The sequence below is a fragment of the Stegostoma tigrinum genome, chromosome 37 (assembly GCF_030684315.1).
Source record: "Stegostoma tigrinum isolate sSteTig4 chromosome 37, sSteTig4.hap1, whole genome shotgun sequence".
NCBI lineage: Eukaryota > Metazoa > Chordata > Chondrichthyes > Orectolobiformes > Stegostomatidae > Stegostoma > Stegostoma tigrinum.
Window position 1 is genome coordinate 12,627,769 of NC_081390.1, and position 264,679 is coordinate 12,892,447.

Consider the following 264,679-nt stretch of genomic DNA (forward strand, 5'->3'; position numbering starts at 1 on the left):
GAGGGTGAAAGATACTCAATTTGGCTCTGAAACTTTTCATCAGATTACCAACCACAGTTTTTACGTGAAACACAATTGCGAAGAATTACAAAAGAACTTTCTCCACATCCTTCTCTTTCACTGTCAATGTTATGGAATTAATTTTATTTAATTCACTCAGTACTTTATGGTGGATATGCTTGAAGTAGAGTCAGTACAGTGAAGAATAATTAGATTGATGCCTGGGCGGCAAGGGTTGTGCTATGAGCGACTGAGTAAATTGAGCGGCCATCCTCTAGAGTTTACATGAATCAGCACAGAATTCATTGAAATGTACAAGATTTTGAAGGGGCTTTGCAGGATAAACACAGAGAGGTTATTTTCCATGGGAATCTCAAACATTGAGACACAGCCTCAGGATGAAAAGACACTCATTTAGGACTCAACCCTCAATGGGTTGTGAATCTTTACCCAAATGGGTTGTGGGTTCTCCATTGTTGAATCAATTTAAGGTTCGAATAGGCAGATGTTTGCTCTCTTGGGGAATCCAGGTATATGAACAGGAAAATGAAGCTAAAAATCAGCCATGATTGTATTGGAAAGCAGAGAGGCTCGAGAGAGCATCTATTCCTGGACTTATTTCTTATGTTCTTGTGTGTGAGTGTGGACTTAGAAAGAAAGGCACGCACTTAAATAAGTGCTTTACACAACGCCAGGCATGGCAAATGCTTTAAATTCACAAAATTCTTCGAAAGTATGTTCAGTTTAGAGTTGTGAGTTTAATTGTATTCTCATCTTCAATGTCACTTCACCTGTATCAGTACAACAGATGTGGAAACTAACTTTTAACTTGTTTAAGGCTTCAGTTGGGACACATTTGAAGTTTATTATCATGCAATCCTACTGACTTCAGTGTAAACAGTTGGTAGAAACACAGGAAAAATTCAGCATAGATGCGTGAGGATTTTTAATTGAATTGAATTAAATGACTTATTGTTACTTGCATTTTACAGCAAAGTACATTAAAAAGCTTCAACTGTGCCACAATCTGGCGCCATTTTGAACAGTTTGAAAATAAAAAGATAACTGAACAACTACGCCTCTTCCCTCCTCCACCACCTCACTGCCACCTCTGCGGGACCCACCCTTTTTTTTCCTTTATTCATTCATGGGATGGGGGCATCACTGGCTAGGCAGCATTTATTGCCATCCCTAATTGCCCAGAGGGCAGTTCAGCATCAACCACATTGGCTGTGGGTCTGGGAGTCACATGTAGGCCAGACCAGGTGCTGATGGCAGTTTCCTTCCCTGAAGGACATTAGTGAACTAGATGAGTTTTTCCCCAAGAATGGATTCATGGTCATCATTAGACTCTTAATTCCAGCAATTTATTGAATTCAAATTCCACCATATGCCAGGATTCAAATCTGGGTCCCCAGAACATTATGTGGATTTCTGGATTAACAGTCCAGTGATAATACTACTAGGCCATCGCCTCCCCAAGGCACTATCTCTTCATCACTGGGCTCACCTCGCTGCTGCCGATGTAGGATCATGTGCTGAATTCGGACTCACCCCATAACCAGGAATCCCCGATCCACTGCCTCACTGGTAACCGAGAGCCCCCAGCTCCGAGCCCACTGCAACCAGGAGCTGCTGCCACCGCCTCATCAGTAAACAGGACTCCTTGCTCCGGGCGTACCACACTGTCGCCACCACCACATCAATGTGAGGAGTCCCCATTCTGGGCCTATTGCTGCCATGCCAGGCTGCCATCTCGTCAAGAGTCCCACTCCAGCATCCTTCCTCTAAGAAGTTGACTTGCCGTGTTGCCATCTTGAATAGTCCACTGCCTGCCGCCACGTCTGATTGCTGGAGGAGCTTCTCCGCTGCCGCTGCCACCGCCACTCCCATCCCCAAACATGGCAGGAGCCGCGTCCAGCACTGCCACCTCCAACTGCCGGGAGGCTGCCACCATTCTGCACATGGCTCGCTCTCACTGCCGTGCTGATGCCACCAACTAATCCACTAAAAATGGCTTTAAAGAAAAGAAAAATGAACAGAAAAGCTAAAGGAACAAAAGAGCATAAGAGAAAAGAAACAAAAGAGGGAAAACACTTGATCCCTGGATTCAAGAACACACTTGCAGCCCCAATATTCTGCTGCCATTTTGATATAATTGATACTATTAGAGGTGTGGGGTTTCTCTTTTAACATAGAATTCCTACAGTGTGAGAGCATGCCATTCAGCCCATCGAGTCCACACCTACCCTCTGATGAGTACCCCACCCTATCCCTGTAACTTTGCATTCCCCATGGCTAACCCACCTATCCTTCACATCTTTGGACGCAACAGGGAGAACATGCAAACTCCGCACAGAAAGTCGCTCAAGAGTGGAATCAAACCCATGTCCCTGGTGCCGAGGCAGCAGTATTGACCACCGTGCCAGATTTAATAAGAGACTTGAAAAGCTGTGATTTTCTTTTACATTAATCCCTAATCCACATTAAAGGGATGGATGTAATGCAGCTTTTAAATTTTCAAGGATCATTCAAGGACATGTAGTGGTAGATTGTTGCTACTGATTATTGAATCAGTAAGGAAAACAGAAACATTTAACATAATTAAAAACATACCAAAGGCAGGTTGGAAAATTATTCTTGATGGAAAGGGCAGCAATTTCTGTTGCAAACCATTGGTAACAGAATATGTGTAAGTTCTTTTAAAAAAAAACAAGAATGAGATAATTGCTCAACAGAAGATAAAACTTCCAAGGCCCTACCAGACCATTGGGCTGCTCTTTCATTGGAGAAGGTGACTGGTAGTTGTTTAACATGAGGTCAAGGTTGAGAAGGTGGGACCTTCATCATAATCTTGGCTGATACAGGCATTGAACCCACACTGCTGGTATTAGTCTGCAATCTAAATCACCTGGCCAGTCAACTGAGCTAATTGATTTCCAAACACCAGTAAGGATTAATGTTAGAAGGCAAGAAAACCATGCAGAGGGGTGGAATTAGACTAGTAAAGTTACTGGAAACTTTTCAGTCCCATTAACATAGTAAAATGTGTTGAGGCACTTCATTACCTGCCTGACCTGCCATTGAGACACATTAGGAGATATTAAGTCAGGTGGTTTAACCCTTGCTCACAGCTGAGTTACAAAGAGTATCTTGAAAAACTATTTGAGAAGCATTAGGGAGGGAATTCCAGAGCTTAACATCGAGATGACGTTGAAGGAATACCATCAATGGTGGAGCAGTGTGGAAATCAGCAATGTATGCGAGATTAGAAGCTGGCCATTGTTGAAAAAAGTATAAGCACGGATTTGAGCACCAAGTGGCATGTCTATGCACTTAGGTTTATTCTAGACCCTTGTAAATCATCTTATGATGATAGTAGCCTGAAGTGAAGGAACCAGAATATTTTTGTACACTGAAATTGGATTTCAGAAAACATTTTGCAGCTTTTATCGGACATGAGCTTTGAGTAATTGCTGGTGTAACTGTTCAAGTTTTTATTATTTGACAGCTTAACTGCACATCATTTAGATATTTCATGCATCTAATGTAGCAGAACTTTATGAACTTGGGAGTGCTTAATGCCTAGAGTTTCAGCAACTCGATGAAAAATACACCATGAGGCGGTATCAAAGGACACCATGCACCACTGTATAGAGTTCTTCATATGTAGACTCACAACATTATCCTATTACATTAAATGGTGTATTTAACTCTCAACATCACCTCATAGGATTTGGTTATAGGATAACTATATAGTTGGTTTTGGAATAAGACTTCATTCTTGTGATAATATACAAAACTATTCAAATCATTCATATTTTGTAGAAGTAATAAGATTAGTCCACATTTTTTTCTGAGCCTTTCTGTCATTCTTATCCATTGACTAATGCTAAGCTTAACTCAATTAGATGTTACATTATAAAACAATTGCTACAAGTGACTTACCTGGACAACTTTGCAAAGCTTCTTGCTTATTTCTTTCAGAAGTGAGATTATAGATGAGTGAAAACAGCAACTTAATCTTGTTTGCTTTGGCAGTTCTCTTAACTGTGTTAACTCCTTAACTTAACTCTTCCATTCCACCATTGTCTGTTGTAGCTCCTGCTCAAATACCTTCAAATTGCCACTGTCCTATCTTTCTTTCTTGGTTCTGCCACTTTCTCTCTGAGAGCAAACAGCTGTCTTTTAAGAACTGTTGGCAGCAGATTTCCATTCTGCAGTTGACTTTCCTCACATCGGGTCTGTGATGCATTACCAATTAATAATGTGGTATTGTCACTGAACAAGTAATCCAGAGATCCAAGTGATGTTTCCGAAACCTGGGATAGATTCTCAACAGAGCATATAGTAGAATTAGAATTTTAAAGTATCTGGAATTCAAAGTCTAATGATGATCATGAAACCATTGTTGCTTGTCATAAAAACTCACCAGATTTATTCATGCCCTTAAGGTATCTTACCTAATGCTATCTTACTTAATAAGATATGAGGCTATGGTGTTCCTTTCTTTATTCATTCATGGGACGAGGGCATCACTGACTAGGCAGCATTTATTTCCCATCCCTAATTGCCCAGATGGCAGTCAAGAGTCAACCACATTGCTGTGAGTCTGGAGTCACATATAGGCCAGACCAGATAACGATGGCAGTTTCCTTCCCTAAAGGACATTGGTGAACCAGATGGCTTTTTCTGACAATTGACAATGGATTCATGGTCATCATTAGACTGTTAATTCAAGGTGTTTATTGAATTCAAATTCCCCTTTCTGCTGTGGCAGGATTCAAACCCTGGTCCCTAGAACATTATCTGGGTCTCTGGATTAATAGTCCAGCGAGAATACCAATTGGCCATCGTAGTATATTAGCAGATATAGATAATTGGCTGATAATTGGAGCCAGAGTGTTAGGATATCAGAAAAATTTTCAGGATGGCAACCTACAGCTAATGGAGTGCCACAGACATCAGTCCTGGGGCCATAATTGTTTATAAATTATATTAATGTTTTGGATGAGGAAAGCAAATGTACTTTAGCTATGTTTGCAGCTGACACAAAAATAGATGGGAAAATAAGTGACAATGATCACAGAATCCATAGAGGGATGTAGACGAGTTAATCGAATGAGCAAAACTAGGCATATGAAATATAAAGCAGGAAAATGTGAGGTGATGTACTTTAGCAGGAGGAACAGAGAAGATGAATATTATTTAAAGGAAGAAAGACCACGGAAACACGCAGCATGAATCACAAAAATCTAGTATCCAAGTTCAGCAGGTAATAGGCACAGAAAATGGAATGTTGGCCTTGATTACAAAGAGGATGGTATATAAAATAGCCAGGTTTTATTAAAATTATACAAGGCACTACTCAGACCACAGATTAAAAACCATGAGTTTTTTTGAGCTCACAGTTTTGAGCTCTTTATCCAACAAAAAATATACTGGTATAGGAAGCAGTCCAGAGAAGGTTTTCTAATTTCATCCTAGGTATAGAGGGACTGCCTTGTGAAGAGCTGGTGTGTAGGTTGGGCCTGTACTTGTTGGAGTTTAAATGAATGAGAGGCAACTTTTTTGAATCATATAAGATTCTTGACAGGAGAGATGCAGAAAGATTATTTGCCTCTGTGGGACAGTCTAGAACCAAAGGGCATCATCTCAGAGTGAGGGGTTGCCCATAAAAGACAGAGGATTTTTTTCTCTCTCAGGGGGTAGTGAATCTGTGGAATTCTTTAGACTCTATTGAATCTGGGTTAAGTATATGAGATTTTTGATCAGTAAGGGAATCAAGGGTTACGGGGAAAAGACAGGATTAGAAATGGGAGTTGAGTGTTATTGGTTCAGTCATGATCTCATTGAATAGCAGAAGAGACTCAATGGGCTGAACGGCCTATTTCTACTCCTGCGTCTTATGGTCTTAAGGTCCTCATTGGATCTGTCCTCACTGGGTTTTAGTCTTAACTACCCTTTGGAATGGCGTAGCAAGCCGTTCAGTTGTATCAATGTGCTAGAATGTGTTTTAGAAAAGAAAATTAAACCAGACAGACCAAGATAACAACTAGAATGGGGGGGTAGGGAGCGTGGGGCAGTTGGAGAGACTCAGCTTACATCTGCTGGAGATGAGAAAAGTAACAAGTGATGATTGAAGTACATAAAATCCTCAAGTGCCTTACAGGATAAATGTCAGGATGATGCTTCCTCTTTTTGGAGATCTCGGATTTGGGGTGACTGTTTCAAAATCAGAGATTGCCCATCCAAGACAGAGATTGGGCGAATTTGTTTTTCTCTGCGCCCTATGTTTAAAATTCAGTTACAGTGTTCAGTAGGGAAGATGTGGTCAATATTGTGTAATGTCTCTAGCCTAGTAAACCAGAGGTCTGGGCTGATACTCCGGGCGTATGGGTTCAAATGATCCACCTTTGCAACTGGTGCAATTTAAATGCAATTGATAATTCTAGAATATAAATGACGACAAGGAAGCTGCCATTGATTGTCATAAATACCCATCTAGTTCACTAATGCCCTTTAGGGAAGGAAATCTGCCATCCATACCTGGTCTGGCCTACATGTGACTCCAGTCCCACAGCAATGTGGATGACTCTTTACCTTCTAAAATGGGCAGTTGAGCTGCTCAGTTCATGGGTAATCTAATTTTAAACTCAATTCCAGTCTAATATTTCGCTTTGCCTTGCTTGGCATTATTTGAGCCAGAAAAGTATTCACTGACTCTGCTGCCACCATCTTTTCAGCAAGAGAGTTCCAAGACTCACGATCCTCATATATACCTGAAACACCATTTCTTCGGAAACCAGGGATTTTTTTGGTGAGGCCTCTTCTGGAGTACTGTATGCAGTTCTGGCTGCCCGGTTATAAGAAGGATATTATTAAACTAGAGAGGGTTCAGAAAAGATTAACCAGGACATTGCCGGGAATGGAGGGCTTGAGTTATAAGGAAAGATTGGATAGGCAGGGACATCTTCACTGGAGCGTAGGAGTTTTTAAATTTAATGTTGACCTCACTCTCTATGCACCTTCTCTGCAGCTGTAACACTGTACTCCTCGCTCTGTCTTATTACCCTCATGTACTTTGTATCTGCCCTTACTGCACGCAGGACAAAACTTTTCATTGTACCTTGGTACATGTGTTAATAATAAATCAAAGCAAATCACATCAAATCAGAAAGGTTGAGGGGGGACCTTATAGAGGTTTATAAACTCATGAGGAGTGTAGATAAGGTGAATAGCAATGGTCTATTTCTTAAGGTAGGGGAGTTCAAAATTAGGGGGCATATTTTTAAGGTGAGAGGAATAAGATTTAAAAAGGACATGAGGGGCAACTTTTTAACATAGAGAGTGGTTCACGTGTGGAATGACCTGCCAGAGGAACTGGTGGATGCAGGTACAGTTACAACGTTTAAAAAACATTTGGATAAGTTCACAAACAAGAAAGGTTTGGAAAGGCCAGAAGCAGGCAAAATTTAGTTTGGGAACATGGTCGACGTGGACTGGTTGGGCCGAAGGGTCTGTTTCTATGCTGTATGACTATATCGCTCGAAGTATTGGCTGAGAAGGCAGCCTGACTCAACCCTGTTGGATCTGGCCAGTCATTTGGGCTGGGTTGCTTCCAGCTCCATATTTCTGCATGCAATGTGCTGGCAGGTCCTGACACTGCTCAGTGGGCGAGAGTGTGTAAAACCTTTAGTTGGTTAAACTTCAGCAGAATCCTGGATTAACTGGAGTACCCTGAGGCTCACTGTTTTCCAATCTGTATCAATTTGATCTGGAATGAAATGTGTGTCCCCCAATGGGAGAAGAACAAGTACCTCATGTGATGCAACCAGAAACTGTACTGACAGGGATTTCATAGCAGCTCAGTTCAGCAAAATGATGGATTTCAATGTGTGCGGGTTACCTGGACATTCAGTAGAAAGCAGAGAGAGGCAGGATCCCCTGGGAAAGTAAAAGCACATTCAATATGGGCATCATTATTAACTTACAAGAATCATAGAGTCCCGACTGTGTGGAAACACATCATCTGGCTGATTGAGTCTGCACTGACCCTCTGAAGAGCATCCCACCCTACCCTATAATTCCACATTTAATCCATCTAGCCTATACATCCCTGGACACAATGGTCATGTTAGCATGACTAATCCACCTAACCTGCATGTCTTTGGACTGTAGGAGGAAACCCATGCAGACAGAGGGATAATGGGCAAACCTCCTCACAGACAGAGGGTGGAATCGAACCCAGGTCCCTGGTGCTGTGAGGCAGCAGTGCTAACCACTGAGCCACCTTGTCACCCTTGTCTGACCATTCACGCTGAGGAAGAGGTAAATATGAATTGTGAATCACCACAAATTGCTGGATAATTGGTGTTGCTCCATCGTTAGCCTCATGCAAATTGGAGTTAATCCTTAACCATCCCACAACTTTCAAGAACCTGCTGCTATTGAACTAATAAAATAAACTAAATCTGCCAGAGGAGGTTTAAGCCAATTCTTGACACTATAAGGACCCTATTAATGGGGAGATTTATGTTGCTGCAGGCCAACAAAGATATACTGGGCCTATAACCAAGAGTTCAATGAAGCAAAAACATCCTCTATTGAGGGCTCTTGTGATGTAGTGGTACTGTCCCTGCATCTAGGCTAGTAAGTCTGTAGTCAAGTTCCACCTGGCTCAGTGTCATAACTGTATAGTCACAAATTCTTTATGTTTCTGCAATGACACTAAACCTCTTTAACCCCAAAAAGGGAACAATTAGCATTTCATTTCCGCGGTATTAATTGTGCTTGGAGATTCCGAGAGTTGAAAATGTTCACAAAAACTTACTTTATCTTTCACTTGCCTCTTTTTATTTTGTCTGATATGATTCTAAATCACCTACTTTGTACTCCACTGTTGCTTTCTCAAGCCTTAATTCCTTAAGGAATTTGACAGTTAGTCCCATCACTCACCAAGGTTGCAAGTGACCCGTTGACCTCATGCTTCCTGCAACTTGTGGCATAAACAATTCAGAGCTGAAGTCTAAATGGAAATGACAAAACAGGATGTGATATAAAATGCCCCACTCCAGTAAATGCTCAACCAGTGTTTTAGAGAGCTGTCAGCACTTAAAGAGTTAAATTATTCCTCACATTAAAAAAGGAAGAAAGAACCATGCTTATAAGCTATGAGTGTAAGGAGATTGGATTTAAAACATTCTTTTCACACATGTTGGGTCAGGGTCTCTGAAAGACCTTCCTTTTTAATTTCAGCCATTGATTACAGTCATCCATTGATCATAGAGCTTCAAAAGGCAAAGACTCTCAGCTCCCCATTTCCAGGCTCTGGTCAGTTATTACAGAAACTGTGATTTGGAATCCTGATTGTGACTCATTACCGAATCACTTTCAGTCAGTACTCTCCCTTTGGTTGCTAGCTAGGAGATGAACTGACAGAGAGAAACCAAACCAAGGCATTTTCTTTTTCACATTAAAGCTGCCACTTAGCAACCATCTCTGAGCATTTCTCCGGTGCTTACAGCCAACAACAGGCAATACCCTGACATTTACAAAACTTCCACTTCTGCATCCCACATTTAGTTTTCAGCCTTTGAAGCTATGTCTAAGCTAACAAGGCAGATCTCAGAGGCACAAAACCCATTTAATGTGATGAAATGTGCAGGGTGGTGGTACCTGACTAATTCACTGAGTCAGTGCTGTGATTCTGACTCGCATTGTCGGCGGGGGGAGGGGGGGGGTGTTGTTGGTTCACACAGGCTTCAGCCTGCCATTGCATTTAAGAGATTGACACAGTCAGCAGCTTATAACTGTATAGACAATTAAAATAACAAAACATGTGTTAGAACATTTCTCTGTTACCACAGGAATGAAACCTCAAATTGCAACTATGAAGACACTGAGCACTGAGAAGCAGACAATCTGTAAAAGGCACACTGATATTATAACTCCTGAACTTGGCTATTCAGATGTTAGTGGTGACCTCTGCAACAACGCTGATCAAAAACAATCTATATGAAGTTGTCAGATGATATGTGCTACAGGCCTGGAAGCAAAGAAACTGTCCAGAACTAATGGAGAACAAATGTAGCAACTGCAAAGTCTCTCATTTTGATAGCTGTTTCTGGGCAAGACTACAATAATATGGTATAGCTCATGACCTAGTGAGTTGTGACCTCTGGAGCCACCGAGTTATTGATCTTGCAAATGGTATGAAATTTCGTGATAATCAAAAGCCAAGCAAAAGTTGAAGATAGAAACAGATGTTACACAGATTCACAAGCCCAGTAAATGTCATGTATTGGATTACAAGACATCTTCGGCACCTTTAGAAATTTCCATTTTAACTAGTGAGAATAATAAACCATGGGTGTTGATGAATTAGAGATGAGGATAAGAGAAGGGACCTTTGATGTTTAATAGAAGTTGAGCATCTTCCAGACAAAAAACAGAAGAATCTCAAGTGTGGAAAAGAGCAGGCATTTGTCAATTGATATACTCAAGAAAGAGAATTAGTTCTGAAAAATAGTGTAGGAATTTCCTTCACCAGCCCATAACCACATCAGATAGTGTATTGGATGACTAACTCACAATGCACTTGTTTTAGAGACGTGGAAGGTAATGATTGCTTTGCTCAGTGTTTAAGTATTTGAAAGGTTGAAATAACATAAACAACAGCAAATTGTTTTATACTTGGCCAAGTTAGAAGCAGTCGGAAAATGTTTGATGAAGATACTACAGATGCAACTGATATTGATGCCGCTTAATGTTCTTGACTTGATGCCATTAGTCTAAGGCCTAGTGTTGGTTGAGTTTTACCACAAAATGATTTCTTACCACTCTTCACACCATGTTGTCAGACATTTTCACTCGTCCTTGAGTTAAACCACAGACAAGCACCATTGGGTGAAATACCCAATGGGCTGAAGGGCCTCATGTGTGCTGTATGACGCTATGACTCTCTGGGAAAATGCCATCTGGCACAATCAGGGAACTGGCCTAGAAAGATTATAAACTCGCCTTTCCATCATTAAGTGAACTGAAAGAAAAATTAGATGGATTCTGTTGCTGCATGTGATCACTTCAATAGGTTTCCTTCCAGGATCCACTGAAATGATTAAGATGGAAGGCCAGTATCTTCCATTCCTCGGCTCCCAGGAAGGGTGCATGAGTGATGATGACAGACTTTTCCTCTAAGTTCACTTTCTTCCAACTGAGGATGTGCTCTCAGTTTCATTGTGTGTTTTCTGACTGAGATGGAAACATCGCCATTTATACTTTTATGCATCTACACAGAGGTGACAAAGGAGCAAAGGAGAACAGGTAGCTGAATAACAGCATTAAAAACACCATTCCTCAACATCTTTCAATTCTGAACTAGAGTCATACCAAATTCAAAACGTTAACTGTGTTTCTCTCTCCACTGATATTGCCAGGCCTGCTGAATTTCTTCAGATTTCTCTGTGTTTGTTTCACATTTCCAACAATAGCAGTATTTCGCTTTTATTGGAGAGCTTTTCCACATGTCACACTTTACCTAACAAAACACTAAATTAACCTCTCAATTCATTGCAATAAACAAAGACTCGTAGTTGGACTGGAGGGCATCACACAGGTCTATTGGCCATCAGTTGACTTATTAGCCATACAAACCAAACTTCAAACATTGGTAAGGACCACACATCATGTCAAACAGTTCAGCACAAAACCATCACTTCTTACTTCCTGATTCACACAATGAGCTTTTCATTAACAGACTTAGAAAAATGCTTTGGGATCATATCACATCAAACAGGCAATGGGAGCAGACAGATGAACGAGCAGTTTGTAATAGAGAACAATATCAGATAACATTAGACATCCAGCAGTAACCACAAGCCCATATACCAACATTAGAAAGAGTATAATACTGTTCTTTTGTATTGACCAGAACATGCAGGGAGTAAAATCTTTCAAGTTTGAAATAAAACAGGAATTGCTGAAAATATACAGATGATGAAATTCATAGATTAGAATTTTGAGAAATGACTGTTCAGTTGTGCAGAACACTTACAATTTACAAAGCATTAATCTTCCTCTTTCAGATGCTGTTGAATCAAACCCACATATCCAGCAATGGAATAGTCACGGGACAATATTTTATCAGAAGTTATGTTGGCATGAACATGATTTAGTTTTAATAAAATTAATGATTAAAAACCCAGAAGTTATGTTGAGAAAGATTTTCCAGCAGTAATTACCAGAATGCAGTTTTATTAATGACTTCATTTCCACCCCTTTGTTGAAGCAAGTAACACCTTTGTTAAAAATTGAAGAATGACAAGTTTAATGACAGCATCATTTCAAATTGCACAAAGATAAATGATGGATAGGATGTTTCTTGACCTCATTCTTTTCAAATTTTACAACTTTGCATCTGAATTTTGAGAAATCCTTCCTGTCTATTCCAAGAACTAAATCTGCACAGTGTCTTCAGTTACACCTCATCATTGCTCTAAGAGTATGTGGAAAGTACAATAGCAGACATACTGATGATCATAACCATGATACTTATAAGAAATTGCAGAGAAATACAGAGAAATGACACAGATAACATCATCTCTGTTTAGGTGAAAATGTGGGCTTCCTGATTATTAACAAATAGTTTAGTTTTGGAACCTAGGAACAGGAGTAGGCCACTCTGCCCCTCCACTCTAATACACCATTGCAGTAAATCTTTGCTAATCCACTTGTTGCTATCATTTTCTTGATACCTTTTACATTTCCAAGTTTCTGTTAACTTTTGGGTGCTTGCTGACTGCCCTTCTAAATTATCTGGCCCTAGCGTTGGGATTAAATTAGTTTGGTTTTGTTTCCGCCAACAAAGGGAATCTCTCTCTCTGTCAACACACTCAATGATTATAGTCACAGTCTTCATTACTCAAGGGTAAGCAAGTGAAAATTTTGTCTCAATGAATTCAAGTTCTGAAATTTAGGTTGTTCTGAAGAAAGTTCTTTCAGTTCAACCCCATTGATATTGAGGAAAACATCAATCAATCACAAACAATTTGCTGAACTCTGTAACCACAGCTAAGGAGCAGCCAAACATGTATCTGGAGTGTTAGGGCTAAGTAAATAGAAATAAAATGTAGGAGATTGTCCTGTCCAAGTCACGATAGTCTTAAAAGACCATAGGGCAGCTCTGTCATCAGAGAGAGATGAACGTGATGCTTTAATCTAAGGGTCACCATATCTCAGGTGAGGGTAAAGGTTGAGAAGGAGAATCCTTCAGGATAACCTCAGCTGGTTGTGCGGATTGACCTATGCTGTTGCTATCACAGTGCATTGCAAACCAACTGGCCAGCCCACTTAGCTAAACTGACCTCCAAGGAGTTTATAGGGGGAAATGGTCCAGCATTCAATCTTATTTTTACTCACCCTCTGAATTCTCCCTGGTGTCTGGAATACCGACTTTTGCAGATGAGCTCTATCATGATTAGTAAAAAGACAATTAAGAATTTCTTTTTCTATATTCTCTCGCCTTTCGCTTTCCACATGGCTTGAATGAAAGCTGGCTAGAGACCAAAGATGTGCAAGTTAGGTGGATTGGGCATGCTTAATTTTCCTGTGATGTCCAGGGACATGCAGGCTAGATGGATTAGTCATGGGAAATATAGGGAGAGGGTGGGATGGCCTTTGAAGGGTTAGTGCGGACTCAATGGGCCTCTATCTGTGCTGTAGGGATTCTAAGCTTCAATCATCCAAGCCATTATAAGGTGTGGCCACACAGTGGGAACATTAAGACAATGGGAAAAAAATCACACAGGATAAAAGGAGGCCATTCGCAGTATCGCCCCTCTGCTGGTTCTTTGAAGATCTAGCCAAATAGTGCCACTTTCCTTGCTCTTTTCCTATATCGCTGCAAATTTTTCCTTTTCAAGAATATGTTCGATTGCTATTGGATGGTACATGCCAGCTGTGCAATAGATGCTCAACTTCTCCCCCTGATTTTCTCGGCAATTACCTTAGCTCTGTCCTCTGGTTACTACAATTGCTGCCATAATTCATCCTTACCTACCCTTCACAATCATGAACATCTTGATTAAATCAGTTCTTCACACTCACTGATATGACAATACATGTCATTAAGAGGGATTTGTCCTGTTCTGTTTCTCTCAAAGAGGGGTTTGTAAACCTGGTGACAAGGTGCCTGCTCTATAGAAAGCAGAGCGAATAGCTTTGGGTTTTTAAAAATTAGACAAAAGAAACATGAGTAGGTGGAGTCAGGCTCACACAGACCCCAGGGTTTTGGTTTTGCTTTCAGTTATTGAAGTCGGGGTTTGGGTGTTGAAGCTGCCAGATACAGCTCTCTCTTAGTTGCTAGCTTCATTCTATCGGCATTCCTTCTCCTGGACTGGAGGAGATAACAAGTGAGGGAAATCTGTTTTGCTGAACTTGCCTTCGCCAAGGGTATGTTTATGGGATGCTGCTTTGTTGGGTAGTTGTTAATAATATATTATTTTGTTAGGTTTTTCAATAGAGTTAAGGTTATGACAATTCTTTCTTTTTTGCTGGTATTTTAAATGTGGTGTAAGAGTAAAGTGAATTTCATTTCTAAGCCTAGTAGTGTGACCAATTGAATCACCGTATGGAACGCAGTGCCTTATACTTGCCTTTAAATAAGATAAAAGTTAAGGTCAGGTCTATCTCCTTGGTCTAGTCTCTCTGGTCTAGTCCATAACACTGAATCTTGGACATCAAGTCTGGCTTCTATAATCTCTCAAAATCATCAGAAACCCTTATTGTTCCCTGACTGAAAACAGAAATCAAGGCTTCCCAAATGGGAGATCACTCCCATAGCCTCATAAATGCTAATGATTACTTGGCATGCGTTACCATTAATGTTAAAACTATTCAGATCTTATGGGGCACAATATTCTGTTCTCATTGAAGGGCAACTCAGAGGCAGGAAGGGCATTTAATTGGGTGAGGTAGCATAGTATCCAAGGCCACTGAATTCCCACCACTGGCACAATTAAGCTCTGTTGGGGAGGTCAATGGTTGATCTCCTGCCTGCTCACTGCTAATGGAGGTTCTTATATAGTTATTTACAAACAATGTAAAGGCCTGATCTCACCAGCACAGGGATTGGCCCAGCTGCAGGTGAGCCTGTTTTACCATGTGGTATGCATGACAGGTCAAACTGTAAGGGAAGCTTGTCACCATGGGGTAGGGTCCCTCAGTCAAAGGCATTCAATGGAACTGGATATTGAAAATGGGGTTTGGGTGGGGCTGGGACGCTGGGCCTGATAATTGCCAATGCCCTGCCCTTTGTGCCAAAATCCTTGCCTACCACCACCCCCACCCTGGCCCACCCCACCCCATACCATCACTTGCAGCTCCAGTGCAGGTTCTGCTAAGAGGCGCTGCTGAGCTCCAGAGCTGCTGCCATCCTCTGATTGGTTGGGGGCTCTCAATATGTGGAATTCCTGACCCCTGGTCTCAATTGCAAGGCAAAGACCCCCCTGCTGGCCTTTCCAGTGCCTGATTGACATAGGATACAGTGGGCTTTCCCAAAAGGTCTCACCATGGGTCTCCCACCGACAGGTGAGACCCCTAATTCCAGAACTAGATTCCATTGGTGATATGGTATATTTTCAAACATGGAGGCCAAGCTCTGGAATGGTGCAATTGTCCAGCATTAGACAACTGTGCTTCAGTGATCAACACTTGTCTTGAATCAGAACTCTGTGGGCTCTGGCCCTTACAGCAGAGCCGTGAGGCTGATGTTGCGGTGCAGTACTGATTTTGATTTGATTTGATTTGATTTATTGTTGTCACACGTACTTCAATACAGTGAAAAGTTTTGTTTTGTATGCAGCAAATACAGGTTATGGGATGTTTAGACAGAGCGAGGCATACAAAGTTACGGCTGCACAGGATGCACAAAGCAAGACCAACATGAGATTTGAAACTAGTGAGGTCCAATCAGAAGGCTAACAACAGCAGAGAAAAAGCCGTTCTTGAACCTGCTGGTACATGTGTTTAAGCTTCTATATCTTCTTTCTGACAGAGGAGGTTGGAAGAGAGTATTTCTGGAGTGGGAGAGGTCTTTGATCATTTTGGTTGCCTTTCTGTGGCACTGAGAAGTGTAGAAAGAGTCCAAGGATGGAACGTTGGCTTCTGTGATGGTCTGAGCTGTATACACAAGTTTCTTACAGTCCTGGGGAGTCCAGTTGTAGTACCAAACTACGATGTGCCCAGAACGAATGCATTCTATGGTTCATCTGTAAAAGTTTTTGAGGGTCCTTACGGATATGCTTGAAGAAGAGGCGTTGTTCTGCCTTTTTAACTGTTGCGTCTAGTGGGAAGTCCAGGACAGATTGTTGGTTATTGTCATTCCTAGGAACTTGACACTCTCCACCTAAGCCCCATTGATGGAGATTGGGGTGATCCCTCCTCCTTTCTTCCTAAAGTTGATGATTAGTGCTTTAGTTTTGCTGACATTGAGGGAGAGATTATTATCTTTGCACCACGACATCAAGCATTCTATCTGCTTCCTGTATTCTGACTTGTCAGTGTTTGATATCCGGCCTACAATGGTGATGTTATCAGCGAACTTGTAGATGACATTTGGATGAAATTTGGTCACGTAGTCATGAGTGTACAGGAAGTACAGTGGGGTGGGGAGGGGGGAGGGGCTGAGTATGCATCCTTGCAGGGCTGAGGATTATTGTGGAAGAGGTGCTGTTGCCCAACCTCACTGATCGCAATATATGGTTCAGGAAGCTGAGGATCCAGTTGCAGAGGACAGACCTGAGACATGGGTCTCAGAGTTTGGAGATTAATTTGGTTGGGATTATAGTGTTGAAGGCAGATCTGTAGTCGAAAAGTAGAATGATTCAGTAGATGTATGTTCCAGGGATGAGTGTAGGGCCAGAAAGATGATGTCAGCTGTGGTGCTGTTGTGCTGATAGGCAATTTGCAGGAGATTGAGGCAGGCTGGGAGGCTAGAATTGATGTGACCAACCTCTCGAAGCACTTCATGATTATGGAGGTCAAAGCCATTGGGCGGTGGTCATTAAGGTACGTTGTGTGTGTTTTCTTTGCTACTGGGATGATGGTGGTCTTCCTGAAGCAGAGGGAGAACTGCACTTTTGAGGACGCTGTCATCAGGTGAGATATTAAACTGAGACCCTATCTGCTCTTTCATATAAATGATCCCATGGAAACACAAAGGAAGAACAGAAAAGCTATCCTCAGCAACCTGACCTACATTTATCCCTCAAGTATCATGTGTATTCGCTGAATCAACTATCACTCAGCCAGCTGCATCCTCACATTCGGAATTCCAAGATTGTGGCTGCAAGACTCCACACCGGACATTTGAGCACTAAAATTCTAACGGACTTCCTAGCACTGTGTTAAAAAGGGAATATGGATATAATGATAGAGTTATCGTGATATACGGTGTGGAAACAAACCCTTCAGTCCAACTTATCCACGCCAACCAGATAGTCCCATTTGTCAGCATTTGGCCCACATTCCTTTAAACTTTTCCTATTCATATACCCATCCAGATGGCTTTTAGATGTTATAACTGAACCAGCCTCCAGCACTTCCTCCGGCAGCTCATTCCAAATGTGTACTACCCTCTGTATGAAAAAGTTGCCCCTTATGTCCCTATTAAATCTTCCCCCCCCCCCCACCACCACCTTAAACCCATGCCCCTCTAGTTTTGGATCCCCTTACCCTGGGGAAAAGACCTTGGCTAACCACCTTATCCATGCCCCTCATGATTTTATTCTATAAGGTCACCCCTCAGCCTCTGACGCTCCAGGGAAAATAGTTTTTAAAAAAAGTACGTGCTTAAACTATTTAAATCATCTTGGTTGATCAGTGTATTTACCAAAAAAAAGCCAATACATTTTTTTCAACTCTGTGTTTAAATTGGCAGATCTACAGGAAAAAACTAAGGCAATATCTCACATAATATCGTGAAACATTACTAATGTTCTTTCACAAAAAAGATCACTTTTCTGATGCAGTTTTTTGTCGTCTGTTTTCAACATTAATTTCAACATATTAATGATAAGACCAACACTTATAAATTAGCTATTTAATTTTTTTACTGTTCTACATCCCTAGTGCTAAGGGAGCACTGCATTGTGGGAAATACCATCTTCTGGACAAGGCATAACATCGAGGGCCAGTCTTGCGCCTCCAAGGTGAACTTAAAAGATCAGGCTTCAAAGAAGACTAGGGTAGCTCTCCCTAGCATGCTGGCCAATAATTACCTCTCAAACAACATCACTGAAGCACATTATCTGGTCATTGCAGAATATCTGGTCAGCATGGATGAGTTGGTTGAGGGGTCTGTTTCCCTGTTGTGGACCTCTATGACTCTATCATTATACAATATCTTACACTAATTGTGGGAGCTTCCTGTGCATAAATTGGCTGTCTGTTTCCCACATCACAACAGTGGCTACTCCTAAAAAAAATGTCACTGGCTTCCAAGCACTTCAGGATGCCCTTGGGTTGTCATGTAAATGTAAGATTTTATAGTCTGAATGTGTAGCTGCAGTAGCACTAACAGTGCCTGAAAGAAGCCATCCTATTGTGTTCATGATGTAGTTCTGTTCTAATCCACCACAGAAAAATCAGACGTGAGAGAAAGAGCTCTAAAAGTGGAACACATTTACGAGATATGAAGTGATAAAGCTTCGCAGATGGGAATTGGCTGGTGTGGCAATCATTAGCAGTAACTGTGACAATAAGTAGTTACTCACCATTGGGGTGTCAAACATGTACTGACAGTGTTCACCACACTGATAGCGTCTGTAAAAGTGTGACTGAGCAAAACTAAAATCAGGCCCAGGCACACAGTGGGAACAGAGCTCTCAATCCCAGCACCATTCAAGAAATTCCCAGGAGAACCACGATCAAACTCTGTTCCTGATTTTCATATTTTCTGTTTAAATTATTTGTCAACATCCAGTCTCATCATGATGTGTTGAAACATTTGCGATTTCTTCCATAACTCCTCTCTGTTCTGATGTTCAGCCATTGCCAGACCCCTCACAATGAGCTTAGTGGGTACTGTTAACTGGAGCCAGTGATTCAAGGGTCTGCGTTCAAAATCCTTGAGTTTAAATTGAAATAGAGCAGCCAAAGAACTTAAATTGTGTTCATTTAATAGTTTAGGAGCAGAAATCTGGTATTAGTGAAAGATCCAGTTCCTTGTAACAAAGCCATATGGTTCACTCATGTCGTTGAGGGAGTGAAAACTGCTGTCCCTAGTCTGCCAGTTGTGTGACTGCAGACCCATACAATGTGGTTGGCCTTTAGCTATCTTCTGGAATAGACTAGCATGTCACTCAGTTGGAATAAACCTCAAAGAGAAAGTGAATTCAGTACAAAACCAAATATATGCATTGGCATCGGAATCAGACTAGCAAAGTCACCTCACAGCTTGCTCAAAGACTTCCTCATGAACATCTGGAGACCAGTGGACATTTTAGGAGAGATGTTCCATGGATTAGTCACTGATATAATCATCTCACTTAATCCTACCTACAATCCAATGGTCCAAACCTTCCCTCCCTCAGTTGGATATGTCTTGCCTGATTGGAATGAATTGCCATCAATGTGCTTCTTGGCTTGCCATGGTTATGTGATTTCTCCCATGAGGCTTTCATTGTGACATGGCCAGTTCTAACAGGCAGAGACTGCGTGTCGCTGAGTACAGTGGCGGTATTGTGGCTTTATCAGATGTGTTTTGTCCTGGTATCTTTTAGAGAGCAAATGGGGGACAGGTGCACATCAATCTGTGAGAACATAAACAACTTGCGAAGCCCTTTTATAAGTTGGAACAATAGAAACAGCTTGTGGTGTGTGGTTGGGTGCGGTTGAACTCCCACAGATCCAGGAATTTTAGTTTAGCTTTCAACAGTTGTTATTGGGGTCTGAATGAAGTGGAAGACTTTTTTACCCCTCTCTCAGTTACAGCCAAAAGCTGGGTGTTCTGTGCCTGCTACAAGAGTCACATGTGAGACAATCTGTTTTCTGAATTTGCCTTTTTGCCAATGGTGCATTTATGGGATGTTACTATTATTAAACAGTTACTGTTTAGTAGTAAAATAGTCAGTTACTCCGTTAAAGTTTTCCAATAGAGTCGTTATTCCAAGTTCCTCTTCCTTTTGTTGTATTTTAACGACAGTGTTTGAATACATTGTGCTTTGCTAAATGTTGAGTAGTTTGACCAATCGAATTGAATTTGGAACCCAGCATCTCACATTTCCCTTTAAATTAAGAAAAAGCTTGGGCCTAGACTATCTTCTGAATATTTTGAGGGGATCTGGTCTGGTCCATAGCAGAACCCATTGAACATATAAGACTGCACAGTACCAGAAAAGGGTCTGGTGCAGAACTGCACAGTGGTTACATTTGGGTGGGAGTGGCACCTGACAATCGATAGGCATCAACTGTATTCCCTCTAATCTTCACTCTGGTTGTGCAAGCCTTCAATATCTATGCATGGCAGCGACTTCCAGAGCTGGAAATAAAGGTGCTGAAGCTAAGTTGGAACACCTGAGCGGTTGTGCAAGTACATTAGGTGTTAGGTTAAACCCAGACAAGAAATTGTCCTATTGATGACCACAAAGCAGGCTCATTTAGTTGCTGAGTCAGTGATTGCTCATTGTGAACTGAGTATAACAAGGGTGTGGCATTTTCCCGAATAGCTACTGCTGACATCTTGTGGTATTTGCCACCTGTACCAGTATGTGGTCCCAGGTAAGCCTTGTTTATGATAGTTCACTGCTATTAATCCTCCTTTGTCTTTGCTTTGTCTTAGTCCCATATAGTGATTGCAGTCCAATGATACAACACCACAGAGTATCTGAGGAAAAGCACTGCAGTTAGGTAACAATGAGGTTCACTGCATGACTTGGTACAATTTACATCAGTGACTGAGGTGAGAGAAGTTAAAGCAAGGTGGTTACTATCACAGATGACACAGAGACAGGTGGGGAAGTATTTTGTGAAGGAGAACTAGCAGACTGATATAGATATTTTGAGTGAAGAGACCAAAGAAAAGGTAGATGGAGTATAATGTGAAAAATGTGAAATTGTTCACCTTGGCAAGAAAAATATAAAAGCTATGTGCTCCCTGAACAGAAAAAGACAAAAGAATTCTAAGGTACAAAGAGCATAGGTGTCCTGGTGCATGAGTCATGACAGGTCATTTGACAGAATTATAGAATCCCTACAGTGTGAAAACAGGCCCTTTGGCCCAACAAGTCCATACCAATCATCAGAACATCCCACCCAAACTGATCCCCCTGTAACCCACCTAATCTACACGTCCCTGAACATTATGGTCAATTTAGCATGGCCGAACCACCTGACCTGCATGTCTTTGGACTGTGGGAGGAAACCCACGCAGACACAGGGAGAACGTACAAACTCCACACTGACAATCGCCTAAGGGTGGAATTGAACCTGGGTTCCCGGCACTGTGAGGCAGCAGTGCTAACCACTGAGCCACCGTGCCTGCACTGACAGGTGTAGTAAGTAATTAAGAAGGATAATGGAATGCTGTCCTTTATAATAAGAAGAATTGAACATAACAGTAAGGATGCTATCCTTCAGTCACACAGATACCAAATAGCATCATTACAGTGTGGGAGCAGGCCATGTGGCCCATTGAGTCCATACCAACCCTCAGAGCATCCCATCCCATCCCTGTATCTCTGCATTTCCCATGGATGACCCACCCAGCCTGCACATCCCGAGGCACTACAGCACAGCCAATTCACCTAGCCTGTACATCCCCAGATACTCTGGACAATTTAGTATGGCCAATCCACCTGGCCTGCACATCTTTGGACTGTGGGAGGAAAGCAGAGCACCCAGAGGCACAGGGAGAATGTGCAAACTCCACATGGACAGTCACCTGAGCCTGGATTTGAACCTGGGTCCCTGGCACCATGAGGCCACAGTGCAAACACAGTGTGCAGTTTTGGTCTCCTTACCTGAGGAAGGATATAAGTGCTTTGAAAGGCGTTCAGAAAAGGTTAATTAGATGAATACCATGGAATGAGTGAGTTGTCTAACAAAGATACAGTCTGGGTCTGCTCTCACTGAAGTGCAGAAAAGCAACTGGATTGAAGTGATCGAGACCCTAAAAGGTCTTAACAAGGTGAATGTGGAAATGATGTTTCCTCTTGTGGCAGCATCTAGGACAAGGGAGGCATGTTTAAAAATTATAAGCGCCCTTTTAGGTCAGAGGTGAGGAGAACAATTTTCTCTCAGTGGATTTTATGACTTTGGAACTCTATACAGTGGAGGCTGGATCATTAAATTCTTTTAAGGTGGAGGTAGATGGATTTTTGTTAAGCAATGGAATCGAAGGTTAGCAGGAGTCATAGAGTCTCAGTGTAATACAGCATGGAAACAGGCTCTTTGGCCCAAACTGGTCCATGCTGACCATGGTGCCCCCTCAGCTAGTTCCAACTGTCCACATTTGGTCCATTTCCCTCTAGCCCTTCCCATCCTCCTATCCAGGAGTGGGAAGGAATTCAAAACACAGCATCCGCCATGACCTTATTGAATGGTGGTGTAGGCTTGAGGGGCTGAATGGTCTTTTTTTGCTCCTAATTCATATGTCTGTATGATAGCAATAAGTAAAACAACATTTGATTCGGTATAATTACTGTCAATTTAGTGAGCTGGTTCAGATACATCTACTTCCGCTGAAAGCTCAAGTCAAATTCCTCACCTCGACCCAGAAATCTGTGTGTATGACACTAGGAGAATGAATGGACCCATGAATGTTAACCCCTTCAGAACAGTTATCTTACACAACAAAGGATATAAAATGCTCACCTCTTTGGGGTTTCATTACGCGTTGACATTACTTGCCAAACTGTCCAGGTCAATAATGACGTATCTGTCTGACTGGGCCCGTATCATGAAGAAAATGTCTGTTGGCCTTACATCCTCAGAAAACACCTTCCAAACCCACAACCACTTCCATCTAGAAGAACAAGGAAAGCAGATACTTGGGAACCTCCAAGTTCCCCTCCAAGCCTCTCTCCATTCTGACCTGGAAAATATCACCGTTCCTTCATGGTTGCTGGGTCAAAATCCTGGAATTCCCTTCCTAACGGCATGGTACGTCAACACACAGCAGGTGGACTGCAGAAGTTCAAGAAGGCAGCTCACCACCTTCTCAAAGGCAACTAAGAATGGGCAATAAATGCTGGCCAACCATTGATACCCACATCCCACAAATAAATAAATTTAGAACAAATCACTCACTAATCTACTGGTATCAGAACAGATAAGAGTGACAACTACAGGGCCCTGAGAAGATGAAGTCCCACCCTCATGATGATGCCACCTTCATCATGTGATATGATACTTCAAGCGAGCTACATTGCTCAGATGTAGGATTTCAAAAGCTAAGCATTTATGAGACACCATTGGACATTGATGGCAGTAGAATTGTATTCTCCCACAGTCTAGGTGCAGAACTTCAAAGACTGAATTCCTACATCTCTAACAATACCATCAAACCACAAAAGAAAGCCCAGTTTGATTACGAATGTAGAGAAGCCTTTAAGGTGTGCTAAGATGCCAAGCTGGTGAAGTGATTGCATTTGGCAACCAAAATGCATCATGCTACTCACAGAATTAAGCATTCGCACAACTGTTAACATCCCATTATAGACCAGATATATGATTGGTCCAAATACATAAATAGTCTGCCTTCAACAGTAGGTCAGAAACGATTCTGGAATATCAATCATCTCTCTTTTATATTTATAAATTTCTTTCAAAGAGAAATATACATTTTGCTTAGCCTTTGTCAAGCTTTGTCCTTGGTATTTTCTCTTGTGAACTGGCTTTTCATTGTGGTCAGACACAGAGGACAAGATTGCATTTGTAATTCCTTATCAAAGTTAGTGCTTGAGAAGAATAGTATGCAAGATTCCAGTTCCAACTTACATCTCCCAATTATGTCTCATTTTCCAACTTAGTAGTTACCAAATGAAATGGGAGAACAGGTCACAATGGAATGGCCCGCATGTATTAAAATAAATACATTACACAAACTCTGTCAGACAGTTCCAACTAAATTATTTCCCAAGGCAATAAAAATTTCATAAAAACATTGTAACAAATCAGTACAAGTAGGTTCTTACAAGAAGTGCCAACTAATCCAAATTTCCAAATATGAGAAAATTAAGGCGGTCTGTGATTAATGGGGGATGATTGTGTTTACTGTTCTATTGGATCTGTTATTATCTGCATGCAACTTTCAATTCATGTTACTTCTTGTTTAGTGACAAATGGTTTTTGTCACAGAACAAATTTGTCAAAGCATACACATTGCTCTTAGGTTTGGCCCATGAGTTAACTTGTTCTGCTCACCCTTCAGCTCAAACGTTTTAAGCTGTAATTTGCTGGATCTTTGAGCTAATAGAAATCTTGTCACTAAAAAGCCCCTCGCATTGTTCAGTACCTGTCTTAACTTCCTGCAGTGGGTTTCACTTGTAATTGATGCACAGAGTAGCAATTTCTTGGAACTAAAAGGGCCTCCAGGGTGAGCTTCTGTTTGTTTAAGTCTAAGAGCAAAGGGAGGGAGGGAGTAATAAGTCACTGGGGTAAGTAATCCAGAGCCTAGGCCAATGTTCTGGTGGAGTGGGTTCGAATCTCACGAAGTCAATTGATGAAATTTGAACTCAATAAATTTTCAGCCTAATGGAACTATGTAACCATTGTTGATTGTCATTAAATCCCATTTTCGTTCACAAACATCCTTTAGAGAAATCTGTCCTGACCTAGTCTGCCCCACACACGACACCAGACCCACAACAAATGTGGTCGACACTTAACTGGTTTCTGGGCAATTAGAAATGGGCAATAAATGTAAACAAATTTTTAAAAAATTATCTGATGACTGATTCACTGGGTTTCTCTTCCTCCTCACAGGGTTTCTCTTCCTCTCCACATTATTTACACAGTTCTTTGCATGCCACACCTTCACAAACGCCTTGACCCTCTGCAGGATTGTGAGGAAGTACTACGAGGACTTGCAGGTTGAAAAACAGTCTGTTGAACAGTGCCACGAAAACTCGCAATCCAGTCCTGGCAGCAATGGAAACAGAAGGTGCTGGAGAAACTCAGCAGATATGGTAGCATCTATGGATAGGTGAATTGTGCTTTTATGTAGTGATTTGAGCCTGGAGTTTCTGGTCGAGAAGTAGGGATGATAGCATATCTACATACTCATAACAGATTGCAAATTGAGTTCACTATTAATTCCCAGCAAAGACCATGGACTTTTAAGCACCACTCCCATCATTCCCCCAACTTCCTGCTCCCTGTTTCCACCATCCTCCCGTCTCCATCTCCCCCTCCTCCCACCATTCCAGTTTCCAGTTGCGTCTCCCAAACTTCAATGGAAAATATCATCCCTTCAGTGTTCCCAAGTAAGCAGCAATAAAGTTCACCCCTGCGGCTTAGGAGAGCCAATGTCATTAGTAACTGAGATAAAAACTAAACCTCCATTATCTTAGCCAGCAATCAGTTAAGAAATTGGAGATCTTCAGGGTGGGGGTTATCGCCAGCTCACATCTCAAGAACAGCAACTGGTTAAATTTTATGTACAAGGTTTGAACCATTTCAGATGCAGCTGCTGCTGAGATGCAGTGACTCAGAACTTGACTCAGGGCACTTCAGACCAAAGCTGCTTAACCCTTCCTGCTATTTTTTTCCTTGTTTCAGAAGTTAATAAGTGCTTGTAAAACAGGAAATGCGAACAACTGGAACCCATCACGGGTTTATTTTTACATATCGGAAGCTTGCCAGAAATGTCAATGAGCACATCGCGTGGGGCCACAGATTGTGGGAAAGGTGGCCAGGGTCACACAAGAGGGTAGTCAGACTGTAAATTCACACTGGGGGAGCAGACGGGTAGCCAGACTGTCGCTTCACAGTGATAACTGCAAGAGAAAGAAGCAGTTTGTTGGACAGTTTTGTACAGAATAATAGACACATGGTAAGCCAGAATCTGATCATGTCATTAGTCATGAGAGTAAGGCTGACATGGAATGTGAATGTCATCTGAATCCCATGGTCAATTCTAGACATTGATATTAATCTCCCTCACTTCCCACCAGGGACAAGCAGAAGAGGGGAGAGTCAGGGCTGGGTTAAAATGGGAAACCCTCAAATCCATTGAACTTGCTCCAATCACTATTGTTTAGGTTAGATTCCCTACAGTGTGGAAACAGGCCCTTCGGCCCAACAAGCCCACACCGCCCCTTGAAGCATCCCACCCAGACCCATTCCCCTATAACCCACACACCCCTGAACACTATGGGCAATTTAGTATTGCCAATCCACCTAGCCTGCACATCTTTGGACAGTGGGAGGAAACCGGAGCACCCGGAGGAAACCCACACAGACACAGGGATAATGTGCAAACTCCACGCAGACAGTTGCCCGAGGGTGGAATCGAACCTGGGTCCCTGGTGCTGTGAGGCTGCAGTGCTAACCACTGAGCCACCGTGCCACCCCAGCAAGGTGTCAGCGGGCCTGATCGCAAGGATTGAAATATTGGAGCATCAGTGGGCCTTGAAACTAAAGTGGCTTAGTCATAGAGTCCTACAGCACAGAAACAGGCCCTTCGGTCCAATCAGTCCAGCCTGATCATGATTCCAAACTAAACTAGTCCCAATCTACTGGTTGAGAACTGGTGGTGCCCAGTCACATGGAGCGCTTATTGAAAGAATGTAATGTCTGTCTTTTTAGCTTTATTTCTTATTTTCCTAACTTGCATTTAAACTATGTATGCCTGTAATGTCATGCAACTTTTTAACTTTATTTTCTCTATTTTTACACCCAAGATTCGTACCCAAGATAGTGCCATGTGTTGGCAACATTGTACATTTTTCACTGTACTTCTGTTTCTTTTGTAATTTGAGCACTCATGACGATAAAACTAATTCTAATTCTAAATTCATTGTGAACGGGCAGAATTATGAGTAACACATTCAAATCACACTTAGACAGTGAGATTTAAACTGAGCGGGCGCGCAGGGTCATTGAAGGGTGGGGATTGAAGGCCAGGGGAGTCACCCTCCCCAACACACCACCCACTCAAAGAAACTTTTGAATTCTGCTTATCCCCAGTCGTCAGCCTTGATACATTATCACCCACCTCCCCACACAAGCTAATCTGTCCAGCTGGAAAGCTGAAAAGTATGAGAGAGCCCTGTTTTATCAGTGGAAAGCCTTTGCCTCTGGTCTAATCCTTCATGTGCAGTTTTTAGCTTCATCATCACACTCAACTTCTCATAAATCTTCAGGTTAAAGCTTTCAATCCTTGTCATCTGTGACTTCAGATCATAAACCACTGTTTTTCTTCCTTAATTTCATTTTAAAAAAACCATGAAATCAAATTGCTGTCAGTGTCTGGCTGACGTCAACTTTCTGGTATCCATGTGAGTGATAGAAAACCATGACAGGCTTGTTGGCAGTGACTTACATTCACTGTAAGAAGAAACTGACACTGTGCAGATCATCAACAACATGAGAGTCCATTTCAAGTTTGCAACGTAACCAAAGCATTCAAAGAAATGGCAATTTGAAGCTTGTGCAGCTTATAAAGATCCTTGAATTGCAGGGTTTTGAAGTTGCTTCATAATGGTCTCAGTAAATTAATTTCTCTGCAGTTTAAAATTTCACTTTTCTTGCTATGTTACAGTAATCTTTCATCAACACTGTCACGCACATTGAGAATTCTTCTCTTCTAGGGCACTTAGGTATGGCAACAAATGCATGGCTGGGTAATAAATGCTGGGCAGGGCAAGGCAATAAATATTGTACTAGGCAGAGCAACAAATGCTGGCCTTTCCAATGATGCTCACACGCTATGGAAGAATAATTAAAAGGGATGTTTTCTAAGTGTGATGTTTACTAAGCGGGCAAGGTACTGAAAGGCTATCTCATTTCCAGCTGGTTCCTACATGATCTTCTGTATGAGGAATAACAATTAGAAAGGGCGCTACTTCTTACAGGTTTATCTGTGAACAGCTGGGACTGCAGTGGGCCATCTGTCTGGAATGGAACAGGCTAGATGGAGCAATGAACCTTCTCCTTGTTCTGTGGCACTTGAATGGAAGAGTTGTGTTGGGCCAAGAACTAAAAGCTTGTTGTGTTGTCACAGGGAGAAGAAGTAAGCTCGGCACCGGAACTGCACTGTCATTTTACAGAGATAAGTCAAGATTCAGGTGAGACCAAGTTCATAGACTTATAAATGCCTATAGCATAGAAAGAGACCATTCAGACTATAGTATTATGTCTAATCCCACTTTCCAGCTCTGGACTCATATCCCTGGAGGCTACAACAATGCAAGGAAATATCTAAATATTACCAAAATGTTACAAGAGCTTCTGATTCAACCGCCCTTTCAGGCACTGATTCCATTCTCCAACCACCCTCTGAGTGACAAAATATTCTCCTCAATCTCTGTTGGTAACACTTCAGCCCACACTGATGAGGAAAAATAAAAAATTTAATAGTGCAAAGATAAGTCAGAAAGTAAGTTGTCAAGAGGGCCTTAGTCAAAGGGACAATAAAAAAAGGAGCATAATCTTAAATAAAAGACAGGCAGTTTAGTGGGAATTTGAGGAAAACCTTTTTCACCAGAGGATGGTGGGGTCTGGGAGGGTGTTGAGTTGGGTAACATAGAACATAGAACAGTACAACCTCAAAACCTTTAAAAAATACTTGGATGAGCATTTCACATGATCACAACATTCAAGGCCTAGTACAGGAAAGTGAGGCTACTGTAAGTGGAACTGTATTTTTGGTGATACAGACTTATACAGCCGAATGGTCTCTTCTGTACAGTGTGATCCTAGATTCTCTGACGTACAAAACATTCCACTGCTCTTGACTGCAGCTCATGGCAATATTAATTGTGGATATTGCACCACCTAGTGGGCCGATTGTGAAATGCTTCAAACTGGACATAGGTTAAGAAGATAACAAAGTGTGAAGCTGGATGAACACAGCAGGCCCAACAGCATCTCAGGAGCACAAAAGCTGACGTTTCGGGCCTAGACCCTTCATCAGAGAGGAGACATTTATACTGAAGACAGAATGTGCTGGAAAACTCAGCAGATCTGGACTCACTTGTGTAATTAGAAATAAAGTTAACATTTTGAGTCGAATATGACTAATTTGGAACTGAAGGGTGCTGGAAAAATTGTGCTTTGTATATGGTTTCTAATCAACCAGTTCAGACATGTTATTACACATTTCTAGAGCAGGTTAGATGTGAACCCACGTCTCCTGGCTCAGAGGTACAGCACTACCACGGGGGAGAAAGTGGAGCAGCTGATACACCATGCCCATAGCCAAAGGCAAAGGAAGTGCTAATGTTAGCATGAAATAGATATAGATGAACATTGAGCATTAATAGTTATAGGGAGGAGAGACATACATAGAACATTACAGCACAGTGCAGGCCCTTCGGCCCTCGATGTTGTGCCGACCTGTCATACCGATCTCAAACCCATCTAACCTACACTATTCCATGTACGTCCATATGCTTGTCCAATGACGACTTAAATATACCTAAAGTTGGCGAATCTACTACCGTTGCAGGCAAAGCGTTCCATTCCCTTACTACTCTCTGAGTAAAGAAACTACCTCTGACATCTGTCCTATATCTTTCACCCCTGAATTTAAAGCTATGCCCCCTCGTGCTAGCCGTCACCATCCTAGGAAAAAGGCTCTCCCTATCCACCCTATCTAACCCTCTGATTATTTTGTATGTCTCAACTAAGTCACCTCTCAACCTTCTTCTCTCTAATGAAAACAGCCTCAAGTCCTACAGCCTTTCCTCGTAAGACCTTCCCTCCATACCAGGCAACATCCTAGTAAATCTCCTCTGCACCCTTTCCAAAGCTTCCACATCCTTATAATGCGGTGACCAGAACTGTACACAATACTCCAAGTGCGGCCGCACCAGAGTTTTGTACAGCTTCACCATAACCTCTTGGTTCTGGAACTTGATCCTTCTATTAATAAAAGCTAAAACACTGTATGCCTTCTTAACAGCCCTGTCAACCTGGGTGGCAACTTTCAAGGATCTGTGTACATGGACACCGAGATCGCTCTGCTCATCTACACTACCAAGAATCTTACCATTAGCCCAGTACATTGCCTTCCGGTTACTCCTACCAAAGTGCATCACCTCACACTTGTCTGCATTAAACACCATTTGCCACCTCTCAGCCCAGCTCTGCAGTTTATCTATGTCTCTCTGCAACCTACAGCATCCTTCATCACTATCCACAGGTGAACATTGAGTGTTTATGGTTGTATAGAAATGAATGTAATGGTTAATGATAGGTGTTAAGAGTAGAAAATGGGTCAGCTATTGTAAATCCAGCAAACAAGTGAAGGGGTTGGCAGCGAGGGTACAGTGTTGTGGTTATCAAGATGGAAGATAATGTTCATGCCCTCAAGTTGTTGAACTCAGTGTTAAGTCCTAGATGCTAAATGCTTTAAAGTGTCAATGTGGAAAGTGAGGTATTGTTCCTTCAGCTTGTGTTGGGTTTCACTGAATCACTGCAGCAAAGCCAGGAATGAAATTGTTGGTATGGGAGCAAGATGGCCAGCAACTGAAGGCTGGGGCCATTGCATTAATTAACTCAAGACCACTGAACACCTCAAAGCCTTTTACAGCCAATGAAGAGTTTTTAGAATGCAGTCATTGTTGTGATGAGGTAAACACAGCAATCAACCACACACAGTAAGCTCCCACAATGGTTAATGTGATCATCAGTGGGGTTTTGTGATTTTGATTAAGGGATAACCATTCGCTAGGTCAGCAGGGGCAATTAGCCCACTTTTCTCCGAAATAGTTCCATTGGGATATTTCATATCCAAGCAAAGAGACAGTCACTATCTCTCCTCTTTTAAGATGCTCCTTAAAATCCACTTCATCTTTCCTAATACTTCCTCTCATTGTCAAACTTCCCGCTACAGGTCTTAAGATATTACACCATGATAAAGGTTTTATATCAATACAGGTTGTTGCTGTTGAAGTCCATCTCTAAGTTCTTTGCTTCACAGAGTCATGGTTGTTGAGTGCAAGCACGTGCCCTGTGCCACTCTAATGCAGTTTGTCCCAATTTCACGGCGACCCAGTAGTTTTAATCCTTGACAAACTTCAGCAGATTCTCCCATGACTTTACAGGGCTGCCAGCAGAGGGCTCCCCTAACTCCTGGATGTAAGTCCTGTAATTAATCAAGCCTTCTTATCGCAGCCCAGAGAGACAGCGAGAAGGATGTTAGGGCAAATCTAGAGGAACTGTTGATGCAGGAAAGAATAAAAAGATGTATGACTGCAGCTGACTTTAGAGTCATAGAGATATACAGCACGGAAAGAGACCCTTCAGTCCAACTCCTCCATGCCAACCAGACATTCTAAATGAATCTAGTCCTATTTCGTAGCATTTGGCCCACATCCTTCTAATCCCTTCCTATTCATGTACCCATCCAGATGCCTTTTAAATGTTGCAATTGTACCAGCCTCCACCATTTCCTCTGGCAGCTCATTCCATACACACTCCACCCTCTGCGTGAAAATTTTACTCCTTAAATCCCTTTTAAATCTTTCTCATCTCATTTCAAACCAGTTCCCTCATCCCTGAGAAAAGACCTTGACTATTTACCTTAGCCATGCCCCTCATGATTTTATAAACCTCCATAAAGCCATCCCTCAGCCCCTGACACTCCATGGAAAATAGCCCCAGTCTATTCAGCCCCTCCCTGTAGCTCAAACTCTCCAACCCTGGCAACATCTTTGTAAATCTTTATGGAACCCTTTCGAGTTTCACAACCTCCTTCCTACAGCAGGGAGACCAGAGTCGCACACAGTATTCTGGCAGTGGCCTAATAGTTGCATTTGAAGGTCCTTCAGTTCTCACAGAGCAATATAATCCAGACTCCTGTGATATCGTCCTGGCTGTGCCCTGACCCCTCTGGCAGGGATGGCAGCACTTGTCAAAAGGGTGTGTCTGTGGGAGGCTTCAACAATGATTCTGGATCGATGAAGTCTCATGGCATCAGGTCAAATGGTGGGAAAGGAAATTTCCTGCTGATTGGCACTTGCTGCCCTCCCCCAGCCAATAAGTCAGGGAACATCATTTCAAATAAGCTTTAGGGTGGGTAGAGTGTACTTTGGGTGGGGAACAGTATTGTGAGGCTGAAAGTGCCTCATGGGTTCTTTAAAGTGTGATCAAAATGATTAAGAGAAGACACATGCACTTCAATATGAATTATCATGTAATGACATTAAACATCTCAGGTGAACAAGTGAGTCTCATGCTGACTTTCTATCTGTTGGGGTTTTTGGTAATGGTAGTACACAGTGCTCTATCTCAGGGTCCACTGCACCAGCCTCCTGAACCCCAGCCTGACGATGTGAAGTCCAATGAGCAGGGCAAAGTCTCCAAAATTAATATAATTCTGAATCTAAGATTACGTGCTGAATCCCCATTTTGTCATAACTTCAGCACCTTTCCTGTGTTCACAAATAGGTAGAAAACAAAATCCGTGTGATCCCATGTAGACCATAAAAGCAGACAGCTCCCACTTACACTAAAGGTCAGGCAGTTTACCCCCCATCACCTCACTCCAGTCAAAACAGGCTGCTTTTGTACTTGGCCTGTTTTTCATATACTTTTCCACTTTATTTCAATTGCTGATTCGTGTCCGATTTACCTTAATGGTCTGATTTGAAGATGTCTTTGAGCCCAACACTACAGGGGACTCATTGTCCATTACCAAGAGTAGTTTGGCAGCACTATGGCTGACTATGTTGGTCAATTCCTGGAGAACATGTTGTCAAGAATGGGACTGTGTCAGGTGCTGGAGTCCTCATGGAGTCATACAGCACAGAACAGACCCTTCGGTCCATCAAGTCTGCACCAACTGATCCTCACTAATCCTACTTTTCAGCATTTGGCCCATAGCCTTGAATGTTACTACATTTCAAGTGCTTATCCACATACTTTGTAAAGATTACTGCCTCAACAACTTTCCCAGGCAGTGCATTCCAGACCCCCTACCACCCTCTGGGTGAATAGGGCTTCCCTCAAATCCTCCTGTTGCATGACAATTTTAGTGTGAGTAACCACTGCGCAGTCCATATGAACATGATGTTTTGACTTCACAATGAGGACACTCTCCATCAAGTCGTGGATCACTGCCATTGTACTCAAAGTGGCAGGTTCAGAAGAATTCCAGCTATTTTCAAACTTGGGCATCCATGAGGCACTGTGGGTCATACAACTACAGAACTGTCTTCCACCACAATGTGCAATACGGCATGTTCCTCATTCTGTTACTGTCTTACTGTCAAGTCAAGAGATCAACCTTGGCTCAAGGAGGAGGGCATGCCCAGAACAGAATTGGGCATGCCAAAGAAATGTAGTGCCATCCCAGTGATGTTACATCATGGGCCTCTACACATGCCAATAAGGAGAAGCAGAATGTGCTGATATGAGATCCCCACATTAGTCCTGGCCCATCTAATCATGAATGGTGGAGAACTTCTAAAGAAGTTAACTTGAAGAGAAGTTGCCAGCACCATAGTGTGAAAGGCAAGACTGCAGCAATGTTCAGCCAGATGTGCTGAGTGAATGATCCATCTCAAACTGTTCCTGAAGTAACCACTGTCACAGATGCTAGTCTCCAGCTAATTTGATTTGCTCCATTGAGTAATTACTGAGTGAACTGGATGCTGCGAAAACTTTGGACTGTGACAAAATCACAGCTGTACCTGAAGAACTGAGTTCCAATACTAGACCCCTCTCCCCCACCAGACAAGATGTCACAACAGTGACAATGACACCTACCTAAAACCATGGAAGGAAATCACACAGATGGCTTCTGTCCACAAAAAAATCAGGAGAAACCCAATTCCTAGCTGATGACCTACTCAATCATCAACAAAGTGCTGGAAGAGGTCATTGACAGAGTTATCAACTTTCTCACTGACACTTAGTTTGGGCTCTGCCAGAACCAATCCATTGTCATCCAATTCTTGCTCCAATAATGGGCAGAAAGGTGGAAATGGTGATGTTTGCTGAGTGATTGCACAATGTCCCATTCCATTTGCAAGTCCTCGGAAACTGTCCATGTCTGCAGAAAGGACATTATCCAGACAACATTCAGCTTTCAGATAATAAAGTAGCAAGTAACATTCATGATGAGAAGTAGGTGATGATCATTTTAAACAAACAAGAAGCTGACCAGCTCCCTTGACATTCATGACATTATCATTAACTAGTCCCTCACCCTCAATAGCCTGGGGCTTACTGTTGACCAGAAATCCAACTGGACCAACAACATAAATACTTGGCTACAACAGCAGGTTTGAAGCTGGAAATTCTATGGCAAGTAACTCAGCTTCTAACTCTCCAAAGTCATAAATTAGAATTGTGATGGAATACTCTCCATCTGCCTAGATGAGTGCAGCTCCAAAAACATTCAAGGATCTTGATGCCATCTAGAACAAAGCATCACACTTGATTGACACCCCATCCGCCACTTTCAATGTTCGCTCACTTCACCATTGATGTGGAGTAGCAGCAATGTTTACCATTCACAAGATGTGATGTGGTAACTAAGCAAGGCCCCTTCACCAGCATCTTCCAGAAGGACAAGGTCAACAGGCACGTGGCTTCACTACCATCTGCAAGTTTCCCTCCACGTCACACACTGTTGTAGCCTGGAACTATATTGCTGTTCCTTTCGTACCACTGGGTCAAACCTCTGGAACTTCCTGCCAGTCTGCAGTGATTCAAAAAGGCAGTTCACCTTTAGGGATGGGTAATAAATGCTGACCTTACCAGAAATGCTCAAATCCTATGATGAATAAAACATTTTAATCATTGTAATCAAATATCTATTAGATAGAAACGTAGAAAACAGGAGCAGGAGTAAACCATTCAGCCCATCGAGCTGTTCCACATTCAACAATAACCATGGCTGATCATGAATGTCAATGCCATTCTTCCACTGTCTCCCTTTACCATTTAACATTTAGGCATCTGTCTATTTTCTTCTTAACTACATTCAGTGAAGACACCACCCTCAGTCCTCTGAGGTAGGGAATTCCACAGGTTCCTCTAGATGAGGACATTTCTCTTTCTGTCAGCCTGAAATGGTCTACAGTGTATCCTATGGCTGTGATCTTTTATTCTGAACCCCTGGGCCAAAGAATACATCATCCCTGCATCCAGTGTGTCCAGCCCTGTCAGAATTTTACACATTTCAAAGAGATCCCCTCTGATTATGCTAATCTCCAGGGAATACATGCCCAGACAACCCAATCTCTGCTAATACAACCATCCTGCCATCCCAGGAATCAGTCTGGTGAACATTTGCTGTACTTTCTCTGTGGCTTGTATATCTTCTCCAAGTTCAAAACAACACCCAGTATTCCAACTGTGGTGTCCTCAAGGCCTTTTGCAACAGCAGGGTGAAGCTGGAAATTCTAAGGCAAGTCTGTGGAAGAAGGGGAGGTGATCGCCTAGTGGTATTAACGCTGGACTGTTAATCCAGAGACCCAGATAACAGTCTGGGGACCTGGGTTTGAATCCCACCGTAGCAGATGGTGGAATTTGAATTCAATGATATCTGGGATTGTGAGTGTAATGATGATTGTGAATCCATTGCTGATTGTCGGGGTAAAACCCTTTGGGGAAGGAAAGTGGTCTACATGTGACTCCAGACCCACAGCAATGTGGTTGACTCTTAACTGCCCTCTGCGCAATTATGGATGGGTAATAAATGCTGTTTGATCAGCGATGCCCTCATTCCGTGAATAAATAAAAAAAAGTAAAGACTACCTTGTTGCTGAACTGAAACCAGCGAGCAATGAAGGCCAACATCCAATTTGTTTTCTGCAATGTTTGCTCCACCTGAATGTTTTCTTTTTATTGACCTACATACAAAAATATCTAGGTCCCTCTATACATCAACTTTTCCCAGTCTATCACCATTTACATAATACTCAACCATTCTGCCTTTCCTACTGAAGCAGACAACATCACTTTTAGCCACATTTGCATCTGACCATGTATTTTTCCATTCACTCAACTTGTCTAAATCACCCTGAAGCCTCTGTATATTCTCCTCACCACTCCCACTTGACAAAAACATTCCCTCATCTTCCCCAGGTGGGGGGGGGAGTCCAAAACTAGAGGGGCATAGGTTTAAAAAGAGAGGGGAAAAGATTTAAAAGGGACCTAAGGGGCAACATTTTCACACAGAGGGTGGTGCATGTATGGAATAAGCTGCCAAAGGAAGTGATGGAGGTGGGTACAATGACGACTTTTTAAGGGCTTCAGGATGGGTACACGAATAGGAAAGGTTTAGATGGACATGGGCCAAGTGCTGGAGATGAGATTAATTTAGGATATCTGGTTGGCATCGACGAGTTGGATTGACGGGTATGTTTCCGTGCTGTACAGCTTTATGACTCTCCAAATCGTTCAGATATTTTGTGAATTGCTGGGGCCCAAGCACTGATCCCGACAGTACAGCCGAACCGCTGCCCATCCCCCATGGCACCTGTCGCACCAAAAATGTCTCATTTGTTCCTACGTGGTTTTTCCTCACAGCTAATCAATGGGTCTCAGCAAATATTACCCCCAATCAATTGCTTTGATTTCATATAACAACTGCATATGCGGGACTTCTATCAAAAGCTTTCGGAAAATCCCAGTATATCACATCCACTAGTTCTGCCTTCATCTACTCAAATGATTCTGTCCACAAAAACATCAGTAGCTTTCTCAAACGCTGCATCGTCTTTCATAAATTCACGTTGACTCTGCAGCAGCGGTAAACCTCTCCTTATATTGTGTGGAAATTGGGGTCTGTCCTGAGGCTGTGGTTGAACGTATTTATTCAGGGATTGGCGGGGGGGGGGTGTGCTTTGCTAGCTGTTGTAAATTTCTTGCTGGCTCTGGAGTTACAAAATAGATTGATAGTGGATAGATGGATTTCTGAAGAAGAGTCCAGGCCCGAAACGTCGGCTTTCCTGCTCGGCTTGCTGAGTTCGTCCAGCTCTACACATTGTTATCTCCAATAAAGCATGAAGTGAGTGCAAAGGAGAGAAATGCCTTAAGCAGACGGCAGACGGACAGTAATTGGAGTAGCTCTACCAGCAGATGTCGCTGGTCACAGTAGGAAGCTGCCCCGCGGTTCGCTCTTCGCTGGCATTTCAAAGTTCATCTCATTTGCTTGCCGCTCCGGTGAAGAGTGAGGGGGTTTTCTTCGAGAGAAAGTAGAAAGTGCTATTAGCCATGTTTGGATGGAACAGAGACGGGCTGCTGTGCGCTGCTACACTGGGAGTGACTTTCAGCGCTGGCCTTTGGCTGGGTGAGTAACGGCAGTGTTATTTACTGCAACTTTCCGCTACTGTCTCGCAACGCCCCAGCTCCGGGCTTTGAGTCTGATCCCTGCTTACTCGGAGTTGGATCTGGCAGTAGTAGGTTGCATTTACTTGCCTGTTTTATTTTGGAGCTTGAGTGAGGGCTGTGGTGCTGTTATCTTGCTCTGTGACTATGTGGGTGAAATGTGATGCACTGTCAATACTGGGGCGATAATACCTGTCTGAGAATTTGTTCCGTTGCCCGGAGGAAATAGTTCCGCGGATATAAAACCCTCCTAGATTGCTAATGTGACCGAATTTAATAAATGCCGGCCAAAAATTGAAGCCTCCCCCACAGACTTTAAACTCTCCACTTTTCTTCGTGAGATTGTGTCTGAGGCCCAGAGAGTATGGAATCTTGTTACCGTTTCACTTTTCCTTTTGTAGTTGTGTTAAGAATCTAGAACTAAAACCAAAGCCACCTGACCCACAGTTAAAGCTGTGGAAAATTTACTGAAGCAAAACAAAATTTCCTGATTTTTTTTCTACTTTTCATCTATTTGCTTGGAGAATCGGAACCTGTTGCGGCACTTGTTAAGATAACGTGGATTTAGAAAGGCAAGGACCGATTAGGGGCAGTCAGCATAGCGTTGTGAGTGGGAAATCGTGTCTCACTAATTCGGTTAAGTTTTTTGTTTTCAAGGAGTAACAGAGAATGTTGAAGGCAGAGCGGTAGCTGTTGTCCATATGGACTTGAGTAAGATGTTTGACAGGGTTCTTACGTTAAACTGGTCAGCAAGGTTAGATCACTTGAAGTCCAGGGAGAGCCAGCCATTTGGACACAAAATTGGCTTGAAGGTAGTCAGACAGGAGGTCTGTGACCAGCAGCGTGCTGCAAGGATTGGTGCTGGGTCTACTGCTTTTCACCACTTCTGTATTCACATCCAAATAACTTATGAGGTATGGTTAGTAAGTAAGTTTGCAGATGACACCAAAATTGGTGTAGTGGATGGTGAACAAAATTATGAGTATGATGGAACCTTGATCAAATGACCCAATGGGCTGAGGAGTTAATTTAGATAAATGTGAGGTGTGGCATTTTTGGAAAGGCAAATCAGGGCAGGACTTGTACACTTAATGGTAAGGTCCTGGGGAATGTTGCTGAACAAAGAGACCTTGGAGTGCAGGTTTGTAGTATCTTGAAAGTGGTGATGCAGGGAGGTAGGATAACGAAGGTGTTTGTACTTACCTTTACTGATCAGTTGATTTCTTTTGAAATACTGCATTCAATCCTGGTCTCCCAACCAAAGGAGGCATGTTGTTAAACTTGAAAGAGCAGAACATTTTTACTGGGATGTTGCCAGGCTTGAAAGGTTTGAGCTGGAGGGAGAGAATGAATAGGCTGGGACTATTTTCTATGTAGCATTGGAGAGTGAGGGGTGACCTTACAGACGTTTATAAAATCATGAGGTACATGGATAGGGTGAATAGCCAAGGTCTCTTTCCTGGGGTAGGGGAGCCCAAAACTAGAAGACATAGGTTTAAGGTGAAAAGGGAAAAGATTGAAAGGGACCTAATGGGGAACTTTTTCACGCAGAGGGTGGTGCCTGTATGGAATGAACAACCAGATGAAGCAGTGAGGGCTGGTGCACTTAGAACATTTAAAAGGTGTCTGGATGAGTACATAAATAGATACCATTTAGAGGGATATGGGCCAAATGCAGGCAAACAGGACTGATTAATTTAGGATATCTGGTCTATATGGACAAATTGGATCAAAGAGTCTGTTTCCATGCTGTACAGCTGTATGACTTGGTGAAAAGTTTGCAGCTAGTTCAGGACCTGAGTTTACATTCACCTCATAACATGGTCATTTGATTTCGATTGGCTGTTTATTATGTCTGGTAAAGATACAGTTTATGTGGCAGAATTAATGGTGATTTTAGCCAGTGTATGTGTCTGCAATATGTATTTGCCTCTGTTTAGTTGAAACACTGCTTTGAAGTTTGAGAATTTTTGTTACAATATAACTTTTTTTTTTATACAATGAAACTTTCGGCCATTCGGAGGATCTGTAAAGAGAGAACATGGATTACAGTAATTGGCAACAGAGCCAAACAGGGATTAAATGCCACGTAACAACTGCACCTTTAACAGACTGTGTCAAGCATATACAGAGCAAGATAATACGTGGAATCAATTGGCTGAAAGCTAGGGTGGAGACAGCTTCAATTGAGATGAATTTGATGAAATCTTTCAAGGGAAAATAATGCTGGGCCAATAGGAAAGAGTGGAGGAGTGGAGCCATCTAGTATGCTCTCCACACACAAGCTAGCACAGGCAGATTAGGCCAAGGGCTGCCTCCTGTGGTGCATGGTTCAATAAAGTTATTTTGGAGTTGGCTGTTTCTGTGGTGCTATCTTTCCCTTACCTGTATCCAAGATTATTTTTATTCCCCTGATATTTTATTGTCCAAATATCAACAATGTGCAAAGGAAAAATGCCCATGACACACTTTAATATTTAAGGCCACTAAGAAATAGCACCAGGAATAGGCTGTTCTGCCCCTTGAATCTGCTCCACCATTCAGTAGGATCATGACTGATTTGACATGCTTCACGTCCACTTTCCTGCCATTTCCCTGTAACCCTTAATTCCCTAATTGATTAAGAATATATCTAACTCAGCCTTAAAAATACACAAGAACTGTGCCTCCACAGCAAGGAGTGGCAAGGAGTTCCTAAGACACTGAATCCTCTGAGATGAGGAATGCCTTTTCATCTCCGTCTTAAATTGGCACCCCTGAATTCTGAGACTGTGTCCTGTGGTCCTAGACTTTCCCATAAGGGGAAACATCCTCTCAGCATTTACCCTGCCCAAGCCCATTAAGAATCCTATATGTTTCAATGAGATCGCCTCTCGTTCTTCTAAATTCCAGTGAGTAAAGTCCCAATCTGTTTAGCCTTCACTCATGAGGCATTCCTTCCATGTCAGGGATCATCCTAGTGAACCGTCAGTGAAATACATTCAATGAAATGATACCTTTTCTTAAATAAGGGGACTAAAACTGCTCCAGTTGTGTTCTGCATTTTGCACAGTTGGAGTAAAAACTTCCCTATCTTAAACTCCAACCTCCTCGAAATAAGGGCCGATGTTCTATATGCCTTCCTGATTACCTCCTGTACCTATGTGTGAGCTTTCTGTGCTTCATGCACAAGTACCACCCAAGTCCCTTGGTGGTGCAGTGTTCCGCAGTTTCTCTCTATTTAAATAATATTCTGTTCTCTTCTTCTCCGGTCCAAAATGAACAACTTCACACCTTCTTGCATTGTACTCCTTTTGCCCACTTAATTAACCTATTAATATCTGCCTGTAGACTATTTGCATCCATCTTGCACCTTGCTTTTCCACTTAGTTTGGGTCATCTGCAAATTTGGCCACGGTGCCTTCACTGCATTACTCCAAGACATGAATATGTATTGTTAACAGATGTGGTCCTGGCACTGATCCCTGTGGAATACTACAGGTTACAGGTTGCCAACCTGAAAAAGAATCCCCTTATCCCTGCTCACTGTTTCCTGCCCAGTAGACAGTTCTCTACCCATGCTGATATTGTCTAACTTCATGGGCACTTATAGATCAGAGAGAACAGAGAACAGTACAGGCCCTTCAGCCCACAATGTTGTGCCAAACGTTTAACCTAATCCTAAGGTTTACCAAACCTCCACCCCTACTTTTATACTATCACCCATATGCCTATCTAATAGCTGCTTAAATGCCCCTAATGATGCTGACTCCACGACCCCCTCTGGCAATGCATTGCATGACCCTATCACACCCTGAGTAAAGAAATCTGACGTCTCCCCTATATCTACCTCCACTCACTTTTAAGGCTATGTCCCCTCGTGATAGCTACCTCCCAACTAGGAAAAAGGTCTGTGGCTGACTACTGTCTCTATTCCTCTGATCATTTTGTACGCCTCTATCAAGTTGCCTCTCATCCTTTGTTGTTCTAAAGAGAAAAGCCCTAGCGCTCTCAAATTTTCCTCCTAAGACCTTCCCTCCATTCCAGCCAACATCCTGGTAAATCTCCTCTGCACCTTTTCCAACGATTCCACATCTTTCCTGTAATGAGGTGACCAGAACTGGACACACTACTCCAGGTTTGGCCGAACCAGGCTTTTGTATAGCTGGAGCATAACTTCATGATTCATGAACTCATCTATTAATGAAAGCTAACACATAATACGCCTTCATAACAACTCTATCCACCTGGGTGGCAGCTTTCAGGGAACTATGGACATGAACCCCAAGATCCCTCTGATCCTCTACACTGCCAAGAATCTTTCCACTAACCCTGCATTCTGCTTTCAAGTTTGTCCTTCCAAAATGAATCACCTCTCACTTTTCAAGGTTATACTCCATCTGCCACTTCTCAGCCCAGCTCTGCATCCTATCAATGTCCCTTTGTAACCTAGAACAGCCCTCCTCACTGCCCACAACGTGACCCACCTTCATATCGTCCATGAACTTACTAATCCACCCTTCCACTCCTTCATCCAAATCGTTTACAAAAATCACAAATAGAAGAGGACCCAGAACAGATCCTTGTGGTACACCACTCATAACTGAGCACCATGTTGAATATTTCCCAGCCACTGCTACCCTTTGCCTTCTAAGAGTCAGGAAATTCTGAATCCAATCTGCCACATTTACCCCTATCACATGCCTCCTTATCTTCTGAATGAGCCTACCATGGGGAACCTTATCAAACGCCATACTTAAATCCATGTACACCACATCCACTGCTCTACCTTCATCCATGTGTTTGGTCACCTCCTCTTCAAAGAATTCAGTAAGATTTGTGAGGCATGAGCTACCCCTCACAAATCCATGCTGACTATCACGAATCAAACTGTGCCTTTCCAAGTGATCATTAAATCCTATCTCTCAGAACCCTTTCCAATAATTTGCCCACCACTGACATAAGACTAACTGGCCTTAATTTCTGGGGTTATCCCTATTCCCTTTTTTTTTGAGCAAGAGAATGATGTTTGCCTCTCTCCAATCTTCTGGCACTACAGCTGTGGGCAGAGAGGATGAAAAGATCATTGCGAAAGGCCTTGCGATCTCTTCCCTTGCTTCTCATAGAATCCTTGGATAAATCCCATCAGGCCCCAGGTATTTATCTATCTTCAAGTTCCTCAAAATTCCGAGTACATCTTCCTTACTAACATCAACCTCCTCTAGCCTACCTGCCTGTTTCACACTGTCCTCCTCTATAACTACGTCCCTCTCTGTTGTGAATACCAAAGAAAAGTATTCATTAAGGACCCTCCCCTATCCCTTTAGGCTCTGTGCACAAATTCTGTTTACAATCCTTGATCAACCCTATCCTTTCTCTGGCCATTTTCTTATTCCTCACATACGTGTAAAAAGCCTCAGTTTTTCCTTGATCCTATCTGCCAAGGTTTTCCCATGTCCCCTTATAGCTCTCCTAAACTCTTTCCTCAGCTGTTTCCTGGATAACTTGTATCCCTGTAGAGCCTTTTACATTCCTTGTTTCCTAAACCTCAAATAAGCATCCTTCTTCCTCTTAACCAGTTTCTCGAGAACCAAGGTTCCCTCACTTGACCACATCTTCCCTGCCTGCTAGTTACATACATATTGAGCACATGCAGTATGCATTCCTTAAACAATCTCCACGTTTCAATAGTGCTCTTCCCTTAAAGCATCTCTTCCCATTTTATGTCACCCAGCTCTTGTCTAACAGAATTCTTCCCCCGATTATAAACCTTACCCTGCTTTATGTACCTATCCTTTTCCATGTCTGTTGTAAAAGAAAGAGTTTTTGCTACCTTATCTTATGTTTTTGTGAGTTACCTAATGAACACCCTGTAGAAATCCAAGTACACCACATCTACTGGATACCCTCTATCCTTGAAAACCTCTAACAAATCAGTCTGACACAGTTTCCCTTTCATGAAGCCATGCTGGGCTTTGCTTGATTATTTTACAATTTTCCAAATGTGCTGCTATTACTTTCTTAATCATTGATTTTTTCCAATATTTTTCCAGCAACAGATGTTGTGCTAATTGGCCTATAGATACCTGCTTTTTGCCTGCCTACCTTTTTTGGATACAGGTGTCACATTGGCAACTTTCCAGTCCTTTGGTACTTCTCCAACATCCAAGGATTTTTTGGAAATTACAACTAATGCATCCACTATCTCTGTAGCTATTTAGATGCTTTTGTGATGGATTTATATAAGAATTTGGGCAACCTGATTAGCTAACCGTTTGACTTTTTAATCATAGGGAAAAAGTTGTTCTCCCAGCGTTATTCACTTTTAAGAACCTTTAAGAGCCACGGTGATGCAAAAGGAGACCCTTTAATGGATTACGTTATACAGAATTCTCTCCGAGAGCACCCGATCCTGAAGAAACTAAGGATGGTCAGTGAGTTAATTGCCGCTAAGTGTAGAATGAAAGTTAGCCACAATTAAAAGACCAGGGAGCTGGATGTAGGCAGTAAACTTAGGTGACCAAGTGTAGGAAATGGTGGGGGTGGAGAACATAAATTCCGCTCTTCCCAGAGCTTGCTATAACTGAGCTTTGAAATGTTAATTCCATGTGCACATGAACATGAGGTAAGTATGAAGGGCATGCCAGACAGACGTCCTTCTGATATTCAGAGTCGAACAGACTGTTTATTGAAACCTATACTTCACTTGAATAACACTTAAACCGGTAAAAGCCATTCCCCTAATTCTGTAACACACACAGACACAGACACGATGATGTACAGTGTGTGGGAGGTGCAACAGGAAGAGTTACTCATGGTTCATTGAAGGAATTAAGTTGAGCAGCAGTTCTTCTGGAAACAGTTGTATGGTAGATTTCCACCTTTGTAAAAGATTACATTCGCGTTACGTGAAAACGCGTTGAGTTTTGTAAGGCGAAGTGAACGCTTGAAAGCCGATCCCCAGCATCCAAACTGCAGCAGGAAAATGTTTGTACTACTCAGTCAAGGACTGGATTGCATCAGTCTGATCATAAGTCATAATTGCATTTCAAAACACCTTTGATAATACAGATTGGTTATTTGTTACACACCCCTTTGATAAATTTTTGTAATGCTTTCAACTGGCTTAGCCGCAACGCAGCTAAGACTCTGTGTTTTTCTCGCCAGGTTTCTGTCGAAGTAGGTACCTTTTTCAATGAAAAAAGAGAATCTTATCCTGGACGTGACTGGTATTTCTGGCTGTCCCTCTTTTTCTGTCACAAAAAAGCTCGACTTATATCAGGGGAGCATACAGGAAATAGTTTCCAGTGTGAAAACCTGACTGTTGCCCTGTGAAGGGGGGAGTAACAGTCCATTTTTACAAAGTGCTTCAAACGGTTCGTTGTCGGGATCCCTTTTGATATGGGTAGTGAGTTTTGATCCTTTTCTCTGTATACTGAGTCTTGTTTCTCAGTCTTAGTTCCAGCAATATGTCTAGTCAAGAGGTTTTGTCTCCAAACACATACGAAGGCTTCATTAAGGTGTAGAGCTTGGATGAACACAGCAGGCCAAGCAGCATCAGAGGAGTAGGAAGGCTGATGTTTCAGGCCTAGACCCTTCTTCAGAAATATGAAGCCCAAAACATCAGCCTTCCTGCTCCTCTGATACTGCTCGGCCTGCTGTGTTCATCCAACTCTACGCTGTTGTCTCAGAAACTCCAGCATCTGCAGTTCCTAATATCTCTGAAGGCTTCGTTGTGAGCTACACATACCCAGCGAATTACCCAGCTGAAATTTGTAGCTCCCATGTTAGAAAGAGTTTGTGGCTGTGCCCTAAGACAATTCTCAACACGTCCGACGTTTTGTACATGTAAAAAAAAGTTTTTAAAAAAAAATCTAATCCCTGGCACAGTGACCGTGAAAACATCAGATTGTTTGTTTGGAATTCCAACGATGTTGATCAGGAGAAACTCTGGCATGTTTACCTGATCTGACCTGTTTGTGAATCTAGATCAACAGCATTGTAGATGACTTGGTAATGGTCCGGTAAGCCAGTGTTTGTAACTGGGTTACATTCTGACTATTTTCCCAGACGTGCAAAGGATGATAGATCTTGTCATCTAACTGTATGTGCTGAGAGATCATGTAAGGTTTCTTATTACCTGCCCTGTAGAGATTTAATTTTTGCTAGGAGCTTTCTAATTAATATTTTCTCATACATTCTACATCATTTTAACTGCTTTATGACTAACCAGTTGAAGGCCTTCAAAGGGGTGTGTACTAGATAACCAATCTGTTAATCAAAGGTGTTTTGTGTACACATTGAATGAATTATACAAGCATTTTCCAGCTGTAATTTGAATCTGTTTTCAATCGTTCACTTGCAAAATTAAAGCCACATTTTCATTGCCATGTATTTTTAATAATTGATAGTGAGTGGCACAGACTTGGCAACAGTCAAAGCATGAAGAAACAAAACGGACATGTACCTTGCTCCGAACCCACTGACAATGATTGGGAGGACATCAACAGTGTGGTACATCTTTGAACACCTAACCCTGACCTCACCTTAGGAAGGATCTATTGGCCTTGGAATGAAGACAATATATAGAACATAGAAAAGTACAGCACAGTACAGGCCCTTCAGCCCACGATGTTGTGCCGTGGAATATTCCTAATCCAAAACTAAAATAACCTAACCTACATTCCCCTCAATTCACTGCTGTCCATGTGCATGTCCAGCAGTCGCTTAAATGTCACTAATGACTCTGCTTCCACGACTACCACTGGCAAAGTATTCCATGCGCTCACAACTCTCTGGGTGAAGAACCTCCCTCTGACATCTCCTCTATACCTTCCTCCTAACACCTTAAAACTATGACCCTTTGTGGCAGTCATTCCTGCCCTGGAGAAAAGTCTCTGGCTATCGACTCTACCCATGCCTCTCATCATCTTGTACACCTCGATCAGGTCACCTCTCTTCCTCCTTCTCTCCAGAGAGAAAAGTCCGAGCTCAGTCAACCTCTCCTCGCAAGACAAGCCCTCCAGTCCAGGCAGCATCCTGGTAAACCTCCTTTGCACCCTCTCCAAAGCCTCCACATCTTTCCTATAATAGGGCGACCAGAACTGGACACAATATTCCAAGTGTGGTCTCACCAGGGTTTTGTAGAGCTGCAGCATAACCTCATGGCTCTTAAACTCGATCCCCCTGTTAATGATAGCCAAAACACCATATGCTTTCTTAAAACCTTATCCACCTGGGTAGCAACTTTGAGGGAGAAATATAGGTTTACTAAAAAACACTGAAATTCGGGGGTTAAGGTATGAGCACAGATTACACAAATTAGGCTTGTTCCTCAATTTTTATAATTAAAAGAGTAATCTGATGGAAGCCTTCAAGATATTAACTGGAAAAGACAGGGCAGATAAACTATTTCTAGATTCTATAACTAGGAGGCATATTCTTAAACATACTGCCAGGCTGTTCAGGACAGATTTAGGAAGTGCTCCTACACATGCAGGGTGGTAGAGGTTTGGAGCTTTCTTCCACAAATGGCTGTTAATGCTAAATCAGTTAATTTTAAATCTGAGGTTAATTTTTTGTAAGCAAAGGTATTAGGGTATATTGAGGTAGTCCACAGATCAGGCATGATCTCACTGAATGGTGGAATACACCATAAGGGCTGAATGGCCTGCTCCTGTTCGTGTTCCTAAAAAGCAATGTATTTGGAAATCACTCTTTTTTTTCTGTTTTTTTTAAATTTTCTTTGTAAAACTTCTTGGCAGCGGACTCTCCAGGATCGAATGTGTGGGATGTTGGTGGCTTGTGAACAGGCTCAATTCATGGGCAATCTGGCAAAGCTTATTAAAGCAAGGAATGTGCTTGAAATAGGTAAGTAAACTTCCAGAGGAACCCTGACTTTGCACTTCACAGGTAAACCAGCTTGTGTGGAAGTCAATGTTAATAAACAAAGAAGTATTTGTACAGAACAATGCACTATCTAAGGATCACTAATGTTCACTATGGATGACATAAACTGAAAATGCATCTTGGACTGACAGTGGGCATCCAGAGGTCAACACAAACGTAATTTTGTCCAAGCGGATTGCGATAAGTAAAGTTACGTAATACTTAGAATGTGCAATCAACAGATGTATTTAATCAAAAATTATTCCTTGCATGTGAACAGGACCTTTTGGGTTCAGGTGGTTTAGAATAATGGGAAAGTGATCCTCGTGAGCTCTACAAGAAATTGTGTAGGATAAACCTGAGGGACCTTTCTTGAGTTGATTCCCCAGAAGTCGGCTGCAATCCAGGAAGTGATTTTTTTTAACAGGAGAAATCTCCCAGTGGTTCACAGGAGCGAAATACAACTGATGCTGAAGATGTGATCAGAGATAATGGGAACTGCAGATGCTGAAGAATCCAAGATAAGTGTGGGGCTGGATGTACACAGCAGGCCAGGCAGCGTCTCAGGAGCACAAAAGCTGACGTTTTGGGCCTAGACCCTTAGGAATGTTTGATCAAGACTGGCTTTTGTGAAGGCCCTAAAAGGGTCGGGCAGTGGTGGAAAGAATTGCATTTATATAATGCCTTCATTTAGTAACTATATTTGAAGAACAATCACCATGGTAATATAGGAAATTTGACAGCCAGTTTGCACACAATAAGTTCCCACAAAGAACAATTGTTTTAGCCTGAGTGACATTGGTTCAGACACTGGGCAGGACTGTACTGCTGTTCAGAATAAGAGGCAGTTAAGCCCATTTGAGTTCAAAGGTTTACGTTGTAATGTCTTTGATCAAAGGTAGCACACACTCGGTACGTCATTGGCGTACATACCAAGAACTGAAGTAGAAGGCTTAAATAGACACTGTCTCAGAGGCAGGAATACTATCTTTGAACCATAATGGATATCTTAGTCAGGGAGGCTGAAGGGGTCGTGTGTTGAAGAGTAGGGGATTAGGAGAAGTGTCCAGGATGCTGCAGTCATGCAATAGGGAAGAGTTATAAATGTTGAGAAAAGCTTTAGAAGGCAGTGGACCAGATGATGAACACTGTGTAATTCTGACCTCGAGGGGAATGGAGTCCAAACAAGTTATTCATATGTTGCAGGCTAACTGAGATCAAAAACTGACAAATATTTATCTCTTAAACCAGCATGACTCTGCAGATTATCTGGCCATTAATCACATTTATGGGAGTACACATTGCATTTCCTGCATTGTAAGAGTTACGACTACTTTTTTTAAAAAGAAAAGTACTTAATTGCATCATCCTTAGAAATTGAAAATGTTGTATGAAGACCAATCTGTCTTTGCACATGGGGCAGCATGCAGTTGAGTGACGGGCAGTGACGGTATCTGATTCCAATCCCCCAACCTTTATAATCCAGAAACTTTTTTATCATTTACTTTTCAGCCTTAGGCTGATGACATGGCCTGATACATCCATATGTAGAGCCGCAATATTAGCTTTCACCGTCTCCCCTGTGCCTCATAGATACAGGGAGCAATAAGTTTCATCCCTGGCCCTGGCTGTTAGATGGGATCAATGTCTTGTGATTTGAGCTGGCACCTAGATTGATGAAGAAGAGAGAAGGAGATTGAGAAGCTCATACAGAGCCCCGGTGTTTGCAAATTCCGAATGTGACTGGGCCATTTTGATATCTTTTTGAGGCATTCTTGTACAGGAAGCAAAACAAATTCTACCAGCAGATCTTTAGCGAAGCTGCTGTTTCATTTTGCTGCTTGATGTACAGCTTATTTTGTTTCTTTAGGTGTCTACACTGGATATAACAGCTTAAACATGGCACTTGCAATACCAGATGATGGGAAAGTCATCGCCTGTGATATCAGCCTTGAGTATGCCAATATTGGAATACCGTACTGGAGGGAGGTGAGGAGCAGTTCCTGCATGAGCACTGCTCAGTATAACTGAGTGTCTGTGTGTGTTGCGTCATCAAACTTTATGCTGTCAAATATTCGTATGTCCATGTCCCCCAAAATGAAACTATTTATCCTTTTGGAGAAAACATCTAGGATGAGGAGCAGGCCATTCAGCCCTTCAAGTACGTTCAGCTATTCAGTGTTGATGTTTCCGGTCCGGTGACCCTTCCTTGAAACGTTAACTCTGTTTTCTCCTCCACCGATGCTGCCAGACCTGCTGAGCTTTTTCCAGCAACTTTATTTTTGTTCCTGATTTACAGCATCCGCATTCTTTCAGTTTTTATTTTGCTATTCAGTGATGAGTTTAGTATTGGTTATGGCTATTTCCAAAAACTTCCAATAGGTTTTTTCAAATAAGCAACTGCTTAGTAAGTGCATTTCTCCACCATGCTGTGTTAATTCATGCTATTACAATAATGCAGCTATGTCTTGGAGACTTTTCTCTGCATGGTTGATGGTTTGTAACTACAAACCAAAAAGCAAAAATCCTTTTTATTGAGAGCTCCCATCTCACTGAGGAAGCTTCAGGCCAATCCACTTCCAATAACCTGCCCTGGAAACCCTGCTCACATTTTGACAAGTTGCACCACCGCCGCTAAGGCAATCAATAACATTTCAGATCAATAGCATTCTAAATCAAACTCCATTCTCCTAACCTTCTGATGACTGACTGTAGTGGAGGCATTGTAAATGATCATTGAGAGAGGACTATTATTTGAATGGCAGTTGTTAATAGGATTAATTCATGTCTGAGCAATAATTAAATTGCAATTGCTCACGTGAGCCCTCCCTATGAACAAACGAATTCTTTAAAACTGCAGTTGGCACAGTGAGTCATACTAGGCCTTTATGATAACGATATCAGTCAGCTACAGAGAGTTCCATATCCAAAGGCACAGCACTGAGGGTGCTGCTTATGTAATTGAGCTATGTTGTTTGGAGGTCTGTGAGGATAGCTGCAGTTCCATAAACACACATTTGAATGCTTGAACTGCACAGCGAGTGATTGCTAATTCAATGTGTGCATAAAATTGACTGAGGGCAGCAGAGTTAAGCAGGGCTTCTCCGTCTCCTTCACAAATGAGGGGCTTTAAAAGCAAAAAGTTTACCCATTTCCGCAGGAGGCTCCAGTGATACTTAGATATGAGAGGGAGCCCAATATAGTGGCTGGTCACGAGCCAGTCACTCCATCTGCTTGGCCTTGACCCCCACCTGAATGAATCATGTGGAAACGCTCTCTCCAGTCTCTGTAAAGGGCAGTCATGCTGTTTTGGAGATAGTAGACTGATGGCCAACTGGGCTTTTAATGGAGAGAGAAAATTCTAAAATTTGAGGCTGGAAAATCACATGCGGGTCAAACCTACAAAAGAGAAAAGACTTAGTTAATGTTCAGGATGTAGACTGTTCTTCAGAACATCTCAGAAAACTGATGCACTATTAGAGAACAAAAGGAGGGAGGTAATGAAGTGGGGTCAAATGTTGGGATAACAAGATGTAGAGCTGGATGTAGAGCTTCACGTCTAGACCCTTCTTCAGAAAAATCACTGACCATTTTTTTGAAGAAGGATCTAGACCCGAAATGTCAGTTTTCCTGCTCCTCTGATGCTACTTGGCCTGATATTTTCCTCCAGCTCTCCACCTTGTTAAATCAGATTCTCCAGCATTGGCAGTTCCTACTATCTCTGGGTCATATGTTGACTGCCTTCACTAACCAGTGCCAGATTAATGCCCTAAATCATTGATAATCGTGGGTTTAATATCCTGAATAGAGCTGACAAGTCTCAATCACTATCATGAGTAACTTGTCCTGCTAATACTGAAAGTAGTTGAGGAAGATAAGTTTTTCCATGACCTGAAATGATTCCTGAAACATTGGGTATGGTTTAAATGGGAGACAGTGCTTGTGGAAGGTTTTGTGATGTCAATTCTTTTGTCACAGAGCAACCTTTTCTCTTCCATGAGCATTTATCTGAAAGCCTGCTCCTTCTTTGTTAAATATTCAGTGGCTAAAATGTGCACAGGCAGAGTTTTCTTTTCCTGTTGGACTCTGTGCCAGTACCAAATGATAATTCTTCACGACCATATCCAATCTTGACTTTGGGACGTTGACGAAGGCTCTGACTGATTCAGTCTGTAATAACAATGCTTGTTGTGATGGCCAGCATGTTCAGTAACTTTCTGAAGCTGGAAATCCCAAGAGATGAGTGAAATGGACTGCCTTTATCCCCGTTCTCCTCCTTGTGTACCCCAAAGTTTAAACACCTACTGGTGCCCAGGCCCTAAGCTTTGACATTCTCTTACTTAACTTCTCAGCTTTTCTTGCCTCTTTGAACATATTCCTTAAAACCTATGACCTTGACGAAACTTTTGACGTGAACCAGCGTCCCCTTGCCTGGCTCAGTATCTCTTTCTTCTGGTAATTGCTCCCCTGAAGCATCTTGGGACATTCTTGTGCTGATTAAAAGTGTTTTATAAAAATGCATGTGATTTATGCAGATCCTTTCAGAATCTCTAGCTGTCTGAAAGAGCACTGTAAAGCATCAGAGACAACGCAAGGAGAATCCTCATTAGGGAGTGTGTGGTTATGATTTGCAATGCATCGCCTGATGGAGTGGTTTAGATGGATTCACCAGCAGGCTTCAAAATGAGAATCGGACACATAGCTAAAGGAGGGGAAGTTGCAGGAAGATAAACGAGCAGCTCTTCTAAAGAGCCAGTGATTGTTGGGCTGATTTTCTATGCCGCATGAATATGATTCTATGAAATCCTCTTTTGTTTCAATGTACAATTATCATTATTCTTACATAGGGATCACATTCATATGACTAACATGGGTATGAATGAAGCAAAGTACTAAATTCAGAAAGAACTGAACACTTATTAAAAAAGCAACAGCACTCCAGGCCACCGCCACACATCCTAGACATCATTCACTGAGCAACAGAGACACAGATATTACACAGTTTAGCTTGAGAGTTGGGAGGAAGTGGGAATAAGAGGAATGAGGGACTAAAACAGGAGCAACTAAGCTAGATCCTTATCTCTGTCTCCAGCTGCAGAATTTAGGAAAGATCAGTATTGAGGCAACTGCTTGGGTATCTTCAGTGTCCAGTGATGAATGATGTTTTGAACCTCTGTGGCCGGAATTGTTGATGCGGGAATTTGATGAGATCAGTAGAACGAGCTTTGGCAATACCCATTGGGGAGACAGTGGCCTAGAGATATTGTCACTGGACTATTAACCCAGAGACCCAGACAATGTTCTGGGGACCCGGGTTCGAATCGCGCCATGGTAGGTGGAATTTGAATTTTAAAAACCTGGAATTAAGAGTTTAACAATGACCGTGAATCCATTGCCAATTGTTTGAAAAACCCATCTGGTTCACTGATTCCTTTTAGGGAAGGAAAATGCTGTGCTTATGTGGTCTGGCCTACATGTGACTCCAGACCCACAGCAATGTGGTTGACCCTTACTTGCCCTCAAGGCCATTAGGGATCCTGGCCTGGTCAGCCATGCCCTCATCCCAACAACGAATGAGAAAACGCAGTCTTTTTATTGAAATGACTGAGTTCCGAGTCCACTGGTGTTTATTTAATGTAGTTAATACCTAGCAGTTGGACTGTGAAAGCTCCAAGAAGCTGGTACCTATCGTTGATCTTTTTCCCCTGAGGTTGGGATGGTGTAATTAAGAGTGTGATGTGCAGTTAACGCCTGAAGTGGAGGCTGTTGGGCACCCTGCTGACTGACCGTCTGCTTTATTAAGAACCTCTGTAACCTAGATCTGCTGTATCTCGTTAGCCCCGTCCTCCTGTCACTGCCCTGCTGTGAGACCAGGTTAATACAACATCGCCCCACAGATTACGTCATGGCAGTGTCGTGGTGAAAGGAGAATGTGTAGTGCCGTATTAATGAAAGATTATCTGAGCCAGGGGACACTAGCCTTCACTCCCTGGGACCAAGTTGCTGTTCAGTGCTGATTTAAGTTGGGGTGGGGTCTTCAAGGTAGGTGAACGGGGTGCAGGATTGGAAGAGAATAAGGTGGACAGAATGGATTGATCACATTTTAAATTCAAATCCTCTATGAATGTATAACAAGATATTAACTGTCGCTGGTCGTTGGAACAAAGAATGACAACAGATGGAAGAAGGTCAATTGGCTCATTTAACTGTATAAATGTTGAACCTACAATTTCCTGTGGAACTGTACTGCCTGCATTGTTAGTAGTCAGGCAGATTGAATCTGTCTGCCACTGTTGAGCCGTTTTCAAACTCTGTGCCGTTTTCATCCTCCCTGTTTTGCTTTTTTTTCCACTTCCGTCATTCACCAATCATATTGATCCGAACCTGGTTTCCACTATTCTGAGTCCTTCAAACATATTGCGAAACACAGGAACAGAAGTAAATCTTTTAGCACCTTGAGTCTGTTCCTCACCCAGTGAGACCATCGCCAACTCGTGAATGAAAGGACACTTTGGCATCTGGTGGCAAGGGGGTTGGGTGTTGCTGCCAGGGATGGTTGGGTGAGCGGCAGCCACTGACCTTGCCACAGCTGACCAGCAGGAAAGTGCACACGTAGGTGTAACACTAGCAGAGCATGGTGACATGTAACATTGGGCAGCACGGTGGCTCAGTGGTTAGCACTGCAGCCTCACAGTGCCTGGGACTCAGGGTCGATTCCAGCCTCGGGCAACTGTCTGTGTGGAGTTTGCACATTCTCCCCATGTCTGCGTGGGTTTCCTCCCACTGTCCAAAGACGTGCAGGGTAGGTGGATTGGTCATGCTAAATTGCCCGTAGCGTTCGGGTGTGTGTGGGTTATAGGGGAATGAGTCTGGATGGGATGCCTCAAGGGGCAGTGAGGACTTGTTGGGCCAAATGGCCTGTTTTGACACTGTGTAGGGAATCTAATCATGGCCTATCTCTTTGACTGGTGACTGTTGATAACCATCTCAGACTGCCTGGCTTTGTGTCTGTGCTAAAAGACAAGGTGAGGCAGAGATGCATTGAAGTAGGTGCAAATTGTGAAAGCATTTGGAGAGCAACTGGGTGCTGCCCTTGAGGGACCAGCAGCATTGCACTGAGAGGTGCTGGTTTGCAGCCTTGAAGTGCAGCAGCGCTCTGTACGTGGATCAGAGGTGTGCCATGATGGTGCAGAGAAGATGGCACTTTGGCATCCACAATGTCTACGAATGTGGGGTGTGTGCTACCACTGCCCTGGAGCATGTCCTGAGACACTGGTGCTGGGGTGTCCAAGTGGCAAGCTGGTTTCACCTGATACCCACTCCGACTCTCATGTCAGGAGTCCTCTGTGTCCGTCATAGGTGGCACGGTGACTCAGCAGTTAGCACTGCTACTTTGCCGCGCCAGGGACGTGGGTTCGATTCCAGCCTCGTGTGACTATACAAACATCACACACGTTCTCCCTGTGTCTGAGCTGCTGAGATTTCTGGCTTACAGTAAGGTCAGACCAGACTCTGGGCGAGAATAGCATCTTTCATTGCACTTTGTGCAGTGAGAGGAGACGGAGTGTATTGACGTGCTCCACAAATGATGTATTCTGACTTATCAGTAAACCGAACTAAGGCCATAAGGTCATGTGTTTGAGATTACTTCAATTCCTGAATTTTTGGATTAGAGACCCATATTTTGAATTTAATTTTGATTAGTTCTTTCTCTGATCTGCCATGTGTTAATGAAATGTGAGCACAGTAATGTTTTCTAAAGCCTAACATTCAGCCACACACCTTGTTGAAATTCACATTATTGTTGGTCAGCTTTTGCAGTACTACCTTCTCAGGATAGATTTGTAGTGACCGGTACAGTGAGAGTGAAACAGGATTATTCCTAAACAGTGCTCAATCATTCTTCAATTACTCCAATTCAATTCTGAACATTATATAAAAACTTTACTTGGAAATAAAAATATTTGAAAATGAATGAAGGAAGGCCTTGTATAAATGTACTCCTTTATTCTCTCATCCTCTTCTCTATCTTTCTGGTGACTTGTTGCCTTTCTTTGATTAAAGGTTGTAACCAGAAATTTAGTTGAACTGGTCATGGGGGTGGTCACTGAAGCTTGGGGTAATGTGGTCAGGATTGAAGTTCATGAGTTAGGGGTAGAGAGTTGACTAGAGCTGGGCTGTTGGCAAGGCTGGATGAGTGTGGGTGTAGGTGGTGGTGAGTCAGAATTGTGGGCCTCTTGGTGTGGGACATGCTGACACTAACAACAGGCTTCTAAAAGAAATGTGACATCAAGAGCAGCTCTCCTGCATTCACCCAAGTTGTTGAGGGTAGCACAGTGGCTCCGTCATTAGCACCAGGTACCCAGGTTTGATTCCACCATTGGGCAACAGTCTGTGTGGAATTTGCTCATTCTCCCCGTGTCTGCTTGGGTTTCCTCCCATAGTCCAAAGATGTGTATGTTTGATGGATTGGCTATGCTAAATTGCCAACAGTGTCCAGGGACGTGCAGACTAGGTGAATTAACCATGGGAAATGCAGGGTTACAGAGATCGGGTAGGCAAGTGGGTCTGGTTGGGATTTCCTTTGGAGGTTGGCATGGACTCAATGGGCTGAATGGCCCGCTTTCCACGCCGTCAGGATTCTGTGTGCCTTAGTTGTGCTGTGCTTCCTTCCGAAGGCTTTGGCAGCCTCTGAGCATTGCAACACTGGAGAGGTATCCCTGAGCAGCGGTTGTTGTGCAAATACAAGTACAGCACCTAATATCTGCCTCAGGAGATGGCACTTGTTCAACCTCGCCAGATGAGGAATGTGAGCTTTGGTTTTGGGCACTGAGTGGCCCTAAGGAGGCTGCACAGCTCCTGGTAGCTGATCAGCACACACCCACACCCAGTGTGTCAGCCCATGTCTTCACTCTGGTGCTATTGGAGCTGCACCAGTTTGTTAGAGAAAAGCCTAGCCTGATGCTTATGATTGTACTAGTTTGTGCTGTCCCTATCATTGAAAGCACTGCCTGAGGAGTACATGTAAATCTGCATCTTGTTGGGGCATCCAAGTCTTTTAAAAAGGCCTGGAACTGATCACCATTTACTTAACTGCAGTTGTAATTGCCTAGAGCAGCTAAGCTAATCCTGTCAGAGATAAGTGTGGAGCTGGAGGAAGAAGGGTCCCAACCCGAAACATCAACTTTCCTGCTAAACTGATCCTGTTCCCAGTTTTCAAAAGTGCCATTGTACTTGGTGTTTACTGAGAGTGAATCTCCTTCTGCCTGCTGCTGTTGCCCAATGCATGGTGGGTTTGGAAGCTTGTTTTCCTCCATTGAATTGTTAGTAATGTGGATAGCTGCAAGCTAGTGCTGTTGATTTTTAGCCTGTCTGTGGCACCCTGTGCTGCTGGGAGGCCTCTGAATTCACTCCCAATGAATACAACTCGACATAATGCTGTTTCTTCTTTTTGCACATGGCTCCTTTTTGTTTCTATTCACTCTTGAGATGTGGACAGTAGCCATAACTGCCCTTGGGTGCAACTGAGCAACTTCCTCAGCCCATTTCAGAGGACAGTTAGAATTCAGTTTTAAGAGTCTGGAGTCACATGTAGGTAGGGACAACAGTTTCCTTCCCTAAAGGACACTGTAAACCAGATGGGTTTATTTCACTGACCGTGTATCCATTGTTGACGGTCATCGTTAGACTTTTAATTCCAAATTTCTCTATTTATTGAATTCAAATTCCACCATCTCTCGAACTTGGGTCCCCAGAACCTTTGGCTCTATACCACTGAGTGAAAACAATCTTGACATTAAATGATTGGTTCATGCTGGAGTCATGTGCAGTTTAAAAATTAAATTTCTGCTCTGATTTATTGCAGGCTGGCGTGGAGCATAAAATTGACCTTCGAATTAAACCAGCAACTGAAACACTAGGTGTGTAAAACGTTGAAGAGAAACCGCAAGCAAGTAATGATTAATTCTTTAACACTGGCAGGACTGGTATAGCCTTTGAGCTGCAGTTAATCAGTTAATCCCATTTGTCCTTTTATCTTGGTGTAAGAGGGTTAATTGAGGACAGTAACCACTCCAGTGTGTCTCCATTTTATCAAGCTGCACAATATCATTTATTTACACATCAGTGAGGAAACCTGTGGGATTCTAAAAACCCATCACTGGCATTTTAATGCCAAATCATTTTCATTTGCCCCTGTTGTTAGCTAGGCCAGCTAACCTCACCTCTGAGCCCAAAGGCAGTAAGCTGTATGTCCTCTGAGCATGTCATTCAGAGTGACACTGTAGGGCATATTCTAGAGATGTTGGAAACACTGTGGTGCCATCTTTCAGACAAGGCACTAAACCACAGTCCTGTCTGCCCCTCAGCTGGGCAGGAGAGATCCCTATGAGCTCTTTCAAAGAGGAACAGGGAGGAAGTATCAACATCCTGAGCGGTTACCATTGACCAGAAGCTGAATTGGACTGGCCATATAAATACCATGGCTACAAGAAAGAGCAGGTCCAAGACTAGAAATCCTGAAGCAAGGAACTCCTCTCCTGACTCTCTTTAAAAACCAGTTACAAAGCACAAATCAGGAGTGAAATGGAGTGCTCCCCCCACCCCCCCCACCCCTTGCATGGATGACTGCAACTCCAACAACAATTAAGAAGCTCAGTAGCAGTAAGGTGCACTGCAGAAGTTCACCAACTTTCCTCAAACAGCATCTTCCAAACCCACGACCACTTCTATCTAGAAGGTTAATCACAGATACATTGGAAATATTGCTTACAAGCTTTCTGGGCCGTGGTGAAAAGGATGATGAGTGGGATTCATTGAATTGCTCTTGCAGACAGCTGGCACAGACAAGCCAGGCTGAATAGCCATCTCCTGTGCCATGTCCTTGTGCAAGTGTCCATGTGAACAATTACATTCCTGTAGCTAGAATGGGGGATGTCAGCCCCATATCCAACATGCCATCTACACACAGTCATCTTGCCATTGTCCATGTTGGAATAGAAAATTATTTAGGAAAGAGCAAGTTAAAATATGTTCATGATGCTGTTAGGCAACGGCCATGCTTGTGACCAGGAGCTTTCCATAGGTTCTAATCTCATTGTAACTTGATCAGGGCACAGGAACTGGGGTGACAAACCATGCTTTTTCAATCTGAGATAACAAGATGTGGAGCTGGATGAACACAGCAGGGCAAGCAGCATCAGAGGAGCAGGAAGCCTGATGTTTCAGGCCTAGAACCCCCTCCTTCAGAAGGAGGGTCTAGACCCAAAACGTCAGCCTTCCTGCTCCTATGATGTTCCTTGGCCTGCTGTGTTCATCCAGCTCTACACCTTGTTATCTCGGATTCTCCAGCATCTGCAGTTCCTATTATCCCTTTTTCAATCTTGCTCTATTTGTTAAGATACGGAGTTTGATCAGTTGGATGTGAGATTGCACCCTTACTGCCTCTAGGTGGCGCCTGTGTTCTAGGGAAATAGTTCCCAGCTGATTTGATATAAAACTGTCCTATTTTCCTAAATTCTGCTTAAACATTGCAACAACATACAATCCCACCCCCACCCCAGTTTTTTTAATGGAATATTGTTATTTTGATTTGTGATTCTACCACTGTAAGGCAGATACAAAAAAAATTAACCTTTGTTTGGGTTGTGTAATAACTTGCATTTAACTGCACAAGCAGGAAAGGTAACCACGCAATACTGTAAGAAATGGGAATAGAATTAGGCCATTCAGCCCCTCAAGCTGCTCCACCATTCAATAGGATTAAGCCTGATTTATTAATCCTTCTGTCAATTATCTTCCAAATAATAATATTTCATTTTGCTAATGTGGGAATTGAACTCATTGTAACTTTTATTTTTGGAAATTCAGGTCAGTTTTGACCTGGTGATTTGGTTTCTTGGATTTTCACTCTACTCCCTGATGAAAACTGCGTCTGTACGGCCATATTTTGCTGAGGGAGTTAATGTTGAGAATCCTGGTTTGCAAATATCCATATCTTAAATATATATTATAAATAACAGTGACTCTGGCATTAATCCCTGTGGAACTCAACTAGTTAAAGATTGCCATTCTTATGCCTCTCTTATCCCATTCATCATGTCATGTCAATATTTTCTAATCAACCTGTTCAGAGGTGTTATTATACATCTCTGAAGGAGGTGGGCTTGAAACTGGGCTTCCTGGGCCGGAGAAACAGACACTACCACTACACCACAAGAGCTCCCAACATCATCATGTCACCTTGATATGAATAACTGCAGAGCCCTACTGGTCCCTTTGCTCAGAATATCAGCTGTAAGTCAATGGACACTGTCCGCTTGACATATCAAAGAAAGTAGGGAAGGGAAGTTCTCCCTGGAGTCCTGGCCCATGTTTATCTCATAATTTGATATGACTATAAGCAAGATTATCGCATTGCTGCTTGAGGGAGCTTGCTGTGTGTAAATCGGTTGCCGCTTCATTGGTTGCAAAGTGCTTTATGATGTACAGATATATGGACAGGGATAGTTCCCTCATCAAGCCATTCAATAAGATCATCTTAAGATTGTGAACTAAACACAAGTTTCTCTTTTATTAGTGTAGACCTTCATAAGCCCTTACATCCAATACAATTGGCAAAGACATGAAGCGCTAGCAGACTATTTAACAGATCCCCCACGAAAGGCTTCAATTAAATCTTTTAGCTCTCAGTGATTGCCCTTGGGAGGCCAGTGATCGTGATTGTGGGCATTGAGATTTAGTTCCCAAGTCAGATGCTGGATACAGTAGGTGGTAAACACCCTGCTGATGTTTGATTCTGATGGAGTCTGGAGTCAGTATGGAGGATGTCAGTGGCAACTCCCTCCATAGTTCACCACATCTCCAAAAGGGAGGGAGATAAAAAGCGTGTTACTATGAAGCCAGCTGGCTGAACGTCTATCATTGGGAGAATGATAGAATCTGCTGTAGCCAGGGTGTAATTAACAGAGCATTTAGAAATGTGTAATATTTGGCATGATGTCATGAAGAAAAAAATTGCCTGATTAAATTTATAAGGATTTTCTTTGAGGAAATAACAAGCAGGATTGCTAAAGGGGAACCAGTAGATGTAATATATTTCATTTCCAAAAGGCGTTTGCTATGGTACTGCACGTAGGCCACTTTAATAAGATAAAAGTCCTTGGTGTTGGGGGTAGTATATTAGCTTGGATAGAGGTTTGGCTGGCTAATACAAGATGGAATGGGATAAGAGAGGGATAAGAATGGCAATCTTTAACTAGTTGAGTTCCACAGGGATTAATGCCAGAGCCACAGTTATTTATAATATATGCTATTGACTTGGATGAGGGAAGTGACTGCACTGTTACAAATTTTGCACAATGTAGGTGGGACGGCAATTAGTGTGGATGACTCAATGATTCTGCAGAGGGAGATAGAAAGGTGAAGTGAATGGGCAAAAACATGGCATCTGGAATATAATGTGGGAAAATGTAAGGTTATGCACTTTGGCAGGAAGATTGGAGAATCTGAATAGCGTTTACACAGATCTGCAGCACAAAGGGATTTGGGGATGTAACATCTCAAAAAGCTAGCATTTCATTTCAGCAGGTCACCGGGAAGACAAATGGAATGTTGGCCTTAATTTTGAAAGGAATGGATTATAAAACCGGGAAGCCTGTAGAAAAATGATATTGCTAAAACCGTACAAAGCACTAATTGGATTTGCATCTCGAATACTGGAAAGTTTTTTGGTCCTTTTATCCAAGACAACAAATACTGATATTAGAGACAGCCCAAACAAAGTTCATTAGGTTGATCCTGGACTTGGAGACAACTTCTTAGAGGCTGAGTGGATTGAGCCAAGTCTTTGGAATTTGCAAGAAAGACGTAACACTGTTGAAACATAAAGATTCCTTGGGGGCTTAACGGGGTTTTTGCTGAGAGATTATTTCCCTTTGTAGGAAACTCCAGGACCAGACGGCATCACCCAGTTTGCTCATAGATGAGGAGAATTCCTTTTCTGAGGTAGTGAGTAGAGTCATTTTAGGTGTGTTTGAGCTCAGATAGATCAATTTTAATCTTTCAGACAATTGAAGGTTTTGAGAGCAAAGGTACAAAAGTGGATTTGAGTATTACCAAATCATCCACGATCTTAATAAATAGTGGACTAGACTGAATGGGCAGACTCACCCGTTGTCATTCCTATTTCTCATAGTGTGACTCTTAGATATTTAATCGCCTATCAGGGCTGATAACAATGTTGATGAACTAGGAAGAATTTTCAAAGTGTGTATTGTGTGAAAGCAAGGAAGGAATAATGTTGAAATGGCAGGTCATTTCAAAGCAACCATTCATTTTCAATCAGAGCCATCAGGCAGAGAAATGCTGGAAGTAGTCCAATCGCCCTTAAGAGACATGAGTTCAGAATTCTTTGTAATATTGTGGCTATATCATTGAATGTGGCTGTGCCTGCTTGTGACAACTCAAAGGAGAAATTAGTGGAGAAATGCCTGTCCCAGGCAGAGTGTCGTGCTCGGTTTTACACTGCCATTAAAAGGAAAGGGAGATTAAAGTGCATTGTTCAGTTTGCATGTCACTAAATAAAATTAACATTAAAATGAAGCTAGATATAGAACCTACTGGTTTATATTAAGTTAAGCTTAGGCAGCTAAATGCAAGAAGTACTGAATATGTCATGCAGTAAGGCTCAGGTTTAGCACAGAGCTTACAGGTATCCTTGCAATCTCAAAGAATAACAAAGTGTTTGTATTGGTCTGTTGTGTCTGTGTTGAATTGAGTATTTTGAATTATTGCCAAACTTCTGCCATGTCTCTAACCCTACACATTATTTCTATTTCAACAATCATCTCATGTCCCTTTCAAATGCCTCAATCAAACCCACCTCCACCAGCCTATTTTCAGTGAGGCATTCTATTGTAACTACTGTTTGTGTGAAAACATGTTTTCACATCTTGCACTTGCTTCTTTTGCAAAATGCTTTAATCTTGGATCGTGTTTCTTTTATAAGCAGGAACAGTTTTGCCCTTTCTGGGCCCATTGTGGTTTTGAAAAATTCTGTTAAATTTGGAAAACAGTCCCGCTTCTCTAATTTATCTTTGTAGTTTAAGTTTCTCATCCCTGGAACCATTTACATAAACCTATTTAGCACCCTTTTTGCAGTGTGTTCAAATCCTTCCTAGTGTGGCACTCAACAGTACACAGTTAGACCTCAGCTGGCAAATATATGTTCAGCAAAACCTGTTTGCTCTTGTACTCTACACCCTTATTTATGAGACCTACTATACTGTATGTTTCATGATCAGCTCTTACCTGTCCAGCCATCTGAAATAACTCATGCATAGATAGATGCAGGACTCTCTGCTCCTGTGTGCCTTTCAATAGCACTCTTTTATTGTACGTTGTCTCTCTGTTCTTTATACCAAAAGGAATCACCTCCACCTTCTCAACATTGAACTTCATACCCATTCCACCTATTTGCTAAGTCTTCTTAGACTTCTACACTATCTCAGTACTTCCAAGTTTTTTGTGCAGTTTGCAAACTTTGAGATTCTCCCCACACACCGAAATCTAGATCATTTATATACATCAGGAAAAGCAAGGATCTTGTTACTAACAACTGGAAAACGCAACTAAAGACATTCCTGCAGCTTGAAAAAAAAACCTACTAGACAATATTGTTTCCGCTTCCTCTGCCAATTTTGTGGCTACTGACCTTTTTACTCCATGACCTCTTAATTTACAAGGCTATAGTGTGCAGTATATCAAAAGCTTTGCCCTTTCTCTGAGGTCCTTCAAAAACACAATTGAACACTCTAGTCAGATTGACTTTGCTCTAACAAATCCATGCTGGCTGTTTCCCAGTAAGCTACATCTTTCCATGTGACTATTAATTCTATTCTGAATAATTATTTCTAGCAGCTTCTCCATTAAAGATAAACCCAGTAATTGCAGACCACTTATCTTTACAATCTCTTTTTGAACAAGATGTAATTGTTTGCGATTCTCCAGTTCTTGGGCATTATTGCTGAATCCAGGAAAGATTGAAAGATTAATGCCATGCTGTTGTAATTTCCGTTGCTCGGTTGCATGTCATCCAGTCTGGGTGCCTTATCAATGTTAAACTCTTCTTGTAACTGACTTTCCTCCCCCATCACCACGGCTTGGACAGTATCTGCCTTGCCATCAAGTAGAGATGTAAAATATTCATTTAACACCTCAGCCTTGCCTCCTGCCAGTTTAATTTTCATAATCACTGTTAGCTTCTCTTATTTGCTTTTACATCCAACTTCTGATCCTTCTGTTTTAACCTTTTGTTCTTAATCGTATTTACTACCTGACATTGGTCATAAATCCTCTTTCTTACCTTGCTCTCCACCCTCTTTGTCATCCAGAGAGCACTGGATTGTTTGTCCCACCTTTTGATGGAGTATACCATTTACTGTACCCGAACTACCATCTCTTTAAAGGTAGTCCATTGTATAGTTACAGTTTTTCTCACCAATCTTTGGTTTCAGTCTGTCAGGCCCAACTCCGATCTTGCCCCATTGAAATCAACTCTCCGCTAATTTGTTATTCTTATTCTGGATTGACCATTGTCATTTCCTATTCTCATCCTAAACTTCATGATATAATGATTACTGCACTCTGCATGTTGACCTACTGACATTTGATGTCATTCCTGAAAGTCTCTTTGACTTTTTCTTTTGCCTGGAGCAATTTGACAAGTGTATAGTGGCAATGGCTTTCACAAACAATATTTTTGAACCTCCATCATGTATCCCAGCCAACACCATGATATTTCAGTAAAGTTTCACACACAAAATCCAAGTGTGACGTTGGTGCTGTTTTAACTGTGTGAAAGGAGTTTAATTGGGTGATAACTGATCCATCTGGACAAATCGAAACTTTCACTTTGGCATTCTCAACTAAATTGAGAAGGAATTGTCTCTTGGTGGCCCTAATAGACTATTGCCCTGGTATTGCATAACACAATTTAGAAAGCCTATTAGATAAATAAGTCAATTAGATATTATGGCTTTCATGAACATAGGATATGATTTACAGCTAGTGCAATACTTTTGAGTGTAGCCAGTGTTGTTTAGGAAATGAATGCTCACTGTCTGCAGATCAGCCATGTGATAATTCCTAGTTAATCAGTTTTTGTGCTAATAATTAAGTATTGGCTAAATTAACTCCCTCCTTCAAAATACTCCCATGGGTTTTTTATGTCCCACTGAGAGGGCAGATGGGACTCTGGTTTAATTCCAACAGTGCAACATATCACTGCAGCAGTGACGGAGGATCAACTTTATTTTTGTGCTCAAGTTCTGAAATGGGAGTTAAACCCACAGCCTTAAGATTCAAAGGCAAACGTTGACAAAACCATTTGGCATCAGATCTTGAGTTTGAATTTTGACTGGCTGCCCATTTTTTAATGAGAATGCTTTGTGGAATTCTTAATATTGCTTCCTTTCTGAATACAAAGAAAATATTGTAAAAAAACAGAGGTCTGTGAAGTCCTCCGTCAGATTTTTTTCTGTATTAAAAGTGCTATATCAATGCAAGTGACTGCCGACAAAAATAATTGCTCCCCTGTTAGAGGTGACTCTGAAAAATGGGATTTACATGCATTTGGAGAGACAAAGATTCATTAAGGATAGTCAGCATGGTTTTGTCAAGGGAATACATGTTTCTCAAACTTGAGTTTTTTTTGAGGAATTAATCAAAAAGATTTAGGGCAGAGCGGTGGATGTTGTTTACGTGAACTTTATTAAAGCCTTTGACAAGGTTCAGCATCGTAGACAAATTAGTAAAGTTAGATTGTATGGGATTCAGGATGAGTTTGCCAATTGGATACAAAATTAGCTTGATGCTAGGAGACTAAGGATGATGGTCGAGGGTTGTTTTTCAGACTGGGGGGCCTGTGACCAGTGGCATTCTGCAGGGTAGGAACCTTGGTTAGTAAGTTTGCAGATGACACCAACATTGGTGGTATAGTGGACAGTGAAGCAGGATATCTAAGATTACAAAGAGATCTTGATCAGTTAGGTCAACAGCTGATGTGTGACAGATGGAGTTTAATTCAACTAAATGTGAGGTATTGTAGTTTGGTAAAATGAACAAGGGCAGGACTAATACAATTAATGTTAGGGTTCTGACTAATGTTGAAGAACAGACACCTAGGGGTTCAGGTGCGTAATTCTTTGAAATTTGTATCACAGGTGGGTAAGAAGACGTTTAGCATGCTTTGCTTTATTGCTTAGATCTTTTGAGTATAGGGGTTGGGATGTTGTGTTGAGATTGTACAACATGTTGTTGAGGCCTCTTCTGGAGTACTATGCACGGTTCTGGTTGCCCTGCTATAGGAATGATATTACTAAATTGGGAAGGGTTCAGAAAAGATTCACCAAAATGTGGCCTGGAATGGAGGAGTTTGAGGTATAAAAATAGGTTGGATAGCCTGGGACAACTTTCATTGAAGCATAAGAGGTTGAGGGTTGACGTTATAGAAGTTTATAAAATCGTGAGGGGCATAGATAAGGTGGATAACAAAGCTCCTTTCCCTAGGGACATTTTTTTAAGGTGAGAGAAGAAAGTTTTATAAAGGATATGAGGGACAACCTTTTTACAGAGTAGTTTGTAAGTGGAAAGAACAGCCAGAGGAAGTGGTGGATGCAGGTTGACTTACAATGTTTAAAAGACATTTGGATAAATACATGAATAGGAAAGGTTTAGAGGGCTATGGACCAAACATAGGCAAGAAGGACCTATTTAGTTTGGGAAATGGTCAGACTAATTAGACCAAAGTGTCTGTTTCCATGTTGTATGACACTAAGTCCAACATCTCTCACTCCTCACTTTTGTGTGTACAGGACATACATGTAGGTGCATTCATTTGGAGGACCCTACAATTACAGTGCTCATACAAAGGTGGTTTGTCCAAGAACAATTGTAAAAGTTCAGAAGCACTTTCCTAGCTCCTGTTTCTCTGGGGAGTTACCAGTGAACTCTTTGAGTGACTTAAACTACTCTCCTCATTTTGTAATCCATTCTCTGACAACAGTTTAACATGCAACTTCTTCCAGCCACTACCCTGATAATGGAATTAGAGTTTGGAACATACTGGCTTGACCTCATTGCTTCCCTGACTGGCAGCCAGTGCCTTGACTATATCACCTCCCTTCCTGGGTCTTTCCATCCTTTATGTAAGTTATATTATCAGCAAAGTATGACCTAGCTCATCTCTCAAACCTGACTCCAACCTCTGAGAAGGTTATAAACTGATAATCATGGTCGATGCTTTGACACAAAAGGATCCCACACAATCGAATGTCACAGCACCGCTCACTGATATATAGTGAGCATTTTGTTCAGTCTGGGATTTCAGGGAACTGGGGGTCGCACAAGGCGGGGAGGGTGAGAGGTTCCTTCCTCTTCTGAGTGAGCAAGTAAAAGCAAAGGGATCAGAAACATACCCTAGTTTGTTACGCTCCCACCAGATATGCATTAAAATGTTTGGAGTGGTTAAGCTAGTAGCGATGAAACTGCAGTGTAATTTCTTCCTAACAGATTTATCGGGTCTCCAGCAGCAAGGAGAATTAGAAATTTCCACTTATTTATTTATGATAGAAATATTAAACTGTTACCCAACAATTACTGATTTGCATGTTAATATTTTTACTGAAAATTATACAACCCTACAGGATATTTAAAACTGGGCATGCCTCATTTTCAGATCAACCCATTTGATTCCACAATGTTGAAACCTCTGCAGATTGCAGCACTAAATCAGTACATCCTTCAACCCTGCCCCCATCATCAATACACAGATAAAATTGAGGTTTATTCCCATATGCCATTTCACTCGTTTTAAGTATTGAGCGACCTTTGGGTTTTGTACAGATGGACATGAAAATGACAGACAGGACAGCACCTCACCAAAGCTCCTTAGACGGTGCCGTCCAAACTCTCAACCATTTCTATCTGGAAGAACAAGGGCAGCAGATACATGGGACCTCTACCGCCTACAAGTTGCCCAACAAGTCACTGATTGTCCTGACCTGGAAGCATAGTGCTGTTCCTTCAGTATCTCGGAGTCAAAATCCTCTTAAGCATGTGGGTGTATGTACACTGCGTGTGCTGTCATGGTTCACAAAGGCAGCTTACCTTCCCCAGGGCAGTTGAGAATGGGCACCAAATGCTTGCCTTGCCAGCGATGCCCACATCCACTGAATATTGGAAGAATTCCAACTGGTCCATCCTGTCTACCCATCACAAACTATTGTGATGCTTCTTAAGCATCATGTTGCCTAATAGTCTTGATCCACTGGCAGTAAATTAATTGCCTGACAGGCTTTTTAAAAAAATTTTAAATGCAGAATCAATTTAGTAGGAAGAAAAACCAGCTGAAGATATGAGAAAGCTCTTAAGCAATATGTTGCACATGTAATTGGGAAAATGTTTGAGCCCACTATAAAGGAGGCAATACTGGAAGATTTAAAAGTAGGTGATTAAAATCACGCGGTCAGCGTGGCTTGATGAGGGGGAAATTATGCCTGATAAATTTATTCAATTATTTTATTTTGTAACGAACAGAATAGATAAAGGGAAGCCAGTAGAAGTAATATATTTCGACTTTTAGAAGACGTTTGATAAAGTACCTCCCGTACAAAGCTACTTGGTAAGAGCTTGTGGTCTTGGGACATTGTACTAGTATACGTGGAGAATTGGCTAACAAATAGAAAACAGAGAATTGGGATTGGAGGCAGTTTCAGGATGGCTACCTGTAAACAATTAAGTGCCACAGGGATCAGTGCTGGGACTGCAATTGTATACAATGTGTGTTAATCATTCATGAAGCAAATTAATGTAGTGTTGTTGAGTTTGCAGATGACCCAAAATAGATGGGAAGGCAGATGATGAGAATGACACGGATCCTGGAGGAGGACATAGATAGGTTAAGATAAGTAGGCAAAAACATGGCAGACTGTGGAAAAATGTGAGATAATGGATGTTGGCAGGAAGAAAGGATAAAGGATGTTGGCAGCTTTCTGCAGTCTAAAGGGATTTGATGTGCTCCTGCATATAATATACAAACCTAGCATCCAAGTTTAGAAGCTGAGGGAAGACAAATGGAATGTTGGTCTTTACTTCAGAGGGAATAGAGTTTAAAAATAGGACAGCCTTGCTAAAGCTATGCAAGATATAGCTGGAATATTGTAGACGGTTTTGATTCCCTTATTAAAGGAAAGGTTATGTTGGAGGCAGTCCAAAGAAGGTTCAGTAGATTGATTCCAGGTATAGAGGGATTTTCTTATGAGAAGATGTTGAGTTGGTTGAACCTATGGTCAATGGAATTTAGAAGAATGAGAAGGCCTTATTGAAGCATCTCAGGTTCTTAGGGGATTTGAAATAGTAGATACGGAGAAGTTGTTTCCCTGTCTGAGAAAGCGGAGGACCAAAGGGCTTAATCTCAAAGTAAGGAGTCACCCATTTAAGGTAGAGGTGAGGAGGAGTTCCTTCTTTGAAGGTCACGAATCTGTTGAATATTTTACAACAGAGGGTTGCAGAAATTGGGTCATTTCAAAAATTCAAGGTTAAGAAAGATAGATTTTTTTTTTAAACAGTAAGGGAATCGGGGATTATGGGAAAAGGCAGCAAACTGGAGTTGAGTATGGTCAGATCCGTGATGATCTCATTGAATGGGAAAGCAAACTCCATGGGCTGAATGGCCTATTTCTGACCCAGTATCCAATGGATTTGAGGAGACCAGTTACCATTATTTGTATTCCTTGGGATTACTACCGAGACTTTCTGTTCTGTGAAGTCTGAAGCAATCAAACTGCCCTGTTTTCTCTTCAGTTCTTTTCTTTGTAACTAATTTCTCTCCGTTGACAATCCCATGGGACCTGACAGCCATAAAGATCCTCCTTTTTGATAGGTATAATTATAAGCAGATTAGAGCTTCCCCCGATTCCCATTCATTCCAGTTTTGCTAGGGCTCCTTGATGCCACACTCAGTCAAATGCAGCGTTGATGACAATCGCTACCACTCTCACCTCATCTCAGAAATTCATCTCTTTTCTCCTTGTTTGAACTAGGGCTGAAATGAGGTCAGGAACTGAGTGGCCCTGGCGAAGCCCAAACTGGGCATCACTGAGCAGGTGCTTGACACCTTCCATCACTTTACTGATGATTGAGAATAGACTGTTGGAGTAGTAATTGGCCGGTAATTCTGTTTTGTTTTTTCTGTATAGGACGTACCTGGGAAATTTTCCACATTGTCAAGTAGTTGCCAGTGTTGTGGTTCTACTGGAACAGCTTGGCTATGGGCAGGGCAAGTCCTGGAGCATAGGTCTTCAGTACTGTTGCTGGAGTGTTGTCAGGGCCCAAAGCCTTTTCAGTATCTAGCCTTTTCTTGATATCGTGTGGAGTGAATCGATTTGGCATCTGTGATCATCAACTTGGCACTTCTAGCTGAATTTGGTGATAACACAGTGTGGACCCGGAGGAACACAGCAGGCCAGATAGCATCAGAGGAGCAGGAATGTTGATGTTTCGGGTTGGGACCCTTCTTCAGAAAAGGGTCCTTCTAAAGAAGGGTCCAACCCGAAACATCAACTTTCCTGCTCCTCTGATGCTGCCTGGCCTGCTGTGTTCCTCCGGGTCCACACTGTGTTATCTCTGATTCCAGCATTGACAGATCTTGCTATCTGTGGCTAAGTATTGGTATGCATTTAGTCCTGTTTGGTAGCTTTACCAGGTTGACACATCATTTATAGGTATGCCTGGTGTTGCTCCTGGCATGCCCTCCTGCTGATGGCCTGCTGCTTGAGTTGGAAGCTCAATCTTGAATTGCTAGATCTGGTCACTGTCTGTCCCATTCAGCAGGTGATTGTGCCACACAAAACGTTGAAGTATATTGTTTATGAGGAGATGGAACTTTGTTTCCTTGAGGACTGTGCGTTGGTCACTCTCTCACTTGTACTGTCACAGACAGATGCATCTGCAATAGGCAGATTGGTAAGGGTTCCCTTCACCATCCGCTGCAGACAGAGTTGAACAGCTATATCCCTGAGGAGCTGATCAGCTCCATCAATAGTACTGTTGCCCAGCATCACTTGATGGTAGACATTGCAATCCCCCACCCAGAGTCTATTCTGCAGCATTGCCACTCGCGGTGCTTCTTCCAGGTTTTCTTCAACATGGAGAAGTATTGAAGTTTATTGCCATGAGACTTCATGGGCAGCATCTTCCTGTATGTGAGCCTCTGGTGGAACTTCTCATCAGGAAGGCTATCCCGTCCCCAATGAGTGGCAAAAACCATCACAGAGAGATTGACTGTGTGTTTGTTTGTTTCAGCAGTGACAGAACCACTGGAACCCTGGACAGAGGTTATATCCAGGGATTTGGCATAGAGAGGGATTGGGAACTTTATGGCTGGGTTTTAAGTAACATACAGGAAGAGGGGGAAGTACAATCTGCACAGGAGGAGCCCCTGATGGGCAAAAGACACCTTCCAATGAGAGTAATCCCACTTCCTCCCAGGAGACGGTAAGGACTGCAGATGCTGGAAAGTAGAGTCAATAAATGGGAAAAGCACAGCAGGTCAGAGAGGACCTGAGGTGACCCTCTTTCCCCCGACCCAGGAGTTTGAACACCTTAAAAGAAAACAGATTGCTCACTGCCATCTGACTGTCAATGCCAGTGTGATACGGTGTGGAGATTGTAATGCTGGTCACAATTTGATTGACCCTTAATTGTTTATCTATATGGAGGGTGGTTTTCAGATATTGGAGTCCACTTCACACTCTGTATTTTGGGAGGCTGAGTGGAAGGCCGTAGGCTAGTGATCTGGCCTGTATGGTATGTAACATATTGCCATGAATGTTAGTGGTTGTCAAACTCTGACCCTTGACCTGTCACCTTGAAACATTTGCTTGGTGCATGCTGGCATCAGTGACGAGACCAGTGCTGACGGTTCGCGCTCTCACTTCCCTTGCTGACTTTCTCTGGCTATGGAGCAGCAACTTGCAGTTTTGTTCAGGATGATGGCTGGGTGGAGGAGGGACACAGGATTGTTAGTGAGACAAAGCAACGCCCTTTGGCAGTAGGTTGGGGGAGGGGCAGAACTTGGCATGTGCCAGAGCTCACTAAAAGAAGACATAGCACCATTGCGCGGATTGCTCCCTCTTGGCCTGCCAGCAGTTTTGATGGGTTTCTCTTGTTTTTGTCTGACTGACCAACAAATAAGTACTTCACAGACATGCTTATTAACTTCTTTCAATTTAAAGAAAAGTTCTGATATGTTGCCCAAGTGCTGGGAGAAAGCTTTAAATCGGTTTTATAACCATATTATCTACTGTCTGGACAGAATGGGGCCAGTTTGAAAGATGATTATGTGCTAGCCTGCTTTGTATTGGCTACTTTTAAACCAGGAGAAGCAGTATAAGTCTGATAATATTACTGAATAAATCCCTGCTTGCATCTGGGAGCAATGTGAAAAAACTGGTAATTGAAACAAATGAGCAAAGATTCTCCTAATGAATGACAGAACAAGTAAATGAATGTTTCTGCAAGCAGAATAACGTTCATTCATTGTGCCTTAGGCCATTGACTCCAGAGGGAAAAGGTAGCCAAGCAAGTGCCAGATTTTAACTTGCTTTTGACAAAAAGCACAAAGCTGAAATGAGAATTCCTTGACGTATACACCCACTGGGGCATAGAAAACTGTCAGGTGATTGGTGAAAGGCAGGTGGGTGTTTGGGGGGAGCAGGGAGAGAGAAGGGGGTGATGCAGGGTGCAGGAGACTTAATGACTCAAAAAGAAAACGGCTACCAATTATCTCTGGTACAAAAGACGCATGCCTCTCTAATTCGCAGGCATGTAGCAATCCCATTCTGCCGGAGTGAGTGCTGCAATGCTGTTGGATGATACAGAGCTAATTCATTGTGCTGTTATGAGTGGCATGGTGACTCAGCGGTTAGCACTGCTGCCTCTCGGCACTGGCGACCTGAGTTCGATTTCGGTCTCGGGTGACTGCGTGGAATTTGCACGTTCTCCTTGTGCCTGTGCGGGTTCCCTCCCGCAGTCTGAAGGTGTGCAGGTTAGGTGGATTGGCCATGGGGAACATAGGGTGAGAGGATTAACTGTTAGTGGGATGCTCTTCAGAGGATCAGTTTGCACTCATTAGATCAAATGGCCTGCTTCCATACTGTAGGGATTCTATGATTATTGCAGTCTCAATGCCTCCCAAGTGTTTCCAACTGTTCCTGTTCATTAACAGGAAAGCAGCTGTTTGTCCTCAAACTGAATGCAGGGCCAGCCTATAATATTTATCCTTTTGTCTTGGAGTGCCCACAGGTCATAAAAGGTACCACACAGTCTCCCTCCAAAGCACCTGGGTCTGACCTAACAGAAAAAGGCAGCCAGAGTCCCTTTGCACCCCCCCCCCCGTACGTTTTAATCTAATCCAAAGAGTAGATTGTCAAGGTGGCCCTGTTAAAAGCAGAAAGAAACAATAATGTGTCCTTTCCCAATCATTCCACTAGCTTAATTAATTAACTAAATTAATTAAATCAAAATCTGAAATTAAGAAGCTAGCATGATTAATGGTGACCATGAAACTACCATGGGATTTTCATTTAAAAACTTATCTGGCTCATTGACATCTTTTAGAGAAAGGAAATCTCTCACGCTTTCATGGTCTGACCTATATATAACTCCAGAGCATTCATTACCTTCTTTAACTGCTCTCTGAAATGGCCTAGGAAACTTTCAGTTGGACACAAGAAAGTAGCTACTCGAGAGTGGCTTAATATCACTCAATGGATTTAGGGATGAGAAGTGAATGCTGCCCTGACCATGTCCTGTGAATGAATAACAAAAAGTGACATGGTCTGGGATCACAGTTTCTTTATTAGAATTGTGAAACATTTGTACATGTTGAGCACAGTTATCTGGCCATCACTCCCCAAGCTATTCCACTGGGGTCAACATGTGGCAGACCAGATTACTGGATTGTACAGCATTGCTACCTTCCTGGTGTATATTTTCACAACAACTTAGAAGCACATTTTATTTTCTTAAACATTCTTAGCCTGTTTTATCCTGGGGGCGGAGATGGGTTTGTCTTCTGTATAGAAGCCACTTTTCCAACTTTGTGAGAATGTGGAAATAGGAGACAGGCTACCATTGATCCTTCAACAGTGGAAATGTGTCATAACTTTGACTTTCTATTGGCATAGATGCCAAAAACATAGTATTTATTTATTAGCTAACCTGGAAAGAATAATTGAATATAAGTAGATCAGTTTGAGTACCATTTCAGAATGTGGAATGAGTTGCTGGGATGAGACCTAGCCTTGACATTTTATTGGCTTGTTGAGGGTTTTAAATATTTGGCTATTGATGTTGCCAGGTTCCGGGCCAGTGATGATATCAATCTCTTGCTGCAGGACGTGCAAATGGATTTCTAGATATTGCACACACTCCCTTTTGGCTCTCTGAGAGAACAGTGTCATTAAAATTGTGCCAATATTTAAAAGCACAGTTTCTTCAATATTTCCATTCGGCTCAATCTGCTGTTTGCTGGATTATAGATTTTAGATTTTCACCAGAGTATGAAAGGAAGAAATCAGCAGATAAACCAGATTTTGGACTTCCTGACTCCTTCCTTCTATACAAACTTTCTAACTTTTTGCTTTTTTTTTGACTGAGAAACATTGTCTATCTAATCCTTTGAGTCTATGAAATTTGAATGATGACAGATTGTTTAGAGGGAGTCCTTTCATTTTGGCAAAAGGCCACTTGTTACACTGACGTCAGATTTTAATGGGTAACCTCAGCTTTGCCTGATCATTGGGCCATGTGGAGTAGACAGTATACCCCTGCATAGTTTTAAGGCAGAATGTGGCTACAGCAACATGGTATCCTCTCCTTCTATGATATCCACTTCTGAGCCAGCAATAAATGGGGGAAGTAAAGCAGTGATTCTTTCCAACTGTTTGAATTGAGGTGTTGCATTGTCTTCCTTGTAGTCTAGGTTGGTTCAAGAAAGGGCTTACTATTTATTGAATGATGCATAGCTTCCATTTACATGCTCTGACTCTCCAGCAGATGCCAATGGTCAAGAGGACTGGACAGCTCAGGGTTTCAACCCAATGCAATGGGGTTTTAATCCATGACCACGTAACTCAATGACAAAATGCTATTCCCTGAATGACAGATGATTTAGAATGCAATGTCTTAGAGGCATTGAGTCATACAGCACAGACCCATTGGTCCATCCAGTCCATGCTGAATATAATTCCAAACTAAACTAGTCCCACCTGCCTGCTCTTGGTCCATGTTCTTCCAAACCTTTCCTATTCATGTACATATCCAAATATTTTTGAAGCATTGTAATTGAACCTTTCAGGTGCTAATTTTCACATAAACACAAAACATTATTTCTGCAGACTCTTGGACGAGACCATTTTGCCACATTTATTTGTTCTACCTATGCATGTTAAGTAAGGAGGCTTGAGAAAGATTCAGGCCAATTTTGTTTTTGCCTAATAGAGTTTGCTGCCTGATTTTCCAACAGATGAGCTTCTAGAAGCTGGCAAAGTGGAATCTTTTGACTTTGCCTTCATCGATGCTGACAAGCTGAATTATGGTGTTTATTATGAGAAATGTCTGCAACTTATCCGCAAAGGAGGAATAATAGCAATTGACAATGTGAGTCTGCAGAGGGTCTTTGTCTCTTCACTAATGCTGCTTGTGATTGATAATAAGATACCGATGTATTATTAAACAGATGATTCAATGCTGACAGGAAGTAATAATTACATGACCAACAAATGAAGATGTAGGTTTTTTCAGGAGTTTCACCTGATTTTGCTCCATGATAACTCAATCATGCACTGTTTTATTTTCTTTTCCTGTCCTCCCATGTAAGAATGTTTTGTGGTCTGCTGCTTCCTCAAGTGCATGCGAGCTCCTGAGATGGTAACACTTCTCTGCAGCTGGTACCAGGAAATCCGTTTGCAGACCAATCTGCTGGGAATACTACATCCACTTGTATTAAAACAAGAATTGACAACCATTGCTCAGCTCAACAATGCTCCTCTCCCTACCCCAGCGACTCGAGCACAAAGTTTAGGTTAACACGTCAGTGTAGTATTAGGAGTGTGATGCACTGTCAATTCCCATCTTTTTAATGAGACATTAGATCACCATACACAATTTTTTTTTTTTTCTTATTTCTTGGTTTTGGGTGTCGCTGGCTGGGCCAGCATTTATTGCCCATGCCTAATTGTCCATAGGGCTGTTGAGGTCCTTTGCCACAGTTCTGGAGTCACATAAAGGACAGACTTTTTTTTTAACAATGTCCCCGCGCTCTGATGAGAAGCTGGGGACTTTGCCATGGTTTCCTGACTAATCTTTAATAGGAGTGAGATTTTTGTAGTTTGGAAATTTCCTTGTTTTACTACTGACAAGCTATCCCTTTGCAACTGTCATACAGTCATAGTCTAGGACTTGTACAGCATGGAAACAAATCCTTTTGGCTCCAACTCATCCATGCTGACCAGGTTCCAAAATTAATCTAGTCCCATTTACCAGCATTTGGCTCAAATTCCTCTAAACCTTTCATATTAATGTACCCATCCAGATGCTTTTTAAATGTTGTAATTGTACCAGTCTCCACCACTTCTCTGGTAGCTCATTCCATACACACACCTCCCCGCAGCATGAAAACGATGCCCCTTGGGCCCCTTTCAACCCTTTCCCCTCTCACCTTAAACCTATGCTGTCCAGTTTTGGAGTCCCTTACCTTGTGGAAAGGGTGCTTGGCTATTTCCCTCTCATGCTATTATAAACCTGTATAAGGTCACCCCTCAGTCTCCAATGCTCCAGGGAAAATGGCCCCAGCCTGTTCAACCTCTCCATATAGCTCAAACCTTCCAATTCTGACAATGTCCTTGTAAAAAAAATTTTTTTGAACCTTTTCAAGTTTGATAACGTCTTTGCTATAGCAGGGAGTCTAGGATTGAACTTAGCATTCCAAAAGTTACCTAACCAATATCCTGTACAGCCACAACATGACATCCTAACTCCTCTACTCAATGCACTGATCAATAAAGGCAAATGTACCAATATCCTATCTACCAACAACTCCAGCTTCAAGAAACTATGAACCTGCAGCCCAAGGTTTCTTTGTTTGGCAAAACACCCCAGGACCTAACCGTTAAATGTATTAGCCCTGCCCTGATTTGCCTCACCAAAATGCAACAAGCATATTCATCTAAATTAAACTCCACCTGCCACTCCTAGGTCAGTCGGCCATCTGATCAAGGTCCCATTGAACTCTGACATAACCTTCTTCACTGTCCAATTTTGGTGTCATCTGCAAACCCACTGACCATTCCCCCTATATTCACATCCAATAATTTACATAAATGACAAAAAAAAGTGGACCCAGCACCAATCCTTGCAGCACACCACTTGCCACAGGCCCCCAGACAGAGAAACAACCCTCCACCACTAACCTCTATCTCCTCCCTTCAAGCCAATTTTGTATCCAAATGGCTAGCTCTTCCTGGATTCCATGTGATCTTCCTTGCTAATCAGTGTGCCATGTGGAACCTTATTGAGCACTTTGCTGAAGTCCACATAGTCAACGTCCATTGTTTTGCCTTCAGCCATCTTTGTCGCTTCTTCAGAAATCTCAGTCAAGTTAGTGAGACATGAGTTCCCACACACGAAGCCATGTTGACAATCCCTAATCAGTCTTAGCCTCTCCAAATATATGTAAATCCTGCCCATCAGAATCCCTTGCAACAACATACCCACCACTGATGTCAGGCTCACCAGTCTATAGTTCCCTGACGTTTGCTTACAACTTTCCTTAAGTAATGGCACTATATTAACCACTCTGGACATCTGGTACCTTACCCAAAAAAATAAAACAGTGCATGATTGACGATCGACGATTCAAATACCTCAGCAAGGGGGCCCGGCCACCACTGCCGTAGCTTCCCACAAAGTTTAGGAGTACACTGACCAGATCCTTAAAGCTCTGGAGAATCAAACAATTATTTGAAGATTTGCATGTTGCTAACCTTATAGGTTTTGACATTAAATTATGGATATAATCCTGAAATGGAACATCTGTATTCTACATATGTATACACAAATGTTAAATATATTGTATCTATAACATATACACAATAATTTCAGTTTCTTATGGAATGGGTAGTCCTGTTAGTATGTTTCAACTGATCTTAATATTTGCTGTTGATCATTCGCCTTTGCGAAAATTGTTTTAAATTTTTTGCAGATTGTAAGAAAATAAATGGATAAGTTTCAGCAATGAAGAGAGATTAGATAGGCTGAGGCTGTTGTTCTTGGGGCAGAGAAGACTGAGGGGATTATAAAGGGCATAGATAGGAATGAATTTTTCCCTTTAATGGAGGGGCCAGTAATCGGGGGACGTAGATTTAAGGTAAGGGTCAGAAGGCTTACAAGGGAATTTAAGGAAAACATTTTTTTACCCGGGGCGAGGGTATCTGGGAAAACACTGTATGAAGTGGTGGGAATGTTGATGATTTCGTCAGGTATGGATTTCCATCCACCCTCAAACTGTTTGGTTTTTTTTTCATTCCCCTGTAGGTCCTCTGGGGTGGGTCAGTGCTAAATCCAGGAAATGATGCTGACACACTGAGCATTGTCAAACTCAATGAGAAGATTTACAGAGACAGCAGAGTCAATATGAGCATGCTCACCCTTGGCGATGGAGTCACCTTAGTCTTCAAGTTGTAGGAAGGTCAACTCCAGTGACAGCACATTACAACTGTTCTGTCAGCTCTTCTTCTGCAAGTGCAGCATAAAATAATGGACTGTCTTCTCATCCATCATGACATTTATATACTTTCTCCCCTCACATTTTAAAATGCTGCAGCCTTCCAAAAAGATTTACCTGTCGTGTGCTTATTCCCCAGCCTCTTTAAGCATCCAAATCATGTCGTCAGTGTGTTCGTTACCCTTTCATTGAAAGGATCATTTCCCATTTGGCCAGGTAACATCCTCCCAGCATTCAGCCTGTTAAACTCATTATGTATTTTCTATGTTACAATTAGATCACCACCTCTTTTTGAAAATCTAGGGAATACAGGGTCTAATCTACTTAATCTTTCCTTAATCTACTTAACCTTTTCTCATCTTTCCTTAATCTACTTAATCTTTTCTCAAAGGACAAACTTGTTACAACATTCCAAGCTGAATTCTACAGTCACTAATTTTGTAAGGATGTCTTATATGCCCCTTTATTGTATCCTTTTACTTTGTGAAAAAAAGTCAAAATGCACTACATCCAATGGTTGCCCCTTAACAACCCTGTGAGTGCACTCACTCAGCCTTATTTGCACCTTCCCGATCTTTTGCAAATGCCTTACTGCTACTGCCTAACACTTAACTGCAATTCAAACAGGAAATAATTTGCTAGCTTCTATAAATGCACTTTTGTAACCAATTTGATCAGTTTGCTAATTCTTCGTGAAAGAATCTCAGCTCCGATTTACTAATGGACTAAATGAGCTCAGAAAATGGCAGCTTGGGCGATCATGTGAAGATTAAGAAGATGCAGGAAGTGAGTGAAGGTGCTAGCATGCCACTTTAACCCTTCAGTTCGGGAGCTGGCTTCCAATCCAACCAGGGATTTCCTTACAGGCACTGCTTTGGAACAAAGGCACTTGTCAGATTTGTTTAAATTAAGACATACATGAAATTGAAGAGAGAAATATTAGAATCCTCTGTTATGAACATCGAATTTGTTGCTGCAGCCATCATTGAAATCGCTCCAGCAGGTAGTGAGAAGTCGAAATAAATTTATTAGCATCTCTTTAATTTAGTCTACTTACTAGAATCAACTTCCCCTTTGCAATTAACTTTTGTCCTATTGAGATAATTGAGAAATGCAAGTGCATTAATAAACATGGAGAGTTTGCTATTCAGCATCCAACCCAGGAGGGTATGTAGATTTGGCTGCCTTTATCTGTATCTCATGAGACTTGTCTTTATGTTCACTGTAACCTCTACCAGAGCAGTAGGCATCTCCCTGAAGACTAAGGCAGGATGGAACCGTGAACCATTGCTTGAACCAGCCAGAGAATGGCAAGCACCTGCTTTGGTTTTGTGGGTGGCATTTCAACCGACAGGCTCAGGCAGCAGCCTGAGCATCAGAATGCCACCTTTGTGCAGAGGGCAAGGCTTTGTAGCTGAGAGGGACACTTTGGCCAATCTGTCTCACAGTGAGAAAGAGAAGGATTGGGTGTGGTGGGGCATAGAGGCAGGAGCAGTTTGTAAGCATACATAGCTAGACAAGATGGAGAGGAATCATAGTGTTGAAAAGGCCCTCCGGCCCACTGAGTCTGCACCAATGTGGGAGGAAACATCTGACCTTCAACCACCTCCCCAGAAAGTGGGCAGGAAGGATTGGTAGTTTGAAAGGGTGAGAATGGTGTGACTCCTCGAGTGTGTATCATGCATGTGAAGCTCAGGCGGCAGGTTATAAGCCTCTGTGAGGAGCCTGTGTGGTGGCAGTGTTCGACTGACCGACAGACACCCTTCCGAATGTGGGGTGGTACCAAAAGGATGGTGCCACCTGCCCTTGCAGAGCACCAAGCATGGTTCAGTTTCTTGTGGCACTGCTTGACATCCTTTTTGTGCTGCTCAGTGGCACCCCCAGGCTGGACAGCTCTGATGGGATGGCCTCCTGGCTCATTCTGCAGGGACAGGATGGACGTTCCCTCAGTGACGGTGTTTGGCAGCGTCTGCAAGGCAGGACCAGTAAACCTGGGAGCCATCTTGGTCTCCTGGACAGATATTTCTGGGCTTCTAAGGGCAATTACGATGGACTAAGAAGAGAGCCTTTGCTTGCAGCGAGTGAAGTCATACCCAGTTGACCAGTAAAGATGACACTAGAGCATGGAAGGTCCCACAGGGCTTTTTTTTTAAAAAAAACCCCAATTTTGGCTCACTCACCACATGCATATCAGCCTTGCATAGATGACATGCTGAGGAGCACCACTTCATGTGACATAACTGGCCCTTGGACATTAGTGCCATCGAATACACGTACAACCACACTTTAACTTTGAAATGGAAAATCTTGGCCTTGGTTACTTTGAAACTAAATTTAAAGTCCTATGAATGTCACAATTAATGGAAATCCAATTCTGATTCAAACGCCATAGGTAGGCAACTGTGAATGGCTGTAGGAAGGAGAAGTTAAGCAAATATCACAGATGTATTCCCTAGGGAACAGCAGAGAATAAAGTAACCATCACCTCCACTACCAATGTGCTAAAAATACTAACTTGCTCTCATAAATAATTCAGCTAAAACACCACAGCCCTGGCCGTCAGCTCAGAAAACCACATGCCTTATTGTGTGTGCTTTATTTCTTGTGCACGTGTTTTGCCAAGTACAGCAAGATCGTCACTGAATGAAAAGTCCACCAAGGCAGAATTCCTGCTTTAATCTCTTGAAGCAGATGACTTCCAAATCCCTTTTCCACAGATGTTCAACTTCAACAACTTAGCAATGAATCTGAATTGATATGGATGTTTTAATACACTTGGTTCAAGATTGCCATATAAATTATATGTTTATTTCTCTGTTTAAAGACTTTGGATTAATACTTTGCTAGAGGACACCTTTACGATTAATTTTTAACCTAACATTGCAAGTACAAAGCCCATGGGATCAGTTGAAGTCTAGTTTAAATTCCAATCAAAATTTGGAGATTGAAATTGGGCTGGATGTGAAACAACTATTGCACCCAAAAACAATAAACTTTCCACCCAACTGGTTAAAATTATCCAAATATTATGCAGTTGGGTAATTTTAGCTTAGTGTTGCTACATCACAAATTTATTTGGTGAAAGCACTGTGATTATTTGCTTCTGATTGTTAATCAATAATGATTTGTTCCAGACGATGTAGTGCGTAATGCTGGAGTTCAACTGAAGGTGATGTACTTTTACGTGAAAATGGTTTAAAAAGAAAATCAAATTTTAAAAAGTTTGTATTTTCTGTGGGAAAATAGGAAGTTGAAAGTATTTTCAGAAGATTTTGCCTGGTTTATGTAAATCATTGAGATGTTTAATGTACAAACATTTAATCAGCTCTGTGGACATTTAAGGTATGTTAGGATGTGCTTATTGGGTGGCAACAAACTCATTAACTTGCTTGGGAATTCAGTTTGAAGTTTATTTAGGTTATTTATGGTGCTCAGTGTTAATGTACAATAATGTACGTTGTCACCAGAGGGATTTTGCTGGAAGGATATTTAAGGGTCGTTTGCGGACATCATGTATCTTCCGTGACTGCAGTAATTATGTAGCTAAAGGGTGCTCCGGGGACGGTTGTTCACTTTGCATTTTGATGGATTCCTTGACAGTGGAATCTCACCATGACCAACTGCAAAAAAAATGATCTTTTCTTGTGCTAGGGGAGACATTCTCTTTCTACATGATGTGATGGAGCAGTGTGTTTGAGAGGCAGATTTTACGAGGCCTGTCATAGACACAGGTGGTTGTGGATTTTTGAAAGTGGCTACAGGCATGATTTATTCTGATTTAGTGTCTTACAATCCAACTGGATGCAGCAGAGTGACACGGTAGGATCATGCTGGGCTCGTAACCCAGAGATTGAAGAATCAAAATCAGGCCCAGCCATTGACATGTTGTCATTATCGCTGAAAAGATGCACTTGCTGCTACTGAGAATCTTTATTGAGGGCTCTTGTGGTGCAATGGTAGTGCCCCTACCTCTGAGCTAGGAGGCCCGGGTTCAAATCCTACCTGCTTCAGAAGTGTGCAATAACATTTCTGAACAGTTTGGATTATAGGCAGTTTCTAATCAATCAACCATATCTGTCAAACCCCTCCTTCTGTTCTCGCCACCATTTATCAGCTTGGCTCTCAGTAACGGCATTATTGTCCATATGTTAGAGTCGTGCATTCAAATGCCATTTCAGAAATTTAATAAAAGATTTAGACTGAGTGAAGAAGTTTCCTGAGGTGCTGTCATTTTGACAAGGGATGTGAGTTAAAGACTGAGCAGTATAACCAGCTCCAAGACATTATCTGAAGAATAGCTGAGGGGCTTCACAGCTAGCATTTACATTTCAACTAACAGTAACAAAAGCAGATTGTCATATCATTTATTGCATTGTAATCATTGAGATTGAATAGCGCACACACACTGGGCTGTAACATTTTCGGGATATAGTATGGATTGTGAAGTGCTTTACAATGTCTACTTCAGTAACTCTGGCTGAAGATGGTCACAAACACACAACTGCATTTTTATAGCTATTAATCAACCTGTTCGGAGATGTTCTTTCACACCTCTGGAGCATGTGGGATTGAACCTGGGCCTCCGGCCTCAGAGATAGGGACATTACAGTGGACCACAAAACCCTGTGTCTTTTACACTCATTAATGTGCTGGGCACTGCCATTTTTGAGGAGAGGTAAGTTCATTGACCAATCACAGCTGAAAGTAGCTGGACTTTGGTCTAATCTGTTGGTTGTCGGAACACTCAGCTTGGTCCACATCATGTCCTTTCCATGGGCTAATGGAACCAGGTCCTGTGTGGTAGATTCTCCGGGTTGATTTTTTTTTTGAGGATGCCTATTGGTGTGTTTGGCATATTTTTTCTTCCTCACATCCTCCCACAATTCTTGCCCAAAACCTTTAGTCCTCTAGTCCCTGTGCTATGAGTATGCAAGTTTGCATTTCTGTTGTCTAATTTAATAAATTCACTTGTTATGATGGGATTTGAAGGCATGACTCTTGTTAGCAGAGCAGAGGAAGATGCAATTATAATCATTAGACAACGTTTTTTGTAAGGAATGAACTGCCCTTTTGGCCCCCATTTGATGGTTAGTTGTACTCGTGTCTGGTACATCTCTCATTCCAAACCCTAGCAGTTTTTCTGCTAAGTGAATACAAATGTCTTTGAATGTGGCTCAAGGTTGAATTTTCAATTTTGCAACCTTCTGGTGGGGATTCAGTATTCAACACAGGGTTTGAATTGTGCTAGCAGTGACTCATCTGTGGGGTGCATGCTGTTTATTTTACCACAAGATCCATAAACCTCTTATTCTGCTGGGGAATGGAGAGTTTTACTGATGACAAGGTCATTTACTCACCCTGAGGGCAGATATAAAAAACTGCCTAATTGGTTCTCAGTTTGTTTAAAAGCAAAGGGGAAAATATCTCAGTGGTGAACAGTCGCACTGCAGTTCCCAGGGCACTTGTACTTTGTACTGAAATATTAATCACTGCAGTGTTTCAATGCAAGTTACTAAGATTGGTCATTTGTTGTAGGTTAACCAGAGCTCTGAGAATAAAAAGTAAGCTGATCTCTTATTGTCGTATAGCCACCTATTTAACTTACAAGACAATTGTCCAGCTATGTGGAGGTGCACATATTTTAGAAGAAAGGGAGACACACTGGTAACTTTATTTGACTAGCAATGCAGAACTTTGGACAAATTGCCCTGCTACAAGTTTAAATCCAGCACAGCAGCTGAGCAAATTTCAATCGATAAATTAATAGGTTAGAATAAAATGTCAGTCTCATTAATAAAGAACACAAAATCCCTTGTAAAATCTGAAAGAACTGCAGATGCTGTAAATCAGGAACAAAAACAAAGTTGCTGGAAAAGCTCAGCAGGTGTGGCAGCATCTGTGAATGAGAAAACAGTTAACGTTTCGGGTCCTGTGATCTTTCCTCAGAACTGATGGTAGCTGGGAAAATGTCAGTTTATATGCAGAAAATGGGGAGCAAATGATAGGATAGAGCCCAAAGAAAGAGAAAGACATTTGGACACTATCAGGCTGATCAGTAGCAACTCCTTTTGTGTGTCCAACTGTCTTTCTCTCTCTTTGGTCTCTAGTCTATCATTTACTCCCTACCGCACCCACCTCCCTATTTTCTGCATATAAACCTACATTTTCCCAGCCACCATCAACTCCGAGGAATGGTCACCAGACCCGAAACGTTAACTCTGTTTTCTCCTTCACAGATGCTGCCAGACCTGCTGAGGTTTTCCAGCAACTTTGTTTTTGTTCCATTGTTGTAAAAACCTGATTAGTTCACTTACTGTCCTTCAGGAGAGGAAATCTCCTGTCCTTATCTGACCTGGCCTATTTGTGCTTCCAGCGATTGTGGTTTTACAAGCTGCTCCAATTGTATCAAACCACTGCAGATCACAATACTGTGGGTGAGCCTATTGCAGGGGTTTCATGAAGATGGTTCATCAACCCTTCTCAAGGGCAATTACTGAGAAAGTAAACACTGGCTTTGTGAACATTTCACATCTCACAAGAACCAATTTTTTCTTAAAAAATTTGAAGTCCAGTTAATTTCATTGGTAACTTTTTAAATATTAACCTCATTCTGATAAACACTGAAAGAACTGCAGATGCTGTAAATCAAAAATAAAACAAGCAGTTGCTGGAAAAGCTCAACAGGCCTGGCAGCACCTGTGGAGAGGAATCAGAGATAACATTTTGGGTTGAGTTATCTTTCCTCACAGAGCTCCGAACTCTGATTTCTCTCCACAGATGCTGCCAGGCCTGCTGAGCTTTTCCAGAAATTTCTGCTTTTTGTTTGTGAGTTTCATTCTTACTCCTGTTTTTGCTGCGTTGCTGCTCCAATAGACATCTGTATTCAGGTGGTCTAAAGATTAGTGATGCTACTGATAAGTCTCCGCCTGCAGATTTATAGATAAGTGTGGAGCTGGTGGAACACGACAGGCCAGGCAGCATCAGAGGAGCAGGAAAACTGACATTTCAGGTTGGGACCCTTCATTTTCTGAAGAAGCTGTGTTCCTCCAGCTCCACGCTGTATTATCTCAGACTCCAGCATCAGCAGTTCTTACTATCTCCGCTGCAGATTTATATTCGTTTTCTAAATGCTATGAATTTATCAATGGTCTCCAAAATTCCATCGTTTGGAGTTGTGAGGGAGCTGAAATACATTCTTGTTATCTCAATGAGGGTAATATTATCTCGACAGCAATTGCCAATGGAAAGTTGTTTATATAGCTGGTATCCCACCAGTGCGTGCATTCCATCTGTACCTGAATCCAGTTGAAGGTAACCCTGTGAGATAGTCTGTTTATCCATGATGAATCATAGAGATCTATCGGACAGAAAAGGCCATTCGGCCCACTATATCCCTGCTGGTCAAACACAAGCATCTTGCTATTCAAATCCCATCTTCTTGCACTTGGCCCATAGTCTGGAATGTCTTGGCATCCAAAGTGCACTTCACAATGTTTCTTCAATTTCTGAGGGTTTCTGCCTCTACCACCTCACAGGCTCTGAGTTCCAGATTCCCATAACCCTCTCAGTGAAAAATTGCTTCCTCATATTCCTTCTGAACATCCTCCTAACCTTAAATCTATGACCCCAGTCATCGATCTCTCCTTCAAGGAAAAAGTTTTCTTCCTATTCATCTATCTCTGTCCCTCCATAATTTTATGGATCTCAATCATGTCCCAAATCAAGCCCCTCTGATCCACGGAACACAACCCCTATTTGTCCAATCTTTGTTCATAACGGAAACTTTCCAGCCTGGGCAAAGCCCTGGCAAATCTCCTCTGCACCCTGTCTAGTGCAATCACATGCCTTTTCTATAATGTGGATTCCATAACTGCATGCAATACTCCAGCTGTGACCTAACCAATGTTTTTATACAGTTCCAGCATCACCTCTCTGCTCTTAAGCTCTGTGCCACACAAAGTGAAGGCAAGTATCCCATATGCCTCCCTAACCACTTTACCCACTGCCCTGAGACTTTACAGGATCGGTGTACATGCACACCAGAATCCCTCTGATTCCTGGTGCTTCCCAGGGTCCTACCATTTATCATGTGATTCCCATGACCGGTTTGTCCTACCCAAGTGCATCACCTCACACTTATCCAGATTAAATTCCTTTGCCTCTGACCATCTTATTTATATCATCTTGTAGTCTAAGGCTAAATACAAGTTTACTGCCTCACCAAGTTTTCTTTCACCTGCAAACTTATTGATCATGTCTAACTAGAAAGATAATGAATGCTAAAATGAAAAAGAATGGTTATTCAGCTAACCAGATTGACTCCAGTGCTTTGGGTCGACATTTTAGGTACCATAACCTACAGGGCTTGGATCAGGAGCTGGAAAATAAAGTTAGACACTCTGGATCATTTATGTTCAGCCAAAACAGATAAAATAGGCTAAAATGGCCTCTTCCTCTGTTGTACATTTCTTTCATTTTTATTTGATTGAATCCATCCATCCATTCAATCTAATCACATGGGCTAGGGGTGAATTTTGGTAAAGTAATGGAGGGTCACAAGCAGATAATTCATATGAGTGATGGGCCTTTTATAATGATTTTCCCACCTTTAGTCAATTAATATACAATGTGTGTGTGTGTGCGCTGGGAGGAGGCTCAATTGACTGTGTTGTAGCCTTGCTTACCTTCTCACCACTATTCTGCATGTTCCTTATCTCTCTGCTCCATCACCTATGGGAAATCTTTCCAATGACAGGAAGATATCAGCAATCTGACATGACACAGTCGCCAGTTTCTCTGTCTCCAACCTCATAACTATGGGCCAGTAAAATGTTACTTTCTATGTCAGCTTAGCTTATGTCTAGCCTCCACTCAATGAAATATCACAAATCATTGGCATAATTAATAATAATAAAGCAGTCACATTTACCAAGTATCTATGTTCCTTGGGAAAGGTTTTGAAGTCAATAGAATGCTTGGATGTATAAATAAATAGTAGCTGTTTTGTCAAGACTATGAATAGGAAGGGCTTCAAGGGATATAAGCCAAATGCTGGCAAATGGGACTAGGCTACTTTAGGCTATTGATGGGAATGGATAAGATGGACCAAAGGGCCTGTTTCCCTGCTGTGCAGCTTACGAATTGGTTGACTATTCAATCGTTTGGAGAATGGCCCGATCTTCTTTAAATATCAAGATATTTAACATCCAGTTGATTCAACAAAGTTTATGTGAACAAATACACAGTTGATGAAACCAAGAATTTCAACTGCCCATTCACTGCTGTTGTACAGGGCTGACCCAGGCATAGTACCTAAAGGCAAAAGCCCTGAATGGAATATAAACTGTTCACCAGAGTTTATTGTTCCCATTTATTCATCTCTCTGACTGAATGCAGCTACTTGCATTGAATTACAGTGAGTATCACATGTCCCCAGATCCTGCATGTAATTTGAAAACGTTGTTTCATACAAGTAATCATTTCTCACGTGAGTTTAAATGAAGGGAGCAAACTATTCAACCATGGTGAAATCAGAGTCATTCCTGTTGTTGTCAGCCAACATCCAAGTGGAATGACTGGAATCTTAAGTGATCAGGCCCAGCTTTCCTTCCACGACATGGGCTTTGAAGCCAATCACAGTACATTTTTTGGGGTTCTTACAGCACTGAAAGGGGTCATTAGGCCCATCAGTCGATGCTAGCTCTCGGTGGAGCAATCTAATCATCCAGGCTAAGATCAACTAACTTAACACTTCCTGAGAACCACATTTGAGGGCTCCTGCCCTGTCCAACAACACCTTACAAACAGTTACAAAAATAACTTGAATGACTCAGGGGCAGGTGGTACCTTACTGCCACTGTGTTCATGTCAGAGTTTCACTCAGATGATTCAAAATGACACATTAATTTTCATACTTAAACAGAAATCATACTGCATTCCAAATTTGCGGGAACTGGTGCCAGTAGCCACAGAATACACAGTTGGTCCATTCATTTATAATGACTACAATATCTTTTACATCCATAAATGCTCCCATCAAATATTCCTGTGAGTCAGATTCTCTCGTCAGCTTCACTAATATTCAAGTTAAATATTTTTTCATAAATATTTATGGAGTAAAATCTTATCACATTCCTCCAGAGAAATGGAGTCCTACTTACCTTAAAAAGGTTTTGACACTGGTATAAAAATTAGAATAAAATATACAATGTACTTATCCATATAACATGGAAATAATGGAATTCTATTAGCTTAAGGTTTTGAATGCTCAGTCCTCAGTCATGTAATGACTTTCAATCCTATGGCCAGTTGACTATGAACATGGTGATTGACACTGAACTTGGATGGACTCTTCCTAGTCTGGTCGGCAGATGTAATTCACTAAGTGGCCTTTTCATCAATCATAAGTTATTGAACCGTCAATGCGCAAAGTACTTTTAAGATTTACAAATTAATAGATCACCAACACCAAGTGGCTAAATTTTATTTTATAACATTAAAGTCCCGCCTAAATGATAAGGCTAGAGGGGGATCTAAGTGAAGGCAATATTCGATAGCTAATGACTGCTGCTTATTTTGAATCTATTGATTAGAGTATCCTAAGTCAGGGTACCTTTCAGACATAATAGATCTTGCTGTTGTGACAGAAATCTTTGAAACTGGAATTCTAATGAATGTGCAACTTGAAAGAAAGAACAAACACAGGGTCCCGTTATTGCCTTCAAGTTGACATGAAGATAAGTGAGATCTGTTTGGATTTCTAATGCGCATTTGCAAATTGATGTTGGAATTCTCAAAGTGACTCGATATGCCAGTGGTGAATTGCTGTGCTTGCACTTTCACCATTCTGCTGCTGAAGTCCTCATCCAGGCTTAATCTTGACTATTCTAACACACTCCACCTTCCACTATCTGTATTTAGAGGACATCCAGAAATCAGATGCGAGCCTCCTAACTCGCATCAAACCTCATTCACCGTATTTTTCCTGCACCTCTGACCTACAATGGCTCCCAGTTCGGCAAAGCCTTGTTTTTAAAATTCACATCTTCATGTTCAAGTTCCTTCTTGCCTCATCCCTCACTATCTTTGTCACTTTGCCCAGACCCATGTCCCTCTGAAGTATCTGTCTTCAATTCAGTCACCTTGCACATTCCTGATTTTCGCTACTCTCCCATTGATGGTCGTGCCTTCAGCAGCCTAGGCCCTGACCTCTGGGATTTCCTACCTACGTCCCTTTGTATCATTATCTCTCTACTCCTCTAAAATCAACCTTTGTATCATCTGACATAATGCCAGCTGTCGTTCAGTTTCAAATTTTGTTCCATAATACGATTATTGCCTTAAATGTACTCTGTGAATACAAGTTGTTATTTAATAATACACTGATAAAGTTAGATGAAGTGAGGTGGGCAGTGCCTTACATGCAACACAAGCACTGCTTTAGAATTAGAATTTAGCGTTTACAATTGATTATAATGTGTACTTTCACAAAAAAGCACTGGAAAGTGTTACAAGTTGTCCTACCATGGCACCAGTATTAAAGACAGAAATCACGAGTAAATTCCTAAGTGACAATAAAAAGTACCAGTCTGTAGATTAGTTGGGCCAAATGGCCAACTTCCATGCTATACATTCTATGCTTTCCTCAAACAGAGGAAACAGAACAGCTTAGTGAGCCTTTTCCAATGTTCTGTCAATTCTGTTTTGTTAAGAAATCCATGGAGTGCAGTGTAGGGTTTTTGTCCTTCGCAACATTCCCCCCATTTCTCCAGTGACCTGCTTTGTTGATGATTATGATGACCCATCTGCCATTAACAGTTTTCGCAATGCAGAGAACCTTAAACACAATGCATTAAACTAGAAATCTGCAGCTCAAAGGCATTTCAGAAAATCACTTCAAAAGGACTGAGAAATCAAGAAATGTAGGTAACTTAGTAAATGTCTGCCTGCCTCGTGCATAAAGTACCCCAGATCATAGAATCAGTCAATGCAAAGGCAAACGATTCACCCCTCATGCCTATGCTGGTTCTTTGAAAGAACTAGCCAATTAATCCTTCACATCTGCCAGCAGACTGGAAAATGTCTGCTTTCCTTGATGCATTAAATCAATGTTTGTTTGACCCAGCACAGAGATTAATGTTTCAGTTTTACTCCAAATAATTATTCTGTTCTCATTATTTAGTACTTGCCACTCTGTGGTCTCAATGCAGTTTTTCACATTAAAGAAGCTTTGTGAAGTACTATTTTTGCTACAATTTAACAAAGCTTCCTCATTTATATTCATGAAAAATTAGTGTGAATAATTGAAGAGCCTAAGGTTTTGCTTCTATTTTCAATAAGAAAATCCCAATCAAAGATTATCAGCACAATAATTACATATTAATCAGATGACAGCCTTATTAATTTAATTACATTGAATGAAACATTTAGAATTTCCCTGTTGTTATCTGAATGAGATAGCAGTGAGGAAACAAGAATAATTCCCCAACCATGTATTTATGTACAATCTGTAATACTTTGGAGGGTCATACGATGTTCACAGTATTTCTGTGGAGTAGGGAAAAAAATCAGTTGGTGTCAGTATTCCCTTGCAATGTAATTTCAATTGGACACCACAGGTCCCAGCCATAGCCTTGAGCTGTCCCTTCCACAATGGGGCTGTTCACACATTGTGGAGTAGTATCCAAAGGGACTCAGACTGCCTCGGCGGGAGTTTCCATTTCCCGAATCTGGAGGTCATTCAGATTAGAATCACTGATTGCATTGCCCCTCAGGTTAAGGTTTGCCCCATTGACCAAGCCAACTTATGAGGCCCTGCCGCCAATCTATTTGAACGACTGGTCAAAAAGGCACGTTACTAAAGAAGTCTTGGTACCTTGCAAAGGTCATTTATTGTGCCACCATTTCCCCACAAGTTTTTCTCCTTCCCGCTCCTGAAGATTGTTAGTCACATTAGGGTTTTGATAAGGTAGGTCCTTACATCAACCAAAAGGACTTCCTCAGTATCATAGAGATAGTAGGAACTGCCGATGTTGACGTTTGAGATAACAAGGTGTAGAGCTGGATGAACACAGCAGGTCCAGCAGCATCAGAGGAGCAGGAAACCGGATGTTTTGGGTCTGGACCCTTCCTCTGATGCTGCCTGACCTGCTGTGTTCGCCCAGCTCTACACCTTGTTTCCTCAGTATCATATCTCACTTATGCTTCTTCTCAGAGAGAATCAATTGTGGTCAACTTATTGTGTCAAGTATGAATGAGCTCCTACAATCCCATTACTATTTGTCAACTTATGATTTTGTGTGGTAACCATGTTGATATGTGCATTAGATGGTAAATAAATGGGAAAGCTATATTCAGTAAAGCATTTTCTCGTAAATTGTTAGAATATGACAACACACAGATTCAAGCAATTAGCTTCAGACTAATATCAGGCAGTTCTGTTTTTCACATTTGGAAGGGGCTTGCAAATCTGTGCATTGAAGGTGGAGAAACCTGTGTATAAATAACTGCATATTGTCGTTGACAGATGGATTCTATCTGGTAGATGGGCTGAATAGCCTTTCTCACCTGCTACTGACTCAGTGACACTGGCTACAGTCATTATTCTAGCAGGGTGCTCTTTTCATGCAGACTATATTTACATAGCTTAGTTTCTAATGATAAGTACCCTTTGAAACTCATACACATTATTTATTCAATCTTGACCTACAATCATGTTTTGTCATGAACTTCTCTATATATCATTTCTTTGACTGGAAGCATAAAGTACAAATGGGTACAAATCCCTGATATAGCACAACTACAATTGAAATCAATACATGTGCCCTAATGTGAAGAATTAAAACCAATGATTTCCACTCCTTGCTCCAGCAATGCATCTTGAGTCCTTTAGTATGTTTCCTCAACAGATGACAAGGCCTTCTCCATTGTTCAGATGGCTCATTTATAATTAATTTAGCCAGTTTGGCACAATACACAACTGGATAGGCTCAGACCTTTTCTCACAGGAGCATACAAGCTTGGAAAGTGCCACGATAGATGTTTACAAAATCATGAGGGGTACATAAGGTGGAAGGCGGGTGAGTTTTCCCTCAGGTGGTGGGTTTCAGGACCTGAGGGAATATTTTTAAAGTTAGGGGAGAAAGATTTAAAAAAAGACATGAGCGGCAATTGTTTTACACAGAGAGTGGTTTGTGTGTGGAATGAACTTCCAGATGTGGGTGGAGTTACAACGTTTAAAGGACATTTCGATGAGTACGTGATTAAGAAAAGTTTGGAGGTATATTGGCCAAGTACAGAGAGGTTTGGGATATGGTCAGCATGGACTGGTTGGACCAAAGAGTCTGTTTCTGTGCTGTATGACTCTACTCTATGAGAAGTAATTTTACAATAGATTACTAAGATTTACATGGTTTTATCACACAACACGCCCTCTGGTTTCTTTGGATCTTTATACTCCCACCTCTCTTCAATCAGCCCAAACAACATAATCTTCCTTTCCTTGGGAAGGTGATGGCCTAGTGGTATTATCACTGCACTGTTAATCCAGAGACCCTGTCAGTAGGTTAGATGGGCTTCAGATTGGTATGACAGGTCAGCACAACATCGAGGGCCGAAGGGCCTGTACTGTGCTGTAATGTTCTATGTTCTAGACCCAGATAATGCCCTATGGATCTGGATTCAAATACCACCACGGCAGATGGTGGAATTTGAATTCAATAAATATCTGGAATTAAAAGTCTAATGATGATTGTGAATCTGCTGCCAATTGTTGGGGAAAATCCCATCTGGTTCACTAATGCCCGTTAGGGAAGGAAACTGCCATCTTTACCTGGTCTAGCTTACATGTGACTCCAGACCCACAACAATGTGTTTGACTCTTAACTGCCCTTTGGGCAAATAGGGATGGGCAATAAATCCTATCTAGCCAGCAACACCCTCATCCCATGAATGAATAAAGGAAAAATAAATCCTTTCTTCTTCCTTCCCCGTAACTGCATCAATTCTATTCACCTCAGTCACTCCATCTGGTTTATTCCCAAGTTGGCAATACTGCTGGAACCTCCAATAGCCTGAACAATCTCTTCAATTATAGTGGAAATGGAAATGCTGAAGTTTATTCCAGTGTAGGCCTGGGTCTCCTCCATCCACAGTCTCACAATTCACTTTCAGTAGCAGCAAGGAGATTTCTTTTTTGTGTGTGAATGCTTTGTCTGCGGGCGTTTTGACAGACAGTTGCAACTGTTAAATAACGTGTTGTAAGACGGTTGAGTAAAAGGCTGCATTGCAGTATGTTGGGAATTAATATGAAGTAGGCGAAGGTGTAATGGATGAGTGGAAGCAGTGGGACAGCTTTCCAGCTGCCATTATTCGAAAGCTTCTGTTACTAAATTGGTGAGAGAACGAACAGCCACAGAATCTGAAACATGCTGTTCTCTAGGTTGACCAGTTTTAAAATAGGGTGAAACTTAGCAGGTGTTAAACAGTCCACCTGTGGGCAAAATATTTCTACAATATTTTGACAACTGTCATCTGTTAAGAACGATTTGCCAACAGATTGGAAGTGTCACAGGCAGTGTTGATTTGCAGTGGATATGCGCTAAGTAGACCCTTAAAATGCTTGCATAAAACTGCTCAAATAGACAGGTTTAAATGGCAGTCAGAATTAACATTGACATCAAGGTCATATCTAATGCTATATTTTTGTAGTCAATTCTGACAGTTGCCCTTAAAAATGAATGATTTAGTCTCTGTATTTTGGATATGTTTGTAGTGAATAGGATAGCTGTAATGCCAGATCAAAATTTGATTTTTGTTTTTTTTTCTGAAATTAACCCTAAACTAACCGCAGCAAAGTTTGGAATAAAGGTGAAGCTAAAGTTAGGTAACTCTGAGGTGGTCAAGGACTGAAACCCACGGATCATGCCAATCAAAGCGGTCAAAGAATGTAAAATACATTTTGAAGGAATTAAAATGTAAAAATAATGCACAGGCACTTTTCTACTAAAGTTATAGGAAAGGGTCCAAGACAATTAACAGCACTTAAGATAAATCTCTACCTGTATGCCAGTTGAATGAGAACAACTGCACCTTAGCAGTTGGTATCCATTTAAAACTATGACTCAAGTACAGTATCAGCTCAGAATAAGGGATAACTATCGTGGACTGAGATGAAGGCTAATCTTTAAACTCCAGACGATAGGTCAGTCCTATGTTCAAGTCAGAAGCCAATAGATTTCTATATATTAAAGACATCAAGGGATATGGGGATAATCTGTTGAGGGAGATGATCAGCCATGACCTAATTGAATGGCAGAACAGGCTTGAGGGGCTGAATGGCCTACACCTGCTCCTATTTCCTATTTACCTTCACTTCATGGAGCAATCCTCCCTTAGTTTGTGAGATTGTCACATGAGGTTGTTACAGCCTCCACCAGGATCCGTGCTCTTGAATGTACAAGGTTAGACATAAGGTTAAACAATCATTTGCCAAACGATTATGGAAGCACTCATTAAGCTAGGGGAAGGCTGTGGCTTTGTACTGGGCTTTAAAGAGCAAGAACTCCAAGTGTCCCTATGCAAGCAGCAGTCGCAGGGCCAGCTCTATATCCATCTGTCTCCTCAACAGATCCTTCCAGCTACCTCTCGGTGTTCCACCATGTGTATGGCACCATCCAAATGTCCACTTTCCGAAAATTTGACCAATAGTATAGATCATTATAGTGATTTACAGCCTCCTTTTGAAGAAAACAAGTGTCTTCATCATAGATTGTTTCTCCAACCAAATAAGGAGTAGTTCTGAACTGCTTCCAATGCAATTTATCCTTTCTTAAATAAGGAGACCAAAACTGGACACAAGACTCAAAATGTGGCCTCACCAGTGCTATACATAACTGTAGCAAATGTCCCTACTTTTATATCCCATTTCCTTTGCAACAACATTCCAACTGCCTTCCTGAACACTTGCTGTATCTGTGTACTGACTTTATGTGATTCATGTACCGAAACACCCAGAACCCTCTCTTCCACAGAGTTCAGCAATCTTGTTCCATTTGAGCAATTTGCTGCTTTTCTATTCCTCCTGCCTAAGTGGATTCATTCATATTTTTCTGCAGTGTAAAACATTAGCCAAATTTTCACTCTCTCATTTGCTCTGTCCATTTCTATTTGCAGATGTCCTGTTCGCATCTTACTCTCTTAACTTTATTTCAACAGCAAATGTAGCTGTCATTCATTCAGTGCCTTCATCTAAGCCATTGGGACAGAATGTAAATAATTGAAAGCCCAGCACTGATCCCATGGCATGTCACTATTACAGCTGACCACTGTCCACGCAAATGATAATGTCACGCCTAATGCTTGAAATGTCATTGTCACATTTTGTCCCTCCCACAATTCACAGTCAGACTGAATAATGAACTGGGCATTGAATTTTTAGCACATAAATGCATTGTATCATCTGATGACATGGCTGTCAAATATACCCATCAGCCAGCCTTTGCCCAGTGTACAGTTTTCACTCAGTTTGCACCTGGTCTTCATCCAGTGAATAGCCAGTCTTTACCCAGTATATTGCCAGTTTTATCCCAGAATGCAGCAACTTTTCGCCTGTGTGCAGCCATTTGTGACTCAGTGTGCATTCAGCCATCCTTGAGTATTAATAACTTGTGAAATCATTGGAACTAATAAGAACAAGAAGATATGTAAGTCAATCTCAACTGCTGATGAACTTTCTACAGTGCATTAATCATACTTTTAATAAACTGCTCATTGTACTGTATGGTGTCCACGGGATTTGGTAAGGATACTTCACATAAACTTTATAGAAATTCGTTGACTGGGGTTAGAATGGTATTGGGAGGAAATGGGTTCCAAATCCAGATCACTCTCTGGCTGAAGATGTTATTCAAGAATTCCCTTTTGGGTTTTGACCTTTTTTCTTCAGTGCTGCAAACCAAAATTGATTGACAGCTTCCATCTGTGCTCAAGCCCTGGAGTGAAACGTTGAATGCAAAGGCTTAGACCAAGCTGAAACCTGCTTCAGAGAGTCTTAAGCAGGAGCATTAGTAGACCAATGTCTTATAGTAGTTGTGCTACTTGACTAGTAATCCAAACATTGACTTTAATGCTGTAAGATGTGAGTTCAAATCTCACCACTGCAACCGTTCTTACCTAGTCTGGCTTACATGCTAAATAGCCCAAAGTGTCGAGGTTGTGCAGGCTAGCCATGGAAAATGCAGGGTGAGAGGGATAGGACAGGGGGATGAGTCTGGGTTGGATATTGGTTGGAGAATTGGTGTGGACTTGTTGGGCCCAATGGCCTGTTTCCACACTGCAGAGATTCTATGGTTTATATTCTATGAAGACATGTGACTCCAGCCACAAAGCCCTGTGATTAACTCTTAACTGCCCTCTAAAATAGTCTGGCAAATCACTCAGTTGTATCAAAAGAAAAAAAGTCAGATAGGCATGAGACAATGACTGGACCTGGTTAAAAATTCCTTTCACTGCCATCTTCTCGAGGGCAATTAGGGATGGACAATAAATACGCGTCTTGCTGTTGCTCACTTCCCATGAACCAATCAAAGAACTAAACAGCATAAGATTCAAGAGATAGTAAGAACTGCCAGTGCTGGAATCAGAGATAAAACAGTGTGGAGCTAGAGAAACCTTGGATGGCCAGGTTTTAAATATTTTTAAGGCAGAAGCAGATACATTCTTTTTGAGGAAGGGGGAGTGTTGAAAAGTTATCAGGGTTGGCAGGATTATGAAGTAATCAAATCAACCAGGATCTTATTGAATGGCAGAGCAAGCTCAAGTGGCCTACTTCTGTTCCCAACTTGTGTGACAGAATTCACAGAGATCTGAGAGAGTTTAATATTGAGGAGGTTACAATAATTGGGAGGAGTAAAGGCGCAGAGAGATTTGAAAATAGTAGACCAGACTGAGGAACATATCAGGAAATTACTGCCTCACACGGCCAAGGAGAAATGGACAGATATTACAGCCGCAAGGAATGTATGGAAAAGTGCCCAATAGAGAAGTGACAGACAGGAAAATGAAATGAGAGGAGAAGGAAAATTGTACTGTGCCTGGTTATATCATAAATGACAGGAGCTGATCTGGCAGATTAAGAAGCTAATGAGACAGTTGCTGAGGATAGGAGGGACCCATTCCTTGCAAGACAGGAAGTACAGGAAATGAGAGAGTCTAAATCTAACAAGAATCTCTGCAGTGCGATTACAATCAAACTGGGGAAAGTCAGAGATAACAAAGTGTGGAGCTGGATGAACACAGCAGGCCAAGCAGCATCTCAGGAGCACAAAAGCTGACGTTTCGGGCCTAGACCCTTCATCAGAGAGGGGGATGGGGAGAGGGTTCTGGAATAAATAGGGAGAGTGGGGAGGCGGACCAAAGATGGAGAGAAAAGAAGATAGGTGGAGAGGAGAGTATAGGTGGGGAGGTAGGGAGGGGATAGGTCAGCCCAGGGAAGACGGACAGGTCAAGGAGGCAGGATGAGGTTGGTAGGTAGGAAATAGAGGTACGGCTTGAGGTGGGAGGAAGGGATGGGTGAGAGGAAGAACAGGTTAGGGAGGCGGAGACAGGCTGGGCTGGTTGTGTGATGCAGTGGGGGGAGGGGACGAACTGGGTTGGTTTTGGGATGCAGAGGGGGGAGGGGAGATTTAGAAATCAGGTGTCTGCAATTGCTATTGAATGCTAAGTTGCACTGCTGAAAATAAGAATTGGAAGGAGCCACTATCGATACTGCTGTTATTCAGCAAGATGTAATGACACAATCTCATGCTTGTCCAGCTTCCCAGGAGCCTGGTTTCTGTCCTGCACTCAATAGCATCAATATCGTGCAGGCCACCAGCGATGCTGAAGATAATGTATATGCAGCTTACATCTTCTACTTGCAGTAACTCATCGAGGTGACATATCAGTTGAATACGTTATGGAAACTAATTACTAAAAGTACACACTCCGTGATGGCAGCGTGTATAATAAAAGAGATTTTACTTTGCATAGTAACTAACTCCTGAAATAGATTTGAACCGAATTTTAAACAGTGCACCTGTGAACTAAATGTGGTAGTGTTTATACGCCATTAGCACTGAGTGTGAAATTGTTCTCTTTGTGTTACATTCTATATTGGGAATGCTTGTGTCAATTTACATTGAAAGTAGTAAAGGTGTTTTAGAGTAAGACTAACTAACTTGAAGATAGCAAGAACTGTAAATACCGGGGGCAGAGTTGATACTGTGTGGAACTGGAGGAAAACAGCAGGTAAGGGAGCATTAGAGGAGTACAAGAACCCAGGGTTCAGGCCTAGACCCTTCCCAGCACCGATAAAGGGTCTAAGCCTGATACGTTGACTCCCCTACTCCTTTGATGTTGCCTGGCCTGCTGTGTTCCTCCAGCTTCATTGTATAGGGTCGCAACCCGAAAAGTCAACATTCCTGCTCCTCTGATGCTGCCTGGCCTGCTGTGCTCCTCCAGCGCCATGCTGCGTTATCTATAACTAAGGAACTAGCTAGTCACGTCAGTCATTAGAAAGAAATTTTGTCAAAGAAAGAAACCTACAGCACAGGAACAGGCCCTGGATTGGCAGAATGTAATAAACTCATTTATAATATTACAGCTATATTTCCAACTGGTGATGATTGGGCAAGAACATGGCAGATGGAATATAATGTGAATAGTGTGAAGTTATCCACTATGGTGAAAAAACAGGAAGACAGGATATTTCATAAATGGTGTAGCTTGGGGGGCATCAGACCCAGATGTCCCTGTTCCTGAAACTAAAAATTAGTATAACGAGTATTACAAGATAATGTATGGTTTAGAAGGGGTGGATGCTGGGAAGTTGTTTCCGTTGGGCGGGGAGTCTAGGACCCGTGGGCACAGCCTCAGAATTAGAGGGAGTAAATTTAAAATGGAAATGAGGGGACATTTCTTCATCCAGAGAGTGGTGGGCTTGTGGAATTCATTGCCACGGAGTGCAGTGGAGGCCGGGACATTGGATGCCTTCAAGGCAGAGATCAACAAATTCTTGATCTCACAAGGAATCAAGGGCTACGGGGAGAATGCAGGGAAGTGGAGTTGAAATGCCCATCAGCCATGATTTAATTGGTGGAGTGGACTCAATGGGCCGAATGGCCTTACTTCCACTCCTATGTCTTATGATCTTAAGGTGCTAGCGAGTTTTCAGAAGATTTGTAGCTCAGGTTGAGGTTCTGGATATGTTTGCTCGCTGAGCTGGATCGTTTGTTCCCAGACAATCAGTCACCATTTTTTATTTGAAAAAATATACTTTATTCATAAGATGTACAAAAAATAAAACATATTTATACACCTACCCAGTCATGCAAGCCACTCTGGGTTACCCAGGGGGTACGTACACCAACTAAAAGGAAAAAAACAAACAAAGAAGAAAAAAAACACAAAGCAAAGAAAATACCCCGGCAGTTATAAGCCTGCACAGTCCCAGTTGGCCCCCTGACCCGATGGGGAAGGCGCCAGCTGGGCCCAGTTACCAGATAGGGTTCTTTTCTCTATTCTGTACGAGGGGTTTCATACCGTGGTCTTTCCCCACCGCGCCTTGGCAGCGGCTGCCCCAAGCTTTAGCACGTCCCTCAGCACATAGTCCTGGACCTTGGAGTGCGCCAGTATGCAAAACTCGGTCAGGGTCAGTTCTTTCAGCTGGCAGACCAGCAAGTTGCGGGCAGACCAAAGAACGTCTTTCACCGCATTGATGGTCCTCCAGGCGCAGATGGTGTTGGTCTTGGTGTGCGTCCCGGGAAACAGCCCGTAGAGCATGGAGTCCCGCATCGCGGAGCTGCTGGGGACGAACCTCGACAAATGCCACTGCATTCCCCCTCCAGACCTCCTGCGCATAGGCACACTCCAGAAGGAGGTGATCGACAGTCTCATCCCCCCCACAGCCACCTCGAGGGCAGCGTGCGGTGGCACAGAGATTCCGGGCGTGCATAAAGGATCTCACTGGCAGAGCTCCTCTCACTGCCAGCCAAGCAATGTCCTTGTGCTTGTTTGAAAGTTCTGGCGATGAGGCATTCTGCCAAACGACTTTGGCAGTCTGCGTGGGGAACCACACGACGGGATCCACCCTCTCCTTTTCCCGAAGGGTCTCGAGGATACTACGTGCTGACCACTGCCTGTGAAGGACAGGTGGTACGGGACGGTCCAACTACTCTGAGCGTTCCGCGGCAACGAGGCCAGGCCCATCCTTCGCAACACCAGGGACAGGTAGAACCACAGTAAGTAGTGACACTTGGTGTTTGTGTACTGAGGATCTATGCACAGCTTGATGCAGCTGCACACAAAGGTAGCCATCAGGGCGAGGGTGGCGTTCGGTACGCCCTTTCCCCCCATTTCCCAGGTCTTTGTACACGGTGTCCCTGCAGACCCGGTCCATCCTCGACCCCCAAATGAAGTGGAAGATGGCCCAGGTGACTGCAGCGGTGCAGGTCCAGGGAATAGGCCAGGCCTGCACCACATACAACAGTACCGAAAGCCCCTCGCACCTGACAACCAGGTTCTTACCCGCAATGGAGACAGACCGGAGCGTCCACCTGCCCAGCTTCTGCTTCAGTTTGGTGATACGCTCCTCCCAAGTCTTAGTGCACGCCCCAGCTCCACCGAACCAAACACCCAGCACCTTCAGGTAGTCTGTCCTGACAGTGAAGGGGATGAAGGAGCGGTCATCCCAGTTCCCGAAGAACATGACCTCGCTCTTACCCCTATTGACTTTGGCACCTGAGGCCAGTTCAAACTGGCCGCAGATGTCCAACAGCCTACTCACCAACCGACGATCGGAGCAGAAGACGGCGACGTCGTCCATGTACAGGGAAGTCTTGACCTGAAGGCCTCCACTGCCTGGGATAGTCACGCCCTTCAGGCTCACGTCCTTCCTGATGGATGCGGCGAAGGGTTCCACACAGCACACGAACAAGGCAGGAGAGAGCGGGCAGCCCTGCCTGACTCCAGATCTAACAGGAAAACTGTCCGATTCCGACCCGTTGATCGAGACTGCGCTAACGATGTTGGCGTAGAGCAGCCGGATCCAATTGCGGATGCCCTCCCCGAACCCCAATTTGGAGAGGACGTCCCTCATGTAAGCATGAGAGACCCTGTCGAAGGCCTTCTCCTGGTCCAGGCTGACGAGGCAGGTGTCCACCCGCCTGTCCTGCACGTAGGCGATCGTATCCCCGATGAGCGCGAGGCTCTCAGCGATCTCCCTGCCCGGCACAGCGCAGGTTTGGTCAGGGTGAATCACCGACTCCAGGACAGACCTGACCCGGTTGGCTATCACCTTGGACAGGATTTTGTAGTCCACGCTCAATAGTGAAACGAGACGCCAATTCTTAATTTCTTCCCTCTCCCCCTTCCTCTTGTAAATGAGGGTGATGATGCCCTTCCTCATGGACTTGCACATTTCCCCTGCCCGAAGCACACTATCGTACACCTCCAAGAGGTCCTGGCCGACCAGGTCCCACAGAGCGGAATACAGCTCGACCGGTAAGCCGTCGCTCCCGGGAGTCTTATTCCTCTCCAAGGACTTGAGGGCTCTGGTCAGCTCGTCCAGGGATATCGGCCGGTCCAACCACGCCCTTGTGCCGTCGTCTAAGACCTCCGTGATAGACGACAGGAACGACTCGGAGGCCGTGCTGTCCGTGGGCTTCGTGTCGTACAGTCCGGCATGGAAGGATCTGCTGATCCTCAAAATGTCGGGCCGAGACGACGTCACCGAGCCATCGTCCTCCTTCAACCGGCTAAGCACAGAGCTCTCTTTGTGCACCTTCTGAAAGAAGAAACACGAGCACGTCTCGTGCTGCTCCACAGAGCGGACCCTGGACCGGAAGATTATCCTGGAGGCCTCCGCAGCGAAGAGCGAGGCTTGCTGGCCCCTCACCTCACGGAGGTCCTCCGTGACATCGACCCCCATCAACTGCAGAAGGAGCAGGTTCTGCACCCTTTTCTGGAGTCGCGACAGCTTTCCCCGCCTCTCTCTCGCCTTCTGAACACCCTTGAGGACAAAGAACCTCTTGATGTTCTCCTTCACCGTCTCCCACCAGTCACCCGGAGACTCAAAGAGGGGTTTCATGGTTCTCCAACGGGCGTACTCCCTCTTAAGCTCCTCGACGTTCTCTGGGGTCAACAGAGTCGTGTTGAGCTTCCACGTCCCCTTGCCGGCCGGCTGGTCGTCCTGTAAGTGACAGTTGGCCAACAGGAGGCAGTGGTCAGAGAAGAACACCGGCTCGACACCAGTGGATCTGACCGAGAACGTCCGTGACACAAACAGGAAGTCTATCCTTGAGCGAATAGACCCGTCTGGCCGCGACCAGGTGTACCTCCACTGCGCTCCGTCTGCAGGGGTGCTGAAGACGTCGAGCAGCTTGGCGTCCTTCACCGTGCCCATCAGGAATCTGGACGCGACGATGATGCAGTCAAAGTCTCCACCTAGTGACTGGCCTGGACGTAGCCAGCAGGGTTGGAAGCCGCTGCAGTACGGCCAACTGCTCACTCCGTACCGCTGGGGCATACATGTTGATCAGCCTCAGGGGAGCGTTCCTGTAGGTGACGTCAGCCACTAGGAGGCGCCCCCCCACCACCTCCTGAACTTGAGAGATGGTGAAGTCGTGCCCCGCAGCAGAATAGCCAGGCCCGAGGAGCGACAGTCGTTACCCCCCCGACCAGATTGAAGGCCCAGAGGTCCAGGCACCAGACCATTTCCCGTACCTGCTGAGGTGTGGTATCCCGCACTCCTGTAGAAACAGGAGGTCTGCCTTGACGGTGGTCAGGTAGGCCAACGTGGACACACATCTTGCGGTGGACTGGACGCTGCGCACATTAATGCTCGCAACTCGTACCCCCATTGTGGGCAGTGACTGCAGTACCCTCCCCAAGTCCAAGGTCCAACCCATCTACCTGTCCCTTCATGCCCATTGTCCGGGCTAACTGCTGAACGCTCTCCGGGCTCAGGAAATCATCCGTGCTGCCTTCCGGGTGGCATCCCCCCGTCGAGGGTATGGAGGCAGGAGAGTCCGGCTCGGAGTCAGGCTGGGGTCAGCCTCCTTCCCGCCTGGAGGTTCCGGGGGGCCCTCCAGGGCCCCAGCAGCACGTGACTGGGTGTCGGAGGGAGCCTCAGGACGCCTCCCGTCACCTGGAAGCGTGGTGCTGCTTTCCTTCTCCCTTGAGGCCTTTAACTTCTGCTTCGGGCGGGCCCTCTCCGAATCCCCCTCGTCAGAGGAGCTCTTATAGCCCCCCTGTAGCTGCCTCTTCCCGCCTGATGGTTGCGGTTCCTGGGCCCGACGACGCACCCTCCTCCTCGCTTTCCAGACCACCGTCCACTCCCCTGGGTCGCCTGTCGCCGCCTCCATTGACTCCGGGTTGTCGGGGGAGAGCGGAGCCTGCAGGGGCGCTTTGCTGGCCTCAGGCCCATCCTGCAGGGCTGGGCCCTCCTGCACGACCTGGCCCTCCTGCACATTAGTGGGGTCCTTGCAGGGCCCTGGTGCCTTCCTCTCCTCCGTGGGGGCTGGCCCCGCATTGCCCCTGCCGGTGACCTGGGCGTAGGTGGTCCCCCGCTGCGGGCATGCCCTGTAGATGTGGCCTGCTTCCCCGCAAAGGTTGCAGCTTTTCTCTTGTAGGCAATCCTTTGCAAGGTGTCCCTCCTCCCTGCAGTTCCTGCAGATGGTGGCTTTGCAGTCGGCCGCCACGTGACCTGACCTACCACAGGCATGGCAGACTTTAGGTTGCCCTGCGTAGGTCAGGTAGCCCTTGCTCCCACCGATCGCGAAGCTGGACGGTGGGTGTACGACATTCCCATCTGCGCCCATCCTCAGCGTCACCTTGACCTGCCTCTTACTGGTCCACATGCCAAAGGGGTCCATGATGTCAGTTAGGTCCCCTTCCACCTTCACGTACCTTCCAAGGAAGGTCAGGACATCAACTGCTGGCACATGTGGGTTGTACATGTGTACAGTCGCCATACGGCTCCTCTGTGCTGGCATCACAAACAGCGGGACAGCGGTCAATACAGAGAAGGGAACCTCACCTCCTTTCTCCTTGAAAACCTCCAGGAAGCGCTCGCAAAGCTTGGCACTCCTGAAGGTCACATCGTAAAAACCTCCTCCGGGGAAATCCTGCAGGCAGTAAATGTCCGCAGCAGCGAACCCGCAACAGTCCAACAGGACCCTCTTCACGAAGAAGGTGCGGTCCACAGGTGCACCTTCATCCACCTTCTTCACGGAAACATGGATGGTGTTCCGGACCCCCTGTCCTGGGGCACGAGCACTTGCCGCAGCCATCGTTGCAGGTTGGCTGCTCCCCTGAACCAGCGTTAGGCCGAAGCCAGCATTAAGATCCACTGGTTGCAAGGGTGCACAGCCAACCCGACGTCCTCCTTTCACCTCCAACACAGTCGCGCTCTCCTCTTCTCGGTCCACAAGAGAGTGGGTCTTTATTTTGTTCCGGATGTAAGCTGGTTCACTGAGCTGGAAGGTTTGTTCCCAGATAATCAGTCACCATTCTCGGTAAAATCAACAGCGAGCCTCCAATGAAGCACTGGTGTTATATCCCACTTTCTATTTATCTGTTTAGGTTTCCTTGGGTTGGTGATGTCATTTCCTGCATTGGTGATGTCATTTCCTGTTCTTTTTCTCAGGGGATGGTAGATTGGCTCCAAATCAATGTGTTTGTTGATGGAGTTCTGGTTGGAATGCCATGCTTCATCCAGCTCTACACCTTGTAGTCTCAGATTCTTCAGCATCTGCAGGTCCTGCTACCTTTAAAAACTAGTATGCCAGTTTAGTAAACAATTAGGAAGAGACGTGGTATCTTGGCCTCATCCAGAGGGCATTTGAATATTGGTTAGCTCAGTTGACTGGATGGCTGGTTTGTGATTCCAGAGTAACTGCAACAGAATGGGTTCAATTCCCACACTAGCTGAGGTTACCATGAAGGACTGTCTTTCTAAACCTCTTCCCTTGCCTGAGGTGCAGTGACCCTCAGATTAAACCACAACCAGTCATCTCTCTCTAACCAGAGAGCCGTTCTGTGGTTTGGTAACACTCTGGTAAGCTTTACCTTTATTTGAGAATGTGCGGAGAGCTCACTTGGTGAAATTGAATAGAGATTGGTGAGACCGTACCTGAAATATTGTGTCCAGTTTTGATCTTCTTATCTAAGGAAAGATGTATTTGCCATTGATAGAGAATGAAGGACATTGGTCAACTGTTCCCTGAGAGAGTAGGATTGTCTTGTATCAAGGGATATTGGAACAGTGAGGAAAACTAACATTCAGGTAGATGACCAGTCATAACACAGTGTGGAGCTGGAGGAACACAGCAGGCAAGGCAGCATCAGAGGAGCTGGAAAGCTGACATTTTGGGTTGGAACCCTTCTTCAGAATAGGGTCCTTCTAAAGGAGGGTCCCAACCTGAAATGTCAGTTTTTCTGCTCCTCTGCTGCTGCCTGGCCTCCTGTTGTGTTCCTCCAGCTCCACACTGTGTTCACCTCTGACTCCAGCATTGGCTGTTCTTACCATCTCTGAGACAGCTAGTCATGATCTTTTTGAATGGCAAGGTAGCTTCAATAGGCCAAATGGTCCATTCCTACTTTAATAACTAGTAAAGTTGACAATAAAGTAAATTTGAACTAAAACTCCTGCACATGTATTGGGTTTGCATTTACTTCACACAATGGGTGAATAAATTAATACGCAAAGTGTCACTTTGGCAATGATCACATTATAAAATTGGCCCAGGTACAGCTGATCGTAAAGCAGGACAATTCCAACCCAAGCAATTACTGGCCTATCACTTGATCATGTGCAAAGTGATGGAAGGGATCATTGACAGTGCTATCAAGTGGCATTTGCTCAGCATTAGCCTGCTCACTGACACTCAGTTTGGGGTCTGCCAGGACTAACCTGCTCCTGATCTCATCATAGCTTTATTCCAAACTTTGTCAAAACAGCTGAATTCCAGAGGTGAGGTGTCAAGGACCATCCCTGACATCAAGGCAGCATTTGAATGACTGTGGCAGTAAAGAGCCCGAGCAGAATTGGAATCTGTAGGAATCAGGGAAAAGCTCCTTTGGTTGGTGCCACACCTTGCTCAAAGAATGATGGCTGTGATTTTTGGAAGTCAATCAGCCCAGTCACAGTAACATCACAGCAGGAGATCCTCAGTGTAACAAACTAAGCTGAACCATCTTCTACTGCTTCCTTCTTCATCAGAAGTGGGGATGTTTGCTGATTGCACAATGTTCAGCGCTATTCTCCCTTCCTGAAGTGTCTCTACACCACATGGACTACAGCGGTTCAGGATGCCCATTCACCACCACCTTCTCAAGGGCAACTAAGAGACGGTTATAAACACTGGCCCAACCATGTCCCGTGAATGAAAAATAAATCCATTCGTAAGTCCTCAGACATTGAAGCAGCTTCTGTTTATGTGCGGCAAGGCCTGGACAACATAGACACTTAAGCTAAAAAGCAGCAAGTAATTCTTGCACCACACAGGTATCAGAGAAAGCCTCATTTCCAAAAAGAAAGAAAGAATCTAACCATTGCCATTGAGGTTCAAAGGTATTACTATCACTGAATACTCCATTATCAATATCCTGGGTTTAAATATTGACCAGAACTCAACTGGGCCAACCATACAAACACTGTGATTACATGATCAGGTCAGAGGCCACAATTCCGTAGTGAACAACTCTAATCCTGTCTCCTTAAATATTGTCCACCATTGACAAAGCACAAGTCAGGAGTGTGACAGAATACTCACCACTTGCCTGGATGGGTGCAGCTCCAACAACATTCGAGGATCTTGGTATCATCCAGGATGAAGCAGCCTGCTTGATTGATACCTTTTCCACTATCTTTCGTATCTGCTCCCCGCACCAACAAAGTACAATGGCAGCAGTGTGTGCACATCTACAAGTTGCTTCATTGACAGCACATTCAATATTCACGACCTCTACCACCTGGAAGGATTTGAGGCAGCAGATAGATGGGAACACCAGCACCCTCAATTTTCTCCCCACGGCATTCACTAGCCTGACTTGGAAATATATCACTGTTCCTTCAGGGTTGCTGGATCAAAATCCTGGAACCCCCCTCCCTTACAGTTTTGTGAGTGTCTGTACACAATACAAGGACTGCACCTGTTCAAGAAATCAGATCGCAACCACCTTCTCAAGGGCGATCAGGGCTGATAACTTCACTGGCTGTACACACATCCCAGGAATAAATGATAAAAACTGAAACCAGAGGAGCAACAAAAATCAGAGAATAATTAAGTTTTATAAAGCAACAATCCAAAAATCACACTGTAGTGGAAAGAACATAGTGCTTGCCTTGATGAGAAATGTAATTTTAGAAATGTTTCAGCTCTGTGTATAGACCTTACAGAATTATATATTACAGTGAGATGTTCCATTATATATGTTATGTTTAGCCCAGTTGGGAAGGTCATTGCTACCTTGAAGTTTGATATTGGCAACTTCAATGAACAAATATATCAATCAACAATGTCCAGTTCCTTGCACAAGGTGAACTGATGTATTGTTTAAAAGACTGTGCTATTTATAACATGTTCCTACAGTAGCTGAAAACAAATACTCAGTAACAGATCTGTATCAGATTTGGTTAGTTGACTGAATATGATTGCACCTGTGAGGAGAAACAGAAAATGCTAGAGGAACTCGACCAGAGTTAAGACTTTCTGTTCTGACGAAGAGTCGCACTGGGTTTGAAACTCCGAGATAACAAGGTGGACAGGTGAATGAACCCAGCGGGCCGAGCAGCATCATGGGAGCAGGAAAGCTGATGTTTCGGACCTAGACCCTTCTTTAGAAATGGGGGAGGGGAAGGGGATTCTGAAATAAATAGGGAGGGGGGGAGGCAGATAGAAGATGGATAGGGGAGAAGATGGGGGAGAGGAGGCAGACAGGTCAAAGAAGCGGGGATGAAGCCAGTTAAGGAGAGTGTAAGTGGGGAGGTAGGGAGGAGATAGGTCAGTCCAGAGAGGACGGACAGGTCAAGGGGGCGCAGGATGAGGTTAGTAGGTAGGAGATGGGAGTAGGGCTTGAGGTGGGAGGAGGGGATAGGTGGGAGGAAGGATAGGTTAGGGAGGCGAGGACAAGCTGGGCTGGTTTTGGGATACAGTAGGGGGAGAGGAGATTTTGAAGTTTGTGAGGTTGAGGTGGGAGGAGGGGATAGGTGAGAAGAAGGACAGGTTAGGGAGGCGGGGATGAGCTGGGTTGGTTTTGGGATGCAGTGGAAGGAGGAGAGACTTTGATGCTTGTGAAATCCACATTGATACCATTGGGCTGTAGGGTTCCCAAGCGGATTTTGAGTTGCTGTTCCTGCAACCTTCGGGTAGCATCATTGTGGCATTACAGGAGGTCCAGGACACGTTGTCTGCGGCATGGGAGGGGGGGTTGAAGTGGTTTGTGTGTGGGAAGTGCAGTTGTTTAGTGTGAACCGAACGTTGCACCCCAGGCCTCTGCTTGGTTTCCCTGATGTAGTGGAGGGTACAGCGGATACAGTATACCACATTAGCAGTTGTGCAGGTGAACATCTGCTTGATGTGGAAGGTCTTCTTTGGGCCTGGGATGGGGGTGAGGGGGGAGAAAACTTCCATCGTTTTTCTCTCTCTATAAATGCTGCCAGACCTGCTGAGTTCCTCCAGCAATTTCTACTTTTATTATAGATTTCCAAAAAATGCAGTAGTTTGCTTTTATGTGGACATAAACGGTTTGAAAATTATATTTATACAAGTCCTTGATACTTGTTCAGCAATACTAATTCAAGACTTTCCCATTCGCCCTCAATTTACTTGTAATATTTGCCAGCTTTCAAGCATGATTTTAAATTTGTCACGAAATAATTTACATTTGTAAAATGTTATTAACACAGTTGTTTATTTGTCTCTACATAGCTGACAGGGCCTGGTCATTTTCCCACAGCAGGCACAGTAACAGAGTAGCAATGTTACTGGGTTTATAATGCAGAAGTGCAGACTAATACTCTGGAGGTGTGAATTTTAGTGTCATCAAGGCAGATAGAGGAGTTATTGAAGCTAAATTAAAAACAAAACTAGTCTTATTAATGATGTTCATAAACCACCATATTGTCCTAAGAACCAATCTGGTTGACTATGTTCTTCAGGAGAGGACATTTGCTGCTTTTATATGGTTGCCGGACATGTGATTTCAGGTTCCCATCACAATTTGGCTGAATCTGAATTGCTTTCTGAACTGGCCCAATAAATCATTTAGTTGTAGGTAACTAACTGCTACTACTCAGGGTAATTAAGGATGGGCATCACATACTGTCTGTTCACACCCCAAGAATAAGGCACAAAGGAATTGAACAAAATATTCAGACTGTGGCCAGACAAAAGCATTATACAATTTGAAAAGAGTTTCTTGCTGATGAAGCAGAGGGTGCTTCTTCTCCTTGGGTTCAAATTTATACCATCAATCCTCACATATCTTTCGACAGTGACATTTCCCTAGGGTAGAATTCCAGATTAAATTCTGTGGATAATTAGATGATTAAGTACTTGACTTACTTTTTAGTCATTATCTTTGTGAACCAGATATGTACTTTACACAATGACCTGGAAAATAAGTGGCATTGCAGTTTAAATTGATTTTTTCTTTGCTTATTGCAGGAGTAACTTCCCCACTCATTTGCATATTTGTAGAGTTGAATAAAGGCAATCTGTGAGTCTGAAACAAACATCTGAAGAGAATCTGGGAGAAATTCAACAGATCTGGCAGAGTCTGTGGAAAGAAGCATTTTACAACCTTGAGGCCTCAATATTGAATTAAATAACTTCAGGAACTGAGATAACAAAGTGTGAAGCTGGATGAACACAGCAGGTCAAGCTGCATCTTAGGAGCACAAAAGCTGACATTTCGGGCGTAGACCCTTCTCTAGGCCTGAAACATCAGCCTTCCTGCTCCTATGATGCTGCTTGGCCTGCTGTGTTCATCTAGCTCCACACTTTGTTATCTTGGATTCTCCAGCATCTGCAGTTCCCATTATCTCTGATCACAACTTCAACCTCCCCGACTCTCCGCAACCTGATTTTATTTGAGCCTTATTTACTTTGCTCACTAGAAAGAGCCCTTTCACATCCCAATTTACACTCATTTTACATCTCTTTTAGTCTTTTTCCATCATTAACAATTCTTTTGCACTGCGCCTCTCTCTCTGTCAAATGTGTATAAAAACACATTTTTCCCAACACCTTTTGCTTCTGAACAAGAGACATACTAGACTTGAAACATTCATTCTAACTCTCTCCATAGACGCTGCGAGATCTGCTGAGTTTCTCCAGCATTTTTATTTACTGTAGGGTTGAAGACTATGGGACTGCCCTGGTGGACCTTTCATTAGGGCACTCTCGCTTTAGCAGGGCTAAAAACAACCAAGTTAAAATTGAGTAGGCATAGCCCATTAAACTGAGAAAGTTCAATATAGATTTCCAGTTTAAAAAGCATTTTCTAACTAACCTGATCAGAGATGCTATTATACATGAATGGAGCAGGTAGGACTTGAATCCAGGCCTATGCTGAGTTAGCAGTGATCAATTGAGGAACTTAAATCACTTCGCTGCAATTCTCAATTTTTAATGCTGTGTCTCTGTGAGGCTGAGCAACAAATTATTTGATCGCCACACACTCTTGTTACTGCAATAATACTTCAGATAATTAATTTCACTACTTTATATGGAATGATAGTCAGACAAATGGATATAAGATCTACAAGATGGAGTGCTGAAATTCACCGAGCCTCCTTAGACAGCACCTTCAAAACCCATGGCCACTACCATGTAGAAGGACTCGGACAGCACTTCCATGTGATCTCCACCACTTTCAAGTTCTCCTCCAAGCCAATCATCATCCTGACTTGGGAATATATTGCTGTTTGTTCACTGTCACTGGGTCAAAATGATGGTATTCCCTCCTAAAGAGCATTGTGGGTCTACAGCACATGGGAGTGCAGTGATTCAAGAAGGCAGGTCACCGCCACCACCTCATGGGGAGCTCAGCTATGAATGAATAATAACAAAAAGGCCAGCATGAAATGATTATATGGGAGGGATTAAGACCAAACAAGAATAAAGACAAGGAGAGAAAGACCAGTGTATGTCTGTTTGCTTCTTTTTTGAATATGGACACCATATTGGTTTGACTTCAACATATTCAAATATTTTCCCGATGTCCTTGATCTCTCACACTCATTTACTATTCACGATTCATATACTCAGCCAAACCTAGCCACCTTCCATTTTAGCTACTTCCAAAGATGATTCATTATCTTCCATACCTAACATCCACTCCAATCTTTATTCCTTCAACTAAAGGTCACTACTCACATTAAATTGGTGTCTCCATCTTCAACATCTTCACCCCCCCATCCAGTCTTGGGTCCACACTCCTATTGTCACAACTGCCAGTTCTTTGGCACCACTCAATGGCAGGATACTATCTACCCAGTGTGAGGGGTTGGTTACCTCAGTTAGCTGGATGGTTGGTTGGTGATGCAGAGTGCAAGCCAATGGTTGGGACTGAATTCCTGCACTGGCTAAGTTTAATGTGAAGGACTCTCCTTCCAAGCTTCCCTCCTTGCCTGAGGTGTTAGAATCTTCAGGTTAAACAACTACCAGCTGGGTCTCTCAAATGAGAGAGCAGCCCTATGAGCTAGTAGTACTATGGTGACTTTACGTTTTTACTAGGCATATGACATAAATCTACCAGTTTTCCATTGATCTACGAAAGCCTAGATTTAAAAACATAAATATGGAATATGCTGTTAGAATTTAAGAAAAAAAACAATAGCATGAGCCCACAATTCTGCTGCAAAGAAACCAGATTAAACAGCTTAAATGTCAAAAGCTGGTTTGGGAATGCCAGGCACCTTGAATGAATAAAAGAATGAACAGTATGAAAGCAGATAATAAGCTCCCCAAGGAGAGATTGCCTTGTTCCTTAGCAGCCAACAGAAAAAAATGTGAATTCAAGGGACAAATGATTCAAATTTTATCTTGTCACATCCAAGACCACAGACGTTGAATTTCACAGCCATTCTGTAAATAGGATTGCAACTTGGGAGGATTTAATGCTGTGTGAAGATTGTCAGTAAATAATTTAACTCGAATCAAATGCATTGCTCACTCAGTAAATCTGTCACACAGTTCTTACCATGGAATATGAAAAGCAGAGGCGTCTTGTGAGAAAAACCTAGAGTCCAGATTCAGAATAAGTTTTCCAGTTTAATAACATTAAACTACATTAAAAGATTTTGACAGGTTACTTCTTAGATGACAGAATTTCTGGCTATTTTTAACAATCTGACATGATTAACTCACTGGACAGCTCCTTCTGCCTTCCCATTCACACCCACTCAAAAGTAGCACTTCTGAGAGGACTGGTAGGTTAGTCAACTACGCTTGGTATAACCATAAAGTTCCATTTTTTCACCATCTTTGATGATACAATCTTTCAAAAGGACTCTGAAAATCCGCCAAGGTCTGGCTCCTGAATGCCGTGAACCCTCACCATAGATGGATACCGGGAGGCAGTGAAGCAAGGCTCGATTCCAATGCCACCTTAAACAACAATAAGTTCTGTATCATGCCTTTAAGTAACCATAGGGACATGGCCGGAGCATTATCACACAACATTTGACACTGTGCCACAAAAAGGAAAAGTGTGGGTAGGTCTTGAGTAACGAATTAAAGAAAGAGTTGGAGAGGCGGAGAGGTTAAGGAAGAAAATTCCAGAGAGATGAGGCATGATGGCTGAAGGCACAGCCTCTACTGAAAGAGGAAACAAAGGATATGTAAGAGGCCACATCTGGAGGGTGCATCGATCTCCAGATGTTGCAGGGCTGAGGGATTTGGATAGATTGTTGTTACTTATTGTTGACAACAATGAGTGTCGTATGGTCACTTGGGCATGATAACAAAGATTGTCAGTGCTGAGATAAAATGTGAGGCTGGATGAACACAGCAGGCCAAGCAGCATCTCAGGAGCACAAAAGCTGACGTTTCGGGCCTAGACCCTTCATCATCTTGTCAGTGCTGATGCAGGGTTGAGTCAGCATAACAGAAGAGAAATTTGTAGAGGGTGGAGAGGAATGGGAAACAACCTAAAGGCAGAAGTTGCCCTGTGGGATACAATAACTGTCAGCAAATAATGTAACTTTCGCTGTTTAGAGCTGAAAAGCATCACTGAAATGATGGAATGCCTGGAGTCTATCTGGAAACCGCAAAGCCAACATTACATATAATATAAAGTCATGTACAGACAGAATTAGAGAAATTATTTTCACGCATTCTCAGTGTTCTGGCTTGTCAAAAGATCTTTATCTTCAGGAAATCTCTTGAAGTAGGAGCAAACAATTTGCACTCTCAATTCTTCTCTGGAAGTGTCTGCTCCCCTGTTCTTAACTAATGTGCCTGAGGAGAATTTGGAGCTTGCTACCAGTATCCAAAGTCGAGCGAAAACACAGTTTCCAGTAAGATTTATGAACAAAGCATCAAGGTCACTTTAACTAAGTAATGAATTGCACTGTAAAATGAATAGAAAGAGAGACACCCACCTGTGATAATAGCACAGTGTTCTTCAGTTAAATGTATGTATATCCATAAATAATCACATCTTGGTGCTAAAGGTTTACACAATTATAGCTTGCCTTTGCCTGATTGTGCAGAGAAAGTATGATAAAGGGACAGTTAAAATGAACAATCTGAGGAGCTTATGTGATAATTAGTAGTTGAGATGAATAGTTCATCATGTCTTGATCTGGATCCTTTGGGGCAGAGATCTTTGGATTTGAGTTGAACTCTCCATCACTAACTGTTGCTGTTGCAAAGGCATACAATGCACTTTCTATTCGTTTAGCTATTTTCACTGAATCATAGAAAGGTAAAACACAAAACCAGTCCATTAATTCCGAAGTCTGTCCTTTTATTTTCTCTCTTCATAAACCATCCCTCAGTTTAATCCCAGTTCCTTACTGTTGCCCCACAAATTTAAATATTCTTCTTTTTCAAGCAACAATTCTAGTTTCTTTTTAAGACATTTGAGGGACTACGATTGAACAGTTTTGGGGTAGAAGCTATTTTTTTCACATTTTTACAGCTCTCTCTTTGCTGGCCCTTCATCTCCCATGCACTCCTCATGCATCAACTTTCTGAGTTCAAATAAATCAGTATGTCACTGAATTCTCTCTTTGTCCAAAGCGGACAGGACATTTTAAAGCCAGTCATTTGGGAAAATCCTCAGAAAAGCCATTAGAACGTATCGCCAAAATAAGCCTAGGTGATTCTGGGACTTGTTAATCGAAATCTGAGGAAGGATCACTTGACCTGAAATGTTAACCCTGATTTCTCGCCACTGATGCTGTCAGAACTGCTGAGTTTTTCCAGAGATTTTTATTTTTGTCTTTGATTTACAGTATCTACAGTCGTTTCTGTTTTTATTCCAATAGAGACTAGTTGTTGGTTAGCTTAAATGGCTGGTTTGCAATATAAAGTGATACTAACAGCATGGGTCTAATTCGCATGAATGTTCCTCCTCCTTAGCCTCTTCTCGTGCCTGAGGCATGGTGATAATCAGATTAAACCATCACCAGCTGCCTCTCTGTAATGACAGAGCAGGTCCAATGGTCTCGTAGGATTGGTGGCCTTACCTTTAGAGATTTGTGTACCAAATCAATTGTTGGCAGGTTGGACCAAAGGCTCTGTTTCTGTTGCAGAGCAGGGAAGACATCCCAAGCCTCCCAGCTGGTATTTAATCCATGATCAATAATACAAAACATGTTATTTAATCATTACTCAGAGCTGTTAGTGGGATCTTACAGTGTGTGCTTAGTTGCTGTGATTCTCTGCATTGCTATGCTTCAAAAACACTTCAACGGTTATCAATTATGCTGGATAATTCTGTGATCATGAAAGGCTGTCTATGAATACAGATTTTCGTTCCATCATTCAAAGGCTGATCTGAGTTGAATGCTACACAGGTTCAGCAGGGAACTGCTCCTCAGTATATCCTTGATGAGCCATGATCATAATTAAGTGATCTTTATACAGGCTGCTCGGCTAATTTCTTTCAGGTACAGGAAAGTAATTACCTGTTTCAGACAGAATGTAGCTATTAGGTCCAAAGAATATCTTCCAAAGGGCTTTTGAGTGTTTACAGAAGCAGATAATGGAAAGAAATATTGTTGGTGATGTGACAGAATCACCAACACTAAATCCTTGCTAGTTTTGTCATTTATGTCTGTACCTCATCATTTACATGGTGAAGGTTTGTCAATTGTCTGCTGGCATTCGTGCATAGCACTGGAAATACAAAGAGAAATGGAGGAAGGAGGAATTATAGCCAGGAGATAGTCAAGTCATGTATTAATTGCCTGAGTAAAACTATTGAGCATTAATGAGAGGAGAGATGCCGGAAAATCTCAGTGTACCACGATCATCTGGAAGAACAGGGGCAGCAGATGCATGGATCACTATCACCCACAATTTCCCCTGGAAGCCACTCACCACCCTGAATTGGAAATTTATCCCCATTCCTTCAGTGTCGCTCGATCAAACCTGGAACTCCCTCCCTAAAAACATTGTGAATGTATCTGTACCAAATAAAGTGGTTCAAGGAGGCAGCTCATCACTGCCTCCTCAAGGACAACTAGAGATGGGCAGTAAATGTTGGCCTTGCTATTGATGTCCACATCCCGTGAATTCATTCATATCTAATTTACTCATATGGCCTGAGCTCTTTTGCCGTCAACAACAGTTTGGAATTATATTTGCCATTTTAATGGAGTGAAATGTGCCAAGACATTTCACAGGAATATTAATTGAAATGGAGCCCCATCTGGTGACATGTTTTTTTTCTCCTATTTATTCATGTGATGTTGGCATCACTGCCTATCTCAAATTGCCCAGTGGGCAGTTAAGAGTCAATCACATTGTTTTGGATCTGGAGTCACATGTAGGCCAGGCCAGGTAAGGATAGCAGTTTATATTCGCTAAAGGACATGAGTGAACCAGAGTCTTACAGTAATGACTATATAGTCATCATTAGACCACCTTTTAATCCCAGAACTTTTTTATTGAATTTAAAATTTCACCACCTGCCTCCGTGAGATTCAAACCCATGCCTCCATACAGTTTCCTGGAGTTCTAGATAATTAGATCAGTAACACTACCAATATACCACCACCTTTCCTTTTGATAAAAGCTTAGTAATTGAGGTAGATTTGAAGGAACATTTAAGGAAGAAGAGAGAGGTAGAAAAGGAACTCTAAAGCTTAGGGCTTAGGCAACTGAAAGCTCTAACAGCACTGGTGCAGTGATTAAAATCTAGCAAGAGACCAGAAGTGGTAGAGCACTAAGATCTTAGAAGGCTATAGGATTAGAGGAGAGTGGTATGAGGCCCTGAAGGAATCAGGGGACAAGATTGAGAATTCCAAAGCTCAGTCATGTCAGTAGCAGGAGCCAGTGTGTGTTTGCAAACCCACAGGGTGAATGGTGAACTGGACTTTAGTGTGAGTTAGGATACGGCCAGCAGTGTTTTAGATAGGGTTAGGGCTAGGGCTGATTTGCAAATCAAAATTTTCACTGGGCTAGAACGAGACTAGGTAGGAGAATATTTCAACCTACTTTTCTTTCTTTTGTGCGTGTGTGCTAACACAGAGGATTAGCTGCACAAGTGAAAATATTTTAATGAGAGCTGTAAAACAGCAGCCTCTCCTGTGATATTAATATTAATGTTGCTTCTTCTGCAAAAAAAATTCAGTTCTGAATGGTGATTACACTTAGCTGCATCATATTATCCAGTGACTTCAGCAATCTGATATTATCTGTGATATTATTCTGGCCAGACCTTCCCTGGAGTATTCTTACTGAGTGTTTTACTCATTGACAGTCAAGGTCATCTCTGCTGTTTCTTCAACACAGTGAACCTTCAGAATGAGAAGGGAAGTTTAATGGAAGTGCACTTTAGTTAGTTGATATTATTGGAGGTGGGGGTGGGGAGGAAATTAATTCCCTGAACAGCTAATGAAGTAATACTGTGTCATTGGAGAGCAAATCTATGTAATTTCACATTCATCTCTTGGCATGTTGCTTATATATAGCTTTATTCTTTTCTGCTGCCTAGGTCTTAATTCACATCAAATCTTATTCCCCTGCCGCTCCTACTGACCTACCATTTTTCCCGGTCAAACAATGTCTTCATTTTAAAATTCTCAAATGCCTCTATAGTGTCACCTTGCGCTATTTGGAGTCATAGAGGTATAAAGACGTACAGAACAGAAACAGACCCTTTGGTCCAACCTGACAATGCTGACCCAATATCCTAAATTAATATTTGCCAGCATTTGGTCCATATCCCTCTAAACCCTTCCTATTTATATACACATCTAGATGCCTTTTAAATGTTGTAATTGTACCAGCCTCCACCACTTCCTCTGGCAGCTCATTCCATACATGCACCACCCTCTGCATGAAAAAGTTGCCCCTTAGGTCCCTTTTTAATCTTTCCCCTCTTACCTTAAACCTATGCCCCTCTAGTTTTGGACTCCCCTACCCTGGGGAAAAGACCTTGTCCATTCACCCTATGCATGTCCCTCATGATTTTATAAACCTCTATAAGATCACCCCCCAGTCTCCAATGCTCCAGGAAAAATAACCCTAGGCTATTCAGCCACTCCATTTGGCTGAAACCCTCCAACCCAGGCAACATCCTTGTAAATCTATTCTGAACAATTTCAGGTTTTGCAACATCTTTCCGATAGCAGGGAGAACAGAACTGCACACAGTATTCCAAATGTGGCCGAAACAATGCCCTGTACAGGTGCAACATGACCATTCAACTCTTATACAAAATGTACTGACCAGTAAAGGCTAGCATACCCTACACCTTCTTCACGATCCTATCTACTTGCAACTCCACTTTCAAGGAACTGTGAACCTACACTCCAAGGTCTCTTTGTTCAGCAACACTCCCCAGGACTTACCTTCAAGTGTATAAGTGTATTATGTATATATTTCTACAATCTCCCCTAGCCACTCCTCACCCTATCGCTATAATTTCCCCATCACACCCCACCCTATCCCTATAATCTCCCCCATCACACCCCTCCCTATCGCTATAATCTCCCTGAGCCACTCCCCACTCTATCGCTATAATCGCTCCCATCATGCTCCACCCTATCTCTATAATCTCCCCCATCACATCCAACCCTATCCCTACAATCTCCCCCATCACACCCCACCCTATCCCTATAATCTCCCCCATCACACCCCACCCTATCCCTATAATCTCCCCCATCACACCTCTCCCTATCGCTATAATCTCCCTGAGCCACTCCCCACCCGATCCCTATAATCTCCCCTTCACACCCCACCCTATCCCTAAAATCTCCCCCTTCACTCCCCACCCTATCCCTATAATCTCCCCCATTATACCCCTCCCTATCGCTATAATCTCCCCCATCACACCCCTCCCTATCCCTATAATGTCCCCCATCACACCCTCCCTATTCCTATAATCTCCCCCATCACAGCCCTCCCTATCGCTATAATCTCCCCATCACACCCCTCCCTATCCCTATAATGTCCCCCATCACATCCCTCCCTATCCCTATAATCTCCCCCATCACACCCCTCCCTATCGCTATAATCTCTCCCATCACACCCCCCCATCCCGATAATCTCCCTGAGCCACTCCCCGCCCTATCGCTATAATCTCCCCCATCACACCCCACCTTAGCCCTATAATGTCCCAAATCACACCCCTCCCTATCGCTATAATCTCCCCCATCACACCCCACCCTGTCCCTTTAATCTCCCCCATTACACCCCTCCCTATTGCTGTAATCTCCCTGAGCCACTTCCCACTCTATCGCTATAATTGCTCCCATTACACCCCACCCTATCCCTATAATCTCCCCCATCACACCTGTCCCTATTGCTATAATCTCCCCCATCACACCCCACCCTATCCCTATAATCTCCCCCATCACACCCCTCCCTATCGCTATAATCTCCCTGAGCCACTCCCCACTCTATCGCTATAATTGCTCCCATTACACCCCACCCTATCCCTATAATCTCCCCCAACACACCCCACCCTATCCCTATAATCTCCCCCATCACACCCCTCCCTATCGCTATAATCTCCCTGAGCCACTCCCCACTCTATCGCTATAATTGCTCCCATTACACCCCACCCTATCCCTATAATCTCCCCCATCACACCCCTCCCTATCGCTATAATCTCCCTGAGCCACTCCCCACTCTATCGCTATAATCGCTCCCATCACACCCCACCCTATCCCTATAATCTCCCCCATCACACCCCTCCCTATTGCTATAATCTCCCTGAGCCACTCCCCACCCTATCCCTATAATCTCCCCCATCACACCCCTCCCTATCGCTATAATCTCCCCCATCACACCCCTCCCTATCGCTATAATCTCCCTGAGCCACTCCCCACCCTATCCCTATAATCTCCCCCATCACACCCCACTCTATCACTATAATCTCCCATCGCACCCCACATTATCGCTATAGTCTCCCCAATCACTCCCCCCTATTGCTATAATCTCCAGCAGCCACACCCCACCCTATTGGTGTAATCTTCCCCAGCCACTCCCCACTCTCACTATAACCTCCCCCAGTCACATTGCACCCTATTTGTATAATCACTCCCAGCCACACCCCATCCTATTGCTGTTAACTCCCCAAACAACACCTGACCTTATCGCTGTAATCTCCCCCAGCCACACTGCACCCTATTTGTGTAATCACACCCAGCCACACCCCACCCTTTGCTGTAAACTCCCTATATAACACCCGACCCTATCACTGTAATCTCCCCCAGCCACACCCCACCCTATTGCTGTAATCTCCCTCAGCCAAACCTCACCCTATTGCAATCCACACCCCATGCTATCGCTATAATCTCCGCAATCACATCCTATCACTGTTTCTACAATCTCTTCCAGCATCAACCCTCCCCTTCTCTCTGACCGTTTCTAGCCACACTTTATCTCTGTAATCTCTGCAACAATTTGGCCCCTCTAATTCTAGCCTTTTGAGCATCACCTCTTTGAATCACTTCACTATTTCCATCTTCAGGTGCCTAGATCCTATGGTCTGGAATACACTTGCAATGCTCTTTCTCCCATTGTGTTATTACTCTATTTTAAGACCCTCCCACTGTGGCCATCACACCCTATATCTCCTTCCTTTTATGCCATGTTTGGTTTTCTAACGCTCCTGCAAAGCACCTTGAGATATTTTATTACTCAAAAGGCATCATGTGAATGTAATTGTTGTTATTTTCAGTCACAAGTATGGAGGGTCTTGTGGCATAGTGATAGTGTCCCTCCCTCTACGCTAGGAAGCCCAGTGTGAGTCCCACTGGTCTAGAGATGTGTGATTACATTCCTGGACAGGTTGATTTTTTTTAAAAGTAGCCGTCACAAGTATGGGTTCCTTGTGTTGCAGTTGCAGTGTCCCTACCTTTGGCCCAGGAGATCAAATTCAAGTCCTACCTGCTTGAGAGGTATTGAGTCATAGAGATACACCACACAGAAACAGATCCTTCAGTCCAACTCATCCATGCCAACCAGATATTCTAAATTAATCTAGTCCCCTTTGCCAGCATTTGGCCCATATCCCTCTAAACTCTTCCTGTTCATGCACCTATCCTGATGACTTTTAAATGTTGTAATTGTACCAGCCTCCACAATCTCCTCTGGCAGTTCGTTCCATACACATACTCCCCTCTGCATTAAAAAGTTGCCCCTTATGTCCCTTTTAAATCTTTCCCCTCTCACCGTAAACCTATGCCCTCCACGTTTGGACTCTAGAGAAAAGTCCTTGACTATTCACCCTATCCATGTTGCCCATGAGTTCATAAACCTCTACGTGGTCACCCTTCAGCCGTACCATCTCTGAATCAGTTGATTAGGAAAAATATCTGAAACAGGAGATATGAGGGTTCTTGTGCAGTGGAAGTATCCCTACCTCTGAGCAAGGTGTCCTAGGTTCAATTCCCTCCTGCTCCATAGGTCTATTGCAATATTCCTGAACAGGTTGGTTAAAAATATCTATAAGAGATTCAAAAGGATTTGAATGAAGCATGTCAGAATTTCCAGCATTGTCGCTCCTTGAGCTCAATATCCGGACTCAGGACTGGGTCAAAGTGAAGCTTCAACTACTGTCAGCTTTTAAAGGAGTGTGCGATAATTCATAGTTGTTTACTTTCTCCTGCATCTGTTCCATGCTGATCGGCATTCTTTTATAGCATATTGTATTTTTCCTTATTTCCCATTTTCTTTTTTGGCCAGGACATTATGTTAGATATAACAGGGTTGCAAATCATCAAACAAGCCAGAAGACACGAGATGACTGATGGCAGTATCTGAATGTGAAGTGAAACAATTAAGTGAGAAATAAGAGAGAGAAAGACAAGCCAAAACAAAAACAAAACATGCAACAAAATGGGGTCAGGGGTTATGAATTCAATCCGTTTAGATGCTGCCGTTGACATCTCCCTCAGACCCATCGTTCATTTCTTTACTTGTCTTATTAGCTCTTCCTATGGCCTGCATTATGAACTGCTTTGTCCTTCAATCTCTCCTACCCATTGGTCTACCATAGACCTTCTATTTTCTTCTCCTTCCTACCCATCCCTTTTCTCACTTGCACAAAACATATTCCATTTCTAGCTTACTTCTGTCCTGTTGAAAGATCACTGTCTCTTTTTCTCTTTCCACTGATGCTGCCAAACCTGCTGAGCATTTCCAGCATGTTGGCTTTTATTTCAGATTTCCAGCATCAGCAGCATTTTGCTGCTTGAAATTTACCTCTCTGACCATGCTTTTGTTTGTCAATCCTGCTGTCTCTGCTATCTGATGTTGCTGTTGTGAAATGCAGTGTAGCATACTACAAAGATGCTATATAAATGCAAGTTGTTGATGCATTCTTCTTCTCAGCTCACACTGGAACTTATTGATGCCTAACCAGCCATGATATTGCAAAGAAAACATTGTGGTAAGTTCCATTAGAGATTCTTCTCCTCTGTTGCTCATTGGCAGAAACATTCATTTTATGTTTGATCTCTAGCTTGAAATGAAGTATCCTCACATCCAGATCGAATAATGGTTATAGTTATTTGACACCAGGTTATACTTCAACAGGTTTATTTAAAATCACAAGCTTTCCGAGAAGCTTGTGATTTTAAATAAACCTGTTGGACCATATCCTGGTGTCGTGTGACTTCACATTTTGTCCACCCCAGCCCAACACTGTCACCTCCACATTGCAATTATTTGCCAGCCATTCTTCAATCTTTGTAAACCCTATTAAATAATCCTTCTTTTACACATAATATAATCATTTTTAATGGCAAACTGAGACACTTTGTTTGTAATCATTCCACCAAGGTCATAATTAAATGTTTGAATAGACTTTACATCAGGATTTATGTTTTTACCATTGACCTATCTTGGATTGAGCTATCCTCATTCAAACACCGCTTTCCATTTTATTTTGTCAAGTCAATTTTAGTATTCAATTTACTGCTTTACCTCTGAATGCACAAAACTTTTGTCTTTGCTATAAATCCTTGTAAGAGACCACTCAAACATTGTTTGCAGAGATATAACAGCAAGTCCTTTCCCCTTGTCTGATAGTCCAATTGCATCTCGCAATGCCATGCTGACAGAAAGAGAAGGACCACATCATGGACAAATAAAATAAAGAACTGTGGATGCTGGAGATCTGAAATAAAAACATTTCTGGAGGAACTCAGCTGGTCTGACAGCAGTGGCAAAGAGAAAACAGGAATATTGTTATGAGTCTTGTGTCTCATCAACAGAGGAGATTGTGGAGTGATTTGAACACAAAGGATGAGAGTTTTGCAATTGAGGTATTTCTGACCTGGGAATCAGTGTTGCTCACTCCAAGAAATATGTGAGGCATAATCATCAAGTAATCAAGAAGAGTTTTGTACTTTTAATCAAATTGATCATTCTGTATTCCTGTTTTCGAAATAAACATTGACAGATTAGAACATAGAACAGTACAGCACAGTGCAGGCCCTTCGGCCCATGATGTTGTGTTGACCTATTATCCTAATCTAAGATCAAAACTAATCTGAAAATCCTACATTTTATTATCCTCCATGTGCCTATCCAATAGACACTGAAATGTCCCTAATGTATCTGTCACTACCACTGCCGGCAGCACATTCCACACGTCCACCACTCTCTGTGTGAAGAACCTACCTCTGACATCTCCCCTGTACCTTCCTCCAATCACCTCAAAATTATGCCCCCTCGTGACAGTCATTTTGGGCCTGGGAAAAAGTCTCTGGCTATCCACTCTGTCTATGTCTCTCATCATCTTGTACACCTCTATCAAGTCACCTCTCATCTTTCTTCGCTCCAATGATAAAAGCCTTGGCTCTCTCAACCTTTCCTCATAAGACCTGCCCTCCAGTCCAGGTAGCATCCTGGTAAATCTCCCTCTGTACCCTCTCTAAAGCTTCCACATCCTTCCTATAATGAGGCGACCAGAACTGAACGCAATATTCCAAATGTGGTCTCACCAGGATTTTATAGAGCTGCAGCATAACCTTAAACTCAATCACCTTGCCAATGAAAGCTAACATACCATACGCCTTTTTAACAAACCTATCAACTTGTGGAGCAACTTTGAGGGATCTATGGTCATGGATCCCAAGATCCCCTCTGTTCCTCCACACTGCTGAGAATCCTGCCATTAACCCTGTATTCTACATTCAAATTCGACCTTCCAAAATGAATCACTTCACACTTTTCTGGGTTGAATTCCATCTGCCACTTTTTTGTCCAGCTCTGCATCCTGTCAATGCCCCATGGTAACCTACAACAGCCCTCCTGCTGTCCACAACTCCACCAACCTTCATGTCATCGGCAAACTTACTAACCCACCCTTCCACTTCCTCATCCAAGTCATTTATAAAGATCACAAAGAGCAGAGGTCCCAGAACAGATCCCTGTGGAATACATCAGAGATAATGGGAACTGCAGATGCTGGAGATTCCAAGATAATAAAATGTGAGGCTGGATGAACACAGCAGGCCAAGCAGCATCTCAGGAGCACAAAAGCTGACGTTTCGGGCCTAGACCCTTCATCAGAGAGGGGGATGGGGGGAGGGAACTGGAATAAATAGGGAGAGAGGGGGAGGTGGACCGAAGATGGAGAGTAAAGAAGATAGGTGGAGAGAGTGTAGGTGGGGAGGTAGGGAGGGGATAGGTCAGTCTAGGGAAGACGGACAGGTCAAGGAGGTGGGATGAGGTTAGTAGGTAGCTGGGGGTGCGGCTTGGGGTGGGAGGAAGGGATGGGTGACAGGAAGAACCGGTTAGGGAGGCAGAGACAGGTTGGACTGGTTTTGGGATGCAGTGGGAGGGGGGGAAGAGCTGGGCTGGTTGTGTGGTGCAGTGGGGGGAGGGGACGAACTGGGCTGGTTTAGGGATGCAGTAGGGGAAGGGGAGATTTTGAAACTGGTGAAGTCCACATTGATACCATATGGCTGCAGGGTTCCCAGGCGGAATATGAGTTGCTGTTCCTGCAACCTTCGGGTGGCATCATTGTGGCAGTGCAGGAGGCCTGCTGTGTTCATCCAGCCTCACATTTTATTACCCTGTGGAATACCACTGGTCACCGAGCTCCAGGCTGAATACATTCCATCTACTACCACCCTCTGTCTTCTATTGGACAACCATTTCTGTATCCAGACAGCCAAATTTCCCTGAATCCCGTGCCTCCTTACCTTTTGAATCAGTGTTAGAGTGAGCAACACTGATTCCTAGGCCAGAAATAACTCAATTGCAAAACTCTCATCCTTTTGTGTTCAAATCACTCCACAATCTCCTCTGTTGATGAACATGGTGAACCTTATCAAATGCCTTGCTAAAATCCACATACACCAGACCCACTGCACTAACTAATCAATGTGTTTCGTCACATCCTCAAAGAATTCAATAAGGCTTGTGAGGCATGACCTGTTCCCTCACAAAGCCATGCTGTCTATTTCTAGTCAGACTGTGCTTTCCAAATAATCATAAATACTATCTCTCAGAATCTTCTCTAATAATTTAACCACAACAGAAGTAAAACTGATTGGTCTGTAATTCCCAGGTTTATCCCTATTCCCTTTGTAGAACAAAGGAATAAAATTTGCCTCCCTCTAATCATCTGGTACTACTCTAGTGGACAGTGAGGATGCAAAGATCATCGCCAAAGGATCAGCAATCTCTTCCCTCACTTCCCGTAGGAACCTTGTGTAAATCCCATCTGGCCCAGGGGATTTATCTATCCTCGTGTTTTTCCAAATTTCTAGTACATCCTCTTTCCTAACATCAACCTGCTCCAGCATATCTGCCTCCTTCATGCTGTCCTCACAACGTCCCTCTCACTGGTGAATACTGAAGCAGAGTAATCATTAAGGATCTCCCCTACCTCCTCTGACTCCAGGCACAAGTTCCCTTCACTATCCCTGATAGGCCTTACCCTCATGCTGGCCATTCTCTTGTTCCTCACATTAGTACAGAACACCTTGGAGTTTTCCTTAAACCTACCCACCAAGGATTTTTCATGCCCCCTTCTAGCTCTCCTAAGTCTATTCTTCAGTTCTTTCCTGGCTACCTTGTAGATCTCTAGAGCACTGCCTGATCCATGATTCCTCAATCTTAAGTAAGCTTCCTCCTTCCCCTTGACTAGATGTTCCACATGCGTTTTCATCCAAGGTTCCTTCACCTTACCATCGTTTCCTTGCCTCAGTGGGACAAACCTATCCAGTACTCGCAGCAACTGCTCCCTAAACAACCTCCACAACCTTCTGTTGGGCATTTCCCCAAGAACATCTGATCCCAGTTTATGCTCCGCAGTTCCCATCTAATAGCATTGCAATTCCCCGTCCACCAACTAAAACTTCCCCATACTGTCTGCTCCTATCCCTCTCCATGACTATGGTAAAGGTCAGGGAGCTGTGATCACTATCGCTGAAATGCTCTTCTATTGGCCTGGTTCATTGACAAGCACCAAGTCCAATTTGGCCTCCCCTACCATCAGCCTATCTAAATATTGAGTCAGAAATCCTTCCTGGACACACCTGACAAAATTGGCTCCATCCAAACTATTTGCACTTTGGAGGTTCCTGTCGATTTTAGGGAAGTTGAAGTCGCCCATGAGCAACAGCCCTGCTGCACCTTTTCAAAATCTGCCTCCCAATCTGTTCCTCAGTGTCTCTGTTGCTTTTGGGGGGTCGATAAAAAACTCCAATAAAGTGACTGCTCCTTTCCTGTTTCTGACTCAGTGGAGAAAGCCTCATCGACAATCTCCCTTTCTGCAGCTGTGATACCATCCCCGATTAGCAATGCCACTCCCCCACCTCTAGTACCTCCCTCCATATTTCTTTTGAAACATCTAAACCCTGGAACATCCCACAGCTGCATAAGAACCTGTTAGCCGGAGGCTGCAGAGAGATAAGACAGAGGGGAAGGTACAAGCTGCTGATGTTGCTGCCTGGGGAGACATTAGCCGGAGGCTGCAGAAAGATAACAGGAGAGAGAAGGGAACCAGCGGCCGACATCACTAACAGGAGGTATTGAATGCACAGGGGCTGGTACAAAGAAAGAAGCAGCTTGTGGACTAAAAATGACTAGGTGCTAGTTTGAGCTGAATTAAACCGGCTTGATTTAACTACGTTTCGCAAAAAGTAAGAAAGATGAGTTAAGACAAAAGCCTTATTCGGGTGAGAAATAATAAGGTAATTTCTTAAGTCGGTGGGGCCAGGGCCAATAAGGTAAAGGAATGCGATAAGTGAATTAACCTGAGCCAATGGGAAGGAAACAGCATGATTTGAGAGAGTTAAGAGAAAGAATAAAAAGAAGATCCTTGGGGCATGCAGCCAGAGGCCAGCAGGACAAACAAATCAAGAGATAATGGGAACTGTAGATGCTGGAGAATCCAAGATAACAAAGTGTGAAGCTGGATGAACACAGCAGGCCAAGCAGCGTCTCAGGAGCACAAAAGCTGACGTTTCGGGCCTAGACCCTTCATCAGAGCTCTAGGCCCGAAACATCAGCTTTTGTGCTCCTGAGACGCTGCTTGGCCTGCTGTGTTCATCCAGCTTCACACTTTGTTATCTAACAAACAAATCAAGATAATGGATTTAGCACAGGAGCAAAAGAAAGACAGGGAATTGAAAAAAAAACTAACAGAAGGAGCAGAATCAGAGACATGTAAAGCACACAAGAGGATCCATGTCCAAGACAGAGTTTTCTTATATGAAGGAAAATTTGTGTTGCTAGAGGAGGGACAAAATCAAATAATTGACTGTTACTGTGATTAATGGGGAATAAAGGGGGTTGAGAACACCCTGGAAGGGATAAAGGAAGTGCGCTGGTGGCCCAGAATGGAAGGATATAGACTGGACATGGCTAAGGCCCCAGGGGGATCCAAGTACATTCTGGTAATAGTGCACACCTTGACTAAATGGGTGGACAATTTCCTGACCACGACAAACACAACCAGGAATACTTGGATATTCATTCGTTGGGGTATATCCTGAAGGAAAAAATGTTTTATGGCCCAAGTAATGCAAAATGTAATGACCCTTCTTAGTATCAGATAGAGACTCCACACACCCAATAGACCCCAGTCTAGTAGAATTGCGGAAAGGGTGATTGGACATTGAAAAACATGATAGGCAAAATGGTGCAGAGGCATCTGACAGTCTGGCTGGTTGTTCTGCCTTATGTGTTAATGTTACTGAGGAACACCATGTCTTTGTCAACAGGCTACACTCCTTATAACAGGAAGGGACATGAGAGAAATAGAGGGGTTGGTAGGTTTGGACTTGTCTGAACCCGAGGTAGACAATATCATATCAGAAAAATGGGCACAGCAATTGGCAACAACAAAGGGGTTGAGAATACCCTGGATAAGATAAAGGAAGTCAACATAAAAGCCAGCCTGACAGAATTGAGTCCCAGATAAACAGTAATGATAAGAATACACCAACCCACCTCCTTCTTGAGTCCAGAGTTTGCCAGTCTCTGTGTGATAGTAGATAGGTCTAGTCCATCCATATACAAGGTATTAATTGTGCCAGGCAAGAGTAGCTGGCATCACATCAATCAAAGTCAGCAGGAGAGAAACAAGTTAGCCATAATTGGCATGTGATGCTTGATGCTAACAATGTTTCAAGTTCATGGTCAGAGAGAAGAAGAACAGGGCCAGGTACAGATATCCAAAGAGATAACTGGAATGTGACCTGATATTGGCCGTCCACATATAAAGAATGGCCAAGAGAAATGACAAAAGGGAAAGAAAAAAGGCAGCGGAATTGAGTGTGTCAGGTGAAACGGACGGTTAGAATCCAAAGCACATTGGGAACAGAGGATAAATGATCTGAAAGACCATAAGACCGAATGACATAGGAGCAGAAATTAGGCCATTTGGCCCATGAAGCCTGTTCTGCCATTCAATCATGGCTGATAAGTTCCTCGACTCCACTCTCCCGCTTTCTCCCCATAACCCTTGATCCCCTTGATACTCAAGAACCTAGCTATCTCAGTCTTAAATGTACTCCATGACCTGGCCTCCACAGCCTTCTGTGACAGTGAATTCCATAGATTCACCACACTCAGTCTGAAGTAGTTTCTCCTCATCTCTGTTCTAAAAGGTCATCCCTTCACTCTAAGGCTGTGCACTCGGGTCCTAGTCTCTCCTACGAATGGAAACATCTTCCCAACATCTACTCTGTCCAGGCCATTCAGTATTCTGTAAGTTTCAATTAGATCTCCCCTCAGCCTTCTAAATTCTAATGAGTATAGCCTCAGAGTCCTCAAATGTTCCTCATATGTTAGGTTTCTCATTCCTGGGACCATTCTTGTGAACCTCTTCTGAACCTGCTCCAGGGCTGTATATGCTTCCTGAGATATGGGGCCCAAAACTGCACAAAATACTCCAAATATAAGGCCTGACTGGGGCCTTATAAAGCCTCAGTAATACATTCCTGCTTTTTGTATTCAAATCCTCTCAAAATAAATGCCAACATTGCATTTGGCTTTCTGACTACTGACTCAACCTACAAGTTTACCTTCAGAGAATTCTGGACTAGAACTCCCAAGTCTCTTTGCCCTTCAGACTTCTGAATTTTCTCCCCATTTAGAAAATAGTTCATGCTTTTATTCTTCTTACCAAAGTGCATGACCTTACACTTTCCCACAATGTACTCCATCTGCCATTTCTTTGCCGACTCTCCCAACTTGTCCAAATCCTTCTGCAGCCTCCCCATCTCCTCAATACTACCTGTCCCTCCACCTATCTTTATATATTTGCAAACCTAGCCAGAATGCCCACAGTTCCTTTATCTAGATCATTAATGTATAAAGTGAAAAGTTGTAGTCCCAACACTGACCCTTCTGGAACACCACTTGTCGCAAGATGCCATCCTGAGAAAGACCTTTTATCCCCACTCCCTGCTTTCTGCCAGACAGCCAATCTTCTATCTATACTAGCACCTTGTCTCTAACAGCATGGGCCCTTATCTTACTCAGTAGCCTCCTGTGTGGCACCTTATCAAAGGCCTTCTTGAAGTCTAGGTAGATAACATCCATTGGCTTTCCTTGATCTACCCTGCTCGTTACTTCCTCAAAGAATTCTGGCAGATTTGCCAGGCATGACCTCCCCTTGATGAAACAATGCTGACTTTGCCCTATTTTACTATACACTTCCAAATATTCAGAATCTCATCCTTCACAATGGACCCCAAAATCTTACCCACATCCGAGGTTAGGCTAATCGGCCTGTAATTTTCTGTGTTATGCCTTACTCTTTTTTTAAGCAGGAATGTCATGTTAGCGATTTTCCAGTCCTCAGGGCCCCTTCCTGACTCTAGCAATCCCTGAAAGATCACCACTAATGCTTTCACTGTGTCTTCAGCCAACACCTTTAGATCGCTGGGGTGTAGTCCATCTGGTCCAGGTAATTTATCTACCTTCAGGCCATTCAGTTTTACTAGCTCCTTTTCTTTGGTGATAGCCACCATACTCAGCTCTGCCCTCTGACTGTCTTGAATTTTTGGGATATTAATCATGTCTTCCACCATGAAAACTGACACAAAGTAATTATTCAGTTTCTCAGCCATTTCCTTGTTCCCCACTACTACCTCTCCAGTGTCATTTTCCAGCATCCAATGTCCACTTTTGCCTCTCTTTTGCTTTTTATATATCTGAAGAAACTCTGGCTCAGAGTATGGAGAATCTGGCTGTATAGTAGTGATAAGAGCAGAAATTACATTTTTAATGTTACAGTTCTAACCTAGGATGAGTGAAGTAATACATGTTGTCACTATTGGACTGAACATGCTTGAAACTACCAGCTACTCTTGTCTGGTGTCATTAATACCTTGTATACAGGTAGGCTAGACCTATGTGCTTTCTCATTGGGACCAGCGAACTTTGGACTCAAGAATGACCAAAGACATCGGAGTCATCATGATAAGTGAAAGCACCTCAATCAATGTCAACGCTAGAAGAATAGCCTATGATCTAGAACCACTCTGCTATGCAGTGCAAGATAATACAAATTAATAAAGGAAACAGAGAGATCTTAAATCTGAATTATGTGGGAGTGGATGGGTTGGTATGCACAGGAAAGACATTGGATATACCTGAAGGAACAGAGGTACAATTTTCGTGCAACAGAGTTCTGGAGGTGACACTGGCAGCAATCCCAGAAGGACAAATTACTAATCAATTTATAGTTCCAGTTATTGAGCAACCATCGGGGAATGACAGTCAAGGTAAAATTATGGTTCACTGGCATCGCACCAATGTGAGTAAACACTAGGGTAGTGATGTATACAAAAGATATATTGTCTGGTGTGGCTACTCAAGGCAATTCAAGAAAATTGATTGGATCATCATTAATTGTACAAGGGATGGCATTTTACAGGTGGGGCGTAAAGAAGAAAGGGCATTGATAGATGCAAGCATTATTGGGGGAGGTTACTTAGACCAGATACGGACCAGCCAGATGGACAGGGATGCATCACAAGTGACCCTGGACACAGTTATATTTCTAAAACCATTGACAGGATACAACAAATTTAATCATTATCATATGGCCAATACATCTGAGGAGGCCCATAAGGCCACAGGTGCAGAAAAATACATAATATAGGTGTTGACTATGATCGGAACTAATTTGTTACAACTGCATGCTCACCAAGCCCCAGATTGAATGTCGGATGAGCAATTAATAAAGTGGGTTGGAGAAAAGGAACCTCAGAAATTCGACCTTAACTAATAGAGTGTTGTGACAATGATAAAGGGAAATATTATGTTGGGACAGTGTTTCATATTTCCCAACACGGAAGTATTCTGACCTACCCTTCGTGATGTGGGAAAGTACCATGAAGGTACTTGGATATCTTTAAGTAATCCACCATCTCATGCTTTTGTAATGGATGGTGATGAGAAAAGGGTAGATTTGTCAAAACGTCGCCAAGGAGGGGATCACTGGGCCTGTCCTGACGAGATAATGAGACAGAGGCTTACAGTTTGCGGTTTCAGTACATATGAAAACTGTTTGTTATCCATTCTGCCTGTTAATAGCCATCTTTTCCACAATATGCCCTTGTGGTGAAACATTTTACACAGCCATAGCAGCCATGAACTGTATCAAGGAATGGAGACAATGTCTTTCAGAAGAACACAAAGTAGCTACTAATAAGGTGGTCTCTGATTTGATGATTGGTGAACAAACGCTGACCCAGCCAATAACCAGGGTGAGGTTAAGAGAAAACCTCATGATCCAACATACAGATATAGACCAAGATATGCAGAGGTTTGTTCCCATTGGACTACCAACCATCCCACACCTGACAGCAGATTGGAAACATATAGTAGAAGAGGGAAAAGAAATAATTCGTCAATAGACCAAGCACACTAAAATAATTAGAACTCATGCTAAAAAAGCAAAGGTGTCGTTGTGGGAGCCCAAGTTGTGGGATAGGTTCTGGAATTGGAGAACCAATGTTCAAATATATCCATGGTTCAGAATTCTGTTGCATTCTGCTGTAGTAGCAATTCTATGTAAATTAGTAATTGTCATAGTCAATGTACGTCACCTTAGAAGGTGGATAAATGAAATTGTATGAAAATTGGAAGTGAAGGCCATTATGTAACAGAAGTAATGTAGTGGAAACTCTGTGTGAATTAACTTATGTTGACACTTTTCATATACGCTTTATTTCCTTTCCTATGTGCACCCTTCATATATATTTTATAATGATATAACGCTGTAGATGTGATTCACGCATTGGAGAACACTGACAATCCTAGGAATCATCCACAGAAAAGAGACAGAGAATGATCTGAAGATAAGTATCTTTGGATCAAGAGGGAGTGTATATTAGTGAGAGGCTGCAGGGAGACAGAGAGACAGAGGAAAGTACAAGCTGCGAATATCGCTGCCTGGGGAAATGTTAGCCAGAGGCTGCAGAAGAATAAGAAGAGCCACCGACATCGCTAACAGGAGGTATTGAATGCAAAGGGGCTGACACAAAGAAAGAAGCAGCTTGTGGACTAAAAATGACCTGTGCCTAGGTGCTAGTTTGAGCTGATTTAAACCGGCTTGATTTAACTAAGTTTCACAAAAAGTAAGAAAGATTATGTAATACAAAAGCCTTATTTGGATGAGAAATAATGAGGTAATGTTACCCAAGTCTGTGGGCCAGGGCCAATAAGGTAAAGGCATGCGATAAGTGAATTAGCCTGAGCCAACGGGAAGAAGACAGCACGACTTGAGAGAGATAAATTAAAGAATAAAAAGAAGATCCTTGGGGCATGCAGCCAGCGAAAACTCCAGAAATCAACTAACACAGAAGCAGACCATACATCAAGAACGTGGTGATGACATCGACTGCAGCGCCTGGCCAGTATCAGCCCCCATTAGCAGCCGCAGCAGCTATCTTGATCGGGTATTCAAAGTATCAGAGGACTCTCGTGGGTGTACATGTAGGTCCTAGTTCAGCTTGTAGGAAAATATATAAGGTCTAGTTTTGAGATTAGAACTTTTAAGCAACATGTGTCTTTTTAAATACGCTAATAGAGTAACCTGTGATGTTAAGAGAATTGATTCTGCTCCCTGTATAAGCTGATAACCGGAGTCAGCGTTCTCTGGGTTCCTGACAACAAACCAAATCAACTGAGTATGCTGGAAATCAGAAAAAAAGAACAGAAGTTACTGAATAAGCTCAGCAGGTCTGGCAGCATTTGTGGAGAGTTATGAGGAAGGGTCACTGGACCTGAAACATTAACTCTGATTTTTCTTCAACAATGGGTAGCATGTTCCATTATTAATGTCTAACTAGTCTGCAATTCCCAGATCTGCACCTTTGGTTTACCTTAAAGAATTTCTCATCTTCCAGTGTTACCTATGTTTTTAAGGAATGAGTAAACAAGTCACAGATAGCACCATTACCAATTGTCAATGCATGTTTTGGAACTTTCATCTAATCACTCAATTGAAGATTTATTAAGTCAGAAATTTTATAATTGCTTATTCATTCAAATCTTATTTCTGTTTTTGACAATTGCTCTTACAGGTATAAATCTTGAGGAATTTACTTGAAGGTTCACCCTAGCAAGATTCTGTTCTTCCTTCATGCTTTTCCATATGCAGATACCCATATTGATGTTCATTGCAGCTTTGGGTGATGATATAAATGTGTTACAATGGATTAGTCACCCGTTATATATAAACCGTTCAATTTTCATCATACAAGTGAATGGCTTGAAAAATCATACTCATTTTTCACTATCAGCCAAAGTTATAAACTGTTATATTAAATCACAGCAATTTTTCTTACACTGGGAAAATAATCCATTTGTTCTCAACTTATATTATACCTATGACTAATCTCTTAAATAATACAAGAAGTACTCTTCCTTCTTGTTTTTGATTCCTTTTTCAAGTACTTAAGACTAAGTTCAAACACCTCTCCAGTCGGCATGAATGTTTTCCATTTTTGTCAAATATTTTTCTCTTTCAGTATGTTCTGAAATTTGATCTTCCTCAGTTCATGCCTGATAATCTACGTTTGCAGAGACTGGTTTTACATTGTAACCTGGTACATTAACTTTCATCATCTTTTGCCCCTTCCTCGTTGCATTAAATTTAATGACCCTTCATCTTACAATCATTGAAATTCACACAGTCTGGTGCTCACTTCTGATAGTCTGGGAAGTATCACTGTCATTAAGGCATTTGCTGTGGTCTTTTCCTTCAATAAACTGAGGCAGGAAACAGTCTTGCATAATAATGACAATATTGTATGTTTTCTTCCTACCCGACAGCTGGCTAATTTTTGCAAATCAAAATCTAATTGATTCACATTGTACTTGTGACATAACTAATGCTCGATTTGATTCTTTCAAAATTGCATCAATCTCATGTAATCTGGGTAATATCATTTACCAAAGTTAACCCTGGCCACTAATCAACAATGCCTTCCTGCTCATGACCTTGTAAACTTTCTGTATCACAGATGCCCTCTTGTCATGGCTGTACTAATTGAATGTCTGGATTGTATCCTGAGAAACAATAGCAACAGCCACAGTGAAGTGGCATCTGCACATCTAGAGACCCCATTTTTCCTTGTGCAGGTAGCAACATCAATGATTCTAGGGCTACTGAATCAGGCTGCTATAGAACAAAGTGAGGAACCAGAAAGGACCCAAGTCTGTATCATTCGGAACGAGGAAGTGGAACCCCTTGCTGTTGATGTTATTCTGAACTATACACTGGCTGTTTAGCCATGTAAGCTAATTGATTTCACCAGAGACCCTAGAAAGACTGTTGAAAGCAGTTGTCCCTTTCATTTAGTGCCCATCTATACCAGCATAAATATTGACTAGAATGGTTTGAAATGTCTGTAGAAAGATATTGTGTCAGCTCTGTATGGGCTCAATCATCGCTTTTCTGCAACTTTCTCTAGACTGACAACTTCTTACAATACTCCGGATTAAAATGGATTTTTGGTCTCCAAAGGACTGAAATGATACGGATAAGGTAGGGAAGTGAAGTTGAGGTTAATATCACTGAATGGCAGAGCAGACTTGAGGTGCTGTATGGCCCAATTCTGCTTCATTTCTTATGTCTAATGGACTCTGCACTCTTATAATTCAGGCTTCAAAGGTTTCCTGATTTCCTTCAATCCATCAATGATGGCAATACTGTGAGATGACTTGACACCACATTCTGAAACTCTCTCTCTAAGCCTCAGCAACTCTTCACCTTTCACCCTTCCTTCAGGATGCTCCTTCAAAACTTTCCCCTTTAACCAAACTTCCAATCATCTGGCAAAGGCGCAAGTTGTTATTGAACTCAGTTGTTTTTTTTTGAATGACAATCCTCTTGAAGTTTGTTGTTTTCAAAGAATGATGATTTAGTTACATGAAGGACAGGGGAGCTGAACTCCAGTTCACTTGGTGAGAATCCTGTAAGATTCCTTTTATTTTTGGATAAAGTTTCAAAACCTCAGTAAAATTAAGTCAATGGGTGCGTAAGACATAAAAATTCATGAACAGCTCAAAATAAAGTTAATTGTACAGGTGTCATGCACGCTGAATTAACCACATGGACAAACAGAGCATGGAAAACCACAGGTCCATAGCATGATGAAAGTTCTGTCGAGTTATTGCAAAAACTCCTGCCAACTGCCCCATTCCTTAATTTACAGACAGCTCCCCACCCCCACCCCCCCAACTGTACTTATCACAAAGACTGCTGGCACTAGTTGACTTATGTAACCATTACTAATAAGAAGTACTTTGCAAAAATTCTAGGAATGGCAGTGATTCACTCTTATCTAACTATGTGGATATTACACCAAAAACCCCTTGCCCCCCCCAAGCCAGCATTTAAACCTGACAGACAAGGTGAAAGGCTATGATGGAGGTTCGATAGAAAGACAGAGAGAAGGTGGTAAACCACGTGACTGAACTCAGAGTATTTGCATCTCAGACAAGCAATCTGACCTCTGAACTTGCTAAACACCTTGAACAGATCTATGGTGTTTGCTGATGAAAGAGCTGAAGTATTTGAACGGTAGGTTTCTTCTTCTGGGCAGTCTACTTGTGATATCCTGCCAACCAGAGGCTCACAATAGCTGCTAATTAGTAGCTGACAATGGGAAGGTTGTGGTAGCAGACTATGTAATGACAAGGCCTGGTGTGTGGCACTTGCGGTAAGGACATGGGAGAAGGTGCTTAGGCCCTGAAATTATTGAACTTGATTTAGAGTACTGAAGGCTGTAGGGTCCCCAAGTGGGAAATATGATGCTGTTCCTCCGGCTTGTGCTAAGCTTTTCTGGAGCATTGGAGCACGCCTGAGATGGAAATGTTGGCCAGGGATCATGGTGGTGTGTTGAAGTGGCAGGAAACAGGAAGCTCAGGGTCACTTTCACAGACAGTGTGTAGGAGTTCCACAAAGCAGTCACCCAGTCTGCACTTCACTCCCCAATGCAGAGCGTTGTGAGCAATAATTACAGGAGACTATGTTGAGTGAAGTGAACTCATTTGGAAGGTGTGTCCGGGGCCTTGGATACTGAGGTGAGACGATGTCAATGAGCTGGTGTTACACCTTTTGCAATTGCAAGGGAATGTGCCATGGGGGTGTGGGGACATGTCGGGAATGGAGGAGGAGAGGACCAAGATGTCCCAGAGGAAATGATTTCTGCGGAAGGCTGACAAGGGAAGGGAAGAGGAATATGTGGCATCTGGCTGGAGGTAGCAGAAATGGTGGTTTGCAGTCCTTTGAATGCAGAGGCTGCTGGGCTGTTATGTGATGACTAGGGCCCCTCTCATTGTTGTGGGAGGAAAGAGAAGGAGAGAAGGCAGAAGCCCAGGCAGGATATAGGCCAGCCATGGCCTATAGAATTTGGTAGCAGGGAATTCTCAGTTGAGGAAGAAGGTGAACACTTTGGAGGACCCTTGTTGAAGCTGGCATCGTCAGAATAGATGCGACAGAGACAAAGGAACTGGGAAAATGGAATGGAGTTCTTACAATACGAAGGGTATGAGGATGTTTTGTAAGCAAACTGTGGGTGTCAGTGGATTTAATGTGGATATTGGTGGCCAGCCTATCCCTAGAAATGGAACCAGAGATGTCGAGGAAGGAAAGAGAAGAGTCAGAGTTGGACCAGGTGAAGGTGAGAACAGGGTGGAATTTGGAAGCAAAATTGATCATTTTTTCCAGTTCAGAACAAAAGAGGAAAGCAGCATTAATGATGTCAATGATGTACTGGAGAAAGAGTTGTGGGTGGGGACCGGAGTAGAACTACAACAAGGAATGTTCTATGTACCCCACAAAGAGACAGGCAAAACTGGGGCCCATGTGGCTAGCCATGGGCACACCTTTGTGGGAGGAGTTGTAGGTGAAGTTGTTCAGAGTAAGGACAAGCTTGTGGAGGGTTGTGGTGGATGGAGATGTTCAAGCCTGTTTTCCAGGAAAAAGCAGACAGGCCTGAGACTATCTTGATTATGAATGAACATGTAAAGGGATAGCACATCCATTTGTGCTGGAGCCCATGAATCAGAATTCTGAAATTGATGTAGTGTCAGAAGAATTGCAGATATAAGTGGAAAGGGACTGGACAAGGAGGGAAAAATCGAGTCAAGGTAGGAAGAAATGAGTTCTGTAGGGCAGGAGCAGGCATAAACAAATGGGTCTGCGTGGGTAGTCCTGTTTGTGCATTTTGGAAGGACATAAAAGTGGGTGAAATGGGGTCACGCGACTATCAGCTTGGAGTCAGTCGGTGGTGGAGATCACTAGATGAAATAAGATTGGTGACCATTATAGACTCAATAGCCTGGAGTCCAATGGTGGAGTCAGGGTCCAGATGGAGATAAGAGGAGGTATCTGAGAGCTGACACCCAGCTTCCACAGTGTGAAGGTCAGTTTGCCAGACAACAACAGCATCACCCTTGTCAGCAGGCCTGATTCCAAAGTCAGGGTTGGATTTGAGTGCAGTCAATTCAGAGGGAGCTAGGTTGGAATGAGTAAAGAGGGGGAGAAAAATGAAGATGACCGGTATCATGTTGACAATTCTAGATGAGCAGGTCGATTGCACGTAAAAGGCCAGAGGTAGGGCTCCAGGTGGAGGGAGGGTGATTGCACTGGGTGTAAGGGTTTGCGGGATGGGGAGAGGACTCTTGTTCAAATAAATGGGCACAGAGATGGATCGCACTCAATGCCATGTGCCACCACATGCACACTATCAACCTCTCTCTCTATCAGCATTGGCTCACACTGCCTCAGAGCCTACCTTCCCCCCACCCATTCATCCCCATCCCATCCCACATCATCCTCTGGCTCGTTTGATGTTCTAACAAGAAACATTTTCTTTTCCTTTTAGGCATTGAGAAATGTATCTGGAACCCTCCTCCTCTCCCCTTCTCTCTGACTTCATCCTCTCTCTTAACCTCACCTCCTGTCATGTATTTGCTATCCTTTCTGACCTTACATTCAACCTTCTGTACTCAGCAATATTTAATCTAGTTTTATCCCTCTGCATCCCCACCTTATTGAATTTTGGGCACAACCTGACATTGAATTCTTCTTCCGTCACTTGCACCTCCTACTGAGTGTCACCAGCAATTTCTGATTGTGTTTTAGATTTTCAGCATCCACAGTTCTTTGGTTTATTCTAAAATCTTACCAATGACCGAGGTCAGGCTGAACCAACCTACAGTTTCCTATCTTCCACTTCCCTCCCTTCTCAAACATGGGTAATGAATTAGCCATTTTCCAGTCCTATGGGACCTTCCCTCCAGTAATTCCTGAATGTCTGTGTGGAGTTTGTACATTCTCCCCATGTCTGCACGTAGGTTTCCTCCGGATGCTCTGATTTCCTCCCACAGTCCAAAGATGCGCAGGTTAGGTGGATTGACCATGCTAAATTACCCATAGTGTCCAGGGATAAGTAGGCTGGGTTGGATTAGCCATGGGAAATGCAATGTTACAGGGATAGGTTGGGGGGTGGGTCTAGGTGGGGTATTCTTCAGAGGGGCAGTATGGACTTGATGGGCTGAATGACATGCTTCTACACTGAAGGGGTTCTATGATCACCTCCTATGCCTCTACAATCTCCTCAGTTATCTCAGCAGGGGGGAAAGTCCACCTTTTCCAGGTGATTAATCCACCATCAGGGCTTTCAGCTTCCCCAGCACCTCCTCGTTAGTGATGGTCACGACAGTCACCTCTGCTCCCTGACTCTCTTGAAGTTCTGGTATGTTACTGGTGTCTTCCATCATGAAGACTGATGCAAAGTAGCTGTTTAGTTCCTCCTCCATTTCATTATTCTGCGTTACTATTTCTCCAGCCTCAATTTCCTGAAGGCCAATGTCCACGCTTGCTCCTCTCTTATAATTTATATATCTAAAACAACTCTTGCAATTTTTTTTATACTACTGGCTAGCTTACCCTTATATTTCATCTTCTCCACCCTTATTGCTTTCTTAGTTGTTATCTGTTGGTTTTTAAAGGCTTCCCAATCCTTTGGCTTCCCGCTAACCTTCACCACATTGTATGCTTTATTTTTCACTTTTATGCTCTCTGACTTCCTTTGTCAGCCATAGTGCCTCATCCTCGCCTTCTTAAGTTTCTTCTTGCCTGCCACAAATTTCTGCTATGCCCCCTCTAGAAACTCCTGCCATTGCTGCTCCACCGTCTTCCTCGCTAGGCTCCCCTTCCAATCAACTCTGGCCAGCTCTTTCATCATGTCTTTCTAGTTACCTTTACTCAGTTGTAAAACTGCTGCATCTAATTCCAGCTTCTCCCCCTCAAACTGCAGGGTCAATTCTATCAATTTATGGTCAGTACTAGCTGGAGGTTCCTTCACCTTAAGTTCATCTTAATCAAACCTGCCTCAATATCAAATACATCACCAAATCTAGAACAGCCTGTTCTTTAATGGGTTCTATCACAAGTTCCAAACAACCATCTCGTATACAATCCACGAATTCCTTTGTTTGGAATCCACTACCAATTTGATTTTCCCAGTCCACCTGCATATTGAAATCTCCTGAGGTTATTATAATTGTGCCTTTCTTGCATGCCTTTTCAATCTCCTGATTTATTTTCTGCATCACTCCTGACTCCTGCTAAGAGGCATTCTCAAGCAGTTACAATAGATTTGTAGGATAACCAAATCAAAGGAAAATTAAGCATGTGAAAACTGTTGTAATTTGATTATGAATGAGATAATTAATATGGATGTATGTGTATTATTAAGAATCTATTGTCTAGCAGTCATAAATAGGATAATCTACCTATAGCTGAATGGTGTTTACATCCTCACTGATAATAATTTCTCATTTGCTTTTAATTGTTATATCACTGCATGAATTGTCATTCAAATAGTCAGTTCATGATGACGTATTCATGAACATCATCATTCCCCAGGGATTTTTACATTGATTGTCCCATAAATCTGCAGGAGGCCTTCAGGTTATGTGATAACCTATTACATGAGGATGCAGACTTTGAGATATGATTTCATCTTGATGGCTTCAGTGATTTAATAACATACATACTGTATGCGAAAATGGTTACCAACATGCTTTATGAGCATACTGTGATTTCCATGTTAGTCTATTAAGTCATTGATCCCCTCACAAATTCTCTACTTCATGGTACTCCAGGGTTTGCATGACTACACTTGTACTCTTCAAGGTTACTCCGTTTTTACTAGACTAATGCTAGGCGATCCTTAGTCTCTACCATCTCTTAGTTCTTAACCATCCTACAGCAACTTCATGAAGGTCAGAGCGGCAAGGTGAAATACAATGGTGACCTATCACATCCGTTCCCCATCAACAACGGCGTGAAGCAGGTCTGCGTCTTGGCACCAATGCTCTTCGTCATCTTCTTCAACATGATGCTGCAAGAAGCGAAGGAGGGCATCATGAACAGCATCTACATTCGCTTCCGCCTGGACAGCAATATCTTCAATCTGCACTGTTTCCTCACTCTCACAAAGACAACACGGGAGCCCATCATGGAGCTGCTGTATGCAGACGACAGCGCCCTACTCACACACACAGAAGATGTGCTACAGACTGCAGTGACGCGCTTCTCCGAAGCTGCAAAGGCTTTCGGGCTAACGATCAGTCTGAAGAAGACGGAGATCCTGTACCAGAACCCACCACGCAGTGCATACAACCCACCTCGAATCTTGATCGACTGCCACCCCCTCAACACGGTCGAACGTTTCACGTACCTGGGAAGCATAATCTCCAACGATGCTACAGTCACAGGAGACGTCGACAATCGCCTTGCAAAAGCAAGTAGCGCCTTTGGGTGGCTCCGGAAGCGTGTGTGAGGAAACCACTTGATAAGCATGTCGACGAAAATCCAGGTTTACAAGGCCGCGGTCATCACCACACTACTCTACGGCTCCGAGGCCTGGGTTCTGTATCGGAAACAGATGTGGCTGCTGAAACGATTCCACCAACGTTGCCTGCGCTCTATATTGGGCGTCATCTGGCAAGACCACGTCTCTAACAACGAAGTGCTGGAAAAGGCCCAGCTCCCCAGCATCGAAGCGACCCTTCTCCTGAAGCAACTTTGATGGTCGGGCCATGTATCGCAGATGGACAACACCAGAATACCCAAGACAGTGTTCTTCGGGGAACTCTGCAACGGCAAAAGAAACCGCGGCGCCCCACGCAAGCGCTACAAGGACCAACTGAAGCAACAGCTGTGTCAGGCCGGCGTCGCCTCAACGGAATGGCAAAAGCTGGCCTCTGATAGGGACGCATGGCGGAAGAAAACTACGACGGCGACGGAGCAGTTTGAATGTTCGAGGAGAGCAGCTGCAGAGGACAGACGGAAACGAAGGAAGGAGCCCTCATCTCAAGCCCCGCTGTCCAGAGCATTCCCCTGCCTGCACTGCCCCAGGATCCGCAGATCCAGAATAGGGCTCTACAGCCACCAACGGATGTGCCAGCGAAATCACGGACGAATCTCTTCCCAACTGATCTTTGCAAGCGAAAAATCTGCCTGATTCCTAGAATATAGATATGGAACATAGAACAGTGCAGCATAAGAACGGGCCTCTAGGCCCACAATGCCATGCTGAGCATAATGCCAAATTAAACTAATCCCGTATGTCTGACCGTGGCCCATATCCGCCCATTCCTTGCATATTCATGTGTTTCTCTAAAAGGTCACCCCTCAGCCTCCACTGCTCCAGAGAAAACAACTCGAGTTTTTCTAGCCTTTCCTTATAGCTCATACTCTCTAATCCAAGCAGCATCCTGATAATTCTCTTCTGCACTCTCTCCAAAGCTTCCTCATCCTTTGTGCCATGTGGCGAACAGGATTGAACACAATGTTCTTTGACAGTGTTTTCCTTTATTATGCACTTCTCTCTTGACATTTTTATTTGTGGGATATATGCATCGTCAGCTAGGTCATTTATACATTTATTTCAATCCCTAATTGCCCAGAGGGCAGTTACATGTTAACAACGTTGCTGTCTGGAGTCACGTGAGCAGATTAGATAAGGATGGCAGATTCCTGTTTTGCCACAGATGAGAATTGTTCAGTTGTTGATAGGCTCTCTCTCTTTCTCAGCAAGTAGCAATATAGCCCTTAAATTAAACCTGTTAAAGAAATAACTCAGCACAGCCTTTCCTAAGAATCAGAGAAAGTTCTGGGAATCAATATTTCTGATCTCCTCATAAAATCTGAAAACTGAACTGCTTACTTAATCAGAGGATCTCTGTCTAACAAACATGCTACATGTTACCTGAACCTAAATTCTGTGGCTGCCAGCAACACCATCATGTCATCAGGAAACTGAAGGAACTGTGAAAAAGTCTACCCTTTTTAGGTTGGTTGTTTGATGAACAAGGTTTCCCTATTTTATCCACTTGCAATTGCTCCATTGAGCTGTGTGTATAGGAATATGTGTGGATTGGGATCAAGGGATTAAGATCTTGTAGTTTATTTCTGCTTAGTAGCTTAGATACTAAACTGTTTGAGATGTGCTTAAAGCATAGGTTTGTTTCAAATGAATTAGTTATTTTTGTGTTTTTTTGAAGAGACCTAGTGTAAGTCTCTTTTGTTTAGGATAACAGTAACCCATAGAGCCCTCTTGTGGTGCACTGGTAGCGTCCGTACCATTGGTCTGGGATGCCCAGGTTCAAGTCCTACCTGCCCCAGAGGTGTGAAGTAACAGATTGATTAGGAAAAGTAGGTCAAATTAAAATAAAAGAGTGAAACAAGTTGATGATTCAATTACAAATTACACTTTGGACACAGCTTGTGGAGTAATGTGGCTCAATTTCCAGTGCGCTCCTCTCATCCTGGTCAATACACTACAATGCATTCATTCTTCATAATCTATCCATTTTACATTAGCTAAGAAAGCTTATGACAATCAATATTTTATCTCAGAATATGTGCAATGTTTTTGTACTTAGTTGAATAATTCATCTGCATTCCTAATTACGTCTGTATCCAGATTCTTTATATATTAATTCAGTAATTAGATTGCAAAATATCCAACAGACTTCAATAAATTGTGATGGTTCAGAATAAGTAGTATGAAAATTTCCTCAATAAAGAAGACCTATTTTATGAATAAAAATTTAAACTGGCCAAGGCATTGTGAAATTACTTTCCTGATATGTTTATACATAATTTCTTCACAAACTCCAAGGTAACACTCCAAGGTAAGAATTTTAATCTTGTGATGTTTTGCCGTTGATACAACCTCCAGCAATGATCTGTTTAAATATTAAACTGCATTAACAAGCAAAGTCTTACCACATTCTTGTGAATTGGAGTTATACCTATACAAACAGCTATATGAGCAGCAGTAAACTGAAGAGGTAGATAGACTGGGAATGGAGAAAATCTACAGTGGATATTGTGGAGGATTGCAAATATCATCAGGTGTAAGGGTTAACCTATTGTGTGGTAGGATATGAGCATTATGGTGGGACAGATTCTTCACAGGTATGGAACACCGAGCCAAATACATCACAGTAATCTGTTTTGTATTTTAGAGAAGATGAACAATTTGAAGATAAACAACTTGCTGGAAATACATATTCAATGAGACCTTGCATTTTGAAAATCACCATTATTTATCTCCCAAAAAATTTTGATGTATCCTGTATTGGTAATTACAATAATGTCATGGCAATATAACAAATTACCATAGAAATATGGTAGAGGTGTGATACATTAACGTTTCAAAATTCCTGGAATGTTGGAGGCCGAGGGGTGACCTTATACAAGTTTATTCAATCATGAGGGACATGGATAGAGTAATCAAGGTCTTTTCCCCAGGGTGGGAGAGTCAAAAACTAGAGGGCACAAATTTAAGATGAGAGAGGAAAGATTTAAAAGGGACCTACTGGGCAACTTGTTCACGCAGAGGGTGGAGCATATATGCAATGAGCTTCATCTCCTTCGAGTGCTGGTGACAAGAGTTTGCCAATGCTCCAGTCTATTCAGCCTTCCATGTAACTCAAACCTTCCATTCCCAGCAACATCCTTGTGAATCTCCTCTCAACACCCTCCAGCTTAATAAATCCTTCCTACAACAGGGACACCAGAACTGGACACATTACTCCAGAAGAGGCCTCACCAATGTTCTATATAACCTCAACATAAAATTCCAATTCCTTTACTCAAAGGTCTGAGCAATGAAGGCAAATATGCTTAATGTCCATTTAACCATCCTATCTATACGTGACGCAAACTTCAAAGAATTATGCACCTTCAAAGTTCAAAGAAATGTTAGTCTTCTTCAAAGACAGATGAAAATGAAAGAGATACACCACCAATGAGAAGGTAGAGTACTATGACAAGAACACAACTACCAGACAGAGAGTGCAAGGCAGAAATACAGTCACAGATAACTGGACGCCAGCAAAGATTTCCAAGACATGCAATTAGCTCAGGTTGTATGAAGTCATTACTGATCATGGTGTTACATTGTGAAGGCTCAGAAGCCAGCTCAAAACAAACAACACATCAATCTTACACACAGGCAGTGAGGAAGAAAGCTTCAACAATGATGATAGTATGGTAGTTTTAATTTGCAGCTGCCAGCAGAAAGAGAACTAAGTTGTCAGCCAGGAGCAATCAAGAACATTGTGTATGCCTCTAGATGACTACAATATTACAAAATCAGGACAACTTATCAAAACTCCAAAACATTAAGAGAAAATTAAAGAGCACTCTACAAGGAGCATTTCCTTCGTGGCACCCTCCAGGTGAAGCAGCAATGTACTTGGCCTTTTTTTCAGCCTAGTCTATTGCATTTGTTGTTCGCAATGCCATCTCTTTACAGTGATGAGAGCAAGCACAGACTCAGTGACCATTTTTAGAACGCTTCCGCTCTCTCTGTAGAAATGACTCTGACCTTCCAGTTACTTTCCAATTCAATAAACCATCTTGTTCCTATGCTAATATTCTCATCCTGGAATGGCTGCAGTGATCCAATGAAACGCAAAAGAAGCTGGAGGAACATAGACAGTTGGCAGCCTTCAGGCCTCAACATTGAATCCCACAACTTCAGAGCATGAGCTTCATCACCGTCTTCCATTTTTGTTACACTGTCCCAACAGCTCCCACCACCCCCAAACCCCAGCTGCTGACTTTGCTCTCAGCAGACTGGACTCAGTTTTTTCTCTTTTCACACCCATCATTTGCCCTGTTCTACATCTGTATGTTTCCTTTACCACCATCATCACTCCCTTTGTCTTTTAAACTGGCCACCAATCTATACCACTTGCTCCTCTCCACCCACCCCCGTCCCACTCCCATCAACTGCATAAAAACCATTATTTTCAAACCCATTCCAGTTCTGATGAAGAGTCACATTGTCCCCAAAATGTTAACTCTGTTTCTCTCCACTGATGCTGCCAGACCTGCTGGGTTTTTTTATATTCGTTAATGGGATGTGTGCATCACTGGCCAGAACAGCATTTATTGTCCATCCCTAATTGCCCAGGTGGCAGTTAAGAGTAAACCACATTGTTCTGGGTTGGGAGTCATATGTAGGCCAGACCAGGGAAGCACAGCAATTTCCCTCCTTAAAGGACATTAGAGAACCAGGTGAGTGTTTCCTGACAATCAATTGTTTCATGGTCATCATTAGACTCCTAATTTCAGACATTAATTGAATTTAAATTTCACCATCTGCCTTTGGCAGGATTCGAATCCCAATCCCCAGAACATTGCCACGGTCTCTGGATTGATAGTCTAGCAATAATACCACTAGGCCCCGATCTCTAGCACTTTCCATTTTGAATCTAAAACATTACATGTGCTTTAAGTTGCTAATATTTTTAATGTTTACACCAGTTTGCATGATCATTGAATTAACAGCACAGGCCCCTATACAACTCTCATTATCTGTCTGGGATTTAGTTTTCTTTGTAAAAAGGAGAATAGTGTGTTATGTCCTGCAGCTCGTGATATCATCACTATATTGTGGCATGTTGCATCTTGGCATAAAGGTCTCAAACTCCATCTTACTGAGTCCTCTTGCATCATGGCATGCTAAGGGAGCACACCACAATTTATACATGACAGCCTTAGACTGAGCTCAAACATATAAGTGTTTGTAATTGTAAAATACATGGAAATCAATATCAGCAATAAAATACTGGATCCTTCAGTACTCAGTAACCCATCACTCATTCTTATATTTTGGAAGCTAACAAAAGTATCAGTTATAAGTGCCCTGGTTAAAAACAAGTTCATCATTACATCCACAAGGGATCATGAGGACAGAAAGATCTGGTTTAGCAACAGTGACTGTAAATGAAAAAATGAACCTCAAATCCTATACTATATATATCAACTAGCCAGAAAATTCCCTGCAAGAAGTGGTAGGAAAATTCCTGTACGATTGTCACATACATGTTGAAATGTTTGACTGGCTTTTGTTACTTATCAAAGCCAATCTCTCATCCCTTTTAATATTTTATCTCCATTCCTCACTCACACACAAAAGCACACACTAACTGGGCAATGTTTCCTCTTTGTACATAAATCGTAACAGCCTAAATCACCTCACACTATTAACTGACTGTACTTTTTTTTGTTGTAAGTGATCTGCTGGCTTCTTTTAAGTCAGATGTCTCTACCCAGTTCCTTTTGTTCAGATCTGTGTGGGTTTGGTTTAATTTCCTCCGTCCAGTTCTGATGAATCTCTTTCTTCAATTTCCTTAAGCCAAATGGAGTTTAACATCTTCCTTTTACCTCTTTCATTTCCTTTCTTCTGAAGATGAGCCCTCTTCTTTTGGTTTCTCATTCAGCTAGTCTTCTGTAACTTATATCAAGAAGCAACGCTGCTCTTTGCTGGTGTGCTTTGCACAGTGCTTGAGATTACTTTCTTAATGAGGGCAATATTTGTTGCTGTTACTGGATCCAATTTTGTGATTGAATCGTCAAATGATTTCCACCTGTCAGTGCATTAGTTGTTTTTCCTAATGCTGTTGCATCAATTTTCCCTATTTCTGCAAACAATCAACTCTGCAATAGCATCCATCACTGTTATAATTCGAATAACTGGGAGCCTTTTTTTATACGTTCGGGGATGTGGGCATCTCTGGCTGACCAGCATTTATTGCCCATCCCTAGTTGCCCTTGAGAAGTTGGTGGTGAACTGCCTTCATGAGCCGCTGCATCCACATGCTGTCAGTTGACACACAATGCCTATGGGGAGGGAATTTTGACCCAGTGGTAGTGATGGAACGTCCAAATCAGGATGGTGAGTGGCTTGCAGGGAAACTTCAGGTGGTGTTTCCATGTATCTGCTGCCCTTGTCATAGCATCATAGAAATGTACAGTGTGGAAACAGACCCTTAGATCCATTTAATCCATGCCAACCAGATATCCTGAATTAATCTAGTCCCATTTGCATCTGGTCTATACGCCTTTAAACCCTTCTTATTCATGTACCCATCCAGATGCCTTTTAAATGTTGTAATTGTACCAGCCTCCACCACTTCCTCTGGCAGCTCATTCCATACACACACCACCCTCTGCAAGAAAGAGTTGCCCCCTCCAGGTCTCTTTTAAATCTTCTCCCTCTCACCTTAAATCTATGCCCACTTGTTTTGGACTCCCTCACTGCGAATAAAACACCTTGGCAGCTCACCCTATCCACGCCCCTCACGTATTTTTAAACCACGATAAGGTCACCTCCCCCAGCCTCTGACTCTCCAGAAAATATGGCCCCAGCCTGTTTAGCCTCTCCGTATAGTTCAAACCCTCCAACTCTGACAACATCCTTACAAATCTTTTCTAAGCCCTTTCAAGTTTAACAACATCTTTCCTATTGCAGGGAGACCAGAATTGAACGCAGTATTTCAAAAGTGACCTCACCAATGTCCTGTGCAGCCACAACATGACCTCCCAACTCCAATACTCAACGCACTGGCTAATGAAAGCAAGCATACCAAGTAGGGGGAGGTGATGGCCTCGTGGTTTTATCGCTGGGCTGTTACTCCAGAGACAGAGATAACATTCCAGGGATCTGGGTTCAAATCCCATTACAGCAGATGGTGGAATTTGAATTCAATAAAATATCTGGAATTAAGAATCCAGTGATGGCTATGAATCCATTGTTGATTGTTGGGAAAACCCCATCTGGTTTGCTAATGCCCTTTAGACCATAAGACCATAAGACATAGGAGTGGAAGTAAGGCCATTTGGCCCATCAAGTCCACTCCGCCATTTAAATCATGGCTGATGGGCATTTCAACATCACTTCCCTGCACTCTCCCCATAGCCCTTGATTCCTTTTGAGATCAAGAATTTGTCAATCTCTGCCTTGAAGGCATCCAACGTCCCGGCCTCCACTGCACTCTGTGGCAATGAATTCCACAAGCCCACCACTTTCTGGCTGAAGAAACGTTGTCTCATTTCAGTTTTAAATTTACCCCCTCTAATTTTAAGTCTGTGCCCACGGGTCCTAGTCTCCCCGCCCAACGGAAACAACTTCCTAGCGTCCACCCCTTCTAAGCCATACATTATCTTGTAAGTTTCTATTAGATCTCCCCTCAACCTTCTAAACTCGAATGAGTACAATCCCAGGATCCTTAGCCGTTCATCATATGTTAAACCTACCATTCCAGGGATCATCCGTGTGAATCTCCGCTGGACACGCTTCAGGGCTTGTATGTCCTTCCTGAGGTGTGGAGCCCAAAATTGGACACAGTATTCTCAATGGGGCATAACTAGAGCCTTATAAAGCCTCAGAAGCACATCGCTGCTTTTATATTCCAACCGTCTTGAGATAAACAACAACATTACATTCGCTTTCTTAATCACGGGCTCTGCGTGCAAGTTAACCTTTAGAGAATCCTGGACCAACACTCCCAGATCCCTTTGCACTTCTGATTTGTGAATTTTCTCACTGTTTAGAAAATAGTCCATGCCTGTATTCTTTTTTCCAAAGTGCAAAACCTCACATTTGCTCACATTGAATTTCATCAGCCATTTCCTGGACCACTCTCCTAAACTGTCTAAATCTTTCTGCAGCTTCCCCACCTCCTCAGTACTACCTGCCTGTCCACCTATCTTTGTATCATCGGCAAACTTCACCAGAATGCCCCCAGTCCCTACATCCAGATCATTAATATATAAGGTGAGCAGCTGCGACCCCAAAACTGAACCCTGCGGGACACCGCTCGTCACCAGTTGCCATTCCGAAAAAGAGCCGTTTATCCCAACTGTCTGCCTTCTGTCAGACGGCCAATCCTCAATCCAAGCCAGTAGCTCACCTCGAATATCATGGGCCCTCACTTGCTCAGCAGCCTCCCGTGAGGCACTGTATCAAAGGCCTTTTGGAAGTCTAGATAGATAACATCTACTGGGTTTCCCTGGTCTAACATACTTGTTACCTCTTCAAAGAATTCTAACAGGTTTGTCAGGCACGACCTCCCCTTACTAAAGCCATGCTGACTTGTTTTAATCTGACCCTGCACTTCCAGGAATTTAGAAATCTCATCCTTGACAATGGATTCTAGAATTTTACCAACTACCGAGGTTAGGCTAATCGGCCTATAATTTTCCATCTTTTGCCTTGATCCTTTCTTAAACAAGGGAGTTATAATAGCAATTTTCCAATCATCTGGGACTTTCCCTGACTCCAGTGACTTTTGAAAGATCATGACCAAAGCCTCCGCTATTTCCTCAGCCACCTCCCTCAGAACTCTAGGATGTAGCCTATCGGGGCCAAGAGATTTATCAATTTTTAGACCTTTTAGCTTTTCTAGCACTTTCTCTTTTGTAATGCCTACCGTACTCAACTCTTCCCCCTGACTCTCCCTAATTGTTGGCATACTCCTCATGTCTTCCACTATGAAGACTGACGCAAAGTACTTAATAAGTTCTTCAGCTATTTCCTTATCTCCCATCACTAGCCTTCCAGCATCAATTTGGAGCGGCCCAATATCTACTTTTGCCTCTTGTTTGTTTCTTATGTATTGAAAGAAGCTTTTACTATCATTTCTAATATTACTAGCTAGCCTACCTTCATATTTGATCCTCTCCTTCTTTATTTCTCTCTTTGTTATCCTCGGTTTGTTTTGGTAGCCTTCCCAATCTTCTGATTTCCCAGTGCTCTTGGCCACTTTATAGGCTGTCTCTTTTTCTTTGATATATTTCCTGACTTCCTTTGTCAGCCATGGCTGTCTAATCCCACCCCGGATAATCTTTCTTTTCTTTGGGATGAACCTCTGTACTGTGTCCTCAATTACACCCAGAAACTCCTGCCATTGTTGCTGTACTGTCTTCCCTGCTAGGCTCTGCAGCTGTTGCACCTGTACTTTAGGGAAGGAAACCCCCATCCTTACCTGGTGTGGCTCCCCACAATGATATGTTTGACTCTGAACTGTCATCTGGGCAATTAGGGATGGACATTACACGCTGCCTAGCCAGTAACACCCTCACCCCATTAAGGAATTTTTTAAAAATACCAAACGTCTTCTTCACTATCCTGTGTACTTGCAATTCCCCTTTCAAGGAACTATGAACCTCCAAGGTTTCTGTTTGGCAACACTCCCCAGGACCTTACCATTAAGGGTAAACTTCCTGCCCTGATTTGCCTTTCCACAATGCAGCTCTTTACATTTATATAGATTAAACTCCATCTGCCCCTCCTTGGCCCATTGGTCCATCTGATCAAGGACCCCTTCTAGATGGAAGAGATTTGTGGTTTTGAAAGGTGCTGCTTGAGGATCTTTGGTGAATTTCTGCAGTGCATCTTGTGAAAAGTACACACTGCTGCTTCTGAGCATCGGTGGGGGAAGGAGTGGATGTTGGTGGATATAATATCAATCAAGCGGGTTTCTTTATCCTAGATGGTGTCGAGCTTATTGAGTGTTGTTGCAGCTGTACTTATCCAGACAAGTGGGATGTAAGACCTGCGAAAAATTATTCAGCAAAACTAGTACTTATACAACTAATGGTAGAGCCTTGGAGAGTGTTGCAGAACTAAGGAACCTATGGGTTCAAGTACATAATTCTTTGAAGTTTGCATCACATTTAGTAAAAGTGGTTAAAAAGACATTTAGCACACCTGTCTTCTGTGCTCAGTTAGATGTGTTGGGAAGTCATATTGAGGTCTTACTGAACATTGGTGATGCCTCTTTTGAAATACTGTGTCCCATTCTTTTCACCCTGTTATAGGAAGGATGTTATCAAGTTGGAGCGAGTTTAGAACAGATTGGCCAGGATATTGCCAGGTATGGAAGTTCTGAGTTACAAAGAAAGGCTGAAAGAAAGGGATATTTTTCACTGAAGTGTTGGAGGTTGAGGGATGACCTTATTGAGGTTTATAAAATCACGAGGGATATAAGGCTAATGGTAGGTGTTCTTTTCCTAGGATTTCAAGACTAGGGGGTATTTTTGGGGTGAGAGGAGAGAGTTTGATGGGGCAAATGTTTTACACTGCGGATGGTTTGCGTATGGAATGAACTTCCTGAGGAAGTTGTGGATGCTGGCACAATTACAACATTTAAAAGACACTTAGATAAGTACATTAATAGGAAATGTTGGAGGGAAATGAGCCAGGAGCAAACATTTGGGACTATGTTAGCTTGATATTATGTCCGGCATGGACTGGTTGGATTGAAGTGCCCGTTTCTGTGCTGAATGACTCTATGACTATTTCTTTACTTTATATCGCCCACTCAGTCCTTTGTTTTCCATTTTAATCCAAACCCAGCAACTAGGTGGTGCACACAACAATGAAGGACCATTCACCCCTCATTCAGTCAAAAATTCACAGATCATTTTATTACTGTATGCAAACACGGGCTATCATCACGCATTACACTGTGAACTCACTTACATATATTCTATTTAATTGAGCTAAAATAGTAATAATAGACCTTCTCATGACATAAATATTCATGTACTGAGTACATTATGTAAGCATTACCATTTGACTAAGCGATAGAATGGGATAACAAATTAACACCACATATTCAATCTCACTGTTATTAATTGTGCACACTTGCACCTTCCTAACTGTAATATAGTTATATTATTCAACCATGGCTTCCACATGAAAAAACTTTGAACTATTCATAAAAATAAACCCAGAAGCATTCTTCCTATGTGCCTTACTATATATGGTAATGGTGTAGCTCTCCGGTAGAGCGTAAAGCTGTTTGTTCAGCATCCTCTGTCAGATCAAGGGAAGCTAACCAACATCCACTTGCTGCTTACACTTTACTTTAATTAATAGAAGTAAAAGAACATTGAGCCTTGTCAAAATGAAGTAGTATCACACTGCTTGTTAGAGATTTCAACTGGCTGATTTTAACCCGATCATATTTCACTACACAATTTGCATAATCATAATAATTCCCAATGATACCAATGATGTAACTTTCCTGTAGCTATTTTCCTAATCAACCTGTTCAGGGGCGTCATTGCACACCTCTGGAGCAAGCAGGATTTGAACCTATGTCTACATGGCTCAAGAGGTAGGAGTGCTCCCACTGCACCTCAAAAAGCCACAGCTACAGCCCATGGTTTAAATGGATTAACAACCTCTATTCCAGCCACTGGAAAAGCACTGCTCCATCATCGCATTATTTCAGCAGGTCAGGTCAGATCAGTGACCACTATGGGGTCATCAGCCTAAAATCTTAACTCTATTTCTCTCTTCACCGGTGCTGTCTGATCTGCTAAGCATTTATATCACTTTCTGTTTTCATTTTAGATTTCAAGAATTCACAGTATTTTGCTTTTGTGAACATGTTGATGAGTTATCTACTGATCATCCACGTCTTTTATGCTGATCATCACTTTGTACACATGTTAATATTTAGAAAAATATCCTAATGAACATTACCTCATAAAAAGTTGCAGTGATAAAACAAATATTTCAAAAAGCCAGAACACAAGCGTAATTACCTGATGTACTCATATCACACAAATCAATTTTGCCCTGAGAGCCACTTCTGTAAATTGTGGTGAAGCAAAATGGTTTATAAAGGGAAGAACACAGCAGGCCAAGCAGCTGGTCAGGCTGCCTGGCCTGCTGTGTTCATCCAGCTCTACACCTTGTTATCTCAGATTCTCCAGCATCGGCAGTTCCTACAATCTTTATGAAGGGAAGACTTGCTTTTCATTACACATATCACTTTTCCTTCACAGTATTAACACGCTTGTGTCATGCATATCTCATTTACACTATCATTTTAAAATAATGGAGCATTGCGATCAGTTGACACTCATTCCAATGGTGTTGCGTGCCACTGTTGATTTCACAGCAGTCTGGTGATGCTGAAAGGATCAGAATGAAATGGTGCAAGTTCACACTGAGAATGCTGCAAACTTTTTAATTTTTAACAAGAGCTTGGCTGCTCCTCTGAATGTCAAATGGTGGGAGAGAATGGTTCAGCTGTTTTCCAACACTGGCAAAATTATTAGACCAGCAGGGCTCTGATTAGCATATATGTGCAGTTCTGATTTCTCCACCTTGAGAAACACATTACTCAAGAGATCTCCAGAGACTGCACTGCTCGCTGCAACACAACTGGGAATATCCATTTAAAATGTAACTGCCAGTCAACGAGAATGTATTCCTCCTAAGCACACTTCTTTTTTAAATTCATTGATGGGGTGAGGGCAATGCAGGCCAATATTTATTGCCCATAGGGCAGTTACGAGTCAACCACATTGCTGTGGGTTTGGAGTCATATGTAGGCCAGACCAAATAAGGATGGCAATTTCAATGCCTAAAGGACATTCATGAACCTGTTGGGTTTTTCCAACAATCAGCAATGGGTTCATGGTCATCATTAAACCCCTAATTCCAAATTCTATTTTTCTTGAATTCAAATGTAACCAGCTGCCATGGTGAGATTTGAACTGGCATCCCCAGAACATAACATGGGATTCCGGATTAGCAGTCCAGCCATTAAATCTCAAGGCCATCACCTCCCTCTGAAACGTGACAGTATCAGTGTTAAAGAGCACTTGTAGAACCATTTCTACCATGGTGTTGCTTCTACTTGCATAAAAAGCTAAGTGTTTCTTATCACTTTTACTAATGGATTAATTATTTTGCTTTTTTTTGCTGTTAGCCCCATTGCTGCCCGTTCTCTTTTATACCTGGCTCAATTATGATTGTCATTCCCAACCAATAGTTTCCAACCTTCAGATGCTGTCCCCTCCCTTGTAGGTTTACCATCTTTACCCTCCCAAAATGATCAAACCTGACCCCTCTGACCTTGGAAACTAACAGTCCAAGTCAACTTCCCTTCCCTCCGATGTCCATGAGTAAGCTTACACTTCCAAAATCCGTGTCCATACACCTCATTACTCCAAGTTTGAATCTCTGTATTCAGATTTCTGCTTCGCTCCCACAGTGAGACATCCCCTTAATCAAGGTCACAGCTTATGTGCTCGTGATTATGTCCACAATCTCTCCTCATCTTGCTGCTTTCCTCCATTCTCCAGCTGCATTCTCCAGAGACTTCTCTTCCTGCCCTCTCTAACAACTCATAGTCAGAGCGCCTCCTGAAATGACTTCATTTCTTATTCCATAAGACCATGAGACTGTGGGAATAGGAACAGGAGTAGGCCATTTCACCCCTCACACCTGCTCTACCATTCAATAGGACAATGGCTGTTCCCCACCAACATTCCACATGTTCACTTTCCTGCATTCTCCCCATCAGCTTCGATTCCCCAACTGATCAAAAATCTATCTATTTCAGCCGTAAAGACTCAAAAGGACTCTCCCCCGCAGGTCTCTGTGGCAAGGAGTTCCAAAGATTCACCACACTCCTCAACTCACTCTTAAATTGGCACCCCTATATTCCTAGGCAATGCCCTCTGGTCTTAGGCTATCCCATGAAGAGAAATATTCTCACAGTATTTACCCTGTCAAGCCCCTTAAGATTCTACATGTTGCAATGAAATCACCTCATTTTCTTCTAAGCTCCAGTGAGTAGGGCTTAGCCCTTTTTTTCATTCAGCATGAGGGCATTGCTGGCTGGGCCAGCCTTTAGTGCCAATTCCTAATTGCCCAGAAGGCATTTGATAGTCAACCACATTGTTGTGAGTCTGGAGTCATATATAGGCCAGACCAGGTAAAGATGGTAATTTTCTCCCTAAAGGACATTAGTGAACCAGAGGGTTATTTTGTTTCTCCAGAGAATTGACAATGGTCATCATTTGACTCTTAATTACAGATTTTTATTGAATCCAAATTCCCTATCTGCCATGGTGAGCTTCAAACCCGCGTCCCAAGAACATTCCCTGAGTCTCTGGATTAACAGTCCAACAAGAATACCAGTAGGCTATTGCCTCCCCTTGACAATCCCTTCATATCAGGGATCATCCAAGTAAACCTTCCTGGAAATGCCTCCGATAAAATGATATCTTTCCTTAAATAAGGGGGCTAAAACTGCTCCAAATGTGGTCTCACCAGTTGCAGTAATACTTTCCTACTGTCATATTCCAACTCCCTTGAAATAAAGGCCAACATTCCATTAATGTTCCTGATTACCTGCTGTACCTGCATGCTAGTTTTCTATGTTCTGTGCACAATTACCCCCAAGTCCTGTTATGTTGCAGCTTTCTGCAGTTTTTCTCGATTTAAATAATGTTGTTCTTTTGTCCTCCCTTCAAAAATGAACAACTGCACATTTCCTCCATCTGCCAAAATTTTTGCCCACTTACTTAGACTATCAATATCTTCCTGTAAATTGTTCAGTCCCCCCTCAAATTTGGTCACAGTGCATTCACTTCCTTCCTCCAAGTCATGAATATATATTGTAAATTGTTGCAATCCCAGCACTGATTTGCGTAGAATCCATTGGTCATGGGTCACCAATCTGAGAAAGAATTCCTTATCCCCACTCACTGTTTCCAGGAATAGGCAGAGGGCCCTGAGACCATCCTGTTGGGAGAAGGACATGTAAAGGGATTGCACGTCCAAGATAAAGAGGAGGCTCCAGCAGACCGTAAACTAGAAATTCTGCAACTGGCATAAAGCCAATGAGCCAATTCCCTATCACACCAATATACTACCTCCAATGCTGTGGGCTCTCATGACTTAAAACTTTTACGAGACACCCTGTTGAATACCTTCTGGAAGTCTAAGTACAACACCTCTACTGATTCCCCTCTATTCACACTAGTTAAGATATCCTTGAAAAACTCTTAACAAATTAGTCAGAAATGATTCATTCCATTTTAAGTACCATTAATTCTGAAGCTGTTTAATGTTCAATTCTTAGCCCTCTTCGCTTCTTCATTGACATAGTGATCCTCCACAAAATAATTTAGAAATACAACACCAGGTTTTTTTTATGCTCTACCTCACCACCATTTCTTTCAACCCCATTGGCTTTGTGTTATCGCAGTGTTTGACCCATATTGAGACCCTGGTAAGTACTCGTATTTTTCCCAACTGAAACTGAGAATACAGTTGCCATGGAGTTTGGTGCCTACCACAAACTCCTATTCCGATCCACCCTCTATGTCCACTGTCTAAGACTGGACTAGGCATTTTTATGTAGCTGAGCTTCCAATCTCCTATCATTTACATCACAAAGACTATCAACATTGGCCTCTGAAACATATCCACTTTCAGTGCTGCTCTGGCCCATGTGCTTCCAGACTCTGATGTTCAAATGGTCTCCTGGCTAACCGCCCATCTTCCACACTCTGTAAACGTGAGCTGTTTTAAAATTCTGCAGTCAGCATCCTAAACTTTAACAAATTGCACTAGCCCATTGATCTGTGTTCACGACCCACATTAGTTCCCAGTGTGATAACACCTGAATATTAAATTCTCATTCTTGTTGTCACATATCTCATCCCTCTCAGGTACTGCTACCTCATCCTGTCCTACAACCCTTCAAGTATTCTGCACTCATCTCTTGTGTATACACCATTTGCCCCATCCCAGCATTGGTGACTGTACCTTCAGCTGTGCTGCCTTTAAATTCTGGAGTAGCCTCGTTAATTTCTTCCTTTCAATTTCCTCCTTTCTAAATGCTCTTTAAAGCTAACTCTTTGTCACTTTTGTTTATCCTTCTGTCCTCCTTTGAACTGGTGTCAACTTTAATTTCCTGTGAATGGATTGAGAGGTTTTATTGTGTCAAAGGTGCTATATAAAAGCAAGGTGTTGTTTACATGAACAGCATATGGCGATGAGAGAGTTGTGCTGTTTGCATTTTGGGTCACTCCTTCTGAAGGTTAGTAATGCAGCAAGCTGGGCTGTAGGGGGCAGTCAGGTTCAGCACTAAGCTTTACACTAAGGACAAGCAACACGTTGAACTAAATGTTAACTACACAGTACACAACACACAGCAATGTGTATCAGTCTGCTGCAGCCGAACCAGTGGTAACTGCTCAACCTTAAGGCAAGCTAAAGCTCCCTTGATGTTTCCCATACTCAGAGCCCTGCCTAATCATCTGATCATTCAAAAAAACCAAGAACTGAGGATGCTGGAAATCAAACACAAACATAGAATTTGCTGGAAAAACTCAGCAGGTCTGTCAGCATCTAAGAAGCGAAAGCAGAGTTAATGTTTCAAGGTCCAGTGACCCTTCTTCAGAACTGATTGTAGCTAGAAAAAGTTTGGTATTTATGCAAAAGATGGATTGAAGGGAAGCAGGAGAGAGTAAACAATAGGTGGAGATGGAGCCCAAGAGGGAGAAAAACAGTTGGGCAGACAAAGAAATGGGTAAAGGTCAGCCTGGGAGAATGAGTAGTTGCTGATGGGGCCCATTAGTGGCTGACAATGGGTTACTTGTTGCCTGTGTGATGACAAGGCCTGATAGAGGGGGAAGTTGGGGTTAAGGCAATGGAAGAACTAGTTCAAGCCCTAAAATTGTTGAAGTCAGTATTGAGCCCAGAAGGTTGCAGTGTTCCCAAGTGGAAAACAAGGTGCTGTTCTTCCAGTTTGCACTGAGCTTCACTGGAGCACTGCAGCAAGCCTGAGATACAGATGTTGGCCAAGGAATAAGGTGGTGTATTGAAATGGCAGGCAGCAGGAAGCTCAGGGTCATTTTGTGCACAGAACGTAGGTGTTTTGCAAAGCGGTCACCCAGTGTGCTCTTCGTGTCCCCAGTCTGAGGATGTATAGTTGAGCTAACTATGGGAGTCGGTTGATTTGTAATAGGATATTGGTGGGCAGCCTATCCCCAGAAATGGAAACAGAGGTATTGAGGAAAGGAAAGGTGGAGTCAAAGATGGTCCAGGTGAAAGTGAGAGCAGCATGAAAATTGGAAGCGAAATTGATAAACTTTTCCAATTCTGGGCCAGAGAAGGGACTAACATCGATAATGTCATTGATGTATCAGAGAAAGAATTGTGGGTGGGGGCCAGAGTGAGACTGGAACAAGGAATGTTCCATGTACCCTACAAAGTGACAGGCATAATTGGGACCTATGTGGGTGCCCATGGCCACTCCCTTGACCTGAAGAAAGTGGGAGGAGTTGTTCAGAGGGAGGACAAGTTCGGCCAGGCAGTGGGTGGATGGGAACTGCTCCAGTTGTTTGTCCAGGAATAAGCGGAGGGCCCTGAGACCATCCTGATAGGGGATGGACATGTGAAAGGATGGCACATCTATGGTTAAAAGAAGGCACCTGGAGCCCGTAAACTGGAAATTCTGAAACTGACGTAAAGCGTCAGAGAAATTGCAAATGTAAGTATGAAGTGACTGGACAAGGGGAGAAAAAATCAAGTAAAGGTAGGAAGGGATGAGTCCTCTAGGGCAGGAGCAGGCAGAAACAATGGGTCTACCCGCGCAGTCCTGTTTGTGGATTTGTGAAGAAGGAGAAATGGGCTGTGTAGGGCTCAGGAATTATGAGCTTGGAGGCAGTGGCGAGGGGATGTCACCAGATGAAATGAGATGAGTGACCATTGTGGACTAATTACTCATTTGTTTACTGTTTGTGGGATCCTGCTCTGCACAGAGTGGCTGTTGATTTGGGTCTACAAACTGGCATTGCCTACACTTCTGAAGTAATCCTTCTTTTCTGAAGTGCTGCAGGCAATAGTGGAAAATGGAGAAGTGAGACACTAAAAGAACAAATCAACATGCATCCATCACTCTATCTTCAGGGAAGATCAGCTTGTCCATGACCCAGAACGTACGGAGTGTTTCATAAGGCCCTGCCTCCCTCACTTTGTTTGCAAAAAGAAACACTGTCTAACGCTAGTCGAGATGGTTGCAGTTGTCCGCAATCTGACATTTTGTGTGTAGTAATTAATCCGACTTCATCCATTCTACATTCCTCATAATGGCATTTTGTAAATATAAACTGGGCAACTGGCACTGATATTTTTCTTGGACCTCTGTTTACGATTATGGGGAGTATCCACAGTAACTGTTTCACTGGTGACCTCTAGATTCACTGTCCTCAAAACTGCTCCTGTCAATTAATTCAAGGAGCTCTTAGTCCTGACCATCTGTTTCATTGGCAGCTGAATAATAACTTTCCCATTGGAGAGGCACCTCGTACTTAGCTTGTACAATTGTACATTCGGATTTGGGTTGTCTGAATGTCAATGACAGAGTCCATGAATAAAATTAAATATTCTTTTGACCACAGCCAACTCTAAACATACAGAGGCACCAGACAATGCGAAAAGATTCACAAGCCTGATACCGGAACTGAGATAATAACATTCAGGAAAGATCGAACAGGTTGGAGATGTGAAACAGAAGGCTGAGAAGTGACCCGACAAATGGTTTTAACCTTATGAAAGGGTTCAGTAAAACAGATGTTGAAAAATATTTCCACTTCTGGAGAAACCCAACTAGAATCCATGAATATTGCTAATAATTCCAAGAGGGAATTCGGGAGAAGCTTTTTCAGGCAAGAAGAGTTAGAGTATGTGATGGCATGGTCGAAGTCAACATCATACGTATAGTTATGAAATTGTATAATTACATGAGAAGGAAGGATATAAGTCAGCGAATATTAAGTAATAGCGCAATGTCTTCTTGGTTTCCATAAATTAGACTTTAGACTGAAACTGCTGCTTCATAGAGTTTATTCATATGGTTTTCCATTTGGCTGGCAGCTGGTGTTACGAATTCACATATGTCAGGTAGAGACAGCTTGAATTGAGGGAATCACTTGACAAATATAAGGGAAGTGGAGAGAAATCAGAAGGGCAAAAAGGGGACATAAGATAGCCTTGGAAAATAGAGCTAAGGAGAATCCAAAAGGATTCTATAAGTAATGCTGGGGAAAAAGAGTAACTCGAGAGACAATAGGGCCTCTTAAAGATCAATGAGACTGTCTATGCATGGAACTGTAAGAGATGGGTGAGAAATAAGCGGATATTATGCATCAGTATTTACTGTGAGAAAGGATATGGAAGCTAGGGAACTTGGGGAAATAAATACTGATGTCTTGAAAAGAGTTCATAAAAGAGTAGTGTAACCTTTTTCTTTATTTTCTCTATGTTTTTTATCTATGGTTTGTTCCTGGGTTCCTAAGATGGCGCTGTGTGTTGGCGACATTGTGCACATTTCGCTGTACTCCTGTTTTTTTGTAACTTGAGTACACATGACAATAAACCTAATTCTAATTCCAATTCTAATTCCTAATTCTGTTACCGAAAAAGAGATGCTGGAGGTCTTAAAATGCATAAAGGTAGATAAATTCCTGGGACCTGTTCAGGTGTTTCCCTAACTTTGTGGGACCATAGGGATGAGATTGCCGGGTCCCTTGCTAAGATATTTGTATCATCGACAGCCACAAATAAGGCGGCAGAAGGAAAGGCAGGGAACTATAGAGTGGCAAGCCTTACGTCAGTGGTTGGTAATTTGTTGGATGGGATTCTGAGGGATAGTATTTACGTGCAGTTGGAAAGGCAAGGATTGATTAGGAATAGTCAGTATGGCTTTGTGCAAGGGAAACTGTATCTCACTAACTTGATTGAGTTTTTTGAAGAGATGACAAAGAAGATTGATGCAGGCAAAATGGTAGACTTGTCTTTATGAACTTCAGCAAACCATTCGACCATGATATACTGTTTCATAAAGTTAGATCCAGGGGAAGCTAGCTAATTGAATGCAAAATTGGCTTGAAGGCAGGAGACAGAGGGTGGTGGTACAGGGCTTCTCTTCAGACTGGAGACCTGTGACCAGCAGCGTGCCACCAGGATCGGTGCTGGTTCCATTGCTTTTTGTTATAAATAATTTGAATGTGAATTTAGGAGGTATGGTTAATAAGTTTGCAAGTGACACCAAAACGGGTGGTGTAGTGCACAGTGAAAATTATCTTTGAATACAACGGGACCTTGATCAGATGGGCCAATAGGCCAAGGAGTTTAATTTAGGTGTGAGGTGTTGTATTTTGGTAAGGCAAACCAGGACAGGATTTATATAGTTAACAGTAGGGTCCTGGGGAGTGTTGCCAAATACAGGGGTGCAGGTACATATTCCGTGAATGCGGAGTCGCAGGTAGACAGAGTGGTGAAGAAGGTATTTGGCACACATGCCTTCATTGTTCAGAACATTGAGTATAGGAGATGGGACATCATGTTGCAGTTGTACAGGACGTTGGTGAGGCAACTTTTAGAATGCTGTGTACAATTCTGGTCACCCATCTATCAGAATAATGTTGTGAAACTTGAGAGGGTGCAGAAAGGATTTACAAGGATGTTGCCAGGACTGAAGGGTTTGAATTAGAGGAAATACTAAATAAGCTAGGGCTTTTTTCCCTGGAACGTCAGAGGTGACCTTATAGAGATTTATAAAATCATGATGGGTATGGCTAAGGTGAATCGCCAAGTTCTTTTCCCTGGGTAGTGAAATCTAAAACTAGAGGGCATAGGCTTAAGGTGGGAGGTGAAAATTTAAAAAGTGCATGAGCAGTAACATTTTCATGCAGAGGGTGGTGCAAATATGGAACAAAATACCAGAGGATATGGTGAAGGTGGGTACAATTACAACATTTAAAAGTCATCTGAAATGGTATATGAATGTAAGACAAGCAGCATCAAAGGAGCAGGAAAGCTGACTTTTCGGGCCAAGACCCTTCTTCAGAAAAATGAAGAAAGCCTGCTGTGTTCATCCAGCTTCACACCGTTTAATCTCAGACTCTCCAGCACCGGCAGTTCCTACTATCTCTGGTATATGAGTATGAAGGGTTTAGAGGTATATAAGCCAAATGCAGGCAAATTGGACTAGATTTATTCAGGATATCTGGTTGACATGAACGAATTGGAACACGGGGTTTGGTTCCTGCTGTACATCTCTATGATTTTATGACTCTAAGTTATGGGCTTTGCTTGCACTTGTCACAAATTCCTAATAGACCTGGAACAGCATGGCTTCCAGTCTGTGAGTTGGATTGTTTCCAGTCTAGAGGCAATTATAGACCAGCTGGGTAAAGATGGCAAAGGGGACTCGTGAACCAGATGGGTACCATTAGACTAATATCTTAATTCCAGATATTGTTGGGATGGACAATTGAATTTAACTATCTGCCATGCTGGGATCGGGCCCATAACCATCAAACATTTGATTGCGACTCTGCATTCCTAGTCCACTGACAATACCACAATGTTACCACCTAGATTCACAAAACAATTTGCTCCTATTCTTTACATGTGATATGACAAATAGATTGAGAGGAAATGTATGTGGACCTTGCACACTGGCACAGAAATGATGGGCTGAATAGCCTGTGGCTACCCTGCAATTACTTGGTTAAAATCACAATAGAATGTTGTTGTGCTGAAATTAACATTATATTACATTGAATTAATTGGTTATTTAAATATATTTTCCTAGAATTAAGAATACAAATTAAGTTAAAATGACCCTGTTAACATACCTCAAAAAGTGCCTTCCTCATATAGCAAGTCATTTTACTATTGCCTGAAGAAGAAATGTACACTATGAAAGAGAGAGAGAACTTTCCACATTGTGTGTTTGACAAGACATTTCTCATATAATTACACTATATGTGCAATGGTACTTTCAGATTTTGTTTCGTAGAACAATGTTATTCAAAGTAAGGTTCTCACTGGTCCTAGATTAAAGCCAACATGCTACTTTTTATTTCATATGTCAAAGATTCTTAGAATCCAAACTCTGAGCTTAATATTTAATAGATGACCACTTAGCTTCAAGTAAAGCTCAGAAAATCATGACAAGGGTAAATAGCTATGAAGAACACAATCCTCATTTACCATACCATGTAAATATACTTTGGAAATTAACTACTTTGAGTACGTGGTTCTAATCATCAAATAGAACCTCGCCAACTCTGTAATTTACATTTATAGAACAGTAATAACTTGGTAAAACATCCCAAGCTGTTTCACAGGAGAATAATCAAGCAGGATTTGACACTGAGATGCATAAAGAGATCTTAAAGCAGATGACCAAAAATAAGTCAAAGGGGTAAACAGGTTTTAAGATTTCCTCTGGGCACTCTGGTTTCCTCCCATAACCCAAAGATGTCCTTTTTAAATTTTATCCCTCTCACCTTAAGCCTATGCCCTCTAGTTTTAGATTCCACTACCCAGGTTAAGTGTTTTGGCCATGCTGAATTGCCCTATAGCGTCCAGGGATGCGCAGGAGGTGAGCTAGCTACGGTATATGCGGAGTTACAGGGATCAAGGATGCTCTTCAGAGGGTCAGTACAGTCTCGATGGGCAGAATTTCCCCAAATTGCACTGTAGGGATTCTATGAATCTAAAATAAGAAGAGTGTAGTGGAGAGGATTAGAGATTTAGGGAGGGAATTCTAAAGATTGGGGCCAATGTTTACTCTAATTAGAAGCTCCCAAATTGGGAGTCAATACTGGAAATGGCATTGGCACACTGATTGGCACGTGTGGAAACTCTGAGCAAATGTGTGCCCATACAGCTTAGTTGGGAAGGCAGCTGAAGGCATGTCAAACATGGAACAATCAAAATTACAGCTGGTCAATTTGTCAGAAGTGGAGCTGCACCAAAGACCCTAAGGGCTTGGAGAATATTGGGAAAAATGCATGGATTTGTAAACAAGGGGAAGAATCTTAAACCCGAGTTATGGCAGGACCAGGAGCTAGTATCGGTCAGCACGCACAGGGGTGATGGGTGAGTAGGACTTGGTGTGAGTTAGTATCAGAGTTAGCTGAATGTTTTGATGAGTGTCATTAACCATACTGATAGAGGAGGAGGAACTTGGGTATTTGGGTTCATTGTTCATTCTATTGTTCATGAGCAAATCTGCAGAACTGCAGCAAAGTGAGGAGTTAAATTATAGCCTCCAATATTGATTTTCCTTGGAGTATTCCATCCGTTGGCAGCTTTACCAGTTTGCAAAGCCCTGCGGGCTATTTCAGGTGAGGAAGGAAACCACAGCCAATTAATTTTTTCCAAAGTTCAATCTGTCACTGATCCAACTGTAATGAATAGTGTAATTGGAAGCATTGTCTACAGCGGTAATTCTAAAGACGGTACACAGACTAAGCATTGTTTGAAATCTGTTTCTGGCATCATCAAGTTAGAATCGTGTCAGTGTTTTGAAATGAACTACTATTTCTTTATGCAGTGAATGATAACAAGATAGAACTCACTACCACAGGCAATGGTTGAAATCAAATAGATGTATTTCAGAGGAGGCTAAATCAGTGCATGAGTGAGAAAGGAATGGAGGATTAAGAATCAGATGAGGAGAAAAGAGAGGAGGCCTAAAGACTATGAACACCAGCATGGACTAGCTGGTCTGAATTCCTGGTTTTAGTGTTGTATCCACTATGTAAAATAGGGTGATAGTGGAGGCAAGCAATAATAGAGGAGGTACATGTACCCTCAACATATTGATGAAGCCTTCTGCTGGAGAGATGATGTACTCTGCTGAAAGTATGGCTAAAAATGGAGCATTAAATTGGGAATGCTCAAGAAGCTAGAGCTGGAGGCGCAGAGAGATATTGGAAGTGTGTACGACTGGAGGATACTCAAGAGATAAGGAATTTGAATTGAGGAAATGCCAAACTTGGAGCTAGTCATTGACCACAGCTGGTGATGGATGAACAGGACGTGGTGTGTCAGGATTCAGCAGAAAGCATTTAGATGGGCAGGAGGGAGGCTGGTGAGCACAACAGTGAAATAGTCAGGGCTGAAGCAAACAAAAGCATGGCTGAGATTTTCAGCAGCGAGCTACTATTTGGAGGTAAATCAGGCCGTGAATATATAAATTTTTATCATTTTTTTCACGGGTTGTGCTCATTGCTGGCTGGGCCAGCATTCACTACCCATCCTTGATTACCCTTGAGAAGGTGGTGGTGAGCTGCTATCTTAAATTGCTGTAGTCCATTGGTACCAGTACACCCACTATGTTGTCAAAGGAGGAGGGCTCCAGGATGTGACACTGGGGAATTGCAATATATTTCCATGTTAGTATGGTGAGTAGTTTGGAGGGAACTTGCATGTGATGGTGTTCCCATGTATCTACTGCCCTTGGCCTTCTAGATGATGGAACTTACAGGTTTGGAATGCGCTGTCTTTGTGGGTTTCCGGATTGCATCTTGTAAATGGTGTACACTGCTGCCACTGCATATCGGTAGCAGAGGGAGTGAATGCTTCAGATCTTGGATGTGGTGCCAATAAAGGAGATTGCTTTGTCCTTTATCATGTCAAACATCTTGAGAGTTGTTGGAGCTGCACTCATCCGGGCAAATGGAGAGAATTTATAAAGGTTCCTGATTTAAGGTTTGGAGATCTTGGACGAGTTTTGGGGTGAGTTTTCCACTTCAGATTCCCAGTCTCTACCCTGTTCTTCTCGCCACATTGAGAGATTCCACTGAAAGGTCTGATGGGATAGCACTTGACCATTGTCCAAAAGCCACTGCCTTTGTACATTGGTATATAAAACCTGTGAAATACAACCAGCAATGATCATGCCCTCCACAGGCCATATCCTAAGCTATGGAATTCTCCCCGTTCAAAACACATAACCTAGTTCTTTGTTCAAGCATTAGTGAGGCACAGCAGCTCAGTGGTTAGCATTTCTGCTTCACGGCTCCAGGGTCCAGTGTGATTCCACACCTGGGCCGACTCTCTGTGCAGAGTTTGCACATTGTCCCTGTCTCTGTGTGGGTTTCTTCCAGGTGCTCTGGACTCCTCCCACGCCCAAAGATGTGCAGGTTATTTGGATTGGCTGTGTTAAATTGCCCGCAGTGTCCAAGGGTGTGTAGATTGGGTGGATTAGCCATGAGGAATATAGGGTGGGTCTGGGTGGGATGCTCTTCAGATGGTTAATGTGGATTTGATGGGCTGAATGATCTGCTTCCACACTGCAGGGATTCTATGACTCAGTCACCCTTTCTAATATCTTTTTGTGGCTCAGTATCAATTTAAGTGTTTAATAATCGCTCTAGAGAAACACCATGGGCTTTTATTCCATTAAATGCTCTGCATAAATGCAAGATGCTGATGTTGAGATAATTTTGTGAAACCTTCTATCACTGCTGCAGGGATTACTGGAGAAAAAATTCCTTCACTGGTGACTGCAGCAAAACGGAGGCTCCCAGGAGATGAATGGTTGATTCTGCAAAACAGTAACAAAGGCTGCAAATAAATTTACACTGCCTTCTGCAATATTGTAGAAGAATTTGCATGCACTGTAAAACCATTAATATTGATCCCCAAAATTCAGGGAAAATTAAAGCTGAAATCCATTTTATGCAATGAATTAATCCAAAGAATGTTGCAAAGCAACAATTAAGGCAAAACAGAAAAGGCAGTGGTGATGAAAAATCCTCAAAATAATAATGGTGGTACATTTAATCTATATGTTTTGCAATCAAAGTATCTATGAAAACTCCATCCATGGTGTTCAGTCACAAACAGCACTCACAGAGGAATTGTCCACAACACATTTGTCTCTTTGGAATTTTGCTTTCTTCGGGAGATCAGGAACAAGTACTTTTTGTGTAAGGGTCTGAAAAGGTTAATGTCTGGAAGGGGCCGAGTCACATCGCCCATTGTAATAATGTCAAAAATCACCGGAGAAGGAAACAACATGCATTTGAACAGAGTCAGATGTATTACTATGAGAACAAAGTGTGGAGCTGGATGAACACAGCAGGCCAAGCAGCATCTCAGGAGCACAAAAGCTGACGTTTCGGGCCTAGACCCTTCATCAGAGAGGGGGATGGGGAGAGGGAACTGGAATAAATAGGAAGAGAGGGGGAGGCGGACTGAAGATGGATAGAGGAGAAGATAGGTGGAGAGGAGAGTATAGGTGGGGAGGAAGGGAAGGGATAGGTCAGTCCGGGAAGGACGGACAGATCAAGGAGGCGGGATGAGGCTAGTAGGTGGGAAATGGAGGTGCGGCTTGAGGTCGGAGGAGGGGATGGGGGAGAGGAAGAACAGGTTAGGGAGGCGTGGGTGAGCTGGGCTGGTTTTGGGATGCGTTGGGGGGAGGGGATGAGCTGGGCTGCTTTTGGGATGCAGTGGGGAGATTTTGAAGCTTGTGAAGTCCACATTGATACGTTTGGGCTGCAGGGTTCCCAAGCGGAATATGAGTTGCTTTTTCTTCAACCTTCGGGTGACATCATTGTGGCACTGCAGGAGGCCCCGGATGGACATGTCGTCTAAGGAATGGGAGGGGGAGTTAAAATGGTTCGTGACTGGGAGGTGCACTTGTTCATTGTGATGATGATGTGTATAGTTTATAAATATGCAACAAACTACTTTTTGTTACCATACAGAAAACTCTGAGATTGCAAGACCTTAAGAGTGAGTAGCCTCCATTAAAATCCTTACAAAAGAGGTGGGTGGGAGTGGGAAATGGGTTGCAAGAGGACAGAGAGACCGAGGCAGAGGGCAGTAGTGTTTAGTAACTGTCCACTTCTCATGGTCTGGTGGAGCAAGTTTGATGGACAGGTACTCATTTTCATAAGGCCATAGATGTAGGACAGGAGTAGGCCATTCAACCCATCATGGTTGACATCATATTCCTCGACTCCACTTTCCTGCCTTTTCCCTATAACCCTTACTGATTAAAAACCATCTCAACCTTGAGTAGACGCAACAACGCAGCCTCTCCATCCCTCTGTGCTAAAGAATTCTGCAGATTCACCACAAAATACAACATTGCATAAAACTCACAATGTACTCTGGTAATGATGATTTTTAGCCATCTCATTGCGCAGTCTCCTTTGTCTAAAGGAATAATTTGCTTTTTCTTTGGTCCATGATCCAAAAGTCAAAAAATAAAAATGAAGGCTTTAACTCAACTAGTCCCTGTGGCATCAAGCCCTACGTAGCCAATGTTCTCTGAATAAAGAAGTTTTTTGAATTCCTGTTTTTGATTTTGTGATGATTATTTGATATTGATGGTGCCTTGTTTTTTTTCCCATACATGTAAACACACTGTCTTAAGTTCTATCAAAACCTTCCATAATTTTAAAGGAAATCAATTCATAGAACCCTGATAGTGTGGAAACAGGCCCAGACTGACCCTCCAAAGAGCATCCCACCCAGACCCATCCCCCTATCCTATATTTCCCCATGGGAACACACCCAGACTGCACATCCCTGAAAACTATGGGCAACTTAGCTTGGCTATTCCACCAAACATGCACATCTTTGGGCTGTGGGAGGAAACCAGAGCACCTGGCAAACTGTCACACAGATATGTATTCCACCTGAGGTTGGAATCCCTGGTGCCGTGAGGGAGCAGTGCTAACCACTGAGCCACTGAGCTGCCCCTTAGCTTCCTTCTTTTGTCAAGAGCAAGAAATGAGGTCCCAATGTGTTCATCCTTCTCTGAAGGCTTTAATCTGGCAGTTCTGTTCTGTTCTCTTCCTTATTAATCCACTTTGCACCCTTCCCAGTGTCTTATAATCTTTACCTGTTATAGTGACAAGAACTGGACACATGACTTAAAGGGTGCAGGAACCAAGATCTGATGCAGGGTTTCCATACATTCCCTACCTCTCAGCTCTACAGTGTATCTCTACTGATAAATACTAGAGCTTAGTTGACTTTTATTAAGGCCTGGTTAACTTGTTTAACAACTTTTAATGATTTATCTATTACCACTCCTGCATCCCTTCGCTGCTCTACTCTATTTCGATTCTTATTTTCCAGTTACATGTTTTGCCTTAGTTTTCTGACCAGTTATCTATATTTTAACCTAAAAGAAAGTCACATTTTGCACTGTAGCCCATTATACCTCTGGAGAGGCCAGTAAAAACATTGGTTGTGACATTAAGATCAAATTGATGAGAAAAGGTCATCACAAAATTCAAACAGAAACCCACTGAGCCATCCTGTGCAAAACTGCGTAAAACAGACAAGATTACTGGAGAGTTACATCCACCTCCAAGTGACTATCCTTCTCATAGGTAACCCATCGCCTGTTGTTGTCATTTTATTCAGTCTGACTGCGAGCAAAAATTCTAACCATGTTTCTCAAGCATCTCTCTTGTCTGTTAGTCTTATAGCTGAGTGAATAGATTGCCTTTCTACAAAACACAATCAAATAGTTGATTAAGGGAATGTGAATCTGGAAAACCTGGCACAGACAAAGGTTAGTTCTGAGACTAGGATGTGAAAATCTGTCTACAGCCAGGTTGAAAGATCCTAAGGAGGACGACATTGTGGGGCTGAGAATGCAAGAGAGAAAGAGAAAATGAGGGAAATATTCAGCAGCGTCTGTGGAGAGCACTAGAGAGTTAGGTTTCAGGTAAATTATGCTTCAGCAGAACTAGATTATTAATGTGAAATACTAGCCCAATTTCTTTCTCTACAGATGATGTCAGATCTGCTAACCAGCCCCCGTGTTTTCTGGTTTCTCTCTCAGAAAGATTCTGAAGTCAGATATCTTTTGGGCCATTGTGTTGTGATCTGTCTTCGTGAAGGACACTGAATTGATGTGATCTCCCACTATGAGGGGTTTGGCGTGCTGAGATCTCTCGTTGTGAGGGACACAGACTGATCCAATCTCCCACTGTGAGGGACACTAACTGGTGTCATCTCCCATTGTGAGAGATATTGGCTGCTGAGGTGTCGCGCTGTGAGGGACACTGACTGGTGTCATCTCTCATTGTGAAGGACACTGACTGGTGAGATCTCTTATGTGAGGCACATTCACTGGTGTGATCACTGATAGTGAGGGACACTGACTGATCTGATCTCTCACTGTGAGAGACACTGAATGGTGTGATCTCATCACATATGCTATTACATCCTATGGACTTGGAACAATCTATGCAAAACATTCCAAATAGTTGGTGTTCAATATATTATTAATATTGGATACAAATGTCCTGAATCAAATGAAAAGTTTGATTGATCCATGAAAGTGAAAAAAAGCTAATCATAAAACATTAGATTACATTTTTACTAAAAAATTAAATCCAAAACCACAGTCTACTCTTAATTCTGTTACTCAAGTCAAAGGATGTATTAATTTAATCAATGTAGCATTAAATTTTGAGTTTTCCCTGTTAATAATTTAAATTATAGGCATTGTCTTATTAAAATACCAGTTTGTATTATCAAGATCTAACAGTCACAGCCAACTATCAACTGAAAAGCTTGTTGACATGACTAAGAAACATGATTCAAGTGAATTGCTTTTCGATGTCATCCTCCCATGTATCTTTCAGATATAAGACCTGCAAGAACCAGAAATGGAAAGTCTTCAGAATGCATCTCTTCCATTAGATACAATCTATCTGCGGAATGAAGATGTGTAAACTGTTCAGACAGATCATGCCGGCAGGACATTCCAATCACTTTCAAAGCATAAGGTAATTGTTGCCAGCTACGGATAGACTTTGCAAAGTGAATTTGGTCTTTGAAGATCAATGTTTCAACTTCATTTTTTTAAAACAAATTTTGGAATTTACATGGAATATGTTTAAAAGAGAATATCAACAAAGTACACTGACAGCTGCGAATCAGGAATAAAAACATGAAATGCTGGAAAGAGTTAGTATTGATTGCCTGATTTATTGAGTGTTTTCAACATTTTTTTCCATCTTTTAATCAAAAATATGTATTGTCTTAAATTATAAACACATTATTTTACAATTGTACACAATGCTTAAAGCATCTGTCTCACTATCAAACCTGATAGGTATTAATACAATTCTTGCACTGTTATCAATGTTCACCTCAGGAGTACAGAGACAGTAAACATGACAGTTTGTAAGGCATGACCTGCCCCTCACAAAACCATGCTGACTCCCTTCAATCACGCTATGCTTTTCCAAATAGTCATAAATCCTATCCCTCAGAATTCTTTCCAAAACCTTGCTGACCACAGACGTAAGACTGACTGGTTTGTAATTTCCAGGGATTTCCCTATTCCCTTTCTTGAAAAGAGGAACAACATTTGCCTCCCTCCAATCTTCCGGTTGAATATTTTCCATCCACTACCACACTTTGTCTTCTAAGGGTCAGCCAATTCTGAATCTAATCTGCCACATTTACCCCTATCACATGCCTCCTTACCTTCTGCATGAGCCTACCATGGGGAACCTTATCAAACGCCATACTTAAATCCAAGTATACCATATCCACTGCTCTACCATCATCCATGTGTTTGGCCACCTTTACAAAGAATTCAGTAAGGTTTGTGAGGCATCATCTCCCCCTCACAAATCCATGCTGACTATCATGAATCAAACTGTGCCTTTCCGAGTGATCATAAATCCTGTCTCGCAGAGCCCTTTCCAATAATTTGCCCACCACTAACGTAAGACTAACTGGCCTGTAATTTCCAGGGTTATCCCTGTTCCCGTTTTTGAACAAGGGAATGACGTTTGCCTCTTTCCAATCTTCCGGCGCTATATCCATGGACAGTGAGGACGATAAGATCATTGCCAAAGGCCCGGCAGTCTCCTCCCTCACTTCCCATAGAATCCTTGGATAAATCCCATCAGGCCCAGGGGAGTTATCTATCTTCAACTTGCTCAGAATTCTTAGCACATCTTCTATACTAACATCAACCTCCTCTAGCCTATCTGCCTGTTTCACACCGTCCTCCTCTACAACTAGGTCCCTCTCAATTGTGAATACTGAAGAAAAATACTCATTAAGGACCCCTCCTATCTCTTTAGGCTCTGTGCACAAATTCCCTTTACAATCCTTGATTGGCCCTACCCTTTCTCTGGTCATTCTCTTATTCCTCCCATACGTGTAAAAAGCCTTGGAGTTTTCCTTGATCCTATCTGCCAAGTTTTTCTCATGCCCCCTTATTGCTCTCCTAATCCCGTTCTTTAGCTCCTTCCTGGCTAACTTGTATCCCTCGAGAGCCTTTTCCATTCCTCTTTGCCTAAACCTTACATAAGCCTCCTTCTTCCTCTTAACTAGTTGTTCAACCTCTCTCGAGAACCATGGCTCCCTCACTCGAACGCATCTTCCCTGCCTGCTAGGGACAAACATATCGAGCACATGCAGTATGCATTCCTTAAACAGTCTCCACATTTCTGTGGTGCTCTTCCCTGACAGCATCTGTTCCCAATTTATGTTACCCAGTTCTTGCCTAACTGAATTGTAATTGCCCTTCCCCCAATTATAAACTTTACCCTGCTGTATGTACCTATTCTTATCCATGACAATCGTGAAAGAAACAGCTATGATCGCTACCGCCAAAATGCGCTCCTACCAACAGGTCTAACACTTGGTCCGGTAAATCCAAAGTGGCCTCGCCTTCTGTTGGTCTATCTACATACTGTGTAGGAACCCTTCCTGAACGCACTGGACAAAATCTGCTCCATCTAAACTATTACAACTAAAATGTTTCCAAACAATATTTGGAAAGTTGAAGTCACTCATGACTACAACCCTGTGACTTCTGCACCTTTCCAGTATCTGCCTCCCAATCCGCTCCTCTACTTCTGCAACTATTAGGGGGTCTGTACAATGAACCCCAACAAAGTGACTGCTCCTTTCTTGTTCCTGACCTCAACCCAAACTGACTTGTAGACATATCATCTCGAACTGCCTTTCAGTAACTGCTATACTCGCCCTGACTAGCAATGCCACTCCCCCACCTCTTTTTCCACCCTCCCTATTTCTTTTAAAGCACCTAAATCCCAGAACTTTCAACAATCATTCCTGTCCCTGTGTTACCCAAGTTTCTGTAACATCTGGATAACAAAGAAACCTCTGTCAGTCTCCTATTTATTGGCTTTAGCCCTGCCTTCTACACCATAGTTCCAACAAAACTCATGTCCAAACGCCTAGACCAAGGTCTCTGTTCCCACTTCTGTAACTGGTTCCTCGATGTTCTGACCTGCAGTCTGCAATCAGTAAGAATAGGCAACAACATCTCCTCCAACGTAATCCTCAACACCGGTAACCACCACCCACACCGCACCCCCCCCCCCACCCCCCCACCAAGAGGAGGAAGTGGTTGAGAGTAAGAGTAAATATCACCAACAATCTATCCTGGTCCATCCATGTTGATGCTACCGTAAAGAAAGCACGTCAATGCCGCTACTTCCTCAGAGACTAAAGAAATTCAGCATGTCTATAATGACTTTTACCAATTTTTATAGATGCTCCATAGAAAGTATCCTATTCGGATGCATCACATCTCGGTGTGGTAACTGCTCTGCTCAGGACAGTAAGAAATTACAGAGAGTTGTGAATGTAGCCCATCCATCACAAAACCCGAGCTTCCTCATTGACTCCATCTACACTTACTGCTGCCTCGCGAAAGCAGCCAATATAATCAAAGCCCCCTCCCACGCGGTTTTGCTCTCTTCCAACCTCTTCCTTCAGACAGAAGATATGGAAGTTTGAAAACATGTAGCAACTGATTCAGAAATGGTTTCTTCCCTCATGTTATCAGACTTATGCATGGACCTATCATATATTAGGTGATTCTCTGTAGCTGTAACACTATATTCTGCATTCTGTTCTATTCCCCTGATGTACTTCTGTAAGGTACGATTTGTCTTATTAATATACAAAACAATACTTTTCACTGTATCATATAACAATAATGATAAATCAAATCAAGGAGCCAGAATAGCCCAGATTTCTGCATTCTTGGAAGGCCTATAGCTAAACTCACATTTCCTTTCTGTTCTTCACGTGCACATACTGAATGAAGGGCAGATTCTGGAGTCCAGTCAGATCAAGAGAAGGCATTTGGTGATGGAAGTGCTTGTAGTCAGAAGCTCAACTCAATGTCATGTAGGATCCAAGGCTATGAACAGTTGGATTAGCCCAGGGAAGGATGGCAATCAGCAGCAAGAGGGCAGAGTTTATCATGGGTCCAATGCTTCAGTCTTCCCAATATCTAATTGAGGAAAATATTTGTTCATACAGACCTGGACATTGGACAAAACAAAGCAAAGGCTTTGGATGGATTGAGACAGGGATTGGTGAAGTAGGTGGGTGTTGTCAATGTACCAGTGGAATGTAGTTCTAGAAGACAATTGTACCCATGAATTGTACCCAGTATGATTCAATACCTTCAGGACAGGAAAGTGGAAAATTGGAGGGGCAAAATAATATTTGAATTGAATCCTGGCAGTAACCTGTGAGTGTGGTACAGTTGCATGATTCAGAGTAATAGGCTTGTCACTGGACTGCTTCTTTCAATGAAATAAATGTCTAAACTTTGGCAACATACTACAAAGGGCCTGATATCAGTTCTTTCAATTTGTGTAGATAAACATATTTTGACACCTGTTTACAAAAATTTGTGGCCAGAAGCTAGTGTTATATGTCAGTTTCTTGTTGATGGCCCCGCAACAAATGTTTTAAAAAAAATGTTTGTGTATACTGATTGGTAGAGGTTTTGCCATGGGAATGTTCCAGATAATGATGATTGTCAATTAACTGCCAAGATTTCTTTAAAATAAAATGAGGCAGGCTGACAGTGATTGGTCAGGGCATGTGGCTGTTACCTACTTTGCTGAGTTGAAACAGGTCCAGTGCATGTACATGTTTTTCTCCCCTCTCAATAAAACAAGGCTCCATATATTAATATTTATAGTTTCCAGCACACATTAGTGGACCACACTGTGAACATGACTCACAATCTGAAATTAATGATCAGCATAACTCTCCACACACTCAAGGTGATCCAGCAAACTGAGATTCCACTATACACTAAACAGCACATTCTTGTATTACAGTATTGATGGAGATTTTCCACTTAAATTAGTGCTTTTTGTGAATAGTCCTAATGAGTGCAAGATGGAATGCTTCAACAAAATATGCCTTTTGTCAGCAATACTAGGTATCAACTTAAGCACCAGAAACACTATGGCAGACCTATTACCGTTTAAAGTCTGCCTTACCAACTGGTGTCTGGTGCCAAAACTAGGAGAGCTGTCTCACCAGCTAGTCAAGGAAAGCCTGACATAGCCATATCCATGGAATCATGCCTTACGGATAATGTCACGGGAAACAAGCAACAGGGAATAACATATTTGACCTTATCCTCATTAATCTGCCTGCCACAGATGTATCTGTCTATGACCATTCGAGAAGAAGTGACCAGTGCACTGTCCTTATGGAGGCGGAGTGCTTTCTTCACTGAGCATATCCTCCATCATATTGTGTAGCTCTGTCACCATGCTGACCAGTGTAGACTTCAAATGGATCTAACTCATCAAGACTGGGCATCCATGAGGCACTGTGGGTCATCAGCAGCAACAGAATTGTTCTCCAGCACAATCTACAACCTCATTGCCCAACATATCCCTCACTCAACCATTACCATGAAGCCAGAGGACCAGCCCTGGTCCAATGAAGACTGGTGGAAGGACTGCCTGGAGCATATCAAAAAGTGAGAGGTCACCTTGGTGAATCTACATATCGGGATACAGCTAAGCTCAGTGACTCAGTGGCTAGCACTGCTGCCTCACAGCACTAGGGGCCTGGGTTCAATTCTGGCCTCCACCAAGGCCACTCAGCACCTGACATCATTACAGCCTTGGTTCAAAAGAGCTTAATTCCAGAGGTGAGGTGAGAATGATAGCCCTTGACATCAGAGTTGCATTTGATCGAGCATGGTCTCACGGAGCCATAGAAAAACTAGGGAGAATGTGAATCGGGGAAAAATCCTTCTGATAATTGGACTCATATTTGATAGAAAGGAAGATAATTGCGGTTGTTGGAGGTCGGTCATCTCAGCTCCAAGCAGCAGTTCCTCAAACCCAGCCATCCTTAGCTGCGTTCTCAATGACTTACCCTCCATCAGAAGGTGGGGATGTTTGCTGTTGATTGTACAATATTCAGACCATTTGCAACTCCTCAGATCCTGAATAGGTCCATGTGCAAATGCAGCCAAACCTGGACAATCTCTAGGTATGGGCTGACAAATGGTAAATAACATTCACACCACACATGTACCTATCAATAACCATTTTAAATAAGAGAGAAATTAACTACCATCCTTTGTTATTCAATGGCATTACCCTGGCTGACTGTCCCACTATCAATATCCTGGCCTTACTATTGACCAGAAAATGAGCTTGACTAGTCATATAACTACAATTGCCCTAAGAGCAGGTCAGAGGCTAGGAATACTGTGCTGAGTAAGTCACCATCTGCCTACCCAAAGCCTGTCCACCATCTACAAGGCATGAGTCAGGAGTGTGATATACTCCCCACTTGCCTGGATGAGTGCAGCATTGACAACACTCAAGAATCTCGACACCATCCAGGACAAGCAGCCCGCTTAATTGGCACCACGTCTAGAAATGTTCACTCCCTTCACCATCAAGGCTCAGTTGCTGTAGTGTATACTATCTACAAGATTGATTGCAGAATTCACCAAGGGTCTTTAAAGAGCACCTTCTAAACCTCTGACCACTTCCATCTGGAAGGACAAAGGCAGCGAACACATGGGAGCACCATCACCTGCAAGTTCCCTTCCAAGATACTCGCCATCCTGATTTGGAAATAGATTGCAATTCCTTCAGAGTCACTGGGTTAAAATCCTAGAATTCCTTCCCTAATGGCACTCTGGGACTACCCCCAAATTGACTGCAACAGTTCAACAAGGCAGCAAATCACAACCTTCTCCAAGATAATTAGGAACAAGCAATAATGGCTGTCACAATCAGGAATGCCAAGATCCTATAAATGAATAAAAATTTCTCAAGGGCAAAAAAGTGAAGTTGAGGTAGAAGATCAGCTTTTACCTTATTGAAGAGCAGAGCAGATTCAAGATGTGGTATGGCTTATTCCTGCTGTTATTTATCTTCTTTAAACTTACAGCAAACATATTCTAAATTCTCAGTGCATTTACTGATTGCTGTTGTCAGCAGATTCTGCTATTGTTCATTCAAGAACACTCTTTTTCAAGAACAGTCTTTTTCTCCCTGTGTGTGTTTTTTTTTGCCACATATTGTCCTGAAAATAATATGACCTAATCAAAATTAATACTGAAAGCAACTCAATACCCTTAAAAGACAATGCTTCCTCCCTTTTTAGCTCCCATTTAATATACGATGAAGGCATAATCTGAAGGCTTTTTTAAAATCTATATCCCTTGCTTCTGTCTTTGAGGGGAGAGCACAATATGAATCCAAGTTACAAGCTCCGAGCACAGAAATTGCTGTTTGATATTAGGACGACATAGGCTTCTCACCAAGCAGCCAGTTTTTATTTCCCTGGCATCTTTGACAGGTACAGCAGCTATGAAGTATTGGTTAAGTGTGTGAAGCAACATGATCGTTTACGTCAAGTCTCCTATAAGTTACAAACTATGTAATTCAACCGTTTACAAGGAATATTCCGTTCCTTTGATGAGACCATTTCCCATGAATAGAAGCTGCAATGAATTTTTGATTCTACTCAGATGTTAAGAAGGACCACTTTATCATATGGAATTATGGATCTCTGCTGATGTGCAAATTGTTAAATTAATCGACTGACATGGAACTGAACCAAATAGTAAGATATGAGATAATAAAATGTGAGGCTGGATGAACACAGCAGGCCCAGCAGCATCTCAGGAGCACAAAAGCTGACGTTTCAGGCCTAGACCCTTCTAGGCCCGAAACGTCAGCTTTTGTGCTCCTGAGATGCTGCTGGGCCTGCTGTGTTCATCCAGCCTCACATTTTATTGTCTTGGATTCTCCAGCATCTGCAGTTCCCATTATCACAGTAAGATATAAGATGTTTATTTTGATTTTTATTTTTAATACTTTTAAGAAATGTTTGGAGGTTTAAGGGTCAAGCTAAGGCAGGTGGGACTATTTAGTTTGGGATAATGGTCAGCATGAACTGATTCGACTGAAGGGTCTGTTTCCATATTGTATGATTCTATATACAAGAACAGAAATACTGTATCCCTATATCCTGTCATCAGTCTAGATATCTTCTAAAATACCTGCTAGCCTCCTTCGTTTACTGTTTAATTTTTTTCCTTTATTCACTAATTGGATGAGAACGTCACTGGCTAGGCAGCATTTATCGCCCATCCCCAATTGCCCAGAGGGCAGTTCGGAGTCAACCACATTGCTGTGGATCTGGAGTCACATGTAGTTCAGACCAGGTAAGGATGGCAGTTTCCTTCCCTAAAGGACATTAGTGAACCAGATTGTTTTTTCCTGACAATTGACAATGGATTCATGGTCATCATTAGATTCTGAATTCCAGATATTGTATTGAATTCAAACGTGTTGAACTTGAATTCATGACAAGATTCGAACCCAGGTCCCCAGAACATTATGTGGGGTCTCTGGATTAACAGTCCAGCAATAATACCACTAGGCCATTGCCATTGTATTGCAGGTTTCTTGAATATAGAAAGATTATATCACTTAGCTTGTAAGTAGAAACATTCAAACAAATTGATTACAAATTAAGGACTGAGCTTCAAGACACAAGGGCCTATTGGGAGTTCCAAGCATAAATTTGCCAACATCAAGGCTGGCTCAGCGATCTTCTAATTTGCCGCTTCTAAATTTGCTTTTGCATTAAGGACATCAGACAGGTTCTTGATATTGCAGGACCAGTCAGAGACTTCACTGCTCAGGAGCCTTAGCACTCCCTCTGAGAGAGCTGGGCACCATTAGGGTGGGTAGGAGACTGTGAGGCAGCCCTGACTTGGAACTGAATTGCAGGATTGTCAAAAGTGAAGAGCTCATAGCCCCAGCTATCAGAGCAGCACTGTGCAGGGGCGGTGTGGCTCTCAGCTGTCAACGTGGCTGGTGCATCTTATTGGGTTTATGTTGCGGGAGGAGTGAAGGAAAGTGTTGATGGCCCTGTGCCTTGTCGCGGCGAAGCTGCCTCAATATAAATAACAGACTCTGTCATTGTGGCAACATCTTGAGTTAATTTTAATTCATTCATGGGATATCGACATCATGGCTGGGCCAGTGTTTATTGTCAACTTTTAAATGTCATTCAGAGGCTGGTGGTGAGCTGCTTTCTTGAACTGCTGCAGTCCTTCTGTTACAGATATAGCTGCAGCGCTACTGGGGAGGGAGTTCTAAGATTTTGACAAAGTGACACCGAAGGAATGGCAATATAATTTTAAGTCAGAATAGTGAGTGGCTTGGAGAGGATCTTGAAGGTGGTGGTGTTCCCATGGATCTGCTATCATTGTCCTTCTAGATGGTAGATGTCTGGGTTTGGAAGGTGCAATCCAAGGAGACTTAGTGAGTTCTCTTTGGATGAAGAAGTTTCTCCTAAATTCTCTGTTGGACATTTTGGTGGCTATCCGATACTAATGACTTCTTGTTACGCTCTTTCCACAAGAAAAAACATTGTGTCAACATCCACTGTTACAAAATCTTCCAACATTTTGAATACCTCCATTGCTCAGCCTTCCGTTCCAGAGAAAAAGGAGACCCAACTTATCAGTCCTATCCTAAACCTTACTGTACACCCCCACATTCCTGGCATCATCCCTGTAAATCGTACATTCAGTAATGTGCAGCCTGGTTTTAGTAGTGAGCAGTAACCCTTTAAGAAATATTTATTCACCAGACATCCTGAACAATGCACCCACTGTGTTCCAAATTAATACTTGATTTATTTGTCCACAGGATGCGAGCATCACTGACAAAGCCAGCAGTTCCTGTCCATCTCTACTTGCATTGGAAATGGTGGTGGCAAACTGTCTTCTTGAATCACTGCAATGAGCTGTTAGGTATGGAGTACCAGCATTTTAACTACAATTATCCATAGGTTGGCTGATATGTGACTTGAAGAGGAATGTAAAAGTGGCAGCATTCCCAGGCACCTGCTGCCCTTGTCCTTTTAGGCCGTAGTGGTCACATCTTTAGAAGGTTTTGTTGAAGAAATCTATGCTAAACAATTAAAATAAGCTGACATTGCAAAATGGTGTGAGGTACCGCACTATATGATAATAGTTAGATGACCCCAACAGCCACGACCTTCAGGGTTTCATTAAACATTTAGCAACAGAAAAGCAATGCCCACACAAACATCCCAAGCAATGACTGCAGGAAATTCCACTGTGTATGTATGGCCTCAAGTTGTTTTAAAGGTTATCACTGGTTTGAATTTCAATGATTTGAACTTAGATAATGTAAACCTGAATCAACATTTTCATTTTATCATCAGTTAATATATGGAACTTTTCTTTTGTTTTAAATTACAAAATGGTTCGCTCCAGTGCCTGACTTATCTTTGTTTTCAATGACCTTGGCAAACTCAAGCTGGCAACATTCAGTCTGACACAACAGAGAGCTTGGCTTTCCAACTGCTCCACCACAGCCCTGAACAATATGCTCCTAAAATCAAGAGATAGCATTCAGTCAGATCGCTTGCAGCTTAAGCTAAAAGATCCAGTACTACTTTCAAGGATTCCAGTGAATTCCTTGCTGAGGTGACTTCATTTTCTTTGAAATACTGGGAAGTATTGCAATAATTATTAAGAATATCATGCTTGCGTCAGAGTCAGATAAATAGTCTTTTTTTTGCAGTCGAATGCTAATGGCTTTCAACGAAGTACCTGCAGATCCAGTACAGTAATTCATAGCTGCAGACTTTCTTCTTAGTTTAAATTGTCCAAATGTCGTGTTGATTCTGAATCCCTGAAGACATGTGAACCATAACCTTCTGGCTGTAGAATCTCTAAAAATGAAAGAGAGAAAAACAGTGAGGCAGCATCTCTGCCAGGATAGATAAGCCCCTTTAGACTGATATATTTTAAACAGGCTCTGAAGATAATTGCATGCAGATAGAAAAAAAAGTTTTATTTGTCTGCAACATTAGTGTGACTCATCTAATCAGCCGAGAGTATTAATGGTTCCAAACAAATCTGTTTTGGCAGGATGTTAGTGGCCAACAAATTAGAAATATTTTGTGGGTGTACGGGGTCAACAGTCCCTGTTTCCCCCCTCCCAAAAAGAACTTCTTTTTAAGATACCTTTCTGTTTGCTCATCTTCTGACCAAAAACACAGAAGAGGGGTAGCACACACAGAGATGGCCACAAAGGTGAAATCTCAAGTTTTCCTGTTTGTCTTCTACAATGTGGCATTACACATGTCAAAGCATCTCTACAGTGCACTAGCTCTCCCTCTTAAAAGTGGCAGAACCACTTCAGAGGCGTCCAAAATAGCAGAAGTGGCAGGAAGTAGCTATTGGGTTTGGGATCAGGCTTCACATTGTAATTTCCCAATTTCAGGCAAGTGGCAGTTTTGAGCGATGGGGCAGGAACCAGGCTGTCTCAGAGCCTGTCTCCCCGCAGTCTGGAAAAGGACAGCACAGAAGAAGCCAGTGACTCCAAGGTGCCCTCAACTTGACCTATTGCCTACGCTAGAGAATTGCACTGCGACCTGAGCACATTGTCCCGACTGGGGCAAGTGGGCAATGAATGGGCACTGGATTGTGGCGACTGTTGAAGCTCTTTGCTGTATTTTTCACTGCGACAAAAAATTCGTCATTTATTCATTCATTCATTCACATGGATCACAATGTTCTTGGGGAACTTTAAAATAAACAAACGACATCGAACAGAACATTGCGATTTTCACAACAGGGTTGTCAATAGTTTTAAGTAAATTTGCTTAGTTCAAGAGAGATAAGTACATAGCTTTCACTGAAATTACTGCACTCGTTCAGAAATAATCAAATCTTTGCAGTGATTTGCAAATAAAAATATATTAAAACTGACTCTCTAAACTTGGACTGGCACTTGGTTTACTTGGGATCAAGTGTTGTACACATCCTGGATTTTCGTATGTTATCTGGATATGACCAGGCACACAACTCAGTCACACAGTCTTGCAGTCAGGCACATCGTCAAGAAGCAGGGATTGATTATACTGCAGATCTATAAAATACTTGGTGAGTTGGCACTAGCATCTATATAAATCTTAGATCTGAAAAGGTTAAATCCATTTCCGTGGATGTTTGAGTTGAATATCAGCTGAGCGGTGAGCTTTCCCTTTGTTTAATTCACAATGCTATCATAAAACCGTGGGAGGGTAGCAAACTGCAGCAGACCTTGAAAAAGTCAAGTTTGTGCAAAGTGAGAGGGTGAGAAAGTGAATGAGCAAGGCCAGAGAGGAGGACAGAAAGGATAGAGAGGGTAGGGGAAGATGGTGAGAGGAAGGTGAGAGAGAGAAAGAACACGAAGGGAGACAGAATGAGTAAGTGGGCGGGGGAGGGGAGAGAAGGGAAGGGAGAATGGAGAGAGAGGGACAGAGGTTGAGACAGAACACAAGGGAGGAAGAGATACAAAATAAGCGTGAAAGACGTGGTCAAAGAGAGGGATGAATAGATAATGAGAGAGGGAGACAGTGAAAGAGGGAGAGAAAGCAAGGTGGGTGGGGGAGATGAGGGTAAGTGTTAGAGCTGCTGGTGGATTGGGCTTTGCAGAGATGACTACTGTTTATTTGCAGCCTCCCCCTGCAGAGCTGGCCAGCGCGGATCCGCATTTTATCTGCATTAGATCAGCAAAATGCTGCAGTGCTCCCAAAACCTCTCCAGAGCCACCTCCGCGTCCAGGATGGTTAACTCTTCACAGCCCAGAAACATCGCTCCGACTGTCAAACACCCCAAGGCCAGACTTCAAATGTCAAAGATTTTTTTGTAATAACTTCGCATAGTACCGTGTTAAGTGATGTAAAGCCAGTGTGATCATTTATCCTAAACACCTGTATCAAGCTGCTACTCGCAAAAATATCTCTACGTTCAAAGTTGTGTTATATGCTGTACTCTGATTAACCAATGTTTTGGCTATGTGTGACTACTCATGTTTTTGAACGTCCATTCCTCCTGCCTGCTCCGTTAGGGTTTCCTTTCTGCTGTGTACTTAAACTGTCTGCTTCTCTCTCATAATAAAATCCAACATTTCCTGTATTTTATCTCCATCTTTCTAGTCTAGGCATTTGTCTGTCATTTTATCCTTTCCATGCCCCTGTCTCAACCTTACTAGGAATGGCTCTGTCTCTCTTTCCACCACATATTTCTATTTACCTTTCTCCATCTTTCTACCTCTCCCTCAATTTTTCTGTCTCTCTGTTAGCTGTCTGTATCTCTCACTTGGTCTCTATCCCTCTATCTGTCTCAGTGGAAGTGAAGTTTCCTGTTCCCTCCTCCTGCAATAACCCTATCCTCCATTGCGACGGATGTCAAGACCCTCTCCTGCAAAGCCCTTATTCCCCATGTGCACCTATCCTCTGAACCCCTCTCCCCAAAGCTCTCAATATCCCAAACCCTCCAGAACACCATTCACCTCGATGCCCCAAACCCCTCATAGAATCTCTCAAGTGTGTAGGCAGGCTATTTGGCCCATTGAGTCCATACCTACCCTCCAAAGAGCATCCCAACCAGATCCACACCCCTACCCTGTCCCTGTAACCCTGCATTTCCAATATTTAATTCACCTAACCTACACATCCCTAGACACTGTGGATAATTTAGCACAGCCAATCCACCCTAACCTGTTCATCTTTGGACTGTGGGAGAAAACGGGAGCATCTGAAGGAAACCCACACAGACATGGGGAGAATGTGCAAACTCCACAGAAGGAGTCACTCAAGAGTGGAATCAAACCCGGGTCCCTGGCGGTGTGCCACCCAAAACACCCCAATCCCATGATCGCCCCAATCACATAGTGCCCCGACCCTCCCCATTGAGCCTCTCCTGCAAAGGCCCTGTCCTCATTCTCTGCAATGCTTTCTATTCTTTCCATTTCCCCTCGATCCCCGCATTCTCTTCTCACTCTCCACTATGCCAACCCCAGCCCTGGTGCTGGATTTGCCAGAGATACTTGGCCAGAGGACCCAGTGTAGGGAGAAAAGCTGCAGATAAAAACCCAAAACCTGTTTCCTCCTGATTTCAACATTTGTTAGAAAAAAACCTTTTAAAGATACAAGTTTCAAATGCCCATGTTTTCCACAAAAGATTTCAGAATCTTTTAAAGGAGACATTGGCCTTTTTAAGAAGTAAACTGAATGGTACGTTTTCAAACACTGAGCATCATAACCTGAATCACATAATTTTATTAGCTGTCAGGAGGAACACATCCATTCAGAAAATAACATCCAACATTTCCTGTACATCATTTCCATCTCCTTCACACCCTCATCCCTCCCTCACACTCTCACCCCTCCCTTTCACTTCACTCCACCTTACACCCTAGCCCTACCCTCACACCCTCACACTTCCCAGTCACATGTCCCACAACTTCCCTCATGTCCTCGCCCACCCTTACCCCATCCTTCCATCTCACCTAGTCGCCCCTCCCTCACCTGTCCTCAAAACCCACCCCTGCTTCATTCCCTATATGGCTTGTTGCAGTTATACAGCAGCAAGGTCCCTTTAAATATGTCACTATCATTGCTCTGTGTGAGAGTTTGTCAATGAGTCCCTAGTCATCATGGAATGATCCATAAAACCATGCGCATGGAGCTGTCTGCTTTTTATGCAGAGACAGAAAGCAGCAAGATGCTAAAGAGAAACAGAGTTAACACTTAATAGTCCTCAAAATTCAACATTGAGTTCAAAAACTTCAAAGCATGAGCACTGTCCTCCATTTTGATTACAACTGTACACCCAACCATATCTTGCTGTATGGCTTTTCTCTCAGCAAATGTTTCTGCTATTTACACCTACCATTAATACATTTTCTATATTCAAATCCCTCCTTTCCTTCCATCAACACTCCCTTTGCCTTTTGCTCTGCCACCTTTGACATCATTTTTACTTCTTCCTTGTCAATAGCATCAAAACCATCACCTCCAGATCCCTTCACTTCCAATAGAAGAGTCATATTAAGCTGAAATGCTAATGCTGTTTCTCTTTCCACAGTTGCTACCAGACTTGCTGAATTTCCCCAGCACTTTCTGTTTCAATTTAAGCAGTGGAGAGAGATGGAAATTCAGAAGAGGTAGAATGAGGAGCAAAAAGAGCAACTTTAGCATTGTGACAACACGGTTCCCAATCTATACCTTCATTCGTGATTCACATTAATACCGTTTTAATCAGACTCAGGCTGGTCACTAATTGCATAATAAAAACTGACTCTGTTCCAAAGGGTTGGAACTTCATTGAGTCATTGAGATATACAGCATGGAAACTGATCCTGTGGTTCAACTCAGCCATGCCGACCAGATATCCCATATTAATCTAATCCCATTTGCCAGTATTTGGCCCATATCCCTCTAAACGCTTCTTATTCATATATCCATCCAGATGCCTGTTAAATGTTGTAATTGTACCAGCCTGAACCACTTCCTCTGGCAGCTCATCACACACACACACCACCCTCTGCGTGAAAAAGGCACCCCTTTTATTATCTTTCCCCTCTCACCTTAAACCTATGTCCTCTAGCTTTGGACTCCCGAACCCCAGGGAAAAGACTTTGGCTATTTACCCGAACCATGCCCCTCATGATTTTATAAGCGTCTATAAGATCCCCCCTCAGCCTCTAGCGCTCCAGGGAAAACAGACCCAGCCTGTTCAGGACTGTCTATAACTCAAACCTTCAATCCTGGCAACATCCTCGTAAATCTTTTCTGAACCCTTTATGTCATCCTCTTGCAATAATATGCTGAACATAATAATGAAGGATGGATCTATGTTAAAGAGCTTTGTAAATGCAAGTTTTGAAATGTTGTTGAAGGTACAAAATGTATCTGTTCAAATTTAGCCTAAAATTTGAATCAGTTATTGTACTCACCAATTTTTATTCAATTTAAGAGAAAGTACGTCACCAGGGCTCACACATTTATTGCTGAAGCAGATCTTTCACAGGAAATAGCATGGTGGGGAGGGAGATATCACCAACTAATCTCACGAGGACTTAGCAATACATCTTGCTGCATGAAAAAATAATATTCTAGATCATATGCAAGTCCCACTGGACGATGCGTGTATTGCAATATGTTTATTTGCATCACAGTTAAAAGGACAGTGAAATGTCACGGGCTGTAACAGCAGGTCTTATAGAGAACATACACAGGATCTTTTAGCAGTTTGTAAAAAGCATGATGCTTGGTTATAAATTCAATGACGTGTCTAATCTCTTGAGCTTTGTTTTCACATTGCATAATTTTCCTTTATAGAAATAGGTTTAAATATCTCTCGTCTGCATCAAATTATCTAAACTCAGAAGGAGGTGTTTTTATGAAGAAGGCAAGTTACATTTAAAAAGTGCCCACAGGATATGCCAAAGCACTCTACACTCAAAGAAGTGCAAAGTAGTGACTATAGTGACATTGGAAATTTGGCATTCAATTTTCACACAGCAAGATCCCACATTCTCCTGCAAGATAACAGCTAGATGTTCTGAATTCTTAAACAAAACAATGAATACATTAAACAACATCAAGATCCAAATAATTTTGTCAAACTAACTTACAAGAATCAGATAAGATGCTTGACTTCCAAAATAAAGAAAACCTATGTACAATACAACAAAGACCTGCAGATGCCGGAAATCATAAACAAAAGCAGAAATTGCTGTAGAAACTCAGCAGGCCTGGCAGCATCTGTGGAGAGAGGCGGTAGAGTTATCTTTAATCAAAGAAAACTTAGCTATTTTTTCATGCACTGCCTTACACAGAGTAACTGATTCCCCAACAGTTTAAAGAGATAGCTCAGCATCGTCTTTTTGAGGGCAATAAATGCAGGATGCCCACATCCCATTAACAAATAGAAACAATCATTAACCTGTGCCATCTCCATAGCAACACCTCTGAAGGGTCTAGTTGCAATCCAATGGCCATTGTCTTCCCATTCGGTAGAAATGTTGCTAAATGTTGTTTTCCGCTCTATTTAGTATTTTTTGTGTATTGAGTGCATGTTGAAAATCTTTGAACAAATGTGTTTTTTGCTCAGCAATAATGTTTTAAACATTTTCTTAATGAAATAGATTACACATGAAAGTCTTTTGATGTGGAATGACGTTACAGAAAGCACACAATGTGGACTCCATCTTCTAAATACATAAGCATCATTATAAATTAGCTAATACAAAGTAAAGGGTGATTTATGAGGGGATGGATGCCATTAATCATGTTAATTTGAAGAATGAGTACACCTCATAGGCAAGTTGGGAATATCAGCTGCACTGCACATTACACGTCAGTGTTGCACTTCTGCACATTTCCAGTCCTAATGTGTACCTTATACCATTTCATCAAAACCATCCGCTGAGATTTGAGTCCTCACACCAGCTCCATTTCGCCACATTTCTGAGATGTCTGCGTTAATCTCATGAAATCAGCACGTATCACATAAACCAGCCTTCGTCGATTTAAACCACACATGGGATGGCAATAAATTGCTTGCTGAGCTGAGCATAATAAACACCATGACAAACTGAAAAGATCATGCAAGTAAAATGCAATAAACCACTGTTGGTAAAAATCAGAAAATAAGAAGATCAGCAACTATGTAGAGGATGCATGCATTAGCCCGTGCTGCTTGAAGAAGTCCTGATAGTTTTTTTAAAACGGGATCATAGTGTCACTGGCTAGGCCAGCATTTATTGCCCCTCCCAAATTGACCTGGAGAAGGTTGTGGTGAACTGCTGCAGTACATGTGATGTGGGATACATTCTTAATGTCGCTGGGGTGTAATAGCTGGATCATGAGCCAGTGACGATAGCAATATATTTCCAAGTCAAGATGGTGTGTGGCTTGGGGGAAACTTGCAAGGGGTAGTGTTCCCACATATCTGCTACCTTTAATTTTCTAGATGGCAAAGCTGGGGATTTGGAAAGAGCTGTCAAAGTGAGCTGTTGCAGTGTGTCTTGTAGTTTGTGTTCACTGCAGCAACTGTGCATCAGTGATGAAGGGAGTGAATGTCAAATGCAGTCTGCTGTATCCTGAATGGCTTCAAACTTTTTGTGTTTTGTGCATTTGTTCACGCAAGTGGGGAATACTCCTTCACACTCCTGACTTGTGCCTCTTTGTTCGTGGATGGCTTTCGGAAGTCAGTGGGGGCGGAAGGTAGTCAGCTCTGAATTCTGAGCCTCTGACTCGCTCCTGTAGCCGCAGTATTTTATTCTGCTCCAGTTGAGTGTTCTAGTCTCTGTACAGATGCTGCCTAAAAATTGGCCTGGATGAATATTTACAAATCTTTGGAGTTGGACTCAAACTCATAAGCCTCTGACTGAAAACACACAATTCTATTAATTGGTTAGCAATCAGGAAAGTCTTTCAGATGCCAACAGACATTTACAAGAGGCACCAGCAGTTTATTGCATTTCTGACATTTAGACTTGTGGCATAGACATTCCTGTATGTTGCAGACATGCACTGAGAGAAGATTCAGTCAGATCGCCAATCTGTAATCTGTTGATGTTTGCTGTTGGTGAAAAATTAGCTCTTCTGCAGAGAAGCACGTTCTGAGGTCTCAGCCCCACCAGCTCAAGATAACCAGGGGGGAAAGTAAATAAGCAAAACAAGAATATAAAGTTCTGATTGATTGGTTTGCAACAGATGTAATTTTGGAACAGCTCTGACCCCTTAGATGTAATTTAATATTCACACATGTTGAGTGCCACTTTTAACTGGCAGCAGCAATGATTCTGCAGGTGGGCAAGGGGTTGTTTGGATGATGTTTGCCTCTATCCCATAATCAGCTGAATATCCTCCAACTCATTCAGTGACAGAGCGAGAATTGACTCCTGCTGCCCTTCACACCTACACATGAATTCACTCAAGAAATGGAAAAGGTGCAGGATGAGAAAACAGGTCATTAGCTTTTGATAGTAGTTGTGATCTTTCCTTTAATGCAGGGCTGCTGGAGATGCTTTAATTCGGATGAACCAATGGCCCAGCCACTCTCTCAGATGGAGCTGAATGATCCTGTGGCACTAATAGAAGAATAGTAGAGGAGTTTTTTCTCTCTTGGGTGAGGGTGTAGCTGGCTAGGCAACATTTGTTGCCGATCTCTAATTTCCCAGGGGGCAGTTAAGAGTCAACCGTATTGCTGTGGATCTGGAGTCAAATGTAGTCTAGACCAGGTAAGGACGACGGTTTCCTTAACTGAAGGACATGGTGAACTGGGTGGCTTTTTCCTAACAATCATCATTATACTATTAATTCATGTTTTTTTTTTCAAATTGGATTGAAATTCCACTACCTACCATGATGGGATTTGAACACAAGTCCCCAGAACATTATCTGGGGCCCTGGATTAACAGTCCAGAGGTAATAAGATTAGGCCATCACCTCCAGCTATATAATTGTCCTATTTTCTTGACAGATATATATATCACAAAGGAAATCACCAAAATAGAATACCTTGTGATTTATTTCTTTGCTGTTTGAGCTGGCTGTGCACAAATTGGTTGATGTATTTCCTATATACAAATGTAATGACCCTTCGAAAATAGAACTTGTTTGGCATCGACCATGCTTTGGGACTGCGGAATTGTGAGAGTTAAGATGGACCCAGGCTTGAGGGAACTGTGAGGTTTCACTAGGACAGGTCAGGTCCTGTGGAGGTGATGTAGGTGAGTGTTAAGATTGACTGGACAGTGGAAAGGAAAACAACCGTTCAAAATACTTTGGGCTGGGAGTGGGCTCTCCAAATGTAACAAGGAGCTTGAAAGGAGCCTCCTCTTTCCCTGGAACCAGAAAGGGTTAGCACCAAGAATTGTGACCCTGAGGGTAATTTGCAAATCTTAGCTCAGAGCATTTCTTTCCTTCCATGACAATTGTTTTTGCTCATTTTCTTAAAAAATTCCACAGGATTAGTCCTTATATTTCTCTGATAAGCAACATGAAGGTGTCCTGATTCTTTCCCTCTTCTATTTCACGTTTAATGGGTTCTGTCCTGTGGGCTGTTACTAATCAGGCTGCTAAATTAGATCCAACCAGCACTAATTTTAATTCAGTATTGTAATCACTGAGCATCATTTATCTGGGGAAGGAATGCCTTTTTATTGTCATGACAAAACTGTGATCATCATATTGACTTCTCCCTTATATCTATAAATAGAAGCTGGCATAAATCAATCACAAAGGATCAACATGAAGACTTTTACTGGGACAGAAGAGGTCATTTTTCCAGGTCAATTCCACTTTCTCGTACTATCGCAGAATTTTTTAAATTCCCAATTTCTTCCTGATTTGTGCCCCTGAAGAAATGGCAAGTCTCTATAAAAATACCAAAGTAAATGAAATTAAATGATATCCCCATCATTTGTATTCAGGGCTTCAGAATCAAGCCATATACCCCTGATCAATAAATATGCTTTTTATCATTTGTCAATTTTGTTGCTACATATTTCAAATACTCTGAACCATATTCTTAATGGTTACAATTATGTTAAATTGGTTATGTTGTTGTTGCCCCAACTCAGAGAGAGTATTGGATCCAGCATTTGTGCAGTTTCTTTTCCCAATTTCCACTGTCTTCCCTCTCTCACAGCAGTGCTTTGTGGAAGGGACTAGGATAGAATTTTCACCTTGCTACTAACTGATTTAAATGAACAGGAAATGTGGCCATTACTGTAATGAGCTTGACCCCGGTACTGTAAATTTTTGTATTGAAAACAATGCAAATAAAAACCAAAAGAACTGTGGATGCTGTAAATCAGGAACAAAAACAAAGTTGCTGGAAAAGCTCAGCAGGTCTGGCAGCATCTGTGGAGGAGAAAACAAAGTTAACCTTTTGGGTCCGGCGACCCTTCCTCAAAACCAGACCCGAAACATTAACTTTGTTTTCTTCTCCACAGATGCTGCTAGACCTGCTGAGCTTTTCCGGCAACTTCTGTTTTCGTTCCTGATAACAATGCAATGTTGATAGTTTCTCATCAACTTACTCAGAGATGTTATTACATACTTGAATCTAGGCCTCCCGGCTCAGAGGTAGGGACACTAACACTACGCTGCAAGAGTCCAACTGCCGAACATATCCTTGTAGTAAGTAGTATACCAATTTGTATTCACTACCAATGGAAACTAGATTATCTTGTCTCAATACCAAAGATTGAAGTAAACTGCAAAAATGGACGGCCAGTGGTTAAGTACTATTCCCAGTGATGCAGATGGGTTTTAGGGCGCAGAAGAGGTTTACCAGGATACTGCCTGAATTACAAAGTATGAGCTAAGGAAAGGCTAGAAAAACTCAGGTTGTTTTCTCTGGAGCAGTGGAAGCTGAGGGAAGACTTGAAAGAAGTTTATAAAATGATCAGACGCCTATTTGTAATGTCTAATAGTAGGGGACATGCATTTAAGATGAGAAGGGTTAGATTCAAAGGAGCTGTGAGGGGAGTGATTTTTAAACAGAGAATGGTAGGTATCTGGATTGCGCTGCCAGGGATGGTGTTGGAGGTATATAGGCTAGGGGCATTTAAGGGGCTTTTAGTTAAGCACATGAATATGGAAGGAATGGAGGGATATGGACCAAGGACGGGCAGAAGTGATTAGTTTAATTTGGCATCATGTTCAGCACAACATTGTGGGCGAAAGGGTCCATTCTGGTGCTGAACTTTTCTATATTCTGTGGTAGAAGGTGAATAGCCAAAAACACCTTCTGCTCAAACTCCTCACTCAGTGGGACAAATTATTTCCGTGTGGCAGCCCATCCCAAATTTTCCAAACTAGTCATAATAGGTTCAGTTATTGCAGCTCCCACATCAGGGAAGCCAAGCAATTATCGGGTTGAGACAGATGCAGCTCAAAATAAAGTTGCAATGATTGCAAAAGTCTGCAGGATGAAAGATGAAAATGCTGCCTTCTTTGACCTAGCAATGGAATTGAAGACTGAAGTCTGAGCGAGTGTAAATTGCTGCAACAATATTCCCTGTTGCTTTGGCAAGTAGGATGTCTCTGTTGATGAAGAAATGAGAGTTATCTGCAGAACGAGCTATAGGGCAGCTACTGCAAAAAGAAAAATCTGGGCCTGGACAAAAGCAATTATGATTTGACTTCCCTCAGGGACGGAGCACAATCCACAGAAAAGCCACACTGTGAGTGATTTGAGAATATGAGATGATATAATTCTCACTTCACACCACAGTGCTGGTGGATCTAACTTGGGACCATTATGGTTTACTTTATATCTGTGTAAGGGTCAAACCAAAATCCTTGAAAATCTTTCTACACTTTCTCAGGTAATATGGACTTTGTTGAAAGGTCATTGATCTTAAACATTATCTTGTTTCCCTCTCTGTTTTACAGAATCCAAAGAACCAGAAGAATCATGACGTCCAGCTCATTCAATTCCTATCTAACCCCAAATAGCGTGCAGCCTGCAATTATCAGGATTTATATAAATCCATAGTCGATATTTGCTAGCTCCTGAGAAGAAATATTAATGTTGAGAATATATAAAATAATATTCGAAACAGCATTTACATAGAGCTGTAGAGATGTACAGCGCAGAAACACACCCTTCGGCCCAAGTCGTCCATGCCGACCAGATATCCCATATAAATCTAGTCCCATTTTCCAGCATTTGGCCAATATCCCTCGGAACCCTTCCTATTCACATATCCATCCAGATGTTTTTTAAGTGTTATAATTGTACCCGCCTCCACGACTTCCTCTGGCACCTCATTGCATACACGCACCACCCTCAAAATGAAAACATTGCCCCTTTGGTCCCTTTTGAAATGTCCTTTCTCAAGTTAAACCTATGCTCTCTAGTTTTGGACTTCCCCACCCCAGGGAAAAGGCCTTCTCTATTTACCGTAACCATGCCCTTCATGATTTTATAAACATCCAAAAGGTCACCCATCAGTCTCCGACTCCAGGGAAAATAGCCCCGGCCTATTCAGCCTCTTCCTGTAGCTCAAACCTGGCAACATCCTTGTAAATCTTTTCTGAACCCTTTCAAGGTTCACAACATCTTTCCTATAGCAGCGAGAATCGCATGAAGAATTCCAAAAGTGGCCTAATCAATGCCATGTACAGCTGCAACATGACCCCCAACTCCTATACTCAACGACCAATAAAGGCAACTGCACCAAACACCTTCCTCATGATCCTATTTACCTGCGATTCCACTTTCATGGAACTGTGAACCTGCACTCCAAGGTCTCTTTGTTCAGCAACACTCCCCAGACCTTACCATTAAGTATTAAAGTCCTGAATGAAAACAAGGTTGCTGGAAAAGCTCAGCAGGTCTAGCAGCATCTGTGAAGGAGAAAACAGAGTTAACATTTTGGTCCGGTGACCCTTCCTCAGGACTGATGGTGGCTGAGAAAACGTCAGTTCATATGCAAAAAATAGGGAGGTGGGTGGAGCAGGGAGTAAACAATAGGATGGAGCCCAAAGAGAGAGAAAGACAGTTGGACGGACAAAAGAGTTGCTAACGATCACGCTGGGAGGGTGAATAGTTGTTAATGAGGACTGTTAGTGGCTAACAACAGGGGGTGTGTAACGGCAGGCTATGTGATAACAAGGCCTGGTGTTTGGGGTGGGGGCTGGGACATGGGAGAGTTTAGCCCCTAAAATTATTGAACTCAATATTGAGTCCAGAGGGCTGTAGGTTCCCCAAGCGGAAAATGAGGTGTTGTTCTTCCAGCTTGCGCTGGGCTTCACTGGAACATTGCAGCAAGCCAGAGACAGAGATGCTGGCCAGGGAGCAAGGTGGTGCATTGAAATGGCAGGCAACAGGTAGTTCAGGATCTTCCTTGCTAGCAGTACATGGATGTTGCCTGCCATTTCAATGCACCACCCTGCTCCCATTAGCAGATGCTACATTAACGTTTCGGGTCCAGTGACCCTTCCTCAGAACTGATGGTGGCTGGGAAAATATTGGTTTGTATACAGAAAATACAGAGGGGTATGGGGTAGGGAGTAAATGATAAGATAGAGCCCAAAGATGAAGAAGAGCAGTTGGACAGACAAAAGAGGATGAATAGTTGTTAATGGGGACTGTTAGTAACTAACAATAGGCAGTGTGTAGTGGCAGGTGATGTGATAACAAGGTCTGGTGTGTGGGGTAGGGGCCTAGGACATAGGAGAGTTAGGCTCTAGGGCCTAGACTCTCAGGTTACTGGACCCGAAACATTAACTCTGATTTTCTTCACAGATGCTGCTAGATCTGCTGAGCTTCAGCAATCTCTATTTCTGAAGAAGGGTCCTGGCCTGAAACGTCAGCTTTCCTGCTTTCTGATGCTGCCTGGCCTACTATGTTCCTCCAGCTCCATGCTGCGTTATCTCTGACTCCAGCATCGGCATTTCTTACTATCTCTGTTTTTGTTCTTGATTTACAGCGCCCGCAGTTTGTTGGTTTTTGATTAATATAGTAATCTCACTGTAATTTTCCCAGTACATTCTGACCTAATGTTGACAATTACTGTGGTCAGTACTGTGTATTATTTGTTCCACTAGAGAGCAGGAATTTAAAGACATGATGAGTTTTAAACAATAAAAACCACTCTCTACTGATACCATTTCCAACCTTAAAGACAGTTCATTTTATCGATACACTGTAAAATACTTGAAAGTTTGAAATTTCCTTCAGTAACAGCACCTCCAGCAAATGCCTAGAAGTAATGGCTGTAATTTTGATCTGTGAATATTTAATGGTGACAGTATGGAATCCCTTGTTTTAATAGAGTTATCAATTCTTTTATTTGTTTTATTTCCCCTAATTTGGGTCCTGCGATTTCACTGTTATCAATCCCTCATTTAGAAGAATTGCTAAACAACTGTCAATCTCTGATCCACAAGTACACTGCCCTGCAAATCTTTTTTTCTTTCTTTCCTCCTGAGCTTCAGGATTGACAATTCTGAAATCCTTCTGCCTCCTCCCAATTCCCTCTGCTGCATTCAAGGTTCAATAATACATTAAAACTGGATAAAGCCATCTAGTGGCTGTAAAAACCACATCCTCATGAAAATGCCCAACAGTTTTGAATAAACATTTGAAATAAGCTTCCGTGTGTCACCTGGCAATTGCTATTAAAGAGGTCACAGTCATTCAGATAGTGTTGGAACTATTATTAATGGCAAAATTAATGAACTTGAAACTAAAAGTATATCAGTTTTGAGAGAGGACATTTAAATGTGCAATGGCTGTAAGTACAGAGAGATGTACAATTGATCCACTAAACCATGTGTGAATAAAGAAAATTATTTTTTGTTCGTTTACGATGAGGTTAGGCCAGCATTTATTACCCATCTTTAATTGCCCAGAAGGCAGTTAACAGTCAATCACATGGCTGTTGATTTGGAGTCACGTGTAGGTTACACCAAGGAAGGATGGCAGCTCCCTCCCTAAAGACCATAAACGTTTTTCCCCAACAATGCATTCACAGTCCTCATTAGACTGTTAATTCCAGATTATTTTTTATTGAATTCAAATTCCACCATTTGTCATGGTGGGATTGAAACCCAGACTCCCAGAACATTGCCTGTGTCTCTGACTGTTCCCCAAAGTAATGAATACAAAATGTTTCTGGATGCTGAACATGAGGACAAAGACAATCTGAAATTGTTACTGAACAGGCTTGATATTTTAGTAGAATATTGAGTAAAAATCTATCTGTATACTATCACATTTTAAAATAATTCCCAAATGAGGTTGAAATCTTATCAGGATCTCAGTGAAATGGGATGTGGAGAGATGTGTGGCAAAATGAACAAGGAGCCTATCTCCACGTCAGGAACATCTTAGTCCATCTTTTATGCTTTTAATAAGTGAAGCAGTGAGTTTCCCCCAGAGGCAGCAGGGAGTTGCCAATTATAGAGGATTATTGTTCATTAAATGCCTTGCTAACTGCCCATCTCACCTATTTCCAACCTTGTCAAACAGTTTGGATGTCAGGAAAACCCAACACAGAAACCAGAGCAGAGATAATGGGAACTGCAGATGCTGGAGATTCCAAGATAATAAAATGTGAGGCTGGATGAACACAGCAGGCCAAGCAGCATCTCAGGAGCACAAAAGCTGACGTTTTTGAAGGGTCTAGGCCCGAAACGTCAGCTTTTGTGCTCCTGAGATGCTGCTTGGCCTGCTGTGTTCATCCAGCCTCACATTTTATTATCACAGAAACCAGAGCAGGTGCTTGGTGGACTTTGCTCACTGACACCCCCTATCCATAGACATTGGTACTGAGCATATTCCAACACCTCATGACTATCATGGTAATTCTCCAACACACTGGCAGGGCATTCTGGAAGTACAAACTTGCATTGCAGGACACATCAGCATCTAGCATTGAAAGGCCGCAGCAGAGACACTTTGTATGCATGGACAGGGACGCAGCTCATAGCTTGGCTTAGGCTGCATCTCAGGGCCGCTTACTTGCTCTAATAGCGCTCTCTCACTCACATCATCCATGTTTTGCTTTACTTTGCAAATTAGCACAGCCATATAGCCTCTTTGATGAAGTGACCGTGAAGGTTGATGAGGGCAGGGCAATATACGTCATCTATATGAATTCAGCACAGTGGCACAGTGGTTAGTATTGCTGGCTCACAGCACGCGGGACAGAGGTTCATTCCATCCTCGGGTGACTGTCTGCGTGCAGTTTGCACATTCTCCCCATGTCTGCGTTGGTTTCCTCCCGTAGCCCAAGATGTGCAGGTTAGGTGCATTGGCCATGCTAAATTGCCCAGAGTGTTCAGGGATGTGTAGATTAGGTGGGTTATAGGGGGTGCTTTGTGGGCTTGGTGGGCTAAAGGACCTTCTTTCCACACTGTAGGGATTCTATGATCAATGATTTCAGTAAGGCCTTTGATAAGGTTCCACATGGTAGGCTGCTCGGCAAGGTTAGATTGCATGGAATCCAGGGACAACTGGAAAATTGGATACACAATTGGCTTGATGGTAGGAAGCAGAGAGTAATAGTGGAAGGATGTTTATTGGATTGGAGACCTATGACGAGTGGTGTGCCTCAAGGGTTGGTGCTGGGCCCTTTGCTGTTTGTTATCTATATCAATGATTTGGATGACAATGTACAAGGTATGATTAGTAAGTTTGCAGATGATACTAAAACACTGAAAAAGGCAGTGGACAGTGAGGAAAGTTGTCAGAAATTGCAACAGGATCTTGATCAACTGGGGAATTGGGCCAAGCAATGGCAAATGTAGTTTAATGTAGATGAGTGTGAGTTGTTGCAGTTTGGAAAGTCAAATCAAGATAGAAGTTTCATGGTGAACAGTGGGACCTTAAGAAGTGTAGTGGATCAGAGGGGCCTTGGGGTTCAGGTGCACAGTTCTGTGAAAGTAGTGTCACAGGTATATAGGACAGTGAAGAAGGTTTTTGGCACACTGGCCTTCATCAGTTGAGGTATTGAGTATAGAAGTTGGGAAGTTATGTTGCAATTGTACAGGATGTTGACGAGGCTGCACTTGAAGTATTACATTCAGTTTTGGTCACCTTGCTATAGGAAGGATGTTGTTAAACTGAAAAGAGTGCAGAAGAAATTTACAAGGATGTTGCCAGGACTCAAAGGCCTGAGTTATAGGGAGATGTTGGATAAGCTAGAACTTTTCTCTTTAGGGCAAAAGAAACTGACAGGAGATCCTATAGAAGTGTATAAGATCATGAGAGGCACAGATAGGGTGAACGACCTCAGTCTTTTCCCAGGGTTGGGGAATCAAGGACTAGAGGGCATCAGTTTAAGGTAAGAGGGGAAAGAATACATGGGAATCTGAGGGGCAACTTTTTTACGCAGAGGGTGGTACACACATGAAATGAGCTGCCAGCGGAAGTAGTTAAATTAACAACATTCAAAAGGCATTTGGATAAATACATGGAAAGGGAAAGTTCAGAAGGATATGGACCAAGTGCAGGGAAATGAGGTTAGCGTGGATGGACATTTTAGTCAACATGGACCAGATTGGGCCAAAGTGCCTGTCTCCATACTGTAGGACTGGCACAAGGCTGGAACAAGGACATTTTGGGCTACCCAGAGAGACAACAACCAGACATAAAACAATGGCATTTACACAAATATGAAAATCCTATACGTTGTCACCCATGCCACCAAAGTGCCCTCAACAAGCTTTCTTTTTCCCTCCCTCTCCTTCTGCACTGCAGCTGGTGTAAGGCAGCCTATTGGTGGTCCACGGTGGGGAGTGTGGTGAGTGTTGTATCGAAATGGGCCCTCGAGCCAAGGGTCTTCATGCCAGAAGCAAGTTAACCCTCTTCAGTGTGAATGTCCAAAGGTCAGAGAGGGGCAACAGGTTGGTGACTTGGAGGTGGAGGGCTTGGCCACTTCTGGAGTGTCCTGAGAGGAGAGGTTCCTCCTCCGCTAGGTGCCCCTTGGCACTGCCCTGTCTCCGAGTGAGGAAGGGGCTACTGGAGTGTGTACCAAGTCGTCCATCTGCCTGTCACCGTACCTTCAGTCCTGAGGACCAGTGGCTGTGGTGCAGAAATGTTAGGTGTGTGCATCTCTGCACCAGACCCTGTGAGTGTGGCACGTGACTCTCTGTGGCAGTGCCAACCTGTCCATGGAGACAGCCAGTGCATGACTCACTGCTCAACTGCAGTTACTGACCAATGGGGGCCATTGCCTCCCAGATGCCTGTTGGCTGCTTCTGTTTCTCCCTGTCCTTGTGGATGTTGTCCCTCATTGCCAACCCCTCTTCTGCCTACGGTTGGGCAGGTGCCTCGTCTCTAACAGTAAACTTGAGTGTCAGCGACCTGGGGAGTCTCTTCCTCGGCAGGCCTCACTGGCATAATGAGCTGCTCACCAGACTGTGCTCCCAAACAGTCTCAGCCTGACACTCGCACCAAGTTGCCAGTACTAAACCTGGCAGCGGGTACAGGAGGCAGCCTTGCTAATGCTACCTCGGAGGCCTCAGCGCTCTCCTCCTCAGATGCCGAGAAGATGGCTTCTCGGGGAGAGTGCTAAGTCACTGTGGAGGTAGTAGAGACTTTCGTGGTACCTGCAAGAAACAAAAGAGAAAAGGTAAGTGGTTAGAAATGGTATGCAATCAGTGAGACTGACAGCGGGATTAATGGGAGAGTGAGAGGAATGGTAATGACTCCGTTGGTGGGACACAGATGTCTCAGATTCTCAACAAGACCCTCCTAGGCTTCTCCAATGAGAGGCAGCAGTCTCTCCCCACAGTGTCTGCTGATACCAACAATACAATGCTAAATGCTGCTCACCTCCATTCTTTTAAACCATGCATACACAATGTAAAGGAGATTTTTTAAAAATTCTACTTCATTGATTTTTTTTCACTTCAATCTATTTTTTTGCATTTTTAGGTGTTTAATGCTCTTTATTTCAATCTAATTCAGAGATCCATTGTGACTGCTCATACTCAGCACACATAACCTTGCTTCCTTCTATGGGGTGAGGAGTCTCTTGGCGGGTACCTGTCCACCCATGCAGGCTCACTCTGCCCCTGCTTTTAGCTGCTTTCTCCTGGAATGAGAGAAAAGGAGGGATTGAGTGAGATGGATGGAGGTTGCATTTATGCTGTTGCAGGTAGATGAAACATGGTGAGGCACCAGTGTAGTGAGAAAACAGCACAGAGGGCATGCAGGGTTAGTGGTGTTGGGGATGGTGCAGGTGACATTGAGTGAGGGAAGATGTTGCATGTATCAGTGAGAGTGACAGAGCATGACACTTGGTAGCAGATGGGTGGGATAGCAGTGATAAGAGTGAGTGTGAGGTAGCTGAGAGACAGAGAGAGAAAGAGGCTGCGGCACTGAACTTTGCAGAGCAGCGAGGGTCATCGATGTTCTAACTACACTGCTGGCCGGTCCTCTGCAGCACTGAGGTGGCATTGACCTGGTGGCGACTTCAGACCAGTCTGGCAGAGTCTGGTGGCATGCACTCCACTGCCAGTCCCCCAGGAAGAGGACACCCCTCCTTTGCACCACCACATCGACCAGGAATTCCAGGTTCGTGCTGCCATCTTCCCCATCTCCAACATCATGGATTCTGTCTGAGAACTCAGACTTGCCTGGGTGCGCAGTGACATTTTAAAGATGGTGTGGCTGCTGGTAACTGCTGGGATATCTGCTGGGTGTTGAGTTGTCCCAGGAATAACATGTGGGAAAGCTGGGGCTGGAATCAGACGAGAGGACACTATAGGGACAGGGTAGGTAGGTAATGAGGGGAGTTTGGCAAGATATGTGAGAAAACTCGCTAGGCCTCACAGCGGGAATCCTTCTCAAAACCTAGATCCAACTTGGACTTGCCTAAAAGAACATAAGAGTCAGCCCTTAGTTTTACTTGTGATAGATCCAAGGAAAAGGGGAGAATTTGAAAGTTTGGCATAGTCATAGACAAACTGTTTAAAGAGCAGTGCTGCTTTATATAATAAATGATCATATTCAAACCAAATCACTGCAAGTAATGAATGTGCAGAGGGATTTTCTTCTGAGAAGTTGAGTAGTTTGGGCCTGCACTCAATGGAGTTTAGAAGAATGAGAGGAGGCCTTACTGAAATATGTATGATAAAGGTTGCTTCCCCTTGCAGGAGAGTCTAAGACTAGGAAGCATAGGATCTGAGTAAGGACTCACCCATTTAAGGTGAGGAGGGATTTCTTCTCTTAGAGCATGATGAATGTGTGGAACTCTTTACCACAGAAGGTTGCCAAAGCTGGGTCATTAAAAGTATAAAGACTGAGATAGTTATGTTTCTAATCAGTAAGGGATTCAAGAGTTGTCGGGATAAAAGCTAATGCAGTGGGGAGAGGGGAAGAACTGGGCTGGTTTTGGGATGCGGTGGGGGAAGGGGAGATTTTGAAGCTTGTGAAGTCCACATTGATACCATTGGGCTGCAGGGTTCCCAAGCGGAATATGAGTTTCTGTCCTTGCAACCTTCGGGTGGCATCATTGTGGCACTGCAGGAGGCCCATGATGGACATGTCGTCTGAGGAATGGGAGGGGGAGTTAAAATGGTTCATGACTGGGAGGCCCAGCTCGTCCCCTCCCCCCACTGCATCCCAAAACCAGTCCAGCCTGTCTCCGCTTCCTAACCTGTTCTTCCTCTCACCCATCCCTTCCTCCCACCTCAAGCCGCACCTCCATTTCCTACCCACTACCTCATCCCGCCTCCTTGACCTGTCCATCTTCCCTAGACTGACCTATCCTCTCCCTACCTCCCCACCTATACTCTCCTCTCCACCTATCTTCTTTCCTCTCCATCTTCGGTCCGCCTCCCCCTCTCTCCCTATTTATCCCAGAACCCTCACCCCATCCCCCTCTCTGATGAAGGGTCTAGGCCTGAAACGTCAGCTTTTGTGCTCCTGAGAAGCTGCTTGGCCTGCTGTGTTCATCCAGCTTCATACTTTGTTATAATGGAAATACTGAGCAGGTCAGGCGCTATCTGTGAAAAGAAAGGCAGAGATCAAATGTATCAAACGTCTGTGAAATGTCATTGGTCTGAAATATTCACTGTTGGCTGAACTTTCTTTTCTTTTTGGCGAAGTGTTTTTCTCAAGTGAAATTCAAGATGGCCAATCTGCCAAGGCCTGTTTTGACTTTTCTCATATAATCCTCCACTCTTCATCTCATTAATGATACATTCCACCTTCTCAGAGCCTGTCTTATGGTAGGTGAGGCAGAGGTGTTGATTTTTATCAGGATTTTTCGAAGTTTAAAGTAATGATGTCCTATTAACCCCAGCTGTGCACCACTTTAGACACTGTATACCCTTCACACTGTGGCCCAGTGCTGCTATCTCAAAACGAATGGCTCAGAAAGGCATACTAACTCCTTGGTTTGCCCAAAGGGGACTTGCAGGTGTCAGTGGGGGGAGTGGGGGAGAGGATGAGGGCCATGCATTTTCCTGTTGACTGATAAAGAAAGCCAACAGACTCAATCAGTATGGATTGGGTTAGAGGCTAGGGTCAGCACAATGTGTGGCAATGCAGGGAGATGGCTGATGACCTTCCTACATTCTGTAGGAGGAATGTGTCAAGATCTTCTCTTCACACCCACAACGCCAACACTCAGAGATAGCAAGCACTGAAGATGCTGGATTTAGAGTCACTACAGTGTGGAACTGGAGGGACAGAACAGGTCAGGCAGCATCAGAGGAGCAGGAGGGTCAACGTTTCAGGTTTGCACCCTTTGTCAGGACTGGGAAGGGGGAAGGGAGCTCGGAAATAAATAGGGGGCGGGCCTGGGTAAAGGTAGGTGGGATGGTAATAGGCGGATGCAGGTAGGGGGTGGTGGGGATCAGTTAGAGGGAAGGGTGGGGCAGATAGGTGGGAGAGAAGATGAACAGGTTGTGTCAGGTCAAGGAGGCGGGGATAAGCGGGATGAGGCCAGGGTTGGGGGGATTTTGAAAAAAATTCACCAGTTTGTATCAAAACTGTATTGACTCAACGCCAACACTCACTCTTACTGCGACACTTTAGACTCATCAATGTTCGTGGATGGCAGCTCCACCTGGGCTCATCCACCCAAACTGCTAACCCTTTCTCTTCTCTGCAAAGGGGACACCTCAGCCACAGTAACTGCTGTCCTGTCACTTTGTCTCTCACTGCAGGACAGTGTGGCCCACCCTCTGGGCTGATGCCTCCGCACCACCCTGATTCACACACCTCTAATTCTCAGACTGCAGCTGAGGTACGGGCTGTAGCCAGCACTGGGCTGGAGTCAGACAAGCCCCTTGGCTGACAGTCACAGCGCCTTCTGACCGCCCATAGTTCCCCTCAACAGCACTAAGGACTCGTCCTCTTTGACCTTCAGAAATGGCCATTTGATTGAAGCACGTGCATTGTGTTTGCCTGATAAGCTGCTGATGCTTTCTGCAGGTGCAACATTGATGTAGCACAGTGCCATACAGCAATATGTCCACGTCCTTGACTATTCAGTGCACAACATGCTGCCTGCCTTTCTCTTTGTGTTAGAAACCAATGTCTGCTACAGAGGATGGCAGCCTCCAAGTCAGTGCAGAGTGACTGCGAGTTTACAAAGTCAACTAACAGCCATGAGCTGCATATGTGTCCCTACACACAGTGACCTATCAAAAGCATGCAACGCCTTAATGTTCCTGACCCCCAAAGTGAAAGATCTGTGAGCTGGTCTGAAAGTATCCACAATGAAGTGGTGGGGCTGATAATTTGGGGCTACGCATTTCCATGAGGAAGGGGGTAGAGGTTGGTGTCAGTAGGGCATGAAAGTGGCAACATTTGAGCTGGGTAAAGACCTGGAGAAACAAATGGTGAGCTCTGGTGCCAGGTACCGGCTCTGACATTCACCTCCTGAATTGACACGATCTAGTTTCTTGGGGAAGGAGAGGGAAGTCAGGAGCTGCATAGAAATGAGGTGAGATTCGCTCATAATGAGATGCAAATGTACCGAAACAAGTGTCGTCACCATTCATTAGCGAGATTCAGAGCTTGTTGTTTCAACCCTAAAGCGGAAATCAGATTTTTTTTTCCTCAACACCAGGAATCAGATTTTTCCATTTTGCTGCATTTTCCCAACTTTCTTGCCAAAGCCACAACAGTGGAACATTTTGCCTCTCCACAGATGCTGCCTAATTTTTCTGTTTCCTGCTTTTTCTGTTTTTAAGTGCAGATTTTCGTCGTCCACAATATTTCCCTGAAATCTTGGCATGAAATTGTTTGAGTTGAATGGAAATTTGATGATCAGAAAATACAGCATGATATATCACAGTCTTGATAAGTTTGCAACATTATTAGCTGAAAGCATTTTCTTAACATTCCTGATTCAAACATTTAACAATCAGTATTTCTAAACCTCACCAGCTCTCCTGAGTCTGTTGTTCACAGATCAAAACACTCTGGAGGTCTAATAATTAGCCAGGCATTCAAAATTACATAAAGGGTAATGGCATGAAAACTGACCTGAAACTATCCTCTCACCAGCTGAAATAGGTTAGCAATAGTGTTCCAAAACTCACAATACCTAAAGGATGGGTTGCCAAGGGGTTCTCACTTCAAGATGAGATCTGTAGGTGCTCCTCAAGAGGATACCAGTTTCTGTACACTGAAATTTAATTTGTTTCATCAGGTTTAGGATGTCTCTTCTTTGGGGAAAAAGATCAGTGGGCTCTGAAACATAGTTGAATAGTGAGTTATATCATCAACTCTGGACTGAGAAGTTGCATCATTATTCTGTGGAAACATTGACAACTTGAGTTTCTTACCATAAGTTCAATTTTAGGATGAAGGCACAGGCAAACCATTAGGAAGACTGCAGCGTTTTCATTCACTTGATTCACTTTTTCAAAGAACTGTGACTCACTGAGGAACTGCTGCACAGTGTGCACTGGAAAGGGAAAGGTTCTGTAAGAACTGCCTTTGTAGCTGCTACAAACCATCCTGTACAAGACGGTAATGTTAAAGATAGCCACAGCGTCTTAGAGACATACAGCCAGAAAGCAGACCCTTCAGTCCAACTCGTCCGTGCTGACCAGCTATCCCAAATTAATTAGTTTGTAGACATGTTCGCCGAGCCGGTGGGCTTGGTTGCAAATGTTTCTTTGTTTGAAACTGGAAGTGGTATCAAACACCACAACAAACTAAGGCATACAAATAACTAACGGGACTGAACACCAACGCTTCACCAGGGGCGCATTGACGACCTTAGCAGGTGACAAAACATTTGCAACTAAATCCACTGATGGTGAGCATGTCTACAACCTCATCCATAACTCAAGCTACAAATCTTCTCGAAAACTTTAAATATTCTAATTTCATCTCGTCCCACCTGCCAGCATTTGTCCCATATTCCTCTAAACCCTTCCATTTCATGTAACCATCCCAATGCCTTTTAAATGTTGTAACTGTACCAGCCTCCACCACTTCCTCTGGCAGCTCATTCCATACACACACCACCCTCTGCACGAATATATTGCCCCTTAGGCCTGTTCTAAATCTTTCCCCTCTCACCTTAAACCTATGCCTTCCAGTTTTGGACTTGCCTACCCTAGGAAAAAGGCCTTGGCTATTCACCCTATCCATGTCCCTCATGATTTTAGAACCTCTACAAGGTCACTCCTCAGCCTCTGACACTCCAAGGAAAATGGCCCCGACCTATTCAGCCTCTCCCTGTAGCTCAAACCCTCCAGCCCTGGCAATATCCTTGTAAATCTTTTCAGCACTTTTGAGCTAAACAACATCTTTCCTATCGCAGGGAGATCTGAATTGACTACAGTATTCCAAAAGTGGCTCAAACAATGTCCTGTAGAGCCGTAACATCATCTTGAAATGCCTATACTCAATATACTGACCAATAAAGGCTAGCGTACCAAATATCTACTTACTACCCTGCCTGTCTGTGACTCCACCTTCTCAGAACTGTGAGCATTAATGAAGTCTGTTGGTTCTGTCAGTACACCCTTGAAAACTAGATTAGGACAAAGTATGTTCTGGGCTCTCAATTCCAAAGTGGGACTCCATTGAGAAGTTTCCATTACAGGTAAATGAACAGAACTTGCTGCTCCCTCTGAGCATGTACCCTTTACTTGAGACTGCTTCATGCTCACTGCCTGTTAAGAGATCATTGTGAATCCTTTGTAATACTGAAAAGTTGCATATTTTGAGCACATCTTCTGGAGTTGTTGCTGCATCCAGGAGAGACCTAAGATTGTCATTTTTTCCAAGATTCTCATCAGTGGGACTTCACAGCCCTTCAACAGCATAGACAAGGGGTCGGAGTTGTTCTACAGAGGACTGACATTCTTTGTCTTTGCAGCAGACCTCTCTTTTCGCCTCCTACTACATCCTCGACATTACTCACGTTTGCTGAAGAGTTCTTTTTCTCATGATTTTAAGGAGTCTTCTCAGGATGCTTACATTGTGGGTGTTCAGTTCTGCCTCATGGTCATTCCAATGTTGTTTGGAAAACATCAGTTATATTAAATGTGTGCTTTCACTTTTCTTACCAAGTGGGTTTCTTGGATCTTCATACATGCTTAGCCCACATTTCCAACTACTTCAAAATATCTTACAGTACAGAAGAGGCTGTTCGGCCCCTTAAGTCTGTACTGCCAAAAATATGCTACAATTCTACACTCATCCGCTTTCCCGCACTAGGCCCATAAACTTGGATGTTATGACACTTTAAGTTCTCCTCCAAGTCATTTCTCAGAATTGTGAGGCTTTCCAACCTCAAACACCCCGTCAGGCAGTGCATACCAGCCCCCACCACCCTCTGGGTGAAAAAGATTTTCCTCAAATCCCCTCTAAACCTCCCGTCTTTCGTGTTATGCCCCCTTGTTATTGACTCTTCAACTAAGGAGAATGACTGCTTTCTATTCAACCTGTCCATTCTTCTTATACACTTCCATCAGGTCCCCCACAACTTCCTGCGCTCCAGAGAAAGCAACCCAAGTTTATCCATCCTGTTCATTGTTGAAATACTCTATCCTCAGCAATTTTCCGCTGAATTTCCTCTTCATCCCCTGCAGTGCAATCACATCCTTCTTAAGGTGTGGTGACCACAACTGCACACAGTGCTCCAGCTGTGGCCTAAACACAGTCCTGTAAAGCTCCAGCATAACCTCCCTACTCTTATAATCTATACCTTGACTAATAACATCAAGCATCCTGTATGCCTTCCTAACTACCCTATTAGCCTGTCCTGCTACCTTCAGGGGTCTGAAACAGTCTTTACTACTTCGAACAACCTGACAGCAAGATCATGAAGATATGACTCTTGAGGTTACATTGAAGCTTCTTTCACAGGTCCATCCAAATATTCATCAAAACCTATCATTATACAGATCACAAATCACCAGATCTTTTACTAATTAAATCCCAAACAACTCATTTAATATCCGCTTGTTCTCTCCCACACTCTCTTGCAAAGCCCCCAGTTTCCAAAGCTCTGCCAAGTTCTAATTAAATAAGGCATAAAATTAACATTTTCCAACAAACAAATAAGAGATTTCATTATTGTTGGCTCAGCCAGCCTGAGAACACATATGTTGGTAAATGTACAATAAACCCAGCAAGAAACATAATAAAGGCAAAGGTACTGTAGATGCTGAGAATCTGGAAGAAACACAGAGAAAGCTGAAGAAGCCCAGTTGATCTTGCAGCATCTGTGGAGAGAAAAACAGAGTTAAAGTTTCAAGTCTTGTATATGACTCCTCTTCAGAAGGAACTGGAAAGGAACTGAAATGTTCAAAAGGAGAACAGGAGTTGGCTTGCTTGAAGCCAAAGAAGCTAATATCCAAGGTGAAAATCTTACAGAAATACAGTGAGGAAGAAACAATGAAATTACTGCTGGACAAAGATTTATATTCATCTGTGGGATGTGGGGGTGTTGCTGTTTGGGCCAGCGTTTCTTGCCCATCCCTAGTTGCCCCTTGACAAGGTCGTGGTGAGCTGCATTCTTGAACCGCTGCAGTCCACTGCTGTGGGGTTGACCCATGGTGCCATTAGGGACGGAATTCCAGGATTTTGACCCAGTGACAGTGAAGGAACAGCGGTATATTTCCAAGTCAGGATGGTGAGTGGCGTGGTTGGGCGGGGGGTGAGGTGGTGGGGTGCGGTGCTTGAAGGTGGTGGCGTTTCCATGCATTAGCTGCCCTTGTCCTTCTAGATGAAAGAGTTCGAGGGTTTGGAAGATGCTGTCTGAGATCTTTGGTGAATCTCTGCAGTGCATCTTATAGATAGTACACACTGCCGCTACTGAGCTTCGGTGGTGGGAGTGGATGCTTGTGGATATAGTGCCAATCCAGTTTGGATAAATAAACTTGAATTTTATAAACTAAAGTTAAAAAATGCATTTATATGGTATCTTTCACAAGCTTTAACATTAAAGTGATTCCACAACATCTCTTAAAGGTGAACAATACCTGAGCAAGAGTGAGTATTTCATCATTTACAACATCTGCTCAGAGGAATTATAAGGTGAGTATCTGAACAGTATGAATGATAAAAATTCTTGCTGCATAGAAGCTACAATACTTTGAACAGTTTTAGCCCTATTATCTAAGGAAACAAATGCTGGCATTGGAGGCAGTATAGAGATGGTTTGCGAGGTTGATCCCAGGGTTGGAGGGATTCTAATGGCGGGAAGCTAAGTGGATTAGGCCTGTATTAACTGGAGCTTGGAAAATAAAAGGTGACTTCATAGAAACATTTAAGGTTCTTAAGAAGCTTCACAGGTTGGATGCGGAGAGGTTGTTACCCCTTGCAGGAGAGTCTTAGACCAGAGAGGATAATCTCAGAATGAGGGGTCACCTATTTAAAATACAGTTGAGGTGGAATTTCTTCTATCAGAGGGTAATGAAACTATGGCATTTTTTACCACAGATTTTCGAGGCTGGGTCATTATGAATATTTATGACTGAGATAGATAGATTTTTAATCAGTAAGGGAATCAGGGATTCGAGGAAAAGGATGGAAAGTGGAGTTGGGGATTATTAGATCAACCACAATCACATTGAATGATGCAGCAGACTTGATGAGCAGAATGACCTACATCTGCTCCTACATCTTGTGGTCTATGAGTAATGAAAAAAAACACATTAACGGTCTGCTAATCTCACAATTGCACACCGAAAATTTCATCGCACTTTCATTGGGAACTGTTCCTAACTCAAAACCCAACATTGGAAAACTATTATACATAACAAGGTGTAGAGCTGGATGAACACAACAGTCCAAGCAACATCAGAGGAGCAAGAAAGCTGACGTTTCAGGCCAAGGGTCTAGGCCCGAAACATCAGCTTTCCTGTTCCTCTGATGTTGCTTGGCCTGTTGTGTTCATCCAGCTCGATACCTTGTTATCTCAGATTCTCCAGCATCTGCAATTCCTACTACCTATTGGAAAACTCTCTCTATTTTGAGGGTCTAATTCTCATGTAAAATGAGGAGTAGGTTTGAATTCTGAGTTTCTGAGAAAAAATGTAACATTTCCTAAAAGAATTACATAATGGCAAAAAACTGAAATAACCATTGAAAGCAAGTTTGCAGGTGCAGCAGGCAGTGAAGAAGACTAATAGAATATTGGCCTTCATAGCGAGACAATTCAGGTACAGGAGCGGGGATAGCTTGCCACAATTGTATAGCGCTTTGGTGAGACCATGCATGGAGTATTGTGTGAAGTTTTGGTTTCCTTATCTGAGAAAGGACATTCTAGGTATGGAGGAAGTGCGACTGTTTACTGGGATGGGTAGATTGATGTATGAAGAGATACTGGGTCTGTTAGGATTATATTCACCAGCGTTCAGGAGAATGAGTGGGGGGCATCTCATAGAAACCCATGAAATTGTGATGGATTGGCTAAACGCATGAAGGTTATTCCTAATAACTGGGGAGTCCAGAGCCAGTTACAAGGTGAGGATGTGAGGTAGATCATTTAGGTCACTGAGATAAGGAAAAATGTATTCACCAAAAGAGTGGTGAGCCTGCAGGACTCTCTGTCACAGAAAGCAGTTGAGTCCAAAACATTGGATGCCTTTACTGAGGAATTGATTATAGTTCCTTGGGCTAAAGGGATCAAAGACTGTGGAGGGATTAAAAAGGAACAGTGTTCTGAATTGAATGATTGCATTGAATGGCAGATCAGGCTCAAAGGCCTGAATGGCCGACAGATGCTTTAATGTCTCTAATAGCGGGAGCCACTGGGTTCAAAGAGCTTGCACCAGCTCTCTGAAAGAGCCCTGCGATTAGACCACTACAATTGACAACTGTTTGTCCATTAGATTCAGAATGGGAAAAGAACTAAACTCTTACAGATACTATCATTCTCACAAGTCAAACTCACTATCACATCAGCACCCTTAGATAAGAGCCTATTATTCAAAGCAATTTAATTTTCTCTTCAGATAAAGGAACTAAATGTGAAAAAAATGGATGAATTGATGATATTTTGTAAGAGGAAAAAAGGCTCTTATATTCACAATCAAATTTATACAGGACTTCATGACTGTTCTAAAATTTATGCAATTATTTGTCATCAGATATTTATTGCATCCAGGAACATATTAGTGCTTGCTTCTTCATTAAGGCAATTTTGTACTGTTTACTTATGGTATAAAATTAACTGTTGGCTGGAATATGGCAAGATTTTTAGATTCACTTTGCTGTCTGTCCATAGATTGGGTAAATAGGTGCCATAGGAAAAAGCAAGAAGGGGAGAACACACAACAATCAGCATTTAGACTTTGTCAGGACAACCATTTCTCCTTACAATGGGATTTCAAAGCACACAGACCTGAAACAGTTACATTTCTAGCATAAACAGCTTCAATCATTCCTCGATGCTGTATTCACTGACTTCAAACAGTGCAATAGGTTGGGTAAAACTGGCCAAGGATTTCCTGATTCCGGGCAAGAAAGATTGGCTGGGATTTTCACCCTGATTACAATATGAAGGAAGAACCCCTACAAGAAATACATGACAGCTGAGCTGTCTTTGACAGCAGGGTTACCTGATCACATTCCCTGCCAAGACTCACATGTAGAAATAGCAATTTGGATAAGATACCAGGGAGTCACCAATACTGACAATTCTATGTCATTTTACTACAAAAAACTTGAAGGGATAGACAGCAGTGATGGAAATTAAAGAAAATGAAGGAACAGTTGGAAATTAACAAGTCACTTCCAGTTATCCATTTCGATCAGAATGCTTCACATCTATTTGATTCTGATACAAGCAAGCAAATGAAGAGAGATGTTTAAAATGTACAGTACAAAGCACATTCATGCACACTTGTCCTAGGGTTTATCCATTCAGACAAACACAAGAGTTGAAAAACAGCTTAGCTCAATTTAAAGATAATCATCAATGAAAATCATAACTCTGCCAACTTCTCATTATATTCAATATATCCTTTTGAAAAATGTATAAATTACATGAAGATTGTTTGAATTCTGAAAGGAGATTCATTAGTATTTTGAGATAGTAAGATGTGCCATTGCTGGAGTCAGAGATAATGCAGTATGGAGCTGGAGGAATACAGCAGGCCAGGCAGTATCAGAGGAGTAGAAAAGTTGACATTTTGAGTTGGGACCCTTCTTCAGAAATGGGGAGGGGGGGTGGGAAAGGGAGCTCTGAAATAAATACAGAGAGGAGGGTTGGGGCTGGGGTGGGTCGATGGGATGGCAAAAGGTGAGTGCAAGTAGGCAGTGGTGGGGATTGGTCAGTGAGGTGGGAGGAGCAGATAGGTAGGAGAGAAGATGCACAGGGTATGTCAGGTCAAGGAGGCTGGGATGAGAGGAAGGGTTGGTCATGGGATGAGGCCGGGGGTGAGGAGTATTTGGAACTGGTAAAGTCCACACTGAGACCATCGGGTTATAAGCTGCCAAGGTGGAATATGAGGTACTGCTCCTCCAGTTTCCAGGTGGTGTCATTGTGACACTGGAGGAGGCCCAGGATGGACATGTCACCCAGGGAGTGGGAGGAGGAGTTGAAATGGTTCACGATCAGAAGGTGTTGCCATTTGTTGTGAACCAAGCATAGGTGATCTACAAAGTGGTCTCCAAGCTTCTGCTTGGTCTCACCAATGTAGAGGAGGCCACGTTGGGAACAGTGGAAACAGAAAACCATACTAGCAGATGTGCAGGTGAACCTCTATCTGATGTGAAAGGTTTCTTTGACTATATGTCCTCACACATCACCCCATTAAACTCCGGATTCAACATATCATTCTCCACCAATTCCACCACCTGCAATCTGACCCCACAACCAATATATTTCCCTCCCCACCCCAATCAGCCTTCCATAGGGACTGCTCTCTCCATGGCTCTCTCGTCCACTCCTCACTCCCCACTGGCCCCACCATCCCCCGCACCTTCCCCTTCAACTGGAGGAAATGCTAAACCTGCCCCTACACCTCCCCCTCTCACCTCCAATCAAAGCACCAAACATACCTTTCACATCAGACATCAGCCAATGCAGTCTATCACATCTGCTGTTCCTGATGTGGCCCCCTTTACATCGATGAGACCAAACAGAGGCTCGGAGACTATTTTGTAGAGCACCTGCGCTCTGCTCGTGACAAATGACAACACCTTCCAGTCGTGAATCATTTCAACTCACCCTCCCACTCCCTGGATGACATGTCCATCCTGGGCCTCCTCCTGAGTTACAATGATGCCACCCGGAAACTGAAGGAGCAGCACCTCATATTCCATCTCAGGAGCCAACAGCCCAATGGCCTAATTGTGGACTTTACCAGTTTCAAAATCTCCCCAGCCCCCAGCCTCATCCTATGACCAACCCTTCCTCTCATCCCTGCCTCCTTGACCTTACACAACCTGTCCATCTTCTCTCCCACCTATCCACTCCTCCCACCTCACTAACCAATCCCCACCACTGCCTACTTACACTCACCTTTTGCCATCCATTCTACCTACCCCAGCCCCACCCCTCCTCTCTGTATTTATGTCAGAGCTCCCTTTCCCACCCCCCCATTCTAAAGAAGGGTCCTGACCCAAAACGTCAACTTTCCTGCTCCTCTGATGCTGTCTGGCCTGCTGTGCTCCTCCAGCTCCACACAGTGTTATCTCATTAGTATTTTGGATGGTTCATGATGTCAATACTTTATTAATTTAATGTAACACTTTGATGATATTTTGGGACCAGTCGTTCTCAAAAACCTTATGTTCCCATTCAATTTCAGTGCCAGGACAAGATAAAAAGGGCATCTGTAAAAGGAGTCTGTATAATCATATAAAAGCAGGTCAGTTAAAATCTGATACAGTTAAATGACAAAAAATGGAAACCCTCCAAATAGAATTCTTCACATCAGAATGTAGCATCAAGACACATTGTGTATTTCTGTCTATATCATATGTACACTTGGCATTTGTGACAGCTTCCTCTCTTGTTATATCCAGCATCACCAGATTTCCCGTAACATACTTAACAGGCATAAAGACTTGACTGCCAGGATGTACTTCAGTTTTACAATACATACTACATACTTGATATAATCACATAGTGGTTTTTTATTCAAAGCAAATCCACAGACAGCCATAAAGAACTCCTTTTAAAAGCACCCAGTAGAATGATCAGTGCTCTGATAATCATTGCCAGAATTTGCTTATAAGGACCGTAATGCTTAGAAGTCAATGATTGACCAAGATGTTGTGTTTGTGAAGTCTGCTCACATCACATAGATAAGAAGCAAAAAACAGAAATTGCTTCTAAATCTCAACAAGTCTGGCAGCATCTGTGGAGAGAAGAATAGTGTGAACATTTTGATATACTAAGACAAGTAACTGTGTATGCTGGAAAGCTGAAACAAAAACAGAAATTGTTATAGAATTTCAGTAGGTCTGGCCGCATTTGTGGCAAGAAAGCAAAATCAATGTTTCACATCCAGTGACCCTTCTTCACAGCTAACATTTTCAGTCTGATATGACTTCTTTAGAACAGAGAGGCATTGGAAACCAAAAGTTTTATCAGATTATAAAGTTCAAAAAAGAATCTGTTTTCCAACCCCTTTCAGTTCTAAAGAAGAGTTATATCAGATTCAAAGTGGTAACTCTGTTTCTCTCCACACATGCCACCAGACCTACTGAGTTTCTCCAGCATTCTCTGCTTTTGTTTCACATTTCGAGCATCTGCAGTATTTTGCTAATATATATGTCAATGTCTTGATTTAATTAGCAGAGGAGGCTCGTTCATCTTCTTGATTTAATGTTTGAGGCCCGTGCTGAAATAATAATCTTAAAATGAAAACTGATTGATGCTTTTCTATTTTGTTCCCTAATTGGTCAGCACCATGACAGCGCCATCGCCACAATGAACCTCAGCATTTCAAGGAAGCCAGAACTAACATCTCAAGCTGTCAAGGAATGGGCAAATGTAAGCTTTTTCTAACTATATCCTGAAAACAAACAGAAATCTACAAAGACTCAATAATTACTGTAAATTCACACCATGTACCGGCAGAGAGTGACACAGTAGTTAGCGCTCCTGCCTCATACTATCAAGGACACTGGCTTGATTCCAGTCTTGGGTGACTGTCTGTGCGGATTTTGTATATTCTCCCCGTCTCTGCATGGGTTTCCTCCCACGGTCCAAAGCTGTGCAGGTTAGGTGGATTGGCCATGCTAAATTGCCCTAAAGCGTCCAGGGAGACGTGGGGAATGCAGGGATAGGGTCGGGGAGTGGGTCGGGGCGGGATGCGCTTTGGAGAAGGTCAGTGTGGAATGGATGAGCTGAATGGACTTCTCCCGATATGTAAGGATTCTATTCTATTGAGTACAGTTTCATTCATGACCTTCCTGTTCCATTCCTGGCTGCAAAATGCAAAGGTACTATGAATTTTTTAATTGAACATAAGACGAACCGTCTTCCTATTTATAAGCGTCATGGTTCTGAGATTGCAGCGTAAACTATTTCCTGACTTTACCAGCAGAAACCATCAAAAAATATAAAAGAAATGTGTAATCTGCCCAGTGGATGGTAGACACTGCGGTTGCTGTCGTGTACTGATGGACTAAAACGTGCAGAAGCTGAATTCGACTACCTTTAAAAGAAAGCAAAAATTCTACTAAATATCTCCAGCGAAGAGTCTAATGCATCGGAATAACGAATTGAAAGATAGTTGAAGTTTGTTAACTACGACTGAAAATGAAAATTCTGTGACCAAGCACAAAACCCATAGAAGACACTCTGTCCTCGCACAGAGCACAGCAATGTTACAATCAAAAGCATCAAAATAATCTTTTTAACTATTCGCGAAAACTTTATACATATTTTTAACTTTCAATCGGTTTGAAAACTGAGAGTTCTGCGCATCTTTTCAGGTGATGTTTGACTTGAGTTGTTCTGATCTCAGTTCCATTTTATCATTGCCATTTTAAATGTAGAAGCAGAGAGAGATCAGGGAGAGTTGCATGCGTCATTCATCGCAGATTTCCTCGTCAGAATAGCAAGCAGTGGGGGCAAAGGGATGGATGGTGCAGTGTTGACATCCCTATATAAGCACGGGGCAGAGCAGTCACTGTACAGTGTTGCAGACAGGACTGACAGCAGCAAGATGAACTACAGCTGGGATTCTGTGAGCACTTCCCCTCATCGGAAGGTGTACACAGACCCTTCCAGGAACCTGGCTCGGACCCTGAGCTATTCATCCCCTACCTACCGTGCCCAGAACTGGTCCAGGGTAACCGCTAACGTTAGCTCTCCCAGCAAGCGGGCAGGTGGCCAGGGTTTCAGCTCGGCAGCTCACAGACCTTCGGAAATCGTGGAATTCAGTCAGTCTTCTTTGTTCACTAGTGAAGGCAAGGTGCTGGGTGCCAATGAGAAGGAGCTAATGCAGGGGCTCAATGACCGCTTTGCCGGGTACATTGACAAGGTCCGCCAGCTGGAACAACACAACAAGGCTCTGGAGGCAGAAATCACCGACCTGAGACAAAAGCAGACCTCTTCCACCCGACTGGCCAGCATCTATGAGCCTGAGATCAGAGAACTGCGCCAGCTCCTTCAGGAGATAGGCAGCCAGAAGAACCAGGTCTTGCTGGAGAGAGAGCACCTGGCGGAAGACCTGCAGCAGCTCCGGGTCAAGTTTGAAGAAGAGACGCGAGTTCGAGATGAGCTGCAGACAAACATCCAAATGTGCGAGAAAGACAGGGACGCTGCTCACTTGATGAAACTGGAGCTGGAGAAGAAAGCTCAGGCGCTGGCGGATGAGATCGACTTCCTGAAGAACAATCACGAGGAAGAGGTGGCTGATCTCTTTTCTCAGATCCAAGCTTCCCAGGTCGGTGTGGAATTGAAAGACATCATGAAGCCAGACCTGACTGGAGCCCTGAGAGAGATCCGGGCGCAGCTGGAAGGCTACGCCACTGTGAACCTGCAGCACGCTGAGCAGTGGTTCCGCACCAAAGTGGCTAAACTCAACGAAGCTGCAGAGATGAATAATGAAGCCATCCAGAGCACCAGACAAGAGATCAACGAGTATCGCAAGCAGCTCCAAACCAAGAGCATCGAGCTGGAGACGGTCCGAGGCACCAAAGAATCCCTGGAAAAGCAGCTCAGCGATATTGAGGAAAGACACGACGCAGAATTAGTCCAATACCAGGTGAGGAACTCTGTCAGTGTGACCGCGTTCTCCACTCGCCTTGTAACCTTTAAAAGCAGACTTTTCATTTCTGTTTAAACAGGATACCATCCAACAATTGGAAAACGAGCTGAAAAACACCAAGTGGGAGATGAGTCTCCACCTGAGGGAATATGAAGATCTGCTGAATGTCAAAATGGCTTTGGATGTGGAGATTGCCTCCTACAGGTAAGGCGGGTTATAACATGCAGCCTCACCTCACAACGAAGTTGGGATCACCGCGTGAAGCCTAATCACAGAAACTATAGGGTGAACATTGAAACCTTAGAATATCAAACTTGTTTTTATTTAAATTCTGAAAAAAGGCCGTGGCAAGTTGCAATATGACGCAAAAATTAATCTCTCTGCGTTAGTGATACCTCCGCTAGCTACCGAAACCGTTTAAGGATGTTATGTACACACCTAGAAGAACCCAGAGCCCCTTAGCGCAAAGGCATTACCGCTGCACCATTGCTGCGTGTAAATAGATAGCAATCAGCGCTGCAAAGTTCATTGACGAGAGGGGCACTAACATATACAGTAAGCCTTAAAGAATATTTCCTGGGCTAATTATTGACCATTCTGGTCAGGAGCTTTGTGCCGACAGTCATGTCAATGAAAGCTCTCACACGTTTGTAAATATGAAATAGCCCGCATGCAGATTATTCCTATAAACGCGTCTCTACTGATACTCTCAAAGTCACGAAAGACAGTCGGCGCTGAAGGAGTTAAATGAGATGTCAAAGCGGATCGCATCTCGGCCAATTAATCATTCCAACATTGATGGCGCTAGGCTGGTGACAGGGCGCTGTTAGGTTGCAAATGTCTTGCGAGACAAGGCTGTCTGCAAGAAAATGATAACCAAAACTGACAACACAAAACAAAGCATCAGAGAATGCTGGAGGAACTCAGCAATTCTGTCTGTATCTGGGGAGAGAGAAAAAGACTGAGCGTAAGCTGACAAATATGACGGTGCTTCTTGTTTCTTCAGGGTTACCTTGACAGGTGAGTGTGAGCTGTGCAGTGGGGAAGCACAATGCGGTGCTGGGATGCTGCAGTTTGGGATGGGGAGGGGAGGACGGAGCTGAGAGCAAAACAGCAGCAAACTGAATTTATCGCTAGCGCGCCTTCTACTGGCGACGCTGTGCAGTGTTCTATAGCCCAGCCTCTGCACCCAGACTCACTCCCCACAGAAACATAGTGGGGCGAGAGAAGGTAACATTCTCTTGAAATATTCACTTCCAATCCTCACACTCCGGCGATTGATACTTCCACGGAAAGATTCAGGGACATGATTGGGAGAGGGGTTTGGAATCTTTTGATGCAGTTCAGAATTTACCTTTGTTGTATTAAAACACAAACCCTTTCCAATTCAAGAAGTTGTATAATTTTTCTAATAAATGTCAACATTAGACTGAATTTTCTTCAAGTAAGTTCTCTACCGTAATCCTCACCCCCAGCAACAATATAACCCACATTACTGAGGGTGCCGCACAGTTCTGAAGATATGGGTGAGCTGTGTCCATTACCAATAAAGTTTAATTGTTTTATTCAACCTAATAATAAAAACAGAGCATGCTGAAGACATTTAGCAGGCCTGGCTACATCTGTGGTTTTGGCTACAATACGATCCTCCTATGGAAAAAAAAGTTGGATTACAATAATCTGCAATCAAACTGTAGATCGTTTTGTTAGGTTTGTATGCTGCATTCAAAATGAGCAGATATCTAATTTATTAATTTATTTCAAAGTGTTTCAAGGTCAGTGCAACACAGCTTTATGAAATAAACTGGTTAATGTAATGTGATTTTAAAACATTTTAATCTGGATCTGACTGCAGCTGGAGAGCATGTACTTGGACCCTGGTAGGCATGGATTTGTCTACAATTCCATTTTCAGTTGATTAGTTTGTGTTGTGTCCTTCAGCCTCTGACTTTCTCTACTAGACAACTAGATCTGGACTTACTGCACTTCACTCCCCACCCCACTAAAAACTTGCATTTATATAGCATCCTTCACAATCACAGTGCAACTCAAAACACCTGACACCAATTTAAATGCCCCTTTGAAGTCCAATCACTGTTCTAATGTCAGAATTCAGCAAACTCCTACAGGTAACAGTGTGACAGTGACTGGCTTACAGCTATCTTCTCAAGGATAATGAAGGATGGGCAATATGTACTAACTTTGCCAGAGACACTCACCTCCCAAGAACAAGTAAGAGGAAAATATGCTTTTAGGATGGTGATTGCAGGATAAATGGCAGGCAGGACACCTGAGTTAACCCCCTGCTGCCCTTTAAAGTACTGCCAGGAGCTCACCTGAGAGGGCAAACACGGGGCATCAGTTTAATGCATCATCTAAAATCATCTCTGACAATACAGCACCCTCTTGGTGCTGTGCTAAAATATCAGCTCTTTTATTTGTCCTCAGTTTGTAAAGTCAGAGTATTGCAACTTAGAGGCAAAAGCACTACCAAGTGGTAACAGAAGTGTTGGACTTCTTTCATTTAAAGTTTTCAGATTTGAGTCAGTTGTTCTTCATCGAATCCCTACAGTGTTGGAGCAGGCCATCTGGCCCATCAAGCCCATGCTGACCCTCCAAAGAGCATCCCACCCAGACACACTCCTCTAATTTATTCCTGTAACCCTGCACTTCCCCTGGCTAATCCACCTAATCTGCACAGGACTGGAAATTTAGCATGGCCAATCCACCTAGCCTGTGCATCTTGGACTGTGGCAGGAAACCCATGCAGACACAGGGAGGACATGCAAACACCACATAGACAGTTGCCTGAGGGTGGAATCCAACCCAGGTCCCGGGTACTGTAAGGCAGCAGTGCTAACCACCGAGCTACCATACCACCTGTAACATGCACAACTGACCACCGTGATATTGTTGAGGGGAAACTCCATGAATTACACAAAGGTCTAATGCTTTTGTAAAATTAGGACAAGGAAAAAGAGACGGAGCCACACCATGCTACTTACTTCCATGGACACAAGTGCAGCAAGGACAAGAGTCATGGAGCAGATCATTCGCTGCGCTTTATGATGCTTAGTGTGAAGGAATTACAGATGGAGAGAAATGCAAACTTGGTAAAAATGAGAGAAAAGGAAATCATTTATTCATATCAAAGTGTCCGCTGCACTATTAACATCATCAAGCATTGTTTAATTTTGCACACACATTTAATTCATCTTGTAAGCACATAACAATGTTCCCTTTTCTTTGATCAGGAAACTGCTTGAAGGCGAAGAGACAAGATTTGGCTCAATTACGGGTAGCTATACACCTCCTTCATATACATACAGACAAGTACAACCCATGACTCATTCAGTTTATGTCACGACTAAAGCTAAGGGCACTCCCACAAAGGTTGCCCCTCAGTACAAATTTGTGGAAGAAATTATAAGTGAAACAACAAAGGAGGTTGATATGGCTGAGCTGGAAGACACCATTCAAAGAGTTACCTCCGATGATGGGTCTGGTGAAAAATTCGATGAGGATGACCAAACCAAGCAGGAAGATGAAGAAGATAAAGATGAAGCGACAACAGCTGAAGCTTCGGATGAAGAGGAGGCTGAGAGGGACAGTGAAACAAAAGAAGAGAGTGCAGAGGAAGCAGCTATAGAGGGCGAAGAAGCTGAAGAGGATGAAACAATGGCAACAGGAGAATCTAAAGAGAAAGAAAGCACTGAAACAAAAGAGGAGAGTGAAGTAAAAGAGGCAACAGAAATAAAGGCTAAAGGTGAATCTCCAAAAACAAAAGAAACTGAAGGGCAGGCTGCTGCTGAAATGAAAGATAAGGTCGAAGAGGAAACTGCAGATTCTAGAGAAGAAGAGGAGGAGAATACAGAAGCAAATGAGCCTGAAGAACTAGAAAGTATAGAAACAAAAGATAATGCTGAGCAGCAAGAAGTTAAAGACACTGCAGAGGAAAATGCTGCTGAAAAGAAACAGGGCAAAGAAGAGAGCACAGAGAGAAAAGAGTCTGAACCACAAGGAAGAGAGGAAATGAAGGCAGATGCTGAAGAGGAAAAAATTGCAAGTCCAAAAGAGAAAGCCAAAAGCGAGAAGCAAGCAACTACTGAAGAAGATCAGATTGAACCAAGTGACACTACGGACAAAAGAAATGGCAAGGAACAGGAGGAAGATCATGTGGCTCAACAAAAGGAGGAAGCAAAAGGAACAAGCACAAATCAAAAAGTTGAGACCCAGCCTGTGGCTGAAGAAATTGCAGAGGAAACTAAAGATACGAAGAAACCAGATAAAGCAGAGCCAGAGTTGGATAAAGTGAAAGAAGAGCCGAAAGCAAATGAAAAAGATGCTGCTTCTCAGGAATTGGCAAAACAAAGTGAAAAACAGACAGTTAAAGTTGAAAAAGTGCAAGCAAGTGAAGTAGCAAGGGTGTCAGAACCTTCAGAGCAAACAGAAAAGTTTACAGAACAACCAAAAGAAGAAAAAGTCAAAGACAAAAAAACTGATGTCCCTCAGAAGGAGGAGAAAGAAGCAAGCAAAGACAACACTGTAACATTGGAAGAAACGAAAAATGACAAAGATAGCAGCAAAAAACAGTCAAGCAAAGAAAGTGAAGAAAAAACAGTGAAAGCCTCAGAAGCAGAGAAAATGCAAGAAAAGGTTGTAAGTGACACTTCTGAAAGCAAGAGCACACAGTCTACAGCCAGAACAGCGGAGACCATCATAAACGGTTTGGACATCAAAGTGGATAAAGAAGAGATGAACGTTGGAACTGACAACAAAACTACAAAAGTCTCAACCAAAGTAATGCAGAAAATTGCAGAGGAAACCATCAAAAGCAAAGAAGAGATTGTGAAAATCACAGTGACCAGCACAACGAAAAAAGAAGTGGTTAACGAAACAAAAAAAGAAGAAAAGTCCTTGACAGCTTCATCAGATACACAAAATGGAGCCAAAGAAAGTATATGAATGCCAGAAATAGTAATAGATCAGACAGTAAGAAATGCATGTTACACAGTAAAGGTCTGGTACTTAAGCAATTTAAGAACATAGAAGTGATATGTATGTTTCTGCAATAGGAAGTTTGGGATTTTCTCAGGGGACTAATTTCAATTTTAATTTATTGCTGCATGAATAATTGCACAATTAAACATTGCCATTGCCGTGGGGTGCTTAAAAATATCTTTGAATTTGAGAAATAGGTTTGATGTTGATGGAATCAATACAACAGAAAAAGCCTTAATTTTCCTGTTGATTTTAATATATTTAAATACATGCACATTGCGTTTTGAAATTCAGACATTTTTGAGTCCTCAATGACACTAATAATTGCTACGAGCATAATCAGTGGACAAGTAGCAATCAATATGCCATTCACAAATAAATGCACTTTGTCAAAGAAAATGGAACTGTTTCAATGCGAATTTATTTATTTTGTGATATTTTGTCTGCTCGTAAAAAATTGGGACTGATGTTGTACATCCACAAGATTTTTCAATGTATGACACTGCCAGCCAATTTTTTAAAAGCGTAGCCAATGCTACAGCAAAAGCAGCAGCCAATTAGCTCACATCAAACACCCTTTGACTCAATGCGAGTGATCCTTCCTCCTCCATGATGCTGGGATTCTGCAGATCAGAAATATTTGTACATCAAATTATGCTTAATGCATTCCTAGTTTTAAAATATTTTTGTTTAGCTTAAGTACCACTAGTACAAATCAGCCTAAACAAAGAGACTTGGAAGGAATGGAATGATATAGAATGAAGCTGACAAGCCATTATTTTTTACCATACACATAAAGTTATAGAGCCATACAGCACGGAAGCAGAACCTATGGTCCAACCAGTCCATGCTGAACATAATTCCAAACTAAACTAGTCCCACCTGCCTGCTCTTGGCCAATATCCCTCCAAACCTTTCCTATTCATGTACTTATATAACTTATAATTTATTCCATCAGGAGTCTATTCATTTATTGAATCAAGTGAAGAAAAGCATAGCGAAACAAAATGTGTCCCTTTAAACACCAATCAGTTTTATTACGGGAATTTATTCCCTCGGCCACAGGCCACAATCCAAGTTTGAATCCCACATCTGAAATGCCAGCTTTACAAAGGACAAATGATCAATTTTTAAATTTAGTTGCCTGACTCTCAGGTGAGATAGTAAAGCTAGCACCTTAAGGCACTTATTGAAAGAAAAGTGGATTAAATGTCATCTTAAAAGCTTCATCCCCACTTGCCTGACAGTAAATTGTAAGATGCTACTTTTGAATAACTGTAGTTTAATTCCTGCCTTAAAGACATAAAATTAGCAGAATAACTCCAGAGTGTGATTTTAAACTGAAGTCTAAGCCAAATGCTTTGGGAATGCTTAGAACAGGTGTACTCCATTCCTTTCAAACTCAACAATGCAGGAATATTGATTTTCCACAAGCTGGTGCCTTGGAGTCAAGGTTAATGCATCAATTTCCTATCCATTTATACTTTTTCTGAGCCCTCAGTAAAGACTGAAACCTCTGACATTTTATTGACATGACTGGTACATCAAATCCCACCCCCTCCTGGAAATCAAACAACAACAACGTGTTTTAAAATTTATGTAAAAATGGGGCATCTCAGTGAGGCAATCACCCTGAGAAAGTTGGGACAAGATGGACAGGGGGATGTCCCACTTAACTTTGATCTGCAGTTCATGAAACGAGGATGTTAGCAACCTTGAAAGACCTTCCACGAGACAGGGTTCATTTTCATTCAATGTAACACACAGTAATAATGGGAAGGAGGTTTTTCGGCTGCCGGATGGCTTTGAATGTTCAGGTCAGGGTAAAGACATGATTCCTGCAGTGATCCTATATGCTGCACACATTCACCAGTTGGCACTGTAGCTCTGTATAGGAGAATAAAGGAAAGAGGGATCTCTAAACTATGCAAGCTGCTTTCACAGTTAGGCATTGTAAAAACAGTCCTGTTCTGTTGGCATCAAATCAAACCAGTATTCTCCCTGGCCTCTGTAAACTTGAAACCACCCGACACTTTGCTGCCCATATCCTAATTTGCACTGAATCCCACACTCACTGGCCCACGCTGGTTCCTGGTTCAGTTGTTTTTAAAATCCTCACGCTGTTCTTGAAGCCCATCCTCGTATTTTGTTATGAGGCTCAGTGCTAAATCTTACTTAGCAATGCTTGTGAAGCAGCTTGCTGTATTTACCACGATAGAGGTAATATTTAAATGTAAGTTGTTGTTGTGGATGCACTAATCTGAGGCGTGCCAGCGAGAAACAGAGCAGCAGTGTGACACTGAGATTTTGTTTCTGCCAACACGTAGTGAGCAACCTTCCAACAACTGGCACCTGCCCTGTAATAAAGAGCAGGTTCACCAAACCCAGGGCAGATGTGACAAAACACTTGCCTCCTCCACAGCCAGCCTTCCTGAATTTGCCAGATTTTGGGCCTTCAGTTCATTGTACAAAAGAATTGCAAACCTCACCTGCACCTCAGAACCTTACAATACAAACTTAGCTTAAGTGAGCGATGCCCAGATAAGTACAAGTAGGGACAATATCTGGTCACCATCAATTCCAGACATCAAATCTTAAGAAGATTTGTATTTTATGGATATAAACTTAACACATTTTTGAATGGTTGGACTTTGCCTTTATTTCTGAAATCATTATCGCCCACTCTCCATCAATGTTATCTGCACTATGACTCAGCAGTTAAAGAACCCATTTTGTACTACACAGCACCATCTACTGACAAGACCCCCAAGTAACATTCTAAGCATTTATGATGATCACCGAACATACACAACAGTTCTAATACTAAATTACTGTTGCCAAACGTTTCACATACACAGTGAACTGATATCTGTAATAGCAATGTCCAAGACAAGATAGAATGAGGAAACAGCATAACTGACTTCACAGACTTATCATTTAACTGAAGTCTTCCTGATAGAAACTAATGGACTCTGGTGGCTGATTAGCAGAAGGGCAGCATGATCTGAATGTAACTGAACTGCAGCACATATGACCTTGATGTAACCTAGTGAAGGAATCAATGTCTGTCTTTATCTGAAGCCAAGTATGTGCAACATATCATTTGGGACAATAGCCCTGATTTTAACTCAATCCTCCAAACTGGAACGTGATGTGCAGTTAAAATTGCAAACATCAGTTCACTGCCTCAAATACTCCTTAACCACTATTTTAACTCCCAGAACTCACTCAAGCCTGTTCTGGCTGACTTTGGCATTGCATCGACCATCTTCTGTTATTATTCGTCCCAAATAGACAAAGTTATTGACTTGTCCTAGTGTAACTACTGTGAACATTATTGAAGTGAATGGTGTGATATTGGAACAAGTCAATAACTTTGTCTATTTAGGACAAATGATAACCAAAGTTGATAGAGGTGTTGCCAAATTTAAAATAAGGGTAGCATTAGCCAGAAAGTATTTTGTGAGAACAAGGAAGGTGTTAATAAAAAAAACTCAACCTCATGATAAGGAAAAATCTCACTTGATGCTACACTCCACCCATTTTCCTGAATTGCTCAGAATCCTAGATCATAAATAAAGGAAGAAGCTTTTGAGGTAGGTTGGTTCGCTGAGCTGGTTCGTCGTTCCGCAGATGTTTCATTATCCTGCTGGGTGACATCATCAGTGCAACCTCCAATGAAGTGCCAGTGTGTTGACCCTCCTGGTTTTTAAAAGGAAGATGCGGTTAATGCTAAGAATGCTTAGTAGTTTTTTCATTCACTCTTGGGAAATGGAAATTCACTGCAAATCTTATAGCCATGGACTTATGTGGTAAGAGCCTGTGTGAAGTCCCACTGAGGGTAACCACATTGTCCAAGGTAAACACCATTGTGCCCTGAGAAACCACTGTAGGAGACCTGGAGTCTTATTGCCAATAATTGTGGGGTAGGCTTCCTGCTGTATGGATGTGTTGACATGAAAAATACACTCTCAGAAAAATTTTAGGCCTTCACATCAATTTCACACAAATCTCACAGAGTGTAAGCTTCAAATATCGAATGATACTTTCACTGTATTGGAATCTGCAGCTGCACCTCTAAACACCTTAGCGCACCTTAATGGGCTCCATCCTGATTTAAATACACTGACAAATAGAGGAGTAAAACAATACTTTTCTGGACATGTTATTTGAGAAATCTGCTAATGAATTCTCTGCTAATGAACACTACATTCCCACTGGTCAATAAACATGTTGGTGTTCCTACAGTTCCATGCACTGTAGGACTGACCTTATTGGCAACATGATCAGTCACCTGATAAATAGGCTCAAGTCACTTGCTCACCATTTGTTCACAACTTGCTTACATTGCATGCTTGATGCCAAAGTAAGGCTCATTAAAACTATCCTACAACGTAATGATAATCCTAGCTATTTCATTTGTCAGCGTATGTTGTGCAAACTCCTTCAAAAGGGACACTGAACTCCAAACATTAACTCTGTTTTCACTTCACTGCTGCTGCCAGACATGCTGAATTTCTCCAGCAATTTCTGTTTTAGTATGTTTTGATTCTTACAGTTTTAGAGATATAGGGAAACAGAGCAACTCTAACCACTGCAATGAGCTGACAGCTCCGGCACCTAGTGGTTTCAGCACAAGTAAGATATCAGTATTTATCATGGAGTGAAGCCACAGCAGGATGAAAGGCTTTTCTTCAGCAGGTTTCACATGGGTACAATGGGTTCTTCTTATGAAGAAGACTCATCCAACCCTAACCATGTATTGCAAATTTCAAAACAAATCCTAACAGTCAAGAGGCAATTATTGTGCAGTGTGCAGTCCATCCCTTTGGTCTAGATATTTGGCTGATCAGTAAAATGGCCCAAGCTGTACTTCACTGAAATCAAATCTGGAAAATGACCCTAGACTCTTAAGAAACATAGCTCAGAGTAATAAGTGGAAGATTGGACTAAATTTATTTCAACACAGTCACTGTTTTGAGCAATAGCCTAAGTCTATCTTGTGCCTATACATTATAATGGATACTACAGCCTTGTAAATGCAGCAGATCAACAAAGACCTCCTGATAACCTCATTTGAACCTAGCTCCATCTCACAATTAGGTAGTGCATTCCAGTCCTGAACTATTAATTTGTGAACACATAGTTTTCCTCACAAAACAGTTACTTATTTTGCAAATCATTTTAAATCTATGCCTTCCAGTTCTTAATCAAATTTTGAGGGTGAACAGTTTCTCAATATCTACTCTGCCACATTTGAAAACTTCGATTTAACCCCTTCTTCTCTCCAAATAAAAAGGTCCCAACTTCTCAAATCTATCCTAATGACTGAAGTGACTCATCCATGGAATCTTTTTTTGTAAATCTCTTTTGCATTGTCTCTAATGCACTCACATCCTTATTTCACAGTGATGCCCAGAACTATACACCACACTCCACTTGAGGTCCAACTATTCATAGAGTCATACAGCATGGAAACAGACCCTTTAATACAACCAATCCATGCTAAACGTAATCCCAAACTAAACTAGTCCCACTTGCCTGGTCCTGGCCCAAATGCCTCCAAACCTTTCCTATTTATGTACTTATCCAAACGTCCTTTAAATATTGTAAGTGTACCCACATTCGCCACTTCCTCAGGAAGTTCGTTCCACCTTCTGTGTAAAAATATTGTCCCTCATGCCTTCTTTAAACGTCTCTCCTCTCATCTTAAAAAATGCCCCTAATCTTGAAATCTCCCATCCTAGGGAAAAGACAATTTCCATTAACCTATTCCATACCCCTCGTGGTTTTATAAACTTCTTTAAGGTCACCTCTCAACCTCCTACGCTCCAGTGAAAAATGTCCCAGCCTGTCCAAGCTTTTCTTTATAACTCAAACCCTCCACATCTGGCAACATCTTGGTAAATCTCTTTTGAACCCTGTCCTGCTGAATATCCTTCCTGTAACAACCAGAACTGTACTGTCCTATTCTAGTTCAGCATAATCTCCCTGCTCTACGCTCTGACTAATGAAACCTAGAGTATTGCTCTCTTCATTGAGTGCTCTCTCTACCTGTCCTGCCACCTTTATTGACTTATGCACATTTACACCCAGAAGCATCGCCTCACACTGTGCAATTTTTACTTTCATCTGTCATCGATCTGCCCACTCCACCAGTTTTTCAACATGCTTTTAAAGTTCTCTACTCATTCCCTTACTACAGTCCTTCCAAATTTTCTGTCGAATGCAAACTTTGAAATTTCCCCTGCATACCAGAATTTAGGACATTTATACATATATCAGTAAAAGCGAGGGTGCTAACACTGACACTTAGAGATTAAAAAAAAGAACATGCCAGAGAAGCTCAGCAGATCTGGCAGCATCTGTGGAGTGAGAAACAGAATTAATATTTCAAGCCCAAAGATCACTTCACATTCCGATGCTGCCAGGCTTGCTGGGCTTCTCCAGAACTTTCAGTTTTTATTTCAGATTTACAGCATCCACAATATTTTGCGTTTATCTGACTCCTGAGAAACTCTTCTACAAACTTTCTTCAGCCCAAAAAGCATCCATTAGTCATTATTCTCCGTTTCTTATCAACCAGCCAGTCTTGTATCCACTTTGCTGCTGTTCCCTTTATTCCATGTGTTGCATCATTTTTCACAAGTCTGTCTTGTGGTACAATATCAAATGACTTCTAGAAGCCCAGATCCACAACACCAACAACATTACCATCATTAACCCTCTCTGTTACTTCACAAAATTCCAGCATGACATGAGGGGCAATTACCTTAGAGAGTGGTTCATGTGTGGAATGCACTTTGAGAGGAACAGGTGGATGCAAGCTGAGTTACAATGTCTAAAAGACATTTAGATGAATACATAAATAAGAAATGTTTGGCGGAATGTGGGCCAAGTGCATGCAAGTGTAACTAGTTTAATGTGGGATGATAGTTGGCATGGGCTGATTGAATCAAAGGGTCTCTTTCTGTGCTGTATGACTCTCTGTTCATGAAACCTGATTTCTCATTAAGAAATTCTTACAATCTCTCCCTGCCTGACATATGTTCCCCCTGTGATTATTAATTTTTTCCAAATTATTGCTTCTAGAAATTCACTATGCCAATAATTTCTGTGCTTATCCTTACAACCCTTTGTGAACAACAGGATAAATATCCTGGAAGGGACGATATTCAGCGTTTATTCAATGGAAAACATTTTCCGCAGAAGTGTTTTTATTAAAAACCAAAACATTGATGTTTTCTCATATTTGAGTCACACATTTCCCAAAGCAAAAACAAATTATTGACAGGGTTAGCCTCACCATTTGAAATGCAGAGCAGAATGGGAGCATAGCATTAACTAACTTACTAACATTCAGTAAGCACCAAATCGATTTTGCAAAGTTACCAGCAGCACTCCCTTTATAAGGCTGAGGGAGGTAGCTTCAAAATCTCCCCTCCCCCACCGCATCCCAAAACCAGCCCAGCTTGTCCCCGCCTCCCTAACCTGTCCTTCCTCCCACCTATCCCGTCCTCCCACCTCACGCCCCGCCCCCATCTCCTGCCTGCTAATCTCATCCCGCTCCCTTGACCTGCCCGTCCTCCCTGGACTGACCTACCCACTCCTTAACTCCCCACCTGCACTCACCTTTACTGGCTCCATCCCCGCCTCTTTGACCCTCTGCCTCCTCTCCACCTATCTTCTCCTCTATCCATCTTCTATCCACCTCCGCCTCTCTTCCTATTGATTTCAGAAACCCCTTGTCTTCCCCCGCTTCAGAAGAAGGGTCTAGGCCCAAAACATCAGCTTTCCTGCTCCTCTGATGCTGCTTGGCCTGCTGTGTTCATCCAGCTCGACACCTTGTTATATCAGCATTCTGGCGCTGTCCAGCTTTCTGATGAAGGGTCTAGGTCCGAAACGTCAGCTTTTGTGCTCCTGAGATGCTGCTGGGCCTGCTGCGTTCATCCAGCCTCACATTTTGTTATGCTGAAAGATGACTTCCAGCTTGCAATCTGTTAGTAATTCTTCCTTCAGGAGAGGAGACTCAGTCACCGCTCGCAGTTCGACTTGGAATCTGGCCTCTCAGATCCCAACATTCAGCTCCCAGGGTTGGTCCAGAGCTTCCCATAGGCAGAGCGGTCTGGCGGCGAGCCGAGGGTCCAGGCTGTAGGGAACTGTTGGAATCCACCTCGAATGTGACCGAGTGCTGGGTGCCAATGAGAAGGAGCTGCTGCAGGGGCTCAATGACCGCTTCGCCAGCTTCATTGACAAGGTTTGCCAGCTGGAACAACACAACAAGGCTCTGGAAGCAGAAATCATCGTGTTAAGGGAAAGGCAAAGCTCCCAGCCTGAACTCGCTAATGTCCCCTCCGCAACCTCATCCAAGAAAACGAAAAGCAGAAGATGGGGATCCAGTTGGATCGGGATCACTTGGAGGAAGATCTCCGCCGATTGCAGAGGAAATATGAAGATGAGAGACAGATCCGACAAGAGGTTGAAGCAAGTCTCCAGGCTTTGAAGAAAGACACAGAAAGTGTGCAAATGAACAAACTGGAGCTGGAGAAGAAAGCTCAGGCGCTGGTGGATGAGATCGACTTCCTGAAGAAGAACCATCACGAGGAAGAGGTGGCTGATCTCTTCTCTCAGATCCAAGCTTCCCAGGTCGGTGTGGAATTGAAAGACATCATGAAGCCAGACCTGACCGGAGCCCTGAGAGAGATCCGGGCGCAGCTGGAAGGCTACGCCACTGTGAACCTGCAGCATGCTGAGCAGTGGTTCACAGCAAGAGTGGCCAAACTCAATGATGCAGCAGCGAGCAACAGAGAGACTCTGCAAAGGACACGACAGGAAATAGGTGAGTATAATCGCCAACTCCAGTCCAAAAACCTGCAGCTGGAGACAGCCAGAGGAAGGAAAGAGTCTTTGGAGAAACAGTTGGATGAGATTGGAAACACACACCGAGGCGAATTAATGCGATACCAGGTGAGAATGCCAAAGGAAACTAATGGTCTCTATCCCTCTCACTCCATTTTTTTCAATAAGTATGTATGTTTTGTTTGTTTTATAGGATACCGTCCAACAATTAGAGAACGAGCTGAGAAACACAAAACAGGAAATGGCAGTCCAACTCAGGGAGTATCAAGATTTGCTCAGTGTCAAACTGGCCCTGGATGTGGAGATCACCTCATATAGGTGAGCTCACAACCGTCTGTACACCAACCTTCTGTTGGAGCTGGTACTTTAAAACATTCGGTTGCTGTCACAAAACACACGCCACATAATGATATCGAGCTGATTAAACATTGCAAAAGTGTTTGAAATTGAAGAAAGATTTAATGCGGTTCTGACCAATAGAGTCAGATGGCTAGGTGTTGCTAAGCAGAATTACGTCGATTAACTGCATGATTAACTGATTTTCTTTCAGTTCTTCCCCAGACTGAGTTTTAAGAGGTTAATCTACTTCCAAAAGCCAGTTATTTGTCAATTTCCAAAGAAAGAAGAAGCTTGTGTTTATTTAATACTGTTCACATCACTGGGGCATCTCCATGGCCAGAGATATTTTTAAATGCATTGTCACTGCTGTGAGCTTGCCTGGATGAATGCAAGTCGAACAACATTCAAGAAGCATGACAACATCCCAGGACAAAGCAGCCTGCTTGACTGACACCACATCCACAAACTTACACTCCTTCCACCACTAACGCTCAATAGTACAGTGTGTCCCTTGTACAAGCGCAATGCAGAAATTCACCAAAAGTTCTTTATAGATCACCTTCCAAACCCAGGCCCACTATCCCCTAGAAGGATGAGGGCAGCAGATATATGGGAATGCCACCACCTACAAGTTCCCCTCCGAGCCACTCACGAACCCAATTTGGAAATGTATCAAAGTTCCTTCAATATCACTGTGTCAAATTTCCTGGAATTCCTTCTTATTTGCATTGTGGGCCTACCTACACCAAATGGACAACAGTGATTCAGAAGGCAGCTCACCAGCACTTTCCAGAGGACAACTGAGGATGGGAATAAATACTGGTCAGCCAGTGCTTCCCACATTCCATAGACAATTTTTTAAAAAGGCAGTTAAACTGTGCGTAGCAAGATTCAACTAATATCAATAATACAAAGAATGAGAACATCTGTTGGTTGAGGGATAGATATTGGGCACCTCTGGTTGGCAAATGGTTAATGCCATAATCTTTCTAAAACATCTGCAAGTACTCTTTACTTTATTTGAACGGTTCCAATATGTCACAAGCAAGCAACCAGATCGCGGTCATACATTTTATGTGCCTTCCTGGTAAAAGTCTATTTGCAATTGTCCTGGTGCAGTGCTGTGCAACTGCAGTCATTATGGCAGTGAGTGGGAATAAGCAGCAACACACCAGCTGCTATGAGCAATGACTCCTTCCTTTTTGGTTAATTTTGTAGAAACAGGAGTAGATTATTCAGAAGCAGTCAATTTGATCATGTCTGTTCTTTATCTTAATCCTAAACACCTTCCTTTAATCAGGAATTCCTTAATTACCTTGCTTAATACAAATCACTTTATCTCAGTTTTGAAACTTTCATTTGACTTCCAAGCCTCAACAGCTTTTTTTTGTCGAATAAAGCTACGGACCTACCCTAATTTTGTTGATAAAAGAAGCCTCGTTATTTCTAGATTAACATATTCAGGGTCTGAGATGCTGATCTTTTGCTCTGTTTACAGATACTGCTATGAAGGAGTAATTTTTGATTCTAGTTTCTGCTTACCAATATCAGTAGCACTTTGCTTTTTACAGCTGAGAATTTACTTTTCCATTAACCATTTTAGCAGTAGCCAATAACGTGCCGTGCATTGGCTCTCGTAGTGAAAAGACAGCTGACTACAACAGTTGTCTGGACAATACAGACACTATGATTGGTCCAACCATTTCTGGTTGAGGGTGGTGGGGAGGTGTATTCCAGTTGGATTTCTCTCCTGGAAAGGACTTGTATGATATTGCGACATTACATGAATATAACCGGAGACCTACCCATGATTCCACTGCAATTACCATCGAGCATCCTAAATGACCAGCAATAAAATTGTCCATGATATAGAAGGGATTTCAGTGTCTGTGGGTCATACAGAAATCACAAGGTGACAAAAGGAAAGTTTAAGGAGGGCTAATCCTGCATTAGACTTCAAATAATGATGGTGTAGATTTATAATTCCCAATTACTTAAGAGCATTTCCCTCTCCCTTCTAAACTTCAGTATAGCCTGGCCAATCTTTCCCCATAAGAAAACCCATTCATTTCGGGTATCAATCTAATAAACTTCCGTCAATATAATTACATCTTTCCTTTGATAAGAGAACCAAACCTGTAGCCAATATTCTAAATGTGGTCTCACCAATACCCTGCAGAAACTAAAGCAAAACATCTTTTCTTTTATGTTCTATTCCTCTCATAATAAAAGATAGCATCCTATTAGTCTTCTTGATTTCGTGTTGTACCTGCAAGTTGATGTTTTGTGACTAATGCACCTAAATCCCTTTTTCACTTTGGAAGTTTACAGTAGTTTTCCATTCAAGTAATACTCTGCAGTTTTATTCTCTTTGCCAAATTGAATAACTTCGCATTTCCATGCATCACACTCCATCTGTCAGACTGGTACACACTCACTCAACCTATCTATATCTGTGTTCTGGAGATAGTACGAATTGCAGATGCTGGAGAATCTGAGATAACAAAGTGTAGAGCTGGATGAACTCAGCAGGGCAAGCAGACCTGGAGGAGCAGGAAGGCTGACAGTTTGGGCCTAGACCCTGATTCTGAAGAAGGGTCTAGGCCCGAAACATCAGCCTTCCTGCTCCGCCGATGCTGCTTGGCCTGCTGCGTTCATCCAGCTCTCGCCTTGTTATCTCTATCTATATCTGTGACTTCCTTATGTTTTCCTCATAACATTCCTTACAAACCTTGGTGTCATTTGCAAATTTAATGGCCACACCTTGGTTCCCCTTTTCTAAGTCATTGCTGTAAATGGTAAAAAGTTGGGGCTTTAGTACAGACCCCCATGGGACTTCACTTGTCACCTCCTGCTAACCAGACAAAAATCTATTTCTGCATGTTGGCTGTTTTCTGGCAGCTAACCAATCTTCTGTCCATGCTAAGGAGCTTTCTTTTTTAACATCTAATCAAATGTGACATCTTATCAAATGCCACCTAGATATCCATTTATCTTTAAACTTCCCTTAATCTACAGCACATGTTACTCCTTGAAAGAACTCCAACAGATTGGTTAAATATGATTTCCCTTTGGTGAAAGCATACTGATTCTTCCCAAGTAACTTGAGTTTTCTAAATGCACTGTTTTAATCTCTTTATGATCAATTCTAACTCCCTCCCCTCAATTGACATCAAGCTAACTGGCCTGTAGTTTCCTGTTTTCTGCCTCCTTTCTTGAATTGAGGATTTAGATTTCCTACTTTCCTGTCCAATGAAACCTTTCCAGAATCAAGGGAATTTCATAACATTAACTCAAACTTGTCTACTACCTAACGAGCAACCTCTTTTTAGAGGCGAGGGTGTAATCCATTAGGACCCAGAGAGTTGTCAGTGCACAGCTTCATCAGTTGCTCAGCATAACTTCTCTCATGTCTATAGTTATGCTAAGTTCCTCTCTCCCTTCCATATACAAAGTTAAAGCTATTACTGGAATGATTTTGTATTTTCTATAGTGAAGACTAAAGTATTTGTTCATTTTGTCTGCCTTTTTAAATTCACTCATAGGCTTTAGGTATTGTGGCTGGCTAGCATTTGTTGGCCCACCCCTAGCTGACCTTAAGAAACTGGCAGTGAACTACCTTCTTGAATCGCTGCAGTCCATGTGCTGTAAGTAGACCCATAATGCCATTAGGGAGGCACTTCCAAACTTTTGACCCAGTGGCATTGAAGGAAACATGGATATAGTTCCAAGTCAGAGTGGTGAGTGTCTTGGAGGGGAGTTTGAGATCATGGTGTTGCCATATATATACTTCCCTTGTCTATCCAGAAGGAGATTGTCATGAGTTTGGAAGGTGCATCTCAGGATCTTGAACGAATTTTGGAAGTGCATCATGTAGATTGCATCCAACATGCTCTGCAGAAATTCACCAAAGATCTTTAGGCAGCTACTTTGAAACTGAAATTGCTTTATTATACACTGACAACTCTCCATTCTCACTCTATGGCGGACTAACATTCATTTTACTTACTGTGTCCATTTTTTTTACATTCCTAGCTAGCTTCCTTGAATATTCTAACTCTTCCTCCTAATTAAACTTTCAGCCATTCTCTGCTATTCTTTAAATTCTGATCAGCATTTGACCCGGCATTCACCTTTGTGTGGTCACATGCTGTTTCCTTGAGTTCACAGCTTTCTACTAATGTCTTTAGTTAATTACAGACAGTTGGCCCTACCTTTAGACTTTTTCTTTCACTAGTAGACATACTTATTGAGTATTTTGAAATATTCCCTCATGTTCATTGATCTTCATTGATCTATCCCTTAGCCTGGTATGCCAATTCGCTTCATCTAGCTGTTTCTGCATAATTGCCTTTATTTGAAATACTAGCCCTGGACCCAGTCTCCTTTCTTTCAAACTGAATCTAGAATTGTTGGTGCCGAACAAGCCAGTGAGTAAGACTTTGGAGAAGAACAGCCTTGATGCAATGAAGGAACAGATTAAGGTCTTAGTAACAGTAAAGGAGGCACAGGCAAGAAAATGAACAGTTACCTTAAAAGGAAATATAGTATCTTTTTCATTGATTATGATCTCTGCTCAGCGTTGAACACAGCCACACCTTGGATTAGACCTCTGAATCAAAGGATCAATACATAGCACAGATATCTGACTGGAGCAAGTAAAGTTACTTCCAGTGCATTTAAGCCATAGGAAATATCAATACATCCCACTTATGCATTCAGGAAATATTGGAGTCAATGAGAAAGATGCTGAAAAATATAATGCACTCATAAAATAAGACAATAATCAGATCATTGTAATGAAAGATTGGTTTTAACACAAAAAGTAAATTGTAACATGGGTATTGAGAAAATATTAGATCAATTGGAAGAAAATTCTCTCATTTAAAAAATATTGCTGCAAAAGGTGCAGTCACATTTGGTGAAGGTGAAATTGATCAACAGTGGCAATGTGAATTGGGCTGGTAATGAATCAGCAGCCTGTTACGCACCACAACCATTCTCCCAAATTATTACCAGGACTTTAGTTTCAAGAAACGTAAGAGTGACAGTGAGATTAGAGAAGTGTCTCTAGAAGGCTTTGTACTCTTGTTCTGTGCACCTGAGCGGAAGGAAAAAAATTAGTTTCCAATTTGCTACAAGCCCATTTAGTCCTCCTAGCGAAGACCAATTTCATTCCATTGAGTCTTCCTTTATCAGTGATTTCAAACGTATCCAACATAATACATTTATATCATTTACTTTGCAATGTTTTTAGAAATTCATTTGGAAATAATTTTGTTAATCCTACTTTAAAGAAATGTCTCTTTGAGAAATTTATCCTGGCTTTTAATAGTTAAGGGTTTTAGAATTAAATAACAGGCAAAAATTGCTTCTTTTATAGTTTCTATTGTTCTCTGTTTCCAGTTGAGACTAATCATTCTTTTCTCTGTTAAGGAAACTCTTGGAAGGTGAGGAGTTGAGATTTGGTTCAGATACTGATCACCTCAGTCTTTTATCCTCTACAGACAAGAACCCCCAATACATGACACAATTGTTTCAAGTCTCAACTAAGACAAAGGCCAGTCCTGAGTTCAAGACTGTAGAGGAGATTATAAGTGACACAGCAAAGGAAATTGACCTGGCAGACGTCAAAGATGCTTATGTGAAAATGAAACCTGGCCAAGCCTACGATGAAGGATTTGAAGAAAAGAAATCAATGGCAGAAGAGGAGGCAGGAGAAATTGAAGAAGAGTTAGCTCCAGACATAGATGTGGGCACAACGAGTGATACAAAAGACAGGGCAGGAGAAGAATCAAAAGGACTTGAAGAAAAATCAGCTACTGAAGCAAAGGATGGAGAGAAAAGTATTGAAGCCAAAGATGAAGAAGAACGTGCTGAGGCCAAAGATGGAGGAAAAGGTACTGAAGCCAAAGAGGAAAAAGATGCTGAGGTCAAAAAGGAAGGAAGAGGCGGCAAATCAAAGGAAAGAGAAGAAGACATTTATGTCAATGAGAGAGGAGATTCTGAGGCCAAAGAGGAAGGCGAAGGCACTGAGGCCAAAGAAGGAGAAGAGGATGGTGAGGCTAAAATGAAGAAAGAAGAGGAGGAAGTTGTTGAGGCAAAAGAAAATGCAATGAAGAAGAGACTGCTCAGGCAAAAGCAGAAGCTGTGAAAGGAACAGCTGCTACAGCTAAAGAGGAGGGCATCAGGGAGCAAGGTACTGAGGCAAAACCGGGTGAAATGGAAGGAAAAACTGGTGAAAGAAAGGAAGAGACTGTGAAGGAAGAAACCATGAAGACTATTGATTAAAAAAAAGAAACAGAACTTCAGAAACAGACAAAGGGCACTGAGACCTTGAAGACAAAAGAAAAAAAAGTAAGAAAGATGAAGAAAAGTAATGCAAGGAAAATTAGTGAAATCCTTTAAGAGAAAGACAATGAAAGAACTTATGTGAATGAAGGAAGAAAATGAAACCACTCACCCAGTCCATTTATCCAAAAAGACTCTGAGGTCATTATGAATGGTTTGATGAAAAATTGAATGAAATAAGTTGAAACTGAAGGAAAATTCAAACAGCCTTCCTGGCAAATGAAGTTGAAAGTCTGGTGTAATGATGATGACAATAGAAAACAAGAAACAATGGTCATGCATGGTGAAAAACAAAGAAAACAAAACAAAGTGACCATTACCAAAGGACAAGACAATGACAAAATGATTATTGAATGGGAATGTTTAAAAATATTGAAGTGACAAGATGTAGCGGGCTGCCTATGTATCTTGAGTTCAGGCCGTCAAAATGAACCAAGGCTGCCCCTAGAGCGAGTTGCAGTTGGCCAATCCACTCCATTGGTCAGAGAATCTGTTAAAATCTACTCTAAACTATGTAAATATACAGTAATACGGAAATGGTGATCAAATTACGAAACAGGTCATTCAGTAACGGTATTCCAGATGAAAAGTCAATAATCTATTAAAGGTCAATTTCTTGTTCACAATTAAAATCACTGTTAAAAGAAAACCTGTTCTGTCACCAATTATTGTAAATTGTTCCATCTTATTTACTCTATAGATTTTGAAATAAGTTGAATTGTGTCACAAAATGAGCTATGACCATGGGTCCTGATGGCAATCATTTTCATGTAACAAAGAAGATATTCTAATGAATCCTCTAGCACCACAGCCAAGTAAATGACTCTTCCATGATATTCAACCACAACAATCATCACAGGCCTGCCCATATCTCTGTTCATCCAAAGCGCACAGCCCACCACATTTCAACAATCACTTATCCTTCATCCAGAGACACAAAGGATAATTAGGAGACTAAAAGATTTGGATCTGATTCCTGATACTGCAATTGTGAATAGTCCCACTTGTTCTCATCATCCTGACTCTCTTTGACCTGAATTCATAGTTCTCTATTTCAGGTTGGGTTGAACACAGACCATTAACACAATCTGCAATTGTTCAACTAAATCTAAAGATCTGTCGGTGAGATTTGCACCAAGAAACTTTCAATAAATTCTGTAAGTAGCAGCCTCTGTATTATTCCTATTTGTTCTGTTGAACACCCATGAAAGTTTTCCATTTCTGTCTGCTATGGATTGCTCAAAATCAATGTCCTGCTCTTTAGGCATGAGGTATGACAGAATCTAGAGTACACATAAACAGCATTCTGACACACACACTGAAGTGAAGGTAACAGTATGGGAGAAACTTCAAGAAAATCCTAGGCTACACATCGGTTATGCTTCCTGATGGAGCAGGGAGTCACCTAGCATTTTGTCTTAGTCAGTGAGTGCAATGACAGTGAGTAAGCAGTCCAGAGATGCACTGCTCCACTCCATGAGCTGGCTGTGTGCCCCTGATCACACAGTGTCCTTGCTGCAGCATTATAATGAGAGTTGCTATTGTGCCCAGGCACAGTAAAGTACAGAAGTGTGCTGTGAGTGGATCAGAGATGTGCCATGAGGGCACTTAGAGCATGGCATTTGTCAGAAGCCAATGTTCATATACATGGGGCTTATAGGGGAAGCATGAAATGAATATTTTTGAACAGTATTCACTCTAAAAAATGACAATGTTGTCAAGGAGAATACTGAGATACAGGCTACTAGACTAGGTGGGATTGAGGTTGACAAGGAAGATGTATTATAAATCCTACAGAGTGTGAAGACAGATAAGTCCCCTGGGCTGGCTGGGATTTATCCTCGGATCCTCTGGGAAGCCAGGGAGGAGATTGCTGAGCCTTTGGCATTGATCTTTAACTCGTCATTGTCTACAGGAATAGTGCCAGACGACTGGAGGATAGCAAATGTGGTCCCCCCGTTCAAGAAGGGGAGTAGAGACAACCCTGGTAATTATAGACCAGTGAGCTTTACCTCAGTTGTTGGTAAAGTGGTGGAAAAGGTTATGAGAGATAGGATTTATAATCAGCTGGAAAAGAATAAATTGATTAGGAATAGTCAGCACAGTTTTGTGAAGGGAAGGTCGTGCCTCACAAACCTTACTGAGCTCTTTGAGAAGGTGACCAAACAGGTAGATGAGAGTAAACTGGTTGATGTGGTGTATATGGATTTCAGCAAGGCGTTCGATAAGGTTCCCCACAGTAGGCTTTGTACAAAATGCGGAGGAATGGGATTGTGGGAGATATAGCAGTTTGGATCGGAAATTGGCTTGCTGAAAGAAGACAGAGGGTGGTAGTTGATGGGAAATGTTCATCCTGGAGACCAGTTACTAGTGGTGTACCACAAGGGTCGGTGTTGGGTCCACTGCTATTTGTCATTTTTATAAATGACCTGGATGAAGGCGTAGAAGGATGGGTTAGTAAATTTTCAGACGACACTAAAGTCGGCGGAGTTGTGGATAGTGACGAAGGATGCTGTAGGTTGCAGAGAGACATAGAAAAGCTGTAGAGCTGGGCTGAGAGGTGGTAAATGGAGGTTAATGGGGACAAGTGTGAGGTGATGCACTTTGATAGGAGTAACCAGAAGGCAAAGTACTGGGCTAATGGTAAGATTCTTAGTAGTGTAGATGAGCAGAAAGATCTCGGTGTCCATGTACACAGATCCTTGAAAGTTGCCACCCAGGTTGACAGGGCTGTTAAGAAGGCATACAGTGTTTCAGCTTTTATTAATAGAGGGATCGAGTTCCAGAACCGAGAGGTTATGCTGTAGCTGTACAAAACTCTCGTGTGGCCGCACTTGGAGTATTGTGTACAGTTCTGGTCACTGCATTATAAGAAGGATGTGGAAGCTTTGGAACGGAGGCAGAGGAGATTTACTAGGATGTTGCCTGGTATGGAGGGAAGGTCTTACGAGGAAAGGCTGAGGGACTTGAGGCTGTTTTCATTAGAGAGAAGAAGGTTGACAGGTGACTTAATTGAAACATATAAAATAATCAGAGGGTTAGATAGGGTGGATAGGGAGAGCCTTTTTCCTAGGATGGTGACGATGAGCACGAGGGGACATAGCTTTAAATTGAGGGGCAAAAGATAGAGGACAGATGTCAGAGGTAGTTTCTTTACTCAGAGAGTAGTAAGGGAATGGAACGCTTTGCCTGCAACGGTAGTAGATTTGCCAACTTTAAGTACATTTAAGTCATCATTGGACAAGCATTTGGACGTACATGGAATAGTGTAGGTTAGATGGGCTTGAGATCAGTATGACAGATTGGCACAACATCAAGGGCCAAAGGGCCTGTACTGTGCTGTAATGTTCTATGTTCTATGTTCTATGTTGTATGTCTTCAGTGGCCGTGGATCTACCTTGAGATGCCTAGTGTCAAAAATGGAGTCCCTACAGTGCAAGTGGGGAGCTGAAATCACCAGATGCCTGCTCTGATTTCCATGTCAAGAGTTCTAGACGTTGATTTTGATCGGTGAATTTGGTATGGTAAGAAGCTGAATATTAATGAACAAAGTTGTGGCTTTAATATGGCATTTGACGAGCTCTAATCCCCCTAGATTGGCAACTCATCACTGCCTAGTGAGAAACTCACTCTGCCTCTCTGACGTCGAGATGGGCCTCATTGGACTTTTCACATGATTCTGCCACAAATCTCACATCACTCAAGGTCCCTATTGGATTCTGCCCTTACATTCCACTTTACTTCTGCTACATAGATGGATACAAAGTCTGCCATTTTCTTAGTGTCCTTTATCATGCCACCAACAATGAGTCCACAATGCCCCCTTACAACCTTCTCTTGATTTATTGATAAAAATGTGAACCTCGCTCTTGCATCTTCCTCATATTTCCACTTTACTTCTGTCAGTGCTTTCTCTAAATGCTTTGTGTTTGGTTTTGCCAGTCCATTGGATTCCGAGACAAGCAGAAATTGCTGGAGAAATCAGCAGGTCTGGCAGCATCTGTGGAGAGTTAATGTTCCAAGTCCAGTGATCATTCTTCCCAGTTCTACAATACCAATAGGTTCTGTCCTTTGGCAGTTATTCTCATTCTGTTGTTTTATATGGAAGTGCTTTTATAACAGTCAGATTCCTCATAGCCTTCCTGCCCCCATTTACAGTTTAGTGCATGTCAGAGTTTAAGGTGCTTTCCAGGTCTGAGTGTTAACGTTGTTCTACTTTTGATGGTAATAATATCAAGTCATTTATTCAGACAGTGACCTTGGCTATAAGTAGATTGAAATATCAAACTGCAGCACCGTCTATTGTCTCAAACCTTTTTTATATCAATCCTTAGAATCACTGAGGGGCAATATCATCTGGTACCTACTTACAATGATAGGTACATGAATGGATGAACAAGATTTCAAGCAAATTCCATTTCTGCAAATTCCTGAGGGATAGTAAGAACTGTTGATGCTGGAGTTAGAGATAACACAGTGTGGACTTGGAGGAACACAGCAGGCCAGGCAGCATCAGAGCAGCAGGAAAATTAACGTTTCGGGTTGGGTCCTCCAGCTCCACACTGTGTTAGTTATCTCTGCAAATTCCTGATGTGGGATATAATTTAATGCGGCAAGTTTGTCCCATGGACAGCCAATATTAAAAAGCATCTTTGAGGTGCTGTCTGGACCTAATCTATTAAAAATTTGGAAGCGATCCAGTTTCTTGAAACACTCCACAATAGAAAGTCATTTTATTTTTATTACCGTCTCTCTATATTGTTAGCAGATGCCTTTATGGCCTTACTGAATTAGTTATGCAGATAAAGCCCAAGAAGTGTCACTTATCAAACAGCTACAGATACTAACAGAATAGGTTCTTCATTGCTTATAAGTTTCGAAAGAACTTTTCTGGATATCACCATCATAGTTATCTTGCATTGTAAAATTTTACATGTTCCCATTTTTTTATGAGTCATCTGAGATGTATTGCTCTAGGTGCAATTTAAGTCAATCAATGTGGCCTGTTTGAAGGTTATTTAAAAATTTCTGTGATCCTTGCTGACCCTCATGTTAAAGAGCTTGCACTGACATCTAGTCATTAAAGACCAGCATTGATTTCACAGTTAATGAGTTCAGTTGTCCTGTTGTGTCATCTACGTTCCAGGACTGGGAATTCAGATAGGCATTCCATTTAAATTTAAATCCAGATTCTTCCTTAAGGCACTGGATGCAGAGTCTTTAAATAATTTTAAGACAGATGTAGATAGATTATTGATTATCAAGGGAATGAAAGATTATCAGGGAAATGCAGGAATGTAGAGTTGAGGTTAAAATCCAAACAGCTATGACCTTATTGAATGAGGGTGCAGATCAGAGAGACAAGAGACCCACTCTTGTTCCCTGAGATAATGGGAACTGCAGATGCTGGAGAATCCAAGATAACAAAGTGTGAAGCTGGATGAACACAGCAGGCCAAGCAGCATCTCAGGAGCACAAAAGCTGATGTTTCGGGCCGAGACCCTTCATCAGAGACCCTTTGAGCTCCCCTGCCCATCTGTGTTCAGCTTTTAAAGACAACATGGGCCTTCATCGCCCATGTCAATATGATAATGGATGACAAGGAACCTTTTAAACCAAGTTTGTGACAGTGTGCTCAGCCAGCTAGGCGGGGTGACAAGGAAATCTTCTTGTGCTTAAAGGGACAGAGCTCCATTTGTCCTTGAGGTTTCATTGCATATGGTGGCTTCTCAGGGCACCACACCTTTACATGGAATCATCATCCTGATGTGGCTGTGGGCCTTCTCATTGGAGTTGCAGCCTCAGAAGCCTACCTGCCATCCCTAACAGGGCAGCAAGGGTAGAAGCAGCCAGATAGGAAGCTTTGGCCAAGGGGTCTGTAGTAATTGTAACAAGGTCAGCAAGGTGGAGGGAGAGAAAATGAGTTCCTGGATTGGGGCTGTTAATCTCATCCAGTTAGGGAGCCTTGGCTGACAGATACAAACGAGAGTTCCAGAGGTTTTGTTCACTCTGAAAGCTGGCTTGGAGGAAGCTGGACCAGTGCTATACACATGAAAATAAAGGTTGGACTTAGTGAGGGGATACCTGCCTCGGTGGAGTCTTTTCAGGGTCCTTGGCAGGCCACATGGCATGGACAAGCTGTGGAGTCCCACGCATGGCAATGTTGGATTTAGACAGCCAGGGGTATTGGTAGCATGGTGATTATGCTACTGTAATCTAAAGATATGGATTTAAAGAAAAATGCATCAAATCCCTCCAAAGCAGCTATGGAATCTAAATCCAATTGATTTGATAAATCGGAAATTAAAATAAATCAAAGTAAAAGGGACAATGAAGTTTTTTTTTGTGAAGGGCTAGTAGGAACAGCTGATGCTGGAGTCAGAGATAACACAACGTGGAGCTGGAGATATGCAGCAGGCAGCATCAGAGGAGCAGGATTGGCTGCCTGACAGAAAGCAGAGAGTTGGGATAAAAGGCTCTTTTTCGGAATGGCAACCGGTGACGAGTGGTGTCCCGCAGGATTCAGTGTTGGGGCCACAGCTGTTCATCTTATACATTAATGATCTGGATGAAGGGACTGGGGGCATTCTGGTGAAGTTTGCTGATGATACAAAGATAGGTGGGCAGGCAGGTAGTACTGAGGAATTCTGGGAAAGGCCTGACCAAGATCTTGGACATTTTGTTTCATATTCAGTTAACCTATAAATACACAACAACACCCTGTTCATTTAAGCTATTATTTTATGGAAATGCTCACAAGCCTTTCGGGATGCTGGCAATAGAACATCCAGGTCAATTTATTTTCAACCATCTTTACTGAGTTTCTTTTCAGGATGTACATCTGTCAAGCATACAACCAGTTCACACGCCTAATGCCTCACCTTTCCAAGTTCAATAAAATCTGCTAGTCACAGGCCTAATTTGTATGAGGAACTGACTATACAGTCAAACATTACCTACAGGCTTTATATACTCACATGGAGTTGGACCAGTTGCAAATTTGCAAATTGTGTACAAAATACTGACATCTGACCATCAATAATATATTAAAGAGCAAATTGGTCACCACACCAATCCCCCTGGAACACCACTTGTGATTGGGCTCCAAGTATTCATTCTCTAGTTCCCCAATAAATTCCTTAAACATCACTCTTATTATTGGCATCAGACCACACGAGTCTATAGGTGCCTGGGTCAATCTTGTCTCTTTTTTTAGACAGCATTTCGGTGTTAGCATTGAAAGGAGATAATTGAGTTGATCTTAGAACAAGCCTTATATTTTCTTAAGAGATAATGGAAACTGTAGGTGCTGGAGAATCCGAGATAACAAAGTGTGGAGCTGGATGAACACAGCAAGCCAAGCAGCAAAAAGATGCTGCTTGGCCTGCTGTGTTCATCCAGCTCCACACTTTGTTATCTTATATTTTCTTAAGCACATTTCTACTTCTGTTTTTCAGACCGGAGGCCTGTGGCCAGTAGTGGTCCACAGAGATCAATGCTGGGTCCACTTTTGTTAGTCATTTAGATGATTTAGATGACAATATAGAAGGCACAAAATTTGTGAGTTTGTGGACTACACCAGAATTGGCGCTATAGCAGACAGTTAAAAAGGTTATCTAAGTTTACAATGAGATCTTGCTCAATTGGGTCAACGGGCTGTAGAGTGACAACATGGAGTTTAATTTGGATAAATGTGAGATATTGCATTTCAGTAAAACAAACAAGGGCAGGACTTATAGAATTAAAAATAGGGCCTTGGATAGTGCTATAGAACAGGGAGACCTAGAGGTTCAGGTACATAACTTTTTGAAGTTGCATCACATGTAGATAAGTTGGTTAAGAAGGTGTTTAGCACACTTGCCTTCTTTGCTCAGATTTGAGTGTAGCAGTTGGGACTTCATGTTGAGGTTGTACAATTACTATACCTGGAAGACATTTGAATAAGTGCATGAATAAAAAATGTTTGGAGAGATCTAGGCGAAATACTGGCAGGTGGGATTGGTTTAGTTTGGAAATATGGTCAGCATAGACTGGTTCCATGCTTTCTGGCTCTATGACTCAATGACGCTACTATCTTGCTCATAAAAAAATTGGGTACTTCTAATATTTGTCTCCATATTCAACAATTCCTGTCTCTTTTTCCTTTCTTTCATTTATTGTCTTTTTGTTTCTGGATATATGATTTCTGCCTGCCTTGCTTTTTTATTATTGCCTTTTACTATCCTATTTCTCTTAATTTTTTTATATGGTGAACAACTCCTGTTCAAACTACATATTGCAGTAATTTATTTTCTGTTTGCTACAGTTCTTGTTAGCTATTCCTCAACCACACAAGCATAAAATACTGTTAAGTCCCTGAGGCTCTGATGGATTTGTGCCACTGGGCAAGTTGTCAATCAGGAGCAAAACTGCTGAGTCCTATGTGTCAGCATTGAGGAGTCTTAGATCAATTGAAATGTTAGTACAATGCAGCTTTTTAGGCATCTCTTAATATAATTGTGAAAAGCTCCTTCAAAGGCTACGAAAAGAATGGCTATCTCTCCCCAGCTCCACACAATGAATGTAATATATCTACTCCTCAAAATCACTCTAGGCTTTCTATGAATTTTTCTATCCATCAGGACTAGAATGCATGCATTGTTTCAATTTGCATAACAGTTGCTCTTGGAAAGGCATAGCTGCATAATACCAAACCCCTGTGCAAACTCTCATCAGTTAAACACAAATCTATTAACCGATGGTATGGAGTGTTTCTCAATTGGATATGTTTGTCCTCCTTTTGTCAGTGTGTGTTACTTCCTTCACTATGTTGAAATTTCTGAAGTAAGTATTTTTACTGGAGTGCTGAGACACGTACAGTCATTAGACACTTCACAAAGGCTGCAGGAGGAAACTAGCACAAGCCCATTTTCCAGAAAATGCCAATCGTAATTTTGTTCCAAAGAAAGTAATATAGCAAGATAGTGAAAAATGAAGTAAATATTTGGAGGTATTTGCTGTAGTAATGAAGATAAGCACAATCTCACAAAGGAGACGTAAAGTGACAGGATTTTCTCATACTATTTCTTACCAAATAATCATATGATGCCTTCTTGAATGCCTCAGCTGTGGGGAGATGATGGCCTTTTGGTATTATCACTAGAAGATTATTAATGCAGACACTCAGGTAATGTCCTGGAGGTCTGGGTTCAAATCCTGCCATGGTGGAATTTGAGTTCAATTAAAAAAATCTGGGATTAAGAGTCTAATGATAACCATGCACCTGTTGCTGATTGCCAGAAAAATCTTATTCAGTTCAGCAATGTCCTTTAGGGAAGGGTATCTGCCATCCTCACCTGGTCTGGCCTACATGTGGCACCAGCCCCACAGCACTGTGGTTAACTCCTAACTGTCCTCTGAGCAATTAGAGATGGGCAATGAATACCGTCTGGCTTTCAAAGTCCACATCTTGTGAATGAATTTTAAAAATTGATCCTGCCTCCACCATATTTCTAGGCAGCACATTCCACACCCTAAGTACCCACTTAATTTAATATCATGTTTTCTTCTTTTGCCCATTCCTTTAAATTAACACTCTCTCATTTTTGTTCCTTTTATGAGCAGAACATAGAGAAATAAGTTAGAGAAAACAACTCATCACGCATTGTGATATCCATCTGACCTTGCAGCAATGAGAGACATGTCAAAAACTACCTATCTCAGTTCCAGGAATGTTGCATTAATGGCACTTGAAAAAACAAGTCCACACTTAATAGTCCTGCAGCCTGGAGAGAAAGTTATTCTCTAATCCATGCCTGTCTTAACATAAATGTCTCAGTCTCATCAGGGATCATAAACGCCCCTAACAGATATTTTTGCATTAGCCTGTGGTCACTTTTGTCTTGCCTATCATCTGCAAGTAACAAAGCAAATACCTTATATTTCTGCAAATGTCCAATGTGTGCTCCTTATTGCCCAAATGAATGCGTTTTCTTGCTTTGACCTTTTTTTTACTGCGCTCATTTTACTTAATTTATTATTATTCTAAAAATACACAAGCCTGTAAATGTAGCAAAACTGGCTTCCCGTGTTTTACTAAGTCTGCTACTCAGACACACAATTTTAGCTCCTGCTGCAAAAGATGCCGATGGTTGGAGAATGAGAGCTGCATATGACTCAGCAAGACAGGTATCCCTCTCATCAATGCAGTAAGGGAAGATTGAGCTATTCTTTACAGAGGGCTCTTAAAGGGGTTAGGCTCCCTCTGCTTTCCTGCTTGCTTAACTCATTTTCCATACAATATGAAATGAATGGCTTATAATTAAACGTCTTGCATACTGGACATAAGAAAGGCCATGTAAACACAAGAAACTCCATAAAATATTTTAATGTCCATACAATGCTATTTTCTTAACATTATTTCTGCATCTGCTTCAACATATGCACATATCATGTTTACCTATCCAAAATAATGTCTAACTGCAAGTCAAAATACATTAATTGGGTCAAGGGAAGTAGGGTGAGTGGACATTAATGTGGACTAAAACAACCATCTTTGACAATTTGAGTTAAACAGCCTATTTCTGTGCAGCATATTCTATATAAAATCGATCATCACCCTATAACTGCTCAGAAGCTGCCCCTCCTAAACACTGTTTCAAAATGTTTTCTTAATTAATGCGATCTTGTCTTTGACCACGGTGTTAGATGTGTTTTCTCACTGAGGGCAGTAATATGACTGCAACAAAATTGGCCTACCCCCTGGAGAACATGATGCCTGAAATGCCCCAACAACAGATGGTCTCAGTAAATCCTGAGGTCAATCAGAGTTTAGTTGCTGTCCAGTGAAGAAGTTTGAAGCATGCCAAGAGTGTCCATTTCTGTCTATTACTCAGAGAGAGTCCAGCAGGCTCCACCTGTATAAAATTATTTTTCACTTTGCAGTGAAATTTCACAGATATTCACAAAAGTTTTCTTTTTCTCATAAATAGATTTTAGGGCTCAATTGGTCAAAAACAGTAGAAAGGATAGACTCAATTCTCTGATAATAAAATGTGAGGCTGGATGAACAGAGCAGGCCAAGCAGCATCTCAGGAGCACAAAAGCTGACGTTTCGGGCCTAGACCCTTCATCAGAGCTCTAGGCCCGAAACGTCAGCTTTTGTGCTCCTGAGATGCTGCTTGGCCTGCTCTGTTCATCCAGCCTCACATTTTATTATCTTGGAATTGTCCAGCATCTGCAGTTCCCATTATCTCTGACTCAATTCTCTGGTGTGAATAAACATCTTCTCTGGAGGAGGCAGAGGAAACCCAGTATTAATCCACCTCCAGGCTTATAACTGGAGGGAATTGTGAGGCACATTCCCTGCTCAAGATGACACACCTGAGGACATGACTAGAGTGGGATTCAAGACCACTTTTGTCTATTCTCAGTGTAACTTTGGATCCCTGGCACACTATAGATACTTCCCTTATTAACATGTTCAAAGGTGTGATTCAACACAAAAACAGAAATTGTTGGAGAAACCCAGCGGGTCCAGCAGTATCTGCATTCTGTTGCTGAACCCGAAATGGTAACCCTGCTTTCTCTGGCCAGACCTTGCTGAATTTCACCAACAATTTCTGCTGTTGTTTCTCATCTCCAGCATTCACAGTCCTTTGTTCCCCGGGGATGTTATTATGTATCTCTGGGGGCTGAGAAGGACTTGAACCCAGATCTCCTGGCTCAGAGGTAGGGAAGCTACCACTGTAACACAAAAATGCGATGACTTTGTCAGTCATTAACAGTGATATCCTGGTAACACACAGGATAATCCACAATGTGATTCACCAAAAATGGGGTGGCACAGTAGCTCAGTGAGTAGCACTGCTGTCTCACAGTGCCAGGGACCCAGGTTTGACTGCACCTTTGGGTGACTGTATGGAGTTTGCATGCTCTCTCTGCATCTGTATGGGTTTCCTTGCATAGTCCAATGACGTGGAGGTTTGATTGACTGGCCATTCTAAGTGGCCCACAGTAACTGGTGATGTGCAAGCTAAGTGCATCAGCCATGGGATATGCAGGGCTGTAGAACAGGGTGGGGGGTGCGGGCCTGGGTAAGATACTGTGGACTCAATGGGCTGAATGGCCTGCTGCTACACCGTAGAGATTCTGTGAAAAAATACAACTCTCAGTTTGTAAAAATATTGAAGATGTGTTGAACTGGAAAATAGATTTGAAAAGCATTAATTTGCTGAAATCACTGCTCGAATTCTGTTGTAACTCTCCTTTGAACTGATATTACAGAAAAATAAATGCATGCAGCCCATCAAATGTGCATTGCCATTTTAAATGCAAGCATCACAGTTTTTTTTCTTGAAGAATCGAATTAGCAGCGTCAGCAGCAGGATTCCCAATAAAAGGCTGGGTGACAGAACAGGCTGCTCACCGTTCCAGACAGTCCTGCAGCAGCAGAGATGAATTACAGCTGGGATATATTGGATGCCTTTCCCACCCGGAAGCTTCGCTCGGACCCCTCCAGGAATCTGTCCCAGGACATGGCCTTTCGCACCCCAAGCTGGTCCAGGGGAACTGCCTCTTCTGTAAAGCACAGCAGCTTGTCTGTGACTCGGGGCTACAGTTCACCAGCTCTCAGGTCCACAGACAGCGTGCAGTTCTACCAGTCCGGCGTTTTCAATGGGGATCCCAAAGTCAATGAGAAGGAGCTGCTGCAGGCGCTCAATGACCGCTTCGCCAGCTTCATTGACAAGGTCCGCCAGCTGGAACAACACAACAAGGCTCTGGAGGCAGAAATCACCGAGATAAGGGAAAGGCAAAGCTCCCAGCCTGAACTCGCGAATGTCTATGAGCCAGAAATGGCCGAGATTCGCAACCTCATCCAAGAAAGCGAAAAGCAGAAGGTGGGGATCCAGCTGGATCGGGATCACTTGGAGGAAGATCTCCGCCGATTGCAGAGGAAATATGAGGATGAGAGACAGATCCGACAAGAGGTTGAAGCAAGTCTCCAGGCTTTGAAGAAAGACACAGAAAGTGTGCAAATGAACAAACTGGAGCTGGAGAAGAAAGCTCAGGCGCTGGCGGATGAGATCGACTTCCTGAAGAACAATCACGAGGAAGAGGTGGCTGATCTCTTCTCTCAGATCCAAGCTTCCCAGGTCGGTGTGGAATTGAAAGACATCATGAAGCCAGACCTGACTGGAGCCCTGAGAGAGATCCGGGCGCAGCTGGAAGGCTACGCCACTGTGAACCTGCAGCACGCTGAGCAGTGGTTCACAGCGAGAGTGGCCAAACTCAATGATGCAGCAGCGAGCAACAGAGAGACTCTGCAAAGGACACGACAGGAAATAGGTGAGTATAATCGCCAACTCCAGTCCAAAAACCTGCAGCTGGAGACAGCCAGAGGAAGGAAAGAGTCTTTGGAGAAACAGTTGGATGAGATTGGAAACACACACCGAGGCGAATTAATGCGATACCAGGTGAGAATGCCAAAGGAAACTATCCCTCTCACTCCATTGTTTAAATAAATATATACAATTTGCTCCAAAACAGAAATTGCTGGAAAAGCTCAGCAGGTCTGGCGGCATCTCTGGAGACAAAGCAGAGTTAGCGTTTCGGGACCAGTGAGCTTCTGAGGAAGGGTCACTGAACCTGAACCGTTAACTTTGATTTCTCTGCGCAGTTACTGCCAGACCTGCTGAGCTTTTCCACCAATTTCCGTTGTTGTTTCTGATTTCTCGCATCCGCAGTATTTTCAGTTATTATGTATGGTTTGTTTGTTTTACAGGATGCCATTCAACAATTAGAGAACGAGCTGAGAAACACAAAACAGGAAATGGCTCACCAACTCAGGGAGTATCAAGATTTGCTCAATGTCAAACTGGCCCTGGATGTGGAGATCGCCTCATATAGGTGAGCTCAGTTAACTTGGCTTCCGAGTCAAAGTGAACGTATCGTTGCAATATGACACATAATTGAAAAGAGAATGAACATAATTATGGTTGTAAAGATTGCAAGGAAACTGTGACATACTCAAAACAGAATCTTTTAACTGCATTTAATTCCCAAGCTGGAATGAGTTTTAATGCATTTCTTGAATGTCCCCCACTGTTCACTAATGCCTTGATCATTATCACATCGACCGCAGTGAACAAAGTCATAGAATCAGTGAAATCATAGGATCCTGCAGCTTGGAAGGAGTTATAAAATGTTTTGTATGCTCACATAATGTCACCCACTTTCCAGCTGACCAATTACAGCACCAAGTGCAAATATCGTTTAAACCTTGGATGCTTCCTGCCTGTGTTGCCCTTTCAGAGAGTGTTCCAGAATCTCACCATTCACTGGGTATAACCACTTGCTCCTCTTAATGAGCTAAAGTCTATGCCACTGGTTGTGCATTCTTATATCAAAGTGAATGGAACTGCCCTGTTCACTCCGTCCAGAATCAACATCATTCTAGACACTTACATTAGGTCTCCTGTGTCCCTCAATTATTCCAAGGAAAGCAGCCCTCTTCAGAGCAAAGGAAATATTTATTTATTTCCGTTGATTTAATGCTGAAACAAATTTGTCAAGCATTACATAATGTTACTTTATGATTATTGCCTTTTGGTCAATGACAATGTTATGCCCTGACTGAGTGGATTGAAACATGGCCAATCATTGAGTTGGGTAATTTTACACATAACTGCACCAATTCCAAATTAAGAAATATTGTCTCAAAGTTCCCTGATTGTTAGTGCCATAGATCATCTGCACCACTCATGCCCCTCAGAGTTTGCAAAGTCAATGAGAGGCAACTTTCTTACCTCCACTGGCTGTTTGTGCTGACACGGACGTCACAACCTCACCGTGGATCACACCCTCCTTGCACACTCTATCCCTAACAAAAGCTACCTCACAAATCATTACCCCAGCCTCTTGATAAGGGGGGCAATCTATCAAAAAGATCACTGTTAATGTGAAGGCCCTCCTTGTCAGACAGGCTCCTGAATGAGCCAAAAGAGCAGAGGCTCCCAGACTTAGAGTTGCTGCCTCTGGCCATATGATCAAGATGAAAGGAGCTTCCTTCATTTCTGATGTGAGGTAGAGATAGGTTTAGGGCAACTGGTGAAAACAGCAAAGATCTGGATTTTCCATAACCCCCCTCCCAAAGGTTTTCACCGATCTCCCATCAAACCATTGTTTAATACGCTCATGGGGTGTCATGGTCACTGATAAGACCAACATTTTTTGTCATCCCGAATTGCCCTTGAGAAGATGAGCAGCCTTCCTGAACTGCTGCAATCCATGTAGTGTGGGCAGACACACCCACAGTCTGTTAGGTAGGGAGTCCCAGGATTCTGACACCATAACAATACCTAAATGATGATATAGCTCCAGGTTGTGAATCGTGTGCAAATAACAGTTCGCAAATGTCTGCTACCTTTGTCTATCTAAGTTACAGATGTCACAGGTGTAAAAGGTGCTATTGAAGGAGCCTTGGCAAGTTGCTGCAGTGCAGCTTGTAGGTGGTTCACACTGCAGCCACTGTATGCCAGTAACAGAGGAGAGAATGCTACAGCAAGAAACCAGCACTCCTCGCCCACCACTAAAACGCCCCTTCAAACATGGAAGGGTTAAAATTGCAGTATTCCTAATCAGCGTCTTCTCTTGCACTTTATGGGACACACATATAATTGTGAATGAGAATCAATAAATTAACTCCCTGCCACATAAAACCACTGCAGGAATAATTTATCTTCGAAATCTGCAGTGGAGCTGTGGCAAAATGAGCACGTCAGCAGAAAAAAACAGTTTTGCTTAGATTAGTTTGGTTCAGCTTTTGTTAAGCCGTGTTTAGATTTATTTAGATTATCTCTGTTTAATGTAGCTCAGCTCCATTTAATTTAGTGACTTTACATGACAGAATATATCCTATAGCTTCACAAACATTAACCAATGTGATATACCAAATTAGAACTGCACAAATAATTATTACTTTTTGCTAATTTTATTTAATTCATATGATGCATTTTGAAATCCAAAACCACAACTGATATTGAAACAAGATTAGATTAATATATCAAAAAGGGAAAGTAAACTGAACAGTGCAGACAATTAATCTTTTTTTCATTCATTAATGGGATGAGGGCGTCACTGGCTAGGCAGCATTTATTGCCCATCCCTAATTGCCCAGAGGGCAATTAATAGTCAACCACATTGCTGTGGGTCTGGAGTCCCTTGTAGGCCAGATCAGGTAAGGATAGCAGTTTCCTTCCCTAAAGAACGTTAGTGAACTAGTCGGGTTATTCCGACAATCGATAATGGTTTTGCGGTCATTATTAGATTCCTAATTCCAGACATTTTTATTGAATTCAAAATCCATTATCTACTGTAGCGGGATTTGAACCTGGGCGCCCAGAACATTATCAGGGTCCCTGGATTAACAGTTCAATTTGATGTATTCCTACTGTTTTTGCAAGTATAGAGTGTAGGTGGGTGCAAGGAATTAGAGTCAGACAGTACAGAATTGTTCCTTGTTCTAAAGCACGGAAACAGGCCTATTGGTCCAACTCTTCCATGCCGACCAGATACCCTAAATTAATCTACTTCCATTTGCAGCATTTGGCCCCTATCCCTCTAAACCCTTCCTATTCATGTACTCATCCAAATGCCTTTTAAATGTTGCAATTGCACCAGCCCCCACTACTTCATTCCATACAAACAGCACCTTCTGCGTGAGAAGGTTACCTATTGTGTCCCTTTTAAATCTTTCCCCTCTCACCTAAAACCTATAGCCTCTAATTTTGGAGCCCCTATCCTGGGAAAGGACCATGGCTATTCACCCTATCCATGCCCCTCATGATTTTATAAACCTCTATAAGGTCACCCCTCAGCCTCTGAAGCTGCAAGGAAAATAGCCCCAGCCTATTCAGCCCCTCCTCATAGTTCAAACCCTCCAACCCTGGCAACGTCCTTGAATATCTCTTCTGCACCCTTTCAAGTTTAACAACAGCTTTCCTATGGCTGGAGGACCAGAATTGAGCACAGTATTTAAAATTACTGAATTATTTAAATTAAAATACAGCCCCACAATTTGTGCAATTCACATTGCACAGAATGCTGTAATGCAAATTCCCCAACAAACACAGAATTGTAATCGAAGAACTATTAGCAGCGTTGTGTTCTTCCATTTGTTGATGACAGAATGATTTCACATCCTCTTGATCTCAGTAAGGAATGTTGAAAATCTAGCATTGGTTGGAGGGGGAGAAGGTGGAGTTGTGAGATTAGCAGGGAGTGTGGGGGGTACAGAGTGGCCTTGGCTTCAAGAATTGCTTCCACAGCACAACAAACCTTCACACACATTGACGTTCACATATTATTGGATTACAATCACAGCCAAGAGCAGCGAATTCATCACCACTGTTCTTTAGCTTCATTCCTGGACTGTGTCAAATCCATTGAACATGGCAACACTGGGCCTGGGTAGGTACTTGGCCTCAGTAAATATGGCCTAAATATAGTGAGGAAGAAGACATGGTCTAGTTAACACTGCAAACTTGGATAGCTATCCTTGGAGCACAGAATGTTAAGAGTAGCTTCATCAGGGTATGAAAGTCATGAAGGGTTTAGCTAGAGTAAATAAATATAAACTGTTTCTCATGGCAAGATTCAAGATGATTGGCAAAAGAACTAGTGATGACATCTTTTTTTGGATTCTGTATGGTTGGCTCTTGGAACACAAGGGCTGATAGGATGGCGAATACGGATTCAATGCTAACCTTCCAAAAAAAATTACGTGAATATTTAAATGAGAAAGCATTGCAGGGATGAGAGTGTACTGGAGAGTGGAGCTAACTGGATTGCTCTTTGAAAGAACTGTTGCATGCTTAGGGCCCAATGGATCCTGTCTATGCTGCATTGATCTATGGTTCTATAGTGGCAACCCAGTAACTCCTATTATAAATTACGTAAGGCAACCATTGTTGCTTTTCTGTCTTCCACACTTGAGATTTTTGTGCACTATGTTCCTCTTACAGGCAATTCTTCATTATAAACCTCTATAAGGTCACCCCTCAGCCTCTGAAGCTGCAAGGAAAATAGCCCCAGCCTAATCAGCCCCTCCTCATAGTTCAAACCCTCCAACTCTGGCAACGTCCTTGAATATCTCTTCTGCACCCTTTCAAGTTTAACAACAGCTTTCCTATGGCAGGAGGACCAGAGCTGGCAGCATCTTCACTAGTCTCAGTAACTAGGGAATCTGCTGCAACACATGCAGGATGCCGAACAGGATCAAACCCTTGCTAAGAATTACACTAGCTACAAGAATGAATGTGTCTTTGCAGGATTAGTTTTTTGCATTCAGTAAGCAATGGGGTATCACAGCATCAGATGTCGAGTGAACATATAACAGCGATTCAGCATGCTTATAGTAGAATATTTAGCTCCTTTAAAAGAAAACAAAGTTCCATCCCTATCTTGATTTACACTTTATTTACATAACGACTAATTCAATTTAATATTTTGAAACATGAGAACATCTTGAGAGTTCTAAGTGAATTTGGTTTGCATTTCTGTGGATCTCAATGTAACACAAATATTTCTCCAACTAGTGTAGTTTGAATCACCAACGTCCACACTCAAACAGAACGGGGAATATCTCAGTGAATCGGTTGGGTTTTTCACCTCCAACCTAATGCTTAAAAATCAGTCTGATCAGTCCTTGCAATATAAGTATGAATTTAGACTGGATTTTAACTGAAGTTAGATGAAACCCCTTCCACATGTGGTGTCTGCATTTAGTATGAGAGCCAGTCACTGACAACAGTCAAATAAAGTTTGTCACAACTGAGATCAGGATCCGCTCCATTCCAGGTGAAATAGCCCTGCTGGACATCTGTGAGTGCATTTGCCTCTTAATGTTCCTTGTTTGAAATCATTGCCTGGATACTGCACAAGGAAATTCTGACAAGGAGTTGCACAGCTGGTCAGAGCCTCACAGATGTTTCATCCGTTAATCTAAACCAGAGACATAGTGAAATAAAACAATATGCACCTCCCATGTCAATCAGATCAAGTTGGGGTCAAATTTCCCAATCCAGGATTTCAATCTAATTTCCTTAAAACAGCAGTTCACAAAGCAAATGTGTAATGATTAGAAAATTCGGTGGAAAACACAAGACATTTAAATATTACTGCTTTGGATTGACAGCTTTTGCTGGTTGATACGATTTTACAATCTAGCAATGCTACAAGATATGCCTGTAAAACTGATTTGCTGTGCAGTGGAGCTGATTATATATTAGTTGGTGCGTTGAATTAGCACATGGTCCTGTTACTCCTGGGAAGTAGACTAATTCATCCTAGATTAATAAACTGGATGTTCTTCTCTCTGTTAACTGCAAGCAAGTATGTTGAACACACAATATAGAATCACCTATAATTCGCAATTTCTGTATTGGAGACATCAAGAATGGCTCATTTGTGAACCACGAAAACATACACTCTTTTGAAAGGAGTGCAATGGAAGGAAAACTTAATCACTGTGCAGTTAAAATGTAAATTTAGCAGGACAGCAATTTAGAAAGAATGTTTGAAATGTTATTATTCCATGTGTCAATACAGTGAGAACTAAGCCCAAATTTCTTGATCCAAACATGAGATGACTAATTGGACAAATAAGCCTATTCCCCTGCATTTACACCCTTTACCTCAATGGACACAAAAAATTCATCAGCATCAAAAATGAAGCATTGGATCAGAATATATGAAGCAATAGAATGCTTCTTTTCACTAAAATATTTGAAACATTTTTCTGCCTTCCATAACTGCTTTCTTTCTCTTACAGACCATTCTTAATTCTGTATTGCTTTGGTAGCGTCTTGTTATTAATTTTTCCAGTTTTAGTCATAGTGAGTGAATGTGGGTTGGGACAAATCTTCATGGTGCCTAAGGTCCACTATCCTGCTTGGTCCTTCTTGGAGACCACTATTTATAATGTCACCTCCAGGTAGAGGCAACCTCTGAAGACTTTGAAAGAGTGTGGCCACAGCATCTAGGATCTCATGAGGAACAGGATGCCCCTGACCGTCACCTTCTGCCATCTCAGCTTCGGGTTGGAGGAGCGGAAGTAAAGGAGACCTTTCTGGCTCCTGGGCCTGCTGCAGAGAGCTTCAGTTACTGCTCTTCAGTCTCGCCTGGGGACCATTCAGGCAGTGTCACTAAAACTGTGCCCCCAAGTGGCTACTTAATTGCCACTAAATAGCTGCCCACTGCTACTATTGGGTGGGTCACCAATCCAGTATGACCTTGCCATCAGCAAGTAGGATTGTGTCAGGGAGCTGTCCCATCCTTCTCCGTTCGAACCCCCTCCCATTCATCTCGTAAACCACCTCTGCATGGCCCGTGATGGGATTCCTCCTGACCTTATTTCAATAGGAGCCTTCGAACTGCCAGTAAAAGGAGTCTACAATCTAACATTGAGATTGATGTGATCCCATATCACAAGGGTGAAAGGACAGTAGGATGACCTATTTGCATTAATAGTTTTGCATAGAAACTATCGTAATTCAGTTGGTTAAATAAAGCAAGTAACTGATTTATTTCAACTGAATTTTATGTTAATCTTAAATACAAGTATAAATTCATGATTATAGATTTAATAACTCTGCAGGTCCCTTGATTCATTAGCGTACAAATGTTATGTATTTTAACAATGCACTGATGTTATTTACATTCTACTTGAAGGAAACTTCTTGAAGGTGAAGAAACAAGATTTGGTGGCTTTGATTCCCTGTCATTTACCTACAAACCACAACCTTTAGTGAGTGCAACCTCTGTGATAACTGAGACTAAAGCCACCCCAATAAAGGCCATACCTCAGTATAGGTTTGTAGAAGAAATTATCAGTGCAACGACCAAGGAAGTTGATATGACAGAGCTAGAAGCTCCTGAAAAGGAAGAAGAAGCTGTCGAGAAAGAGGAGGAGAAGGAGAAAGCAGAAGAGGGGGAGGCTGCTGAATCTCAAGAGGTAGAAGAGGAGAAAGCAGAAGAGAAGAAGGAAGAGGAAGAAGCAGAAGAGGTGGAGGCTGCTGAACCTGAAGAGGTGGAAGAGGAGAAGGTGAAAGAGGAGAAGGCAGAAGAAGAGAAAGTAGAAGAGGAGAAGAAGGAAGATAAAGCTGAAGAGGAAGGAGCTGCTGAATCTCAAGAGGCAGAAGAGGAGAAGGCGGAAGAGAAGGTGGGAGAAGTGGAGAAGGTGGGAGAAGTGGAGAAGGAGGAAAAGAAGGTGGAAGAAGAGGAGAAGGAGGAAGAGAAACAAAAGGAAGAAGAGAAAGCTGAGGAGAAGGAAGCTGCTGAACCTCAAGAGGTAGGAGAGGAGAAAAAGGAAGAGGAAAAAGAGAAGGAAGCTGCTGATTCACAAGAGGCTGAAGAGGAGAAAGCAGTTCCCAAATCAGAGGAGGAAAAACATAAAGAGAAGGATGTTCCTAAATTAGAAAAGGAGAAGGATGAAGACAAAGAGGTTCCTAAATCAGAGGCTGAAAAGGATGAAGAGAAGGTGGAAGAACAAAAGACTGAAGAAGAAAAGACTGGAGAAAAAGAAGCCGTCCAACCTAAAGAGGCTGAAGATAAAAAAGATGAAGAAATCAAAAAAGCTAAATCACAAGAAGCTGAAGAGAAACCAGTTGTAGAAAAGGAAAAGGATGAAGAGAAGAAAGTTCCCAAATCCAAAGAGGCTGTAGAAAAGGAAGCAGCTGAACCAAAGGGGGCCACAGAGGAAAAGGCTGCTGATCCAAAAGCAGAGGGTAAGAAACAAGATGTGGCCAAGGTAAAAGGAAATGGTGAAGAATTAAAAACCACTGAAGCAAAAGGAAAGATTGAAAAAGAAGTCGTTGAGAAATTGGAAACTGTGGGGAATGGATCAACTGACACTGCAAAAAAAGAGCCAAAATAAAGAAAATTGGAAGTTGAGAAAGTAACTTCAACCAGCAGCGAAAGTCGAGAGGTGAAGAAATAGCTATTGGCTAAACAAGAGAAAGGCTAGCTGCAAATATTGCCAAATATTGAATAAGAATAAATATTGAATGGTAAAATGAGAAATGCATGTTAATGGTCCACAAGGTTTGTGACTTCAGCAGTCTGAGAGATTAATGATTAAAGTATCTGTTTACAAAATAGAAAATGAGATATTCTCAGGGCAATAATTTGTTGCTGCATGTACAATTGCATTATTAAATATTGCAGGCATAAACAAACAGCATATGTTTGACTGTGAACTGAAATATCCCAAGATTCAATGTATATAAATATATGCTAATAAAAGAAACTTCAGTCAGATATTTTGCTCATTGATTTGTTGGGAACAGTCATATGATTGGCAAAAAAATTTTCAAAACAGTAGCAAGTACTTGCATTTACATAGTACACTTGGTGTAAGGAATGGTCTCAAGTCATTTCACCACAAGGTAAGGACTACAGATTTCAAAGACCAATTAGGACAGGACCAAAAGTTTGATAAGACATAGATTTAAAATAAGGTAAAAATAAAAAAGATAAAAGCAAGAGATTTAAGAGGAATAGTCCAGATACTAAAATACAGATGGCTTGGCAAGTCAATTTGGAAGGGGGTTGGGGGCTAAGTATAAATTTCTTTTACACATGGAACCCATGAGCAAGGTGGCAGGTCTATAAGACAATTGGTTAGGAAATGCAAAATTGGGTAAATTAGCAGCTCTTGAAAGGTTATTCCTGGCATTGAAGGGACTTTAATATGCAAAGAGAGCAGAATCTAAGTGGAATTTAAATATTAATTCCTTGCCAAACAGTGCACAAGAGAAAATCTGAAATTCTGTCGAGGACATGTTGTGGCTGGTGGAAAGAAGGAACCAAAAGATCCTCCTGAGTGAAGGGACCCATCTGTTAAAATAGATTTGAACTGTCTAGACCCTAACTCTTTCTTACTTTAAAGGTAGGTGTAAGGCATTGTGTTCCAGATGCAATTTAATTGATCAAACTTATCAACTATAAACAAAACACTTTATTTTTACACTCCAGCTAAAATATTGACAAAATAAACATAAAAAAGAATTGGCTTATCTGTAACTATATCAAAATGCTTAACAAAGTAATATATATTAACTATGACTAACTAACTGTCCAATATAGTAACATCTCATAATCACCGCCTTGGCAAAGGCAAATTTAGTCAAACAGATTGTCTCACATGTAATTCTAGCAGCAGGACGAGAACCCCAGCTTTTAGCTGTGACAGAGAGAGGAATAAGAGCTTCCACCTCCAGTTTCAAGACCACAGCAACTGTTGAAAGCTAAAACTATAAATCTTGTAGGTGGGGTCAAGCTCCCACAGAAATTCAGGCTGCATCTATTGTTTCAACATTTTAAAAGATGCCAAGCCTGCATAAGCTTTTTACTTTGTTGGCTTTGTGCATTTTGCTCACTCCCTCTGTCTCAACCCTACTTCATGAAAAAAAAACGGACAGACTATACCTCTTAAAGCCGTTGTATCATCACGGGGGTAGTGATCAAAAAGGAAAGGAAAAGCATTGTACTAACACAAGACAAAAGTAATGCCAGAATGCCTAAAAATAAGCCTATAACACAAACTAAGTAAACTTCTCTCCGTAAGCAATTGAAAATGTCAGCATTTATGATCTCCTCCCCATTCATAACAAGTAGATGCACATATCTTCCCCACTGGCAGTGCAGCAGTGTGATAAATTATAACAGGCATTCAACATTCCACATTCCACAAACAGCTCACTGCCTTAACACACTGGACTGAAATACTTCGAAAAGCTGGGCACCAATTCCTCCAACTTCCTCAGGTACGATTGCAATATGCACGGTGAATGCAGGGATTTTAATGTCAGCTTTATTCATGGTTTTGAGAAAATTCATCAGCTGCAGCAACTGCGCAAGAACCTGGTAACAGAAAGCTGAACACTGAGACCAAAACAATGTTCTCTCCCCTCCTGGTGCAGATGCCATGGAGTCAGAATCAATAAACCTAGAGGGGTATTTTTATTCACACATGGGGACGTGGGTGGCACTGGCTGAACCAGTATTTGCTGCCCGTCCCTAGCTGCATTTGAGAAGGTGGTGGTGAGCTATCAGCTTGAACAGCTGCAGGCCATTTGGTGTGGGTCAACCCACAATATAGTTAGGGAGTGTGATCCAAGACTTTGAGACATCTAAAGACGTTGAAAGAATGGTGATGTATTTCCAAGCCAGGATGGTGAGTGGCTTGGAGGTATGCTTGAGGGTGGTGGTGCTCCCATGTACCTGCTGCCCTTGTCCTTCAAGATGGCAGTGGTTTGGAAGGTACCTTCTTGGTGAATCTCTGCAGTGCATGTTGTAGAAGATTATATCTTGCCTTAGTTGAAAAGATTTTTGCCCAGAAAAATCCTTAAGTGGAAGAATGAAAGCAAATGCCCTGCACCTGCTGGGAATCAAAAGTTTTTTAAAAACACAGGAATTATGGGAAATACACATCAGGTCAGGCAATATCTATGGAGAAAAAAAAGACGTAATGTTCTAGGCTCAAGTTCATCTGTTCTGACGCTACAGTGTCTTTAAGAGATGTATTCTGTATTGTTTGTCTTACAGAAGAGGTTGCAGGAGACATTCTGTCAGCACTGTGACAAACAGGCAGTTGGTATGCAGCTTTTAAAGAATTATGAATGGGGAGGGTCATGACTCACACAGATCCAGGGAGGCTTTTAGTATTGCTTTCAATTAGTCGAAAAGGTTGCTGCTGGCTGCTGGGCAAAAAGCTTGAATTCTTGACTGCTAGAATTAAGTCTTAGTCAGCAAGGCTTCCTCTAAGTAATCAAAAGGGACAGATTGTTTCTTTGTTCTGGACTAGAGACAGACTGCATGTGAGAACCAGAGCTGCTTTACTGAATTGTATTTTTGCCAAAAAGGTGTGTTTGTGGGATGCGGCCCATACTGAAACAGTTGATGAGTAGTGGTTCCACAATACATTATCTTGTTAAGTATTTCAACAGAGTTAGAGTTGTGCATTTTTTGTGTATTTTAACTGTGTTATAAGAATAAAAGTGTGTTTTGATTAAAACCTAATGGTGGACCATTCAAATCACATCTGCATTTAAATAAATGTAAAAATTAGGGTCTAGGTTATCTCCTCACAATAATTTTGGGGCAATCTTGTCATTAACACTATCTCCTTGAGACAATACCCTGCTCACACTGTCACAAGTTACAATTATTCAGAATGCTTTAACAAGCATCCTCACACATACTAAGCCCAATGGACTTCCACTGACACTTGTTTCACTTGCTTCACTGATTTCATTCACTTCAAATAGCTTCAGGGCTCATCTATGACATCTCCGGAAATCCATCCAGCTGTATATCCTGGTGCAAAGTTTCATTCCCTGATCCATTAACAATTGCTCTCGCTCACAATACAAAAAAAAACTTATTTGTTGCTTATTGCTTTCATCTTGTTCTACCCCAGTACAGATCAGAGTGCGCCTCCCATTTAGTTCAACTTCCCCTCTGACCTTGAATCACTTTCTATTAATGGCGGGGGGGGGGGGGGGGGGGGTGTTCAACAGAAGTACATATTCTTGTAGGACAAAAGTTTACATAATTGGTGAAATAAGTGGATAAATATACCCATGGCTAATCATTTTTTAGACCTGGAAAATCTAACATATGACTGCATAGATTGCTTACAGTGCCTGTGCATCCCAGATTTAGCCCAAATATAAGTTCAGTGATTTGTGTAGGCAAGGGAGTTCTTTAATTAAAGTGGGTTGCAGTATCTAGGTTGGGACTGAAATGCAACAGCACTTCCACAAACCTCAAAAATAAACAGGGCAGATACTAAAGACATCTTACTTAAATAGATTGGGATTGATTGTCAAACTGCCGAGGGAGCTAGCTTTATTGGTGTTTCTCCCCCACACCCCTAAGTAGTATTTACTCGCCTTTTATTTGTTCATAGAATTTATTGCCAGTCCCTCTAAGCTGCCCATTTGAACCACAGCCATCCAGCTGGTTGAGACACAACACTAGTACTATCGGGAAGTGGACAGGCCAAGAGGAAAAGTCAAATGGCTTCCTGCAGAATTCTCAGCCATTAGCCTTCTCACAGCCATTTGTATGGCAGCTAAGTTTCTGGTCAGTGGTAAAAGCCAGGATATTGAGAGCAGGAAATTCAGCAGTGATAAAGCAATTAAATATCAAGGGCAGATGGTTAGGTGCTTTAGGGTTAATCACCTGGTTTGACAGCAATGATATGGTCAGCATTTCTGTCACTGTTAAACTAGCAGCAGAATAATGAGGCCATTGTCAACGATCAAGACAACCCTATGCATACCCAGTGATCACCTGCTAGATTTACCACAAATCTACCGTTTAAGCTTAGTACCCTCATGTGAAGACAAGGCTGCATTCCCACAAAGACTGCAGTAGTCATAGCCAACGATGCTATCACAGACGGATGCACATTAGGGTAGACTGAAGACAACAACACAATATTCTCTTTTGTTGGTTCAATCATCTGTCACAAGCAGATAGCTCCGTTGATGTTTCAATAGTGTTATCAGCAGTAGTGTTGACCAGTTTGGTGACATTTAAGATCTCACTTACTAAGTGCTGTCAGCTGCAATACTTGTGTAGGATGTTTAAGAGGAGCATAAATTTATCAGCTGAAGGTTAAGTAGCAAGCAGCAACATGAAAAACGAGCACACAGCAGCTCTCAAATGGTATCTACTGAATTTCCAAGATCCACCACTTGGTAAATCAGTTACACCGACTTTCAGAAGCACTTTACCTGATCTGGCCATAGTTAAGTCTTGCTGGTTATTCCCAAACACGGAGATCAGTTTAGGATTTATTGTTTTTCCCCTTGTAATAACAGCAATGACTATTCACAGAAAAACTGGACTTCTATCATTCCTGAAAGTGTGAACTTCAAGAGAAAATACAGAAAATCCTGATCTTTCAGGTGACA

General features: G+C 42.5%; 3 protein-coding genes, 2 long non-coding RNA genes and 1 pseudogene across 5 annotated transcripts; 5 read left to right on the forward strand and 1 right to left on the reverse strand.

Moving 5' to 3' along the window:
• The first annotated feature begins 37,279 nt into the window (after nucleotides 1-37,279).
• Nucleotides 37,280-79,371, forward strand: comtd1 (catechol-O-methyltransferase domain containing 1). Its single transcript, XM_048563562.2, has 7 exons — nucleotides 37,280-37,471; nucleotides 43,782-43,918; nucleotides 47,253-47,358; nucleotides 49,247-49,365; nucleotides 57,242-57,296; nucleotides 74,963-75,096; nucleotides 78,031-79,371. The coding sequence occupies exons 1-7, from the start codon at nucleotides 37,396-37,398 to the stop codon at nucleotides 78,178-78,180; spliced, it is 777 nt and encodes a 258-aa protein (XP_048419519.1). The 5' UTR covers nucleotides 37,280-37,395; the 3' UTR covers nucleotides 78,181-79,371.
• Nucleotides 50,461-187,105, reverse strand: LOC125467552 (uncharacterized). The gene is made up of 3 exons (XR_007250658.1): nucleotides 186,983-187,105; nucleotides 181,804-181,925; nucleotides 50,461-50,775 (listed from the first exon to the last, which is right to left on the reverse strand). It is a non-coding gene; the product is annotated as an uncharacterized LOC125467552 (long non-coding RNA).
• On the forward strand, nucleotides 183,024-196,180 carry LOC125467551 (uncharacterized). Its single transcript, XR_007250657.2, has 5 exons — nucleotides 183,024-183,141; nucleotides 190,049-190,276; nucleotides 191,257-191,328; nucleotides 192,113-192,182; nucleotides 193,443-196,180. It is a non-coding gene; the product is annotated as an uncharacterized LOC125467551 (long non-coding RNA).
• Nucleotides 196,181-216,017: 19,837 nt separating this feature from the next.
• LOC125467496 (neurofilament medium polypeptide-like) lies at nucleotides 216,018-222,556 on the forward strand. The gene is made up of 3 exons (XM_048563429.1): nucleotides 216,018-217,163; nucleotides 217,246-217,370; nucleotides 220,421-222,556. Exons 1-3 carry the CDS (start codon nucleotides 216,033-216,035, stop codon nucleotides 222,129-222,131), a joined length of 2,967 nt encoding a protein of 988 aa, XP_048419386.1. The 5' UTR covers nucleotides 216,018-216,032; the 3' UTR covers nucleotides 222,132-222,556.
• A 7,589-nt stretch (nucleotides 222,557-230,145) lies between these two features.
• Nucleotides 230,146-237,519, forward strand: LOC125467446 (neurofilament medium polypeptide-like; annotated as a pseudogene).
• A 12,586-nt stretch (nucleotides 237,520-250,105) lies between these two features.
• Nucleotides 250,106-260,005, forward strand: LOC125467497 (neurofilament medium polypeptide-like). Its single transcript, XM_048563430.2, has 3 exons — nucleotides 250,106-251,170; nucleotides 251,479-251,603; nucleotides 258,426-260,005. The coding sequence occupies exons 1-3, from the start codon at nucleotides 250,151-250,153 to the stop codon at nucleotides 259,627-259,629; spliced, it is 2,349 nt and encodes a 782-aa protein (XP_048419387.1). The 5' UTR covers nucleotides 250,106-250,150; the 3' UTR covers nucleotides 259,630-260,005.
• The last annotated feature ends 4,674 nt before the right edge of the window (nucleotides 260,006-264,679 follow it).

What these genes read in the sequence shown, in the direction of transcription:
- comtd1 (XM_048563562.2), top strand. Translation starts at nt 37,396, where the DNA reads ATGTTTGGATGGAACAGAGACGGGCTGCTGTGCGCTGCTACACTGGGA. An exon ending in ACCAGCAACTGAAACACTAG is followed by an intron (nt 57,297 to 74,962) that starts GTGTGTAAAACG and finishes ATTTTCCAACAG; the next exon opens with ATGAGCTTCTAGAAGCTGGC. An exon ending in GAATAATAGCAATTGACAAT is followed by an intron (nt 75,097 to 78,030) that starts GTGAGTCTGCAG and finishes ATTCCCCTGTAG; the next exon opens with GTCCTCTGGGGTGGGTCAGT.
- LOC125467496 (XM_048563429.1), top strand. Translation starts at nt 216,033, where the DNA reads ATGGATGGTGCAGTGTTGACATCCCTATATAAGCACGGGGCAGAGCAG. An exon ending in CAGAATTAGTCCAATACCAG is followed by an intron (nt 217,164 to 217,245) that starts GTGAGGAACTCT and finishes CTGTTTAAACAG; the next exon opens with GATACCATCCAACAATTGGA. An exon ending in GTGGAGATTGCCTCCTACAG is followed by an intron (nt 217,371 to 220,420) that starts GTAAGGCGGGTT and finishes TTCTTTGATCAG; the next exon opens with GAAACTGCTTGAAGGCGAAG.
- LOC125467497 (XM_048563430.2), top strand. Translation starts at nt 250,151, where the DNA reads ATGAATTACAGCTGGGATATATTGGATGCCTTTCCCACCCGGAAGCTT. An exon ending in GCGAATTAATGCGATACCAG is followed by an intron (nt 251,171 to 251,478) that starts GTGAGAATGCCA and finishes TTTGTTTTACAG; the next exon opens with GATGCCATTCAACAATTAGA. An exon ending in GTGGAGATCGCCTCATATAG is followed by an intron (nt 251,604 to 258,425) that starts GTGAGCTCAGTT and finishes TTCTACTTGAAG; the next exon opens with GAAACTTCTTGAAGGTGAAG.